The sequence below is a fragment of the Emys orbicularis genome, chromosome 4 (assembly GCF_028017835.1).
Source record: "Emys orbicularis isolate rEmyOrb1 chromosome 4, rEmyOrb1.hap1, whole genome shotgun sequence".
Lineage (NCBI taxonomy): Eukaryota > Metazoa > Chordata > Testudines > Emydidae > Emys > Emys orbicularis.
This window is the reverse complement of record NC_088686.1, coordinates 152,502,036-152,735,517: the sequence shown is the minus strand read 5'-3', so window position 1 is coordinate 152,735,517 and position 233,482 is coordinate 152,502,036. Positions and strand designations below refer to the sequence as shown.

The following is a 233,482-nucleotide window of genomic DNA, read 5'->3' as shown; positions in this document are numbered from 1 at the left end:
GCAGAGCAGGGACAGGAGGGGGAGTGTCACATGGCTGAGGGGCAGGAACTGGGTGTTCAGGATCAAAACCAACCCAGATCAACGGAGGCTCCACAAAGAAGAGGAGCTGGCGTTTGGTGGGACTCAGGAGCTCCCAGGTAGGACTGAAAGAGATGGAGACAGGATCCATGTTTGGCTCTTCAGCAGCTTGACTGGGTGGGGCCCTGGCCTGTGTCTTCACCTTCACTTCTCTCTGCTGCCCCAGGGACCTCCCAGGCCGGGTTCCCGGGGACCAATAAACCGTGTGCTGTGTGGAAAAGGCTTTGGGATGTCACTGCAAACACTGGCTGGGGACACTGGTCCCCAAAGAGCAGCCAGGTCTCTCCAGGGGACTGGCTCAGTGGGACGTGCCGGGCAGAGCTCGTGGGGTGAAGCAGGGGGGCTGGAGCCGTGTGCTCGGCCCTGGAGGGAGAGAGACCCCTTGGGGGGCTGGCACGTCACAGGGTTCCTCCAAGGAGTGGTTTAAAAGCTGGGGCCTAGCACTGATCCTGGGGAGCCACGACCGGGAGCAGCGCTGTGGGTCCCAGCCGGGGGCACCCGGCCAGTGTGGGGTGTCTCCTTCACAGCCAGAACCGACAGCAGAGAAGGGGGGGCACATCTGCAGGCAGACCCGGGGTAGAGCCAGCCCTGCCCCCAGCCAGGGTGCAGCCCCACCAGGGCACAGCGCCCCCCTGCCGGCCAGAGAACTGGCCCCCCAGAGCAGTGCCCCTACCCCCAGCCGGCCGGCCTGCGTTGCCCCATGACTTTGACTCTCAGACTTGCACACAGTCTCCATTTCCCAAGATTGAATCATTATTTTAAAAACTGTATAGAAATCACCACTCTCCCATCTTTCCGTGCATCTGGCCCAGCCTCTGGCCCAGCTCCGGCCTCAGCGGAACCGCTTCTCCTCCCACACGTACAGCTTCCCTGCAGGCATCTTCCGGAAAAACAGGCTGTTGCCTCGGTTCATGTTCCCCTGCATGGAGAGGAGAGGAGACGGCTGTCAGGGTGCCCTACCTTGCCCTGCCCTGGGCAGCTTCCCTCTGCCTGTCACCCAGGCCCCAGTCTGCCTAGCCCTTCCCCACCCCCAGCCTCCTACCCACACACAGGGCCAGCGCTTCCCAGCCCTTTTATAACCCCCACCCTGAGATGAGTGCCAGGCACGAGTGCCCCACACACGGCGTCGCTGCGCTATGGGGCTGGGGCGAGGCTGGCATGTTACTCATAAGAACATAAGAATGGCCGTACTGGGTCAGACCAAAGGTCCATCTAGCCCAGTATCCTGTCTACCGACAGTGGCCAATGCCAGGTGCCCCAGAGGGAGCGAACCTAACAGGTAATGATTAAGTGATCTCTCTCCTGCCATCCATCTCCACCCTCTGACAAACAGAGTCTAGGCACACCATTCCTTACCCATCCTGGCCAATAGCCATTAATGGACTTAACCTCCATGAACTTATCCAGTTCTCTTTTAAACCCTTTTCTAGTGCCTGTATATCTTTTTTGAGATGGGGAGACCACATCTGTACACAGTATTCAAGATGTGGACGTACCATCGATTTATATAAGGGCAATAATATATTCTCCGTCTTATTCTCTTTTTAATGATTCCTAACATCCTGTTTGCTTTTTTGACCACCTCCTTGAGCAGCTGGCTCCAGCAGTCTAACCAAGAGGAGTAGTTGGGTGTGTAGGGGGGGAGGCCACCAGCCAGCCTGCAAGAGAGGAGAGGGGGGAGGAAGTAGCAGTGAGCCGGCCACCGTAGCCTGTTCCCAGAACCTCCCTGGCCTCCCCAGCACCACTTCCTGTCTGAGCCCTTCTGGGCTACGTCGCTTTAACGGGGCCTGAGCCAGGCAGCTCAGTCAGGTCCCAGGATCCCCAGCTGCCCCCTGTCCTTTTCCCCATGGCCAGAGCTTCCTGCCCCTGCCCCCAACACTACAGCGGGGCAGTCGGGCACCAGGGGAGCAGCCTTTCTCCTGGGGACAGAGCTGATGCTCCCTAGTAAGATGGCCAAGGGCAATACTCCCGAGGGGGTGGGGGCTGATTAAGGAGGGCAGAACTCCCCCCCAACCCCACCAAGTCCCAGCTGTACTGCAGGGCGGGCAGGGACCGGCTGTCACACCCGAACAGGCCCGGGTCTATTCTGGGAGGCTGCAACCTGTGATTTTGCTCCTGCCAAGCGTGACATGGGACGGGAGGCACTGCAGGGCCAGGGAGCCCAAGAGGCTGCCAAGCGTCTGGGGAAGAGGGGAGCCACAGGAGCCTGCGCGAGGGGCAGGGGGCGAGCTGCGAGCACAGCCAGGACTAGCTCCATGTCAGGCTGGGAGGGGGGACAGATGGGGCCGGAGCCCAGGATCGCGGCTCTGCCAGCTGCAGCAGGGAGGGGATGATCTGTCCCCCCCATCCCACCCTGCCGCCCAGTCGCTAGCCCCAGAGGTGTTTCACCGGGGGTGACTGCGGGTGGGGGGTGATTTGTTCCCAGCGCCAGCCCCAGCAGGGCTGCAGCTACCCTGGGGGACGGTGCCTCTCCCTGGCTCGGCTCCTTTCCCTTCCCAGACCCGTGTATGCGGCGATATCCCAGTCTGACCGTGGCCACATGGGGGCTTTTGCCACTTTCACTCACCGCTCCAGCTTAGCTTCCCTGTGTAGACGAGCCCTGGGGGACGGGCTCTAGCCCAAAGCAGGTTCAGCACCCCTCAACTCTGGCTAACCGTGCTCTCCCTCAAACGGTCCAGTCCCTCTTTGAACCCCCCTCAGCTCCCTCCTGTGGCAGTGAGTTCCACAGGCCCCTCACACATTGGGGGAAAAGCCACCTCCTTTTATCTGAATGTGCCAGCCTTCAGCGTCCCCGGCCGCCCACCCGGTGCCATGTCTGGGCAGGGCAGAGTGCTCTCGCCTGCCGGTGCCAGCTGTTCACATTCCACATCAGTAGCCAATGACAGCAGCTCCGCTCCCCCTCTGAAGGGTTTCTACCTAGCCCCTTAGAGGCCGGAACATCGTCATCCCAGAGCAAACCCTATAGGATGTGGGGGGGAGATGCTGCATCTCCCTGCTTCCTGAACAGGAGCCGCTGCGTCCCCTGCTCCTCAGAGGTGGGGCAGACGCCCTTGCGTTGCAGGGGGAGGCTGCAGCTGGCTCGGGACGGCGTGCGGGGCACTCACCCACAGTTGGAGACGAACACAAAGGGGTACGTCAGCATACTGGCAAAGAACTGCAGGCACGAGAGATGGGCCACAGTTAGCAGGGCGGGGCGCTGGCTCCGCAGCCCCGCACGGAGCCCCCCAGCCGCAGGAGCACAAGGAATGGAGAGGGAGGGTGTCTCAGCGAGGCCCTGCCCACAGAGGGATCTCACTGGCACTCACTGACTTTCTCCTGGGCAAGGAGGTCTTTGTCCTTCCCTTCCCAGGTCACCAGAGAGACCAGGCTCAGGACAGATATGGGCTGGACGGGTAGGGCAGTGGGCACAACATGCCCAAGGGGAGGGGGCCAGCTGGGCAGAGCACCAGGGGCGGGGCGGGGCCAGGCCAAGGTGCACGAGAGGGTGGAGAGCTCACCCACCATGCAGCACCAGCTAGTGATTTAGACTCATGTAAGCGCAGCAACCTCACACCCCATGGTTCCCTCAAACTGGCCACTCCCATCCCAGAGCAGTTCTGTGGGGCTACCCCCCCCCCCAGACCTGAGAGGAGAGTAGGGGTTACACACGCACTCCAGTGACAGCCTGTGAGTAGCTCTTCATCTCGCTCATGGTGGAGACCTAGAGAGGGAGGGAAACGCATTGAACAAGGAGACCCCGCACCCTGCCACAGCCCGGCCCCTCCATCCCCAGACACAGGGGGCTGCCTCTGCCCCGATTCCCCGCACCGAGTCTGCACGCTGGGCTCTGCCAGGGCCTGAAACCCAAACTGTCCCCACGCGGGTTGCGGGTGCTGCTAGGACAGGCTCCCCGGCCGGGACAAGCAATCGGAATCCAACCTTCTCGGGCCCGCTATAATGGGAAGTCTGAAACACTAATTAAAACAGATGTGGTACGCCCGTAGGAGAGAAGGTGCAGGGCACTATACTACACAAAGAGGCAGTAAAACAAATAAAATATCAACACCTTCCACCTTAATGCCTGGCCCTAACAAAAAATGTGTTGCCATATGTCCTATGCTTTTCCAGGGATACCTGGGCAGAAGGATCCCAAAAGAAAAAGAAAAAGAAAAAAAAAGGGGTGGAGTATTAGGATATAGATATTCAGGCCTGTAAGCAAAGGCCTAGACTTTAAGAATGTAGGTGTATTCTTATCACTTAGCTAGTTATAGAGGAACAAAACAAGAATCAAAATCACAGTCTGCCTGTGTCTGGGCCTTCTCTCACCATGACAGTCTGAGGCCCTGTTCTTAGGCTAAGGCCTTTGGCTAAACAGCAAAGGCAGCCATAAGCTGGGAAGCAAACGGTCACGTCCTCACCAGTCACACTGAAATAAGGCAGTTTTGGGCTGTTAAAAAGGTGATCCAATTTTTCACCTCCAGAGAAAGGGAAGAGCCTAGAAGATTTAAAAAACACTTAGTTTGATAGCATCCTGTCTGACAAGAACTCATCAATAGCTGGGGTGTGAAATCCTCATTTCTGTGTTGTTCTATCACTTCCCTATTATTTGTCTGTGTAATCTCTGTTTGGTTCTGTGATTGTTTCTGTCTTCTGTATAATTAATTTTGTTGGGTGTAAACCAATTAAGGTGGTGGGATATAACTGGTGTGACAGACCCAGACCAGTGGGGTACAGGAGTCTGGTAGAGGGCAAATATACTGGTCACTGGATGAGTAGTTTTCTGTTCCCTGAGTGACCAGAGAAGGGGCTGCACTAGAGTAATCAGGAACCTGCTAGAACCAGTTAAGGCAGGCAGGCTAATTAGGACACCTGGAGCCAATTAAGAAGAATCTTCTAGAATCAATTAAGGCAGGCTAATCAGGGCACCTGGGTTTTAAAAGGAGCTCACTTCAGTTTGTGGTGTGAGTGTGAGGAGCTGGGAGCAAGAGGTGCAAGGAGCTGAGAGTGAGAGGGTGTGCTGCTGGAGGTCTGAGGAGCACAAGCGTTATCAGACACCAGGAGGAAGGTCCTGTGGTAAGACTAAGGAAGGTGTTTGGAGGAGGCCATGGGGAAGTAGCCCAGGGAGTTGTAGCTGTCATGCAGCTGTTACAGGAGGCACTTTAGACAGCTGCAGTCCACAGGGCCCTGGGCTGGAACCCGGAGTAGAGGGCGGGCCCGGGTTCCCCCCGAAACCTCCCAATTGACCTGGACTGTGGGTTCTTCCAGAGGGGAAGGTCTCTAGGCTGTTCCCCAACCCACATGGTGAATCTCTGAGGCAAGAAAATCTGCCAATAAGCGCAGGACCCACCAAGATAGAGGAGGAACTTTGTCACATTGGTTAAATAATCATGTTACAATATGTTAAAATTGGTCAGTTAAATTTCATTAAAATAATTGGTTACGGTATGGCTAAGCAGAACTCGAGTTTTTATATTCTGCAGTCAATCAGGAAGTAAGGGGGGGATAGAAACAGAGAATGGGGGGGAATTGGAATAATGTTTTGCTAAGGGAGGGAATGGGAATAGGGAATGGGAACAGGGCCACAGGCAAGGCTCTGTGGCGTCAGAGCTGGGAAGGGGGACACTGAGAAAAAAATTAAAATCATTTCTAGCTAAAAGTTCACCCCAATAAACACTGAATTGTTTGCACCTTCAAACTTCGGGTATTATTGCTCTCTGTTCATGCGAGAAGAACCAGGGAAGTAAGTGAGTAAAAAAAGAAGCCCTCTAACAACCTTGTTTGTACAGTTCAGAGAGGCAGCAGAATCCTGCATGGTGCCGGTCCCTGCCTGGTGACAGCTCCTCTATGGCCCAAGGTTGGGAGGGGTGGTACAAGCCCAGCCCCTAATAAGCAAAGCCACATCCTAGTTCCCTGAGCAGCCAAATGCTGCAGCACCCATGGCCCCGGGTCTCCCACTCCTTGGTCATGTATCGGGGGCTGACAAGTGGAAACTGTAATAATTTAATGAACTGTGTGCATGACTCGGTACTTACCACTTTGGTGCCGCTCCCCAGTGGCTGCAGAAGGGTTCAAATGCTGCTCCTGGGGCAGAGCAGGAGACATGAGCTGTGTGTGTCACGGACCGGTCTGGGGAGGTGTGCATGGGCGTTACCAGACTGGCGGAAACTGACCCACATCAATGGAGGAGCCGAGAGGACAATGGGAACCCCAAGGACTGACCAATCAAGACGAAGCGGAAGCACCAGCAGGCTGACCATGTGAACCCAGCATGTATTTGCTGGGGGAGGACAACGGACCGAGAGGAGACAAGAGGGGTGATAAGACCGTGGCTCACAGAGACACAGCAGCTCTGCTCTGGGACTGACAGATGGACACAGCAGCTCGGCTGGGTGGACCCCTCACACCGGGGGGACTGAATGCTGGCCGAGCCCCTGTCTCTCTGCACTGACGTAAGGATGCTCACCTCCTGCAGCCAGGTGAAGGGGCCCAGTACAAGTCTCCTGCAGGAGTCTGGCTTTGGCTGGATTTGCTGCAGGGAGACGGGGTCGCTGGTGCTGAAGGCCCAGTTTCAGAGTTGCGGAAGCCACAGGCCTGCCCCTGTGGAACTGTGTGGGTCCCTGTGGCTCAGCACATATGCCAAAGGGGTTGCTCCCAGGGGACTGGTTACAGGCTGGAGCATAGACCAGACCCTGTAGGTACGTAACAAAGAATACCCTTGCCAGAGGGTGGCTACAGATGTGGTGGGTTATCTCAATCAAGAGACCTTGAATCACAGTGCAGGAGGAGGTGGGGCTCTGACAGAGACCCGAACAGCCTGGATTTAGCAAAGAGATACGGGCACATCGCCTTAGGATAGTGATAAACAGAAAAAAATCTGCCTTCCTAACCAATTTGGGACTTTCTGAGCTTAAAGTGTTACCATTTGGGTTAATGAGTGCAGGATCCACCTTTCAAAGGCTTGCGAATCAAGTGGCTGGGTGACAGGACTTTGCTCGTGTCTACATTGAGGATATTGCAGTCTTCAGCAATTCCTTGCCAGAGCATAAGGATCACCTGGGAATGGTGCTGAAGAGACTCAAAGGTGCAGGTCTAAGTGTAAAGGTGTCAAAGTGCAGGATGAGACTACCTCTGAGCCCGTTTTCCCTGTGTGGGTCCCTGTGGCTCAGCACATATGCCAAAGGGGTTGCTCCCAGGGGACTGGTTACAGGCTGGAGCATAGACCAGACCCTGTAGGTACGTAACAAAGAATACCCTTGCCAGAGGGTGGCTACAGATGTGGTGGGTTATCTCAATCAAGAGACCTTGAATCACAGTGCAGGAGGAGGTGGGGCTCTGACAGAGACCCGAACAGCCTGGATTTAGCAAAGAGAAACGGGCACATCGCCTTAGGATAGTGATAAACAGAAAAAAATCTGCCTTCCTAACCAATTTGGGACTTTCTGAGCTTAAAGTGTTACCATTTGGGTTAATGAGTGCAGGATCCACCTTTCAAAGGCTTGCGAATCAAGTGGCTGGGTGACAGGACTTTGCTCGTGTCTACATTGAGGATATTGCAGTCTTCAGCAATTCCTTGCCAGAGCATAAGGATCACCTGGGAATGGTGCTGAAGAGACTCAAAGGTGCAGGTCTAAGTGTAAAGGTGTCAAAGTGCAGGATGAGACTACCTCTGAGCCCGTTTTCCCTGCCAGCTTGGGACTCCAGAATCCTGTCTTGTTGAACCAGACATGCCAGTCTGCTCCAACACAAACCCAGGGTCTGAACCACGTGCCCCAAAGCTGCAGACTTAACTGAAAAGAGCTTAAGAAGTGTTCCTGTCTCTAGCACCCAGACACCCAGTTCCCCATGGGATCCAAACTCCAAATGAATCCGTTTTACTCTGTATAAAGCTTATACAGGGTAAACTCATAAATTGTCCGCCCTCTATAACACTGATAGAAAGATATGCACAGCTGTTTGCTCCCCAGGAATTAATTACTTGCTCTGGATTACTTAATAAGTAAAAAGTGATTTTATTAAATACAGAAAGTAGGATTTAAGTGGTTCCAAGCAATAACAGACAGAACGAAGTAAGTTACCTAGCAAAATAAAACAAAGCACAGAGATCCAAGCCTAATGCAGTAGGAAACTAAATGCAGGTAAATCTCACCCTCAGAGATGTTCCAATAAGCTTCTTTGACAGACTAGACTCCTTCCTAGTCTGGGTCCAACAATCACTCCCAGCCCCATAGTTACTGTCATTTTTCCCCAGTTTCTTTCAGGCATCTCTTTGGGGTGGAGAGGCTACCTCTTGAGCCAGCTGAAGACAAAATGGAGGGGCTTCCAGGGCCTTATATAGTCTTTCTCTTGTGCCACATCACAGCCACAGAATGGGGTCTCTAACCACCTGGGCAAGTCACCTGACTATGAATGATTCAGCTTTTTGCAGGCCGACACCATTGTTTACATGTTAGTTTGAACATTCCCAGGAAAGGTCAGATGAGGATTGGTGTCTCTCAAAGTCCATTTTTGGTTAAGTACTCCCAATTACTTGAATAGCCCCTTCACACTATGTTTACCAAATCTGCCTCACGTGCTTCCTACAGCAACGATCACATCCCTCAATATGCTGGCCATGCTCCTACTTATACAGCCCAAAATGCCGTTAGCCTTCTTGGCAACAAGGGCACACTGTTGACTCATATCCAGCTTCCCATCCACTGTAGCCCCTAGGTCCTTTTCTGCAGAACTGCTGCCTAGCCACTCGGTCCCTAGTCTGTAGCAGTGTATGGGATTCTTCCATCCTAAGTGCAGGACTCTGTACTTGTCCTTGTTGATGCTCATTAGATTTCTTTTGGCCCAATCCTCTAATTTGTGTAGGTCCCTCTGTAACCTATCCCTACCTTCCAGCGTATCTACCATTCCTCCCAGTTTAGTGTCATCTGCAAACTTGCTGAGAGTACAATCCACGCCATCCTCCAGATCATTAATGAAGATATTGAACAAAACCATCCCCAGGACCAACCCTTGGGGCACTCCGCTTGATACTGTCTGCCAACTAGACATGGAGCCATTGATCACTACCTGTTGAGCCTGATGATCTAGACAGATTTCTATCCACCTTATAGTCCATTCATCCAGCCCATACTACTTTAACTTGAAGGCAAGAATACTGTGGGAGACTGTCCACTGCTTTCCCCTCATCTGCAGAGCTGGTTATCTCGTCATAGAAGGCAATTAGGTTAGTCAGGCATGACTTGCCTTTGGTGAATCCATGCTGACTGTTCCTGATCACTTTCTTCTCCTCAAAGTGCTTCAAAATTGATTCCTTAAGGACCTGCTCCATGATTTTTCCAGGGACTGAGGTAAGGCTGATGGCCTGTAATTCCCTGAATCCTCCTTCTTCCCTTTTTTAAAGATAGGCGCTACATTAGCCTTTTTCCAGTCATCCGGGACCTCCCCCAATTGCCATGAGTTTTCAAAGATAAATTAATGGAGATATCGTATCGCCTAGAGCTGGACGGGACCTTGGAAGGTCATTGAATCCAGCCCCCTGCCTTCACTAGCAGAACCACATAGTGATTTTTGCCCCAGATCCCTAAGTGGCCCCCTCAAGGATTGAACTCACAACGCTGGGTTTAGCACGCCAATGCTCAAACCTCTGAGCTATCCCTCCCCCCATAATGGCCAATGGCTCTGCAATCACATCTCCCAACTCCTTTAGCAATCTCAGCTGCAGTGCATGCAGCCCCATGGACTTGTGCACGTCCAGCTTTTCTGAACAGTTCTGAACCACTTCTTTCTCCACAGAGGGTGGAAACACTTGGAAAAGATTTGCAGCTGAGATTCAGGAGAGGGAATCTATAGGGAAGGATGCTACCTGCTGCTTTTTCCTCCCCTGTTGGAGTTTCTTTTGTTTCCCTTCCTGCTTGATGACTCTGCTTGTTGCTTAAATGCAAATTAAGTAGAGCACCCATTCCTTTGTTGAGACAGGCTTGTTTGCCAACCTCAGGTTAGAGCACGTGTTAACACCATAAAGGGGAATCTTATCACTTCACGTACAATGTTGCCACACACATATTTTATCAGGGCAATACTGATCAGCAAATTATACATTTACAAATAATACCTTGCAAGGTTGTACAAAGATTATTACAACAGTGGGTACGCTGTGGACACAAGGGTACATTCTGTCACACTCCCCTACCTTCCCCCTTCAGTCCTTTGTTCTCGTGATGGGGTCTTTGCTCAGCTTCCCTGAAGTCCATAAAACATGGGGACTTGCTTTGTCTCTCTGGCCCCTTTGTTGATGTGGGTCAATTTCAACTAGTTCCTTAATGACTCCCTCCTCCACCCAGGCAGGGAGGTGACACCCACCTATGCCTCGTAGCCTGCCCTGAGAGCAAACTTGCTCCCTTTTCTCCCCCCAGGGTAACACTGCAACACAGAGGGGAAACTGAGGCACATATGGGGGTCATAAAATACTACAACAAATTCCCACTTTGTCACAGGGACCAATCCCCTGGTATTGTTGGTTTTTTCGCCCCACCTGGCTGATCTGACCCAAAGTGGCTCTATTCACCATGGTACTGTTTCCAGGACGCTGGGGCTTTCAAATGTGCTGAGAAGGCCCAAGATGAATCCTGGTATGTTATAGGAAATGCATTTCCTGCTGTGGGGCGCTCACACTCAGGGTCATTGGCACCCCATTGTGCTGGGTACGGCACGGACACACAGTGACCAAGACCAGGCCGGCATAGCAGGGGGCTGCAGGTCGGGATTGAGGGGCATCGGTGGGGAAGGGGGGAAGGCAGCCCCTGCTCTCACTCTGCCCCTGGCCCTGGTCCATTCTGGGTGCACTTGCATTTCTCTGGAGGCCCCTCGACCTCTGCCCAGAACAAAATCCCAATCAACTGTGCCATGCGGCTGCAGGGATGTCACCGCCTCTGGGCTCCAGGACTGGCAGACTCTGTTAATGGTTCATTCGCTGGGGGATAAGAGGCTGGAGCAGCCCCTGAAGGAGAGACAGACAGGGACCTTGCAGCTCCACAGACACCCAGGAACTGCTCCTTCCCCTGGCATAGAGTGACCCCAGGTGAGTGGGAGCCCTAGCCCTGTTCGGACATCCCTGGCATCACTTGGCCTTACAGCAGCCTTCTTCTTGTGGGGTATCTGGTGAGCACAGGGGCTGTACACAGACGGGTGAGTTATTGTACGGTCTCTGATGAGCGTGGGAACCATGCACAGATTGGTGAGTTATTGTAGGGTCTCTGGGGAGCACAGGGGCTGCCGACAGACTGATGAGTTATGGTAGTGTCTCTGGTGAGCACGGGGGCCGTGCACAGACTGGTGAGATACTGTAGGGTGTCTGGGGAGCACAGGGGCTGCGCACAGACTGGTGAGATCTTGTAGGGTCTCTGGTGAGCAAGGGCACTGCATATAGACTGGTTAGTTAATGTAAGGTCTCTGGTGAACACACAGGGGGCTGTGCATAGACTGGTGAGCTCTTGTGGGCTCTACACATAGTGTTTGCTATTTTGGCAGGGCTGGGAGCTGGCAGCTTGTCTCTGGGCTTGGGAGACAGTCACAGGGAACTGATGGGTCTCCTGTCCCCGCAGGCGTCCCTCACATGGTCCCGCTGGAAGCTGTGAAGGCCCATCCCGGTCAGCGATGCTGATCCTGAGCTGTTCCTCCAAGCTGCGGCTGCTGGAGGGGATGCTACGGAGGGGCCTGCCTGACACGCTGCCGGTGACCAGGACTCGCCCGCCCCCGCAGGGCCAAACGCTCCCACCCTCGGGCTGGGCAGAGAGCAGGGGAAAGTCCCTCAGAGCCCCCTGGGTGATGGGGCACATATTGGGCTGGGGTGCAATCCCCTGGGTTGGGCTTACATGGAGGGCTGGCCCCTCCACCTGGTCAGGGGGTAGCAGTTTGGGGGGCAGACCCTTTCTCCAGGTCGGGGGGCAGCAGTTCAGGGGCCGGGCAGGCTCTTATAGATCCACAGGGGATGTGCTGTACCCCAGCCTGTCACCAGTCCCCTGGGAGTGACCCCTGTAGTGGGCCGGGGCCCGAGGCTGCACACAGCTCCACAGGGGCAGGCCTGTGACCTCCACCACTGGGCCTTTGACACCAGCCCTCCCATCTCTCTCCGTGGCTCCCTGCAGCGAATGCAGCCGAGTGAGATGCCTGCGGGAGGCTTGGACCGGGCCCCTGCGGTGTGTGTTGGCAGAGACCCCGGCAGCCTTTGCAAAACACAGGAGTGGTTCATTACTCTGACGGCTGCAGCTCTGCTTCCAGCAGCTTAGCTTGGGCCCCTGCTCTCTCCTTAGCTCTGCCCCACTCTGTCTGACTCAGGCCATTCCAGCTCACATACGGAGGACGGGACTCCCCTGGCCTCCTGACTCCCTGATAAGCCTGCCCGCCCTGTCAATCAGGCTGATCTGGAGCATTGGCCTCTCCCCATTGTTCCTGGGGACTGTCAGTCTCAGGCTCCTGATTTCCCATCGACCCTTCCCCTTTTAGTGCTGGGAGCTAGTGAATCAAAACACCCGCACTGAATGTTAGTAAGGGGGCAACAGTCCCCTTACATTAAGAAAAAATCCAGTCCCTGATCCTGCCCCAGGCAAGGGTTTGAACCCCAGGAGCCAGAGGTTCAGACTGGAGGTGTCAGTGAAAAGGCGAATAGCTCGGCCGTCAGGGAGCAGGGTTTTCCCCCCTTGCCTGTAACACTAAGGAAAGACTGTTGAGCTCAGGACACCTGTCTGTCTGGAAGTTGACCCCCTGTATTTGAGTGGGGCAGGGGAACCGCCCCCCCCCCCAATCTCCACACGGAACATGTGAGTCACACGGGCTCCGGCAGAAGTTCCCTGAGGCTGTGGCCAAGGGAGCCAGCTCACAGCCTGCTCTCCCTGGGGAAACAGAGTCAGAGCGGAACCTGGTGGGAGCTGAGCCCCCAGCTGAGTATGGGCAGACACGGGCAGGGCATGGCCAGGGTTAAGACCCGGAATCGCCAGCAGAGGGGTCCTGGCCTGGGGTGAGGGCAACAGGTTAACCCCAGGAGGGGAAATGGATTCCTGGCATACACACAGCCCTGGGGTTGGGACAACCAGCGTAGGGGAGCCCCCTGCATCACCAGAACCTGGGAAACCAGCACCCCAGAGACATGGCTGGGCTAAGACCAGCCTCGCAGGGGGACACACCTACACTGATCCCCGAAATGCTCAAGGGGTCACTTCCTACCCCAGCCGAGGGGTCAGGACACCCCAGGGTGCAGCCAAGATGGCCGACACATGGAGGAAGAGGGGGTCACGACCCTCCTCCCTCCCTGGCAGATGGGGGTGGGGAAATGCAGTGGCTGGATCCCATCCCAGTTTCAAACCCAAAGGTTTCGGGGGGGGAGCAAAAGGGTGCTGAGGCTGCATGAAAACTCCCCCCTGCCCCCTGCTAGTATCAGTGAACAGACCTGCCCTAACGGTGGATGTGAGACTGCTCTGAGCTGGGTATTGGAAAGGGTGAGTTTGATTCGAGCCAGCTGTGAGCATGCTGACCGTGCCTGGTAGGACAGGGATGGGGAAGATGCTGTGGCTTCTATGGATAGCATTTGTGGGTTCAAACTTCACCAGGACGGTCACTGGTTACAGTGACCCTGCCCAGTGAAGAGATGAAATAAAGTAGGATTTTTCTGTAATATTTTTACAACACTATGTGTGCCTCAGTTTCCCCCTATGTGTTGCATGGCTACCCAGTTGCGGGGGTGAGGGTGAGGATTAAGTTTACGCTCAGGGCAGGCTAAGAGACATGGGGTGGGTGTCACCTCCCTGTGAGGGTGGAATAAAGGGTCCTTAAGGAACTTGTTGAACTCAACCCAGATCCCCAAGGGGGCCAGAGAGACAAGGCAAGCGCTGCTGACTCCTGGATTTCCCCGCCTCTCAGCCGGGAGGCTGAGCAGAGACCCCAGCTCGAGAGCACAGGACTGGGAGGTGGGGGGTGCTGGACAAAGATGGAGGCTCTCACCTGGAGCTGGCCAAGGAGGTCAGACGGAGACAGAGACAGCCTGGATAGGGACTTTCACTCCAGCTTGGCTGGGCCCTGGCTGACCGCAATGGACACTGCTTTACCCCCAGTTCTCTCTGCTGACCTAAGACCGCTCCGTGATTCATAAACCAGCCTGGCTTGACAATGTTGCCGGGTGTCACTGCAAACACAGGCTGGGGTGTGGGAGCCCCGAAGAGCGGCCAGGTCTCTCCCGGGGTCTGGCTCAGTGGGAGGCACCGGGCAGAGCTCGCGGGGTGGAGCAGGAGGGCTGGAGCCCAGAGGCTCAACCTCAGAGGCGGTGGCCTGCCCTGCAGGAAGAGTGGGGCTCCCTGGGGGGTGGCACTTTGAGGGCTCCTCCAAGGGGCAGAGTAAAAGCTGGGGCCCAGCATCGATTCTGGGGATCCGGGACATCCCCGGACTCTGACCCCTGTGTCTTGGCAGGTCTACGGCGCTCTGATGCATGTGAACCGCGGGAACCCGGCTGGCCAGGAGGTGCTGGTGGATTCATGGCCAGAGTTCAAAATGGTCCTGACCCGGCCACGCAGAGAAGTGCGGCCTTTGCTGGGCCCCTCCCATCGGCTGCGCTCCCCTCCCCCGCCTGACCCCATCGCTGCCCTGCTCCCCTCCCCCGACTGACGCCATCACTCCCCCACTCCCCTCCCCCCGCCTGATGCCATCTCTGCCCCGCTCCCCTCCCCCGCCTGATGCCATCTCTGCCCTGTTCCCCTCCCTGCTCCGTTCACAGGATCCCTTCCCCCTCCTCAAACTCTTACTTGGGGCTCGCTGTGCCCTGCTTCCCCGATGCCGTCCCTGAGGGTCATGGGGGGAGGGCAGAGGCTGCGCTCACCCACAGACAGTGTCCCCCCTGCAGGTGGCGCGAGACCCAAGCGATTATTTCACCAACTTGTACACGACCTTCTACCGGGACGAGGGCGCCTGCCGGGCCCTGCTGGAGAACAGCTGCACCGTGGACTGGGGCCAGGCCTTCCAGATACAGGGTGACTCCCTCCAGCCCCGCTCTGTCCAGCACCTGCCACATGGGGGGCAGGACCGCTCCCCCTCCCACAGGCCAATAGTCCTGAGGAGCCTGCCTGGGCCCCTTACCCCCCCCCACAGGCCAATAGCCCCGAGGAGCCTGCCTGGGCCCCTCCCCCCCACGGGCCAATAGCCCCGAGGAGCTCACCTGAGCCCCTTCTCCATCCAGACCCGGAATCCTGAATGAGCCAAGCTTGGGAACCCCCAGTTGGGCATGCTGGCTCACAGTGGCCCTTGGCCCCTCCCTGCTGCTCTCCCGCACCGGGCTGGGCCCCCCACGTCCATGGGCACCTTTCAGGGGCCCCTGCTGACAGCGCACGGCTGTCCCTGCAGGGCTGCAGGACGGGGTATACGAGACCATCAGGGACATCGCCAGGGCCAGAGGGCTTGAGATGGAGACGTATCCTTACCGGCCGCTGCTGCACCCAGACCCACCTGCCATGCCCCAGTACCGGTAGGTGCCCCCCAAATATGGGGTGTGTGTGAGAGAATGGGGCAATGTACACAACCAGCCTGTGCTAGCTGGAGCGGGGAGCGGGGTTGGGGGAAGGGAAGGACCCCGGGGTGCCAGGCCAGAGGCCTCCATTGCGCCCTAGATCTGGTGGCAATGAGTTCCCCAGGCTAACGGTGCTGGCAGAGTGAGGGCATCACCACAGCCCCACACATAGCCCCAGGCCTTGGGCACATGCTGCCAAGGATTTCCCATCCTGCTCCGGGGCAGGGCTGAGTCAGCCCTAGAGCTTCGCCAGGGGGCAGGGGCAGCCCAGCCTGGCCAAGGAACCTCTTTGGTCCCAGGATGGGGAGAGCAGGGGGAGGGGCAGTCTGTAACCCTTCAAAATCCTGGGATGGACAGCCAGGGGTCCTTGACCCCAGAGCCGTCCCCTCTGAGGGGAGGGGGCTCCAAGCACAGAGTCCCCTGGTCCCTCCTTTCCTGTCAGCGGGTAGGTCTCCGGGAAGGGTGTTCGCTGCCCACTGAGCCCTGGTGCTTTCATCTCAGGGAGCTGAGCTTAGCCAAGGCCCATTGGCACCGATGACTCTGCTGGGGCTGGACTGGGCCTTGTCAGACAGCCCCTGTGCTGAGGCCGCGGGAGTGTGTCGATCCCCTCCCCGCACGTGCCAGGGCCTGACTTGATCCCGTCTCCCCAGGGCTCCCCCTTCTCCCCCACGCCAGGTCTATCCTCTCTCAGCCTCCCCCCATTCTCCCTGTGCCAGGTCACTCCCTCTCCAGCCTCCCTCCCCTCCATGGGGGACACTGGGAGGAGCGATATGGGGGCTATAGGCACCCCAGAATTTTCCATAGCCTCCCCTCCCAGTGCAAAGGCCCAACGTTACGCAGCAGTAAGGATGCCAATGCCATACCATGCCACCCGTCGGTCTCGGCTGCTGCTGGCGATGGCGCTGCCTTCCGAGCTGGGTGGCACACCCCTCCCCCACAGGATACATTCCATGCCCCCCAGTTTGAGATACGGCAACCCCCCATCCCCTCCATTTTTCTGTCCAGCCCATCTCAGCCCCACAACTGGGAAGAGGATGGCGCCGCCGGACACTGCTCCTCTCCTATGCCATGTCATACCAGCTCAATTTCTGCTCCCCGGGCTCATTCCCTTATACCAGTTCGACCCTCCCAGCCCCGGGCTCACTGCACCCCAAGCCCGAAGCTGGGTCAATATCCCCCTATGTTCACACCTCCCATGTTTGGTTACTCCCCGCTCCCCTCCCCTAGACTTACCCCTTCTCGTGCTGGTTCTAGTCCCCCTGCCCCCCACGCGCTGACATCCTCCCCTTGCCAGGTCAACCCCCTCTGTGCTCACCCCACCCCGTCCTGTGTCTCTCTCCCCCCTGCCCTGTCTTGCAGGCCTGACAAGGGGCTCAGGCTGGCCCCCGTGTCCCCCGCCCACGCCATGCTGCTCAGAGACACCTGGAACTTTGGGGGGAACAGCCGGAGCCTGCGCTACCTGTGCCTCCTGATCCGCCACTTCCCCAACGCCTGCCTGCTGGCCCATGAGGGGACCCCCATCTCCTGGTCCCTCACCGACCCGCTGGCTGCCCTGACGCACGGTTACACCCTCCCAGAGCATCGCGGCCAGCACCACACGAGGCCCGTGGTGGGGACGCTGGCGGCACAGTTGCATGCCCGCGGCTTCCCTGTATACACCAGGGTGCTGCCCCACAACGAGTCTTCGCTGCACACCCTGCAACGCCTCGGCTTCCGCATCCTGCCTGGGGTGTTCTACCAGCTGATGGTGAGGCCTGGGTTCACCCAGTCCCAGTCAGCCAGTGCCCTGGCCTCGGCCCAGGATCCTGCGCCCAGCTCTGGGGAACGGCCACACACACATAGCACATAGCACGGGGGGAGGGGAGAGGAGGAGAAGGGGACATGGCCTAGGGCCCTGCGCACAGCTCTTGGGGACAGCCACGGTCTGCCAGCACGTAGCCCTCGGGGAGGGGAGGAGACAGGGACACAGCCCAGCCATGCCCAGGGACCTTCAACCCCCGAGAAGGGGACACATTGACCAGCCACCAGGGAGCTCAGCTGTCAGCCCTTGGGAAGCCAGGTCCTGGTAGAGGAGACTAGCTCATGCTCCATTATCCCCTGGAGCAGGGCAGAGGCTCAGTAGGGGGCGCTCTCCCCGGCAGACAGTGCTGGCCCCAAAGAGAGCAGGGTGAGGGCTCAGCAGGGGCCGCTCTCCGCTCACAGTGCTGCCCCCGTGCCCTGTGCTGCGGGCTCAGCAGGGGGTGCTCTCCCACTCCCTTCCTCAGGCAGTTTGTTGCTCGGCTGGGGCTGTGGTGGGGGGGTCCCGTTTTCAGGAGCTGCGCCTGGTCTTGCCAGAGCTTTGGTGCAAGCTCCTTTGGGCTCCGACCACAGGTCCCAGCTGTGGCCCACCCCTTACCTCCCCTGTGGTGTTAGGGGGCAGGTGCTGGCCTTGCACGGTTGCTCCAGGGTCAGCAGCCAGCTGGAAAGCCAGGCCAGGGCTTGTGTTGATGATGGTGCACTACACGCGGGAGGGGAGCGGCCATAGGACCCCATCATAGAGCCCTGCTGGGCTCGAACACAGGGAGGAGCATCCGCTCGTCTCCCTGCCCCCCAGAATGGATGTCCTCGGCCCTGGGCAGGCGACTTGGGACTGACCTGCCCCCTGCCAGCCCCAGTGCACAGGCTGCTCCTCCCCATGTAGTTGGGCCCAGCTGCAGCCCCAGTGAGCTGTGGGGTTGGGGGGAGGGGACCCCCCCCACAGCAGACATGGAAGGTTCTCCTCCCCCTTGCTGGTAGGTCAGTAGCCGTGTGGAGAGGGGGTGGGGCACTCCGGCTCCTTGCAGGCCCCAGGGACACGCATCCCCTTCCTCTCAGGGAGTGGGACAAAGAGAGAATTTTCTGTATTAGTTTTGATGCCTGTGTGCCTCAGTTTCCTTCTCTGCTTTGCATGTCTGCCCAGTGGGTGCCAAAAGGTTAAAAAGCCTCTCCTGGGGCAGAGCAGGGACAGGAGGGGGAGTGTCACATGGCTGAGGGGCAGGAACTGGGTGTTCAGGATCAAAACCAACCCAGATCAACTGAGGCTCCACAAAGAAGAAGAGTTGTCGTTCGGTGGGACTCAGGAGTTCCCAGCTAGGACTGAAAGAGATGGAGACAGGATCCATGTTTGGCTCTTCAGCAGCTTGACTGGGTGGGGCCCTGGCCTGTGTCTTCACCTTCACTTCTCTCTGCTGCCCCAGGGACCTCCCAGGCCGGGTTCCCGGGGACCAATAAACCGTGTGCTGTGTGGAAAAGGCTTTGGGATGTCACTGCAAACACTGGCTGGGGACACTGGTCCCCAAAGAGCAGCCAGGTCTCTCCAGGGGTCTGGCTCAGTGGGACGTGGTGAAGCAGGGGGGCTGGAGCCGTGTGCTCGACCCTGGAGGAAGAGAGACCCCTTGGGGGGCTCGCACGTCACAGGGTTCCTCCAAGGAGTGGTTTAAAAGCTGGGGCCTAGCACTGATCCTGGGGAGCCACGACCGGGAGCAGCGCTGTGGGTCCCAGCCGGGGGCACCTGGCCAGTGTGGAGTGTCTCCTTCACAGCCAGAACCGACAGCAGAGAAGGGGGGGCACATCTGCAGGCAGACCCGGGGTAGAGCCAGCCCTGCCCCCAGCCAGGGCACAGTCCCACCAGGGCACAGCGCCCCCCTGCCGGCCAGAGAACTGGCCCCCCAGAGCAGTGCCCCCACCCCCAGCCGGCCGGCCTGCGTTGCCCCATAACTTTGACTCTCAGACTTGCACACAGTCTCCATTTCCCAAGATTGAATCATTATTTTAAAAACTGTATAGAAATCACCACTCTCCCATCATTCCGTGCATCTGGCCCAGCCTCTGGCCCAGCTCCGGCCTCAGCGGAACCGCTTCTCCTCCCACACGTACAGCTTCCCCGCAGGCACCTTCCGGAAAAACAGGCTCTTGCCTCGGCTCATGTTCCCCTGCACGGAGAGGAGAGGAGAGGAGATGGCTTTCAGGGTGCCCTGCCCTGCCCTACCCTGCCCTTGGCAGCTTCCCTCTGCCTGTCACCCAGGCCCCAGTCTGCCTAGCCCTTCCGCACCACCAGCCTCCTACCCACACACAGGGCCAGCACTTCCCAGCCCTTTTATAACCCCCACCCTGAGATGAGTGCCAGGCACGACTGCCCCACACACGGCGTCGCTGCGCTATGGGGCTGGGGCGAGGCTGGCATGTTACTCATAAGAACATAAGAATGGCCATACTGGGTCAGACCAAAGGTCCATCTAGCCCAGTATCCTGTCTACCGACAGTGGCCAATGCCAGGTGCCCCAGAGGGAGTGAACCTAACAGGTAATAATCAAGTGATCTCTCTCCTGCCATCCATCTCCACCCTCTGACAAACAGAGTCTAGGCACACCATTCCTTACCCATCCTGGCCAATAGCCATTAATGGACTTAACCTCCATGAACTTATCCAGTTCTCTTTTAAACCCTTTTCTAGTGCCTGTATATCTTTTTTGAGATGGGGAGACCACATCTGTACGCAGTATTCAAGATGTGGACGTACCATCGATTTATATAAGGGCAATAATATATTCTCCATCTTATTCTCTTTTTAATGATTCCTAACATCCTGTTTGCTTTTTTGACCACCTCCTTGAGCAGCTGGCTCCAGCAGTCTAACCAAGAGGAGTAGTTGGGTGCGTAGGGGGGGAGGCCACCAGCCAGCCTGCAAGAGAGGAGAGAGGGGAGGAAGTAGCAGTGAGCCGGCCACCGCAGCCTGTTCCCAGAACCTCCCTGGCCTCCCCAGCACCACTTCTTGTCTGAGCCCTTCTGGGCTACGTCGCTTTAACGGGGCCTGAGCCAGGCAGCTCAGTCAGGTCCCAGGATCCCCAGCTGCCCCCTGTCCGTTCCCCCATGGCCAGAGCTTCCTGCCCCTCCCCCAACACTACAGCGGGGCAGTCGGGCACCAGGGGAGCAGCCTTTCTCCTGGGGACAGAGCTGATGCTCCCTAGTGAGATGGCCAAGGGCAATACTCCCGAGGGGGTGGGGAGGGCTGATTCAGGAGGGCAGAACTCCCCCCCCACCCCACTAAGTCCCAGCTGTACTGCAGGGCGGGCAGGGACCGGCTGTCACACCCGAACAGGCCCGGGTCTATTCTGGGAGGCTGCAACCTGTGATTTTGCTCCTGCCAAGCGTGACATGGGACGGGAGGCACTGCAGGGCCAGGGAGCCCAAGAGGCTGCCAAGCGTCTGGGGAAGAGGGGAGCCACAGGAGCCTGCGCGAGGGGCAGGGGGCGAGCTGCGAGCACAGCCAGGACTAGCTCCATGTCAGGCTGGGAGGGGGGACAGATGGGGCCGGAGCCCAGGATCGCGGCTCTCCCAGCTGCAACAGGGAGGGGATGATCTGTCCCCCCCATCCCACCCTGCCGCCCAGTCGCTAGCCCCAGAGGTGTTTCACCGGGGGTGACTGCGGGTGGGGGTGATTTGTTCCCAGCGCCAGCCCCAGCAGGGCTGCAGCTACCCTGGGGGACGGTGCCTCTCCCTGGCTCGGCTCCTTTCCCTTCCCAGACCCGTGTATGCGCCGATATCCCAGTCTGACCGTGGCCACATGGGGGCTTTTGCCACTTTCACTCACCGCTCCAGCTTAGCTTCCCTGTGTAGACGAGCCCTGGGGGACGGGCTCTAGCCCAAAGCAGGTTCAGCACCCCTCAACTCTGGCTAACCGTGCTCTCCCTCAAACGGTCCAGTCCCTCTTTGAACCCCCCTCAGCTCCCTCCTGTGGCAGTGAGTTCCACAGGCCCCTCACACATTGGGGGAAAAGCCACCTCCTTTTATCTGAATGTGCCAGCCTTCAGCGTCCCCGGCCGCCCACCCGGTGCCATGTCTGGGCAGGGCAGAGCGCTCTCGCCTGCCGGTGCCAGCTGTTCACATTCCACATCAGCAGCCAATGACAGCAGCTCCGCTCCCCCTCTGAAGGGTTTCTACCTAGCCCCTTAGAGGCCGGAACATCGTCATCCCAGAGCAAACCCTATAGGATGTGGCGGGGAGATGCTGCATCTCCCTGCTTCCTGAACAGGAGCCGCTGCGTCCCCTGCTCCTCAGAGGTGGGGCAGACGCCCTTGCGTTGCAGGGGGAGGCTGCAGCTGGCTCGGGACGGCGTGCGGGGCACTCACCCACAGTTGGGGACGAACACAAAGGGGTACGTCAGCATACTGGCAAAGAACTGCAGGCACGAGAGATGGGCCACAGTTAGCAGGGCGGGGCGCTGGCTCCGCAGCCCCGCACGGAGCCCCCCAGCCGCAGGAGCACAAGGAATGGAGAGGGAGGGTGTCTCAGCGGGGCCCTGCCCAGAGAGGGATCTCACTGGCACTCACTGACTTTCTCCTGGGCAAGGAGGTCTTTGTCCTTCCCTTCCCAGGTCACCAGAGAGACCAGGCTCAGGACAGATATGGGCTGGACGGGTAGGGCAGTGGGCACAACATGCCCAAGGGGAGGGGGCCAGCTGGGCAGAGCACCAGGGGCGGGGCGGGGCCAGGCCAAGGTGCACGAGAGGGTGGAGAGCTCACCCACCATGCAGCACCAGCTAGTGATTTAGACTCACGTAAGCGCACCAACCTCACACCCCATGGTTCCCTCAAACTGGCCACTCCCATCCCAGAGCAGTTCTGTGGGGCTACCCCCCCCCAGACCTGAGAGGAGAGTAGGGGTTACACACGCACTCCAGTGACAGCCTGTGAGTAGCTCTTCATCTCGCTCATGGTGGAGACCTAGAGAGGGAGGGAAACGCATTGAACAAGGAGACCCCGCACCCTGCCACAGCCCGGCCCCTCCATCCCCAGACACAGGGGGCTGCCTCTGCCCCGATTCCCCGCACTGAGTCTGCACGCTGGGCTCCGCCAGGGCCTGAAACCCAAACTGTCCCCACGCGGGTTGCGGCCGCTGCTAGGACAGGCTCCCCGGCCGGGACAAGCAATCGGAATCCAACCTTCTCGGGCCCGCTATAATGGGAAGTCTGAAACACTAATTAAAACAGATGTGGTACACCCGTAGGAGAGAAGGTGCAGGGCACTATACTACACGAAGAGGCAGTAAAACAAATAAAATATCAACACCTTCCACCTTAATGCCTGGCCCTAACAAAAAATGTGTTGCCATATGTCCTATGCTTTTCCAGGGATACCTGGGCAGAAGGATCCCAAAAGAAAAAGAAAAAGAAAAAAAAAGGGGTGGAGTATTAGGATATAGATATTCAGGCCTGTAAGCAAAGGCCTAGACTTTAAGAATGTAGGTGTATTCTTATCACTTAGCTAGTTATAGAGGAACAAAACAAGAATCAAAATCACAGTCTGCCGGTGTCTGGGCCTTCTCTCACCATGACTGTCTGAGGCCCTGTTCTTAGGCTAAGGCCTTTGGCTAAACAGCAAAGGCAGCCATAAGCTGGGAAGCAAACGGTCACGTCCTCACCAGTCACACTGAAATAAGGCAGTTTTGGGCTGTTAAAAAGGTGATCCAATTTTTCACCTCCAGAGAAAGGGAAGAGCCTAGAAGATTTAAAAAACACTTAGTTTGATAGCATCCTGTCTGACAAGAACTCATCAATAGCTGGGGTGTGAAATCCTCATTTCTGTGTTGTTCTATCACTTCCCTATTATTTGTCTGTGTAATCTCTGTTTGGTTCTGTGATTGTTTCTGTCTTCTGTATAATTAATTTTGTTGGGTGTAAACCAATTAAGGTGGTGGGATATAACTGGTGTGACAGACCCAGACCAGTGGGGTACAGGAGTCTGGTAGAGGGCAAATATACTGGTCACTGGATGAGTAGTTTTCGGTTCCCTGAGTGACCAGAGAAGGGGCTGCACTAGAGTAATCAGGAACCTGCTAGAACCAGTTAAGGCAGGCAGGCTAATTAGGACACCTGGAGCCAATTAAGAAGAAGCTTCTAGAATCAATTAAGGCAGGCTAATCAGGGCACCTGGGTTTTAAAAGGAGCTCACTTCAGTTTGTGGTGCAAGTGTGAGGAGCTGGGAGCAAGAGGTGCAAATGTAAGCGGACTGTTGCCCCCTTACTAACATTCAGTGGGGGTGTTTTGTTTGGCTAGCTCCCAGCACTAAAAGGGGAAGGGTCGATGGCAAATCAGGAGCCTGAGACTGACAGTCCCCAGGAACAATGGGGAGAGGCCAATGCTCCAGATCAGCCTGATTGACAGGGCGGGCAGGCTAATCAGAGAATCAGGAGGCAAGGGGGGTCCCGTCCTCCGTGTGAGCTGGAATTGCCTGGGTCAGACAGAGTGGGGCCGAGCTAAGGAGAGAGCAGGGGCCCGAGCTAAGTTGCTGGGAGCAGAGCTGCAGCCCCAAAGCCAGAGCACAGCCCAGAGAGAGCAGACCTGCCCTGGGAGGAGAGCTGCAGCAACCAGAGCCAGAGGGGCCAGACAAGCAGCCAGGAAGCAGGTCAGAGCTGGGAGCAGGGTCACAGAAGCAGCCTGCAGAGCAGACCTGTCCTGGGGGCAGAGCTGTAGCAACCAGAGCCAGAGAGGCCAGAGAAGCAGCCCAGGGAGCTGAAGGCAGAGCAGCAGCAGCAGCCGTGCTGAGGCAGAGTGGAGCTGGAGCTGGGGCTGGATCTGGGGCTGGAGCAGTCCGGAGCCGGGTGCGGTGAGCAGCTGGGGAGAGTGAGGGGGACCCTGGCAGTGGGCCCAGCACAGGGAGATACCTCAGCCAAGAGGCCTTGCAGGCCAGACTTGGAGGGGGATCGTAACCCTGACAGGGCGGGGGCGACGCTGGGAAGAAGGGTCCTGCCACCTAGAGCCTGAGAGCGTGTGGCCACCGCCAGAGCAAGTGTCCAACCCGCAGCGTCTCTGCAGCACAGCCAGGGCCTGAGAAGGAGGCCCGGGACCTACAAGGAACAGACTGTGAACTGCCCTGACGTTCCAGAGACACTGCTTGTGATGATCCCTGCCACAGAGCAGGGTGATGGGTTTTCCTTTAACCTTTCCCATTTTTCCTTATTCTTTTTTAAAAGTAATTGTTAATTAAACAACTTGTATTTGCTTTAAATTGTATAAAATGATCAGTGGGTCAGGGAGGTGCCCAGTGCAGAAAGAGTACCCCGGAGTGGGGACACCCTAGCCCCTGTCCTAGGTGACCACAGCAGGGTTGGGGGTCAAGCCCCCCAGGAATCCTGGGCCCAGCCTTGTCGGGGTTTACGAGGACTCTGCCAGACAGGAGAGTGGAAGGGGAGTCCTCAAGGGCAGGGAGGCCTCTGGGTAAAGGAAGTGGGAGTGAGGACTCGGATCCTTTCGCTAGCCCACTTCACCGGGGTAGTGCAGAAGCCAGGAAAGTTCCCCACAATAGCGGGACCATTCCCCCGCTTACATAATTGGCGTCACGAACAGGATCCTATCCACAGGGTCCATCCCATTGGTTTTCTGGTTAAGTTCTAGTAGCACGGTCCGGGCCTGGTTGAGCACCCTACCATGGCTGGAATTGAAGAACTACGAACCCAGTTTGCTGAACTTCAGCGCAGATTATCAGACCAAGCGGAGGCATTACAGCAAGCTAGAACTGAACAGAGAGAAGCCTTATCGCTGGCCAAGGCAGTAATAGACCAACAGACAGCAGAAGCTAAGAAACCCCCTACTATTTATGTCCCACGGGAGCGGAAGGTCACGGAGTTTGGTGGCTTCCCAACTAGACCAGGAGACATTACAGTAGAGGAGTGGGTCAAGTCTGTGAAGGCGGCTCTGCGTGTGCTAAGAGTACCTGAAGAAGATTATGTGGACTTCATAGAGGAGCACCTCAAGGGCCAGGCCAAGGCCACAGTAAAGTTCATGGCAGTGGCAGACAAGAAAGATGTGGAAAAGGTATTTGAACTCCTCCTAAAAGTGTATGGAGACAAGGTACCTATTGGAACCCGACTAAAGGAGTTTTTTGAGAAAAAGCAGGAGCCTGGTGAAACTATCCAGGCATACGCATATGACCTCCAGGAGAGAATGAGCAAAGTGGAGCGGCGAGACCCTCAGCGAGTTCCAGACCCAGATATGGTTCTGAAAGAGCAGTTGGTGCTGGGGCTCCGTGATGACTCCCTCTGACGTTAAATGAAAAGGAGGTTTAAAGAAGAGCCCAGTAAGAAGTTCCATGAACTCATGCAGGCTGCCATTATGTGGTCAGAAGAAGAGGAAGTTCCTGTGGCAGAGGCGGCCAAGCCTAACCCCCATACACGAAGTGGGGGCCTAGTGAATGCAGCTGCTGGGGAAAAGGCCCTGCCCCAAACAGAGCTAACATTGGAAAGCTTAAGTGAAGCTGTCCAAAAACTGGCGGTCCAACAGGGGGAGATGCTGAAAGTGATGACCGAGTTGATGAAAGAAAAAAATCCCATTAGTATGCCAAAGTATCCAAGGGCACCGGGATCCCGAAGAGCCCCACTGAAGGACGAGCTGGGAAGATACATTTGTTACATTTGTGAAAGGCCAGGACATACTAGCCGAGAATGTCCACTGAGAAGGAGAACAGAGTCCCAGGCATTCGAAACCAATGGGGCACCAGGAGCAAATGGTCCATCTACAGTAGAAGGCCAAGCAGTGGCAGAAGGATTCCTAGGCCTGTCCTTCGTGGAAAATCCCTCTGCATACAGTGTTGAGAGGAACGTGGGCAGTGCCAGCATATCTAGCGACTTCTGTAAGCGAGCATTTGGAGACTGTCTAACTGCTGAAGTATGTATAGCAGGGGTGAAGACCAGATGTTTGTTAGATACTGGCTCAGGAGTCACCACCATTACTGAGTCACATTTTCAAAAATATCTGAAGGACAAGGACCTGACCATGCACAGCACACGGTTTGTACGTCTAACAGCTGTTAATGGACTGGCAATCCCAGTGGTGGGGTGCCTTGAAGCAGACATAGAGTATATGGGCCAGACACTGCCAGGAAAATGCATCTTCATCCTGAAAGACAAAGCCTCAAAAGGGAGCCATATAGGAGAAGGAGTCCCAGGGATTCTAGGGATGAACATCATTAGTGAGCTGAAGGAGCTACTCTTACCAGGAAAAGGGACCAGGAGGATGAACTGTCACGAGCACTCTACGAAGAATGCTGTGCTGAGTAAAGTACTGGCTCGAGAGGAGAGGCAGAGTCTTTCCCTGGGCCCCACAAGGCATATGGGAAATGTTAAAGTGGGCAGAGAACGGAAGACCGTTATTCCTCCTTGGAGAGGGAAGATCCTTGACGAACACAGCTGTGTACCAGGAAATGAGCTGCAGGTGACGAGGGAGAAGGGAGGACGAGTTACCTTTCTTCAAGAAAGATGTGATGGGAGACTGCCAGTTCCAGTTCAAGCGGCACGCCAAGGGCAGATTCCTGCACATGTGGCTAACATAAGGGCGTTGCCAGAGAAGCATCAAGAAATCTTTTCTAAGAATGAGGTGACCAATTATGATGACCAGGTCAAAGGTCACCATGACAGGCTGAAGACAGCCTGGAAAGTTGCTCTCAGTACAACTAAAGACACAGCCCAAAGTAGGAAAAGGATTTATGTTAGCAAGTCCAGTGGGGCTCTCATCAGATCTGGTGACTGTGTACCAGTTCGTAGCCGTAGACGCCGGAGATGTAATAAAATACAGGACAAATGGAAGCCAAATCCCCCCACTGTGGTCACCCACAACAATCCCGAACTGCCAGTGTACACTAACCAGCCTGAACGAGGAGGTCCTGGGATAGTAGTACATAGGGACCAGTTGAAACATTGCACTCTTAGTCCAGACAGGGACCATAGGAGGCGTAGATCAGTACACCCCGAGGAGGCTGAAACCAATTGGGAAATGGTTCTAGTCCCACAAACCGAATACAGAGTGGGGCAAACCCAAACCCTAACAAGAATGGCCAGATCCTTCAAACTGACCCAGTATTACCCGAGGATAGGAAAATAGAAAATATGGGTAACGAATCGCCAGTCTTAAGAAGGTCCCAGAGGGCTAATAAGGGCATACTTCCTGTTAGACTTAAAAATAATTATGTTATTGGTTCTATGTAGTGTTTTAATGAATAGTGTTATGTATGGTATTAAGAAGTAGATGTAAAATGTTAAATATGTTAAATGTTCTTTTAATAATTGCTAATGGGTTGTTAATATAAAATGATGTGGGTATATGTTGTTACTATGGGGCCCGGATGTACCGGTGTGAATATGGTGGATGTGGCAGTATTTTAGCAAGGGGGAATGTAAGGGGACTGTTGCCCCCTTACTAACATTCAGTGGGGGTGTTTTGGTTGGCTAGCTCCCAGCACTAAAAGGGGAAGGGTCGATGGCAAATCAGGAGCCTGAGACTGACAGTCCCCAGGAACAATGGGGAGAGGCCAATGCTCCAGATCAGCCTGATTGACAGGGCGGGCAGGCTAATCAGAGAATCAGGAGGCAAGGGGGGTCCCGTCCTCCGTGTGAGCTGGAATTGCCTGGGTCAGACAGAGTGGGGCCGAGCTAAGGAGAGAGCAGGGGCCCGAGCTAAGTTGCTGGGAGCAGAGCTGCAGCCCCAAAGCCAGAGCACAGCCCAGAGAGAGCAGACCTGCCCTGGGAGGAGAGCTGCAGCAACCAGAGCCAGAGGGGCCAGACAAGCAGCCAGGAAGCAGGTCAGAGCTGGGAGCAGAGTCACAGAAGCAGCCTGCAGAGCAGACCTGTCCTGGGGGCAGAGCTGTAGCAACCAGAGCCAGAGGCCAGAGAAGCAGCCCAGGGAGCTGAAGGCAGAGCAGCAGCAGCAGCCGTGCTGAGGCAGAGTGGAGCTGGGGCTGGAGCTGGGGCTGGAGCTGGGGCTGGAGCTGGGGCTGGAGCAGTCCGGAGCCGGGTGCGGTGAGCAGCTGGGGAGAGTGAGGGGGACCCTGGCAGTGGGCCCAGCACAGGGAGATACCTCAGCCAAGAGGCCTTGCAGGCCAGACTTGGAGGGGGATCGTAACCCTGACAGGGCGGGGGCGACGCTGGGAAGAAGGGTCCTGCCACCTAGAGCCTGAGAGCGTGTGGCCACCGCCAGAGCAAGTGTCCAACCCGCAGCGTCTCTGCAGCACAGCCAGGGCCTGAGAAGGAGGCCCGGGACCTACAAGGAACAGACTGTGAACTGCCATGACGTTCCAGAGACACTGCTTGTGATGATCCCTGCCACAGAGCAGGGTGATGGGTTTTCCTTTAACCTTTCCCATTTTTCCTTATTCTTTTTTAAAAGTAATTGTTAATTAAACAACTTGTATTTGCTTTAAATTGTATAAAATGATCAGTGGGCCAGGGAGGTGCCCAGTGCAGAAAGAGTACCCCGGAGTGGGGACACCCTAGCCCCTGTCCTAGGTGACCACAGCAGGGTTGGGGGTCAAGCCCCCCAGGAATCCTGGGCCCAGCCTTGTCGGGGTTTACGAGGACTCTGCCAGACAGGAGAGTGGAAGGGGAGTCCTCAAGGGCAGGGAGGCCTCTGGGTAAAGGAAGTGGGAGCGAGGACTCAGATCCTTTCGCTAGCCCACTTCACCGGGGTAGTGCAGAAGCCAGGAAAGTTCCCCACAATAGCGGGACCATTCCCCCCGCTTACACAAGGAGCTGAGAGGGAGAGGGTGAGGGTGTGCTGCTGGAGGACTGAGGAGCACAAGCGTTATCAGACACCAGGAGGAAGGTCCTGTGGTAAGACTAAGGAAGGTGTTTGGAGGAGGCCATGGGGAAGTAGCCCAGGGAGTTGTAGCTGTCATGCAGCTGTTACAGGAGGCACTTTAGACAGCTGCTGTCCACAGGGCCCTGGGCTGGAACCCAGAGTAGAGGGTGGGCCCGGGTTCCCCCCGAAACCTCCCAATTGACCTGGACTGTGGGTTCTTCCAGAGGGGAAGGTCTCTGGGCTGTTCCCCAACCCACATGGTGAATCTCTGAGGCAAGAAAATCTGCCAATAAGCGCAGGACCCACCAAGATAGAGGAGGAACTTTGTCACATTGGTTAAATAATCATGTTACAATATGTTAAAATTGGTCAGTTAAATTTCATTAAAATAATTGGTTACGGTATGGCTAAGCAGAACTCAAGTTTTTATATTCTGCAGTCAATCAGGAAGTAAGGGGGGGATAGAAACAGAGAATGGGGGGGAATTGGAATAATGTTTTGCTAAGGGAGGGAATGGGAATAGGGAATGGGAACAGGGCCACAGGCAAGGCTCTGTGGCGTCAGAGCTGGGAAGGGGGACACTGAGAAAAAAATTAAAATCATTTCTAGCTAAAAGTTCACCCCAATAAACATTGAATTGTTTGCACCTTCAAACTTCGGGTATTATCGCTCTCTGTTCATGCGAGAAGAACCAGGGAAGTAAGTGAGTAAAAAAAGAAGCCCTCTAACAACCTTGTTTGTACAGTTCAGAGAGGCAGCAGAATCCTGCATGGTGCCCGTCCCTGCCTGGTGACAGCTCCTGCATGGTGCCGGTCCCTGCCTGGTGACAGCTCCTCTATGGCCCAAGGTTGGGAGGGGTGGTACAAGCCCAGCCCCTAATAAGCAAAGCCACATCCTAGTTCCCTGAGCAGCCAAATGCTGCAGCACCCATGGCCCCGGGTCTCCCACTCCTTGGTCATGTATCGGGGGCTGACAAGTGGAAACTGTAATAGTTTAATGAACTGTGTGCATGACTCGGTACTTACCACTTTGGTGCCGCTCCCCAGTGGCTGCAGAAGGGTTCAAATGCTGCTCCTGGGGCAGAGCAGGAGACATGAGCTGTGTGTGTCACGGACCGGTCTGGGGAGGTGCGCATGGGCGTTACCAGACTGGCGGAAACTGACCCACATCAATGGAGGAGCCGAGAGGACAATGGGAACCCCAAGGACTGACCAATCAAGACGAAGCGGAAGCACCAGCAGGCTGACCGTGTGAACCCAGCATGTATTTGCTGGGGGAGGACAATGGACCGAGAGGAGACGAGGGGTGATAAGACCGTGGCTCACAGAGACACAGCAGCTCTGCTCTGGGACTGACAGATGGAGACAGCAGCTTGGCTGGGTGGACCCCTCACACCGGGGGGACTGAATGCTGGCCGAGCCCCTGTCTCTCTGCACTGACGTAAGGATGCTCACCTCCTGCAGCCCGGTGACTCAGCCTTGTTTTGCACAGGCTGCCCGCTGTCGCTGTGTTATACCAATAGAATAAAAACCAGCAGGATCTTATTAAGAGGGATAAGGCAAAGATGCCACATTTATTGTAAATATACTGATAAAGCAAAAGATAAAAGTAAACAACGTTGTTTGACTACTTATTTCTTATACACACACACACACAAATATATATATATATATATAGAGCGAGAGAGAGAGAGAGGTTCATTCACACAATCATTCACTCAAGTTCTGTATAGGTGTTATAGTTACCAGCCTAGAAGTTGCTCATGCCAAGTTACTGGCCAGGTATCTTGGTCATGAGGATGGAGCCGAGTCTGTGTCAGATGCACCTGATGCTCCTGGAGGTTGGCAGCAGAACCAGAGACTAAAAGTCATCAGACTTTAGAGGCCATTCTTATAGGAATTAATTCCTATGTTAGTCTATGGGAGCTGTTTCATCCTGCTGTTGCTGACTCAATCAGCAGATGGCACATTCCTGTCCAAAGTGGCACATTCCTGGTGGCTCCACACTGTCCAAAGTTTGTGTTTCTCATCCTTCCAGGCGATGGGGTGGATCCCAGTTTACCCTCAGGGGGTTGTCTGGTGGTCCTACTTGACACATTCTTTGGCCGATGGATACTCCCTTTCTAGGCTAGCACCTCCCTAACCATTTATGTACATCAAGCATTCATCAACATACATTCCATATCTTAACCATATTTTAATTTACTGTCTCCACCACTTTCGGGGTGTGTGCTAATTCATTTGAGACTCCCGGCCCTTTAATCACAGAGGGTGGGGGTCTGTCCTAGGAGCCGTTGAATGAAGTGAAAGTCACTTAACAGCTTATAGTGTTTGTTTACATTTATCAATTACTTCAAGAACAAAGTCAATTAACTTGTTTGTAAGTTTTACATAGTAATAAAGTATCTTTCACAGGATAGATATAATCAATGGTTTCTACAGACAGCAGCTTACAAGTTTTAACAGAAGACACAAGAGATTTTTGTACTCGGTGAAACTGTTGGATTTTAAAGTGTGGGGGACAAATTATGAGGGGGTCACTGTCACTTGGGGGAATCACGGTTAGTACCTTCTTTTATATCCCTACAGCTGCAGATCCTCACTGGGAGCATCACGGCCTGAAGGGGCCCAGTACAAGTCTCCTGCAGGAGTCTGGCTTTGGCTGGATTTGCTGCAGGGAGACAGGGGTCGCTGGTGCCGAAGGCCCAGTTTCAGAGTTGACGAGGCCACAGGTCTGCCCCTGTGGGACTGTGTGGGTCTCTGCGGCTCAGCACACACGCTAAAGAGGTTGCTCCCAGGGGACTGATTACAGGCTGGAGCATAGACCAGACCCTGTAGGTCCGTGACAAAGAGTGCCCTTGCCAGAGGGTGGCTAGAGACGTGGTGGGTTATGATTATCTCAATCAAGAGACCCTGAATCACAGTGCAGGAGGAGGTGGGGCTCTGACAGAGACTCGAACAGCCTGGATTTAGCAAAGAGATACTGGCACATCGTCTTAGAACAGTGATATGCAGAAAAAAATGTGCCTTCCTAACCAATTTGGGACTTTCTGAGCTTAAAGTGTTACCATTTGGGCTAATGAATGCTGGAGCCACCTTTCAAACGCTTGCGAATCAAGTGGCTGGGTGACAGGACTTAGCTCGTGCCTACATGGAGGATATTGCAGTCTTCAGCAATTCCTTGCCAGTGCATAAGGATCACATGGGAATGGTGTGGAAGAGCTAGAATGCAGGTCTAAGGGTATGTCTACACTACGAAATTAGGTCGAATTTATAGAAGCCGGTTTTACAGATATCAATTTTATACAGTCAATTGTGTGTGTCCCCACATAAAATGCTCTAAGTGCATGAAGCCGGTGGACCACGTCCACAGTACCGATGCTAGCGTCGACTTCCGGAGCGTTGCACTGTGGGTAGCTATCCCGCAGTTCCCGCAGTCTCCGCCGCCCATTGGAATTCTGGGTTGAGATCCCAATGCCTGATGATGCAAAACAGTGTCGCGGGGGGTTCTGGGTACATGCCGTCAGGCCCCTCCCCTTCCATCAGAGCAACGGCACACAATCGATTCGCGCCTTTTTACCTGGGTTACCTGTGCAGACAACATACCACGGCAAGCATGGAGCCCGCTCAGCTCAGCTCAGCTCACCGTCACCATATGTCATCTGGGTGCCGGCAGACATGGTACTGCATTGCTACACAGCAGCAGCTAATTGCCTTTTGGCGGTAGACAGTGCAGTATGACTGGTAGCCTTCATCGGCTATCTGGGTGCTGGCAGACATGGGGCTGCATTGCTACACAGCAGCAGCCCCTTGCCTTTTGGCAATAGATGGTGTATTACGACTGGAATCCATCGTCGTCGTACTCCAGTTCAATCATAGGCACGTGGGCAGACATACTTTGTCTCCTGGAGACTCAGTCCTGCCGGCAGTCCTATTGAACCATCTTGACGATGATAGCTAGCAGTCGTAGTACAGTATCTTCTGCCAAGCACCCAGAAGATGCCAAGGGCTATCAGTCATGCTGCACCATCTGCTGCCAGCTTAAGATGTAAAAAATAGGTGGACCAGATTTGTTCTGTATTCATTTGCTTCCCCCTCCCTCTGTGAAATCAACGGCCTGCTAAACCCAGGGTTTTGAGTTCAATCTTTGGGGGGGCCATTCTGTGTGACAGTTGTTTGTGTTTCTCCCTGATGCACAGCCACCTTTGTTGATTTTAATTCCCTGTACCTGTACGCCATGTCGTCAGTCGCCCCTCCCTCCCTCCGTCAGTTTCGCGCCTTTTTTCAGCCCAGACGCCATAGCACTGGGATCATGGAGCCCGCTCAGATCACCGTGGCAATTATGAGCACTATGAACACCACGCGCATTGTCCTGGAGTATATGCAGAGCCAGGACATGACAAAGCAAAACCAGGACCAGCCGATGAGGCGATTGCAGTGCGGCGACGAGAGTGATGAGGAAATTGACATGGACACAGCCCTCACACAAGGTACGGGCCCCAGCAATGTGCAAATCATGGTGTTACAGGGGCAGGTTCATGCCGTGGAACACCGATTCTGGGCCCGGGAAACAAGCACAGACTGGTGGGACCGCATCGTGCTGCAGGTGTGGGACGATTCCCAGTGGCTGCGAAACTTTCGCATGCGTAAGGGCACTTTCATGGAACTTTGTGACTTGCTTTCCCCTGCCCTGAAGCGCCAGAATACCAGGATGAGAGCAGCCCTCACAGTTGAGAAGCGAGTGGTGATAGCCCTGTGGAAGCTTGCAACGCCAGACAGCTACCGGTCTGTCGGGAATCAATTTGGAGTGGGCAAATCTACTGTGGGGGCTGCTGTGATCCAAGTTGCCAGGGCAATCAAAGACCTGCTGATATCAAGGGTAGTGACTCTGGGAAACGTGCAGGACATAGTGGATGGCTTTGCTGCAATGGGATTCCCAAACTGTGGTGGGGCGATAGACGGAACCCATATCCCTATCTTGGCATCGGAGCACCAAGCCACCAAGTACATAAACCGCAAGGGGTACTTTTCAATGCTGCTGCAAGCCCTGGTGGATCACAAGGGACATTTCACCAACATCAACGTGGGATGGCCGGGAAAGGTACATGATGCTCGCATCTTCAGGCACTCTGGTCTGTTTCGAAAGCTGGAGGAAGGGACTTTCTTCCCGGACCAGAAAATAACCGTTGGGGATGTTGAAATGCCTATCGTGATCCTTGGGGACCCAGCCTACCCCTTAATGCCATGGCTCATGAAGCCGTACACAGGCAGCCTGGACAGTAGTCAGGACCTGTTCAACTACAGGCTGAGCAAGTGCCGAATGGTGGTGGAATGTGCATTTGGACGTTTAAAAGCGCGCTGGCGCAGCTTACTGACTCGCTCAGACCTCAGCGAAAAGAATATCCCCATTGTTATTGCTGCTTGCTGTGCGCTCCACAATATCTGTGAGAGTAAGGGGGAGACATTTATGGCGGGGTGGGAGGTTGAGGCAAATCGCCTGGCCGCTGATTATGTGCAGCCAGACACCAGGGCGGTTAGAAGAGTACAGCAGGGCGCGGTGCGCATCAGAGAAGCTTTGAAAACAAGTTTTGTGACTGGCCAGGCTATGGTGTGAAACTTCTGTTTGTTTCTCCTTGATGAACCCTCCGCCCCCCCACCCGGTTCACTCTACTTCCCTGTAAACCAACCACTCCCCCCTCCCCTCCCCCCTTCGAGCACCGCTTGCAGAGGCAATAAAGTCATTGTTACTTCACATTCATGCATTCTTTATTAATTCATCACACAACTAGGCGGATAATTGCCAAGGTAGCCCGAGAGGGGTGGGGGAGGAGGGAAGGAAAAGGACACACTGCAGTTTAAAACTTTAAAACTTTAACACTTATTGAAGGCCAGCCTTCCGATGCTCGGGCAATCATCTGGGGTGGAGTGACTGGGTGGCCGGAGGCCCCCCCACTGTGTTCTTGGGCGTCTGGGTGAGGAGGCAATGAGACTTGGGGAGGAGGGCTGTTGGTTACACAGGGGCTGTAGCAGCGGTCTCTGCTCCTGCTGCCTTTCCTGCAGCTCAACCATACGCTGGAGCATATTAGTTTGATGCTCCAGCAGCCGGAGCATCGACTCTTGCCTTCTGTCAGCAAGCTGACGCCAACTATCATCTTCAGCCCGCCACTTGCTCTGTTCATCCCGCGATTCAGCCCGCCACCTCTCCTCTCGTTCATATTGTGCTTTTCTGTAGTCTGACATTGACTGCCTCCACGCATTCTGCTGTGCTCTGTCAGCGTGGGAGGACATCTGGAGCTCCGTGAACATATCATCCCGAGTCCGCCGTTTTCTCCTTCTAATCTTTGCTAGCCTCTGCGAAGGAGACACATTTGCACCTGGTGGAAGACAAGGGAGAGGTGGTTAAAAAAGACACATTTTAGAGAACAATGGGTACACTCTTTCACGTTAAATTTTGCTGTTCACATTACACAGCACATGTGCTTTCGTTACAAGGTCGTATTTTTCCTCTTATATTGAGGTCCTGCCGGTTTGGTGTGAGAGATCACTCATGCGGTGCCAGGCAACAGAATTCGGCTTGCAGGCAGCCATGGTAAGCCACAGTCTTTTGGCTTTTTTAACCCTCATAACATGTGGGAATGGTTTCAAACAGTAGCGCCCTCATTTCCCATACCAAGGACCCGTTGGGTTGGCCATTTAAAATGGGTTTGCAATGTAAAAGGAGGGGCTGGGGTTTCCGGGTTAACATGCAGCACAAACCCAACTACCCCTCCCCCCACACACACACACCCAATTCTCTGGGATGATCCCTTCACCCCTCCCCCTCCCACCGCGTGGCTAACAGCGGGGAACATTTCTGTTCAGCCGAGCAGGAACGGGCACCTCTGAATGCCCCCTTAATAAAATCACCCCATTTCAACCAGGTGACCGTGAATGATATCACTCTCCTGAGGATAACAAAGAGAGATAAGGAATGGATGTTGTCTGCATGCCAGCAAACACTGGGACCATACGCTGCCATGCTTTGTTATGCAATGATTCCAGACTACGTGCTACTGGCCTGGCATGGTAAAGTGTCCTACCATGGCGGACAGGATAAGGCAGCCCTCTCCAGAAACCTTTTGCAAAGGCTTTGGGAGTACATGAAGGAGAGCTTTCTGGAGATGTCCCTGGAGGATTTCCGCTCCATCCCCATACACGTTAACAGACTTTTCCAGTAGCTGTACTGGCCGCGATTGCCAGGGCAAATTAATCATTAATCATTAAACACGCTTGCTTTTAAACCATGTGTGATATTTACAAAGGTACATTCACCAGAGGTCCCTTGTGTGCCCTCAGGGTCTGGGAGCACGCCTTGGGTGAGTTCGGGGGTTACTGGTTCCAGGTCCAGGGTGATAAACATATCCTGGCTGTTGGGAAAACCGGTTTCTCCGCTTCCTTGCTGTGAGCTATCTTCATTGTCTTCATCATCATCATCTTCCACGTACCCCGAACCCGCTTCCCTATTGCGTGTTTCTCCATTGACGGAGTCAAAGCACACGGTTGGGGTAGTGGTGGCTGCACCCCCTAGAATGGCATGCAGCTCCGCGTAGAAGCGGCATGTTTGCGGCTCTGCCCCAGACCTTCCGTTTGCCTCTCTGGCTTTGTGGTAGGCTTGCCTTAGCTCCTTAATTTTCACGCAGCACTGCTGTGCGTCCCTGTTATGGCCTCTGTCCTTCATGGCCTTTGAGACCTTTTCTAATATTTTGCCATTTCGTTTACTGCTACGGAGTTCAGCTAGCACTGATTCGTCTCCCCATATGGCGAGCAGATCCCGTATCTCCCGTTCTGTCCATGCTGGAGCTCTTTTGCGATCCTGGGATTCCATCATGGTTACCTGTGCTGATGAGCTCTGCGTGGTCACCTGTGCTCTCCACGCTGGGCAAACAGGAAATGAAATTCAAAAGTTCACGGGGCTTTTCCTGTCTACCTGGTCAAGTGCATCTGAGTTGAGAGTGCTGTCCAGAGCGGTCACAATGAAGCACTGTGGGATAGCTCCCGGAGGCCAATAACATCGAATTCCGTCCACACTACCCCAAATCCGACCCGCAAAGGCCGATTTTAGCACTAATCCCCTTGTCGGAGGTGGAGTAAAGAAACCGGTTTAAAGGGCCCTTTAAGTCGAAAGAAAGGGCTTCGTCGTGTGGACGTGTCCAGGCTTAATTCGATTTAACCCTGCTAAAGTCGACCTAAACTCGTAGTGTAGACCAGGTCTATGTGTAAAGGTGTCAAAGTGCAGGATGGGGCATTGAAGATGTAAAACAAATTCTGTCAGGGAAGGCGAAGCCGGACTCTGGCCAGTGAATTGTGCACTTAGCTTGCACAGGCTTGGGAGCGCTGATGATGCCAGCAGGGGAGGGTACCGAGCAGCATCCCATGCCTTTCTGAGCAGAAAACGGACTCCAAGTGAATGGAATGATGCCGTTATAGAACATGAATGCTCAGCAACTGTGGGTTGTCCGAGAGCTAGGACCCTACCCATTCAACCGGAGGCGCTGGGTACTGACTGACTGCCCCCCTTTAGCGTGGCTACACAGAACCAAAGGCACCAACTCTTGGTTGGTACGCTGGAGTACAGCCCTCCAAAGGCATGAGATGGAGACTCAACATGTCATGGGGGCAGACGCGCTATCCAGGCAAGAGGGCCCAAAGCAGATGCATTCGGAATAGCCAGTGGCTAGGCCTAGGGCATCAATATCAGGAGGCGACGGGACACTGATGTGCCCAAACGCGCCCAGGCAGGTACGTTACATGTCCAACAACCATTTTCTCACTATTACACTGATGGGGTCGTGTGTGATTGGTACATTCCTCAGGGTACAATCTGGACCAATGGACAGCTGTGTCCCCTCAGCTCTCCAATTTGGGGAGCCTTTTACATTGCTTCATTGTGAGAGCAGCCACTCCTGGCCTGTTCACACACGGCTTCTCGCATGCAAAATCACTCCCAGCTGAATATATGAGTGCTTCTAGCCAGCCACTCCTGAATTATATTGCAGAGTGACACTAGCAAATTCCCAGTCCTAGATTTGTCTCCAGAAATATGCGTCTTGTACTGCCCAGCTCTCTCCTTCTGGACAATACAAGCTCATAGAAAGTCCATCATTTCATTACTAGAAAATTACATGCACAAATCTTGTTATCTCAAGTGGAGGGTCCCAAACACTTCAATCCAAACACACTGGCTTAGATAAAACAACAAAACAAGTTTATTAACTACAGAGAGAGAGAGAGAGAGAGAGAGATTTTAAGTGATTACAAGTAATGAGGCATAAAAGTCAGAATCGGTTACAAAGAAATAAAAAATAAAATGCAAACTAATACCTAACTTTACAAGCTAAGTGAACTTAAAGCAAATGGATTTCTCTCGCCGTGTATTCACGACTGTCTGGCTGGATTCTTTCAGCCAGGACGACTCCCCCAGTTCAGTGATGCTTCCTTTGTCTTTCAAACGTTGTTGATGCCGTGAGTAGAGATGAGGAGAGAGAGAGAGGTGATTTGGGGCGTCTGTTCCTCATTTTTACACCTTTAGCTCCTCTTTGAGAATCACCTCTAGCTGGGGTTCAGGCAACAGCGAGTCTGTTTGCCAAGATGTAAATTTCTCGCTCACATCCTTCTTCCTGTCAAAGAATGGCCGCTTAACTAAGTGATATAGTCCAGTTGATTTTGTTGACACCTGACTGACATGTCAATTTCCCTGTTTGTCTCTAAGGGTAGGTCTACACTTACCCGGTAGTTCGGCGGCTGGCGATCAAACTTCTGGGTTTGACTTATCGCGTCTTGTCTGGACGCGATAAGTCGAACCCGGAAGTGCTCGCCGTCGACTGCGGTACTCCTGCTTGGCGAGAGGAGTACCGCGGAGTCGACGGGGGAGCCTGCCTGCCGTGTGTGGACCGAGGTAAGTTCGAACTAAGGTACTTCGAACTTCAGCTACGTTATTCACGTAGCTGAAGTTGCGTACCTTAGTTCGAATTGGGGAGTTAGTGTAGACCTGGCCTGAGGAACTGATTTGGGCTGCTTCCCCAGATTTGAAATATGCCTTAGTAACATTGTAACCGAGCCTTCTGTGGGTCACAACTGAGACACCAAATTCAGGACTAACTGCTAAGAAATAGGGCAGATACGCCCCAAAGCTGTCAGCTATTCTCTCATGAGATATACCAAACCAGCAACAAAAGTAAATTTCCGTTTCACAACACTGGCTAACAAGCAGTCAGCACAGCAGTTTCCTTAAGCATTCCAGTCCTTGTATCGCCACCAAAAACACTAGACTTATAGATGAGTGATTCCTTAAAACCAATTTAATCAAATAACAGGTTCTTCTGATCCAAAGGACCATGCCCAGGTCAATATACAACTCAGATCTTACTCAAAAATCACAGTGTTGCCAGTCCTTTAGTATCTGAAATCTAAAGGTATATTCAAAGAAAGAAAGAAAGAAAGAAAGAAAGAAAGAAAGAAAGAAAGAAAGAAAGAAAGAAAAAGGTGAGAGTTAAAATTGGTTCAAGGAATCAAATAAGTACAATAACTGCAAAGTTCTTGGTTCAGGCTTGTAGCAGTGATGGAATAAACTGCTGGCTTGATAAGTCTCTGGTTACTTCCAAATCATTGGAAGGACCTCAGTCCCTTGGTTAGAATGTTCCATTAGTACAAGTCCTTAGTCCAGAGGTTTGAGCTGGAAAGAGGCAAAATGGAGGTGTTTCCAGGGCCTTTTATAGCTTCTGCCATGTGGAACATTGTTTCAAACAAAGCCCTCAGCACAGCTAGTAGAAAATTACAGGTAAAAGATGGGGTATGGAATGATATGGGCAAGTCACATGTCCAGACAGAATGTTGATTAGGCACAGCAGGAAATCATTACCTATACCCCAGACAGCACATCTGCAGGACAGTCCATTCAGTGTACATGGTCTCCCATGGTCAACTGTCGGTTAAGTGTTTCTTGATGAGCCACTTAATATGGGTCATTACACATATTGAATCTATTTCCCCATGCTAAGTATCCTCACACCGTCTTGTCAACTGTCTAAAAAGGACCGTCTTGTTTATCACTACAAAAGGTTTTTTTTCTCCTGCTGATAATAACTCATCTTAATTAATTAGCCTCTTACAGTTGGTATGGCTACTTCCACTTTTTCATGTTCTCTGTATGTATATATATCTTCTTACTATATGTTCCATTCTATGCATCTGATGAAGCGGGCTGTAGCCCACGAAAGCTTATGCTCAAATAAATTTGTTAGGTTCTAAGATGCCACAAGGACTCCTGTTCCTTTTGTGGATACAGACTAACACGGCTGCTACTCTGAAACCTTAATTTGAATAGTCCCTCCAAGATGTGCAGACTAAATACCTTGTGGGTGTTACCCCAGGAGCAAACAGTTGAAATCCAGGTATAGAGCCAATACTCATAACTTCAAATACAAAAATGATACGTGCATACAGATAGCATAATCATATTCAGCAAATCATAACCTTTTCATAGACATCTTACATGCCACATTTTGTACAAGATTTTTTGCAAATATATAACAGTGGTTGCAACAATGATCTATATGGTTATATTTTAATCAGATAACATCACAAACATCATACAGCAGAATCTTATAACGTTACCTATAATGTGCCCCTCAAGCGCTGGATGAGGTGGCACATCCTGGTTCCCTACTCGGAGGGGCTTTCTGATGCCCCCCCCCCCAGAGGGGCTGCCCACCGCGGAACCAGCATCAGAAACACAAGAGGCAGAGGTCGCCCCTGAGCCTGGTCAGTTTCTGGCAGCACATCTGTTATTAATCTAGGAATGGGAGGGATTTCCAATTTATTACCCAAAGCAAAATGTATTGCAAGCCGCAGGCAGCCGCATGTAGCCAGTAATGGCAGGTTGCTGGCACCACGTGAAATTTAAAATGGAGATTGGGAGCGCAAACAACACTGAAACAAGCATTTAACATTAAACTTGGACTAGAAACTCGCACATTCTTATCTAAATATTTGCACTCTATACCATTATCTAAATCATTGACGATACTGAACAGAACCGGACCCAGAACAGATCCCTGCGGCACCCCACTTGTTATGCCCTTCCAGCATGACTGTGAACCACTGATAATTACTCTCTGGGAACAGTTTTCCAACCACTTATGCACCCACCTCATAGTAGCCCCATCTAAGTTGTATTTGCCTAGTTTATTGATAAGAATATCATGCGAGACCATATCAAATGCCTTACTAAAGTCTAGGTATACCACATCCACCGCTTCTCCCTTATCCACAAGACTCGTTATCCTATCAAAGAAAGCGATCAGATTGGTTTGACATGATTTGTTCTTTACAAATCCATGCTGGTTATTCCCTATCACCTGACCACCTTCCAAGTGTTTGCAGATGATTTCCTTAATTACTTGCTCCATTATCTTCCCTGGCACAGAAGTTAAACTAACTGGTCTGTAGTTTCCTGGGTTGTTTTTATTTCCCTTTTTATAGATGGGCACTATATTTGCCCTTTTCCAGTCTTCTGGAATCTCTCCTGTCTCCCATGATTTTCCAAAAATAATAGCTAGAAGCTCAGATACCTCTTCTATTAGCTCCTTGAGTATTCTAGGATGCATTTCATCAGGCCCTGCTGACTTGCAGGCATCTAACTTTTCTAAGTGATTTTTAACTTGTTCTTTTTTTATTTTATCTTCTAAACCTACCCCCTTCCCATTAGCATTCACTATGTTAGGCATTCCTTCAGACTTCTCCATGAAGACCGAAACAAAGAAGTCATTAAACATCTCTGCCATTTCCAAGTTTCCTGTTACTGTTTCTCCCTCCTCAGTGAGCAGTGGGCCTACCCTGTCCTTGGTCTTCCTCTTGCTTCTAATGTATTGATAAAAAGTCTTCTTGTTTTCCTTTATTCCTGTAGCTAGTTTGAGCTCATTTTGTGCCTTTGCCTTTCTAATCTTGCCCCTGCATTCCTGTGTTGTTTGTCTATATTCATCCTTTGTAATCTGTCCTACTTTCCATTTTTTATATGACTCCTTTTTATTTTTTAGATCATGCAAAATCTCGTGGTTAAGCCAAGGTGGTCTTTTGCCACATTTTCTATCTTTCCTACCCAGCGGAATAGCTTGCTTTTGGGTCCTTAATAGTGTCCCTTTGAAAAACTGCCAACTCTCCTCAGTTGTTTTTCCCCTCAGTCTTGATTCCCATGGGACCTTACCTATCAGCTCTCTGAGCTGACCAAAATCCGCCTTCCTGAAATCCATTGTCTCTATTTTGCTGTACTCCCTTCTACCCTTCCTTAGAATTGCAAACTCTATGATTTCATGATCACTTTCACCCAAGCTACCTTCTACTTTCAAATTCTCAACGAGTTCCTCCCTATTGTTAAAATCAAGTCTAGAACAGCTTCCCCCCTAGTAACTTTTTCAACCTTCTGAAATAAAAAGTTGTCTGCAATGCAGTCCAAGAACTTATTGGATAGTCTGTGCCCCGCTGTATTATTTCCCCAACATATATCTGTGTAAGCAGAGTCAGGATGAGCTCTACCCTGACATCTGGTGGTGAATTATGGCGAGTGTGGAAAAGAACTCCAGGGGCTGATCTTGTTTGCATAGGCACACCAACTCGCCTGGCATGGAACAACAGCAACTGAAAGTGGTTACTTTGGCTGGTGTGGTTACTTTTGGGGGCTCGTCCGGGATTCCCTGGGTCAGTACCCCTCGCAAGCACCTGTTGAGTGTTCCACTGCATTGGGAAACAATTGTGGTTATATTTTGAGGAAATGACTGTTTGTATAATGGCTAATATGTCAGGTTTGTTGGGCCCCGGCCCTGCAGCCTCTAGCTCAGGGGCCGCAGCCTCAGCCAATGATTGGGCAAAAGCACTGGGGCAAATATTGGAAAAGGTTGTGCTGTCCCAGGTTATGTTAAACTCTTGTCGTGAGTTAAGATTATTTGCTGGGGCAGAGGAGTTTGAACCCTGGTTGGAGCATACCACTGAAATGCTGCAGGAGTGGGCCGTACCTGATGCAGAAAAGCGAAGATGTCTAATAGAGAGCCTTAGTGGCCCAGCATTAGATGTGATTCGCACCCTGAAGCTCATTGACCCAGGGGTCAGTGTGAAGGACTGCCTAGAGGCCCTTGATCATACCTTTGGGAGCGTAGAGGGCCCTGAAGACAGTTACTGTAAGTTCCTTAATTCCCGACAGCAAATTGGCGAGAAGATTTCAGCCTATATACAGAGGCTGGAGAGACTGCTTCAGAGAGCTGTCATGAGGGGAGCAGTGACTGCTGAACAGATGGATCAGACCAGACTGGCTCAAATTGTAAGAGGAGCTCAGTATCAGAACCCGATTCTACTCCATCTCCGGCTAAGAGAACGACGGGAACATCCCCCAAGTTATTCCCAGCTGATAAAGGAGGTCAGAGAAGAGGAAGAAAGGCAGGCTGCCAGCGAGTTTTGGGAAGCCCAAACATTGGAGCCAGCCGGCACAACACCACTGCAAACGGCCATTGTACTGATGGTGAGCACCACAGAGGAACTTACCCAACAAATGCAGGCCCTGACAGAACGGATAGCTGAACTGCAAAGCACCATTGACTGAGCTAAGACTTCCAGGAATAAGGCGCCTCTGACTGTGGCGATGGAGAAGTCAGCATTTAGAGCCACCATCCCACCTGGGCGAAGGGGGAAAGGACAATTCTTCTGCTACCGATGTGGTCAGGATGGACACAGTGCTGACAAGTGCCATAATGAAGAAAACCCCTCCTTAGTGTATGGAAAGCTGAGGATCAGTTGGGAGAGATCCGGTAGCTGCCAGAGAGTCCGGGGACGGGGACCACCCAGGCCTGCAGGATTTGAAGATTCCCCCAGAAGCGACCGTCCAGCTGGGATCCCCGCAGGACTGATAGGGCCTCAAGCAGAGGTCATGGTGAAGATTGAAGGGGCGGAGTGTAAAGCCGTGCTTGACACTGGATCTCAAGTGACTATTATATTTCAGTCATTCTACCAACAGATGCTTAGGCACCTGCCTATACAGCCACTGACTGGCGTTGGTCTGTGTGGCCTCAGCATGGATGAATACCCCTACCAAGGGTATGTCATAGTGCACCTGGAATTCCCAGAGGAGGTTGCTGGGGTAAGAGAAGAGGTGGACACAGCTGCATTAATATGCCCTGACCCTAAAGGGACCTCTGATGTGTCTGTGCTGATAGGGACCAACTCTAGTCTCTTCAAGGTGCTCGCGGATTACTGCAGACGACGGGCTGGGGACCAGTACCTGAATACCCTGATGATCCATACGCTTTGTGCTGAAGCCTATAGGAAGATTGAGGGTGCTAAAAAGGAGACATCTGAGCTACCGATTGGGGCGCTGAAGTACATGGGCACAACCCCCTTAGTAGTGCCTGCAAGGACAGAGCAGGAAGTGCTTGTCATGAGTACCCGGCTGAAAGGCAGTAAAGGGGCATTAGCAATGGTAGAGCAGCCAGTTGAAGGAGAGCTCCCAGAAGGAGTGCTGGTCCCCAGTGGAGTCATAACCCTACCTGCTGAAGCCCAGGAAAAGGTGACTATACTGATTGCTAATGAAACAAGTCGAGATGTTGTTGTGAAGCAAGGACAAAAGATAGCAGACCTCTTCGAGCCTGAATCAATTGTAAAACCCCAGTGTGAGACTCAAGTTCCGACAATAGACCCGGCAAAGTTTGACTTTGGAGATTCACCGTTGTCTGAGGAGTGGAAAGATCGCCTGAGGAGGAAACTTTGTGAAAGATCCAAGGTGTTCTCATTGCATGAGTGGGATGTGGGATGTGCAAAAGGAGTAGAGCACAACATCAGACTACATGACTCTCGACCTTTCAGGGAGAGATCTAGGAGGATTGCCCTCTCCGAGATGGAAGATGTGCGACAACATCTTCAGGAGCTGGCTGCGAATGGCATCATTACAGAGTCCCGCAGCCCATACGCCTCACCCATTGTGGTGGTCCGTAAAAAGAATGGGAAAATCCGGATGTGTATTGACTACCGCACCCTAAACCGCCGTACTGTGGTTGACCAGTACACAATGCCCCGAGTCCAAGATGCCTTAGACTGTTTGCTAGGAAGCCAGTGGTTCTCTGTGTTGGATCTTCGGAGTGGATACTACCAGATCCCTCTGGGTGAAGAAGATAAGGAGAAGACAGCCTTCATCTGCCCATTAGGGTTTTATCAGTTTGAACGTGTGGGGAAATAGAGGGGGGGGGGCTTTCTTTTTGATAGCCAGAGCTTTGAATCTGAAGGCCCCAAAATAAACCCTCCAACAGAGATCTGTTATGCTGATGGCCTTTGCACAGAGTAGGGCAGGCCTAAAGCTTAAACTAGACTAAACTGCACAGTTTTCTGCCAAACTCGGTCAAGGGTCATGTCCAGAGGAGGGAATGGGAGAATAAACCCCCCCCCCCCTGCAGCAGTACTAATGAAATATGTTCATAACTGATGAAATATGATAACCGCAAGCTACGGAAATAATGTAAGAAGCTACGGAAATAACGTAAGATGCTTGTGATTTGTAAATTGTTTTGCAGAGAGTTAATCATCCTTGCTGCTATAACTATTTGCAATATTTTCCAAGTCCAGCTATCTGCAATTTAACCAATGATAGCTCTCCTTTAAGCTCCCCTGGAAACCCCCCCCCCCTTAAGCCTTTGCTGAAATCCCCCGGAAAATGACATAGTCCAAGTCTTGAGAAATGTACCCAAGCTAGGGCCGAGCACCACCCCTGCGGAAACCACCAAGCGCCCTTCTACCCAAACAAACACCCACTCCTCGGTAATTAAGTCTGAGGGTAGGGAGGGGGGTGAGAAGATTGACCCCAACCCCTGCTTCCTAGCTCGTGATCAGCTCATGCTCAACCCTTGCCCAGCTTGTGATTTGTCCCCAAAGCTCGTGCTCAACCCTTGCTCAGCTTGTGATTTGCCCCCAATGATTTAATTCATGACGTATTGTTTGTACCCTGCTTGTGGTTTAATGGAATAAAAGCAGCCTGTGAGCTCTTGCTAGGGGTGCCAGTTTGAAAAACTGCACCCCAACGCGTTGGTATGTATTGCAATAAAGGCCTCAGGCTCTGAGTCTGTGAACTAAAATCACTGCGTGGGTGATTCTTTCCACGACAATTTGGGGGCTCGTCCGGGATCACTCGACATCCCACCGGACCGGAGGACCGTGGACCGCTCCCACACTGATCCCAGGCGCCAAGTAAGAGACCCTTGTCTCTATTTGGGATTCGGTAAGGAGCTGCCCATAGGCTCTAGGTTCAGGTGAGAACGCGCTGTGATCCGAACCTTTTAAGGTTAGACTCATTTGCCTGACGCCTGTTTGTTTTGTGTGTGTCCGTTCTGTAACTTGTCTGTTTAAATTCTTGCATCATGCTGCGCTCTCTCTATCATTGTTTCCTTAGGCTATAAGCTAGGGGGGGGCGTAGGGGACTGTCTGTTTTGTGGTGTGTACATGAGGTCTTAGACCCAACGGTTTCCTTGGAACAGCCTCGGTGAAATTACTGGGACATCCGTCTGGCAGTTAAACACTTTTAGAGTGCCAGCCCAGAATAAAAACAAGTTTTGGATGACAGGAGATTCTTCAGGCAGGAACAGAGGCTGAATAGGCTAGGTTATCTCTCTGGGATATAAAGGAAACCACCACTGACTCAAGAACTGAGTGGCCCGAGGACTAGAGGTAAACAACTGAGAGGGTTTCTAATCTTAATAAGAACAAGAAGTACGCCAAACTCCTATGCTTTGCCTTTTTAAGCTTTCTATATTGTTGCTTGCTTAGCTTTGTGGCCATATCCCTCTGGGCAGTGGTGATCTCAGAGGGAGGTGAGGGACCGGATGCAGGAGCACCCCGGGAAAGTGGACCCCATAGTGAGTAGGGGCGTAATCCACCGAACCTGTAGGACGCGGGTGGACCCCTTAAGCGAGGTGGGATATAATCCCCTGAGTGGAGTAGAAGGGGGGCGGAATCCACTGCCTGGACTCTAACAGGAGTTAGGGCGTAATCCAGGAAGTCCCGGTGCAGCCGAAGGGGCCGGAGTAGCTCCCACTAGCAATAGGCTGGTGGACCACACTAGCAATAGGCTGTGTGAACTGATGAGACCTGCGGCCCGGGGATTGACAGGACTCCCACAAGCAATAGGCTGGGGGCTGGAAAGGATTGTTATAGCAAAGATCCTGGTTTAGGTGTGGTGTGATTGTAGGTCGCAAGGTGACTCCGGGACCAGCTGCGGGCGGGGTAAGGGACCGTGAATCGGAGACCCCCGCTCTAGTAGGTCCCCACCCTTTTCTTACCGGTTAAGTGACAATTGTGTCCCTTCTCACTCGGAGAGAGAGAAGGCCCCGGGAAACCGTCCACGTACTTCTAGGCAGTGAAGCAACCCATCCCGTTCTCTTGAAGGCGAGCCGGTGCTCTCTGCTGGGGGAGGGGTGTACGGGGACCACCTCCTTGCTCGGAGAGCGGGGAGGCCCCAAGGAATCCGTCCGCGTACTCCTAGGTAGCAGAGTATCCCATCCCGTTCTCTTGAAGGCGGGCCGGTGCTCTCTACTGGGGGAGAGGTGTACGGTGACCAAAGCTTTCCTAAACTTTTGTGTGATTGGCCTACGACCAAAACCCTTCCCCAAATCTTCCTCTGGAGCAAGGACTCGCGTATGGAGTGAGCTCCCTCCCCTTGCTGTGTTTGAAGGGGAGCCCCTGGAAATCGTTTGCCAAAACCTGGGGCAATCGGGCATCCTACCCCGTTCCCCTAAAGGGCGAATTGGTAACTCATTGCCGGACAGGGTGCATGCGAGGACCTTCCTTATAAATCCTCCCCAGTGGTGTGAATGTTGAAAGGGGTGAGGCTACACCCAGGTTTAAAAAGGAGCAAGAGGGAAGGATTGCTCTCCCCCAGAAGAGAGAGCAGAGCTTATTGCAGTGTTCTAATTTGTGTAATATAGATTTTAGTGTTGTTTAACTATTCTTCCAGCATGATAGCAAGTGTTTTAGTGTTGTTGTGTTGTTTAACCACTCTTTAAGTATAATAGTAATTGCTTTGTTAAATATTTAATCCTCTTCTACAAGGAGGGTTGGTAAAAACAGCCCACCCTCCCTGCTGAATTGATAGTAAAACAATGCCTGTGCCCATAAGAAAAAAGGATTGGGCCCAAACCGGCAGGCAACCGCAGTTTGAGGAAGTTAAGAGTGGGGGTTGAGGGGTTAACTCTGTAGTTGCTGGTGGAAATTAAGTAATTGCAGGGTTGGCTTCTTGCTTTTTTCCTTTCATAATAGTAATTGCTTAAATAATGATGTGACGTTGTGCAGTCTATATGATTTTATAAAAACTTAATAATAAGTCAATATAATGTAACTGGAATAGTTTTAGGGAAAAAATATGGTAATAAGTGAATATAACGTGACTGGGATATGCTTTATGCAAAAGGTCTCTTGTAAGGTATCATTACAGAGCTTATAATCTACTGAGTATAGTCATCTGATTTGTACCACTCTTGTATCTAAAACTAGAAATATAAAATGTATCTCTCTATCAGTGTTATAGAGGGCAGACAATTTATGAGTTTGCCCTGCATGGGCTTGTGCAGGGTAAAACGGATTTATTTGGGTTTAGGCCCCATTGGGATTTGGGCATCTGAGTACTAGAGACAAGCACACTACTGTGAGCTGTTTTCAGGTAAACTTGCAGCTTTGGGACAAGTGATTCAGACCCTGGGTCTGTGTTAGAGCAGACTGGAGTGTCTGGCTCAGCAAGACGGGGTGCTGGAGTCCTGAGCTGGCAGGGAAAACAGGAGCAGAAGTAGTCTTGGTACATTGGGTGGCAGCTCCCAAGGGGGGTTTCTGTAATCCAACCCATCACAAATGGCATAAGCGGTAAAACTATGAATAAATGTTAAAAAAAGAAATTCTTGGTTTCTTTGCAGCCATTCCTTTGGGAGTGTCTGTAAGGTAATCCAGGCAAAAGGATATTAATCAAATGATTAAGGTAAAATCATTTGACTATATAAAAAAAGTTAGTTAAATTTGTTAAGAAACGCTCCTGGTGTGTATAATGTTTTGTTTATAAGTTTAAGATGTTTTCTAGTGTTGTTTGATTTTGGTATTTAGCATTTGATCCTTAAAGTAACTTAATGCTTTACAAAATTTAAAGTGTTTAAAATAAAGACCAAAGTTGTGGCTGCAGCAAAATAGTCAAAGCCAAAAGAATGGAAAATTTTAAATCTGTTTTGGTAACAAATAGCAAGTAAAGGCTAATATCAACTAAAAAGCCACAAATAGAAATCTGGAAGTGTTGCTGGGTACACCTTGTACCCGGTACACCTTTGGCACTCCCTGGACGGTTGCGCCTCAGGTGCTCTGGCCCTATTTGCTCGCGTGCATCACCGGATGACTGTGCACCGTTGATTGCTGCAGTTAAGTAAAACTTTTCCTCTGTGGCCCAGCACTACTGCCAGTGACGTGATGATTGGGCAGACAGCACTTTTCCCTCTTTAAAAACTTTTTCTAGATATTTGAATTAATTTTATTCAAATGTTTACATGTTATAATTGTAAGTATGTGTTAGTCCCTCTTTAAGAACTCTTTCTAAATATTTGGATTAATTTGTTCAGGTGTTTGAGTGTTGCAGGCATTTGCCTTTTTTACGGGAAGATACATTACTATGTGTTAGTTTTGGTGGTGTGTTTTCTTATGGAGGAAGGGCAAATGCAGGATCTTGGACGGAGGTTTTGCAACAGTTTTGCATTGGTAAAATATGTCATGCGGGGGCTGTTATGGGGTTTTTGCTTAAGGATTTTGTATCACAATCTGGCATATCTGAACTAATTATAAAAGAGCTATGTGCAGCTTCACAGATCCAGTATGTGTGCGGCTTCACAGATCCAGTATGTGTGCAGCTTCACAGATCCAGTATGTGTGCGGCTTCACAGATCCAGTATGTGTGCGGCTTCACAGATCCAGTATGTGTGCAGCTTCACAGATCCAGTATGTGTGCGGCTTCACAGATCCAGTATGTGTGCAGCTTCACAGATCCAGTATGGCCAAATGCCCTTTAAAGGCCACTCCCAATCAGAGGACCAGATTCAGCCCTCATAAAATTTTTTACCAGGGCACCCAATGCAGCTACCAACAGTGCCCTGCTGGCCTAGCTCAAATAAACAGTCATTTAATAAATTACACAATAGTCAGATACTAACGAAATGTGTTAGGTCTTTTTATATACAGCAGTCCTGCCACTCGCTGAAACCTGGCACTGGGTTTGCATAAGGGTCCATCAGCAAAGAACTGCCCTCGCCCCATGCTGAGGGACTCTTGTCCGCTGACAAATCCATTAAGCCTTCGGACCTTGCTAAGAAAACAACTTCTCCACCTGAGGCCACAATAAAGCCTCCAACCAAGCAAGGTGATTGTGCTGGTAACCCCTCCCTTGCAGCCTCATTGCCGGACAGCTAAGTGAACTAAGACTACGAAATCTTAAAGAATAGCTTGCGGAAGCTAGCCAAAACTACCTGAAGATGAAACTTTTAATATTTCTCAGCCTCTCCTCCTTAACGAACTTGGGGTGGGGAGGGAAAAAGTAATCTTGGCCAATCAGTAGCCTCCAGTTTGGCCTGTGTCGTATTGCAGTGTATTCCGGCTCTATATGGTTGCCCATTGTTGTAGTCCCCGCTCCCCAGCTACTCCCCCTCGTATCTTCTCCAATTCCCATACAAATCTGTCTGGCCGTAGCCTCAGGGAAATTCAAGTCTCGGAACAACAAATGTGGTATAGCACATCCTACCGATGGAATTGTTGTTTACAGTGGTGAATTGTGCTAAATGCTACTATAAGAACCACCACTTTCTCATTTCCCTCTCTGCTTTCCAAATAACTACCTAGTACCCTAATTGTTTTCAGAAAGCGGCCATTCAACTGGCCCAGCTTGTGCAGTGGGAAAGTTTTTATTGGGGAAAGGGAGGCGTAGTAGAAAGAATCTTACATGACCTAACTAGAGTAGCCGCTATTTGAACAATAGACAAAGCCCAAAACCATAAAAAACACCTGGAAAATTTGGAAAAAGCATCAGGCCTCCTTACTGAGGCAGGGTTAACTAAACACCCTTGCCTTAGCAGGAAAGAACACTGTCTGGGATTCAGCTTGTAGTCAAATGCAGGATTTCTTTAACGGTCCCTTAGAAAAAAAATGCAAACCAATGTTTTAAATCAGCGGTGGCCTAAAACCCTTACCACTACTGTGGGAGTGCCACCCAAGCTGTGGAAGTGGAGAAATACGTGAACATTGTCAAAATAAATCTGTGACTCTGTTGCATGTACCTTCCAAGCTTCGGAACCGGTAAATGGCACCTGGGCCCCAGTGCACTTACTTGTGCCAAAACCCTGGGCGAATTGTCTCTGGGACTGGGTTATCCACCGGCAGGTATGGGAAGTTAAACCACCCCATGAACCTAGCCATTTCATCACCACTCCCTCTGATTTCGCTGCTCAACATATCTGGGTGGGTATCGGAACCTTGTGGTCATTATGGCCCTTGGAACCCCCACAGCTATTTTGCCTCCGCAAATTGCATCCTGAAGAAGTAGTTAACGTTTTAATTTGGCATGTTGTGAAGGGGAAGCGATAGGTAAAAATCCAAAGGAAAAATTACTATTTAGTAAAAGCCAGGGATGTGCCCTGCCATCGGACCCCCACATCCCTATCCCCTTTCACCTTAACTTAACCGCTGCACAAGGAAGCCGCTTTATTGTATGGCCTGCTAATCCTCAGGTTTATGTAACCCTCCATCCAAGTGTTCCTTTTATATTTAATTGGACTTCCCCTATCCCTAACCGCTTCCTAAACCTCACTTCTCTACTCCCTCTGCTCTCCAACTTATCTCACCTGCAAAACCCAAATGCATGTAATAGAAATAGAATACAACAAAAAGGCCAAAGCCTTCCAAACTGCTTATCGAGTACATACCTTATGCTCCTCCTATGACATTGCATGCTTTGCCTCTAAGGAAATCGCCCAAGTTACACCCAGTTGGCTAACCTCTTCTACTCTTCACATTCTATTTTAGATTGTTCTAGCAATTTGTTGCGGATTAATGTTGGCTGTTGCTTGTTGTCTATGTAAATTTTGCCGTTTGCCCCGGCTCCCGGTTCAGCCCCGACCACCACCGGAAGCCCTTTATTTTCCACCCCACACTGTATTGTCCCTCAAATCCGGAAATCGACCACCTTAGTGTCATTTCTAAATCCAAATACTGTCCTATGGCCCCTTTGTTTAATAATAGTAGTGATGCCTATAGGGCATCAGAGGAGGGAAATTGTGGGGAAATAGAGGGGGGGGGCTTTCTTTTTGATAGCCAGAGCTTTGAATCTGAAGGCCCCAAAATAAACCCTCCAACAGAGATCTGTTATGCTGATGGCCTTTGCACAGAGTAGGGCAGGCCTAAAGCTTAAACTAGACTAAACTGCACAGTTTTCTGCCAAACTCGGTCAAGGGTCATGTCCAGAGGAGGGAATGGGAGAATAACCCCGCCCCCCCTGCAGCAGTACTAATGAAATATGTTCATAACTGATGAAATATGATAACCGCAAGCTACGGAAATAACGTAAGAAGCTACGGAAATAACGTAAGATGCTTGTGATTTGTAAATTGTTTTGCAGAGAGTTAATCATCCTTGCTGCTATAACTATTTGCAATATTTTCCAAGTCCAGCTATCTGCAATTTAACCAATGATAGCTCTCCTTTAAGCTCCTCTGGAAACCCCCCCCCCCCTTAAGCCTTTGCTGAAATCCCCCGGAAAATGACATAGTCCAAGTCTTGAGAAATGTACCCAAGCTAGGGCTGAGCACCACCCCTGCGGAAACCACCAAGCGCCCTTCTACCCAAACAAACACCCACTCCTCGGAAATTAAGTCAGAGGGTAGGGAGGGGGGTGAGAAGATTGACCCCAACCCCTGCTTCCTAGCTCGTGATCAGCTCATGCTCAACCCTTGCCCAGCTTGTGATTTGTCCCCAAAGCTCGTGCTCAACCCTTGCTCAGCTTGTGATTTGCCCCCAATGATTTAATTCATGACGTATTGTTTGTACCCTGCTTGTGGTTTAATGGAATAAAAGCAGCCTGTGAGCTGTTGCTAGGGGTGCCAGTTTGAAAAACTGCACCCCAACGCGTTGGTATGTATTGCAATAAAGGCCTCAGGCTCTGAGTCTGTGAACTAAAATCACTGCGTGGGTGATTCTTTCCATGACAAACCCATGCCCCAAGGGATTTCTGGAGCACCTGCCACATTTCAACGTCTTATGGAGAAAGTTGTGGGAGACATGAATTTACTGCAAGTGTTAGTTTATTTGGATGACCTGATTGTGTTTGGAAGAACCTTGGAGGAGCATGAAGAAAGACTTCTTAAAGTGCTTGATAGGTTAGAGGATTATGGTTTGAAGCTTTCAATTGACAAATGCCAGTTCTGCAGGACCTCAGTGAAGTATGTGGGTCACATCGTGTCCCAAGAGGGTGTGAGTACTGATCCCGATAAAATAGAAGCACTCACTACATGGCCATGTCCAAGTAACTACAGAGAACTCAAGACCTTTCTTGGGTTTAGTGGCTACTACCGCAGATTTGTGAAAAACTATGCTACGATTGTAAAACCTCTGAATGATCTTACCAGGGGATACCAGTCCAGCAGGAACAAATCTAAGACCAAGAATAAGGGGAGGTCCCCAAAGCCTCCTGTGCAGAGACACTATGGCCCCTTCGAACCATTTGGGCCACGGTGGGATGAGAGATGTGAAAGGGCTTTTCGAGAAATCATTACTTGCCTAACTCATGCTCCAGTCCTAGTCTTTGCTGACCCAAGCAAACCATTTATCCTGCATACTGATGCCAGTTTGGAGGGTCTGGGAGCAGTACTGTACCAGGAACTGGAAGGAAAACATAAACCTGTAGCCTTTGCCAGCCGAGGACTGTCTGATAGTGAAACTCGCTATCCCACCCACAAGCTGGAGTTCTTGGCCTTGAAATGGGCCATCACTGAGAAATTTCGAGACTACTTATATGGTGCTCAGTTCCAGGTGTGGACAGACAACAACCCACTGACCTATGTGTTAACCAGTGCTAAGCTGGATGCTACAGGGCAAAGATGGGTGGCCGCTTTGGCTAGCTATGACTTCAGCATTTAATACCGATCAGGGAGAAGCAATGTAGATGCAGATGCATTGTCCAGGCGTCCACAGGCACAAGGAGTTGCTGTGATACCCACAGATGGAGTGAGGGCTATTTGCAGTGTGCGTCGCCGGGAGCCAGAGTCCCATGAAAGTCTTCATGGATGTGCTGCAGAAGCTTTGGGCCTGCCCCCTGAATGTGTGCCTTCTGCTTCAGTGAACTATATTGCGTTGGACCAATCTCCTTTGCCCATGCTCAATGCGGCTGACTGGCAGGAAGCCCAGCTGCAAGATATTGACATTCGTGATACACTACTTGCCAAAAGGGAGGAGCGAAGCCCAGCTGTGGTTGTCCCACCTAACCCGGAGGGTAAACTACTATTGAGAGAATGGACCAAACTAAAACTGATTCAGGGAGTGCTACACCGAGTGACCACAGACCCTTTACAAAAGCAACGAGCACAGCTAGTGCTGCCAAAAGAGTACAGAGCCCTGGCCATGAGGGCCCTGCATGATGACTTTGGCCATTTAGGGATGGAGAGGACCCTGGAACTTATTCGTAGTAGGTTCTATTGGCCTCGGATGGCTGAAGATGTTCGCAGGAAATGTGAGACCTGCGCTCGATGTGTTCAAAGGAAAACTCTGCCCACGAGGGCTGCATATCTGAAGAACATCACCAGCAACAAACCTCTGGAGCTGGTATGCATTGATTTCTTGTCTTTAGAAGTAGACAAGAGAAATATTGGGAACATTCTAGTAGTGACTGACCATTATACGCGATATGCGCAGGCATATCCCACACGTGATCAGAGGGCCATCACTGTTGCTCGAGTACTGTGGGAGAAATATTTCTCAGTTTATGGATTTCCAGCCCGGATACACTCGGATCAGGGGCGGGACTTTGAGAGTCACCTTCTGAAGGAGGTGCTGAGGATAGCGGGAATTAAAAAGTCTAGGACAACGCCTTATCACCCTCAAGGTGATCCACAGCCAGAGAGGTTCAACCGAACCCTATTAGATATGTTGGGGACTTTGCGGCCAGAGCAGAAGGCAACCTGGAGCTAACATGTCGCATTTCTGGTGCACACCTACAATGCCACAAAGAATGATGCTACAGGAGTCACCCCATATCTCTTAATGTTTGGGCGAGAACCAAGATTACCCATAGACCTGTGCTTTGGTGTATCAGAGGATGGAGATAGCTATGAAACTCATCAGCAATATGTATCCCGACTAAGAGAAAAGCTGCGGGATGGTTATCACTTAGCTACATCTGCGGCTCGGAAGAACGCAGACCGGAACAAACATCGATATGATGCTAGGGTACGTCTGCAAGAACTCCAGCCGGGGGACAGAGTCCTGCTGCGAAATTTGGGTATTACTGGCAAACACAAGATAGCTGACAGATGGAAGGCAATACCTTACTTGGTGATGGAAAAGCTAGGAGATCTGCCGGTCTACAAGATCAAACCTGAAGATGGTCCAGGGCAGACAAAGACAGTGCATAGAAACCTTTTGCTCCCTGTGGGGGAATTGGTAGACACCCCGTATGAGATGGGCCACAACAGGGCAATCGGGCGGAACGAAGGTGCTGGACCAAAGCTGCCCTCCAACGTGGACAGCCAGCCCCCTGCAGCTAACCTACCCCTATGCAGCACATGCGAGAGTGAGTCTGAGGAGGAAGACACAACCATGGTGTATCCTGGGATGGAGACAAGATTTCAGTCTCAATCAGCATCAAAAGAGAGCTCCTCCTCTTCCTCCCTAAACCCCATGGCAGAAGTATTTAGGCCCATTCCTGACACCACTGGGCCACTGGTGGGACCCCCATGTGATGACACACACAGGTTATTGGACAGTGGAGACATACAGGTGGAGGATGTCCTGGGCACCTTGGACCCTCCACTGTTAGAACTAGAACTGCAGGGGCCTATGCCAGTAGCCGAGGGGCCCTCAAAGGAAACCTCCCCATCTGTCGTTCAAGACGCTGTCCACTCTACCACGGTAACAGAGAGTCTCAATAGACGAGACAGGGTAATAAGACCAGTAAAACGGTTGACTTTTGACGCACCTGGGGTGACTAGTGAGGAACCAATATGTTTAGCACACAGGCTTGTGGAAGCTAAAGTGGGCTATCTGAGGCCCTTTGGAGGGAACCAGTGAGTTGGTATAATAGGGAGTGTGATTTGTCGGGACGACAAATTCTCGGCTGGGGGGAGGATGTAAGCAGAGTCAGGATGAGCTCTACCCTGACATCTGGTGGTGAATTATGGCGAGTGTGGAAAAGAACTCCAGGGGCTGATCTTGTTTGCATAGGCACACCCACTCGCCTGGCATGGAACAACAGCAACTGAAAGTGGTTACTTTGGCTGGTGTGGGATCCCCAGTTTCTCTATTATTGGGGCAGGAAGAATAAAGTTTTGTTACCCTGATTCTGTGAATCAAGGCCAGTGGAACTGTTGTATGACAGAAGGACTGAGTGAGTCCTTCACCATTACCTAAGTAGCACTTGCTTGACAAGGGGCATGGGTTACAAAACCCAGTGAATTGAGAGAGGATGGGGATAGGTATTTGTACCTGATGGTATGGGCCCCCTCTGAGGGTTTGAAACACCAATTGCACCATCTTCTCTCTCCACTGTTGAATGTCAGAGCTAACTATGATTCCATTAGGAGTCTAGTTACAGGCTGCTGAGCTGAATTCACTTTGGGCCAATGGTGCACCAGCACTGGGGCTCCCCTACTATACTATGAGCTGAAATCACAAAAGAGCTGAAGTTATTAAGAGCTGAGATCACTGAGTGCTGTGTTAGCTAGTGGGGGAGCCTGAAGCTATATTGCTCAGCAGCTGGCGGAGCAGCGAGCGGCGCGGAGCCTTGCGGGGCCGGTTGGAGTGGCCCAAGGAACGGCGAGCGGAGCTGTTTGCGGGGATGGCTGGAACGGCTCACAGGTCGGTGAGCGGAGCGGAGCAGCTTGTAGAGCGGAGCAGTTTGTGGGATGGCAGGAAAGTGGACTGGCTCGTGGTGAAGGCTGCGGCGGAACCCCCACGGAGAAACAGACGGCTGGCCAGCCTCGGATCATGTAAGGTGCCCCTTAACACCCTGCGTGCCCCCCCCTTTTTGCTCTGGGGCTGCACTGACCAGGGACAGAGACTTTGGGGGTGTTGGACTTTGGGGACTCTGGGTGATTTTTGGGTTGTTGGATTCAAGAGCCAAAGGGAAAGGACACAGCCCAATTTGCTGGGGTGGGTTTTGCTCATGGTTTGTGTTATGAATCCTGTTTGTGGTGTTTTTCCAATTTTATGCTGATGTCGTTTACCTCATGTTATTAAACATTTTCTGCTACACTCAGACTCCGTGCTTGCGAGAGGGGAAGTATTGCCTCTTAGAGGTATCCAGGGGGGTGGTATGTAATTGTCCCAGGTCACTGGGTGGGGGCTCGAGCCGGTTTTGCATTGTGTTATTGAAACGGAACCCCTAGATACAGAACCCGGCCCTTGTTGCTGCCAACTTAGATGGGCAGAAGGGTTACATCTGGATAGTTGAAGTCCCCCATCACCACCAAATCTTATGCTTTGGATGATTTTGTTAGTTGTTTAAAAAAAGCCTCATCCACCTCTTCCACCTGGTTAGGTGGCCTGTAGTGTACTCCTAGCATGACATACCCTTGTTTTTTACCCCTTTTAGCCTAACCCAGAGACTCTCAACACTTCCGTCTCCTATGTCCATCTCCACCTCAGTCCAAGTGTGTACATTTTTAATATATAAGGCAACACCTCCTCCCTTTTCCCCCTGTCTATCCTTCCTGAGCAAGCTGTACCCATCCACACCAACATTCCAATCATGTGTATTATCCGACCAAGTTTCGGTGATGCCAACAATGTCATAGTTGTATTTATTTATTAGCACTTCCAGTTCTTCCTGCTTAGACCCTACAATAACTCACCAGTACCCATACTTCTCACGTTTGTATATAGGCATCTAAAATACTGATTTGATTTTGCCTCCCAGTTTTGCCCTGACCCTCCTTTCTCTCTGCCATTATAGCCCACGCTCCCTCCTATTTCCGACCCATCTCCCAGGTCTCCATGTTCCCCACCTAACAAACTGGCTTTCTGTGGTCTCTTCAACTTTCCCCAAAACACACCGGATTCAGGGCCATGAGACAGTTCTGTTTGTTCCTGGCTGACCTTCACCGTTTCACTCCTTTTCCTGGCCCCTGCATTTTGTTCAATGACTTTCCTCTAATTGTCTAAGTCCCTCAGTATCCTATCCCTACCCTCCAGCATATCTACCACTCCTCCCAGTTTAGTGTCATCTGCAAACTTGCTGAGAGTGCAGTCCACATCATCCTCCAGATCATTAATGAAGATATTGAACAAAACCGTCCTCAGGACCAACCCCTGGGACACTCTGCTTGATACCGGCTGCCAACTAGACATGGAGCTATTGATCACTCCCCGTTGAGCCTGATGATCTAGCCAGCTTTCTATCCACCTTATTGTCCATTCATCCAGCCTATACTTCTTTAACTTGCTGGCAAGAATACTGTGGGAGACCGTCCACTGCTTTCCCCTCATCCGCAGAGCCAGTTATCTCATTATAGAAGGCAATTAGGTTAGTCAGGCATGACTTGCCCTTGGTGAATCCATGCTGACTGTTCCTTATCACTTTCTTCTCCTCAAAGTGCTTCAAAACTGATTACTTGAGGACCTGCTCCATGATTTTTCCAGGGCACTACATTAGCCTTTTTCCATTCATCCGGGACCTCCCCCACTTGCCATGAGTTTTCAAAGATAAAGGCCAGTGGCTCTGCAATCACATCTCCCAACTCCTTTAGCAACCTCGGATGCAATGCATCCAGCCCCATGGACTTGTGCTCGTCCATCTTTTCTAAATAGTCCTGAACCACTTCTTTCTCCACAGAGGGCTGGAAACACTTGGAAAACATTTGCAGCTGAGATTCAGGAGAGAGAGTCTGTAGGGAAGGATGCTCCCTGCTGCTTTTTCCTCCCCTGTTGGAGTTTCTTTTGTTTCCCTTCCTGCTTGATGACTCTGTTTGTTGCTTAAATGCAAATTAAACAGAGCACCCATTCCTTTGTTGAGACAGGCCTGTTTGCCAACCTCAGGTTAGAGCACGTGTTAACACCATAAAGGAGAATCTTATCACTTCACGTACAATGTTGCCACACACATATTAGATCAGGGCAATACTGACCGGCAAATTATACATTTACAAATAATACATTGCAAGATTGTACAAAGATTATTACAACAGTGGGTACGGTGTGGGCACAAGGGTACATTCTGTCACACTCCCCTACCTTCCCCCTCTCAGTCCTTTGTTCTCGAGGTGGGGTCTTTGCTCAGCTTCCCTGCTGAGAGGCAGGGAAATCCATAAACCATTGGGGCTTGCATTGTCTCTCTGACCCCTTTCTTGATGTGGGTCAATTTCAACTAGTTCCTTAATGACTCCCTCCTCCACCCAGACAGGGAGGTGACGCCCACCTGTGGCTCGGAACCTGTCCTGAGAGCAAACTTGCTCCTATTTTTTCTCCCCACAGGGTAACACTGCAACACATAGGGGAAACTGAAGCACATACACGGGTCATAAAATACTACAAAAAATTCCCACTTTGTCACAGGGACCAATCCCCTGGTTTTGTTGGTTTTTTCCCCCCCACTGGCTGATCTGACCCAAAGTGGCTCTATTCACCATGGCACTGTCTTCCAGGACGCTGGGGCTTTCAAATGTGATGAGAAGGCCCAAGCTGAATCCTGGTATGTTATAGGAAATACATTTCCTGCTGTGCGGCGCTCATACTCAGGGTCATTGGCACCCCATTGTGCTGGGTGCGGCGTGGACACACAGTGACCAAGACCAGGCCGGCATAGCAGGGGCCTGCAGGTCGGGATTGAGGGGCACCGGTGGAGAAGGGGGTCAGGCAGCCCCTGCTCTCACTCTGCCCCTGGACCTGGTGCATTCTGGGTGCATTTGCATTTCCCCGGAGGCCCCTCCACCTCTGCCCAGAGCAAAATCCCAATCAACTGTGCCAAGCGGGTGCAGGGATGTCACCGCCTCTGGGCTCCAGGACTGGCAGACTCTGTTAATGGTTCATTCGCTGGGGAATAAGAGGCTGGAGCAGCCCCTGAAGGAGAGACAGACAGGGACCTCGCAGCTCCACAGACACCCAGGAACTGCTCCTTCCCCTGGCACGGAGTCACCCCAGGTGAGTGGGAGCCCCAGCCCTGTACGGACAGCCCTGGCATCACATGGCCTTACAGCAGCCTTCTTCTTTTGGGGTATCTGGTGAGCACAGGGGCTGCACACAGACTGGGGTGTTATTGTAGGGTCTCTGGTGCGCACAGGGGCTGAAACACAGACTGGTGAGTTATTGTAGGGTCTCTGGTGAGCACAGAGGCTGCACACAGACTGGTGAGTTATCGTAGGGTCTCTGGTGAGCACGGGGGCCATGCACAGACTGGTGTGTTATTGTAGGGTCTCTGGTGAGCACAGGGGCTGCACACAGACTGGTGAGTTATTGTAGGGTCTCTGGTGTGTACGGGGGCCATGCACAGACTGATGAGTTATTGTAGGGTCTCTGGTGAGCACGGGGGCCATGCACAGACTGGTGAGTTATTGTAGGGTCTCTGGTGAGCACGGGGGCCATGCACAGACTGGTGAGTTATTTTAGGGTCTCTGGGGAGCACAGGGGCAGGGCACAGACTGGTGAGTTATTGTAGGGTCTAGGGTGAACACAGGGGTCATGCACAGAAGACTGGTGAATTATTGTAGGGTCTCTGATGAGCGCGGGGGCGACACACAGACTGGTGAGTTATTGTAGGGTCTCTGGTGAACACGGGGGTCATGCACAGAAGACTGGTGAGTTATTGTAGGGTCTCTGGTGAACACACGGGGGGCTGCGCACAGACTGGTGAGCTATTGTGGGCTCTACACATAGTGTTTGCTATTTTGGCAGGGCTGGGAGCTGGCAGCTTGTCTCTGGGCTTGGGAGACAGTCACAGGGAACTGATGGGTCTCCTGTCCCCGCAGGTGTCCCTCGCACTGTCCCGCTGGAAGCTGTGAAGGCCCATCCCGGCCAGCGATGCTGATCCTGAGCTGTTCCTCCAAGCTGCGGCTGCTGGAGGGGATGCTACAGCGGGGCCTGCCTGACACGCTGCCGGTGACCAGGACTCGCCTGCCCCCGCAGGGCCGAACCCTCCCACCCTTGGGTTGGGCAGAGAGCAGGGCAAAGTCCCTCATAGACACCTGGGTGATGGGGCACATATTGGACTGGGGTGCAATCCCCTGGGTTGGGGTACATGCAGGGCTGGCCCTTCCACCTGGTCAGGGGGTAGCAGTTTGGGGGGCAGACCCTTTCTCCAGGTCAGGGGGCAGCAGTTCAGGGGCCGGGCAGGCTCTCATAGATCCACAGGGGATGTGCCGTACCCCAGCTTGTCACCAGTCCCCTAGGAGCGACCCCGGTAGTGAGCCAGGGCCCGAGGCTCCACACAGCTCCACAGGGGCAGGCCCGTGACCTCCACCACTGGGCCTTTGACACCAGCCCTCCCATCTCTCTCCGTGGCTCCCTGCAGCGAATGCAGCCGAACCAGATGCCTGCGGGAGGCTTGGACCGGGCCCCTGCGGTGTGTGTTGGCAGAGACCCCGGCAGCCTTTGCAAAACACAGTAGCGGTTCATTAGTCACCTGGCTCGACTCCTCAGGTTAGCACAGGGAATCAAAGGTTAAGCCACAGCCCAGCCTGGCCAAGCCTGGGCAATGAGCCAGCCAAGACGTCATGGGCCCCATGGCTCGCTCTGTCTCTGTCCCTTTGTTCTTAGGCCAAGGTGAAAGATGCTGAGACCCCCCAAAAGCCGGCTCTTAGCCCCGTATCCTGACCCCTCGCGGCCGCTGTTCTTCAGCTGGGGGCCTCTCTGCTGCAGAGCCGTGAGGGGGAATCTCACTCGCTCTGTGTGAACATCCACCCCAGCCATTGGGGTTTCCATGGTCTCTCCAGATCCTCCTTGCGTGTGTGTAGACTTTATTCCCTTGGTTAATGAGGCTGGTCTCCAGCCGGGCTGTTACATGAGTCACAACCCATCACTTCCCTTCACACGCTGCGCAGAGCAGTACAGGACACAGAGGGAAACTGAGACACACATTTGAATCAGAAAGATACTACAGAAAGCTTCTACTTCATCACACAGGCCCCCTGCCCTGGGTTAGGGGTAGCAGCAGGAGGGCAGGCATCTTCCCCAGGTTAGAGGTAGTGGTGGGAGGGGGGTGGCAGGCCCTTCCCCTAGGTTAGAGGTAGCGGTGGAGGAGCCCTCCCCTGGCCCTTCTCCTCACTCACCCCCCTGCCTCCCAAAGTCCAAATCCAGCACCAATGCCTACTGCTCACCCAGCGTAACCGCCAGGACCTGCCCATCCAATCAGAGCACAAGCGGGCTCTGTGCCAGCCAATCTCAGTATGGTCAGGGTTTGCGTAAGCCAATGAACATGTGGGCGGCTCCATGGCAGCCAATCACAGTGTGGGACAGCTGGGTGCTAGCCAATCATGGCTCTGACCACCCCCACCCCCCTGGCTCTGAATTTCCTCCTGGTCCTCACCATGGGTGGTTCTGACCACACCCAGCTAAACCATTGACAAAATGGGCCTTTTATATATTTGTATGAATCCTATGTGTGCCTCAGTTTCCCCTGGCTACCCAGTGCGGGAAGCAAACCGTGAGAGGGAACCAGCTGGCTGTGAGAAGCAGCAAAAATGTGAAGAAATGCAGCAAAGGGTAAGTGGGCAAAGGCCCCAGGGATGCTGGATTCCGCAGGGAGCTGGATACTAAATTGTCCGTTTAAGGAGGAGGAGGGGCTGTAGACACCAACCTCAATGCCTTTGAGAAGGGTTGTGATTTGATCCTGGTTTACCCTTCGCACCAGCTCTGCTGTCTCACCCCCATGCTCGGGCCCCCAAAGCCATAGAGACGTACAGCCAGATGGACGGCGTTAATACTGGGGACTGGGAACTGTTCAAAAAGGCTCCACTGCTTATGTTTGACCTGACACCTGAGGCTTATATGAAAAGGTTTTGGGGTGTGCAAAAGACCCAGGGTGGGACCTAAATGGAAGCCACCTGCCGACTGGGAGAAGCCCTCCCGACAGCTCGGATCCCAGTGCAGACAGAGGACTCAGGGTGGGGGGGGCTGGTAGTCATGGTTCTCCTGGACATCGGCTTTGACCTCCTGCTGAGATTTTCTGTATCACCTTAAGACAAAATCCAGTCCCTGATCCTGCCCCAGCCAAGGGTTTGAACCCCAGGAGCCAGAGGCTCAGACTGGAGGTATCAGTGAAAAGGCGAATAGCTCGGCCGGCATGTAGCAGGGTTTTCCCCCCTTGCCTGTAACACTAAGGAAAGGCTGTTGAGCTCAGGACACCTGTCTGTCTGGAAGTTGACCCCCTGTATTTGAGTGGGGCAGGGGAACCGCCCCCCCCAATCTCCACACGGGACATGTGAGTCACACGGGGTCCGGCAGAAGTTCCCTGAGGCTGTGGCCAAGGGAGCCAGCTCACAGCCTGCTCTCCCTGGGGAAACAGAGTCAGAGCTGAACCTGGTGGGAGCTGAGCCCCCAGCTGAGCATGGGCAGACACGGGCAGGGCATGGCCAAGGTTAAGACCCGGAATCGCCAGCAGGGGGGTCCTGGCCTGGGGTGAGGGCAACAGGTTAACCCCAGGAGGGGAAATGGATTCCTGGCATACACACAGCCCTGGGGTTGGGACACAACCAGCGTAGGGGAGCCCCCTGCATCACCAGACCCTGGGACACCAGAACCCCAGAGACATGGCTGGGCTAAGACCAGCCTCGCAGGGGGACACACCTACACTGATCCCCCAAATGCTCAAGGGGTCAGGACACCCCAGGGAGCAGCCAAGATGGCCGACACATGGAGGCGGGGGGGGCCATGACACTCTTCACTCCCTGGCAGATGGGGGGGTGCAGTGGCTGGATCCCATCCCAGTTTCAAACCCAAAGGTTTTGGGGTGGCAAAAGGGTGTTGAGGCTGCATGAAAACTCCCCCCTGCCCCCTGCTAGTATCAGTGAACAGACTTGCCCTAAGGGTGGATGTGAGACTGCTCTGAGCTGGGTATTGGAAAGGGTGAGTTTGAGTCGAGCCAGCTGTGAGCATGCTGACCGTGCCTGGAAGGACAGGGATGGGGAAGATGCTGTGGCTTCTATGGATAGCATTTGGGGGTTCGAACTTCACTGGGACAGTCACTAGTTTAAGTGACCCAGAGAGACAAGGCAAGCGCTGCTGACTCCTGGATTTCCCCGCCTCTCAGCCGGGAGGCTGAGCAGAGACCCCAGCTCGAGAGCACAGGACTGGGAGGTGGGGGGTACTGGACAAAGATGGAGGCTCTCACCTGGAGCTGGCCAAGGAGGTCAGACGGAGACAGAGACAGCCTGGAAAGGGACTTTCACTCCAGCTTGGCTGGGCCCTGGCTGACCGCAATGGACACTGCTTTACCCCCAGTTCTCTCTGCTGACCTAAGACCGCTCCGTGATTCATAAACCAGCCTGGCTTGACAATGCTGCCGGGTGTCACTGCAAACACAGGCTGGGGTGTGGGAGCCCCGAAGAGCGGCCAGGTCTCTCCCGGGGTCTGGCTCAGTGGGAGGCACCGGGCAGAGCTCGCGGGGTGGAGCAGGAGGGCTGGAGCCCAGAGGCTCCATCTCAGAGGCGGTGGCCTGCCCTGCAGGAAGAGTGGGGCTCCCTGGGGGGTGGCACTTTGAGGGCTCCTCCAAGGGGCAGAGTAAAAGCTGGGGCCCAGCATCGATCCTGGGGATCCGGGATATCCCCGGACTCTGACCCCTGTGTCTTGGCAGGTCTACGGCACTGTGATGCATGTGAACCGCGGGAACCCGGCTGGCCAGGAGGTGCTGGTGGATTCATGGCCAGCGTTCAAAACGGTCCTCACCCGGCCACGCAGAGAAGTGCGGCCTTTGCTGGGCCCCTCCCATCCGCCGCGTTCCCCTCCCCCACCTGACCCCATCTCTGCCCCGCTCCCCTCCCCCCCCGACGCCATCACTGCCCTGCTCCCCTCCCCCACCTCATGCCATCACTGCCCCTCCCCGACTTCCTTGCCCCTTTCCCTGCTTGGTGTCATCTCTACCCCTCCCCCTTCTGTCTGCCCCACCTCCCCACAGCCTGTTTCCCCTTTCTGCTGCCCAGAGCCCCTTTCCCATTGTCCCGTAGGCCCCCTGGCTCCGTTCACAGGGCCCCTTCCCCCCTCCTCAATCTCTTACTTGGGGCCCACTGTGCCCCGCTCCTCCGATGCCGTCCCTGAGGGTCATGGGGGGAGGGCAGAGGCTGCGCTCACCCCCAGGCAGTGTCCCCCCTGCAGGTGGCGCGGGACCCAAGCGATTATTTCACCAACTTGTACACGGCCTTCTACCGGGACGAGGGCGCCTGCCGGGCCCTGCTGGAGAACAGCCGCGCTGTGGACTGGGGCCAGGCCTTCCAGATACAGGGTGAGCCCCTCCAGCCCTGCTCCATCCAGCACCTGCCACATGGGGGGCAGGACCGCTCCCCCCTCCCATGGGCCAATAGCCCTGAGGAGCCTGCCTGGGCCCCTCCCCCCCACGGGCCAATAGCCCCGAGGAGCTCACCTGAGCCCCTTCTCCATCCAGACCCGGGATCCTGAATGAGCCAAGCTTGGGAACCCCCAGTTGGGCATGCTGGCTCACAGTGGCCCTTGGCCCCTCCCTGCTGCTCTCCCGCACCGGGCTGGGCCCCCCACGTCCATGGGCACCTTTCAGGGGCCCCTGCTGACAGCGCACGGCTGTCCCTGCAGGGCTGCAGGACGGGGTATACGAGACCATCAGGGACATCGCCAGGGCCAGAGGGCTTGAGATGGAGACTTATCCGTACCGGCCGCTGCTGCACCCAGACCCACCTGCCATGCCCCAGTACCGGTAGGTGCCCCCCAGATATGGGGTGTGTGTGAGAGAATGGGGCAATGTACACAACCAGCCTGTGCTAGCTGGAGGGGGGAGCAGGGTTGGGGGAAGGGAAGGACCCCGGCGTGCCAGGCCAGAGGCCTCCATTGCGCCCTAGATCTGGTGGCAATGAGTTCCCCAGGCTAACGGTGCTGGCAGAGTGAGGGCATCACCACGGCCACACACACAGCCCCAGGCATTGGGCACATGCTGCCAAGGATTTCCCATCCTGCTCCGGGGCAGGGCTGAGTCAGCCCTAGAGCTTCGCCAGGGGGCAGGGGCAACGCAGCCTGGCCAAGGAACCTCTTTGGTCCCAGGATGGGGAGAGCAGGGGGAGGGGCAGTCTGTAACCCTTCAGTATCCTGGGATGGACAGCCAGGGGTCCTTGACCCCAGAGCCGTCCCCTCTGAGGGGAGGGGGCTCCAAGTACAGAGTCCCCTGGTCCCTCCTTTCCTGTCAGCGGGTAGGTCTCCGGGAAGGGTGTTCGCTGCCCACTGAGCACTGGTGCTTTCATCTCAGGGAGCTGAGCTTAGCCAAGGCCCATTGGCACCGATGACTCTGCTGGGGCTGGATTGGGCCTTGTCAGACAGCCCCTGTGCTGAGGCCGCGGGAGTGTGTCGATCCCCTCCCCGCATGTGCCAGGGCCTGACTTGATCCCGTCCCCCCAGGGCTCCCCCTTCTCCCCCACACCAGGTCTATCCTCTCTCAGCCTCCCCCCATTCTCCCTGTGCCAGGTCACTCCCCCTCCAGCCTCCCTCCCCTCCATGGGGGACACTGGGAGGAGCAATATGGGGGCTATAGGCACCCCAGAATTTTCCATAGCCTCCCCTCCCAGTGCAAAGGCCCAACGTTACGCAGCAGTAAGGATGGCAATGCCATACCATGCCACCCGTCGGTCTCGGCTGCTTCTGGCGATGGCGCTGCCTTCCGAGCTGGGTGGCACACCCCTCCCCCACAGGATACATTCCATGCCCCCCAGTTTGAGATTCGGCAACCCCCCATCCCCTCCATTTTTCTGTCCAGCCCATCTCAGCCCCACAACTGGGAAGAGGATGGCGCCGCCGGACACTGCTCCTCTCTTATGCCATGTCATACCAGCTCAATTTCTGCTCCCCGGGCTAATTCCCTTATACCAGTGCGACCCTCCCAGCCCCGGGCTCACTGCACCCCAAGCCCGAAGCTGGGTCAATATCCCCCTATGTTCACACCTCCCATGTTTGGTTGCTCCCCGCTCCCCTCCCCTAGACTTACCCCTTCTCCTGCTGGTTCTAGTCCTCCTGCCCCCCACGCGCTGACATCCTCCCCTTGCCAGGTCAACCCCCTCTGTGCTCACCCCACCCCGTCCTGTGTCTCTCTCCCCCCTGCCCTGTCTTGCAGGCCTGACAAGGGGCTCAGGCTGGCCCCCGTGTCCCCCGCCCACGCCATGCTGCTCAGAGACACCTGGAACTTTGGGGGGAACAGCCGGAGCCTGCGGTACCTGTGCCTCCTGATCCGCCACTTCCCCAACGCCTGCCTGCTGGCCCCTGAGGGGACCCCCATCTCCTGGTGCCTCACCGACCCGCTGGCTGCCCTGACGCACGGTTACACCCTCCCGGAGCATCGCGGCCAGCACCACATGAGGCCCGTGGTGGGGACGCTGGCGGCACAGTTGCATGCCCGCAGCTTCCCTGTATACACCAGGGTGCTGCCCCACAACGAGTCTTCACTGCACATCCTGCAACGCCTCGGCTTCCGCATCCTGCCTGGGGTGTTCTACCAGCTGATGGTGAGGCCTGGGTTCACCCAGTCCCAGTCAGCCAGTGCCCTGGCCTCGGCCCAGGATCCTGCGCCCAGCTCTGGGGAACGGCCACACACACATAGCACATAGCACGGGGGGAGGGGAGAGGAGGAGAAGGGGACATGGCCTAGGGCCCTGCACACAGCTCTTGGGGACAGCCACGGTCTGCCAGCACGTAGCCCTCGGGGAGGGGAGGAGACAGGGACACAGCCCAGCCATGCCCAGGGACCTTCCACCCCCGAGAAGGGGACACATTGACCAGCCACCAGGGAGCTCAGCTGTCAGCCCTTGGGAAGCCAGGGCCTGGTAGAGGAGACTAGCTCATGCTCCATTATCCCCTGGAGGAGGGCAGAGGCTCAGTGGGGGCGCTCTCCCCGGCAGACAGTGCTGGCCCCAAAGAGAGCAGGGTGAGGGCTCAGCAGGGGGCGCTCTCCCACTCCCTTCCCCAGGCAGTTTGTTGCTCGGCTGGGGCTGTGGTGGGGGGGGTCCCATTTCCAGGAGCTGCGCCTGGTCTTGCCAGAGCTGTGGTGCAAGCTCCTTTGGGCTGCGACCACAGGTCCCAGCTGTGGCCCACCCCTTACCTCCCCTGTGGTGATAGGGGGCAGGTGCTGGCCTTGCACGGTTGCTCCAGGGCCAGCAGCCAGCTGGAAAGCCAGGCCAGGGCTTGTGTTGATGATGGTGCACTACACGCGGGAGGGGAGCGGCCATAGGACCCCATCATAGAGCCCTGCTGGGCCCGAACACAGGGAGGAGCATCCGCTCTTCTCCCTGCCCCCCAGAATGGACGTCCTCGGCCCTGGGCAGGCGACTTGGGACTGACCTGTCCCCTGCCAGCCCCAGTGCACAGGCTGCTCCTCCCCATGTAGCTGGGCCCAGCTGCAGCCCCAGTGAGCTGTGGGGTTGGGGGGAGGGGACCCCCCCCCACAGCAGACATGGAAGGTTCTCCTCCCCCTTGCTGGTAGGTCAGTAGCTGTGTGGAGAGGGGGTGGGGCACTCCGGCTCCTTGCAGGCCCCAGGGACACGCATCCCCTTCCTCTCAGGGGGTGGGACAAAGAGAGAATTTTCTGTATTAGTTTTGATGCCTGTGTGCCTTCGTTTCCTTCTGTACTTTGCATGTGTGCCCAGTGGGTGCCAAAAGGTTAAAAAGCCTCTCCTGGGGCAGAGCAGGGACAGGAGGGGGAGTGTCACATGGCTGGGGGTCAGGAATTGGGTGTTCAGGATCAAAACCAACCCAGATCAACGGAGGTTCCACAAAGAAGAAGAGTTGTCATTCGGTGGGACTCAGGAGCTCCCAGCTAGGACTGAAAGACATGGAGACAGGATCCATTTTTGGCTCTTCAGCAGCTTGACTGGGTGGGGCCCTGGCCTGTGTCTTCACCTTCACTTCTCTCTGCTGCCCCAGGGACCTCCCAGGCCGGGTTCCCGGGGACCAATAAACCGTGTGCTGTGTGGAAAAGGCTTTGGGATGTCACTGCAAACACTGACTGGGGACACTGGTCCCCAAAGAGCAGCCAGGTCTCTCCAGGGGTCTGGCTCAGTGGGACGTGCCGTGCAGAGCTCGTGGGGTGAAGCAGGAAGGCTGGAGCCGTGTGCTCGACCCTGGAGGAAGAGAGACACCTTGGGGGGCTGGCACGTCACAGGGTTCCTCCAAGGAGTGGTTTAAAAGCTGGGGCCTAGCACTGATCCTGGGGAGCCACGACCGGGAGCAGCGCTGTGGGTCCCAGCCAGGGGCACCCGGCCAGTGTGGGGTGTCTCCTTCACAGCCAGAACCGACAGCAGAGAAGGGGGGGCACATCTGCAGGCAGACCCGGGGTAGAGCCAGCCCTGCCCCCAGCCAGGGCACAGTCCCACCAGGGCACAGCGCCCCCCTGCCGGCCAGAGAACTGGCCCCCCAGAGCAGTGCCCCCACCCCCAGCCGGCCGGCCTGCGTTGCCCCATAACTTTGACTCTCAGACTTGCACACAGTCTCCATTTCCCAAGATTGAATCATTATTTTAAAAACTGTATAGAAATCACCACTCTCCCATCATTCCGTGCATCTCGCCCAGCCTCTGGCCCAGCTCCGGCCTCAGCGGAACCGCTTCTCCTCCCACACGTACAGCTTCCCCGCAGGCACCTTCCGGAAAAACAGGCTCTTGCCTCGGCTCATGTTCCCCTGCACGGAGAGGAGAGGAGACGGCTTTCAGGGTGCCCTGCCTTGCCCTGCCCTGGGCACCTTCCCTCTGCCTGTCACCCAGGCCCCAGTCTGCAGAGCCCTTCCGCACCACCAGCCTCCTACCCACACACAGGGCCAGCGCTTCCCAGCCCTTTTATAACCCCCACCCTGAGATGAGTGCCAGGCACGACTGCCCCACACACGGCGTCGCTGCGCTATGGGGCTGGGGCGAGGCTGGCATGTTACTCATAAGAACATAAGAATGGCCATACTGGGTCAGACCAAAGGTCCATCTAGCCCAGTATCCTGTCTACCGACAGTGGCCAATGCCAGGTGCCCCAGAGGGAGTGAACCTAACAGGTAATGATCAAGTGATCTCTCTCCTGCCATCCATCTCCACCCTCTGACAAACAGAGTCTAGGCACACCATTCCTTACCCATCCTGGCCAATAGCCATTAATGGACTTAACCTCCATGAACTTATCCAGTTCTCTTTTAAACCCTTTTCTAGTGCCTTTATATCTTTTTTGAGATGGGGAGACCACATCTGTACGCAGTATTCAAGATGTGGACGTACCATCGATTTATATAAGGGCAATAATATATTCTCCGTCTTATTCTCTTTTTAATGATTCCTAACATCCTGTTTGCTTTTTTGACCACCTCCTTGAGCAGCTGGCTCCAGCAGTCTAACCAAGAGGAGTAGTTGGGTGCGTAGGGGGGGAGGCCACCAGCCAGCCTGCAAGAGAGGAGAGGGGGGAGGAAGTAGCAGTGAGCCGGCCACCGTAGCCTATTCCCAGAACCTCCCTGGCCTCCCCAGCACCACTTCCTGTCTGAGCCCTTCTGGGCTACGTCGCTTTAACGGGGCCTGAGCCAGGCAGCTCAGTCAGGTCCCAGGATCCCCAGCTGCCCCCTGTCCTTTCCCCCATGGCCAGAGCTTCCTGCCCCTGCCCCCAACACTACAGCGGGGCAGTCGGGCACCAGGGGAGCAGCCTTTCTCCTGGGGACAGAGCTGATGCTCCCTAGTGAGATGGCCAAGGGCAATACTCCCGAGGGGGTGGGGAGGGCTGATTCAGGAGGGCAGAACTCCCCCCCCACCCCACCAAGTCCCAGCTGTACTGCAGGGCGGGCAGGGACCGGCTGTCACACCCGAACAGGCCCGGGTCTATTCTGGGAGGCTGCAACCTGTGATTTTGCTCCTGCCAAGCGTGCCATGGGACGGGAGGCACTGCAGGGCCAGGGAGCCCAAGAGGCTGCCAAGCGTCTGGGGAAGAGGGGAGCCACAGGAGCCTGCGCGACGGGCAGGGGACGAGCTGCGAGCACAGCCAGGACTAGCTCCATGTCAGGCTGGGAGGGGGGACAGATGGGGCCGGAGCCCAGGATCGCGGCTCTGCCAGCTGCAACAGGGAGGGGATGATCTGTCCCCCCCATCCCACCCTGCCGCCCAGTCGCTAGCCCCAGAGGTGTTTCACCGGGGGTGACTGCGGGTGGGGGGTGATTTGTTCCCAGCGCCAGCCCCAGCAGGGCTTCAGCTACCCTGGGGGACGGTGCCTCTCCCTGGCTCGGCTCCTTTCCCTTCCCAGACCCGTGTATGCGCCGATATCCCAGTCTGACCGTGGCCACATGGGGGCTTTTGCCACTTTCACTCACCGCTCCAGCTTAGCTTCCCTGTGTAGACGAGCCCTGGGGGACGGGCTCTAGCCCAAAGCAGGTTCAGCACCCCTCAACTCTGGCTAACCGTGCTCTCCCTCAAACGGTCCAGTCCCTCTTTGAACCCCCCTCAGCTCCCTCCTGTGGCAGTGAGTTCCACAGGCCCCTCACACATTGGGGGAAAAGCCACCTCCTTTTATCTGAATGTGCCAGCCTTCAGCGTCCCCGGCCGCCCACCCGGTGCCATGTCTGGGCAGGGCAGAGCGCTCTCGCCTGCCGGTGCCAGCTGTTCACATTCCACATCAGCAGCCAATGACAGCAGCTCCGCTCCCCCTCTGAAGGGTTTCTACCTAGCCCCTTAGAGGCCGGAACATCGTCATCCCAGAGCAAACCCTATAGGATGTGGGGGGGAGATGCTGCATCTCCCTGCTTCCTGAACAGGAGCCGCTGCGTCCCCTGCTCCTCAGAGGTGAGGCAGACGCCCTTGCGTTGCAGGGGGAGGCTGCAGCTGGCTCGGGACGGCGTGCGGGGCACTCACCCACAGTTGGAGACGAACACAAAGGGGTACGTCAGCATACTGGCAAAGAACTGCAGGCACGAGAGATGGGCCACAGTTAGCAGGGCGGGGCGCTGGCTCCGCAGCCCCGCACGGAGCCCCCCAGCCGCAGGAGCACAAGGAATGGAGAGGGAGGGTGTCTCAGCGGGGCCCTGCCCAGAGAGGGATCTCACTGGCACTCACTGACTTTCTCCTGGGCAAGGAGGTCTTTGTCCTTCCCTTCCCAGGTCACCAGAGAGACCAGGCTCAGGACAGATATGGGCTGGACGGGTAGGGCAGTGGGCACAACATGCCCAAGGGGAGGGGGCCAGCTGGGCAGAGCACCAGGGGCGGGGCGGGGCCAGGCCAAGGTGCACGAGAGGGTGGAGAGCTCACCCACCATGCAGCACCAGCTAGTGATTTAGACTCACGTAAGCGCACCAACCTCACACCCCATGGTTCCCTCAAACTGGCCACTCCCATCCCAGAGCAGTTCTGTGGGGCTACCCCCCCCCAGACCTGAGAGGAGAGTAGGGGTTACACACGCACTCCAGTGACAGCCTGTGAGTAGCTCTTCATCTCGCTCATGGTGGAGACCTAGAGAGGGAGGGAAACGCATTGAACAAGGAGACCCCGCACCCTGCCACAGCCCGGCCCCTCCATCCCCAGACACAGGGGGCTGCCTCTGCCCCGATTCCCCGCACCGAGTCTGCACGCTGGGCTCCGCCAGGGCCTGAAACCCAAACTGTCCCCACGTGGGTTGCTGCCGCTGCTAGGACAGGCTCCCCGGCCGGGACAAGCAATCGGAATCCAACCTTCTCGGGCCCGCTATAATGGGAAGTCTGAAACACTAATTAAAACAGATGTGGTACGCCCGTAGGAGAGAAGGTGCAGGGCACTATACTACACAAAGAGGCAGTAAAACAAATAAAATATCAACACCTTCCACCTTAATGCCTGGCCCTAACAAAAAATGTGTTGCCATATGTCCTATGCTTTTCCAGGGATACCTGGGCAGAAGGATCCCAAAAGAAAAAGAAAAAAAGAAAAAAAAAAAAGGGGTGGAGTATTAGGATATAGATATTCAGGCCTGTAAGCAAAGGCCTAGACTTTAAGAATGTAGGTGTATTCTTATCACTTAGCTAGTTATAGAGGAACAAAACAAGAATCAAAATCACAGTCTGCCTGTGTCTGGGCCTTCTCTCACCATGACAGTCTGAGGCCCTGTTCTTAGGCTAAGGCCTTTGGCTAAACAGCAAAGGCAGCCATAAGCTGGGAAGCAAACGGTCACGTCCTCACCAGTCACACTGAAATAAGGCAGTTTTGGGCTGTTAAAAAGGTGATCCAATTTTTCACCTCCAGAGAAAGGGAAGAGCCTAGAAGATTTAAAAAACACTTAGTTTGATAGCGTCCTGTCTGACAAGAACTCATCAATAGCTGGGGTGTGAAATCCTCATTTCTGTGTTGTTCTATCACTTCCCTATTATTTGTCTGTGTAATCTCTGTTTGGTTCTGTGATTGTTTCTGTCTTCTGTATAATTAATTTTGTTGGGTGTAAACCAATTAAGGTGGTGGGATATAACTGGTGTGACAGACCCAGACCAGTGGGGTACAGGAGTCTGGTAGAGGGCAAATATACTGGTCACTGGATGAGTAGTTTTCTGTTCCCTGAGTGACCAGAGAAGGGGCTGCACTAGAGTAATCAGGAACCTGCTAGAACCAGTTAAGGCAGGCAGGCTAATTAGGACACCTGGAGCCAATTAAGAAGAAGCTTCTAGAATCAATTAAGGCAGGCTAATCAGGACACCTGGGTTTTAAAAGGAGCTCACTTCAGTTTGTGGTGCGAGTGTGAGGAGCTGGGAGCAAGAGGTGCAAGGAGCTGAGAGTGAGAGGGTGTGCTGCTGGAGGACAGAGGAGCACAAGCGTTATCAGACACCAGGAGGAAGGTCCTGTGGTAAGACTAAGGAAGGTGTTTGGAGGAGGCCATGGGGAAGTAGCCCAGGGAGTTGTAGCTGTCATGCAGCTGTTACAGGAGGCACTTTAGACAGCTGCAGTCCACAGGGCCCTGGGCTGGAACCCGGAGTAGAGGGTGGGCCCGGGTTCCCCCCGAAACCTCCCAATTGACCTGGACTGTGGGTTCTTCCAGAGGGGAAGGTCTCTGGGCTGTTCCCCAACCCACATGGTGAATCTCTGAGGCAAGAAAATCTGCCAATAAGCGCAGGACCCACCAAGATAGAGGAGGAACTTTGTCACATTGGTTAAATAATCATGTTACAATATGTTAAAATTGGTCAGTTAAATTTCATTAAAATAATTGGTTACGGTATGGCTAAGCAGAACTCAAGTTTTTATATTCTGCAGTCAATCAGGAAGTAAGGGGGGGATAGAAACAGAGAATGGGGGGGGATTGGAATAATGTTTCGCTAAGGGAGGGAATGGGAATAGGGAATGGGAACAGGGCCACAGGCAAGGCTCTGTGGCATCAGAGCTGGGAAGGGGGACACTGAGAAAAAAATTAAAATCATTTCTAGCTAAAAGTTCACCCCAATAAACATTGAATTGTTTGCACCTTCAAACTTCGGGTATTATTGCTCTCTGTTCATGCGAGAAGAACCAGGGAAGTAAGTGAGTAAAAAAAGAAGCCCTCTAACAACCTTGTTTGTACAGTTCAGAGAGGCAGCAGAATCCTGCATGGTGCCCGTCCCTGCCTGGTGACAGCTCCTGCATGGTGCCGGTCCCTGCCTGGTGACAGCTCCTCTATGGCCCAAGGTTGGGAGGGGTGGTACAAGCCCAGCCCCTAATAAGCAAAGCCACATCCTAGTTCCCTGAGCAGCCAAATGCTGCAGCACCCATGGCCCCGGGTCTCCCACTCCTTGGTCATGTATCGGGGGCTGACAAGTGGAAACTGTAATAGTTTAATGAACTGTGTGCATGACTCGGTACTTACCACTTTGGTGCCGCTCCCCAGTGGCTGCAGAAGGGTTCAAATGCTGCTCCTGGGGCAGAGCAGGAGACATGAGCTGTGTGTGTCACGGACCGGTCTGGGGAGGTGTGCATGGGTGTTACCAGACTGGCGGAAACTGACCCACATCAATGGAGGAGCCGAGAGGACAATGGGAAACCCAAGGACTGACCAATCAAGACGAAGCGGAAGCACCAGCAGGCTGACCGTGTGAACCCAGCATGTATTTGCTGGGGGAGGACAACGGACCGAGAGGAGACAAGAGGGGTGATAAGACCGTGGCTCACAGAGACACAGCAGCTCTGCTCTGGGACTGACAGATGGACACAGCAGCTTGGCTGGGTGGACCCTTCACACCGGGGGGACTGAATGCTGGCCGAGCCCCTGTCTCTCTGCACTGACGTAAGGATGCTCACCTCCTGCAGCCAGGTGACTCATCCTTGTTTTGCACAGGCTGCCCGCTGTCGCTGCAGAACCTCACTGGGAGCATCATGTACTGAAGGGGCCCAGTACAAGTCTCCTGCAGGAGTCTGGCTTTGGCTGGATTTGCTGTAGGGAGACGGGGTCGCTGGTGCTGAAGGCCCAGTTTCAGAGTTGCGGAAGCCACAGGCCTGCCCCTGTGGAACTGTGTGGGTCCCTGTGGCTCAGCACATATGCCAAAGGGGTTTCTCCCCGGGGACTGGTTACAGGCTGGAGCATAGACCAGACCCTGTAGGTACGTAACAAAGAATACCCTTGCCAGAGGGTGGCTACAGATGTGGTGGGTTATCTCAATCAAGAGACCTTGAATCACAGTGCAGGAGGAGGTGGGGCTCCGACAGAGACCCGAACAGCCAGGATTTAGCAAAGAGATACGGGCACATCGCCTTAGGATAGTGATAAACAGAAAAAAATCTGCCTTCCTAACCAATTTGGGACTTTCTGAGCTTAAAGTGTTACCATTTGGGTTAATGAGTGCAGGATCCACCTTTCAAAGGCTTGCGAATCAAGTGGCTGGGTGACAGGACTTTGCTCGTGTCTACATTGAGGATATTGCAGTCTTCAGCAATTCCTTGCCAGAGCATAAGGATCACCTGGGAATGGTGCTGAAGAGACTCAAAGGTGCAGGTCTAAGTGTAAAGGTGTCAAAGTGCAGGATGGGGCATTGAAGATGTAAAACAAATTCTGTCAGGAAAGGCGAAGCCGGACTCTGGCCAGTGAATTGTGCACTGACGCATCCAACACAGGCTTGGGAGCGCTGATGATGCCAGCAGGGGAGGGCACCGAGCAGCATCCCATCCCTTTCTGAGCAGAAAATGGACTCCAAGTGAATGGAATGACGTCGTTATAGAACATGAATGCTCGGCAACTGTGGGTTGTCCGACAGCTAAGATCCTACCTGTTCAACCGGAGGCGCTGGGTACTGACTGACAGCCCCCCTTTAGCGTGGCTACACAGAACCAAAGGCACCAACTCTTGGTTGGTACGCTGGAGTACAGCCCTCCAAAGGCATGAGATGGAGACTCAACATGTCACAGGGGCAGACGCGCTATCCAGGCAAGAGGGCCCAGAGCAGATGCATTCGGAATAGCCAGTGGCTAGGCCTAGGGCGTCAATGTCAGGAGGCGACAGGACACAGATGTGCCCAAACACGCCCAGGCAGGTACGTTACATGTCCAACAACCATTTTCTCACTATTACACTGATGGGGTCGTGTGTGATTGGTACATTCCTCAGGGTACAATCTGGACCGATGGACAGCTGTGTCCCCTCAGTTCTCCAATTTGGGGAGCCTTTTACATTGCTTCATTGTGAGAGCAGCCACTCCTGGCCTGTTCACACACGGCTTCTCGCATGCAAAATCACTCCCAGCTGAATATATGAGTGCTTCTAGCCAGCCACTCCTGAATTATATTGCAGAGTGACACTAGCAAATTCCCAGTCCTAGACTTGTCTCCAGAAATATGCGTTTTGTATTGCCCAGCTCTCTTCTTCTGGACAATACAAGCTCATAGAAAGTCCATCATTTCATTACTAGAAAATGACATGCACAAATCTTGTTATCTCAAGTGGAGGGTCCCAAACACTTCAATCCAAACACACTGGCTTAGATAAAACAACAAAACAAGTTTATTAACTACACAGAGAGAGAGAGAGAGATTTTAAGTGATTACAAGTAATGAGGCATAAAAGTCAGAATCGGTTACAAAGAAATAAAAGATAAAATGCAAACTAATACCTAACTTTACAAGCTAAGTGAACTTAAAGCAAATGGATTTCTCTCGCCGTGTATTCACGACTGTCTGGCTGGATTCTTTCAGCCAGGACGACTCCCCCAGTTCAGTGATGCTTCCTTTGTCTTTCAAACCTTATTGATGCCGTGAGTAGAGATGAGGAGAGAGAGAGAGGTGATTTGGGGCATCTGTTCCTCATTTTTACACCTTTAGCTCCTCTTTGAGAATCACCTCTAGCTGGGGTTCAGGCAACAGCGAGTCTGTTTGCCAAGATGTAAATTTCTCGCTCACATCCTTCTTCCTGTCAAAGAATGGCTGCTTAACTAAGTGATATAGTCCAGTTGATTTTGTTGACACCTGACTGACATGTCAATTTCCCTGTTTGCTCTGAGGAACTGATTTGGGCTGCTTCCCCAGATTTGAAATGTGCCTTAGCAACATGGTAACTGAGCCTTCGTGGGTCACAACTGAGAATACCAAATTCAGGACCAACTGCTGAAAAATAGAGCTGATATGCCCCAAAGCTGGTGGCTATTCTCTCATGAGATATACCAAACCAGCAACAAAAGTAAATTGCTATTTCACCACACTGGCTAACAAGCAGTCAGAACAGCAGTTTCCTTAAGCATTCCAGTCCTTGTATCGCCACCAAAAACACTAGACTTATAGATGAGTGGTTCTTTAAAGCCAATTTAATCTAATAACAGGTTCTTCTGATCCAAAGGACCATGCCCAGGTCAATATACAACTCAGATCTTACTCAAAAATCACAGTGTTGCCAGTCCTTTAGTATCTGAAATCTAAAGGTATATTCAAAGAAAGAAAGAAAGAAAGAAAAAGGTGAGAGTTAAAATTGGTTCAAGGAATCAAATAAGTACAATAACTGCAAAGTTCTTGGTTCAGGCTTGTAGCAGTGATGGAATAAACTGCTGGCTTGATAAGTCTCTGGTTACTTCCAAATCATTGGAAGGACCTCAGTCCCTTGGTTACAATGTTCCATTAGTACAAGTCCTTAGACCAGAGGTTTGAGCTGGAAAGAGGCAAAATGGAGGTGTTTCCAGGGCCTTTTATAGCTTCTGCCATGTGGAGGGAAACCCATTGTTTCAAACAAAGCCCTCAGCACAGCTAGTAGAAAATTACAGGTAAAAGATGGGGTTTGGGATCACACGGGCAAGTCACGTGTCCAGGCATAATTTTGCTTAGTCACAGCAGGAAATCATTACCTGTACCCCAGACAGCACCTTTGCAGGACAGTCCATTCAGTGTACATGGTCTCCCATGGTCCATTGTCATTTAAGTGTTTCTTGATGAGCCACTTAATATGGGTCATTACACATACTGAATCTGTTTCCCCATGTTAAGTATCCTCACACCGTCTTGTCAACTGTCTAAAATGGGCCATCTTGATAATCATTACAAAAGTTTTTTCTTCTCCTGCTGATAATAGCTCATCTTAATTAATTAGCCTCTTACAGTTGGTATGGCTACTTCCACTTTTTCATGTTCTCTGTATGTATATATATTTTCTTACTATATGTTCCATTCTGTGCATCTGATGAAGCGGGCTGTAGCCCACGAAAGCTTATGCTCAAATAAATTTGTTAGGTTCTAAGATGCCACAAGGACTCCTGTTCTTTTTGCGGATACAGACTAACACAGCTGCTACTCTGAAACCTTAATTTGAATAGTCCCTCCAGGATGTGCAGGCTAAATACCTTGTGGGTGTTACCCCAGGAGGAAACAGTTGAAATCCAGGTATAGAGCCAATACTCATAACTTCAAATACAAAATGATACATGCATACAGATAGCATAATCATATTCAGCAAATCATAACCTTTTCATAGACATCTTACATGCCACATTTTGTACAAGATTTGTTGCAAATATGTAACAGTGGTTGCAACAATGATCTATATGGTCATATTTTAATCAGATAACATCACAAACATCATACAGCAGAATCTTATAACTTTACCTACAATGTTGCCACACATATTTTACCGTGACAATAATTATCAGCAAATTATGAGTTTTCCTATGATACCTCACAACGCATACTTTGTACAAAATTTATCATAGTCTTGTAAAAGTGGTGAACATTGGGGTACAGTGTGTCACAATGGTCTGCCAAGAGCTAAGAACTAGATTTCAAGCTCGCTGACCATTATGGTTATTGCAAGATGTTTGTACGGGAAACAGTTTACAAGCTATGTAGAATACTGGGTTGAACAACTGTTGAAGGGAGACATGTCACTTGAGGCGAGGTGGGTCTCAGAGCTAACTCAATCAATATTGAAAATCCTGAACATCCCTGGAGGCAGCACTTTGTTTACTGTCTGGGCCAAGTGGAGACCGGTGATCATCGCAGGGAGCAGATGCCAGAAAGCCAGGGATGGGAACCACCCCGCTCGGAGCTTGCCCCTTTTTACGAGGAGTTTGACCAGGTGCTGGGTGCTGTGCTCAGTGGAGTAGCCAGGGTCTAAGTGTAGGGGGAGCAAACATAAAAAAGGCAACCCCCCCCTTGGCTCCACCTCTGGCCATGCTCCCCCTTGGCTCCTCCCATTTCCCCCCCAGATTAACCCCGGGGCTCGGCTCAGGACTCCTGCGGGCTTCCCGGGGGTGTGGATACCCCCATCCCCCCGCGGTCCCGGGAGAGTCTCTCCTGCCCAGCCCACTCTGCAGGTGTCCCCCACCGAGCTGTGCCGCCCGGCCCCACCTGCGGGGTCCTGTCCCCCCCGCCCTGGGCTCCAGGCTCCTGCGCCGCGCCAGGGCCCCCCATCCAGACAGTGCGGCCTGCGCCCCTGCCCTGCGGGCCCGGCCCCGGCCCCGGGGAGCCCCTTGCCCGGAAGGGACCCCCTAGTGCAAGGCACCAGACCCCCGCCGCTCACCTTCTGTCCTGCGCCGCCGCCTGTCCCCGGCCGATCCCGGCCCCGCGCTGCGGGCAGATCCCGGCTCCGGCTCCGGCTCCGGCTCCGGCTTGGGGCGGGGAGCGCTTGGCTGCCGAGCCCTGAGCCGCCGCAAGAGGTGGCTGCACCTGCGGCGATGTTGGGGCCGTGTGGGGCGCGATGGCCGAGGAGCCGGCCCCCTCGCTCCTCCGGCCGCGCCTGCCCCCCACCCATGGCTCCTCCGGCCGTGCTGCCCCCAGCGTCGGCCCAGCAGGCGCCGCTTTTGGGAAATGTGCTGAGGGGAAGCGGCTGCTTCCCCTGCACCCCACTAGCTACACTACTGGCTGTGCTGCACCCCCAGCGCTTCACAACAGCCGCGCCAGCCTGGACAGCGACCTTCTCACCCCTGAACCAAGCACAGGGCCAGTGGGGAGACAGCAAGCGCTGGATGAGGCGGCCAAAGTGATTCTCGGGCTCACTGTGGTCTCCAAGGCAGCTTTGCTGCCGGAGCAGCTGCAGCACATCCTGGGTCTCTACTCGGAGGGGTTTTCTGATGCCCCCCCCCCCAGGGGCTGCCCACCGCGGAACCAGCATCAGAAACACAAGAGGCAGAGGTCGCCCCTGAGCCTGGTCAGTTTCTGGCGGCACATCTGTTATTAATCTAGGAATGGGAGGGATTTTCAATTTATTACCCAAAGCAGAATGTATTGCAAGCTGCAGGCAGCCGCATGTAGCCAGTAATGGCAGGTTGCTGGCACCACCTGGAATTCAAAATGGAGATTGGGAGCGCAAACAACACTGAAACAAGAATTTAATATTAAACTTGGACTAGAAACTCGAGCAATCTTTCAGAGCTGGGCCTAGATTTGCCAGTTGTGGTTGGACGTATTCCTGGAAGTTTCATCACATGACATAAAAGATTAATCTTTAATTCCTGGAGGGCTGGCAATCCTAGATGAACTGTGACGGGTTCAGTCTCAGAGACGCCCTTGGGACTGCCACCTGATGTGCTGAGACTACCTCTGAGCCCGTTTTCCCTGCCAGCTTGGGACTCCAGAATCCTGTCTTGTTGAGCCAGACATGCCAGTCTGCTCCAACACAAACCCAGGGTCTGAACCACGTGCCCCAAAGCTGCAGACTTAACTGAAAAGAGCTTAAGAAGTGTTCCTGTCTCTAGCACCCAGACACCCAGTTCCCCATGGGATCCAAACTCCAAATGAATCCGTTTTACTCTGTATAAAGCTTATACAGGGTAAACTCATAAATTGTCTGCCCTCTATAACACTGATAGAAAGATATGCACAGCTGTTTGCTCCCCAGGAATTAATTACTTGCTCTGGATTACTTAATAAGTAAAAAGTGATTTTATTAAATACAGAAAGTAGGATTTAAGTGGTTCCAAGCAATAACAGACAGAACGAAGTAAGTTACCTAGCAAAATAAAACAAAGCACAGAGATCCAATCCTAATGCAGTAGGAAACTAAATGCAGGTAAATCTCACCCTCAGAGATGTTCCAATAAGCTTCTTTGACAGACTAGACTCCTTCCTAGTCTGGGTCCAACAATCACTCCCAGCCCCATAGTTACTGTCATTTTTTCCCAGTTTCTTTCAGGCATCTCTTTGGGGTGGAGAGGCTACCTCTTGAGCCAGCTGAAGACAAAATGGAGGGGCTTCCAGGGCCTTATATAGTCTTTCTCTTGTGCCACATCACAGCCACAGAATGGGGTCTCTAGCCACCTGGGCAAGTCACCTGTCTATGAATGATTCAGCTTTTTGCAGGCCGACACCATTGTTTACATGTTAGTTTGAACATTCCCAGGAAAGGTCAGATGAGGATTGGCGTCTCTCAAAGTCCATTCTTAGTTAAGTACTCCCAATTACTTGAATAGCCCCTTCACACTATGTTTACCAAATCTGCCTCACGTGCTTCCTACAGCAACGATCACATCCCTCAATATGCTGGCCATGCTCCTACTTCTACAGCCCAAAATGCCGTTAGCCTTCTTGGCAACAAGGGCACACTGTTGACTCATATCCAGCAATCATATCTCCCAACTCCTTTAGCAATCTCAGCTGCAGTGCATGCGGCCCCATGGACTTGTGCTCGTCCAGCTTTTCTGAACAGTTCTGAACCACTTCTTTCTCCACAGAGGGTGGAAACACTTGGAAAAGATTTGCAGCTGAGATTCAGGAGAGGGAATCTGTAGGGAAGGATGCTTCCTGCTGCTTTTTCCTCCCCTGTTGGAGTTTCTTTTGTTTCCCTTCCTGCTTGATGACTCTGCTTGTTGCTTAAATGCAAATTAAGTAGAGCACCCATTCCTTTGTTGAGACAGGCTTGTTTGCCAACCTCAGGTTAGAGCACGTGTTAACACCATAAAGGGGAATCTTATCACTTCACGTACAATGTTGCCACACACATATTTTATCAGGGCAATACTGATCGGCAAATTATACATTTACAAATAATACCTTGCAAGGTTGTACAAAGATTATTACAACAGTGGGTACGCTGTGGACACAAGGGTACATTCTGTCACACTCCCCTACCTTCCCACTTCAGTCCTTTGTTCTCGTGATGGGGTCTTTGCTCAGCTTCCCTGAAGTCCATAAAACATGGGGACTTGCTTTGTCTCTCTGGCCCCTTTGTTGATGTGGGTCAATTTCAACTAGTTCCTTAATGACTCCCTCCTCCACCCAGGCAGGGAGGTGACACCCACCTATGCCTCGTAGCCTGCCCTGAGAGCAAACTTGGTCCCTTTTCTCCCCCCAGGGTAACACTGCAACACAGAGGGGAAACTGAGGCACATACGGGGGTCATAAAATACTACAACAAATTCCCACTTTGTCACAGGGACCAATCCCCTGGTATTGTTGGTTTTTTCGCCCCACCTGGCTGATCTGACCCAAAGTGGCTCTATTCACCATGGTACTGTTTCCAGGACGCTGGGGCTTTCAAATGTGCTGAGAAGGCCCAAGATGAATCCTGGTATGTTATAGGAAATGCATTTCCTGCTGTGGGGCGCTCACACTCAGGGTCATTGGCACCCCATTGTGCTGGGTACGGCACGGACACACAGTGACCAAGACCAGGCCGGCATAGCAGGGGGCTGCAGGTCGGGATTGAGGGGCATCGGTGGGGAAGGGGGGAAGGCAGCCCCTGCTCTCACTCTGCCCCTGGCCCTGGTCCATTCTGGGTGCACTTGCATTTCTCTGGAGGCCCCTCGACCTCTGCCCAGAGCAAAATCCCAATCAACTGTGCCATGCGGCTGCAGGGATGTCACCGCCTCTGGGCTCCAGGACTGACAGACTCTGTTAATGGTTCATTCGCTGGGGGATAAGAGGCTGGAGCAGCCCCTGAAGGAGAGACAGACAGGGACCTTGCAGCTCCACAGACACCCAGGAACTGCTCCTTCCCCTGGCATAGAGTGACCCCAGGTGAGTGGGAGCCCCAGCCCTGTACGGACAGCCCTGGCATCACTTGGCCTTACAGCAGCCTTCTTCTTGTGGGGTATCTGGTGAGCACAGGGGCTGTACACAGACGGGTGAGTTATTGTACGGTCTCTGATGAGCGTGGGAACCATGCACAGATTGGTGAGTTATTGTAGGGTCTCTGGGGAGCACAGGGGCTGCCGACAGACTGATGAGTTATGGTAGTGTCTCTGGTGAGCACGGGGGCCGTGCACAGACTGGTGAGATACTGTAGGGTGTCTGGGGAGCACAGGGGCTGCGCACAGACTGGTGAGATCTTGTAGGGTCTCTGGTGAGCAAGGGCACTGCATATAGACTGGTTAGTTAATGTAAGGTCTCTGGTGAACACACAGGGGGCTGTGCATAGACTGGTGAGCTCTTGTGGGGTCTACACAGTGTTTGCTATTTTGGCAGGGCTGGGAGCTGGCAGCTTGTCTCTGGGCTTGGGAGACAGTCACAGGGAACTGATGGGTCTCCTGTCCCCACAGGCGTCCCTCACATGGTCCCGCTGGAAGCTGTGAAGGCCCATCCCGGTCAGCGATGCTGATCCTGAGCTGTTCCTCCAAGCTGCGGCTGCTGGAGGGGATGTTACGGAGGGGCCTGCCTGACACGCTGCCGGTGACCAGGACTCCCCCGCCCCCACAGGGCCAAACGCTCCCACCCTCGGGCTGGGCAGAGAGCAGGGGAAAGTCCCTCAGAGCCCCCTGGGTGATGGGGCACATATTGGGCTGGGGTGCAATCCCCTGGGTTGGGCTTACATGGAGGGCTGGCCCCTCCACCTGGTCAGGGGGTAGCAGTTTGGGGGGCAGACCCTTTCTCCAGGTCGGGGGGCAGCAGTTCAGGGGCCGGGCAGGCTCTTATAGATCCACAGGGGATGTGCTGTACCCCAGCCTGTCACCAGTCCCCTGGGAGTGACCCCTGTAGTGGGCCGGGGCCCGAGGCTGCACACAGCTCCACAGGGGCAGGCCTGTGACCTCCACCACTGGGCCTTTGACACCAGCCCTCCCATCTCTCTCCGTGGCTCCCTGCAGCGAATGCAGCCGAGTGAGATGCCTGCGGGAGGCTTGGACCGGGCCCCTGCGGTGTGTGTTGGCAGAGACCCCGGCAGCCTTTGCAAAACACAGGAGTGGTTCATTACTCTGACGGCTGCAGCTCTGCTTCCAGCAGCTTAGCTTGGGCCCCTGCTCTCTCCTTAGCTCTGCCCCACTCTGTCTGACTCAGGCCATTCCAGCTCACATACGGAGGACGGGACTCCCCTGGCCTCCTGACTCCCTGATAAGCCTGCCCGCCCTGTCAATCAGGCTGATCTGGAGCATTGGCCTCTCCCCATTGTTCCTGGGGACTGTCAGTCTCAGGCTCCTGATTTCCCATCGACCCTTCCCCTTTTAGTGCTGGGAGCTAGTCAACCAAAACACCCCCACTGAATGTTAGTAAGGGGGCAACAGTCCGCTTACATTAAGAAAAAATCCAGTCCCTGATCCTGCCCCAGGCAAGGGTTTGAACCCCAGGAGCCAGAGGTTCAGACTGGAGGTGTCAGTGAAAAGGCGAATAGCTCGGCCGGCAGGGAGCAGGGTTTTCCCCCCCTTGCCTGTAACACTAAGGAAAGGCTGTTGAGCTCAGGACACCTGTCTGGCTGGAAGTTGACCCCTGTATTTGAGTGGGGCAGGGGAACCGCCCCCCCCAATCTCCACACGGAACATGTGAGTCACACGGGCTCCGGCAGAACTTCCCTGAGGCTGTGGCCAAGGGAGCCAGCTCACAGCCTGCTCTCCCTGGGGAAACAGAGTCAGAGCTGAACCTGGTGGGAGCTGAGCCCCCAGCTGAGCATGGGCAGACACGGGCAGGGCATGGCCAAGGTTAAGACCCGGAATCGCCAGCAGAGGGGTCCTGGCCTGGGGTGAGGGCAACAGGTTAACCCCAGGAGGGGAAATGGATTCCTGGCATACACACAGCCCTGGGGTTGGGACAACCAGCGTAGGGGAGCCCCCTGCATCACCAGATCCTGGGACACCAGCACCCCAGAGACATGGCTGGGCTAAGACCAGCCTCGCAGGGGGACACACTTACACTGATCCCCGAAATGCTCAAGGGGTCACTTCCTACCCCAGCCGAGGGGTCAGGACACCCCAGGGTACAGCCAAGATGGCCGACACATGGAGGAAGAGGGGGTCACGACCCTCCTCACTCCCTGGCAGATGGGGGTGGGGAAATGCAGTGGCTGGATCCCATCCCAGTTTCAAACCCAAAGGTTTGGGGCGGGGAGCAAAAGGGTGTTGAGGCTGCATGAAAACTCCCCCCTTCCCCCTGCTACTATCAGTGAACAGACTTGCCCTAAGGGTGGATGTGAGCCTGCTCTGAGCTGGGTATTGGAAAGGGTGAGTTTGAGTCGAGCCAGCTGTGAGCATGCTGACCGTGCCTGGTAGGACAGGGATGGGGAAGATGCTGTGGCTTCTATGGATAGCATATGGGGGTTCAAACTTCACCAGGACGGTCACTGGTTACAGTGACCCTGCCCAGTGAAGAGATGAAATAAAGTAGGATTTTTCTGTAATATTTTTACAACACTATGTGTGCCTCAGTTTCCCCCTATGTGTTGCATGGCTACCCAGTTGCGGGGGCGAGGGTGAGGATTAAGTTTACGCTCAGGGCAGGCTAAGAGACATGGGGTGGGTGTCACCTCCCTGTGAGGGTGGAATAAAGGGTCCTTAAGGAACTTGTTGAACTCAACCCAGATCCCCAAGGGGGCCAGAGAGACAAGGCAAGCGCTGCTGACTCCTGGATTTCCCCGCCTCTCAGCCGGGAGGCTGAGCAGAGACCCCAGCTCGAGAGCACAGGACTGGGAGGTGGGGGGTGCTGGACAAAGATGGAGGCTCTCACCTGGAGCTGGCCAAGGAGGTCAGACGGAGACGGAGACAGCCTGGATAGGGACTTTCACTCCAGCTTGGCTGGGCCCTGGCTGACCGCAATGGACACTGCTTTACCCCCAGTTCTCTCTGCTGACCTAAGACCGCTCCGTGATTCATAAACCAGCCTGGCTTGACAATGCTGCCGGGTGTCACTGCAAACACAGGCTGGGGTGTGGGAGCCTCCAAGAGCGGCCAGGTCTCTCCCGGGGTCTGGCTCAGTGGGAGGCACCGGGCAGAGCTCGCGGGGTGGAGCAGGAGGGCTGGAGCCCAGAGGCTCAACCTCAGAGGCGGTGGCCTGCCCTGCAGGAAGAGTGGGGCTCCCTGGGGGGTGGCACTTTGAGGGCTCCTCCAAGGGGCAGAGTAAAAGCTGGGGCCCAGCATCGATCCTGGGGATCCGGGACATCCCCGGACTCTGACCCCTGTGTCTTGGCAGGTCTACGGCGCTGTGATGCATGTGAACCGCGGGAACCCGGCAGGCCAGGAGGTGCTGGTGGATTCATGGCCAGCGTTCAAAACGGTCCTCACCCGGCCACGCAGAGAAGTGCGGCCTTTGCTGGGCCCCTCCCATCGGCCGCGTTCCCCTCCCCCACCTGACCCCATCTCTGCCCCGCTTCCCTCCCCCGCCTGACCCCATCGCTGCCCCGCTCCCCTCCCCCGCCTGATGCCATCTCTGCCCTGTTCCCCTCCCTGCTCCGTTCACAGGATCCCTTCCCCCTCCTCAAACTCTTACTTGGGGCTCGCTGTGCCCTGCTTCCCCGATGCCGTCCCTGAGGGTCATGGGGGGAGGGCAGAGGCTGCGCTCACCCACAGACAGTGTCCCCCCTGCAGGTGGCGCGAGACCCAAGCGATTATTTCACCAACTTGTACACGACCTTCTACCGGGACGAGGGCGCCTGCCGGGCCCTGCTGGAGAACAGCTGCACCGTGGACTGGGGCCAGGCCTTCCAGATACAGGGTGACTCCCTCCAGCCCCGCTCTGTCCAGCACCTGCCACATGGGGGGCAGGACCGCTCCCCCTCCCACAGGCCAATAGTCCTGAGGAGCCTGCCTGGGCCCCTTACCCCCCCCCCCACAGGCCAATAGCCCCGAGGAGCCTTCCTGGGCCCCTCCCCCCCACGGGCCAATAGCCCCGAGGAGCTCACCTGAGCCCCTTCTCCATCCAGACCCGGAATCCTGAATGAGCCAAGCTTGGGAACCCCCAGTTGGGCATGCTGGCTCACAGTGGCCCTTGGCCCCTCCCTGCTACTCTCCCGCACCGGGCTGGGCCCCCCACGTCCATGGGCACCTTTCAGGGGCCCCTGCTGACAGCGCACGGCTGTCCCTGCAGGGCTGCAGGACGGGGTATACGAGACCATCAGGGACATCGCCAGGGCCAGAGGGCTTGAGATGGAGACGTATCCGTACCGGCCGCTGCTGCACCCAGACCCACCTGCCATGCCCCAGTACCGGTAGGTGCCCCCCAGATATGGGGTGTGTGTGAGAGAATGGGGCAATGTACACAACCAGCCTGTGCTAGCTGGAGCGGGGAGCGGGGTTGGGGGAAGGGAAGGACCCCGGGGTGCCAGGCCAGAGGCCTCCATTGCGCCCTAGATCTGGTGGCAATGAGTTCCCCAGGCTAACGGTGCTGGCAGAGTGAGGGCATCACCACAGCCCCACACATAGCCCCAGGCCTTGGGCACATGCTGCCAAGGATTTCCCATCCTGCTCCGGGGCAGGGCTGAGTCAGCCCTAGAGCTTCGCCAGGGGGCAGGGGCAACGCAGCCTGGCCAAGGAACCTCTTTGGTCCCAGGATGGGGGAGCAGGGGGAGGGGCAGTCTGTAACCCTTCAATATCCTGGGATGGACAGCCAGGGGTCCTTGAACCCAGAGCCGTCCCCTCTGAGGGGAGGGGGCTCCAAGCACAGAGTCCCCTGGTCCCTCCTTTCCTGTCAGCGGGTAGGTCTCCGGGAAGGGTGTTCGCTGCCCACTGAGCCCTGGTGCTTTCATCTCAGGGAGCTGAGCTTAGCCAAGGCCCATTGGCACCGATGACTCTGCTGGGGCTGGACTGGGCCTTGTCAGACAGCCCCTGTGCTGAGGCCGCGGGAGTGTGTCGATCCCCTCCCCGCATGTGCCAGGGCCTGACTTGATCCCGTCCCCCCAGGGCTCCCCCTTCTCCCCCACGCCAGGTCTATCCTCTCTCAGCCTCCCCCCATTCTCCCTGTGCCAGGTCACTCCCCCTCCAGCCTCCCTCCCCTCCATGGGGGACACTGGGAGGAGCGATATGGGGGCTATAGGCACCCCAGAATTTTCCATAGCCTCCCCTCCCAGTGCAAAGGCCCAACGTTACGCAGCAGTAAGGATGGCAATGCCATACCATGCCACCCGTCGGTCTCGGCTGCTGCTGGCGATGGCGCTGCCTTCCGAGCTGGGTGGCACACCCCTCCCCCACAGGATACATTCCATGCCCCCCAGTTTGAGATTCGGCAACCCCCCATCCCCTCCATTTTTCTGTCCAGCCCATCTCAGCCCCACAACTGGGAAGAGGATGGCGCCGCCGGACACTGCTCCTCTCCTATGCCATGTCATACCAGCTCAATTTCTGCTCCCCGGGCTCATTCCCTTATACCAGTTCGACCCTCCCAGCCCCGGGCTCACTGCACCCCAAGCCCGAAGCTGGGTCAATATCCCCCTATGTTCACACCTCCCATGTTTGGTTGCTCCCCGCTCCCCTCCCCTAGACTTACCCCTTCTCGTGCTGGTTCTAGTCCCCCTGCCCCCCACGCGCTGACATCCTCCTCTTGCCAGGTCAACCCCCTCTGTGCTCACCCCACCCCGTCCTGTGTCTCTCTCCCCCCTGCCCTGTCTTGCAGGCCTGACAAGGGGCTCAGGCTGGCCCCCGTGTCCCCCGCCCACGCCATGCTGCTCAGAGACACCTGGAACTTTGGGGGGAACAGCCGGAGCCTGCGGTACCTGTGCCTCCTGATCCGCCACTTCCCCAACGCCTGCCTGCTGGCCCCTGAGGGGACCCCCATCTCCTGGTCCCTCACCGACCCGCTGGCTGCCCTGACGCACGGTTACACCCTCCCGGAGCATCGCGGCCAGCACCACACGAGGCCCGTGGTGGGGACGCTGGCAGCACAGTTGCATGCCCGCGGCTTCCCTGTATACACCAGGGTGCTGCCCCACAACGAGTCTTCGCTGCACACCCTGCAACGCCTCGGCTTCCGCATCCTGCCTGGGGTGTTCTACCAGCTGATGGTGAGGCCTGGGTTCACCCAGTCCCAGTCAGCCAGTGCCCTGGCCTCGGCCCAGGATCCTGCGCCCAGCTCTGGGGAACGGCCACACACACATAGCACATAGCACGGGGGGAGGGGAGAGGAGGAGAAGGGGACATGGCCTAGGGCCCTGCGCACAGCTCTTGGGGACAGCCACGGTCTGCCAGCACGTAGCCCTCGGGGAGGGGAGGAGACAGGGACACAGCCCAGCCATGCCCAGGGACCTTCCACCCCCGAGAAGGGGACACATTGACCAGCCACCAGGGAGCTCAGCTGTCAGCCCTTGGGAAGCCAGGGCCTGGTAGAGGAGACTAGCTCATGCTCCATTATCCCCTGGAGCAGGGCAGAGGCTCAGTAGGGGGCGCTCTCCCCTGGCAGTCAGTGCTGGCCCCAAAGAGACCAGGGTGAGGGCTCAGCAGGGGGCACTCTCCGCTCACAGTGCTGCCCCCGTGCCCTGTGCTGTGGGCTCAGCAGGGGGTGCTCTTCCACTCCCTTCCCCAGGCAGTTTGTTGCTCGGCTGGGGCTGTGGTGGGGGGGTCCCGTTTCCAGGAGCTGCGCCTGGTCTTGCCAGAGCTTTGGTGCAAGCTCCTTTGGGCTCCGACCACATGTCCCAGCTGTGGCCCACCCCTTACCTCCCCTGTGGTGATAGGGGGCAGGTGCTGGCCTTGCACGGTTGCTCCAGGGCCAGTAGCCAGCTGGAAAGCCAGGCCAGGGCTTGTGTTGATGATGGTGCACTACACGCGGGAGGGGAGCGGCCATAGGACCCCATCATAGAGCCCTGCTGGGCCCGAACACAGGGAGGAGCATCCGCTCTTCTCCCTGCCCCCCAGAATGGACGTCCTCGGCCCTGGGCAGGCGACTTGGGACTGACCTGCCCCCTGCCAGCCCCAGTGCACAGGCTGCTCCTCCCCATGTAGCTGGGCCCAGCTGCAGCCCCAGTGAGCTGTGGGGTTGGGGGGAGGGGACCCCCCCCCACAGCAGACATGCAAGGTTCTCCTCCCCCTTGCTGGTAGGTCAGTAGCTGTGTGGAGAGGGGGTGGGGCACTCTGGCTCCTTGCAGGCCCCAGGGACACGCATCCCCTTCCTCTCAGGGGGTGGGACAAAGAGAGAATTTTCTGTATTAGTTTTGATGCCTGTTTGCCTCAGTTTCCTTCTGTACTTTGCATGTCTGCCCAGTGGGTGCCAAAAGGTTAAAAAGCCTCTCCTGGGGCAGAGCAGGGACAGGAGGGGGAGTGTCACGTGGCTGGGGGTCAGGAACTGGGCGTTCAGGATCAAAACCAACGGAGGCTCCACAAAGAAGAGGAGCTGGCGTTTGGTGGGACTCAGGAGTTCCCAGCTAGGACTGAAAGAGATGGAGACAGGATCCATGTTTGGCTGTTCAGCAGCTTGGCTGGGTGGGGCCCTGGCCTGTGTCTTCACCTTCACTTCTCTCTGCTGCCCCAGGGACCTCCCAGGCCGGGTTCCCGGGGACCAATAAACCGTGTGCTGTGTGGAAAAGGCTTTGGGATGTCACTGCAAACACTGGCTGGGGACACTGGTCCCCAAAGAGCAGCCAGGTCTCTCCAGGGGTCTGGCTCAGTGGGACGTGGTGAAGCAGGAGGGCTGGAGCCGTGTGCTCGACCCTGGAGGAAGAGAGACCCCTTGGGGGGCTGGCACGTCACAGTGTTCCTCCAAGGAGTGGTTTAAAAGCTGGGGCCTAGCACTGATCCTGGGAAGCCACGACCGGGAGCAGCGCTGTCGGTCCCAGCTGGGGGCACCCGGCCAGTGTGGGGTGTCTCCTTCACAGCCAGAACCGACATCAGAGAAGGGGGGGCACATCTGCAGGCAGACCCGGGGTAGAGCCAGCCCTGCCCCCAGCCAGGGTGCAGCCCCACCAGGGCACAGCGCCCCTCCCCCGCTGGCCAGGGAGCTCTCCCCCCAGAGCAGTGCCCCCACCCCCAGCCGGCCGGCCTGCGTTTCCCCATGACTTTGACTCTCAGACTTGCACACAGTCTCCATTTCCCAAGATTGAATCATTATTTAAAAAACTGTATAGAAATCACCACTCTCCCATCATTCCGTGCATCTCGCCCAGCCTCTGGCCCAGCTCCGGCCTCAGCGGAACCGCTTCTCCTCCCACACGTACAGCTTCCCCGCAGGCACCTTCCGGAAAAACAGGCTCTTGCCTCGGTTCATGTTCCCCTGCACGGAGAGGAGAGGAGACGGCTGTCAGGGTGCCCTGCCCTGCCCTACCCTGCCCTGGGCAGCTTCCCTCTGCCTGTCACCCAGGTCCCTGTCTGCCTGGCCCTTCCCCACCCCCAGCCTCCTACCCACACAGCAGGGCCAGCGCTTCCCAGCCCTTCTGTAACCCCCACCCTGAGAGGAGTGCCAGGCACGGCTGCCCCACACACGGCGTCGCTGTGCTATGGGGCCGGGGCGAGGCCGGGACGTACCTCCTTGAGCAGCTGGCTCCAGCAGTCTAACCAGGAGGAGGAGTTGGGTGCGTGGGGGGGAGTCCACCAGCCAGCCTGAAAAGAGGAGAGGAGGGAGGAAGTAGCAGTGAGCCGTGTTCCATGTGCCCCGGGGCCCAGCCCTCGCATGGGGACTGGGCCACACGCCCACCGTACTCCGGTGTGGACACAGCCCTGCTCCGAGCCTGCAAATGCAGCTCAAGCTGTGCCCCACCACGGCCTCTGCAGCAGCCAGTCGCCCGGGGGGATACGGTTTGTTGTTTCCAGGTGTGCATCAAGGGTTGGAAGACATTGGGTGTAATTCATGAAAAATTAAACACAACATAGTTAGAGATATTAACCATACTTTGCATAACCACGGGCCAATGCACAAAAAATGTTGTGTTCGTTATCTTAGCAGTAAATTGAGAGGCACCCTGGGGTCGGTGGCTGTCCAAACACACGCTGAGATATTGGTAAACAGATGTGCTGCAGTGGGGGCATATCCCGATACCTCCCCTTCCCAACAGATGTGTTGACCTACCTCATAAAAGTAGCCTGGCATCGCCTTTTCTTTACACAATATTTGAGGGGGCTCCATAGCCCAAAGTTGCCAGGTGCTGCCCTCTGCAATCCATATGTGCTGATAGTCAGCGGCTGGTCAGCACATACCACTTAGCTGTGTTATTGCGGGGCGAAGCCACCTCCCACACGGCACGATGGACCACCCAATCCCAGGTAACACGTGATGCCACATTCCCAGGATGCTAAGCCACAGTTGCCCCCCTCCCCCCGCCAATGGATAATTGACCTTTTCTTTCACCATGGCCAATTCTAAACAGTGGTAAAATTAACAAAGGAGGACAAAAGCGTCAGACACCCGAGGATGCCCATAGATATGTGCCACCATACATACATGATCCTACCCTGACAAATTTTGCAGGCTTGAAGCAGCAAGAGCGGTCCCACCACTCCTGTTCTGGTATTTTGCTGTGGCCCTGCTGTGTCTATCTGGACTATGCACTGTTTCCAAGGCTCCTCCCCTCCAGCCTCCCACCACACTATGGTTCGGGCCCCATCAGCAGCTCGAGCCGGAGAGAGTCTTTGGAGGTATTCTCCCTTCTCAAAATCATAATTATCCAGATAATCCCATGGATAGCTAGAAACCCGGATGCTCCAGGCAGGTGGCTGTCCCACGACCGAGGCCCACAATGCCATGATCAGAAATCTAGGGGAAACATATGCTTTGAGTTGATTGGCATGCGCCCATTTCAATTTGCCGGGTAGCTGAAGCTGGTACCCTACCGGGGAGATGCGATTTACAATGGAGTAAAGACCCATCCACTTGGCGTCCAGAGTGTGGGCCGCCTTCCCCAGCTTTTCCAACATTACCTTGTCTTCAATTTGCCATCCCCAGATGTCTTTACTGATGATCCCTTACGTTTGTCCTTTTTCTTATTTAAAGCGGCCTCTACGGCTTCACGGGTTTTACATACTTCCTTCCTCAACTGGGCAAAGCTGAGACTTTTGGGTTGTGGCAAATAGTAAATGTGATTATTGGTAAACACAATTCTTACATTACATTTGCCTACTAGCGGGTTGCTAACACTTCCATCCTCCCAAAAGACTGCTTCCCAGCAATTAACACATACCCATTGCCCATTATACAGTACTTTAATCTCATTATCCAATTCATCCCACATACAGGATCCTAGTAAAATGTCTTTACTACAGGGCTCTGGAGCAACAGGCAAGGACAAGCACACCCACTTTTGAGGAGTCCACTCGGTACAACCTCTTGTGTCCAATCGCTTCCCTCCCTCCCCAGCCCACTGGCTCGAGGTCTGGGGTAGCCAGAAGGATCCCATGTGCAATATGGGGAGTGGGCTAGCTTTCCATATCTTTGCTTCCAGAGCCTGTTGGTGTGGGATTTTAACAACAATTCCCCCAATTAAAGGGTCTGGCCTTACTATGCTAGAAACATACTGCATTCATTTATATTGATAAGTATCCAACAGTGAGCTTTTGCTTTGCTTTAGCAAGTGTCTTAAAACCTTAGTATTTCCTGATATTACCCAAAACATTTTGTATTCCAAGGTGGACAAAGCAAGTATTTGCATTTCAGTACATCCCATGTGCAATAGCAGTATGATTTTTCATTTCCATTTGTTTTTGTATTAGGCTGTTCTGTAGGGACAGCGAGCATAATTGATTCTTAATTACCTCCAAGTCTACAGTATTTATAATCCCTGCTCCAAAACCAATTTCTCCCAATATGTTGTCTGCTACGTCCAGAGGTTTCCCTACAGCATTTGACACACAACAGTGCTAGCAACAATATAAACAACACAAGACAACATAGAACACAAAACACAATTTCTATTGTGAATGTAAATTCATGGTATCTTGGGTTGCTCTTCAGCTGGTATCAGCTTTTCCTGATTTTCTGAAAAACAAAAAGAACATGTTTCTACCTCTTGGGGGTGGGGGGGGGCAGATTATTGCTTAAAATATTCCTTTCTTTACAAATACCCTTGCTGATTGCAGGCAAAACAGAGGAATTAGCCCCATATTTTCCTGGGTTTGTTCTATAGGCAGGCCAGATTTTAATGGCTTTTACCTTTAACAGTCAGGTAATTTCATAGAATATCAGGGTTAGAAGGGATCTCAGGAGGTCATCTAGTCCAAACCCTGCTCAAAGCAGGACCAATCCCCAAAGAGATTTTTGCCCCAGCTCCCTAAATGGCTCCCTCAAGGATTAAACTCACAACCCTGCATTTAGCAGGCCAATGCTCAAACCACTGAGCTATTTGCAGTAACACAGAGGCTTTCTTGCTTCTGTTTGGATTCAAAGCTATCAGCAGCTCAGAGACTCTCTCTTAAAAGGGACACAATCAACTTTCCCCGGAGTTTTGATTACTTTTAACTTTTAACTCCTGCTTCCAAAACACACAGTGATTTGAAAAGGAAAACACAACCTATTGTGGCTCCCTTTGGCAAAGGGACAGTTTGATTACACAGAGCCACCTTAAGGCTCAGTGAGGGGCACAGTCTTTCACTCTTTTACTACAGCTCTTATCTGCTATTTTGTTACCAAAAAACAGATTTAAAATCTTTTCCCATTCTCCTGACTTTGCCTGCCCTGCTGCAGCCACGACTTTGGTCTTTATTTAAAACAGTTTACATTTTGTAAAGCATTGAGTTACCTTAAGGGTTAAATGCTATATACCAAAGATAAACAACACTAGTTACCTGTGTCTGGCAAAAGTGTTTCTTAGTTTTGCAAGTTGGAATAGAAGATTCAAATGGATTTTAGTGGTATTATTTAAAACAACACCAATTCATCATAAACCTCCAAAAACCAGGAGTGTTCTTTTAGCAAATTTGACTAACTTGTTCTTAGTCAAATGATTTCACTTAGATAACCTTTTTGCCTGGATTATTTACAGACATTCCTTTGGAAATGGGCCCATTTTCCTTCAGAATAACTGCAAAGAAACCAAGAATTCTCTTCTTCATTAACATATGTACGGCACCCCCAACTACGAGGAGAGCACCCCGTGGGGTAATTATGAAAAGGAAAGGGACCAGGAGGGGGTGGGGGCTAATTAAGGAGCCCACCCTCCTTGCTGAATTGGTAGTGAAACAAAGCCTGTGCCCATGATAAGAAACGGTTCAACGAAAAAAGCAGGACTGGGCCCAGACAAGCAGGCAGGCAACAGAAAAAAAAATGGAAAACAGGCTTGAGGGCATAGTGGCAGGAGTGAAAAAAGGAATGAGTGCAGACATGGGGAATTTAAATCCCTGAAACACACGGCCGGCTCTAGGATTTTTGCCGCCCAAAGCAAAAACAATTTTGGCCGCCCCCCCGCCCATTTTTTAATTACACCACCCCCGGCCCCGCCTCAACTCCGCCCCTTCCCCAAATCCCCAGCCCTGCCTCCTCGGAGGGGGAGACTCCGAGTGGCCACGGCGCGGGCGACGCTTCTCCCCCTCCCTCCCAGGCTCTCAAGTCTGGGAGGGAGGGGGAGCAGCGGCGCGCGAAACGGCCGCTCGGGATCTCCCCCTCCCTCCCAGGTTTGAGAGCCTGGGAGGGAGGGGGAGATCCCGAGCGGCCGCGGCGCGCGAAACAGCTGATTCGCGCGCCGCTGCTCCCCCTCCCTCCCAGGCTTGAGAGCCTGGGAGGGAGGGCAGTAGCTGCGCGCGAAATAGCTGTTTCCCGCGCCGTGGCGCGCGAGCGGCAGCGGAGGTGAGCTAGGGCGGCTGGGGCACATTTTTAGGGGCAGCATGGCCGGCGCCAGAATGCCGCCCCTAAAAATTTGCCGCCCCAAGCACCAGCTTGTTTTGCTGGTGCCTAGAGCCGGCCCTGCTGAAACACTACTTGGAATGGTATAATCTGAGTTGATTAAGGTGTTATTTTGGGAGATAAGCAAGTTTTTTAAGGAAAGAGAGTGAGAAGTTAACTCTGCAGAGGCTGGAGAGAATTAATCCGTTGAATGTTGTAAAAATGTTACTGGAATTATTTCAGTACAGGTAAAATTTTCGGTGGCTGAACAAACTCTTTGGGTATATGTTTGATTATTCACTAATTGGGTGACCAAATAACAGTAAGGGCCTCTTTCATCTAACATACTGCAAATTCCAGGAACGGCCATCATATCTACCCCGTCATAGAACCCATCAATCTCAATTTCTGATTCCTGGGACTCATTTGTAGTGATATCATATATTTCTATTTCCACCGACCCATTTGTTGTTCACTCAATTGTTCGCTCATATGAACTATTCTGCACTTTGACAAATAATTTTTCTGAACAAAATTTTAGTAAATTACTAGCACGTCACCTTGTCCTCTTCTTCTGCTGTCCAGAAGGAACAGCGGCACCAGAAGGAGCGATAGCCTGCATATCAATCAGAGAACCATCTCGTGGCAGAAGAGCCTTTTTGTAGTGCGAAGCATGGGTCCAGGCAGTCAGTCCTTGGCTCTTCACAGCGGTGTTGGTAGTTAACAGGACTTAGTACGGACCTTTCCAGCATGGGGCCAGGGCAGTCTTTCGCTGAAGGACCTTTATGTAGACCCAGTCTCCTGGTTCCAGCAAATGGCAGGGTTGCTCAGGATCCTTGCGTAGTGCTTCTTTCACCTGTGTATAAAGAGACCTGACACATTTCATTAGTGCCTGCTGTTGGGTGATGTTAAGGGCCTTGCAAACCTGTTGCATAATCCGGCCTGTGGAAGGGGTGCCTCGGTCACTGTTGATAGAGACAGGTGGAGCAAACCGGGTGATAAAGTCTTTTAACAATCTTTTAGCCACTGTGATGGAATCGGCCCTGACACAAGAGTAGGCCTCTATCCATCCGAAATACATACAAACACAAAGAAGGACATATTCATAAGAACAACATTTTTGCATATTGATAAAATCAATCTGGATATTCACAAAGGGTCCCCACGGGGTGGGGTGAGTAGCTGGTTTTGCTCATACTGGTCTGCCACTGTCGTGGGCTAGGCAGATAGGGCAAGAGTTACATTACTGCTGCGCCATTATGAAAAAATTTGGGGCATACCAATGTTGCAGTACTGATGCAATCATCCCCCCTTTGCTCACGAGCACCATTCCATGGGACATGCAAGTAAGACTGGTGAGCAAGACCTTGGGTGCCACCAAGTGGCCGTCTGGGGAGCACCACAAAGCATCAGGATGTAAAGAACAATCATCCCACCTCCATCAGTCTTTCTCATGCTCGGAGGTTGAATCTTGCATGAGAGCTAAATCTTGGAGGGTGTTAGACATGGAGGGGGACTGAAATAAAGAAACCAGGATTAAATGGAGCCGGAGACCCAGAAAGGGCCGCCGGTTTGGCAATAACAACCGCCAAAACATTTCCTCTTGTAACATCATCATAAGGTTTCTGGTGAGCAATACAATGCACAATGGCAATAGCAGAAGGAAGCTAAAAAGCAGAGAGAAGAGCATTAACAAAAGGCCCATTACTAATCCTTGCCTCACACCCGGACATAAGAAATTCTCAGTGTTTCCATAGCTGTCCGTAATCATGAACCACCCTGAAGGCATATCGGGAGTCTGTGTAGATGGTACCAGATTTGTCCTTGGCCAAGGTACAGGTGTGGGCAAGAGTGACAAGTTCTGTGACTTGGGCTGAGCGTGCTCCCGGGAGGGAGTGGGCTAAGGGGGTGCCCCCAAGAGGCCTCGAAGGATCGAGAGATATCTGCTGGCCAGCAGGGGCTTGGGAAAAAACCCAATTTCCCTTTTGTCTCCTTTAATTGTGTTTTGAGTTTCTCTTGGGAGTCCTTGAGACTCCTCATTTTAGATTCACGGCGCCGTTTTTTCTGTTTCTCCATACCAATCGAAATATGCATCAAACTGACCTTGCCCAACTTTATTGGCTAGAAGTGTGCCTCTGAGGTGCACAATCTTGTCAAGGTGGTGTTCATTTTAAACAAAATGTGATTTCCAAGGTACTTATGCATAAAGAAGCATGCTGTGGCTCACCACCCTAGGAACATTCTAGAGAAGGCCGGGTGAGGGGGGTGAGCTCAACATGTGGAGTGGAGAAGTATAAGCATGTGATGAACAAATCCATATATGGAAAGGTTAAATATGATTGGTTAGAGGTTTGTGTTATGTAACTTGTTATGTAACTGCCATGTGCTATAAAATAACAATGGGAGGGGCTCCTTGCTGGAGGCATTCTGTCTGATTTTTGTACCAGGGGCTCTCCCTTTGTGCACATTGAATAAAGCCTTGTTGAATTGAATCGAATCAAATCAAATTTAATTGAATTGAAGACCCTTGATTTTGCCTGGTATCTGACTCATTTGGGAACCACAAAATCCCAACAGTTTCTTGGTGCAGTGAGCAGGGTGAGAAATATCCTTCAGGATCATGACCTACAATCAAATTAGAGGGTAAGTTTGTTCATTTTTTATTTGGTTGTGTGTCTCTGACTTGACTGGTGACTCTCATACCTTTTGTAGTAAGCAAGTCTTGGTGTTGGGGAATTCAAGGGGTTTGTTGCAGTTTTGAAACATTTAGGTCGCAGTCTTAAGACATTGTACTTAGTGTGGGGGCTGCTTAAGTTAGATTCACGTAAGTAAGTTCCTCTGACTAAGTGTTGTTGAAGTGGGACATCAAAGAGGCCATAATGACCAACAGTTAGTGTAGGGGCATGGAATAGCCATAAGTACCTCTAGTTAATGTGTTGGCTGGCCCAGATCTCCTAACTGGAAATTGTAATTGTGCAGATCAAATAAATTGGAAAAAGGATTAATCTGCTGATTGGGCATTTCAGTCTGGGGTGTTTAATTTCAATAAATTGTTATTAGTCTGTAAACAAAATTGTATTTAAAAATTTGGAGATTGGAGGATATTTAGGTTAAGAAAAAAAAAGGGAAAGATGAAGGGATATAGTGATCCACAATATGAAGAGTATATAATTAGTGCTTTTATAACTATTGTAACAGTAAGTTTATTAGTTTTCCTGTGGATATATTTTAGCTGTATGACTGAAATAAAGAAGGACAAAATGGCTGGTATGTGTTTAATTGTTGATTATGAACAGCTGGTTAGAAAGTGTGATATGCTAAAAGGAAGGGTGGGAGAGTTAGAAGCAGAGGTAGAAAAACTGCAAGCAGAAGCAAAAAAGTATAAAGAAGCAGACTTGCAGGGAAACAGATCTTGTCCCTCAGCACCTTTGGACCAGTAATCTTGTACGGACCTGGCTTGGTTATCTGTCCAAAAAACAAAAAAATCATTTTTAAGCACGTAAATGTAATAATTTTTTCACAACTGGTAAAGCTTTCACTTGCTTTTACCGTAACAACATCGCTGTCTTTCCATGACTCGGGGTCTATCGGGTGGTTCTCGACGTCGCTATCCTCCGACGGTCCCTCGGTTGCCATGTCCTCGTATACAGGCTCTTCTTCCATTCCTACCTATAAAAAACAAAAATATTTAACCATCAATATTTCTAAAACATTTGTAATTTTTCATTAATTTGTTATAAAAAGGGTCTTACGTCTGCCTTTGAGTCAGCTTTCTCCAAATCCAACAACAAATTTTTTCGCACTTTATCCTTTTTCTCTTTTACAAATGGCTGTGGCTCCATAAAGTCTTCCACTTTCTTGGGTTCAATTTCAGGATGAAAGACGGAGTTCGGCAACAAGCCTTTCTCGTTAGCAAAATAAGCATAAAGAGGCCTTCTCTTCTGAACACGTACTGGTGCACCCAGGGGCAATTCTGGCTTCTTGGCTTCTGTAGGCGTCTTGTACATGGACATGTCTTTGTGTCTAGTCTCCCAGTTTTAAAGCCCCACTCACAAAAATACGTATTTTTATACACATGGCCAAATGCTCATTGGTTAGAGTTTTTCAAATAACACACCATGCAATAGTTTATTTCTAAAAGGCTCTTGTTTAAAATCTTGGGACTATAGGATTGGTTTAACAAGTGCATTCTGTGACCTAGCTGTAAAACAACCTCTGATTGGTCCACCGAAAGGAGGTGCTAGCTCCACAGGCTCGCCACCCAGAACAGCTATCATTTCACTACCGACAGTCGCTGGGGTAGGATGTTTCGCTCTGCATGTGTTCAGTAACACCGACTCTCTTACTGCTTTATTTTTCCTCTCTTTCTATTCTTGAATAACCTACCCTTTAAAAAGCCTCTCTCCCGACTCAACCACATCCAATAACCTTTCTTTCCTTTTTTTCTCTAAACCTTACTCAAACTTTCTTTTTTTCATCTTTACACTCTCTCACTCTCTTCTTTCAACCTTTTTCTCTCAATGTACCCAAGCACAAACACACACACTTCCCCTAGTCAAACACACACACACACACATTTTCAAAATGGCCAACGGCGCCAAACTTCGGCACCAATGGAAACGGGGTGGGAAGGCAGGATATAAGCCCTAAACGGGGCCTGGAAACCTGTCAAAAATGCATCGTGATGAATGCTATCGAGCCGTATACTACTCATAGTGTTTTCAGCCTTGGACATTAGCAATGGCTTTTGGTCTGTTCCTGTGCACACTGACAGTCAATTTTGGTTTGCATTTACTGTTAAAGGGAAGCAATATACCTTTATTCACCTAAGTCAGGGTTTTTATAACTCACCTACTTTGTTTCATAGTGTGTTAGCTGATGTGCTGGCAAAGCTGCCAGACATGGCTTCTTGTGTTGTACAGTATGTTGATGATCTTCTTATCTCCTCACCAGATCGCCAAACGCACATGAAAGACTTAGAAGTGATCCTGCGGCACTTGGCAGATAGTGGGGTAAAATGTAATGCTAGAAAGGCTCAGATCGCAAAGGAGGAAGTATCATATCTGGGGTATCTAATATCCAAGGGGTACAAGCGTTTAACTGTTGACCGCATTGAGGCTATTAATGCATGCCCACGACCAATTATGGTCAGGGGAGTTAGGAAAGTGTTGGGGCTATTCAATTTCTGCCAAACTCAAATCCCAAATTATTTAAGGATTGTACAGCCCCTTAATAAACTCCTGAAGGGTGCTGGTGGACCACATGATGCAACTGAATGGACACTTGAATGTGAACAGGCATTTACCACATTGAAACAGAGGCTAAGTACTGCCCCAGGGTTGGGACTTCCTAATCCATTAATGCCTTTTACATTGTACACACATGTCAGTGAGGGACATATGGCAGCAGTGTTAACGCAAAAACATGGAGACAAACAGCGCCCAGTAGTATACTACTCTTCTAAACTAGATCTTGTCGCTCTAGCAATGCCACCATGCCTCCAGGCAGTGGAAGGAGCTTCTATGGCCCTGAGTCAGGCCTCACCATTTATTGGTGCGCAGGATGTAAATATTGTCGTGCCTCACACTGTCCTTGCTATTTTTTCAGGAAAGAAATCTTCGGCAGTCCATGTGGCAAGATGGACTCGATGGGAAAGGAGCTTGCTAATGCCTTCAGTACATCTGCAACGAGCATCATCGCTAAACCCTGCCACCCTCATGCCTACCCCAGATGAGGGACACCCGCATCATTGTTGCCTTGAGGAAGAGCCCATGGACCTTCCATTGGTAAAAGAAACTGAAATACCTGGTGCCTCTTGTCTATACGTGGATGGATCTTTCTTCTATGTGGATGGCAAGCGACACACAGGATGGGCCATTTGTACTCAAGATGGGCAGCTGGTGGCGCATGGCAGTTTACCTGGGGCATTGGCACAAATAGCAGAACTACAGGCTTTAGTTGCAGCATGTGAAGCTGTGGAAGGTCATGCTGTAAACATATATACTGACTCTAGATACGCGTTTGGGGTTGTACATGATTATATTAACTTGTGGGTAAATCGGGGATTCCTAACAAGTACAGGATCCCCAATACAAAATGGGGGGATAGTGAAGAAACTTCATGCAGCCATGCAGAAACCTTCCGAAGTAGCAGTGATAAAAGTGAAGGCCCACACAAAAGGGACAGACCCTCATAGCAAGGGGCACTGAAGGGCAGGCAAACTAGCTAAACAAGCAGCAGCGGAAGGTAAAGAGACGCAGATGATTGCTGCAACACAGCCTCTTATAAAAACCCCAAACTTTTTTGAATTACAGGACATCCAACACGCTGCACCAAGGGCAGAAAAGTGGTTATGGATGGATAATGGGGACAAACTGTGTGATGATAACACTTGGAGAGGTCCAGGTAACACAGTGTTACCAAGTGTGCTGATGGGAACTATGATACAAGTAAAAAGCAACAGAGGGTCCTGTGGCACCTTTAAGACTAACAGAAGTATTGGGAGCATAAGCTTTTGTGGGTAAGAACCTCACTTCTTGCATCTGAAGAAGTGAGGTTCTTACCCATGAAAGCTTATGCTCCCAATACTTCTGTTAGTCTTAAAGGTGCCACAGGACCCTCTGTTGCTTTTTACAGATTCAGACTAACACGGCTACCCCTCTGATACTATGATACAAGTGTATCACATGTTGGGACATGATGGAGCACGGAGGGTGATCCACCAGATGTCGGACACCTGGTGGCATCCTAAGCTTAATGCAAACGTGCATGATTATATGAGGAGGTGTGTAATGTGTGCTTAATATAATTCTGCTCCCAGAGTGAAAATGAGAATGCGACATCAGCCAAGACCAACACAGCCCTTCACGCAGTTACAAATAGATTTCATTGGGCCCCTGCCAAGGTGCAGAGGGAAAGAATATGTTCTGGTGATCATGGATCACTTTACTAAGTGGGTAGAAGCTTTCCCAGTGGCCAAGGCCACTGCGACTGATGTAGCTAAAATATTGATGACCGAAATAATTCCCTGATGGGGACTTCCATGCTTCATTGATAGTGACCAAGGTACCCATTTCACAGGGAAAGACTGGGTCACCAACCTATAAGTGGTTCTCGTGTCTATGAGAGCCAGTCCTACTAATCCACATCCCTTATCTCCTTTTGAAATGCTGACAGGGCGGGTGATGAGGACACCAGGAAATCTGTGCATTAGAGGAGGGAAACTGTATGTCATGGATGACCAGCTTGTTGAATATTGCAAATTGTTATCTCAGTGTGTCTCACAGGACCCCCGAACTGAACCAGACCCAAAGGCCTTTGAAGAGGACACATGTGAGGTGCAGCCTGGTGATCAGGTGATGGTGAAAGCCTATAGAAAACGAACCTTTGAACCAGCCTGGACTGGGCCTCACACGGTTCTCTGGTAACTCCTTCAGCAGTCCAGGTCACTGGAATTCACAATAATCCCTGTTCGCTCTATGGACTCCTGGAGAGCCATTCTTAATTTGATATTCACGGTTTAAAATTAATGTAGGAATTTTTGTGGTTTATGAATTGTTTTGAGTGATTTCTGAGACTTAAGAGTTTTTTAAAGGTCTCATCTTAATAATGTTGCAGTGGCTTTCAGTGTTTTATTATGTAATCACCTGGGGAGGAGCCACTGGATCAGTTGTAAATGCCATTACTCAAGCTATCAAATCTAATAATAGGGACTGGGTTAAAAATTTGTTAGTAGCAGGGATGACAGTTTATTGTGGTGAGAGTAGGGCTCATGCCTAATCAAGTTAGATATTACCTTAACTCAGCAACACAATTGGTCAGGTCCTCACTGTTGTACTCAGCCATCTATTAAAAATGACTAAAATGTATGAGCAAGCATTGGTCTAGGCGTGTGGAAGAATTGTGTTATCATCTCGGCATGAAAGTTGCAGCCCTGATAGGAGACTTGCTCATGTCACAGGTGCCCTATTGGGTGAGAGCTGCAATTCTCAAAGTCTGAATGTTTTCACCTTGGATGGTGGCAGGGGAGTGGTCCCTATTGATAACAGGGGCATGTTGGGATGGTCATTCCATCCTTGGAGGGGTGTTAATTCCTGTGGGTTGGGCTCCTGAATTGGAGGCTCAGCCCATCCACCCATTCCCATTCTCATGTCACAGACACCCGTGTAGAATAAGGGCTGGAGATAACTATATAGCTTTCCCATGGGACCAATGTTCCATCCTGGAAGGATGGGTTTTGTGTATGGGAAACCTGAAGTCAGGACAAGCCTTATCTCAAATGTGGGGACCTGACTTAATAGTGCATGCAATGTTTGATTTAATGGATGATATAGCAATGAGGAAGGACTCCACTATCTTGTGTGGATTTGGGTGATTAACTTTGGCAGGCAAGTCTTGCTTAAAAATCTCGTTCTTTCTATTGTGTTAAGCCTTTTAGAAAATATTAAAAGAAGTGGTAAGGCAATTACAGTGATTCAGTGGACAGAAGGGTTTGCTATTGCGGGAACAAAGATTCCATGGGGATGGATTTGGGTTGTGTTCTCGCAATGGGTATGGGGACTTATTATTATTATTATTATTGTAAATATTATTATGTACTATGTAATTCTGTTATGAAAACTGTAGTTAATTAAGTGTTGATAAAGTTAATCATTGCTCCTAATAAATACAAGGAAGTGGTGTTAGTGGGGTCTAAGAATTGTTCTTAGCCCCAAAACCAAATGGGGGAGCTGAAGGGTATGCTTGCGTTCATTTTAAACAAAATGTGATTTCCAAGGTACTTATGCATAAAGAAGCATGCTGTGGCTCACCACCCTAGGAACATTCTAGAGAAGGCCGGGGGAGGGGGGTGAGCTCAACATGTGGAGTGGAGAAGTATAAGCATGTGATGAACAAATCCATATATGGAAAGGTTAAATATGACTGGTTAGAGGTTTGTGTCATGTAACCTGTTATATAACCTGTTATGTAACTGCCATGTGCTGTAAAATAACAATGGGAGGGGCTCCTTGCTGGAGGGACTCTGGCTGATTTTTGTACCAGGGGCTCTCCCTCTGTGCACATTGAATAAACTCTTGTTGAGTTGAGTTGAATTGAATTGAACTGAACTGAATCAAATCAAATTGAATTGAATTGAACAGAAGACCTTTGATTCTGCCTGGCATCTGACTCATTTGGGAACCACAAAATCCCAACACTCTCACCCAACAAAAGGCAGTAGCAGCAGCAGCAGCTGGTAAGTATATTTCAAAGGGGGTCTTCTTGGAGTGAGGGTGGCTTCAGGGGGACTGAAACCCCTTCCCAGGTGGCTGTGCTGAGAGCCGGCACCTGTCTGCTGGCAAGGTGGCTGTCTGCATGGTGGCGGTGGAGCATCGGCTGCTGCCCAGCTCTCTGCATCTGGCAGGGGGATCAGTCAGAGCATCTCCAAAAGCATCCCCCGGACCTCCGCAGAACAGAGAGACTGATAGTACCAGGCCCCGCCGAGCAGCTGGACCGGGACGGGCATGGTGGGGGGAACAGCTCTTGGGTTCCTGTGGGGTGCGGTGCCCCCCTGCTTGCCCTCCCTGCTCAGGCAGAGACGCCTGCCTCTCGGAGATAGTGCCCACCTGTCCATGCAGTGCACTTGGTCCCCCTCCCTGGCATCTGGGTGACTGCTTCTTACCGAGATGCAGGGGCTGGAAGGGAAGAGGCAGTGGGGAAGGGATATGACAGGGCGGGGGAGAAAGGGAAACTCAAGCTATCAGGGGAAACCTTCCAAGCAGAGCAATCTCTGCCTTGGGTTGTGTATGGAATAGTCTCCCAAAGGAAGGGCTAGTGTGACCCCTGGGGTACAACCTGGGCTGGAACAATCTCCTGTTTAGTCCATGTGCTCTGGCAAACACAAGTCCAAGCATCATGTTTGGAGGGGGGGAGCATTGCTGAGTCCCAGGGTTGAGTAATTCTCTGGTGATGGGTATTGAATTGCTAATTGTCATTCACTTGCTGCACAATGGCTGGTGATGGTTGTGTAACATCCACCCAGCCATTTGGTCAAGTGCCCTGTTGTTTCTGGGGAGTTGCCTTCTGGGCTACTCCCAAATTTGCAGCATATTTCATAACACCATACAGCCCAATCTCATCACTTTATACACTTTAATGATATACAGATTCTGACAGAACAGTGGGTTTCAGCAAAGCATCACCTTCCCATGATACCCTACATGGCATGCTTTATATGAAATATAAAGAATATACACAAATGATGACTATGGGGCTTACAGAGCACAGCACGCCACTCTGTATTTATCTCATTGTGCTGGTAGTGCTACTTCCTTGGTGTAATGATGACATTATGCGAAGATGAATTCTGAAAATAGTGCCGTGGTATGATGGTCACTCTGTGCTGTTCATGTGAATCCTGCATTTTTGTGTGCTGGTGCAAGGATATTTTGCGCCCTAGGTGAAACTTCCACCTTGCACTGCCCCCGCCCCCCCGGCTCCCCCGCGCACATCCGTTCATTGAGGGGAAAATCCCAACAAGCCTTTATAGAGCCCAGGGGCCAGCCGTGCCCAGGGGCTGCTCCCTAGACCAGGTTCCCACTCCCCGCTCCCTGAACTCCCCTGGAGTGTGCACAGCCCCCCCCCAGCCCACCCCACCCCAGCGGCCCCCGCCCCACGTCCACTCACTGGGTTTGCCAGGCTTAGGCCGCTGCAGCAGCTCGGCAGGAAGGAGCCGCCTTCTGGAGGCACCGGAGAACCAGAGCGTCCTGCTTGCGGCAGCAGAGGCGAGCCCCAGCCATGGAGGAGCCGGCACGGTGCAGGGGGGCAGCAGCCCTGCAAAGGCAGTGGCGCGGCTAGCGGGGAGCAGCCGTGCCCCCTACCCCTCCTCCTGGTGCTCCCTCCAGGGGGCTCCCGCAGGCTGCAGCGGATGCATGCGGGCGCCGGCCCCCCATGCACCCGCCGGCTGCCCCCTCACTGTGCTCAGGCTCTGCGGCTCCCAGGTGTGTGAACCACCACTGCCGCTGCCCCTCCCAGAGCAGGCTCAGGACCCTGCGCCCCGGTGACTCACATGCCTGGGAGCCGCAGAGTCCGAGCGTGGTGAGGGGGAAGCCGGGGGGCGCACGAGAGCTGGGGGGCGCATGCATCTGCTGCAGCCTGCAGGAGCCCCAGGGGGGTGCCAGGCCGCACCCTGGGCAGGAGGGGCAGGGGGCGCGGCTGCTCCCCGCTAGCCATGCCACCACCTTTGTAGGGCTGCTGCCCCCCTGTACCGCACCGGCTCCTCCATGGCTGGGGCTCGCCACCCCCACAAGCCGACGTTCTGGCTCTCCAGTGCCTCTGGAAGGCGGCTCCTCCTTGCAAAGCCAGGACACTGCTTTTTTAGGGTTACCATATTTCAAGAATCAAAAAAGAGGATGAGGGGGTAGAGCCCCACCTGAGTCCCACCCCCATCCACTCACTCCCACTTCCCGCCTCCCTCTGAACCCCCAACCCCCCACTCCTTGTCCCTGACTGCCCCCTCCTGGGACCCCACCCCCTACCTAAGCCTCCCTGCTCCTTGTCCCCTGACTGTCCCCTCCTGAGACCCCCCCACCCTAACTGCCCCCTCCTGAGACCCCCCCACCTTAACTGCTCCTCTAGGACCCTACCCCCTACCTGTCCTCTGGCTGTCCCAACCCTTATCTACAACCCTGCCCCCTGAGGGCCCCCGCAGAACTCCCAACTCATCCAACCCTCCCCCTGCTCCCTGACAGCCCCCCCGAACTCCCAACTCAACCAACCCTCCTCCGCCCCTGACAGCCCCCCCGAACTCCCAACTCATCCAACCCTCCCCCCGCCCCAGACAGCCCCCCCAGAATTCCCAACTCAACCAACCCTCCCCCCGCCCCCTGACAGCCCCCCCAGAACTCCCAACTCATCCAACCCTCCTCCCGCCCCCTGACAGCCCCCCCCCACAACTCCCAACTCATCCAACCCTCCTCCCGCTCCCTGACAGCCCCCCCAGAACTCCCAACTCATCCAACCCTCCTCCCGCCCCCTGACAGCCCCCCCCAGAACTCCCAACTCATCCAACCCTCCCCCCGCCCCCTGACAGCACCCCCCAGAACTCCCAACTCATCCAACCCTCCTCCCGCCCCCTGATAGCCCCCCTAGAACTCCCAACTCATCCAACCCTCCCCCCGCCCCCTGACAGCCCCCCCAGAACTCCCAACTCATCCAACCCTCCTCCCGCCCCCTGACAGCCCCCCCCAGAACTCCCAACTCATCCAACCCTCCTCCTGCCCCTGACAGCACCCCCCAGAATTCCCAACTCATCCAACCCTCCTCCCGCCCCCTGACAGCCCCCCCCCAGAACTCCCAACTCATCCAACCCTCCCCCCGCCCCCTGACAGCCCCCCCAGAACTCCCAACTCATCCAACCCTCCTCCCGCCCCCTGACAACCCCCCGAGAACTCCCAACTCATCCAACCCTCCTCCCAAGCTGCAGGGAAAACGGGCTTAGAGGTAGTCTCCGCACATCAGGTGGCAGTCCCAAGGGGGTTTCTGTGACCCAACCTGTCACACATGCTTTGCTGCCAATAAACCTGACCAAGTGCCTTCGCATCTTGATGGATCTTGTGGTCATTGGGTAGTTCACTCGAGGTCGCTGTGCCAGCTGTCTGCGCAGAGCTGGGACGGCATACTGGGAGAACACTCACAGGAAGCCAAACATCCATCAACATCTGACGACAGGGGATTGGGGTGTTTGTCCCTCCTTTTTATAGTGTCAGTCCCACACTTAGAATCATAGAATATCAGGGTTGGAAGGGACCTCAGGAGGTCATCTAGTCCAACCGCCTCCTCAAAGCAGGACCAACACCAACTAAATCATCCCAACCAGGGCTTTGTCAAGCCTGACCTTAAAAACCTCTAAGAAAGGAGATTCCACCACCTCCCTAGGTAACCCATTCCACTGCTTCACCACCCTCCTAGTGAAATAGTGTTTCCTAATATCCAACCTAAACCTCCCCCACTGCAACTTGAGACCATTACTCCCTGTTCTGTCATCTGCTACCACTGAGAACAGTCTAGAGCCATCCTCTTTGGAACCCCTTTTCAGGTAGTTGAAAGCAGCTATCAAATCCCCCCTCATTCTTATAAATAAATATGGAGATATACCTATCTCATAGAGCTGGAAGGGACCCTGAAAGGTCATCGAGTCCAGCCCCCTGCCTTCACTAGCAGGACCAAGTACTGATTTTGCCCTAGACCCCTAAGTGGCCTCCTCAAGGATTGAATTCACAACCCTGGGTTTAGTAGGCTAATGCTCAAACCACTGAGCTATCCCTCCCCTCCCTCCTTTCACTTCTCTTCTCTTCTGCAGACTAAATAATCCCCGATCCCTCAGCCTCTCCTCATAAGTCATGTGCTCCAGACCCCTAATCATTTTTGTTGCCCTCCGCTGGACTCTTTCCAATATTTCCACATCCTTCTTGTAGTGTGGGGCCCAAAACTGGACACAGTACTCCAGAAGAGGCCTCGCTAATGCCAAATAGAGGGGAAGGATCACGTCCCTCGATCTGCTGGCAATGCTCCTACTTATACAATCCAAAATGACATTAGACTTCTTGGTAACAAGGGCACACTGTTGACTCATATCCAGCTTCTCATCCGCTGTAACCCCTAGGTCTTTTTCTGCAGAACTGCTGCCTATCCACTCGGTCCTTAGTCTGTAGCAGTGCATGGGATTCTTCCTCTTTATGCCCCTGGCTGTCCCCTTCCTCTTGGGACTGACTCCACCACCACCACGTCATGCTTCATTGCCTCTGGCCCTGGCACAGACTGGTTAGTTATTGTAGGGTCTCTGATGAGCACGAGGGCCGCACACATACTGGTGAGTTATACAGTCTCTGATGAGCATGGGGGATGAGTTATTGTAGGGTCTCTGGTGAACACACGAGGGGCCACGCACAGACTGGTTAGTTATTGTAGGGTCTCTGGTGAGCACAGGCGCTGGGCAAAAACCAGTAGGTTACTGTAAGGTCTCTGGTGAACACACGGGTGGCTGCGCACAGACTGGTGAGCTCTTGTGGGGTCTACACATAATGTTTGCTATTTTGGCAGGGCTGGGAGCTGGCAGCCTGTCCCTGGGGTTGGGAGACAGTCACAGGGAACTGATGGGTCTCCTTCCCCGCAGGTGTCCCTCGCACTGTCCCGCTGGAAGCTGTGAAGGCCCATCCCGGCCAGCGATGCTGATCCTGAGCTGTTCCTCCAAGCTGCGGCTGCTGGAGGGGATGCTACGGCGGGGCCTGCCTGACACGCTGCCGGTGACCAGGACTCGCCCGCCCCCGCAGGGCCGAACCCTCCCACCCTCGGGCAGAGAGCAGGGGAAAGTCCCTCGGAGTCCCCTGGGTGATGGGGCACATATTGGGCTGGGGTGCAATCCCCTGGGTTGGGGTACATGGAGGGCTGACCCTCCACCTGGTCAGGGGGTAGCAGTTTGGGGGGCAGATCTTTTCTCCAGGTGGGGGGCAGCAGTTCAGGGGCCAGGCAGGCTCTTATAGATCCAGAGGGGATGTCCTGTACCCCAGCTTGTCACCAGTCCCCTAGGAGCGACCCCGGTAGTGAGCCAGGGCCTGAGGCTGCACACAGCTCCACAGGGGCAGACCCATGACCTCCACCACTGGGCCTTTGACACCAGCCCTCCCATCTCTCTCCATGGCTCCCTGCAGCGAATGCAGCCGAGCCAGATGCCCGCGGGAGGCTTGGACCGGGTCCCTGCGGTGTGTGTTGGCAGAGACCCCGGCAGCCTTTGCAAAACACAGTAGCGGTTCATTAGTCACCTGGCTACAGACTCCTCAGGTTAGCACAGGGAATCAAAGGTTAAGCCACAGCCCAGCCTGGGCAATGAGCCAGCCAAGACGTCATGGGCCCCATGGCTGGCTCTGGCTCTGTCCCTTTGTTCTTAGGCCAAGGTGATAGCTGCTGAGACCCCCCCAAAAGCCGGCTCTTAGCTCCATAGCCTGACCCCTCGCGGTCGCTGTTCTTCAGCTGGGGCCTCTCCGCTGCAGAGCCGTGAGGGGGGAATCTCACTTGCTCAGTGTGAATGTCCACCCCAGCCATTGGGGTTTCCATGGTCTCTCCAGAACCTCCTTGCGGGTGTGTAGCCTTTATTCCCTTGGTTAATGAGGCTGGTCTCCAGCCGGGCTGTTATGTGAGTCACAACCCGTCCCTTCCCTTCACACGCTGCGCAGAGCACTACAGGACACAGAGGGAAACTGAGGCACACATAGGACTCAGAAAGATACTACAGAAAGCTTCTACTTCACCACACAAGCCCCCGCCCTGGGTTAGTGGTAGCAGCAGGAGGGCAGGCCCCTCCCCGAGGTTACATGTAGCGGGGGACCTCCCCCTGAGCCTCCTCCTCACTTTCCCCCTTTCTCCTAAAGTCCAAATCCAGCACCAATGCCTGCTGCTTACCCACTTTAGCTGCCAGGACCTGCCCATCCAATCAGAGCACAAGCGGGCTCTGTGCCAGCCAATCTCAGCATGGGATGGCTTTGCGTAAGCCAATGAACATGTGGGCAGCTCCATGACAGCCAATCACAGTGTGGGACAGCTGGGAGCCTGCCAATCACGGCTCTGACCATCACCACCTCCCACCCACCCCCCGGCTCTGAATTTCCTCCTAGTCCTCGCCATGGCTCTGACTCCCTCCTTCCCCCCGCCCAGCTACACCCTTGACAAAATTGGCATTTTTGTAATATTTTTATGAACCCTGTGTGTGCCTCAGTTTCCCCTGGCTACCCAGTGGGGGAAGCAGATTAAGTTTGCTCGCAGTGCTAAGCGACACAGGCAGTTTGCTTTCAGTTAGTGCTCGCGGTGGGATACTGAATGCGCCAGTAGCAAAGCACACTCCATCAAAGGAAACAGCAAGCAAATGGTGTATAACCACCATCCTAAGAAGCACATTGCACACCTGTGCAAGGAGAAAGGGTGAAGCTTTGGGAAGTTCAACAAGGTGAAGCTGTTGGAGGCTGGAGAAGGGTGATGGGACTCAGCAGCAGGTTCCAGACCCAGGCAGGGTTTGATGAGGGTCCAAGAGTGACAGAAGCAGCAGCAGGGTGTCCTCACGACCTGGTTCCCCTCCAATAGATTTGAAGCGGCAGGAGTTAGCGTGGAAAGCAAAGGCGGTAGCAGACCGTGAGAGGGAACCAGCTGGCTGTGAGCAGCAGCAAAAACATGAACAAATGCAGCAAAAGCTTGATCTGGAGATGTGGAGGGGCGAGAGAACCCATCAAGGGGTAAGTGGGCAAAGGCCCCAGGGATGCTGGATTCCACAGGGAGCTGGATACCAAATTGTCCGTTTAAGGAGGAGGAGGGGCTGTAGACACCCACCTCACTGCCTTTGTGAAGGGTTGTGATTTGAACCTGGTTGACCATGCGGACCGGCTCTGCTGTCTCACCCCCATACTCGGTCCCCCAAAGCCATAGAGACGTACAGCCAGATGGACGGCGTTAATATTGGGGACTGGGAACTGTTCAAAAAGGCTCCACTGCTTATATTTGCCCTGACACCTGAGGCTTATATAAAAGGGTTTTGGGGTGTGCAAAAGACCCAGGGTGGGACCTAAATGGAAGCCACCTGCCGACTGGGAGAAGCCCTCCTGACGGCTCGGATCCCAGTGCAGACACAGGTCTCGGGGTGGGGGGCTGGTAGTCATGGTTCTCCTGGACATCGGCTTGACCTCCTGCTGAGACTTTCTGTATCACCTTAAGACAAAATCCAGTCCCCTGATCCTGCCCCAGGCAAGGGTTTGAACCCCAGGAGCCAGAGGTTCAGACTGGAGGTGTCAGTGAAAAGGCGAATAGCTCGGCCGGCAGGGAGCAGGGTTTCCCCCCCCCCCCTTGCCTGTAACACTAAGGAAAGGCTGTTGAGCTCAGGACACCTGTCTGTCTGGAAGTTGACCCCTGTATTTGAGTGGGGCAGGGGAACGCCCCCCCCCCCCCAAACTCCACACGGGACATGTGAGTCACACGGGCTCCAGCAGAACTTCCCTGAGGCTGTGTCCAAGGGAGCCAGCTCACAGCCTGCTCTCCCTGGGGAAACAGAGTCAGAGCTGAACCTGGTGGGAGCTGAGCCCCCAGCTGAGTATGGGCAGACAGGGGCAGGGCATGGCCAAGGTTAAGACCTGGAATCGCAGCCTGCCATCAGAGGGGCTCTGCCCTGGGGTGAGGGCAAGAGGTTAACCCCAGGAGGGGAAATGGATTCCTGGCATACACACAGCCCTGGGGTTAGAACACAACCAGAGTAGGGGAGCCCCCTGCATCACCAGACCCTGGGACACCAGCGCCCCAGAGACACGGCTGGGCTAAGACCAGCCTTGCAGGGGGACACACCCACACCGATCCCCCAAAGCTCAAGGGGTCACTCCCTACCCCAGCCTAGGGGTCAGGACACCTCAGGGTGCAGCCAAGATGGCCGACACATGAAGGAAGGGGGGGCCACGACCCTTCTCACTCCCTGGCAGATGTGGGGGGGTGCAGTGGCTGGATCCCATCCCAGTTTCAAACCCAAAGGTTTTGCGATGGCAAAAGGGTGCTGAGGCTGCATGAAAACTCCCCCCTGCCCCCTGCTAGTATCAGTGAACAGACTTGCCCTAAGGGTGGATGTGAGACTGCTCTGAGCTGGGTATTGGAAAGGGTGAGTTTGAGTAGAGCCAGCTGTGAGCATGCTGACCGTGCCTGGTAGGACAGGGATGGGGAAGATGCTGTGGCTTCTATGGATAGCATTTGTGGGTTCAAACTTCACCAGGACGGTCACTGGTTACAGTGACCCTGCCCAGTGAAGAGATGAAATAAAGTAGGATTTTTCTGTAATATTTTTACAACACTATGTGTGCCTCAGTTTCCCCCTATGTGTTGCATGGCTACCCAGTTGCGGGGGCGAGGGTGAGGATTAAGTTTACGCTCAGGGCAGGCTAAGAGACATGGGGTGGGTGTCACCTCCCTGTGAGGGTGGAATAAAGGGTCCTTAAGGAACTTGTTGAACTCAACCCAGATCCCCAAGGGGGCCAGAGAGACAAGGCAAGCGCTGCTGACTCCTGGATTTCCCCGCCTCTCAGCTGGGAGGCTGAGCAGAGACCCCAGCTCGAGAGCACAGGACTGGGAGGTGGGGGGTGCTGGACAAAGATGGAGGCTCTCACCTGGAGCTGGCCAAGGAGGTCAGACGGAGACAGAGACAGCCTGGAAAGGGACTTTCACTCCAGCTTGGCTGGGCCCTGGCTGACCGCAATGGACACTGCTTTACCCTCAGTTCTCTCTGCTGACCTAAGACCGCTCCGTGACTCATAAACCAGCCTGGCTTGACAATGCTGCCGGGTGTCACTGCAAACACAGGCTGGGGTGTCAGAGCCCCCAAGAGCGGCCAGGTCTCTCCCGGGGTCTGGCTCAGTGGGAGGCACCGGGCAGAGCTCACGGGGTGGAGCAGGAGGGCTGGAGCCCAGAGGCTCCATCTCAGAGGCGGTGGCCTGCCCTGCAGGAAGAGTGGGGCCCCTGGGGGGTGGCACTTTGAGGGCTCCTCCAAGGGGCAGAGTAAAAGCTGGGGCTCAGCACCAATCCTGGGAATCCGGGACATCCCCGGACTCTGACCCCTGTGTCTTGGCAGGTCTACGGCGCTGTGATGCATGTGAACCGCGGGAACCCGGCTGGCCAGGAGGTGCTGGTGGATTCATGGCCAGAGTTCAAAACGGTCCTCACCCGGCCACGCAGAGAAGTGCGGCCTTTGCTGGGCCCCTCCCATCGCCCGCGCTCCCCTCCCCCGCCTGACCCCATCGCTGCCCCGCTCTCCTCCCCTGACTGACGCCATCACTCCCCCACTCCCCTCCCCCACCTCATGCCATCACTGCCCCTCCCCGACTTCCTTGCCCCTTTCCCTGCTTGGTGTCATCTCTACCCCTCCCCCTTCTGTCTGCCCCACCTCCCCACAGCCTGTTTCCCCTTTCTGCTGCCCAGAGCCCCTTTCCCATTCTCCCCTAAGCCCCCTGGCTCCGTTCACAGGGCCCCATCCCCCCTCCTCAATCTCTTACTTGGGGCCCACTGTGCCCCGCTCCTCCGATGCCGTCCCTGAGGGTCATGGAGGGGGGAGCGGGGCTGGGGGAAGGGAAGGACCCCGGGGTGCCAGGCCAGAGGCCTCCATTGCACCCTAGATCTGGTGGCAATGAGTTCCCCAGGCTAACGGTGCTGGCAGAGTGAGGGCATCACCACAGCCCCACACATAGCCCCAGGCCTTGGGCACATGCTGCCAAGGATTTCCCATCCTGCTCAGGGCCCATCCTGCTCAGAGTCAGCCCTAGAGCTTTGCTGGGGGGCAGGGGCAACCCAACTGGGCCAAGGAACCTCTTTGGCCCCAGAATGGGGAGAGCAGGGGGAGGGGCAGCCTGTAACCCTTCAGTATCCTGGGACGGGCAGCCAGGGGTCCTTGACCCCAGAGCCGTCCCCTCTGAGGGGAGGGGGGCTCCAAGCACAGAGCCCCCTGGTCCCTCCTTTCCTGTCAGCGGGTAGGTCTCCCGGCAGAGCTTAGCCAAGGCCCATCAACAGCGATGACTCTGCTGGGGCTGGACTGGGCCTTGTCAGACAGCCCCTGTGCTGAGGCCACGGGAGTGTTTCGATCCCCTCCCCCCATGTGCCGGGGCCTTGCTCAATCCCCTACCCCCAAGGGGTCACCTTCCCCCATGTCCTGGGGCCTCTCTTGATCCCCTCCCCCCAGGACTCCCCCTTCTCCCTGTGACAGGTCAGTCCCACTCCGCCTCCCTCCCCTCCATGGGGAGCACTGGGGAGAGCATTATACACTACCTGTGCCTCCTGATCCGCCACTTCCCCAACGCCTGCCTGCTGGCCCCTGAGGGGACCCCCATCTCCTGGTGCCTCACCGACCCGCTGGCTGCCCTGATAAACGGTTACACCCTCCCGGAGCATCACGGCCAGCACCACATGAGGCCCGTGGTGGGGACGCTGGCGGCACAGTTGCATGCCCGCGGCTTCCCTGTATACACTGGGGTGCTGCCCCACAACGAGCCTTCGCTGCACACCCTGCAACGCCTCGGCTTCCGCATCCTGCCTGGGCTGTTCTACCAGCTGATGGTGAGGCCTGGGTTCACCCAGTCCCAGTCAGCCAGTGCCCTGGCCTCGGCCCAGGATCCTGCGCCCAGCTCTGGGGAACGGCCACACACACATAGCACATAGCACGGGGGGAGGGGAGAGGAGGAGAAGGGGACATGGCCTAGGGCCCTGTGCACAGCTCTGGGGAACAACCACGGTCTGCCAGCACGTAGCCCTCGGGGAGGGGATGAGACAGGGACACAGCCCAGCCATGCCCAGGGACCTTCCACCCCCGAGAAGGGGACACATTGACCAGCCACCAGGGAGCTCAGCTGTCAGCCCTTGGGAAGCCAGGGCCTGGTAGAGGAGACTAGCTCATGCTCCATTATCCCCTGGAGCAGGGCAGAGGCTCAGTAGGGGGCGCTCTCCCCGGCAGTCAGTGCTGGCCCCAAAGAGAGCAGGGTGAGGGCTCAGCAGGGGGTGCTTTCCCACTCCCTTCCCCAGGCAGTTTGTTGCTCGGCTGGGGCTGTGGTGGTGGGGGGTCCCGTTTCCAGGAGCTGCGCCTGGTCTTGCCAGAGCTTTGGTGCAAGCTCCTTTGGGCTCTGACCACAGGTCCCAGCTGTGGCCCACCCCTTACCTCCCCTGTGGTGTTAGGGGGCAGGTGCTGGCCTTGCACGGTTGCTCCAGGGCCAGCAGCCAGCTGGAAAGCCAGGCCAGGGCTTGTGTTGGTGATGGTGCACTACACGCGGGAGGGGAGCGGCCATAGGACCCCATCATAGAGCCCTGCTGGGCCCGAACACAGGGAGGAGCATCCGCTCTTCTCCCTGCCCCCCAGAATGGACGTCCTCGGCCCTGGGCAGGTGACTTGGGACTGACTTGCCCCCTGCCAGCCCCAGTGCACAGGCTGCTCCTCCCCATGTAGCTGGGCCCAGCTGCAGCCCCAGGGAGCTGTGGGGTTGGGGGGAGGGGACCCCCCCCACAGCAGACATGGAAGGTTCTCCTCCCACTTGCTGGTAGGTCAGTAGCCGTGTGGAGAGGGGGTGGGGCACTCCGGCTCCTTGCAGGCCCCAGGGACACGCATCCCCTTCCTCTCAGGGGGTGGGACAAAGAGAGAATTTTCTGTATTAGTTTTGATGCCTGTGTGCCTCCGTTTCCTTCTGTACTTTGCATGTCTGCCCAGTGAGTGCCAAAAGGTTAAAAAGCCTCTCCTGGGGCAGAGCAGGGACAGGAGGGGGAGTGTCACATGGCTGAGGGGCAGGAACTGGGTGTTCAGGATCAAAACCAACCCAGATCAACGGAGGCTCCACAAAGAAGAGGAGCTGGCGTTCGGTGGGACTCAGGAGCTCCCAGCTAGGACTGAAAGAGATGGAGACAGGATCCATGTTTGGCTCTTCAGCAGCTTGACTGGGCGGGGCCCTGGCCTGTGTCTTCACCTTCACTTCTCTCTGCTGCGCCAGGGACCTCCCAGGCCGGGTTCCCGGGGACCAATAAACCGAGTGCTGTGTGGAAAAGGCTTTGGGATGTCACTGCAAACACTGACTGGGGACACTGGTCCCCAAAGGGCAGCCAGGTCTCTCCAGGGGTCTGGCTCAGTGTGACATGTGGTGAAGCAGGGGGGCTGGAGCCGTGTGCTCGACCCTGGAGGAAGAGAGACCCCTTGGGGGGCTGGCACGTCACAGAGTTCCTCCAAGGAGTGGTTTAAAAGCTGGGGCCTAGCACTGATCCTGGGGAGCCACGACCGGGAGCAGCGCTGTGGGTCCCAGCCGGGGGCACCCGGCCAGTGTGGGGTGTCTCCTTCACAGCCAGAACCGACAGCAGAGAAGGGGGGGCACATCTGCAGGCAGACCCGGGGTAGAGCCAGCCCTGCCCCCAGCCAGGGCACAGTCCCACCAGGGCACAGCACCCTCCCCCGCCGGACAGGGAGCTCTCCCCCCAGAGCAGTGCCCCCACCCCCAGCCAGCCAGCCTGCGTTGCCCCATAACTTTGACTCTCAGACTTGCACACAGTCTCCATTTCCCAAGATTGAATCATTATTTTAAAAACTGTATAGAAATCACCACTCTCCCATCATTCCGTGCATCTGGCCCAGCCGCTGGCCCAGCTCCGGCCTCAGCGGAACCGCTTCTCCTCCCACACGTACAGCTTCCCCGCAGGCACCTTCCGGAAAAACAGGCTCTTGCCTCAGCTCATGTTCCCCTGCACGGAGAGGATAGGAGACGGCTTTCAGGGTGCCCTGCCCTGCCCTACCCTGCCCTGGGCAGCTTCCCTCTGCCTGTCACCCAGGCCCCAGTCTGCCTAGCCCTTCCGCAACACCAGCCTCCTACCCACACACAGGGCCAGCGCTTCCCAGCCCTTTTATAACCCCCACCCTGAGATGAGTGCCAGGCACGACTGCCCCACACACGGCGTCGCTGCGCTATGGGGCTGGGGCGAGGCTGGCATGTTACTCATAAGAACATAAGAATGGCCGTACTGGGTCAGACCAAAGGTCCATCTAGCCCAGTATCCTGTCTACCGACAGTGGCCAATGCCAGGTGCCCCAGAGGGAGTGAACCTAACAGGTAATGATCAAGTGATCTCTCTCCTGCCATCCATCTCCACCCTCTGACAAACAGAGTCTAGGCACACCATTCCTTACCCATCCTGGCCAATAGCCATTAATGGACTTAACCTCCATGAACTTATCCAGTTCTCTTTTAAACCCTTTTCTAGTGCCTGTATATCTTTTTTGAGATGGGGAGACCACATCTGTACGCAGTATTCAAGATGTGGATGTACCATCGACTTATATAAGGGCAATAATATATTCTCCGTCTTATTCTCTTTTTAATGATTCCTAACATCCTGTTTGCTTTTTTGACCACCTCCTTGAGCAGCTGGCTCCAGCAGTCTAACCAAGAGGAGTAGTTGGGTGCGTAGGGGGGGAGGCCACCAGCCAGCCTGCAAGAGAGGAGAGGGGGGAGGAAGTAGCAGTGAGCCGGCCACCGTAGCCTGTTCCCAGAACCTCCCTGGCCTCCCCAGCACCACTTCCTGTCTGAGCCCTTCTGGGCTACGTCGCTTTAACGGGGCCTGAGCCAGGCAGCTCAGTCAGGTCCCAGGATCCCCAGCTGCCCCCTGTCCTTTCCCCCATGGCCAGAACTTCCTGCCCCTGCCCCCAACACTACAGCGGGGCAGTCGGGCACCAGGGGAGCAGCCTTTCTCCTGGGGACAGAGCTGATGCTCCCTAGTGAGATGGCCAAGGGCAATACTCCCGAGGGGGTGGGGAGGGCTGATTCAGGAGGGCAGAACTCCCCCCCCACCCCACCAAGTCCCAGCTGTACTGCAGGGCGGGCAGGGACCGGCTGTCACACCCGAACAGGCCCGGGTCTATTCTGGGAGGCTGCAACCTGTGATTTTGCTCCTGCCAAGCGTGCCATGGGACGGGAGGCACTGCAGGGCCAGGGAGCCCAAGAGGCTGCCAAGCGTCTGAGGAAGAGGGGAGCCACAGGAGCCTGCGGGAGGGTGCAGGGGGCGAGCTGCGAGCACAGCCAGGACTAGCTCCATGTCAGGCTGGGAGGGGGGACAGATGGGGCCGGAGCCCAGGATCGCGGCTCTGCCAGCTGCAGCAGGGAGGGGATGATCTGTCCCCCCCATCCCACCCTGCCGCCCAGTTGCTAGCCCCAGAGGTGTTTCACCGGGGGTGACTGCGGGTGGGGGGTGATTTGTTCCCAGCGCCAGCCCCAGCAGGGCTGCAGCTACCCTGGGAGACGGTGCCTCTCCCTGGCTCGGCTCCTTTCCCTTCCCAGACCCGTGTATGCGCCGATATCCCAGTCTGACCGTGGCCACATGGAGGCTTTTGCCACTTTCACTCACCGCTCCAGCTTAGCTTCCCTGTGTAGACGAGCCCTGGGGGACGGGCTCTAGCCCAAAGCAGGTTCAGCACCCCTCAACTCTGGCTAACCGTGCTCTCCCTCAAACGGTCCAGTCCCTCTTTGAACCCCCCTCAGCTCCCTCCTGTGGCAGTGAGTTCCACAGGCCCCTCACACATTGGGGGAAAAGCCACCTCCTTTTATCTGAATGTGCCAGCCTTCAGCGTCCCCGGCCGCCCACCCGGTGCCATGTCTGGGCAGGGCAGAGCGCTCTCGCCTGCCGGTGCCAGCTGTTCACATTCCACATCAGCAGCCAATGACAGCAGCTCCGCTCCCCCTCTGAAGGGTTTCTACCTAGCCCCTTAGAGGCCGGAACATCGTCATCCCAGAGCAAACCCTATAGGATGTGGGGGGGAGATGCTGCATCTCCCTGCTTCCTGAACAGGAGCCGCTGCGTTCCCTGCTCCTCAGAGGTGGGGCAGACGCCCTTGTGTTGCAGGGGGAGGCTGCAGTTGGCTCGGGACGGCGTGCGGGGCACTCACCCACAGTTGGAGACGAACACAAAGGGGTACGTCAGCATACTGGCAAAGAACTGCAGGCACGAGAGATGGGCCACAGTTAGCAGGGCGGGGCGCTGGCTCCGCAGCCCCGCACGGAGCCCCCCAGCCACAGGAGCACAGGGAATGGAGAGGGAGGGTGTCTCAGCGGGGCCCTGCCCAGAGAGGGATCTCACTGGCACTCACTGACTTTCTCCTGGGCAAGGAGGTCTTTGTCCTTCTCTTCCCAGGTCACCAGAGAGATCAGGCTCAGGACAGATATGGGCTGGACGGGTAGGGCAGTGGGCACAACATGCCCAAGGGGAGGAGGCCAGCTGGGCAGAGCACCAGGGGCGGGGCGGGGCCAGGCCAAGGTGCACGAGAGGGTGGAGAGCTCACCCACCATGCAGCACCAGCTAGTGATTTAGACTCACGTAAGCGCACCAACCTCACACCCCATGGTTCCCTCAAACTGGCCACTCCCATCCCAGAGCACTTCTGTGGGGCTACCCCCCCCCCCAGACCTGAGAGGAGAGTAGGGGTTACACACGCACTCCAGTGACAGCCTGTGAGTAGCTCTTCATCTCGCTCATGGTGGAGACCTAGAGAGGGAGGGAAACGCATTGAACAAGGAGACCCCGCACCCTGCCACAGCCCGGCCCCTCCATCCCCAGACACAGGGGGCTGCCTCTGCCCCGATTCCCCGCACCGAGTCTGCACGCTGGGCTCCGCCAGGGCCTGAAACCCAAACTGTCCCCACGTGGGTTGCGGCCGCTGCTAGGACAGGCTCCCCGGCCGGGACAAGCAATCGGAATCCAACCTTCTTGGGCCCGCTATAATGGGAAGTCTGAAACACTAATTAAAACGGATGTGGTACGCCCGTAGGACAGAAGGTGCAGGGCACTATACTACACAAAGAGGCAGTAAAACAAATAAAATATCAACACCTTCCACCTTAATGCCTGGCCCTAACAAAAAATGTGTTGCCATATGTCCTATGCTTTTCCAGGGATACCTGGGCAGAAGGATCCCAAAAGAAAAAGAAAAAAAAGGGGTGGAGTATTAGGATATAGATATTCAGGCCTGTAAGCAAAGGCCTAGACTTTAAGAATGTAGGTGTATTCTTATCACTTAGCTAGTTATAGAGGAACAAAACAAGAATCAAAATCACAGTCTGCCTGTGTCTGGGCCTTCTCTCACCATGACAGTCTGAGGCCCTGTTCTTAGGCTAAGGCCTTTGGCTAAACAGCAAAGGCAGCCATAAGCTGGGAAGCAAACGGTCACGTCCTCACCAGTCACACTGAAATAAGGCAGTTTTGGGCTGTTAAAAAGGTGATCCAATTTTTCACCTCCAGAGAAAGGGAAGAGCCTAGAAGATTTAAAAAACACTTAGTTTGATAGCATCCTGTCTGACAAGAACTCATCAATAGCTGGGGTGTGAAATCCTCATTTCTGTGTTGTTCTATCACTTCCCTATTATTTGTCTGTGTAATCTCCGTTTGGTTCTGTGATTGTTTCTGTCTTCTGTATAATTAATTTTGTTGGGTGTAAACCAATTAAGGTGGTGGGATATAACTGGTGTGACAGACCCAGACCAGTGGGGTACAGGAGTCTGGTAGAGGGCAAATATACTGGTCACTGGATGAGTAGTTTTCTGTTCCCTGAGTGACCAGAGAAGGGGCTGCACTAGAGTAATCAGGAACCTGCTAGAACCAGTTAAGGCAGGCAGGCTAATTAGGACACCTGGAGCCAATTAAGAAGAAGCTTCTAGAATCAATTAAGGCAGGCTAATCAGGGCACCTGGGTTTTAAAAGGAGCTCACTTCAGTTTGTGGTGCGAGTGTGAGGAGCTGGGAGCAAGAGGTGCAAGGAGCTGAGAGTGAGAGGGTGTGCTGCTGGAGGACCGAGGAGCACAAGCGTTATCAGACACCAGGAGGAAGGTCCTGTGGTAAGACTCAGGCCTGGTCTACACTAGGAGTTTATGTCGAATTTAGCGCCGTTACATCGAATTAACCCTGCACCCGTCCACACCACGAAGCTATTTAGTTCGACATAGAGCTCTCTTAAATTCGACTTCTGTACTCCTCGAAAACGAGAGGAGTAGTGCTAAATTCGAAATGGCAATATCGAATTAGGCTAGGTGTGGATGGGAATCGACGGTAATAGCTCCGGGAGCTATCCCACAGTGCACCACTCTGTTGACGCTCTGGACAGCACTTCGAGCTCGGATGCTCTGACCAGCCACACAGGAAAAGCCCCGGGAAAATTTGAATTCCTTTTCCTGTCTGGGCAGTTTGACTCTCATTTTCTGTTTGGACAGCGTGGAGAGCTCAGCAGCACTGGCAACGATGCAGAGCTCTCCACCAGAGATGGCCGTGCAATCTAATAGAAAGAGGGCCCCAGCATGGACTGATCGGGAAGTCTTGGATCTCATCGCTGTGTGGGGCGATGAGTCCGTGCTTTCAGAGCTGCGCTCCAAAAGAAGGAATGCAAAGATCTACGAGAAGATCTCTAAAGCCATGGCAGAGAGAGGATACAGCCGGGATGCAACGCAGTGCCGCGTGAAAATCAAGGAGCTGAGACAAGGCTACCAAAAAACCAAAGAGGCAAACCGATGCTCCGGATCCCAGCCCCACACATCACGTTTCTACGAGGCACTGCATTCCATCCTAGGTGCGGCCGCCACCACTACCCCACCACTGACCGTGGACTCTGAGGATGGGATATTGTCCACGGCCGGTTCCTCGTCGGAAATGTTAGCGGACGGGGAAGATGAGGAAGGAGATGAGGAGGACGAGGCAGTCGACAGCGCTTGCACCGCTGATTTCCCCGACAGCCAGGAGCTCTTCATCACCCTTACCGAGATCCCCTACCAACCGTCCACAGCCGTTACCCCGGACACCGAATCAGGGGAAGGATCAAGCAGTGAGTGCTTTAAACATCTAAACATTTCATTTTAACATAACTGGAATATTTATATTGTTAAGAATGGGCTTTTCATTCACTCATTTAAACATAGAAACTTTTATTTATAACAAAACAGGAATATTAACTAGATCAGCAATTTGGTGTTCATGATTTCTTTGGCTTAGTCAACTATTTAGTCCTAACTATTTATAATAAATCAAATAATGTCCGGATATTCATGATTAGGCCACCACAGGACGCTCCACTCTGTAGTCCCTTCTACTGCACTTAAAGGAAAAGACGGTCAATGTGCCCGGGAATGGACAGAGAGTCCTCCTGGGATAGCTCGGCATAGCTCTCCTGGAGGTACCGCTCAAGCATGCGCATCAGGTTCCGGGGCAGGGCGATCTTGTTCGGTCCACCGTGGTAACACACGTTCCCACGCCATGAGTCCATTAAGTAGTCCGGGATCATGGCACGGCACAGCATGGCGGCATACGGCCCTGGCCTCTGCATGGTCTCCCGAAGCATCCTTCCCCTCTCGCTCTCCGAGATCCTCATCAGAGTTATATCGCACATGACGCCCTGCTTTAAATTAGGGAGGGGAATGTTAGTATTGGGACTGCTGTACAGCCACGCGGTGGAGGCGGCAGAGGGGCAGCATACAGGGATCTTTCCCGGGGACTGCCGCGAGGTGGTGGGACAGGGGCAGAGCTCATGCTTCACTGATTGCTGCCAGCAGAGAGTGGCCTTGCATTCAGTGCGAAAGGAGCCCAGTGCTACTATTACATTTTTAAGCTGCCACAAGTCTACGGCTTACCATGTTTTCCTGCAACAAAAGTAGAGGTGTCCTGCAATGCTTCTCTGATCGCAACTGCAAGACCCCAGGCACTGAAGGCGAGGGCCGAAAATTCGACCTTGTCCTGAGTGCGCATGTGAAAGGTGCAGTGCATGGTGTTGTTCACAGAGAAAGACTATGTTCTTTGTTAGCAACTTCATTTATCTGTCTCAGGAATTCACTCCCTTTTTCCAATTCCAACAGACACATCTGCGACTGTCTCCCAACCCAGCCTGGCATCACACTCCCAGAGGCTAGCGCAGATTAGGAGAAGGAAGAGGAAGACGCGTGAAGACATGTTTTATGAACTTATGGACTGCTCACGAGAGCAGGCAGCCCAGACGACACAGTGGAGGGAGAACTTGTCACAAATGCACAGAGCAGTCATGGAACGGGAGGAGAGGTGGCGCCAGGAGGACCAGCAGGCTACTCAAACCCTGCTTGGACTAATGAGGGAGCAAACGGAGACGCTCCGGCGCCTAGTGGATGTTCTGCAAGACCGGAGGCAGGAGGACAGAGCCCTGCTGCTGTCTATCTCTAACCGCCCTCCCCCGCCACCAAGTCCCACACCCCCCTCACCAAAAGTCCAAAGAAGGAGGGGCGGCAAGGGCCGTTAAAACTTTCAGTCAGCCCCTGCACACTGCTGCAGCAATGGAAGGCTCTCGTTCCACAAAGTTTGAAAAGTCCTTTCCTACCCATCTCACACTAGCCCACGTCCAAGTTTCCTCCCCCCCCTTTTCATGTGCGGTTCATAATAAAACATCTGTTTCTGTTAAGTACTGTTTCTGAGAGTGTCTTTTAGAGGGGATTCTGTCTGAAGGGGGGGAAGGGGTTTGTTACTTGGACTGGACAGTCACCTTTAGCAGACTACAGAGGCGGGGGCAGGTCCAGCATCAGGACACATACACAGTGCAGTCACCAGTTACCCTGGTCAGTCTGGGAGGCGGTTTTCATGTTCTGGGGTGCGAGGGGGTTGATCTGTGACTTTGTGGTGGGGGAGGGCAGTTAGAGATCTTATGCCGCGGTCCTTATCCTGGATCACAGAGCCACGCAGCAGGGGGTCTGTTACCCTCCGCCCCCTGCCAGAAAGTCACTTGGCCGACACATACACGCAGTCCCGCCCAGGACTGCTGGCAGGCTGCGTTGAAACAACCAATCCAGCACTGCGGAGCCTGACATTCCCGGAGTTTAGAATCATCATTTGCATCAGAACACTAAACCCGCCCCCCGCCACAGTCTGCGTCCCCGGTTTAAAACATTCCCGCGAAAACAGTAAGAAAGAGAACCTTGTTCATTAACAAAACGGAACAGATTTTATTTGTTGGGAAGGTGGTGAAGGGGGTATGTAACTTGGAAGGATAGTCAACAGTAACTGGGTAAAGAAACGGGGGCAGGTTCAGCATCTGTGTCCACAAACTAAACAGTCACTGGAGACCCTGCTCAGTCAGGAACCTGGCTTTCAAAGCCTCCCTGATGCACAGCGCATCCCGCTGGGATCTTCTAATCGCCTGGCTGTCTGGCTGGGCGTAATCAGAAGCCAGGCTATTTGCCTCAACCTCCCACCCCACCATAAAGGTCTCCCCCTTGCTCTCACACAGATTGTGGAGCACACAGCAAGCAGCTATCACAATGGGGATATTGGTCTCGCTGAGATCACAGCGAGTGAGTAAGCTTCTCCATCTCCCCTTGAGACGGCCAAAAGCACACTCCACCACCATTCTGCACTTGCTGAGCCGGTAGTTGAATAGTTCTTTCCCTGAGTCCAATGCGCCAGTGTAGGGCTTCATGAGCCAGGGCATTAGCGGGTATGCAGGGTCCCCGAGGATGACTGTAGGCATCTCCACATCCCCAACAGTTACTTTGTGGTCCGGGAAGTAAAGACCTTCCTGCAGCCGTCTAAACAGACCAGAGTTCCTGAAAACCCGAGCGTCATGAACCTTGCCAGGCCATCCAACGTTGATATTAGTAAAACGTCCCCGATGGTCCACCAGTGCTTGCAGCACCATGGAAAAGTATCCCTTTCGGTTGATGTACTGGCTGGCCTGGTGGTCCGGTCCCAGGATAGGGATGTGAGTCCCATCTATAGCCCCACCGCAGTTTGGGAATCCCATCTCGGCAAAGCCATCTATGATGAGCTCCACGTTTCCCAGGGTCACTACCTTTGATAGCAGTAGCTTGACGATTGCCTTGGCTACTTGCATGACAGCAACCCCCACGGTAGACTTGCCCACACCAAAGTGGTTAGCGACGGACCGGTAGCTGTCTGGCGTTGCAAGCTTCCAGAGGGCTATGGCCACTCGCTTCTGGACAGTCAGGGCTGCCCGCATCCGGGTGTCCTTTCGCTTCAGGGCAGGGGACAGCAACTCACACAGTTCGAGGCAAGTCCCCTTCCGCATGCGAAAGTTGCGCAGCCACTGGGATTCATCCCAGACCTGCAGCACTATGCGGTCCCACCAGTCCGTGCTTGTTTCACGGGCCCAGAATCGCCGTTCAACAGTATCCACAAGACCCAGTGACAGCGAGATGTCCTGGGCGCTGGGTCTCATGTTTTCTGAGAGGTCGGAGCTAGTGTCCGACTTCATGTCGTCACGGTGGTGCCATAGCCTCCTCTCATGATTTATCTGCAGCTGCCTCTGGTAAAGGTGGATGAGAAGCTGCGAGGCGTTGAGAACTGCCACAACTGCAGTGATGGTCGCAGCGGGATCCATGCTCGCACTGCTGTGGCGTCCGCGCTGTCAGTAATCAGAAAAGTGCGCGAACTGATTTCCCGCCGGCGCTTTCAGGGAGGGAGGGAGGGTGGGAGTGACGGACGGATGACGACAGGCGCCCAAAAGCACCCTCGACACATTTTTTTACCCAGAAGGCATTTGGGGCTCGACCCAGAAATCCAATGGGCAGCGGGGACTGCGGGAACTGTGGGATAGCTGCCCACAGTGCACCGCTTCCAATGTTGACGCTTGCCCCGTTAGTGTGGACTCACAAAGTCTCACAAAGTCGAATTACTGTCCTTAGTGTGGACACACACGTTCGACTTTGTAATATCGATTCCACATAGTCGAATTAACTAAAATCGAAGTACTCTCGTAGTGTAGACATACCCTAAGGAAGGTGTTTGGAGGAGGCCATGGGGAAGTAGCCCAGGGAGTTGTAGCTGTCATGCAGCTGTTACAGGAGGCACTTTAGACAGCTGCAGTCCACAGGGCCCTGGGCTGGAACCCAGAGTAGAGGGTGGGCCCGGGTTCCCCCCGAAACCTCCCAATTGACCTGGACTGTGGGTTCTTCCAGAGGGGAAGGTCTCTGGGCTGTTCCCCAACCCACATGGTGAATCTCTGAGGCAAGAAAATCTGCCAATAAGCGCAGGACCCACCAAGATAGAGGAGGAACTTTGTCACATTGGTTAAATAATCATGTTACAATATGTTAAAATTGGTCAGTTAAATTTCATTAAAATAATTGGTTAAGGTATGGCTAAGCAGAACTCAAGTTTTTATATTCTGCAGTCAATCAGGAAGTAAGGGGGGGATAGAAACAGAGAATGGGGGGGAATTGGAATAATGTTTTGCTAAGGGAGGGAATGGGAATAGGGAATGGGAACAGGGCCACAGGCAAGGCTCTGTGGTGTCAGAGCTGGGAAGGGGGACACTGAGAAAAAAATTAAAATCATTTCTAGCTAAAAGTTCACCCCAATAAACATTGAATTGTTTGCACCTTCAAACTTCGGGTATTATTGCTCTCTGTTCATGCGAGAAGAACCAGGGAAGTAAGTGAGTAAAAAAAGACGCCCTCTAACAACCTTGTTTGTACAGTTCAGAGAGGCAGCAGAATCCTGCATGGTGCCCGTCCCTGCCTGGTGACAGCTCCTGCATGGTGCCGGTCCCTGCCTGGTGACAGCTCCTCTATGGCCCAAGGTTGGGAGGGGTGGTACAAGCCCAGCCCCTAATAAGCAAAGCCACATCCTAGTTCCCTGAGCAGCCAAATGCTGCAGCACCCATGGCCCCGGGTCTCCCACTCCTTGGTCATGTATCGGGGGCTGACAAGTGGAAACTGTAATAGTTTAATGAACTGTGTGCATGACTCGGTACTTACCACTTTGGTGCCGCTCCCCAGTGGCTGCAGAAGGGTTCAAATGCTGCTCCTGGGGCTGAGCAGGAGACATGAGCTGTGTGTGTCACGGACCAGTCTGGGGAGGTGTGCATGGGCGTTACCAGACTGGCGGAAACTGACCCACATCAATGGAGGAGCCGAGAGGACAATGGGAACCCCAAGGACTGACCAATCAAGACGAAGCGGAAGCACCAGCAGGCTGACCGTGTGAACCCAGCATGTATTTGCTGGGGTAGGACAACGGACCGAGAGGAGACAAGAGGGGTGATAAGACCGTGGCTCACAGAGACACAGCAGCTCTGCTATGGGACTGACAGATGGAGACAGCACCTCGGCTGGGTGGACCCCTCACACCGGGGGGACTGAATGCTGGCCGAGCCCCTGTCTCTCTGCACTGACGTAAGGATGCTCACCTCCTGCAGCCAGGTGACTCAGCCTTGTTTTGCACAGGCTGCCCGCTGTCGCTGTGTTATACCAATAGAATAAAAACCAGCAGGATCTTATTAAGAGGGATAAGGCAAAGATGCCACATTTATTGTAAATATACTGATAAAGCAAAAGATAAAAGTAAACAACGTTGTTTGACTACTTATTTCTTATACACACACACACACAAATATATATATATATATATATATATATATATAGAGAGAGAGAGAGAGAGAGAGAGGTTCATTCACACAATCATTCACTCAAGTTCTGTATAGGTGTTATAGTTACCAGCCTAGAAGTTGCTCATGCCAAGTTACTGGCCAGGTATCTTGGTCATGAGGATGGAGCCGAGTCTGTGTCAGGTGCACCTGATGCTCCTGGAGGTTGGCAGCAGAACCAGAGACTCAAAGTCATCAGACTTTAGAGTCCATTCTTATAGGAATTAATTCCTATGTTAGTCTATGGGAGCTGTTTCATCCTGCTGTTGCTGACTCAATCAGCAGATGGCACATTCCTGTCCAAAGTGGCACATTCCTGGTGGCTCCACACTGTCCAAAGTTTGTGTTTCTCATCCTTCCAGGCGATGGGGTGGATCCCAGTTTACCCTCAGGGGGTTGTCTGGTGGTCCTACTTGACACATTCTTTGGCCGATGGATACTCCCTTTCTAGGCTAGCACCTCCCTAACCATTTATGTACATCAAGCATTCATCAACATACATTCCCTATCTTAACCATATTTTAATTTACTGTCTCCACCACTTTTGGGGTGTGTGCTAACTCATTTGAGACTCCCGGCCCTTTAATCACAGAGGGTGGGGGTCTGTCCTAGGAGCCGTTGAATGAAGTGAAAGTCACTTAACAGCTTATAGTGTTTGTTTACATTTATCAATTACTTCAAGAACAAAGTCAATTAACTTGTTTGTAAGTTTTACATAGTAATAAAGTATCTTTCACAGGATAGATATAATCAATGGTTTCTACAGACAGCAGCTTACAAGTTTTAACAGAAGACACAAGAGATTTTTGTACTCGGTGAAACTGTTGGATTTTAAAGTGTGGGGGACAAATTATGAGGGGGTCACTGTCACTTGGGGGACTCACTGTTAGTACCTTCTTTTATATCCCTACAGCTGCAGATCCTCACTGGGAGCATCACGGCCTGAAGGGGCCCAGTACAAGTCTCCTGCAGGAGTCTGGCTTTGGCTGGATTTGCTGCAGGGAGACAGGGGTCGCTGGTGCCGAAGGCCCAGTTTCAGAGTTGACGAGGCCACAGGTCTGCCCCTGTGGGACTGTGTGGGTCTCTGCGGCTCAGCACACACGCTAAAGAGGTTGCTCCCAGGGGACTGATTACAGGCTGGAGCATAGACCAGACCCTGTAGGTCCGTGACAAAGAGTGCCCTTGCCAGAGGGTGGCTACAGACGTGGTGGGTTATGATTATCTCAATCAAGAGACCCTGAATCACAGTGCAGGAGGAGGTGGGGCTCTGACAGAGACTCGAACAGCCTGGATTTAGCAAAGAGATACTGGCACATCGTCTTAGAACAGTGATATGCAGAAAAAAATGTGCCTTCCTAACCAATTTGGGACTTTCTGAGCTTAAAGTATTACCATTTGGGCTAATGAATGCTGGAGCCACCTTTCAAACGCTTGCGAATCAAGTGGCTGGGTGACAGGACTTAGCTCGTGCCTACATGGAGGATATTGCAGTCTTCAGCAATTCCTTGCCAGAGCATAAGGATCACATGGGAATGGTGTGGAAGAGGTAGAATGCAGGTCTAAGTGTAAAGGTGTCAAAGTGCAGGATGGGGCATTGAAGATGTAAAACAAATTCTGTCAGGGAAGGCGAAGCCGGACTCTGGCCAGGTGTTTGAATTGTGCACTGACGCATCCAACACAGGCTTGGGAGCGCTGATGATGCCAGCAGGGGAGGGCACCGAGCAGCATCCCATGCCTTTCTGAGCAGAAAACGGACTCCAAGTGAATGGAATGATGCCGTTATAGAACATGAATGCTCAGCAACTGTGGGTTGTCCGAGAGCTAGGACCCTACCCATTCAACCAGAGGCGCTGGGTACTGACTGACTGCCCCCCTTTAGCGTGGCTACACAGAACCAAAGGCACCAACTCTTGGTTGGTACGCTGGAGTACAGCCCTCCAAAGGCATGAGATGGAGACTCAACATGTCATGGGGGCAGACGCGCTATCCAGGCAAGAGGGCCCAAAGCAGATGCATTCGGAATAGCCAGTGGCTAGGCCTAGGGCATCAATATCAGGAGGCGACGGGACACTGATGTGCCCAAACGCGCCCAGGCAGGTACGTTACATGTCCAACAACCATTTTCTCACTATTACACTGATGGGGTCGTGTGTGATTGGTACATTCCTCAGGGTACAATCTGGACCGATGGACAGCTGTGTCCCCTCAGCTCTCCAATTTGGGGAGCCTTTTACATTGCTTCATTGTGAGAGCAGCCACTCCTGGCCTGTTCACACACGGCTTCTCGCATGCAAAATCACTCCCAGCTGAATATATGAGTGCTTCTAGCCAGCCACTCCTGAATTATATTGCAGAGTGACACTAGCAAATTCCCAGTCCTAGACTTGTCTCCAGAAATATGCATTTTGTATTGGCCAGCTCTCTCCTTCTGGACAATACAAGCTCATAGAAAGTCCATCATTTCATTACTAGAAAATGACATGCACAAATCTTGTTATCTCAAGTGGAGGGTCCCAAACACTTCAATCCAAACACACTGGCTTAGATAAAACAACAAAACAAGTTTATTAACTACACAGAGAGAGAGAGAGATTTTAAGTGATTACAAGTAATGAGGCATAAAAGTCAGAATCGGTTACAAAGAAATAAAAGATAAAATGCAAACTAATACCTAACTTTACAAGCTAAGTGAACTTAAAGCAAATGGATTTCTCTCGCCGTGTATTCACGACTGTCTGGCTGGATTCTTTCAGCCAGGACGACTCCCCCAGTTCAGTGATGCTTCCTTTGTCTTTCAAACGTTATTGATGCCGTGAGTAGAGATGAGGAGAGAGAGAGAGGTGATTTGGGGCATCTGTTCCTCATTTTTACACCTTTAGCTCCTCTTTGAGAATTACCTCTAGCTGGGGTTCAGGCAACAGCGAGTCTGTTTGCCAAGATGTAAATTTCTCGCTCACATCCTTCTTCCTGTCAAAGAATGGCCGCTTAACTAAGTGATATAGTCCAGTTGATTTTGTTGACACCTGACTGACATGTCAATTTCCCTGTTTGCTCTGAGGAACTGATTTGGGCTGCTTCCCCAGATTTGAAATATGCCTTAGCAACATGGTAACTGAGCCTTCGTGGGTCACAACTGAGAATACCAAATTCAGGACCAACTGCTGAAAAATAGAGCTGATATGCCCCAAAGCTGGTGGCTATTCTCTCATGAGATATACCAAACCAGCAACAAAAGTAAATTGCTATTTCACCACACTGGCTAACAAGCAGTCAGAACAGCAGTTTCCTTAAGCATTCCAGTCCTTGTATCGCCACCAAAAACACTAGACTTATAGATGAGTGGTTCTTTAAAGCCAATTTAATCTAATAACAGGTTCTTCTGATCCAAAGGACCATGCCCAGGTCAATATACAACTCAGATCTTACTCAAAAATCACAGTGTTGCCAGTCCTTTAGTATCTGAAATCTAAAGGTATATTCAAAGAAAGAAAGAAAGAAAGAAAGAAAGAAAGAAAGAAAGAAAGAAAGAAAGAAAGAAAGAAAGAAAAAGGTGAGAGTTAAAATTGGTTCAAGGAATCAAATAAGTACAATAAGTGCAAAGTTCTTGGTTCAGGCTTGTATCAGTGATGGAATAAACTGCTGGCTTGATAAGTCTCTGGTTACTTCCAAATCATTGGAAGGACCTCAGTCCCTTGGTTAGAATGTTCCATTAGTACAAGTCCTTAGTCCAGAGGTTTGAGCTGGAAAGAGGCAAAATGGAGGTGTTTCCAGGGCCTTTTATAGCTTCTGCCATGTGGAGGGAAACCCATTGTTTCAAACAAAGCCCTCAGCACAGCTAGTAGAAAATTACAGGTAAAAGATGGGGTTTGGGATCACATGGGCAAGTCACGTGTCCAGGCATAATTTTGCTTAGTCACAGCAGGAAATCATTACCTATACCCCAGACAGCACCTTTGCAGGACAGTCCATTCAGTGTACATGGTCTCCCATGGTCCATTGTCAGTTAAGTGTTTCTTGATGAGCCACTTAATATAGGTCATTACACATATTGAATCTATTTCCCCATGTTAAGTATCCTCACACCGTCTTGTCAACTGTCTAAAATGGGCCATCTTGATAATCATTACAAACGTTTTTTTTTCTCCTGCTGATAATAGCTCATCTTAATTAATTAGCCTCTTACAGTTGGTATGGCTACTTCCACTTTTTCATGTTCTCTGTATGTATATATATTTTCTTACTATATGTTCCATTATATGTATCTGATGACGTGGACTGTAGCCCATGAAAGCTTATGCTCAAATAAATTTGTTAGTCTCTAAGGTGCCACAAGGACTCCTGTTGTTTTTGCGGATACAGACTAACACGGCTGCTACTCTGAAACCTTAATTTGAATAGTCCCTCCAGGATGTGCAGGCTAAATACCTTGTGGGTGTTACCCCAGGAGGAAACAGTTGAAATCCAGGTATAGAGCCAATACTCATAACTTCAAATACAAAATGATACATGCATACAGATAGCATCATCATATTCAGCAAATCATAACCTTTTCATAGACATCTTACATGCCACATTTTGTACAAGATTTGTTGCAAATATGTAACAGTGGTTGCAACAATGATCTATATGGTCATATTTTAATCAGATAACATCACAAACATCATACAGCAGAATCTTATAACTTTACCTACAATGTTGCCACACATATTTTACCGTGACAATAATTATCAGCAAATTATGAGTTTTCCTATGATACCTCACAACGCATACTTTGTACAAAATTTATCATAGTCTTGTAAAAGTGGTGAACATTGGGGTACAGTTTGTCACACTGGTCTGCCAAGAGCTAAGAACTAGATTTCAAGCTCGCTGACCATTATGGTTATTGCAAGATGTTTGTACGGGAAACAGTTTACAAGCTATGTAGAATACTGGGTTGAACAACTGTTAAAGGGAGACATGTCACTTGAGGCGAGGTGGGTCTCAGAGCTAACTCAATCAATATTGAAAATCCTGAACATCCCTGGAGGCAGCACTTTGTTTACTGTCTGGGCCAAGTGGAGACCGGTGATCATTGCAGGGAGCAGATGCCAGAAAGCCAGGGATGGGAACCACCCCGCTCGGAGCTTGCCCCTTTTTACGAGGAGTTTGACCAGGTGCTGGGTGCTGTGCTCAGTGGAGTAGCCAGGGTCTAAGTGTAGGGGGAGCAAACATAAAAAAGGCAACCCCCCCCTTGGCTCCACCTCTGGCCATGCCCCCCCTTGGCTCCTCCCATTTCCCCCCCAGATTAACCCCGGGGCTCGGCTCAGGACTCCTGCGGGCTTCCCGGGGGTGTGGATACCCCCATCCCCCCGCGGTCCCGGGAGAGTCTCTCCTGCCCAGCCCGCTCTGCAGGTGTCCCCCGCCGAGCTGCGCCGCCCGGCCCCACCTGCGGGGTCCTGTCCCCCCCGCCCTGGGCTCCAGGCTCCTGCGCCGCGCCAGGGCCCCCCGTCCAGACAGTGCGGCCTGCGCCCCTGCCCTGCGGGCCCGGCCCCGGTCCCGGGGAGCCCCTTGCCCAGAAGGGTCTCCCTAGTGCAAGGCACCAGACCCCCGCCGCTCACCTTCTGTCCTGCGCCGCCACCTGTCCCCGGCCGATCCCGGCCCCGCGCTGCGGGCGGATCCCGGCTCTGGCTCCGGCTCCGGCTCCGGCTCCGGCTTGGGGCGGGGAGCGCTTGGCTGCCGAGCCCTGAGCCGCCGCAGGAGGTGGCTGCACCTGCGGCGATGTTGGGGCCGCGTGGGGCGCGATGGCCGAGCCGGCCCCCTCGCTCCTCCGGCCGCGCCTGCCGCCCCCCGCCCCATGGCTCCTCCAGCCGTGCTGCCCCCAGCGCCGGCCCGGCTGTCCTGCACCGCCGCCTGTCCCCGGCCGATCCCGGCCCCACGCCGCGGGGGGATCCCGGCTCCGGCTCGGGGCGGGGAGCGCTTGGCTGCCGAGCCCTGAGCCGCCGCAGGAGATGGCTGCACCTGCGGCGATGTTGGGGCCGTGTGGGGCGCGATGGCCGAGGAGCCATCCCCCTCGCTCCTCCGGCCGCGCCTGCCGCCCCCCCCATGGCTCCTCCGGCCGTGCTGCCCCCAGCGTCTGCCCAGCAGGCGCCGCTTTTGGGAAATGTGCTGAGGGGAAGCGGCTGCTTCCCCTGCACCCCACTAGCTACACTACTGGCTGTGCTGCACCCCCAGCGCTTCACAACAGCTGCGCCAGCCTGGACAGCGACCTTCTCACCCCTGAACCAAGCACAGGGCCAGTGGGGAGACAGCAAGCGCTGGATGAGGCGGCCAAAGTGATTCTCGGGCTCACTGTGGTCTCCAAGGCAGCTTTGCTGCCGGAGCAGCTGCAGCACATCCTGGGTCTCTACTCGGAGGGGTTTTCTGATGCCCCCCCCCAGGGGCTGCCCACCGCGGAACCAGCATCAGAAACACAAGAGGCAGAGGTCGCCCCTGAGCCTGGTCAGTTTCTGGTGGCACATCTGTTATTAATCTAGGAATGGGAGGGATTTCCAATTTATTACCCAAAGCAGAATGTATTGCAAGCTGCAGGCAGCCGCATGTAGCCAGTAATGGCAGGTTGCTGGCACCACCTGGAATTCAAAATGGAGATTGGGAGCGCAAACAACACTGAAACAAGAATTTAATATTAAACTTGGACTAGAAACTCGAGCAATCTTTCAGAACTGGGCCTAGATTTGCCAGTTGTGGTTGGACGTATTCCTGGAAGTTTCATCACATGACATAAAAGATTAATCTTTAATTCCTGGAGGGTTGGCAATCCTAGATGAACTGTGATGGGTTCAGTCACAGAGACGCCCTTGGGACTGCCACCTGATGTGCTGAGACTACCTCTGAGCCCGTTTTCCCTGCCAGCTTGGGACTCCAGAATCCTGTCTTGTTGAGCCAGACATGCCAGTCTGCTCCAACACAAACCCAGGGTCTGAACCACGTGCCCCAAAGCTGCAGACTTAACTGAAAAGAGCTTAAGAAGTGTTCCTGTCTCTAGCACCCAGACACCCAGTTCCCCATGGGATCCAAACTCCAAATGAATCCGTTTTACTCTGTATAAAGCTTATACAGGGTAAACTCATAAATTGTCTGCCCTCTATCACACTGATAGAAAGATATGCACAGCTGTTTGCTCCCCAGGAATTAATTACTTGCTCTGGATTACTTAATAAGTAAAAAGTGATTTAATTAAATACAGAAAGTAGGATTTAAGTGGTTCCAAGCAATAACAGACAGAACGAAGTAAGTTACCTAGCAAAATAAAACAAAGCACAGAGATCCAAGCCTAATGCAGTAGGAAACTAAATGCAGGTAAATCTCACCCTCAGAGATGTTCCAATAAGCTTCTTTGACAGACTAGACTCCTTCCTAATCTGGGTCCAACAATCACTCCCAGCCCCATAGTTACTGTCATTTTTTCCCAGTTTCTTTCAGGCATCTCTTTGGGGTGGAGAGGCTACCTCTTGAGCCAGCTGAAGACAAAATGGAGGGGCTTCCAGGGCCTTATATAGTCTTTCTCTTGTGCCACATCACAGCCACAGAATGGGGTCTCTAGCCACCTGGGCAAGTCACCTGTCTATGAATGATTCAGCTTTTTGCAGGCCGACACCATTGTTTACATGTTAGTTTGAACATTCCCAGGAAAGGTCAGATGAGGATTGGCATCTCTCAAAGTCCATTTTTAGTTAAGTACTCCCAATTACTTGAATAGCCCCTTCACACTATGTTTACCAAATCTGCCTCACGTGCTTCCTACAGCAACGATCACATCCCTCAATATGCTGGCCATGCTCATACTTATACAGCCCAAAATGCCGTTAGCCTTCTTGGCAACAAGGGCACACTGTTGACTCATATCCAGCTTCCCATCCACTGTAGCCCCTAGGTCCTTTTCTGCAGAACTGCTGCCTAGCCACTCGGTCCCTAGTCTGTAGCAGTGTATGGGATTCTTCCATCCTAAGTGCAGGACTCTGTACTTGTCCTTGTTGAACCTCATTAGATTTCTTTTGGCCCAATCCTCTAATTTGTGTAGGTCCCTCTGTAACCTATCCCTATCTTCCAGCGTATCTACCATTCCTCCCAGTTTAGTGTCATCTGCAAACTTGAAAGAGGCAAAATGGAGGTGTTTCCAGGGCCTTTTATAGCTTCTGCCATGTGGAACATTGTTTCAAACAAAGCCCTCAGCACAGCTAGTAGAAAATTACAGGTAAAAGATGGGGTATGGAATGATATGGGCAAGTCACATGTCCAGGCAGAATGTTGATTAGGCACAGCAGGAAATCATTACCTATACCCCAGACAGCACATCTGCAGGACAGTACATTCAGTGTACATGGTCTCCCATGGTCAACTGTCGGTTAAGTGTTTCTTGATGAGCCACTTAATATGGGTCATTACACATATTGAATCTATTTCCCCATGCTAAGTATCCTCACACCGTCTTGTCAACTGTCTAAAAAGGACCGTCTTGTTTATCACTACAAAAGGTTTTTTTTCTCCTGCTGATAATAGCTCATCTTAATTAATTAGCCTCTTACAGTTGGTATGGCTACTTCCACTTTGTCATGTTCTCTGTATGTATATATATCTTCTTACTATATGTTCCATTCTATGCATCTGATGAAGCGGGCTGTAGCCCACGAAAGCTTATGCTCAAATAAATTTGTTAGCTTCTAAGATGCCACAAGGACTCCTGTTCTTTTTGTGGATACAGACTAACACGGCTGCTACTCTGAAACCTTAATTTGAATAGTCCCTCCAAGATGTGCAGACTAAATACCTTGTGGGTGTTACCCCAGGAGCAAACAGTTGAAATCCAGGTATAGAGCCAATACTCATAACTTCAAATACAAAAATGATACGTGCATACAGATAGCATAATCATATTCAGCAAATCATAACCTTTTCATAGACATCTTACATGCCACATTTTGTACAAGATTTTTTGCAAATATATAACAGTGGTTGCAACAATGATCTATCTGGTTATATTTTAATCAGATAACATCACAAACATCACACAGCAGAATCTTATAACGTTACCTATAATGTGCCCCTCAAGCGCTGGATGAGGTGGCACATCCTGGTTCCCTACTCGGAGGGGCTTTCTGATGCCCCCCCCCCAGAGGGGCTGCCCACCGCGGAACCAGCATCAGAAACACAAGAGGCAGAGGTCGCCCCTGAGCCTGGTCAGTTTCTGGCGGCACATCTGTTATTAATCTAGGAATGGGAGGGATTTCCAATTTATTACCCAAAGCAAAATGTATTGCAAGCCGCAGGCAGCCGCATGTAGCCAGTAATGGCAGGTTGCTGGCACCACGTGAAATTCAAAATGGAGATTGGGAGCGCAAACAACACTGAAACAAGCATTTAACATTAAACTTGGACTAGAAACTCGCACATTCTTATCTAAATATTTGCACTCTATACCATTATCTAAATCATTGACGATACTGAACAGAACCGGACCCAGAACAGATCCCTGCGGCACCCCACTTGTTATGCCCTTCCAGCATGACTGTGAACCACTGATAATTACTCTCTGGGAACAGTTTTCCAACCACTTATGCACCCACATCATAGTAGCCCCATCTAAGTTGTATTTGCCTAGTTTATTGATAAGAATATCATGCGAGACCATATCAAATGCCTTACTAAAGTCTAGGTATACCACATCCACCGCTTCTCCCTTATCCACAAGACTCGTTATCCTATCAAAGAAAGCGATCAGATTGGTTTGACATGATTTGTTCTTTACAAATCCATGCTGGTTATTCCCTATCACCTTACCACCTTCCAAGTGTTTGCAGATGATTTCCTTAATTACTTGCTCCATTATCTTCCCTGGCACAGAAGTTAAACTAACTGGTCTGTAGTTTCCTGGGTTGTTTTTATTTCCCTTTTTATAGATGGGCACTATATTTGCCCTTTTCCAGTCTTCTGGAATCTCTCCTGTCTCCCATGATTTTCCAAAGATAGTAGCTAGAAGCTCAGATACCTCTTCTATTAGCTCCTTGAGTATTCTAGGATGCATTTCATCAGGCCCTGCTGACTTGCAGGCATCTAACTTTTCTAAGTGATTTTTAACTTGTTCTTTTTTTATTTTATCTTCTAAACCTACCCCCTTCCCATTAGCATTCACTATGTTAGGCATTCCTTCAGACTTCTCCATGAAGACCGAAACAAAGAAGTCATTAAACATCTCTGCCATTTCCAAGTTTCCTGTTACTGTTTCTCCCTCCTCACTGAGCAGTGGGCCTACCCTGTCCTTGGTCTTCCTCTTGCTTCTAATGTATTGATAAAAAGTCTTCTTGTTCCCCTTTATTCCTGTAGCTAGTTTGAGCTCATTTTGTGCCTTTGCCTTTCTAATCTTGCCCCTGCATTCCTGTGTTGTTTGTCTATATTCATCCTTTGTAATCTGTCCTAGTTTCCATTTTTTATATGACTCCTTTTTATTTTTTAGATCATGCAAAATCTCGTGGTTAAGCCAAGGTGGTCTTTCGCCACATTTTCTATATTTCCTACCCAGCGGAATAGCTTGCTTTTGGGTCCTTAATAGTGTCCCTTTGAAAAACTGCCAACTCTCCTCAGTTGTTTTTCCCCTCAGTCTTGATTCCCATGGGACCTTACCTATCAGCTCTCTGAGCTGACCAAAATCTGCCTTCCTGAAATCCATTGTCTCTATTTTGCTGTACTCCCTTCTACCCTTCCTTAGAATTGCAAACTCTATGATTTCATGATCACTTTCACCCAAGCTACCTTCTACTTTCAAATTCTCAACGAGTTCCTCCCTATTGTTAAAATCAAGTCTAGAACAGCTTCCCCCCTAGTAACTTTTTCAACCTTCTGAAATAAAAAGTTGTCTGCAATGCAGTCCAAGAACTTATTGGATAGTCTGCGCCCCGCTGTATTATTTCCCCAACATATATCTGTGTAAGCAGAGTCAGGATGAGCTCTACCCTGACATCTGGTGGTGAATTATGGCGAGTGTGGAAAAGAACTCCAGGGGCTGATCTTGTTTGCATAGGCACACCCACTCGCCGGGCATGGAACAACAGCAACTGAAAGTGGTTACTTTGGCTGCTGTGGTTACTTTTGGGGGCTCGTCCGGGATTCCCTGGGTCAGTACCCCTCGCAAGCACCTGTTGAGTGTTCCACTGCATTGGGAAACAATTGTGGTTATATTTTGAGGAAATTACTGTTTGTATAATGGCTAATATGTCAGGTTTGTTGGGCCCCGGCCCTGCAGCCTCTAGCTCAGGGGCCGCAGCCTCAGCCAATGATTGGGCAAAAGCACTGGGGCAAATATTGGAAAAGGTTGTGCTGTCCCAGGCTATGTTAAACTCTTGTCGTGAGTTAAGATTATTTGCTGGGGCAGAGGAGTTTGAACCCTGGTTGGAGCATACCACTGAAATGCTGCGGGAGTGGGCAGTACCCGATGCAGAAAAGCGAAGATGTCTAATAGAGAGCCTTAGTGGCCCAGCATTAGATGTGATTCACACCCTGCAGCTCATTGACCCTGGGGTCAGTGTGAAGGACTGCCTAGAGGCCCTTGATCATACCTTTGGGAGCGTAGAGGGCCCTGAAGACAGTTACTGTAAGTTCCTTAATTCCCGACAGCAAATTGGCGAGAAGATTTCAGCCTATATACAGAGGCTGGAGAGACTGCTTCAGAGAGCTGTCATGAGGGGAGCAGTGACTGCTGAACAGATGGATCAGACCAGACTGGCTCAAATTGTAAGAGGAGCTCAGTATCAGAACCCGATTCTACTCCATCTCCGGCTAAGAGAACAACGGGAACATCCCCCAAGTTATTCCCAGCTGATAAAGGAGGTCAGAGAAGAGGAAGAAAGGCAGGCTGCCAGCGAGTTTTGGGAAGCCCAAACATTGGAGCCAGCCGGCACAACACCACTGCAAACGGCCAGTGTACTGATGGTGAGCACCACAGAGGAACTTGCCCAACAAATGCAGGCCCTGACAGAATGGATAGCTGAACTGCAAAGCACCATTGACCGAGCTAAGACTTCCAGGAATAAGGTGCCTCTGACTGTGGCGATGGAGAAGTCAGCATTTAGAGCCACCATCCCACCTGGGCGAAGGGGGAAAGGACAATTCTTCTGCTACCGATGTGGTCAGGATGGACACAGTGCTGGCAAGTGCCATAATGAAGAAAACCCCTCCTTAGTGTATGGAAAGCTGAGGATCAGTTGGGAGAGATCCAGTAGCTGCCAGAGAGTCCGGGGACGGGGACCACCCAGGCCTGCAGGATATGTCATAGTGCACCTGGAATTCCCAGAGGAGGTTGCTGGGGTAAGAGAAGAGGTGGACACAGCTGCATTAATATGCCCTGACCCTAAAGGGACCTCTGATGTGTCTGTGCTGATAGGGACCAACTCCAGTCTCTTCAAGGTGCTCGCGGATTACTGCAGACGACGGGCTGGGGACCAGTACCTGAATACCTTGATGATCCATACGCTTTGTGCTGAAGCCTATAGGAAGATTGAGGGTGCTAAAAAGGAGACATCTGAGCTACCGATTGGGGCGCTGAAGTACATGGGCACAACCCCCTTAGTAGTGCCTGCAAGGACAGAGCAGGAAGTGCTTGTCATGAGTACCCGGCTGAAAGGCAGTAAAGGGGCATTAGCAATGGTAGAGCAGCCAGTTGAAGGAGAGCTCCCGGAAGGAGTGCTGGTCCCCAGTGGAGTCATAACCCTACCTGCTGAAGCCCAGGAAAAGGTGACTATACTGATTGCTAATGAAACAAGTCGAGATGTTGTTGTGAAGCAAGGACAAAAGATAGCAGACCTCTTCGAGCCTGAATCAATTGTAAAACCCCAGTGTGAGACTCAAGTTCCGACAATAGACCCGGCAAAGTTTGACTTTGGAGATTCACCGTTGTCCGAGGAGTGGAAAGATCGCCTGAGGAGGAAACTTTGTGAAAGATCCAAGGTGTTCTCATTGCATGAGTGGGATGTGCGATGTGCAAAAGGAGTAGAGCACAACATCAGACTACATGACTCTCGACCTTTCAGGGAGAGATCTAGGAGGATTGCCCTCTCCGAGATGGAAGATGTGCGACATCTTCAGGAGCTGGCTGCGAATGGCATTACAGAGTCCCGCAGCCCATACGTCTCACCCATTGTGGTGGTCCGTAAAAAGAATGGGAAAATCCGGATGTGTATTGACTACCGCACCCTAAACCGCCGTACTGTGGTTGACCAGTACACAATGCCCCGAGTCCAAGATGCCTTAGACTGTTTGCTAGGAAGCCAGTGGTTCTCTGTGTTGGATCTTCGGAGTGGATACTACCAGATCCCTCTGGGTGAAGAAGATAAGGAGAAGACAGCCTTCATCTGCCCATTAGGGTTTTATCAGTTTGAACGTGTGGGGAAATAGAGGGGGTGGGCTTTCTTTTTGATAGCCAGAGCTTTGAATCTGAAGGCCCCAAAATAAACCCTCCAACAGAGATCTGTTATGCTGATGGCCTTTGCACAGAGTAGGGCAGGCCTAAAGCTTAAACTAGACTAAACTGCACAGTTTTCTGCCAAACTCGGTCAAGGGTCATGTCCAGAGGAGGGAATGGGAGAATAAACCCCCCCCTGCAGCAGTACTAATGAAATATGTTCATAACTGATGAAATATGATAACCGCAAGCTACGGAAATAACGTAAGAAGCTACGGAAATAACGTAAGATGCTTGTGATTTGTAAATTGTTTTGCAGAGAGTTAATCATCCTTGCTGTTATAACTATTTGCAATATTTTCCAAGTCCAGCTATCTGCAATTTAACCAATGATAGCTCTCCTTTAAGCTCCCCTGGAAACCCCCCCCCCTTAAGCCTTTGCTGAAATCCCCCGGAAAATGACATAGTCCAAGTCTTGAGAAATGTACCCAAGCTAGGGCCGAGCACCACCCCTGCAGAAACCACCAAGCGCCCTTCTACCCAAACAAACACCCACTCCTCGGAAATTAAGTCAGAGGGTAGGGAGGGGGGTGAGAAGATTGACCCCAACCCCTGCTTCCTAGCTCGTGATCAGCTCATGCTCAACCCTTGCCCAGCTTGTGATTTGTCCCCAAAGCTCGTGCTCAACCCTTGCTCAGCTTGTGATTTGCCCCCAATGATTTAATTCATGACGTATTGTTTGTACCCTGCTTGTGGTTTAATGGAATAAAAGCAGCCTGTGAGCTGTTGCTAGGGGTGCCAGTTTGAAAAACTGCACCCCAATGCGTTGGTATGTATTGCAATAAAGGCCTCAGGCTCTGAGTCTGTGAACTAAAATCACTGCGTGGGTGATTCTTTCCACGACAATTTGGGGGCTCGTCCGGGATCACTCGACGTCCCACCGGACCGGAGGACCGTGGACCGCTCCCACTCTGATCCCAGGCGCCAAGTAAGAGACCCTTGTCTCTATTTGGGATTCGGTAAGGAGCTGCCCATAGGCTCTAGGTTCAGGTGAGAACGCGCTGTGATCCGAACCTTTTAAGGTTAGACTCATTTGCCTGACGCCTGTTTGTTTTGTGTGTGTCCGTTCTGTATCTTGTCTGTTTAAATTCTTGCATCATGCTGCGCTCTCTCTATCATTGTTTCCTTAGGCTATAAGCTAGGGGGGGCATAGGGGACTGTCTGTTTTGTGGTGTGTACACGAGGTCTTAGACCCAACGGTTTCCTTGGAACAGCCTCGGTGAAATTACTGGGACATCCGTCTGGCAGTTAAACACTTTTAGAGTGCCAGCCCAGAATAAAAACAAGTTTCGGATGACAGGAGATTCTTCAGGCAGGAACAGAGGCTGAATAGGCTAGGTGATCTCTCTGGGATATAAAGGAAACCACCACTGACTCAAGAACTGAGTGGCCCGAGGACTAGAGGTAAACAACTGAGAGGGTTTCTAATCTTAATAAGAACAAGAAGTACGCCAAACTCCTATGCTTTGCCTTTTTAAGCTTTCTATATTGTTGCTTGCTTAGCTTTGTGGCCATATCCCTCTGGGCAGTGGTGATCTCAGAGGGAGGTGAGGGACCGGCTGCAGGAGCACCCCGGGAAAGTGGACCCCATAGTGAGTAGGGGCGTAATCGACCGAACCTTTAGGACACGGGTGGACCCCTTAAGCGAGGTGGGGTATAATCCCCTGAGTGGAGTAGAAGGGGGGCGGAATCCACTGCCTGGACTCTAACAGGAGTTAGGGCGTAATCCAGGAAGTCCCGGTGCAGCCGAAGGGGCCGGAGTAGCTCCCACTAGCAATAGGCTGGTGGACCACACTAGCAATAGGCTGTGTGAACTGATGAGACCTGCGGCCCGGGGATTGACAGGACTCCCACTAGCAATAGGCTGGGGGCTGGAAAGGACTGTTATAGCAAAGCTCCCGGTTTAGGTGTGGTGTGATTGTAGGTCGCAAGGTGACTCCGGGACCAGCTGCGGGCGGGGTAAGGGACCGTGAATCGGAGACCCCCGCTCTAGTAGGTCCCCACCCTTTTCTTACCCGTTAAGTGACAATTGTGTCCCTTCTCACTCGGAGAGAGAGAAGGCCCCGGGAAACCGTCCACGTACTCCTAGGCAGTGAAGCAACCCATCCCGTTCTCTTGAAGGCGGGCCGGTGCTCTCTGCTGGGGGAGGGGTGTACGGGGACCACCTCCTTGCTCGGAGACCGGGGAGGCCCCAAGGAATCCGTCCGCGTACTCCTAGGTAGCAGAGTATCCCATCCCGTTCTCTTGAAGGCGGTCCGGTGCTCTCTACTGGGGGACAGGTGTACGGTGACCAAAGCTTTCCTAAACTTTTGTGTGATTGGCCTACGACCAAAACCCTTTCCCAAATCTTCCTCTGGAGCAAGGACTTGCGTATGGAGTGAGCTCCCTCCCCTTGCTGTGTTTGAAGGGGAGCCCCTGGAAATCGTTTGCCAAAACCTGGGGCAATCGGGCATCCTACCCCGTTCCCCTAAAGGGCGAATTGGTAACTCATTGCCGGACAGGGTGCATGCGAGGACCTTCCTTATAAATCCTCCCCAGTGGTGTGAATGTTGAAAGGGGTGAGGCTACACCCAGGTTTAAAAAGGAGCAAGAGGGAAGGATTGCTCTCCCCCGGAAGAGAGAGCAGAGCTTATTGCAGTGTTCGAATTTGTGTAATATAGATTTTAGTGTTGTTTAACTATTCTTCCAGCATGATAGCAAGTGTTTTAGTGTTGTTGTGTTGTTTAACCACTCTTTAAGTATAATAGTAATTGCTTTGTTAAATAATTAATCCTCTTCTACAAGGAGGGTTGGTAAAAACAGCCCACCCTCCCTGCTGAATTGATAGTAAAACAATGCCTGTGCCCATAAGAAAAAAGGATTGGGCCCAAACCGGCAGGCAACCGCAGTTTGAGGAAGTTAAGAGGGGGGGGTTGAGGGGTTAACTCTGTAGTTGCTGGTGGAAATTAAGTAATTGCAGGGTTGGCTTCTTGCTTTTTTCCTTTCATAATAGTAATTGCTTAAATAATGATGTGACGTTGTGCAGTCTATATGATTTTATAAAAACTTAATAATAAGTCAATATAATGTAACTGGAATAGTTTTAGGGAAAAAATATGGTAATAAGTGAATATAACGTGACTGGGATATGCTTTATGCAAAAGGTCTCTTGTAAGGTATCATTACAGAGTTTATAATCTACTGAGTATAGTCATCTGATTTGTACCACTCTTGTATCTAAAACTAGAAATATAAAATGTCTCTCTCTATCAGTGTTATAGAGGGCAGACAATTTATGAGTTTGCCCTGCATGGGCTTGTGCAGGGTAAAACGGATTTATTTGGGTTTAGGCCCCATTGGGATTTGGGCATCTGAGTGCTAGAGACAAGCACACTACTGTGAGCTGTTTTCAGGTAAACTTGCAGCTTTGGGACAAGTGATTCAGACCCTGGGTCTGTGTTAGAGCAGACTGGAGTGTCTGGCTCAGCAAGACGGGGTGCTGGAGTCCTGAGCTGGCAGGGAAAACAGGAGCAGAAGTAGTCTTGGTACATTGGGTGGCAGCTCCCAAGGGGGGTTTCTGTAATCCAACCCGTCACAAATGGCATAAGCGGTAAAACTATGAATAAATGTTAAAAAAAGAAATTCTTGGTTTCTTTGCAGCCATTCCTTTGGGAGTGTCTGTAAGGTAATCCAGGCAAAAGGATATTAATCAAATGATTAAGGTAAAATCATTTGACTATATAAAAAAAGTTAGTTACATTTGTTAAGAAACGCTCCTGGTGTGTATAATTTTTTGTTTATAAGTTTAAGATGTTTTCTAGTGTTGTTTGATTTTGGTATTTAGCATTTGATCCTTAAAGTAACTTAATGCTTTACAAAATTTAAAGTGTTTAAAATAAAGACCAATGTTGTGGCTGCAGCAAAATAGTCAAAGCCAAAAGAATGGAAAATTTTAAATCTGTTTTGGTAACAAATAGCAAGTAAAGGCTAATATCAACTAAAAAGCCACAAATAGAAATCTGGAAGTGTTGCTGGGTACACCTTGTACCCTGTACACCTTTGGCACTCCCTGGACGGTTGCGCCTCAGGTGCTCTGGCCCTATTTGCTCGCGTGCATCACCGGATGACTGTGCACCGTTGATTGCTGCAGTTAAGTAAAACTTTTCCTCTGTGGCCCAGCACTACTGCCAGTGGCGTGATGATTGGGCAGACAGCACTTTTCCCTCTTTAAAAACTTTTTCTAGATATTTGAATTAATTTTATTCAAATGTTTAAATGTTATAATTGTAAGTATGTGTTAGTCCCTCTTTAAGAACTCTTTCTAAATATTTGGATTAATTTGTTCAGGTGTTTGAGTGTTGCAGGCATTTGCCTTTTTTACGGGAAGATACATTACTATGTGTTAGTTTTGGTGGTGTGTTTTCTTATGGAGGAAGGGCAAATGCAGGATCTTGGACGGAGGTTTTGCAGCAGTTTTGCATTGGTAAAATATGTCATGCAGGGGCTGTTATGGGGTTTTTGCTTAAGGATTTTGTATCACAATCTGGCATATCTGAACTAATTATAAAAGAGCTATGTGCAGCTTCACAGATCCAGTATGTGTGCGGCTTCACAGATCCAGTATGTGTGCGGCTTCACAGATCCAGTATGTGTGCGGCTTCACAGATCCAGTATGTGTGCAGCTTCACAGATCCAGTATGTGTGCGGCTTCACAGATCCAGTATGTGTGCGGCTTCACAGATCCAGTATGGCCAAATGCCCTTTAAAGGCCACTCCCAATCAGAGGACCAGATTCAGCCCTCATAAAAATTTTTACCAGGGCACCCAATGCAGCTACCAACAGTGCCCTGCTGGCCTAGCTCAAATAAACAGTCATTTAATAAATTACACAATAGTCAGGCACTAACGAAATGTGTTAGGTCTTTTTATATACAGCAGTCCTGCCACTCGCTGAAACCTGGCACTGGGTTTGCATAAGGGTCCATCAGCAAAGAACTGCCCTCGCCCCATGCTGAGGGACTCTTGTCCGCTGACAAATCCATTAAGCCTTCGGACCTTGCTAAGAAAACAACTTCTCCACCTGAGGCCACAATAAAGCCTCCAACCAAGCAAGGTGATTGTGCTGGTAACCCCTCCCTTGCAGCCTCATTGCCGGACAGCTAAGTGAACTAAGACTTCGAAATCTTAAAGAATAGCTTGCGGAAGCTAGCCAAAACTACCTGAAGATGAAACTTTTAATATTTCTCAGCCTCTCCTCCTTAACGAACTTGGGGTGGGGAGGGAAAATGTAATCTTGGCCAATCAGTAGCCTCCGGTTTGGCCTGTGTCGTATTGCAGTGTATTCCGGCTCTATATGGTTGCCCATTGTTGTAGTCCCCGCTCCCCAGCTACTCCCCCTCGTATCTTCTCCAATTCCCATACAAATCTGTCTGGCCGTAGCCTCAGGGAAATTCAAGTCTCGGAACAACAAATGTGGTATAGCACATCCTACCGATGGAATTGTTGTTTACAGTGGTGAATTGTGCTAAATGCTACTATAAGAACCACCACTTTCTCATTTCCCTCTCTGCTTTCCAAATAACTACCTAGTACCCTAATTGTTTTCAGAAAGCGGCCATTCAACTGGCCCAGCTTGTGCAGTGGGAAAGTTTTTATTGGGGAAAGGGAGGCGTAGTAGAAGGAATCTTACATGACCTAACTAGAGTAGCCGCTATTTGAACAATAGACAAAGCCCAAAACCATAAAAAACACCTGGAAAATTTGGAAAAAGCATCAGGCCTCCTTACTGAGGCAGGGTTAACTAAACACCCTTGCCTTAGCAGGAAAGAACACTGTCTGGGATTCAGCTTGTAGTCAAATGCAGGATTTCTTTAACGGTCCCTTAGAAAAAAAATGCAAACCAATGTTTTAAATCAGCGGTGGCCTAAAACCCTTACCACTACTGTGGGAGTGCCACCCAAGCTGTGGAAGTGGAGAAATACATAAACATTGTCAAAATAAAGCTGTGACTCTGTTGCATGTACCTTCCAAGCTTCGGAACCGGTAAATGGCACCTGGGCTCCAGTGCACTTACTTGTGCCAAAACCCTGGGCGAATTGTCTATGGGACTGGGTTATCCACCGGCAGGTATGGGAAGTTAAACCACCCCATGAACCTAGCCATTTCATCACCACTCCCTCTGATTTCGCTGCTCAACATATCTGGGTGGGTATCGGAACCTTGTGGTCATTATGGCCCTTGGAACCCCCACAGCTATTTTGCCTCCGCAAATTGCATCCTGAAGAAGTAGTTAACGTTTTAATTTGGCATGTTGGGAAGGGGAAGCGATAGGTAAAAATCCAAAGGAAAAATTACTATTTAGTAAAAGCCAGGGATGTGCCCTGCCATCGGACCCCCACATCCCTATCCCCTTTCACCTTAACTTAACCGCTGCACAAGGAAGCCGCTTTATTGTATGGCCTGCTAATCCTCAGGTTTATGTAACCCTCCATCCAAGTGTTCCTTTTATATTTAATTGGACTTCCCCTATCCCTAACCGCTTCCTAAACCTCACTTCTCTACTCCCTCTGCTCTCCAACTTATCTCACCTGCAAAACCCAAATGCATGTAATAGAAATAGAATACAACAAAAAGGCCAAAGCCTTCCAAACTGCTTATCGAGTACATACCTTATGCTCCTCCTATGACATTGCATGCTTTGCCTCTAAGGAAATCGCCCAAGTTACACCCAGTTGGCTAACCTCTTCTACTCTTCACATTCTATTTTAGATTGTTCTAGCAATTTGTTGCGGATTAATGTTGGCTGTTGCTTGTTGTCTATGTAAATTTTGCCGTTTGCCCCGGCTCCCGGTTCAGCCCCGACCACCACCGGAAGCCCTTTATTTTCCACCCCACACTGTATTGTCCCTCAAATCCGGAAATCGACCACCTTAGTGTCATTTCTAAATCCAAATACTGTCCTATGGCCCCTTTGTTTAATAATAGTAGTGATGCCTATAGGGCATCAGAGGAGGGAAATTGTGGGGAAATACAGGGGGGGGGGCTTTCTTTTTGATAGCCAGAGCTTTGAATCTGAAGGCCCCAAAATAAACCCTCCAACAGAGATCTGTTATGCTGATGGCCTTTGCACAGAGTAGGGCAGGCCTAAAGCTTAAACAAGACTAAACTGCACAGTTTTCTGCCAAACTCGGTCAAGGGTCATGTCCAGAGGAGGGAATGGGAGAATAAACCCCGCCCCCCCCCCCCGCAGCAGTAGTAATGAAATATGTTCATAACTGATGAAATATGATAACCGCAAGCTACGGAAATAACGTAAGAAGCTACGGAAATAACGTAAGATGCTTGTGATTTGTAAATTGTTTTGCAGAGAGTTAATCATCCTTGCTGCTATAACTATTTGCAATATTTTCCAAGTCCAGCTATCTGCAATTTAACCAATGATAGCTCTCCTTTAAGCTCCCCTGGAAACCCCCCCCCCCTTAAGCCTTTGCTGAAATCCCCCGGAAAATGACATAGTCCAAGTCTTGAGAAATGTACCCAAGCTAGGGCCGAGCACCACCCCTGCGGAAACCACCAAGCGCCCTTCTACCCAAACAAACACCCACTCCTCGGAAATTAAGTCAGAGGGTAGGGAGGGGGGTGAGAAGATTGACCCCAACCCCTGCTTCCTAGCTCGTGATCAGCTCATGCTCAACCCTTGCCCAGCTTGTGATTTGTCCCCAAAGCTCGTGCTCAACCCTTGCTCAGCTTGTGATTTGCCCCCAATGATTTAATTCATGACGTATTGTTTGTACCCTGCTTGTGGTTTAATGGAATAAAAGCAGCCTGTGAGCTGTTGCTAGGGGTGCCAGTTTGAAAAACTGCACCCCAACGCGTTGGTATGTATTGCAATAAAGGCCTCAGGCTCTGAGTCTGTGAACTAAAATCACTGCGTGGGTGATTCTTTCCACGACAAACGCATGCCCCAAGGGATTTCTGGACCACCTGCCACATTTCAACGTCTTATGGAGAAAGTTGTGGGAGACATGAATTTACTGCAAGTGTTAGTTTATTTGGATGACCTGATTGTGTTTGGAAGAACCTTGGAGGAGCATGAAGAAAGACTTCTTAAAGTGCTTGATAGGTTAGAGGATTATGGTTTGAAGCTTTCAATTGACAAATGCCAGTTCTGCAGGACCTCAGTGAAGTATGTGGGTCACATCGTGTCCCAAGAGGGTGTGAGTACTGATCCCGATAAAATAGAAGCACTCACTACACGGCCATGTCCAAGTAACTACAGAGAACTCAAGACCTTTCTTGGGTTTAGTGGCTACTACCGCAGATTTGTGAAAAACTATGCTACGATTGTAAAACCTCTGAATGATCTTACCAGGGGATACCAGTCCAGCAGGAACAAATCTAAGACCAAGAATAAGGGGAGGTCCCCAAAGCCTCCTGTGCAGAGACACTATGGCCCCTTTGAACCATTTGGGCCACGGTGGGATGAGAGATGTGAAAGGGCTTTTCGAGAAATCATTACTTGCCTAACTCATGCTCCAGTCCTAGTCTTTGCTGACCCAAGCAAACCATTTATCCTGCATACTGATGCCAGTTTGGAGGGTCTGGGAGCAGTACTGTACCAGGAACTGGAAGGAAAACGTAAACCTGTAGCCTTTGCCAGCCGAGGACTGTCTGATATTGAAACTCACTATCCCACCCACAAGCTGGAGTTCTTGGCCTTGAAATGGGCCATCACTTAGAAATTTCGAGACTACTTATATGGTGCTCAGTTCCAGGTGTGGACAGACAACAATCCACTGACCTATGTGTTAACAAGTGCTAAGCTGGATGCTACAGGGCAAAGATGGGTGGCCGCTTTGGCTAGCTATGACTTCAGCATTCAATACCGATCAGGGAGAAGCAATGTAGATGCAGATGCATTGTCCAGGCGTCCACAGGCACCAGGAGTTGCTGTGATACCCACAGATGGAGTGAGGGCTATTTGCAGTGTGAGTCGCCGGGAGCCAGAGTCCCATGAAAGTCTTCATGGATGTGCTGCAGAAGCTTTGGGCCTGCCCCCTGAATGCGTGCCTTCTGCTTCAGTGAACTATATTGCGTTGGACCAATCTCCTTTGCCCATGCTCAATGCGGCTGACTGGCAGGAAGCCCAGCTGCAAGATATTGACATTCGTGATACACTACTTGCCAAAAGGGAGGGGCGAAGCCCAGCTGTGGTTGTCCCACCTAACCCGGAGGGTAAACTACTATTGAGAGAATGGACCAAACTAAAATTGATTCAGGGAGTGCTACACCGAGTGACCACAGACCCTTTACAAAAGCAACGAGCACAGCTAGTGCTGCCAAAAGAGTACAGAGCCCTGGCCATGAGGGCCCTGCATGATGACTTTGGCCATTTAGGGATGGAGAGGACCCTGGAACTTATTCGTAGTAGGTTCTATTGGCCTCGGATGGCTGAAGATGTTTGCAGGAAATGTGAGACCTGCGCTCGATGTGTTCAAAGGAAAACTCTGCCCACGAGGGCTGCATATCTGAAGAACATCACCAGCAACAAACCTCTGGAGCTGGTATGCATTGATTTCTTGTCTTTAGAAGTAGACAAGAGAAATATTGGGAACATTCTAGTAGTGACTGACCATTATACGCGATATGCGCAGGCATATCCCACACGTGATCAGAGGGCCATCACTGTTGCTCGAGTACTGTGGGAGAAATATTTCTCAGTTTATGGATTTCCAGCCCGGATACACTCGGATCAGGGGCGGGACTTTGAGAGTCACCTTCTGAAGGAGGTGCTGAGGATAGCGGGAATTAAAAAGTCTAGGACAACGCCTTATCACCCTCAAGGTGATCCACAGCCAGAGAGGTTCAACTGAACCCTATTAGATATGTTGGGGACTTTGCGGCCAGAGCAGAAGGCAACCTGGAGCCAACATGTCGCATTTCTGGTGCACGCCTACAATGCCACAAAGAATGATGCTACAGGAGTCACCCCATATCTCTTAATGTTTGGGCGAGAACCAAGATTACCCATAGACCTGTGCTTTGGTGTATCAGAGGATGGAGATAGCTATGAAACTCATCAGCAATATGTATCCCGACTAAGAGAAAAGCTGCGGGATGCTTATCACTTAGCTACATCTGCGGCTCGGAAGAACGCAGACCGGAACAAACATCGATATGATGCTAGGGTACGTCTGCAAGAACTCCAGCCGGGGGACAGAGTCCTGCTGCGAAATTTGGGTATTACTGGCAAACACAAGATAGCTGACAGATGGAAGGCAATACCTTACTTGGTGATGGAAAAGCTAGGAGATCTGCCAGTCTACAAGATCAAACCTGAAGATGGTCCAGGGCAGACAAAGACAGTGCATAGAAACCTTTTGCTCCCTGTGGGGGAATTGGTAGACACCCCGTATGAGATGGGCCACAACAGGGCAATCGGGCGGAACGAAGGTGCTGGACCAAAGCTGCCCTCCAACGTGGACAGCCAGCCCCCTGCAGCTAACCTACCCCTATGCAGCACATGCGAGAGTGAGTCTGAGGAGGAAGACACAACCATGGTGTATCCTGGGATGGAGACAAGATTTCAGTCTCGATCAGCATCAAAAGAGAGCTCCTCCTCTTCCTCCCTAAACCCCATGGCAGAAGTATTTAGGCCCATTCCTGACACCACTGGGCCACTGGTGGGACCCCCATGTGATGACACACACAGGTTATTGGACAGTGGAGACATACAGGTGGAGGATGTCCTGGGCACCTTGGACCCTCCACTGTTAGAACTAGAACTGCAGGGGCCTATGCCAGTAGCCGAGGGGCCCTCAAAGGAAACCTCCCCATCTGTCGTTCAAGACGCTGTCCACTCTACCACGGTAACAGAGAGTCTCAATAGACGAGACAGGGTAATAAGACCAGTAAAACGGTTGACTTATGATGCACCTGGGGTGACTAGTGAGGAACCAATATGTTTAGCACACAGGCTTGTGGAAGCTAAAGTGGGCTATCTGAGGCCCTTTGGAGGGAACCAGTGAGTTGGTATAATAGGGAGTGTGATTTGTCGGGACGACAAATTCTCGGCTGGGGGGAGGATGTAAGCAGAGTCAGGATGAGCTCTACCCTGACATCTGGTGGTGAATTATGGCGAGTGTGGAAAAGAACTCCAGGGGCTGATCTTGTTTGCATAGGCACACCCACTCGCCTGGCATGGAACAACAGCAACTGAAAGTGGTTACTTTGGCTGGTGTGGGATCCCCAGTTTCTCTATTATTGGGGCAGGAAGAATAAAGTTTTGTTACCCTGATTCTGTGAATCAAGGCCAGTGGAACTGTTGTATGACAGAAGGACTGAGTGAGTCCTTCACCATTACCTAAGTAGCACTTGCTTGACAAGGGGCATGGGTTACAAAACCCAGTGAATTGAGAGGATGGGGACAGGTATTTGTACCTGATGGGATGCCCCCCCCCCCCCCTGAGGGTTTGAAACACCAATTGCACCACCTCCTCTCTCCACTGTTGAATGTCAGAGCTAACTTTGATTCCAATAGGAGTCTAGTTACAGGCTGCTGAGCTGAATTCACTTTGGGCCAATGGTGCACCAGCACTGGGGCTCCCCTACTATACTATGAGCTGAAATCACAAAAGAGCTAAAGTTATTAAGAGCTGAGATCACTGAGTGCTGTGTTAACTAGTGGGGGAGCCTGAAGCTATATTGCTCAGCAGCTGGCAGAGCAATTTGTGGGGACGACTGGAGGAGCAGCGAGCGGCGTGGAGCCTTGCGGGGCCGGTTGGAGCGGCCCAAGCAACGGCGAGCAGAGCTGTTTGCGGGAACGGCTGGAACGGCTCACAGGTTGGTGAGCGGAGCAGCTTGTAGAGCGGAGCTGTTCGTGGGATGGCAGGAAAGTGGACTGGCTCGTGGTGAAGGCTGCGGCGGAACCCCCACGGAGAAACAGACGGCTAGCCAGCCTCGGATCATGTAAGGTGCCCCTTAACACCCTGCGTGCCCCCCCCTTTTTGCTCTGGGGCTGCACTGACCAGGGACAGAGACTTTGGGGGTTGTTGGACTTTTGGGACTTTGGGTGGTTGCTGGACCCAAGAGACTTTGGGGGTGTTGGACTTTGGGGACTCTGGGTGATTTTTGGGTTGTTGGATTCAAGAGCCAAAGGGAAAGGACACGGCCCAATTTGCTGGGGTGGGTTTTGCTCATGGTTTGTGTTATGAATCCTGTTTGTGGTGTTTTTCCAATTTTATGCTGATGTCGTTTACCTCATGTTATTAAACATTTTCTGCTACACTCAGACTCCGTGCTTGCGAGAGGGGAAGTATTGCCTCTTAGAGGTACCCAGGGGGGTGGTATGTAATTGTCCCAGGTCACTGGGTGGGGTCTCGAGCCAGTTTTGCATTGTGTTATTGAAACGGAACCCCTAGATACAGAACCCGGCCCTTGTTGCTGCCAACTTAGATGGGCAGAAGGGTTACATCTGGATAGTTGAAGTCCCCCATCACCACCAAATCTTAGGCTTTGGATGATTTTGTTAGTTGTTTAAAAAAAGCCTCATCCACCTCTTCCACCTGGTTAGGTGGCCTGTAGTGTACTCCTAGCATGACATACCCTTGTTTTTTACCCCTTTTAGCCTAACCCAGAGACTCTCAACACTTCCGTCTCCTATGTCCATCTCCACCTCAGTCCAAGTGTGTACATTTTTAATATATAAGGCAACACCTCCTCCCTTTTCCCCCTGTCTATCCTTCCTGAGCAAGCTGTACCCATCCACACCAACATTCCAATCATGTGTATTATCCGACCAAGTTTCGGTGATGCCAACAATGTCATAGTTGTATTTATTTATTAGCACTTCCAGTTCTTCCTGCTTAGACCCTACAATAACTCATCAGTACCCATACTTCTCGCGTTTGTATATAGGCATCTAAAATACTGATTTGATTTTGCCTCCCAGTTTTGCCCTGACCCTCCTTTCTCTCTGCCATTATAGCCCACGCTCCCTCCTATTTCCGACCCATCTCCCAGGTCTCCATGTTCCCCACTTAACAAACTGGCTTTCTGTGGTCTCTTCAACTTTCCCCAAAACACACCGGATTCAGGGCCATGAGACAGTTCTGTTTGTTCCTGGCTGATCTTCACCATTTCACTCCTTTTCCTGGCCCCTGCATTTTGTTCAATGACTTTCCTCTAATTGTCTAAGTCCCTCAGTATCCTATTCCTACCCTCCAGCATATCTACCACTCCTCCCAGTTTAGTGTCATCTGCAAACTTGCTGAGAGTGCAGTCCACATCATCCTCCAGATCATTAATGAAGATATTGAACAAAACCGTCCTCAGGACCAACCCCTGGGACACTCTGCTTGATACCGGCTGCCAACTAGACATGGAGCCATTGATCACTCCTCGTTGAGCCTGATGATCTAGCCAGCTTCCTATCCACCTTATTGTCCATTCATCCAGCCTATACTTCTTTAACTTGCTGGCAAGAATACTGTGGGAGACCGTCCACTGCTTTCCCCTCATCCGCAGAGCCAGTTATCTCATTATAGAAGGCAATTAGGTTAGTCAGGCATGACTTGCCCTTGGGGAATCCATGCTGACTGTTCCTTATCACTTTCTTCTCCTCAAAGTGCTTCAAAACTGATTACTTGAGGACCTGCTCCATGATTTTTCCAGGGCACTACATTAGCCTTTTTCCAGTCATCCGGGACCTCCCCCACTTGCCATGAGTTTTCAAAGATAAAGGCCAGTGGCTCTGCAATCACATCTCCCAACTCCTTTAGCAACCTCGGATGCAATGCATCCAGCCCCATGGACTTGTGCTCGTCCATCTTTTCTAAATAGTCCTGAACCACTTCTTTCTCCACAGAGGGCTGGAAACACTTGGAAAACATTTGCAGCTGAGATTCAGGAGAGAGAGTCTGTAGGGAAGGATGCTCCCTGCTGCTTTTTCCTCCCCTGTTGGAGTTTCTTTTGTTTCCCTTCCTGCTTGATGACTCTGTTTGTTGCTTAAATGCAAATTAAACAGAGCACCCATTCCTTTGTTGAGACAGGCCTGTTTGCCAACCTCAGGTTAGAGCTCGTGTTAACACCATAAAGGAGAATCTTATCACTTCACGTACAATGTTGCCACACACATATTAGATCAGGGCAATACTGACCGGCAAATTATACATTTACAAATAATACATTGCAAGATTGTACAAAGATTATTACAACAGTGGGTACGGTGTGGGCACAAGGGTACATTCTGTCACACTCCCCTACCTTCCCCCTCTCAGTCCTTTGTTCTCGAGGTGGGGTCTTTGCTCAGCTTCCCTGCTGAGAGGCGGGGAAATCCATAAACCATTGGGGCTTGCATTGTCTCTCTGACCCCTTTCTTGATGTGGGTCAATTTCAACTAGTTCCTTAATGACTCCCTCCTCCACCCAGACAGGGAGGTGACGCCCACCTATGGCTCAGAACCTGTCCTGAGAGCAAACTTGCTCCTATTTTTTCTCCCCACAGGGTAACACTGCAACACACAGGGGAAACTGAAGCACATACACGGGTCATAAAATGCTACAAAAAATTCCCACTTTGTCACAGGGACCAATCCCCTGGTTTTGTTGGTTTTTTCCCCCCCACTGGCTGATCTGAACCAAAGTGGCTCTATTCACCATGGCACTGTCTTCCAGGACGCTGGGGCTTTCAAATGTGATGAGAAGGCCCAAGCTGAATCCTGGTATGTTATAGGAAATACATTTCCTGCTGTGGGGCGCTCATACTCAGGGTCATTGGCACCCCATTGTGCTGGGTGCGGCGTGGACACACAGTGACCAAGACCAGGCCGGCATAGCAGGGGGCTGCAGGTCGGGATTGAGGGGCACCGGTGGAGAAGGGGGTCAGGCAGCCCCTGCTCTCACTCTGCCCCTGGACCTGGTGCATTCTGGGTGCATTTGCATTTCCCCGGAGGCCCCTCCACCTCTGCCCAGAGCAAAATCCCAATCAACTGTGCCAAGCGGGTGCAGGGATGTCACCGCCTCTGGGCTCCAGGACTGGCAGACTCTGTTAATGGTTCATTCGCTGGGGAATAAGAGGCTGGAGCAGCCCCTGAAGGAGAGACAGACAGGGACCTCGCAGCTCCACAGACACCCAGGAACTGCTCCTTCCCCTGGCACGGAGTCACCCCAGGTGAGTGGGAGTCCCAGCCCTGTACGGACAGCCCTGGCATCACATGGCCTTACAGCAGCCTTCTTCTTTTGGGGTATCTGGTGAGCACAGGGGCTGCACACAGACTGGGGTGTTATTGTAGGGTCTCTGGTGCGCACAGGGGCTGAACACAGACTGGTGAGTTATTGTAGGGTCTCTGGTGAGCACAGAGGCTGCACACAGACTGGTGAGTTATCGTAGGGTCTCTGGTGAGCACGGGGGCCATGCACAGACTGGTGTGTTATTGTAGGGTCTCTGGTGAGCACAGGGGCTGCACACAGACTGGTGAGTTATTGTAGGGTCTCTGGTGTGTACGGGGGCCATGCACAGACTGATGAGTTATTGTAGGGTCTCTGGTGAGCATGGGGGCCATGCACAGACTGATGAGTTATTGTAGGGTCTCTGGTGAGCACAGGGGCCATGCACAGACTGGTGAGTTATTGTAGGGTCTCTGGGGAGCACAGGGGCTGGGCACAGACTGGTGAGTTATTGTAGGGTCTAGGGTGAACACAGGGGTCATGCACACAAGACTGGTGAATTATTGTAGGGTCTAGGGTGAACACAGGGGTCATGCACAGAAGACTGGTGAATTATTGTAGGGTCTCTGATGAGCGCGGGGGCGGCACACAGACCGGTGAGTTATTGTAGGGTCTCTGGTGAACACGGGGGTCATGCACAGAAAACTGGTGAGTTATTGTATGGTCTCTGGTGAACACACGGGGGGCTGCGCACAGACTGGTGAGCTATTGTGGGCTCTACACATAGTTTTTGCTATTTTGGCAGGGCTGGGAGCTGGCAGCTTGTCTCTGGGCTTGGGAGACAGTCACAGGGAACTGATGGGTCTCCTGTCCCCGCAGGTGTCCCTCGCACTGTCCCGCTGGAAGCTGTGAAGGCCCATCCCGGCCAGCGATGCTGATCCTGAGCTGTTCCTCCAAGCTGCGGCTGCTGGAGGGGATGCTACAGCGGGGCCTGCCTGACACGCTGCCGGTGACCAGGACTCGCCTGCCCCTGCAGGGCCGAACCCTCCCACCCTTGGGCTGGGCAGAGAGCAGGGCAAAGTCCCTCATAGACACCTGGGTGATGGGGCACATATTGGACTGGGGTGCAATCCCCTGGGTTGGGGTACATGCAGGGCTGGCCCTTCCACCTGGTCAGGGGGTAGCAGTTTGGGGGGCAGACCCTTTCTCCAGGTCAGGGGGCAGCAGTTCAGGGGCCGGGCAGGCTCTCATAGATCCACAGGGGATGTGCCGTACCCCAGCTTGTCACCAGTCCCCTAGGAGCGACCCCGGTAGTGAGCCAGGGCCCGAGGCTCCACACAGCTCCACAGGGGCAGGCCCGTGACCTCCACCACTGGGCCTTTGACACCAGCCCTCCCATCTCTCTCCGTGGCTCCCTGCAGCGAATGCAGCCGAACCAGACGCCTGCGGGAGGTTTGGACCGGGCCCCTGCGGTGTGTGTTGGCAGAGACCCCGGCAGCCTTTGCAAAACACAGTAGCGGTTCATTAGTCACCTGGCTAGACTCCTCAGGTTAGCACAGGGAATCAAAGGTTAAGCCACAGCCCAGCCTGGCGAAGCCAGGGCAATGAGCCAGCCAAGACGTCATGGGCCCCATGGCTCGCTCTGTCTCTGTCCCTTTGTTCTTAGGCCAAGGTGAAAGATGCTGAGACCCCCCCAAAAGCCGGCTCTTAGCCCCGTATCCTGACCCCTCGCGGCCGCTGTTCTTCAGCTGGGGGCCTCTCTGCTGCAGAGCCGTGAGGGGGAATCTCACTCGCTCGGTGTGAACATCCACCCCAGCCATTGGGGTTTCCATGGTCTCTCCAGATCCTCCTTGCGTGTGTGTAGACTTTATTCCCTTGGTTAATGAGGCTGGTCTCCAGCCGGGCTGTTACATGAGTCACAACCCGTCCCTTCCCTTCACACGCTGCGCAGAGCAGTACAGGAAGCAGAGGGAAACTGAGACACACATTTGAATCAGAAAGATACTACAGAAAGCTTCTACTTCATCACACAGGCCCCCTGCCCTGGGTTAGGGGTAGCAGCAGGAGGGCAGGCCCCTTCCCCAGGTTAGAGGTAGTGGTGGGAGGGGGGTGGCAGGCCCTTCCCCTAGGTTAGAGGTAGCGGTGGAGGAGCCCTCCCCTGGGCCTTCTCCTCACTCACCCCCCTGCCTCCCAAAGTCCAAATCCAGCACCAATGCCTACTGCTCACCCCGCGTAACCGCCAGGACCTGCCCATCCAATCAGAGCACAAGCGGGCTCTGTGCCAGCCAATCTCAGTATGGTCAGGGTTTGCGTAAGCCAATGAACATGTGGGCGGCTCCATGGCAGCCAATCACAGTGTGGGACAGCTGGGTGCTAGCCAATCATGGCTCTGACCACCCCCACCCCCCTGGCTCTGAATTTCCTCCTGGTCCTCACCATGGATGGCTCTGACCACACCCAGCTAAACCATTGACAAAATGGGCCTTTTATATATTTGTATGAATCCTATGTGTGCCTCAGTTTCCCCTGGCTACCCAGTGCGGGAAGCAAACCGTGAGAGGGAACCAGCTGGCTGTGAGAAGCAGCAAAAATGTGAAGAAATGCAGCAAAGGGTAAGTGGGCAAAGGCCCCAGGGATGCTGAATTCCACAGGGAGCTGGATACTAAATTGTCCGTTTAAGGAGGAGGAGGGGCTGTAGACACCAACCTCAATGCCTTTGAGAAGGGTTGTGATTTGATCCTGGTTTACCCTTCGCACCGGCTCTGCTGTCTCACCCCCATGCTCGGGCCCCCAAAGCCATAGAGACGTACAGCCAGATGGACGGCGTTAATACTGGGGACTGGGAACTGTTCAAAAAGGCTCCACTGCTTATGTTTGACCTGACACCTGAGGCTTATATGAAAAGGTTTTGGGGTGTGCAAAAGACCCAGGGTGGGACCTAAATGGAAGCCACCTGCCGACTGGGAGAAGCCCTCCCGACAGCTCGGATCCCAGTGCAGACAGAGGACTCAGGGTGGGGGGGGCTGGTAGTCATGGTTCTCCTGGACATCGGCTTTGACCTCCTGCTGAGATTTTCTGTATCAGCTTAAGACAAAATCCAGTCCCTGATCCTGCCCCAGCCAAGGGTTTGAACCCCAGGAGCCAGAGGCTCAGACTGGAGGTATCAGTGAAAAGGCGAATAGCTCGGCTGGCATGTAGCAGGGTTTTCCCCCCTTGCCTGTAACACTAAGGAAAGGCTGTTGAGCTCAGGACACCTGTCTGTCTGGAAGTTGACCCCCTGTATTTGAGTGGGGCAGGGGAACCGCCCCCCCCCAATCTCCACACGGAACATGTGAGTCACACGGGCTCTGGCAGAACTTCCCTGAGGCTGTGGCCAAGGGAGCCAGCTCACAGCCTGCTCTCCCTGGGGAAACAGAGTCAGAACGGAACCTGGTGGGAGCTGAGCCCCCAGCTGAGCATGGGCAGACACGGGCAGGGCATGGCCAAGGTTAAGACCCGGAATCGCCAGCAGGGGGGTCCTGGCCTGGGGTGAGGGCAACAGGTTAACCCCAGGAGGGGAAATGGATTCCTGGCATACACACAGCCCTGGGGTTGGGACACAACCAGTGTAGGGGAGGCCCCTGCATCACCAGACCCTGGGACACCAGAACCCCAGAGACATGGCTGGGCTAAGACCAGCCTCGCAGGGGGACACACCTACACTGATCCCCCAAATGCTCAAGGGGTCAGGACACCCCAGCGAGCAGCCAAGATGGCCGACACATGGAGGAAGGGGGGGGTCATGATACTCTTCACTCCCTGGCAGATGCGGGGGTGCAGTGGCTGGATCCCATCCCAGTTTCAAACCCAAAGGTTTTGGGGTGGCAAAATGTGCTGAGGCTGCATGAAAACTCCCCACTGCCCCCTGCTAGTGTCAGTGAACAGACCTGCCCTAGCGGTGGATGTGAGCCTGCTCTGAGCTGGGTATTGGAAAGGGTGAGTTTGATTCGACCCAGCTGTGAGCATGCTGACCGTGCCTGGTAGGACAGGGATGGGGAAGATGCTGTGGCTTCTATGGATAGCATTTGGGGGTTCGAACTTCACTGGGACAGTCACTAGTTTAAGTGACCCAGAGAGACAAGGCAAGCGCTGCTGACTCCTGGATTTCCCCGCCTCTCAGCCGGGAGGCTGAGCAGAGACCCCAGCTCGAGAGCACAGGACTGGGAGGTGGGGGGTGCTGGACAAAGATGGAGGCTCTCACCTGTAGCTGGCCAAGGAGGTCAGACGGAGACAGAGACAGCCTGGAAAGGGACTTTCAGTCCAGCTTGGCTGGGCCCTGGCTGACCGCAATGGACACTGCTTTACCCCCAGTTCTCTCTGCTGACCTAAGGCTGCTCCGTGACTCATAAACTGGCCTGGCTTGACAATGCTGCCGGGTGTCACTGCAAACACAGGCTGGGGTGTGGGAGCCCCCAAGAGCGGCCAGGTCTCTCCCGGGGTCTGGCTCAGTGGGAGGCCCTGGCAGAGCTTGCGGGGTGGAGCAGGAGAGCTGGAGCCCAGAGGCTCCATCTCAGAGGCGGTGGCCTGCCCTGCAGGAAGAGTGGGGCTCCCTGGGGGGTGGCACTTTGAGGGCTCCTCCAAGGGGCAGAGTAAAAGCTGGGGCCCAGCACCAATCCTGGGGATCCGGGACATCCCCGGACTCTGACCCCTGTGTCTTGGCAGGTCTACGGCCCTGTGATGCATGTGAACCGCGGGAACCCGGCTGGCCAGGAGGTGCTGGTGGATTCATGGCCAGCGTTCAAAACGGTCCTCACCCGGCCACGCAGAGAAGTGCGGCCTTTGCTGGGCCCCTCCCAACGGCCGCGTTCCCCTCCCCAACCTGACCCCATCTCTGCCCCGCTCCCCTCCCCCCCCGACGCCATCACTGCCCTGCTCCCCTCCACCACCTCATGCCATCACTGCCCCTCCCCGACTTCCTTGCCCCTTTCCCTGCTTGGTGTCATCTCTACCCCTCCCCCTTCTGTCTGCCCCACCTCCCCACAGCCTGTTTCCCCTTTCTGCTGCCCAGAGCCCCTTTCCCATTCTCCCCTAAGCCCCCTGGCTCCGTTCACAGGGCCCCTTCCCCCCTCCTCAATCTCTTACTTGGGGCCCACTGTGCCCCGCTCCTCCGATGCCGTCCCTGAGGGTCATGGGGGGAGGGCAGAGGCTGCGCTCACCCCCAGGCAGTGTCCCCCCTGCAGGTGGCGCGGGACCCAAGCGATTATTTCACCAACTTGTACACGGCCTTCTACCGGGACGAGGGCGCCTGCCGGGCCCTTCTGGAGAACAGCCGCGCTGTGGACTGGGGCCAGGCCTTCCAGATACAGGGTGAGCCCCTCCAGCCCTGCTCCATCCAGCACCTGCCACATGGGGGGCAGGACCGCTCCCCCCTCCCATGGGCCAATAGCCCTGAGGAGCCTGCCTGGGCCCCTACCCCCGCCCCCAGGCCAATAGCCCTGAGGAGCCTGCCTGGGCCCCTCCCCCCCACGGGCCAATAGCCCCGAGGAGCTCACCTGAGCCCCTTCTCCATCCAGACCCGGGATCCTGAATGAGCCAAGCTTGGGAACCCCCAGTTGGGCATGCTGGCTCACAGTGGCCCTTGGCCCCTCCCTGCTGCTCTCCCGCACCGGGCTGGGCCCCCCACGTCCATGGGCACCTTTCAGGGGCCCCTGCTGACAGCGCACGGCTGTTCCTGCAGGGCTGCAGGACGGGGTATACGAGACCATCAGGGACATCGCCAGGGCCAGAGGGCTTGAGATGGAGACGTATCCGTACCGGCCGCTGCTGCACCCAGACCCACCTGCCATGCCCCAGTACCGGTAGGTGCCCCCCAGATATGGGGTGTGTGTGAGAGAATGGGGCAATGTACACAACCAGCCTGTGCTAGCTGGAGGGGGGAGCGGGGTTGGGGGAAGGGAAGGACCCCGGGGTGCCAGGCCAGAGGCCTCCATTGCGCCCTAGATCTGGTGGCAATGAGTTCCCCAGGCTAAAGGTGCTGGCAGAGTGAGGGCATCACCACGGCCACACACACAGCCCCAGGCCTTGGGCACATGCTGCCAAGGATTTCCCATCCTGCTCCGGGGCAGGGCTGAGTCAGCCCTAGAGCTTCGCCAGGGGGCAGGGGCAACGCAGCCTGGCCAAGGAACCTCTTTGGTCCCAGGATGGGGAGAGCAGGGGGAGGGGCAGTCTGTAACCCTTCAGTATCCTGGGATGGACAGCCAGGGGTCCTTGACCCCAGAGCCGTCCCCTCTGAGGGGAGGGGGCTCCAAGCACAGAGTCCCCTGGTCCCTCCTTTCCTGTCAGCGGGTAGGTCTCCGGGAAGGGTGTTCGCTGCCCACTGAGCCCTGGTGCTTTCATCTCAGGGAGCTGAGCTTAGCCAAGGCCCATTGGCACCGATGACTCTGCTGGGGCTGGACTGGGCCTTGTCAGACATCCCCTGTGCTGAGGCCGCGGGAGTGTGTCGATCCCCTCCCCGCATGTGCCAGGGCCTGACTTGATCCCGTCCCCCCAGGGCTCCCCCTTCTCCCCCACACCAGGTCTATCCTCTCTCAGCCTCCCCCCATTCTCCCTGTGCCAGGTCACTCCCCCTCCAGCCTCCCTCCCCTCCATGGGGGACACTGGGAGGAGCGATATGGGGGCTATAGGCACCCCAGAATTTTCCATAGCCTCCCCCCCCAGTGCAAAGGCCCAACGTTACGCAGCAGTAAGGATGGCAATGCCATACCATGCCACCCGTCGGTCTCGGATGCTGCTGGCGATGGCGCTGCCTTCCGAGCTGGGTGGCACACCCCTCCCCCACAGGATACATTCCATGCCTCCCAGTTTGAGATTCGGCAACCCCCCATCCCCTCCATTTTTCTGTCCAGCCCATCTGAGCCCCACAACTGGGAAGAGGATGGCGCCGCCGGACACTGCTCCTCTCTTATGCCATGTCATACCAGCTCAATTTCTGCTCCCCGGGCTCATTCCCTTATACCAGTTCGACCCTCCCAGCCCCGGGCTCACTGCACCCCAAGCCGGAAGCTGGGTCAATATCCCCCTATGTTCACACCTCCCATGTTTGGTTGCTCCCCGCTCCCCTACCCTAGACTTACCCCTTCTCGTGCTGGTTCTATTCCCCCTGCCCCCCACGCGCTGACATCCTCCCCTTGCCAGGTCAACCCCCTCTGTGCTCACCCCACCCCGTCCTGTGTCTCTCTCCCCCCTGCCCTGTCTTGCAGGCCTGACAAGGGGCTCAGGCTGGCCCCCGTGTCCCCCGCCCACGCCATGCTGCTCAGAGACACCTGGAACTTTGGGGGGAACAGCCGGAGCCTGCGGTACCTGTGCCTCCTGATCCGCCACTTCCCCAACGCCTGCCTGCTGGCCCCTGAGGGGACCCCATCTCCTGGTGCCTCACCGACCTGCTGGCTGCCCTGACGCACGGTTACACCCTCCCGGAGCATCGCGGCCAGCACCACGTGAGGCCCGTGGTGGGGACGCTAGCGGCACAGTTGCATGCCCGCGACTTCCCTGTATACACCAGGGTGCTGCCCCACAACGAGCCTTCGCTGCACACCCTGCAACGCCTCGGCTTCCGCATCCTGCCTGGGGTGTTCTACCAGCTGATGCTGAGGCCTGGGTTCACCCAGTCCCAGTCAGCCAGTGCCCTGGCCTCGGCCCAGGATCCTGCGCCCAGCTCTGGGGAACGGCCACACACACATAGCACATAGCACGGGGGGAGGGGAGAGGAGGAGAAGGGGACATGGCCTAGGGCCCTGCGCACAGCTCTTGGGGACAGCCATGGTCTGCCAGCACGTAGCCCTCGGGGAGGGGATGAGACAGGGACACAGCCCAGCCATGCCCAGGGACCTTCCACCCCCGAGAAGGGGACACATTGACCAGCCACCAGGGAGCTCAGCTGTCAGCCCTTGGGAAGCCAGGGCCTGGTAGAGGAGAAGCTCATGCTCCATTATCCCCTGGAGCAGGGCAGAGGCTCAGTAGGGGGCGCTCTCCCCGGCAGTCAGTGCTGGCCCCAAAGAGAGCAGGGTGAGGGCTCAGCAGGGGGCGCTCCCCACTCACAGTGCTGCCCCCGTGCCCTGTGCTGCGGGCTCAGCAGGGGGCGCTCTCCCACTCCCTTCCCCAGGCAGTTTGTTGCTCGGCTGGGGCTGTGGTGGGGGGGTCCCGTTTCCAGGAGCTGCGCCTGGTCTTGCCAGAGCTTTGGTGCAAGCTCCTTTGGGCTCCGACCACAGGTCCCAGCTGTGGCCCACCCCTTACCTCCCCTGTGGTGATAGGGGGCAGGTGCTGGCCTTGCACGGTTGCTCCAGGGCCAGCAGCCAGCTGGAAAGCCAGGCCAGGGCTTGTGTTGATGATGGTGCACTACACGCGGGAGGGGAGCGGCCATAGGACCCCATCATAGAGCCCTGCTGGGCCCGAACACAGGGAGGAGCATCCGCTCTTCTCCCTGCCCCCCAGAATGGACGTCCTCGGCCCTGGGCAGGCGACTTGGGACTGACCTGCCCCCTGCCAGCCCCAGTGCACAGGCTGCTCCTCCCCATGTAGCTGGGCCCAGCTGCAGCCCCAGTGAGCTGTGGGGTTGGGGGGAGGGGACCCCCCCCACAGCAGACATGGAAGGTTCTCCTCCCCCTTGCTGGTAGGTCAGTAGCCATGTGGAGAGGGGGTGGGGCACTCCGGCTCCTTGCAGGCCCCAGGGACATGCATCCCCTTCCTCTCAGGGGGTGGGACAAAGAGAGAATTTTCTGTATTAGTTTTGATGCCTGTGTGCCTCAGTTTCCTTCTGTACTTTGCATGTCTGCACAGTGGGTGCCAAAAGGTTAAAAAGCCTCTCCTGGGGCAGAGCAGGGACAGGAGGGGGAGTGTCACATGGCTGGGGGTCAGGAACTGGGCGTTCAGGATCAAAACCAACCCAGATCAATGGAGGCTCCACAAAGAAGAAGAGTTGTCATTCGGTGGGACTCAGGAGCTCCCAGCTAGGACTGAAAGAGATGGAGACAGGATCCATGTTTGGCTCTTCAGCAGCTTGGCTGGGTGGGGCCCTGGCCTGTGTCTTCACCTTCACTTAGCTCTGCTGCCCCAGGGACCTCCCAGGCCGGGTTCCCGGGGACCAATAAACCGTGTGCTGTGTGGAAAAGGCTTTGGGATGTCACTGCAAACACTGGCTGGGGACACTGGTCCCCGAAGAGCAGCCAGGTCTCTCCAGGGGTCTGGCTCAGTGGGACGTGGTGAAGCAGGAGGGCTGGAGCCGTGTGCTCGACCCTGGAGGAAGAGAGACCCCTTGGGGTCTGGCACGTCACAGGGTTCCTCCAAGGAGTGGTTTAAAAGCTGGGGCCTAGCACTGATCTTGGGGAGCCATGACCGGGAGCAGCGCTGTGGGTCCCAGCCGGGGGCACCCGGCCAATGTGGGGTATCTCCTTCACAGCCAGAACCGACAGCAGAGAAGGGGGGGCACATCTGCAGGCAGACCCGGGGTAGAGCCAGCCCTGCCCCCAGCCAGGGCACAGTCCCACCAAGGCACAGCGCCCCACTGCCGGCCAGAGATCTGGCCCCCCAGAGCAGTGCCCCCACCCCCAGCCGGCCGGCCAGCATTGCCCCATAACTTTGACTCTCAGACTTGCACACAGTCTCCATTTCCCAAGATTGAATCATTATTTTAAAAACTGTATAGAAATCACCACTCTCCCATCATTCCGTGCATCTGGCCCAGCCTCTGGCCCAGCTCCGGCCTCAGCGGAACCGCTTCTCCTCCCACACGTACAGCTTCCCCGCAGGCACCTTCCGGAAAAACAGGCTCTTGCCTCGGCTCATGTTCCCCTGGACGGAGAGGAGAGGAGACGGCTTTCAGGGTGCCCTGCCCTGCCCCGGGGCAGCTTCCCTCTGCCTGTCACCCAGGCCCCAGTCTGCCTAGCCCTTCCGCACCATCAGCCTCCTACCCACACACAGGGCCAGCGCTTCCCAGCCCTTTTATAACCCCCACCCTGAGATGAGTGCCAGGCACGACTGCCCCACACACAGCGTCGCTGCGCTATGGGGCTGGGGCGAGGCTGGCATGTTACTCATAAGAACATAAGAATGGCCGTACTGGGTCAGACCAAAGGTCCATCTAGCCCAGTATCCTGTCTACCGACAGTGGCCAATGCCAGGTGCCCCAGAGGGAGTGAACCTAACAGGTAATGATCAAGTGATCTCTCTCCTGCCATCCATCTCCACCCTCTGACAAACAGAGTCTAGGCACACCATTCCTTACCCATCCTGGCCAATAGCCATTAATGGACTTAACCTCCATGAACTTATCCAGTTCTCTTTTAAACCCTTTTCTAGTGCCTGTATATCTTTTTTGAGATGGGGAGACCACATCTGTACGCAGTATTCAAGATGTGGACGTACCATCGATTTATATAAGGGCAATAATATATTCTCCGTCTTATTCTCTTTTTAATGATTCCTAACATCCTGTTTGCTTTTTTGACCACCTCCTTGAGCAGCTGGCTCCAGCAGTCTAACCAAGAGGAGTAGTTGGGTGCGTAGGGGGGGAGGCCACCAGCCAGCCTGCAAGAGAGGAGAGGGGGGAGGAAGTAGCAGTGAGCCGGCCACCGCAGCCTGTTCCCAGAACCTCCCTGGCCTCCCCAGCACCACGTCCTGTCTGAGCCCTTCTGGGCTACGTCGCTTTAACGGGGCCTGAGCCAGGCAGCTCAGTCAGGTCCCAGGATCCCCAGCTGCCCCCTGTCCTTTCCTCCATGGCCAGAGCTTCCTGCCCCTGCTCCCAACACTACAGCGGGGCAGTCGGGCACCAGGGGAGCAGCCTTTCTCCTGGGGACAGAGCTGATGCTCCCTAGTGAGATGGCCAAGGGCAATACTCCCGAGGGGTTGGGGAGGGCTGATTCAGGAGGGCAGAACTCCTCCCCCCCACCCCACTAAGTCCCAGCTGTACTGCAGGGCGGGCAGGGACCGGCTCTCACACCCGAACAGGCCCGGGTCTATTCTGGGAGGCTGCAACCTGTGATTTTGCTCCTGCCAAGCGTGCCATGGGGGTGGAGGCACTGCAGGGCCAGGGAGCCCAAGAGGCTGCCAAGCGTCTGGGGAAGAGGGGAGCCACAGGAGTCTGCGCGAGGGGCAGGGGGCGAGCTGCGAGCACAGCCAGGACTAGCTCCATGTCAGGCTGGGAGGGGGGACAGATGGGGCTGGAACCCAGGATCGTGGCTCTGCCAGCTGCAGCAGGGAGGGGATGATCTGTCCCCCCCATCCCACCCTGCCGCCCAGTCGCTAGGCCCAGAGGTGTTTCACCGGGGGTGACTGCAGGTGGGGGGTGATTTGTTCCCAGCGCCAGCCCCAGCAGGGCTGCAGCTACCCTGGGAGACGGTGCCTCTCCCTGGCTCGGCTCCTTTCCCTTCCCAGACCCGTGTATGCGCCGATATCCCAGTCTGACCGTGGCCACATGGGGGCTTTTGCCACTTTCAGTCACCGCTCCAGCTTAGCTTCCCTGTGTAGACGAGCCCTGGGGGACGGGCTCTAGCCCAAAGCAGGTTCAGCACCCCTCAACTCTGGCTAACCGTGCTCTCCCTCAAACGGTCCAGTCCCTCTTTGAACCCCCCTCAGCTCCCTCCTGTGGCAGTGAGCTCCACAGGCCCCTCACACATTGGGGGAAAAGCCACCTCCTTTTATCTGAATGTGCCAGCCTTCAGCGTCCCCGGCCGCCCACCCGGTGCCATGTCTGGGCAGGGCAGAGCGCTCTCGCCTGCCGGTGCCAGCTGTTCACATTCCACATCAGCAGCCAATGACAGCAGCTCCGCTCCCCCTCTGAAGGGTTTCTACCTAGCCCCTTAGAGGCCGGAACATCGTCATCCCAGAGCAAACCCTATAGGATGTGGGGGGGAGATGCTGCATCTCCCTGCTTCCTGAACAGGAGCCGCTGCGTCCCCTGCTCCTCAGAGGTGGGGCAGACGCCCTTGCGTTGCAGGGGGAGGCTGCAGCTGGCTCGGGACGGCGTGCGGGGCACTCACCCACAGTTGGAGACGAACACAAAGGGGTACGTCAGCATACTGGCAAAGAACTGCAGGCACGAGAGATGGGCCACAGTTAGCAGGGCGGGGCGCTGGCTCCGCAGCCCCGCACGGAGCCCCCGAGCCGCAGGAGCACAAGGAATGGAGAGGGAGGGTGTCTCAGCGGGGCCCTGCCCAGAGAGGGATCTCACTGGCACTCACTGACTTTCTCCTGGGCAAGGAGGTCTTTGTCCTTCCCTTCCAAGGTCACCAGAGAGATCAGGCTCAGGACAGATATGGGCTGGACGGGTAGGGCAGTGGGCACAACATGCCCAAGGGGAGGGGGCCAGCTGGGCAGAGCACCAGGGGCGGGGCGGGGCCAGACCAAGGTGCACGAGAGGGTGGAGAGCTCACCCACCATGCAGCACCAGCTAGTGATTTAGACTCACGTAAGCACACCAACCTCACACCCCATGGTTCCCTCAAACTGGCCACTCCCATCCCAGAGCACTTCTGTGGGGCTACCCCCCCCCCAGACCTGAGAGGAGAGTAGGGGTTACACACGCACTCCAGTGACAGCCTGTGAGTAGCTCTTCATCTCGCTCATGGTGGAGACCTAGAGAGGGAGGGAAACACATTGAACAAGGAGACCCCGCACCCTGCCACAGCCCGGCCCCTCCATCCCCAGACACAGGGGGCTGCCTCTGCCCCGATTCCCCGCACCGAGTCTGCACGCTGGGCTCCGCCAGGGCCTGAAACCCAAACTGTCCCCACGCGGGTTGCGGCCGCTGCTAGGACAGGCTCCCCGGCCGGGACAAGCAATCGGAATCCAACCTTCTCGGGCCCGCTATAATGGGAAGTCTGAAACACTAATTAAAACAGATGTGGTACGCCCGTAGGACAGAAGGTGCAGGGCACTATACTACACAAAGAGGCAGTAAAACAAATAAAATATCAACACCTTCCACCTTAATGCCTGGCCCTAACAAAAAATGTGTTGCCATATGTCCTATGCTTTTCCAGGGATACCTGGGCAGAAGGATCCCAAAAGAAAAAGAAAAAGAAAAAAAAAAAAGGGGGTGGAGTATTAGGATATAGATATTCAGGCCTGTAAGCAAAGGCCTAGACTTTAAGAATGTAGGTGTATTCTTATCACTTAGCTAGTTATAGAGGAACAAAACAAGAATCAAAATCACAGTCTGCCTGTGTCTGGGCCTTCTCTCACCATGACAGTCTGAGGCCCTGTTCTTAGGCTAAGGCCTTTGGCTAAACAGCAAAGGCAGCCATAAGCTGGGAAGCAAACGGTCACGTCCTCACCAGTCACACTGAAATAAGGCAGTTTTGGGCTGTTAAAAAGGTGATCCAATTTTTCACCTCCAGAGAAAGGGAAGAGCCTAGAAGATTTAAAAAACACTTAGTTTGATAGCATCCTGTCTGACAAGAACTCATCAATAGCTGGGGTGTGAAATCCTCATTTCTGTGTTGTTCTATCACTTCCCTATTATTTGTCTGTGTAATCTCTGTTTGGTTCTGTGATTGTTTCTGTCTTCTGTATAATTAATTTTGTTGGGTGTAAACCAATTAAGGTGGTGGGATATAACTGGTGTGACAGACCCAGACCAGTGGGGTACAGGAGTCTGGTAGAGGGCAAATATACTGGTCACTGGATGAGTAGTTTTCTGTTCCCTGAGTGACCAGAGAAGGGGCTGCACTAGAGTAATCAGGAACCTGCTAGAACCAGTTAAGGCAGGCAGGCTAATTAGGACACCTGGAGCCAATTAAGAAGAAGCTTCTAGAATCAATTAAGGCAGGCTAATCAGGGCACCTGGGTTTTAAAAGGAGCTCACTTTAGTTTGTGGTGTGAGTGTGAGGAGCTGGGAGCAAGAGGCGCAAGGAGCTGAGAGTGAGAGGGTGTGCTGCTGGAGGACTGAGGAGCACAAGCGTTATCAGACACCAGGAGGAAGGTCCTGTGGTAAGACTAAGGAAGGTGTTTGGAGGAGGCCATGGGGAAGTAGCCCAGGGAGTTGTAGCTGTCATGCAGCTGTTACAGGAGGCACTTTAGACAGCTGCAGTCCACAGGGCCCTGGGCTGGAACCCGGAGTAGAGGGTGGGCCCGGGTTCCCCCCGAAACCTCCCAATTGACCTGGACTGTGGGTTCTTCCAGAGGGGAAGGTCTCTGGGCTGTTCCCCAACCCACATGGTGAATCTCTGAGGCAAGAAAATCTGCCAATAAGCGCAGGACCCACCAAGATAGAGGAGGAACTTTGTCACATTGGTTAAATAATCATGTTACAATATGTTAAAATTGGTCAGTTAAATTTCATTAAAATAATTGGTTACGGTATGGCTAAGCAGAACTCAAGTTTTTATATTCTGCAGTCAATCAGGAAGTAAGGGGGGGATAGAAACAGAGAATGGGGGGGAATTGGAATAATGTTTTGCTAAGGGAGGGAATGGGAATAGGGAATGGGAACAGGGCCACAGGCAAGGCTCTGTGGCGTCAGAGCTGGGAAGGGGGACACTGAGAAAAAAATTAAAATCATTTCTACCTAAAAGTTCACCCCAATAAACATTGAATTGTTTGCACCTTCAAACTTCGGGTATTATTGCTCTCTGTTCATGCGAGAAGAACCAGGGAAGTAAGTGAGTAAAAAAAGAAGCCCTCTAACAACCTTGTTTGTACAGTTCAGAGAGGCAGCAGAATCCTGCATGGTGCCCGTCCCTGCCTGGTGACAGCTCCTCTATGGCCCAAGGTTGGGAGGGGTGGTACAAGCCCAGCCCCTAATAAGCAAAGCCACATCCTAGTTCCCTGAGCAGCCAAATGCTGCAGCACCCATGGCCCCGGGTCTCCCACTCCTTGGTCATGTATCGGGGGCTGACAAGTGGAAACTGTAATAATTTAATGAACTGTGTGCATGACTCGGTACTTACCACTTTGGTTCCGCTCCCCAGTGGCTGCAGAAGGGTTCAAATGCTGCTCCTGGGGCAGAGCAGGAGACATGAGCTGTGTGTGTCACGGACCGGTCTGGGGAGGTGTGCATGGGCGTTACCAGACTGGCGGAAACTGACCCACATCAATGGAGGAGCCGAGAGGACAATGGGAACCCCAAGGACTGACCAATCAAGACGAAGCGGAAGCACCAGCAGGCTGACCGTGTGAACCCAGCATGTATTTGCTGGGGGAGGACAACGGACCGAGAGGAGACAAGAGGGGTGATAAGACCGTGGCTCACAGAGACACAGCAGCTCTGCTCTGGGACTGACAGATGGACACAGCAGCTCGGCTGGGTGGACCCCTCACACCGGGGGGACTGAATGCTGGCCGAGCCCCTGTCTCTCTGCACTGACGTAAGGATGCTCACCTCCTGCAGCCAGGTGAAGGGGCCCAGTACAAGTCTCCTGCAGGAGTCTGGCTTTGGCTGGATTTGCTGCAGGGAGACAGGGGTCGCTGGTGCCGAAGGCCCAGTTTCAGAGTTGCGGAAGCCACAGGTCTGCCCCTGTGGGACTGTGTGGGTCTCTGCGGCTCAGCACACACGCTAAAGAGGTTGCTCCCAGGGGACTGATTACAGGCTGGAGCATAGACCAGACCCTGTAGGTCCGTGACAAAGAGTGCCCTTGCCAGAGGGTGGCTACAGACGTGGTGGGTTATCTCAATCAAGAGACCCTGAATCACAGTGCAGGAGGAGGTGGGGCTCTGAGAGAGACTCGAACAGCCTGGATTTAGCAAAGAGATACTGGCACATCGTCTTAGAACAGTGATATGCAGAAAAAAATGTGCCTTCCTAACCAATTTGGGACTTTCTGAGCTTAAAGTATTACCATTTGGGCTAATGAATGCTGGAGCCACCTTTCAAACGCTTGCGAATCAAGTGGCTGGGTGACAGGACTTATCTCGTGCCTACATGGAGGATATTGCAGTCTTCAGCAATTCCTTGCCAGAGCATAAGGATCACATGGGAATGGTGTGGAAGAGGTAGAATGCAGGTCTAAGTGTAAAGGTGTCAAAGTGCAGGATGGGGCATTGAAGATGTAAAACAAATTCTGTCAGGAAAGGCGAAGCCGGACTCTGGCCAGGTGTTTGAATTGTGCACTGACGCATCTAACACAGGCTTGGGAGTGCTGATGATGCCAGCAGGGGAGGGTACCGAGCAGCATCCCATGCCTTTCTGAGCAGAAAACGGACTCCAAGTGAATGGAATGATGCCGTTATAGAACATGAATGCTCAGCAACTGTGGGTTGTCCGAGAGCTAGGACCCTACCCATTCATCCGGAGGCGCTGGGTACTGACTGACTGCCCCCCTTTAGCGTGGCTACACAGAACCAAAGGCACCAACTCTTGGTTGGTACGCTGGAGTACAGCCCTCCAAAGGCATGAGATGGAGACTCAACAAGTCATGGGGGCAGACGCGCTATCCAGGCAAGAGGGCCCAAAGCAGATGCATTCGGAATAGCCAGTGGCTAGGCCTAGGGCATCAATATCAGGAGGCGACGGGACACTGATGTGCCCAAACGCGCACAGGCATGTACGTTACATGTCCAACAACCATTTTCTCACTATTACACTGATGGGGTCGTGTGTGATTGGTACATTCCTCAGGGTACAATCTGGACCGATGGACAGCTGTGTCCCCTCAGCTCTCCAATTTGGGGAGCCTTTTACATTGCTTCATTGTGAGAGCAGCCACTCCTGGCCTGTTCACACACGGCTTCTCGCATGCAAAATCACTCCCAGCTGAATAAATGAGTGCTTCTAGCCAGCCACTCCTGAATTATATTGCAGAGTGACACTAGCAAATTCCCAGTCCTTGATTTGTCTCCAGAAATATGCGTCTTCTACTGCCCAGCTCTCTCCTTCTGGACAATACAAGCTCATAGAAAGTCCATCATTTCATTACTAGAAAATGACATGCACAAATCTTGTTATCTCAAGTGGAGGGTCCCAAACACTTCAATCCAAACACACTGGCTTAGATAAAACAACAAAACAAGTTTATTAACTACACAGAGAGAGAGAGAGATTTTAAGTGATTACAAGTAATGAGGCATAAAAGTCAGAATCGGTTACAAAGAAATAAAAGATAAAACGCAAACTAATACCTAACTTTACAAGCTAAGTGAACTTAAAGCAAATGGATTTCTCTCGCCGTGTATTCACGACTGTCTGGCTGGATTCTTTCAGCCAGGACGACTCCCCCAGTTCAGTGATGCTTCCTTTGTCTTTCAAACCTTATTGATGCCATGAGTAGAGATGAGGAGAGAGAGAGAGGTGATTTGGGACATCTGTTCCTCATTTTTACACCTTTAGCTCCTCTTTGAGAATCACCTCTAGCTGGGGTTCAGGCAACAGCGAGTCTGTTTGCCAAGATGTAAATTTCTCGCTCACATCCTTCTTCCTGTCAAAGAATGGCTGCTTAACTAAGTGATATAGTCCAGTTGATTTTGTTGACACCTGACTGTACCCCAGACAGCACATCTGCAGGACAGTCCATTCAGTGTACATGGTCTCCCATGGTCAACTGTCGGTTAAGTGTTTCTTGATGAGCCACTTAATATGGGTCATTACACATATTGAATCTTTTTCCCCATGCTAAGTATCCTCACACCGTCTTGTCAACTGTCTAAAAAGGACCGTCTTGTTTATCACTACAAAAGATTTTTTTCTCCTGCTGATAATAGCTCATCTTAATTAATTAGCCTCTTACAGTTGGTATGGCTACTTCCACTTTTTCATGTTCTCTGTATGTATATATATCTTCTTACTCTATGTTCCATTCTATGCATCTGATGAAGCGGGCTGTAGCCCACGAAAGCTTATGCTCAAATAAATTTGTTAGGTTCTAAGATGCCACAAGGACTCCTGTTCTTTTTGTGGATACAGACTAACACGGCTGCTACTCTGAAACCTTAATTTGAATAGTCCCTCCAAGATGTGCAGACTAAATACCTTGTGGGTGTTATCCCAGGAGCAAACAGTTGAAATCCAGGTATAGAGCCAATACTCATAACTTCAAATACAAAAATGATACGTGCATACAGATAGCATAATCATATTCAGCAAATCATAACCTTTTCATAGACATCTTACATGCCACATTTTGTACAAGATTTTTTGCAAATATATAACAGTGGTTGCAACAATGATCTATATGGTTATATTTTAATCAGATAACATCACAAACATCATACAGCAGAATCTTATAACGTTACCTATAATGTGCCCCTCAAGCGCTGGTTGAGGTGGCACATCCTGGTTCCCTACTCGGAGGGGCTTTCTGAGGACCCCCCCCAGAGGGGCTGCCCACCGCGGAACCAGCATCAGAAACACAAGAGGCAGAGGTCGCCCCTGAGCCTGGTCAGTTTCTGGCGGCACATCTGTTATTAATCTAGGAATGGGAGGGATTTCCAATTTATTACCCAAAGCAAAATGTATTGCAAGCCGCAGGCAGCCGCATGTAGCCAGTAATGGCAGGTTGCTGGCACTACGTGAAATTCAAAATGGAGATTGGGAGCGCAAACAACACTGAAACAAGCATTTAACATTAAACTTGGACTAGAAACTCGCCCATTCTTATCTAAATATTTGCACTCTATACCATTATCTAAATCATTGACGATACTGAACAGAACCGGACCCAGAACAGATCCCTGCGGCACCCCACTTGTTATGCCCTTCCAGCATGACTGTGAACCACTGATAATTACTCTCTGGGAACAGTTTTCCAACCACTTATGCACCCACCTCATAGTAGCCCCATCTAAGTTGTATTTGCCTAGTTTATTGATAAGAATATCATGCGAGACCATATCAAATGCCTTACTAAAGTCTAGGTATACCACATCCACCGCTTCTCCCTTATCCACAAGACTCGTTATCCTATCAAAGAAAGCAATCAGATTGGTTTGACATGATTTGTTCTTTACAAATCCATGCTGGTTATTCCCTATCACCTGACCACCTTCCAAGTGTTTGCAGATGATTTCCTTAATTACCTGCTCCATTATCTTCCCTGGCACAGAAGTTAAACTAACTGGTCTGTAGTTTCCTGGGTTGTTTTTATTTCCCTTTTTATAGATGGGCACTATATTTGCCCTTTTCCAGTCTTCTGGAATCTCTCCTGTCTCCCATGATTTTCCAAAGATAATAGCTAGAAGCTCAGATACCTCTTCTATTAGCTCCTTGAGTATTCTAGGATGCATTTCATCAGGCCCTGCTGACTTGCAGGCATCTAACTTTTCTAAGTGATTTTTAACTTGTTCTTTTTTTATTTTATCTTCTAAACCTACCCCCTTCCCATTAGCATTCACTATGTTAGGCATTCCTTCAGACTTCTCCATGAAGACCGAAACAAAGAAGTCATTAAACATCTCTGCCATTTCCAAGTTTCCTGTTACTGTTTCTCCCTCCTCAGTGAGCAGTGGGCCTACCCTGTCCTTGGTCTTCCTCTTGCTTCTAATGTATTGATAAAAAGTCTTCTTGTTTTCCTTTATTCCTGTAGCTAGTTTGAGCTCATTTTGTGCCTTTGCCTTTCTAATCTTGCCCCTGCATTCCTGTGTTGTTTGTCTATATTCATCCTTTGTAATCTGTCCTACTTTCCATTTTTTATATGACTCCTTTTTATTTTTTAGATCATGCAAAATCTCGTGGTTAAGCCAAGGTGGTCTTTTGCCACATTTTCTATCTTTCCTACCCAGCGGAATAGCTTGCTTTTGGGTCCTTAATAGTGTCCCTTTGAAAAACTGCCAACTCTCCTCAGTTGTTTTTCCCCTCAGTCTTGATTCCCATGGGACCTTACCTATCAGCTCTCTGAGCTGACCAAAATCCGCCTTCCTGAAATCCATTGTCTCTATTTTGCTGTACTCCCTTCTACCCTTCCTTAGAATTGCAAACTCTATGATTTCATGATCACTTTCACCCAAGCTACCTTCTACTTTCAAATTCTCAACGAGTTCCTCCCTATTGTTAAAATCAAGTCTAGAACAGCTTCCCCCCTAGTAACTTTTTCAACCTTCTGAAATAAAAAGTTGTCTGCAATGCAGTCCAAGAACTTATTGGATAGTCTGTGCCCCGCTGTATTATTTCCCCAACATATATCTGTGTAAGCAGAGTCAGGATGAGCTCTACCCTGACATCTGGTGGTGAATTATGGCGAGTGTGGAAAAGAACTCCAGGGGCTGATCTTGTTTGCATAGGCACACCAACTCGCCTGGCATGGAACAACAGCAACTGAAAGTGGTTACTTTGGCTGGTGTGGTTACTTTTGGGGGCTCGTCCGGGATTCCCTGGGTCAGTACCCCTCGCAAGCACCTGTTGAGTGTTCCACTGCATTGGGAAACAATTGTGGTTATATTTTGAGGAAATGACTCTTTGTATAATGGCTAATATGTCAGGTTTGTTGGGCCCCGGCCCTGCAGCCTCTAGCTCAGGGGCCGCAGCCTCAGCCAATGATTGGGCAAAAGCACTGGGGCAAATATTGGAAAAGGTTGTGCTGTCCCAGGCTATGTTAAACTCTTGTCGTGAGTTAAGATTATTTGCTGGGGCAGAGGAGTTTGAACCCTGGTTGGAGCATACCACTGAAATGCTGCAGGAGTGGGCCGTACCTGATGCAGAAAAGCGAAGATGTCTAATAGAGAGCCTTAGTGGCCCAGCATTAGATGTGATTCGCACCCTGAAGCTCATTGACCCTGGGGTCAGTGTGAAGGACTGCCTAGAGGCCCTTGATCATACCTTTGGGAGCGTAGAGGGCCCTGAAGACAGTTACTGTAAGTTCCTTAATTCCCGACAGCAAATTGGCGAGAAGATTTCAGCCTATATACAGAGGCTGGAGAGACTGCTTCAGAGAGCTGTCATGAGGGGAGCAGTGACTGCTGAACAGATGGATCAGACCAGACTGGCTCAAATTGTAAGAGGAGCTCAGTATCAGAACCCGATTCTACTCCATCTCTGGCTAAGAGAACGACGGGAACATCCCCCAAGTTATTCCCAGCTGATAAAGGAGGTCAGAGAAGAGGAAGAAAGGCAGGCTGCCAGCGAGTTTTGGGAAGCCCAAACATTGGAGCCAGCCGGCACAACACCACTGCAAACGGCCAGTGTACTGATGGTGAGCACCACAGAGGAACTTGCCCAACAAATGCAGGCCCTGACAGAACGGATAGCTGAACTGCAAAGCACCATTGACTGAGCTAAGACTTCCAGGAATAAGGCGCCTCTGACTGTGGCGATGGAGAAGTCAGCATTTAGAGCCACCATCCCACCTGGGCGAAGCGGGAAAGGACAATTCTTCTGCTACCGATGTGGTCAGGATGGACACAGTGCTGGCAAGTGCCATAATGAAGAAAACCCCTCCTTAGTGTATGGAAAGCTGAGGATCAGTTGGGAGAGATCCGGTAGCTGCCAGAGAGTCCGGGGACGGGGACCACCCAGGCCTGCAGGATTTGAAGATTCCCCCAGAAGCGACCGTCCAGCTGGGATCCCCGCAAGACTGATAGGGCCTTGAGCAGAGGTCATGGTGAAGATTGAAGGGGCGGAGTGTAAAGCCGTGCTTGACACTGGATCTCAAGTGACTATTATATTTCAGTCATTCTACCAACAGATGCTTAGGCACCTGCCTATATAGCCACTGACTGGCGTTGGTCTGTGTGGCCTCAGCATGGATGAATACCCCTACCAAGGGTATGTCATAGTGCACCTGGAATTCCCAGAGGAGGTTGCTGGGGTAAGAGAAGAGGTGGACACAGCTGCATTAATATGCCCTGACCCTAAAGGGACCTCTGATGTGTCTGTGCTGATAGGGACCAACTCCAGTCTCTTCAAGGTGCTCGCGGAACGTGTGGGGAAATAGAGGGGGGGGGCCTTTCTTTTTGATAGCCAGAGCTTTGAATCTGAAGGCCCCAAAATAAACCCTCCAACAGAGATCTGTTATGCTGATGGCCTTTGCACAGAGTAGGGCATGCCTAAAGCTTAAACTAGACTAAACTGCACAGTTTTCTGCCAAACTCGGTCAAGGGTCATGTCCAGAGGAGGGAATGGGAGAATAAACCCCCCCCCCCCGCAGCAGTACTAATGAAATATGTTCATAACTGATGAAATATGATAACCGCAAGCTACGGAAATAATGTAAGAAGCTACGGAAATAACGTAAGATGCTTGTGATTTGTAAATTGTTTTGCAGAGAGTTAATCATCCTTGCTGCTATAACTATTTGCAATATTTTCCAAGTCCAGCTATCTGCAATTTAACCAATGATAGCTCTCCTTTAAGCTCCCCTGGAAACCCCTCCCCCTTAAGCCTTTGCTGAAATCCCCCGGAAAATGACATAGTCCAAGTCTTGAGAAATGTACCCAAGCTAGGGCCGAGCACCACCCCTGCGGAAACCACCAAGCGCCCTTCTACCCAAACAAACACCCACTCCTCGGAAATTAAGTCAGAGGGTAGGGAGGGGGGTGAGAAGATTGACCCCAACCCCTGCTTCCTAGCTCGTGATCAGCTCATGCTCAACCCTTGCCCAGCTTGTGATTTGTCCCCAAAGCTCGTGCTCAACCCTTGCTCAGCTTGTGATTTGCCCCCAATGATTTAATTCATGACGTATTGTTTGTACCCTGCTTGTGGTTTAATGGAATAAAAGCAGCCTGTGAGCTCTTACTAGGGGTGCCAGTTTGAAAAACTGCACCCCAACGCGTTGGTATGTATTGCAATAAAGGCCTCAGGCTCTGAGTCTGTGAACTAAAATCACTGCGTGGGTGATTCTTTCCACGACAATTTGGGGGCTCGTCCGGGATCACTCGACGTCCCACCGGACCGGAGGACCGTGGACCGCTCCCACACTGATCCCAGGCGCCAAGTAAGAGACCCTTGTCTCTATTTGGGATTCGGTAAGGAGCTGCCCATAGGCTCTAGGTTCAGGTGAGAACGCGCTGTGATCCGAACCTTTTAAGGTTAGACTCATTTGCCTGACGCCTGTTTGTTTTGTGTGTGTCCGTTCTGTAACTTGTCTGTTTAAATTCTTGCATCATGCTGCGCTCTCTCTATCATTGTTTCCTTAGGCTATAAGCTAGGGGGGGCGTAGGGGACTGTCTGTTTTGTGGTGTGTACATGAGGTCTTAGACCCAACGGTTTCCTTGGAACAGCCTCGGTGAAATTACTGGGACATCCGTCTGGCAGTTAAACACTTTTAGAGTGCCAGCCCAGAATAAAAACAAGTTTCGGATGACAGGAGATTCTTCAGGCAGGAACAGAGGCTGAATAGGCTAGGTGATCTCTCTGGGATATAAAGGAAACCACCACTGACTCAAGAACTGAGTGGCCCGAGGACTAGAGGTAAACAACTGAGAGGGTTTCTAATCTTAATAAGAACAAGAAGTACGCCAAACTCCTATGCTTTGCCTTTTTAAGCTTTCTATATTGTTGCTTGCTTAGCTTTGTGGCCATATCCCTCTGGGCAGTGGTGATCTCAGAGGGAGGTGAGGGACCGGCTGCAGGAGCACCCCGGGAAAGTGGACCCCATAGTGAGTAGGGGCGTAATCCACCGAACCTGTAGGACACGGGTGGACCCCTTAAGCGAGGTGGGATATAATCCCCTGAGTCGAGTAGAAGGGGGACGGAATCCACTGCCTGGACTCTAACAGGAGTTAGGGCGTAATCCAGGAAGTCCCGGTGCAGCCGAAGGGGCCGGAGTAGCTCCCACTAGCAATAGGCTGGTGGACCACACTAGCAATAGGCTGTGTGAACTGATGAGACCTGCGGCCCGGGGATTGACAGGACTCCCACTAGCAATAGGCTGGGGGCTGGAAAGGACTGTTATAGCAAAGATCCCGGTTTAGGTGTGGTGTGATTGTAGGTCGCAAGGTGACTCCGGGACCAGCTGCGGGCGGGGTAAGGGACCGTGAATCGGAGACCCCCGCTCTAGTAGGTCCCCACCCTTTTCTTACCGGTTAAGTGACAATTGTGTCCCTTCTCACTCGGAGAGAGAGAAGGCCCCGGGGAAACCGTCCACGTACTTCTAGGCAGTGAAGCAACCCATCCCGTTCTCTTGAAGGCGGGCCGGTGCTCTCTGCTGGGGGAGGGGTGTACGGGGACCACCTCCTTGCTCGGAGAGCGGGGAGGCCCCAAGGAATCCGTCCGTGTACTCCTAGGTAGCAGAGTATCCCATCCCGTTCTCTTGAAGGCGGGCCGGTGCTCTCTACTGGGGGAGAGGTGTACGGTGACCAAAGCTTTCCTAAACTTTTGTGTGATTGGCCTACGACCAAAACCCTTCCCCAAATCTTCCTCTGGAGCAAGGACTCGCGTATGGAGTGAGCTCCCTCCCCTTGCTGTGTTTGAAGGGGAGCCCCTGGAAATCGTTTGCCAAAACCTGGGGCAATCGGGCATCCTACCCCGTTCCCCTAAAGGGCGAATTGGTAACTCATTGCCGGACAGGGTGCATGCGAGGACCTTCCTTATAAATCCTCCCCAGTGGTGTGAATGTTGAAAGGGGTGAGGCTACACCCAGGTTTAAAAAGGAGCAAGAGGGAAGGATTGCTCTCCCCCAGAAGAGAGAGCAGAGCTTATTGCAGTGTTCTAATTTGTGTAATATAGATTTTAGTGTTGTTTAACTATTCTTCCAGCATGATAGCATGTGTTTTAGTGTTGTTGTGTTGTTTAACCACTCTTTAAGTATAATAGTAATTGCTTTGTTAAATATTTAATCCTCTTCTACAAGGAGGGTTGGTAAAAACAGCCCAGCCTCCCTGCTGAATTGATAGTAAAACAATGCCTGTGCCCATAAGAAAAAAGGATTGGGCCCAAACCGGCAGGCAACCGCAGTTTGAGGAAGTTAAGAGGGGGGGTTGAGGGGTTAACTCTGTAGTTGCTGGTGGAAATTAAGTAATTGCAGGGTTGGCTTCTTGCTTTTTTCCTTTCATAATAGTAATTGCTTAAATAATGATGTGACGTTGTGCAGTCTATATGATTTTATAAAAACTTAATAATAAGTCAATATAATGTAACTGGAATAGTTTTAGGGAAAAAATATGGTAATAAGTGAATATAACGTGACTGGGATATGCTTTATGCAAAAGGTCTCTTGTAAGGTATCATTACAGAACTTATAATCTACTGAGTATAGTCATCTGATTTGTACCACTCTTGTATCTAAAACTAGAAATATAAAATGTCTCTCTCTATCAGTGTTATAGAGGGCAGACAATTTATGAGTTTGCCCTGCATGGGCTTGTGCAGGGTAAAACGGATTTATTTGGGTTTAGGCCCCATTGGGATTTGGGCATCTGAGTGCTAGAGACAAGCACACTACTGTGAGCTGTTTTCAGGTAAACTTGCAGCTTTGGGACAAGTGATTCAGACCCTGGGTCTGTGTTAGAGCAGACTGGAGTGTCTGGCTCAGCAAGACGGGGTGCTGGAGTCCTGAGCTGGCAGGGAAAACAGGAGCAGAAGTAGTCTTGGTACATTGGGTGGCAGCTCCCAAGGGGGGTTTCTGTAATCCAACCCATCACAAATGGCATAAGCGGTAAAACTATGAATAAATGTTAAAAAAAGAAATTCTTGGTTTCTTTGCAGCCATTCCTTTGGGAGTGTCTGTAAGGTAATCCAGGCAAAAGGATATTAATCAAATGATTAAGGTAAAATCATTTGACTATATAAAAAAAGTTAGTTAAATTTGTTAAGAAACGCTCCTGGTGTGTATAATTTTTTGTTTATAAGTTTAAGATGTTTTCTAGTGTTGTTTGATTTTGGTATTTAGCATTTGATCCTTAAAGTAACTTAATGCTTTACAAAATTTAAAGTGTTTAAAATAAAGACCAAAGTTGTGGCTGCAGCAAAATAGTCAAAGCCAAAAGAATGGAAAATTTTAAATCTGTTTTGGTAACAAATAGCAAGTAAAGGCTAATATCAACTAAAAAGCCACAAATAGAAATCTGGAAGTGTTGCTGGGTACACCTTGTACCCTGTACACCTTTGGCACTCCCTGGACGGTTGCACCTCAGGTGCTCTGGCCCTATTTGCTCGCGTGCATCACCGGATGACTGTGCACCGTTGATTGCTGCAGTTAAGTAAAACTTTTCCTCTGTGGCCCAGCACTACTGCCAGTGACGTGATGATTGGGCAGACAGCACTTTTCCCTCTTTAAAAACTTTTTCTAGATATTTGAATTAATTTTATTCAAATGTTTAAATGTTATAATTGTAAGTATGTGTTAGTCCCTCTTTAAGAACTCTTTCTAAATATTTGGATTAATTTGTTCAGGTGTTTGAGTGTTGCAGGCATTTGCCTTTTTTACGGGAAGATACATTACTATGTGTTAGTTTTGGTGGTGTGTTTTCTTATGGAGGAAGGGCAAATGCAGGATCTTGGACGGAGGTTTTGCAACAGTTTTGCATTGGTAAAATATGTCATGCGGGGGCTGTTATGGGGTTTTTGCTTAAGGATTTTGTATCACAATCTGGCATATCTGAACTAATTATAAAAGAGCTATGTGCAGCTTCACAGATCCAGTATGTGTGCGGCTTCACAGATCCAGTATGTGTGCGGCTTCACAGATCCAGTATGTGTGCAGCTTCACAGATCCAGTATGTGTGCGGCTTCACAGATCCAGTATGTGTGCGGCTTCACAGACCCAGTATGTGTGCGGCTTCACAGATCCAGTACGTGTGCAGCTTCACAGACCCAGTATGTGTGCGGCTTCACAGATCCAGTATGGCCAAATGCCCTTTAAAGGCCACTCCCAATCAGAGGACCAGATTCAGCCCTCATAAAAAATTTTTACCAGGGCACCCAATGCAGCTACCAACAGTGCCCTGCTGGCCTAGCTCAAATAAACAGTCATTTAATAAATTACACAATAGTCAGGCACTAACGAAATGTGTTAGGTCTTTTTATATACAGCAGTCCTGCCACTCGCTGAAACCTGGCACTGGGTTTGCATAAGGGTCCATCAGCAAAGAACTGCCCTCGCCCCATGCTGAGGGACTCTTGTCCGCTGACCAATCCATTAAGCCTTCGGACCTTGCTAAGAAAACAACTTCTCCACCTGAGGCCACAATAAAGCCTCCAACCAAGCAAGGTGGTTGTGCTGGTAACCCCTCCCTTGCAGCGTCATTGCCAGACAGCTAAGTGAACTAAGACTACGAAATCTTAAAGAATAGCTTGCGGAAGCTAGCCAAAACTACCTGAAGATGAAACTTTTAATATTTCTCAGCCTCTCCTCCTTAACGAACTTGGGGTGGGGAGGGAAAAAGTAATCTTGGCCAATCAGTAGCCTCCGGTTTGGCCTGTGTCGTATTGCAGTGTATTCCGGCTCTATATGGTTGCCCATTGTTGTAGTCCCCGCTCCCCAGCTACTCCCCCTCGTATCTTCTCCAATTCCCATACAAATCTGTCTGGCCGTAGCCTCAGGGAAATTCAAGTCTCGGAACAACAAATGTGGTATAGCACATCCTACCGATGGAATTGTTGTTTACAGTGGTGAATTGTGCTAAATGCTACTATAAGAACCACCACTTTCTCATTTCCCTCTCTGCTTTCCAAATAACTACCTAGTACCCTAATTGTTTTCAGAAAGCGGCCATTCAACTGGCCCAGCTTGTGCAGTGGGAAAGTTTTTATTGGGGAAAGGGAGGCGTAGTAGAAGGAATCTTACATGACCTAACTAGAGTAGCCGCTATTTGAACAATAGACAAAGCCCAAAACCATAAAAAACGCCTGGAAAATTTGGAAAAAGCATCAGGCCTCCTTACTGAGGCAGGGTTAACTAAACACCCTTGCCTTAGCAGGAAAGAACACTGTCTGGGATTCAGCTTGTAGTCAAATGCAGGATTTCTTTAACGGTCCCTTAGAAAAAAAATGCAAACCAATGTTTTAAATCAGCAGTGGCCTAAAACCCTTACCACTACTGTGGGAGTGGAGAAATACGTGAACATTGTCAAAATAAAGCTGTGACTCTGTTGCATGTACCTTCCAAGCTTCGGAACCGGTAAATGGCACCTGGGCTCCAGTGCACTTACTTGTGCCAAAACCCTGGGCGAATTGTCTCTGGGACTGGGTTATCCACCGGCAGGTATGGGAAGTTAAACCACCCCATGAACCTAGCCATTTCATCACCACTCCCTCTGATGGAACGGAGCCAGCTCTGCTAGAGGGAAAAGGCCTCATCTCCCATTCCCCAGCCCCCCAGACAGCCAGTCTCCAGTCCTGGGTCTGGATCAGAGACAGCAATGTGTCAATGGATATTTTACATTTTTACTGGCTGGGAGCTGAGTCCGAAATCACTTCTTTAAACCCCAGGCTTCCCTGTCCCCACAAGTAGCCATATTCCTGTGTCAGACCCACATGTGCGCATCCCATACCATATACATGTTCTAGCCCCTACAACCCACATGTGGCTCTCGGCTTTTGCAGCAAGATCATTGTCGTCCTGGGAGTCCATGATATTACCAAACAGGAACAGAGCCGACAAGTGATCCCTGTGAGATGCCAGTACCCCCACCAGGATTATGACAAGAAGTCCCATAATAACGACATCATGCTGCTGGATGCTCCCCTCCCCCCCCGACGCCATCACTGCCCTGCTCCCCTCCCCCACCTCATGCCATCACTGCCCCTCCCCGACTTCCTTGCCCCTTTCCCTGCTTGGTGTCATCTCTACCCCTCCCCCTTCTGTCTGCCCCACCTCCCCACAGCCTGTTTCCCCTTTCTGCTGCCCAGAGCCCCTTTCCCATTCTCCCCTAAGCCCCCTGGCTCCATTCACAGGGCCCCTTCCCCCCTCCTCAAACTCTTACTTGGGGCTCGCTGTGCCCTGCTTCCCCGATGCCGTCCCTGAGGGTCATGGTGGGAGGGCAGAGGCTGCGCTCACCCACAGACAGTGTCCCCCCTGCAGGTGGCGCGAGACCCAAGCGATTATTTCACCAACTTGTACACGACCTTCTACCGGGACGAGGGCGCCTGCCGGGCCCTGCTGGAGAACAGCTGCACCGTGGACTGGGGCCAGGCCTTCCAGATACAGGGTGACCCCCTCCAGCCCCGCTCTGTCCAGCACCTGCCACATGGGGGGCAGGACCGCTCCCCCTCCCACAGGCCAATAGTCCTGAGGAGCCTGCCTGGGCCCCTTACCCCCCACGCGCCAATAGCCCCGAGGAGCTCACCTGGGCCCCTTCTCCATCCAGACCTGGGATCCTGAATGCGCCAAGCTTGGGAACCCCCGGTTGGGTCATGCCAGCTCACAGTAGCCCTTGGCCCCTCCCTGCTGCTCTCCCCTACCGGGCTGGGCCCCCCACGTCCATGGGCACCTTTGAGGGGCCCCTGCTGACAGCGCATGGCTGTCCCTGCAGGGCTGCAGGACGGGGTATACGAGACCATCAGGGACATCACCAGGGCCAGGGGGCTTGAGATGGAGATGTATCCGCACCGGCTGCTGTTGCACCCAGACCCACCTGCCATGCCCCAGTACCGGTAGGTGCCCCCGAGATATGGGATGTGTGAGAGAGAATGGGGCAATGTACACAACCAGCCTGTGCTAGATGGAGGGGGGAGCAGGGCTGGGGGAAGGGAAGGACCCCGGGGTGCCAGGCCAGAGGCCTCCATTGTGCCCTAGATCTGGTGGCAATGAGTTCCCCAGGCTAACGGTGCTGGCAGAGTGAGGGCATCACCACGGCCCCACACACAGCCCCAGGCCTTGGGCACATGCTGCCAAGGATTTCCCATCCTGCTCCGGGGCAGGGCTGAGTCAGCCCTAGAGCTTCGCCAGGGGGCAGGGGCAGCCCAGCCTGGCCAAGGAACCTCCTTGGTCCCAGGATGGGGAGAGCAGGGGGAGGGGCAGCCTGTAACCCTTCAGTATCCTGGGACGGGCAGCCAGGGGTCCTTGACCCCAGAGCTGTCCCCTCTGAGGGGAGGGGGGCTCCAAGCACAGAGCCCCCTGGTCCCTCCTTTCCTGTCAGCAGGTAGGTCTCCAGGCAGGGGGTTTGCTGCCCACTGAGCCCTGGTGCTTTCATCTCAGGGAGCTGAGCTTAGCCAAGGCCCATTGGCACCGATGACTCTGCTGGGGCTGGACTGGGCCTTGTCAGACAGCCCCTGTGCTGAGGCCGCGGGAGTGTGTCGATCCCCTCCCCGCATGTGCCAGGGCCTGACTTGATCCCGTCCCCCCAGGGCTCCCCCTTCTCCCCCACGCCAGGTCTATCCTCTCTCAGCCTCCCCCCATTCTCCCTGTGCCAGGTCACTCCCCCTCCAGCCTCCCTTCCCTCCATGGGGGACACTGGGAGGAGCGATATGGGGGCTATAGCCACCCCAGAATTTGCCATAGCCTCCCTTCCCAGTGCAAAGGCCCAACGTTACGCAGCAGTAAGGATGCCAATGCCATACCATGCCACCCGTCGGTCTCGGCTGCTTCTGGCGATGGCGCTGCCTTCCGAGCTGGGTGGCACACCCCTCCCCCTCAGGATACATTCCATGCCCCCCAGTTTGAGATTCGGCAACCCCCCATCCCCTCCATTTTTCTGTCCAGCCCATCTCAGCCCCACAACTGGGAAGAGGATGGCATCACTGGACACTGCTCCTCTCTTATGCCATGTCATACCAGCTCAATTTCTGCTCCCCGGGCTCATTCCCTTGTACCCCCAGCTCACTGCACCCCACACCCCAAGCTGGGTCAATATCCCCCTATGTTCACACCTCCCATGTTTGGTTGCTCCCCGCTCCCCTCCCCTAGACTTACCCCTTCTCCTGCTGGTTCTATTCCCCCTGCCCCCCACGCGCTGACATCCTCCCCTTGCCAGGTCAACCCCCTCTGTGCTCACCCCACCCCGTCCTGTGTCTCTCTCCCCCCTGCCCTGTCTTGCAGGCCTGACAAGGGGCTCAGGCTGGCCCCCGTGTCCCCCGCCCACGCCATGCTGCTCAGAGACACCTGGAACTTTGGGGGGAACAGCCGGAGCCTGCAGTACCTGTGCCTCCTGATCCGCCACTTCCCCAACGCCTGCCTGCTGGCCCCTGAGGGGACTCCCATCTCCTGGTCCCTCACCGACCAGCTGGCTGCCCTGACGCACGGTTACACCCTCCCAGAGCATCGCGGCCAGCACCACATGAGGCCCGTGGTGGGGATGCTGGCGGCACAGTTGCATGCCCGCGGCTTCCCTGTATACACCCGAGTGCTGCCCCACAACGAGCCTTCACTGCACACCCTGCAACGCCTCGGCTTCCGCATCCTGCCTGGGTTGTTCTCCTGGCTGGTGGTGAGGCCTGGGTTCAGCCAGTCCCAGCCAGCCAGTGCCCGGGACTCGGCCCAGGACCCTGCGCCAAGCTCTGGGGAATGGTGACACGCCCAATAGCACATAGCACGGGGGGAGAGGAGAGGAGGAGAAGGGGACACGGCCTAGGGCCCTGCACCCAGCTCTGGGGGACAGCCACGCTCCAGCAGTACATAGCCCTGGGGGAGGGGAGGAGATGGGGACACAGCCCAGCCATGACCAGGGACCTGCCACCCCCGAAAAGGATACACATTGACCAGCCACCAAGGGAGCTCAGCTGTCAGCCCTTGGGAAGCCGGGGCCTAGTAGAGGAGACTATCTCATGCTCCATTATCCCCTGGAGCAGGGCAGAGTCTCAGTAGGGGGCGCTCTCCCCGGCAGTCAGTGCTGGCCCCAAAGAGAGCAGGGTGAGGGCTCAGCAGGGGGCGCTCTCCGCTCACAGTCCTGCCCCCGTGCCCTGTGCTGTGGGCTCAGCAGGGGGTGCTCTCCCGCTCCCTTCCCCAGGCAGTTTGTTGCTCGGCTGGGGCTGTGGTGGTGGGGGGGTCCCCTTTCCAGGAGCTGCGCCTTGTCTTGCCAGAGCTTTGGTGCAAGCTCCCTTGGGCTCCAACCACATGTCCCAGCTGTGGCCCTCCCCTTACCTCTCCTGTGGTGATAGGGGGCAGGTGCTGGCCTTGCACGGCTGCTCCAGGGTCAGCAGGCAGCTGGAAAGGCAGTCCAGGGCTTGTGTTGATGATGGTGCACTACACGTGGGAGGGGAGTGGCCATAGGACCCCATCGTAGAGCCCTGCTGGGCCGGAACACAGGGAGGAGCATCCGCTCTTCTCCCTGCCCCCAAGAATGGACGTCCTCGGCCCTGGGCAGGTGACTTGGGACTGACTTGCCCCCTGCCAGGCTCAGTGCACAGGCTGCTCCTCCCCGTGTAGCTGGGCCCAGGTGCAGCGCCAGTGAGCCATTGGGTTGGGGGAGAGGACCCCCCACACGCAGCAGACATGGCAGGTTCTCCTCCCCCTTGCTGGTAGGTCAGTAGCAGTGTGGAGAGGGGGTGGGGCACTCTGGCTCCTTTCAGGCCCCAGGGACATGCATCAGGGGGTGGGACAAAGAGTTAATTTTCTGTAATAGTTTTGATGCCTGTGTGCCTCAGTTTCCCACTGTACTATTCATGTCTGCCCAGTGGGTGCCAAAGATTTAAAAAGCCTCTCCTGGGGCAGAGCAGGGACAGGAGGGGGAGTGTCACATGGCTGGGGGTCAGGAATTGGGCGTTCAGGATCAAAACCAACCCAGATCAACGGAGGCTCCAAAAAGAAGAGGAGCTGGCGTTTGGTGGGACTCAGGAGCTCCCAGCTAGGACTGAAAGAGATGGAGACAGGATCCATGTTTGGCTGTTCAGCAGCTTGGCTGGGTGGGGCCCTGGCCTGTGTCTTCACCTTCACTTCTCTCTGCTGCCCCAGGGACCTCCCAGGCCGGGTTCCCGGGGACCAATAAACCGAGTGCTGTGTGGAAAAGGCTTTGGGATGTCACTGCAAACACTGGCTGGGGACACTGGTCCCCAAAGAGCAGCCAGGTCTCTCCAGGGGTCTGGCTCAGTGGGACGTGGTGAAGCAGGAGGGCTGGAGCCGTGTGCTCGGCCCTGGAGGAAGAGAGACCCCTTGGGGGGCTGGCACGTCACAGGGTTCCTCCAAGGAGTGGTTTAAAAGCTGGGTCTTAGCACTGATCCTGGGGAGCCACGACCGGGAGCAGCGCTGTGGGTCCCAGCCGGGGGCACCCGGCCAGTGTGGGGTGTCTCCTTCACAGCCAGAACCGACAGCAGAGAAGGGGGGGCACATCTGCAGGCAGACCCGGGGTAGAGCCAGCCCTGCCCCCAGCCAGGGCACAGTCCCACCAGGGCACAGCACCCTCCCCACAGGCCAGAGAACTGGCCCCCCAGAGCAGTGCCCCCACCCCCAGCCGGCCGGCCTGCGTTGCCCCATAACTTTGACTCTCAGACTTGCACACAGTCTCCGTTTCCCAAGATTGAATCATTATTTTAAAAACTGTATAGAAATCACCACTCTCCCATCATTCCGTGCATCTGGCCCAGCCTCTGGCCCAGCCCCGGGCCCCTCTCCCAGCTCCGGCCTCAGCGGAACCGCTTCTCCTCCCACACGTACAGCTTCCCCGCAGGCACCTTCCGGAAAAACAGGCTCTTGCCTCGGCTCATGTTCCCCTGCACGGAGAGGATAAGAGACGGCTTTCAGGGTGCCCTGCCCTGCCCTACCCTGCCCTGGGCAGCTTCCCTCTGCCTGTCACCCAGGCCCCAGTCTGCCTAGCCCTTCCGCACCACCAGCCTCCTACCCACACACAGGGCCAGCGCTTCCCAGCCCTTTTATAACCCCCACCCTGAGATGAGTGTCAGGCACGACTGCCCCACACACGGTGTCGCTGCGCTATGGGGCTGGGGCGAGGCTGGCATGTTACTCATAAGAACATAAGAATGGCCGTACTGGGTCAGACCAAAGGTCCATCTAGCCCAGTATCCTGTCTACCGACAGTGGCCAATGCCAGGTGCCCCAGAGGGAGTGAACCTAACAGGTAATGATCAAGTGATCTCTCTCCTGCCATCCATCTCCACCCTCTGACAAACAGAGTCTAGGCACACCATTCCTTACCCATCCTGGCCAATAGCCATTAATGGACTTAACCTCCATGAACTTATCCAGTTCTCTTTTAAACCCTTTTCTAATGCCTGTATATCTTTTTTGAGATGGGGAGACCACATCTGTACGCAGTATTCAAGATGTGGACGTACCATCGATTTATATAAGGGCAATAATATATTCTCCGTCTTATTCTCTTTTTAATGATTCCTAACATCCTGTTTGCTTTTTTGACCACCTCCTTGAGCAGCTGGCTCCAGCAGTCTAACCAAGAGGAGTAGTTGGGTGCGTAGGGGGGGAGGCCACCAGCCAGCCTGCAAGAGAGGAGAGGGGGGAGGAAGTAGCAGTGAGCCGGCCACCGTAGCCTGTTCCCAGAACCTCCCTGGCCTCCCCAGCACCACTTCCTGTCTGAGCCCTTCTGGGCTACGTCGCTTTAACGGGGCCTGAGTCAGGCAGCTCAGTCAGGTCCCAGGATCCCCAGCTGCCCCCTGTCCTTTCCCCCATGGCCAGAGCTTCCTGCCCCTGCCCCCAACACTACAGCGGGGCAGTCGGGCACCAGGGGAGCAGCCTTTCTCCTGGGGACAGAGCTGATGCTCCCTAGTGAGATGGCCAAGGGCAATACTCCCGAGGGGGTGGGGAGGGCTGATTCAGGAGGGCAGAACTCCCCCCCCACCCCACTATGTCCCAGCTGTACTGCAGGGCGGGCAGGGACCGGCTCTCACACCCGAACAGGCCCGGGTCTATTCTGGGAGGCTGCAACCTGTGATTTTGCTCCTGCCAAGCGTGCCATGGGACGGGAGGCACTGCAGGGCCAGGGAGCCCAAGAGGCTGCCAAGCGTCTAGGGGAAGAGGGGAGCCACAGGAGCCTGCGCGAGGGGCAGGGGGCGAGCTGCGAGCACAGCCAGGACTAGCTCCATGTCAGGCTGGGAGGGGGGACAGATGGGGCCGGAACCCAGGATCGTGGCTCTGCCAGCTGCAGCAGGGAGGGGATGATCTGTCCCCCCCATCCCACCCTGCCGCCCAGTCGCTAGCCCCAGAGGTGTTTCACCGGGGGTGACTGCGGGTGGGGGTGATTTGTTCCCAGCGCCAGCCCAAGCAGGGCTGCAGCTACCCTGGGGGACGGTGCCTCTCCCTGGCTCGGCTCCTTTCCCTTCCCAGACCCGTGTATGCGCCGATATCCCAGTCTGACCGTGGCCACATGGGGGCTTTTGCCACTTTCAGTCACCGCTCCAGCTTAGCTTCCCTGTGTAGACGAGCCCTGGGGGACGGGCTCTAGCCCAAAGCAGGTTCAGCACCCCTCAACTCTGGCTAACCGTGCTCTCCCTCAAACGGTCCAGTCCCTCTTTGAACCCCCCTCAGCTCCCTCCTGTGGCAGTGAGTTCCACAGGCCCCTCACACATTGGGGGAAAAGCCACCTCCTTTTATCTGAATGTGCCAGCCTTCAGCGTCCCCGGCCGCCCACCCGGTGCCATGTCTGGGCAGGGCAGAGCGCTCTCGCCTGCCGGTGCCAGCTGTTCACATTCCACATCAGCAGCCAATGACAGCAGCTCTGCTCCCCCTCTGAAGGGTTTCTACCTAGCCCCTTAGAGGCCGGAACATCGTCCTCCCAGAGCAAACCCTATAGGATGTGGGGGGGAGATGCTGCATCTCCCTGCTTCCTGAACAGGAGCCGCTGCGTCCCCTGCTCCTCAGAGGTGGGGCAGACGCCCTTGCGTTGCAGGGGGAGGCTGCAGCTGGCTCGGGACGGCGTGCGGGGCACTCACCCACAGTTGGAGACGAACCCAAAGGGGTACGTCAGCATACTGGCAAAGAACTGCAGGCACGAGAGATGGGCCACAGTTAGCAGGGCGGGGCGCTGGCTCCGCAGCCCCGCACGGAGCCCCCCAGCCACAGGAGCACAAGGAATGGAGAGGGAGGGTGTCTCAGCGGGGCCCTGCCCAGAGAGGGATCTCACTGGCACTCACTGACTTTCTCCTGGGCAAGGAGGTCTTTGTCCTTCCCTTCCCAGGTCACCAGAGAGACCAGGCTCAGGACAGATATGGGCTGGACGGGTAGGGCAGTGGGCACAACATGCCCAAGGGGAGGGGGCCAGCTGGGCAGAGCACCAGGGGCGGGGCGGGGCCAGGCCAAGGTGCACGAGAGGGTGGAGAGCTCACCCACCATGCAGCACCAGCTAGTGATTTAGACTCACGTAAGCGCACCAACCTCACACCCCATGGTTCCCTCAAACTGGCCACTCCCATCCCAGAGCACTTCTGTGGGGCTACCCCCCCCCCAGACCTGAGAGGAGAGTAGGGGTTACACACGCACTCCAGTGACAGCCTGTGAGTAGCTCTTCATCTCGCTCATGGTGGAGACCTAGAGAGGGAGGGAAACGCATTGAACAAGGAGACCCCGCACCCTGCCACAGCCCGGCCCCTCCATCCCCAGACACAGGGGGCTGCCTCTGCCCCGATTCCCCGCACCGAGTCTGCACGCTGGGCTCCGCCAGGGCCTGAAACCCAAACTGTCCCCACGTGGGTTGCGGCCGCTGCTAGGACAGGCTCCCCGGCCGGGACAAGCAATCGGAATCCAACCTTCTCGGGCCCGCTATAATGGGAAGTCTGAAACACTAATTAAAACAGATGTGGTACGCCCGTAGGACAGAAGGTGCAGGGCACTATACTACACAAAGAGGCAGTAAAACAAATAAAATATCAACACCTTCCACCTTAATGCCTGGCCCTAACAAAAAATGTGTTGCCATATGTCCTATGCTTTTCCAGGGATACCTGGGCAGAAGGATCCCAAAAGAAAAAGAAAAAGAAGAAAAAAAAAAAAGGGGCGGAGTATTAGGATATAGATATTCAGGCCTGTAAGCAAAGGCCTAGACTTTAAGAATGTAGGTGTATTCTTATCACTTAGCTAGTTATAGAGGAACAAAACAAGAATCAAAATCACAGTCTGCCTGTGTCTGGGCCTTCTCTCACCATGACAGTCTGAGGCCCTGTTCTTAGGCTAAGGCCTTTGGCTAAACAGCAAAGGCAGCCATAAGCTGGGAAGCAAACGGTCACGTCCTCACCAGTCACACTGAAATAAGGCAGTTTTGGGCTGTTAAAAAGGTGATCCAATTTTTCACCTCCAGAGAAAGGGAAGAGCCTAGAAGATTTAAAAAACACTTAGTTTGATAGCATCCTGTCTGACAAGAACTCATCAATAGCTGGGGTGTGAAATCCTCATTTCTGTGTTGTTCTATCACTTCCCTATTATTTGTCTGTGTAATCTCTGTTTGGTTCTGTGATTGTTTCTGTCTTCTGTATAATTAATTTTGTTGGGTGTAAACCAATTAAGGTGGTGGGATATAACTGGTGTGACAGACCCAGACCAGTGGGGTACAGGAGTCTGGTAGAGGGCAAATATACTGGTCACTGGATGAGTAGTTTTCTGTTCCCTGAGTGACCAGAGAAGGGGCTGCACTAGAGTAATCAGGAACCTGCTAGAACCAGTTAAGGCAGGCAGGCTAATTAGGACACCTGGAGCCAATTAAGAAGAAGCTTCTAGAATCAATTAAGGCAGGCTAATCAGGGCACCTGGGTTTTAAAAGGAGCTCACTTCAGTTTGTGGTGTGAGTGTGAGGAGCTGGGAGCAAGAGGTGCAAGGAGCTGAGAGTGAGAGGGTGTGCTGCTGGAGGACTGAGGAGCACAAGCGTTATCAGACACCAGGAGGAAGGTCCTGTGGTAAGACTAAGGAAGGTGTTTGGAGGAGGCCATGGGGAAGTAGCCCAGGGAGTTGTAGCTGTCATGCAGCTGTTACAGGAGGCACTTTAGACAGCTGCAGTCCACAGGGCCCTGGGCTGGAACCCGGAGTAGAGGGTGGGCCCGGGTTCCCCCCGAAACCTCCCAATTGACCTGGACTGTGGGTTCTTCCAGAGGAGAAGGTCTCTGGGCTGTTCCCCAACCCACATGGTGAATCTCTGAGGCAAGAAAATCTGCCAATAAGCACAGGACCCACCAAGATAGAGGAGGAACTTTGTCACATTGGTTAAATAATCATGTTACAATATGTTAAAATTGGTCAGTTAAATTTCATTAAAATAATTGGTTACGGTATGGCTAAGCAGAACTCAAGTTTTTATATTCTGCAGTCAATCAGGAAGTAAGGGGGCGATAGAAACAGAGAATGGGGGGGAATTGGAATAATGTTTTGCTAAGGGAGGGTGTGACAGCGTACCCCATAAGGGTTTAAGTGGGGGGGTGTTTATAAATGTATGTATGATATAACTGAAATATGTTTTGTGCTGCCTGTGCCATGTAACATATCTCCGTAAAGGTTATGGTCTACTATATCTATTCATCCTTTGTACTTATATACCATTTTCTGCTTGAGGTTAAGAATATGGGCTGTATGCTTGCTTGATTTCTAAGTAAGCTTGGTGAGGCATTTGGTCAGCTTCTTTAGGAAGGAATTTGCCAGGTTAAGTACCTGATCGGGAAACACTTGGGGAACAATGCATCTTGGAATGCTCCAATCCACATAAGAAGTCTTCCTGGAGACATGCAAGATACCATGTGGACAATGGCGTCGGCCTGTAAAGACTGAGTCATGCAGGGGCATGTGACTTGCCCAGGTGTCTCCAAAACTCCATCTTGGAGCTGGACTTTGCATAGGAGGGAGGAGGGGGGTCTCCTCCCACAAGAGAGAGCCTATTTAAACCTGGGGGAGACCCCTCCATGGGGTCTTCAGCTGGCTAAAGAAGGAGCCTCTCCACCCCCCCAGGATACTTGAAAGAAACTGAAACAAAAGACAGACTACAGGGGTTGTGAGAGATTGCTGGACCCAGGCTAATGGGAGAGTAGCCTGTAAAAGGGAGCATTCTGGAACTGGTGAGGAACTTATCTGTATTTAGTTTGATTAGGCATAGATTTGCGCATTTTATTTTATTTTGCTTGTGACTTACTTTGTTCTGTCTGTTACTACTTTGAACCACTTAAATCCTACTGTCTGTATTTAATAAAATCACTTTTTATTTAGTAATTTACTCAGAGTATGTATTAATACCTGGGGGAGCAAACAACTGTGCATATCTCTCTATCAGTGTTATAGAGGGCGAACAATTTATGAGTTTGCCCTGCATAAACTTTATGCAGGGTAAAACGAATTTATCTGGGTTTAGACCCCATTGGGAGTTGGGCATCTGAGTGCTAAAGACAAGCACACTCCTGTAAGCTGGTTTTCGGGTAAACTTGCAGCTTTGGGACAAGTGATTCAGACCCTGAGTCTTTGTCAGAGCAGACTGGAGTGTCTGGCTCAGCAAGACAGGGTGCTGGAATCCTGAGCTGGCAGGGAAAACAGAAGCAGGGGTAGTCTTTGCACATTGGGTGGCAGCTCCCAAGGGGGTTTCTGTGATCCAACCCGTCACAGAGGGAATGGGAATAGGGAATGGGAACAGGGCCACAGGCAAGGCTCTGTGGCGTCAGAGCTGGGAAGGGGGACACTGAGAAAAAAATTAAAATCATTTCTAGCTAAAAGTTCACCCCAATAAACATTGAATTGTTTGCACCTTCAAACTTCGGGTATTATTGCTCTCTGTTCATGCGAGAAGAACCCGGGAAGTAAGTGAGTAAAAAAAGAAGCCCTCTAACAACCTTGTTTGTACAGTTCAGAGAGGCAGCAGAATCCTGCATGGTGCCCGTCCCTGCCTGGTGACAGCTCCTGCATGGTGCCGGTCCCTGCCTGGTGACAGCTCCTCTATGGCCCAAGGTTGGGAGGGGTGGTACAAGCCCAGCCCCTAATAAGCAAAGCCACATCCCAGTTTCCTGAGCAGCCAAATGCTGCAGCACCCATGGCCCCGGGTCTCCCACTCCTTGGTCATGTATCGGGGGCTGACAAGTGGAAACTGTAATAGTTTAATGAACTGTGTGCATGACTCGGTACTTACCACTTTGGTGCCGCTCCCCAGTGGCTGCAGAAGGGTTCAAATGCTGCTCCTGGGGCAGAGCAGGAGACATGAGCTGTGTGTGTCATGGAACTGTCTGGGGTGGTGCGCATGGGCGTTACCAGACTGGCGGAAACTGACCCACATCAATGGAGGAGCCGAGAGGACAATGGGAAGCCCAAGGACTGACCAATCAAGACGAAGCGGAAGCACATGCAGGCTGACCGTGTGAACCCAGCATGTATTTGCTGGGGGAGGACAACGGACCGAGAGGAGACAAGAGGGGTGATAAGACCGTGGCTCACAGAGACACAGCAGCTCTGCTCTGGGACTGACAGATGGACACAGCAGCTTGGCTGGGTGGACCCCTCACACAGGGGGTAATGGAATGCTGGCCGAGCCCCTGTCTCTCTGCACTGACGTAAGGATGCTCACCTCCTGCAGCCAGGTGACTCATCCTTGTTTTGCACAGGCTGCCCGCTGTCGCTGCAGAACCTCACTGGGAGCATCATGTACTGAAGGGGCCCAGTACAAGTCTCCTGCAGGAGTCTGGCTTTGGCTGGATTTGCTGCAGGGAGACGGGGTCGCTGGTGCTGAAGGCCCAGTTTCAGAGTTGCGGAAGCCACAGGCCTGCCCCTGTGGAACTGTGTGGGTCCCTGTGGCTCAGCACATATGCCAAAGGGGTTGCTCCCAGGGGACTGGTTACAGGCTGGAGCATAGACCAGACCCTGTAGGCACGTAACAAAGAATACCCTTGCCAGAGGGTGGCTACAGATGTGGTGGGTTATCTCAATCAAGAGACCTTGAATCACAGTGCAGGACGAGGTGGGGCTCCGACAGAGACCCGAACAGCCAGGATTTAGCAAAGAGATACGGGCACATCGCCTTAGGATAGTGATAAACAGAAAAAAATCTGCCTTCCTAACCAATTTGGGACTTTCTGAGCTTAAAGTGTTACCATTTGGGCTAATGAGTGCAGGATCCACCTTTCAAAGGCTTGCGAATCAAGTGGCTGGGTGACAGGACTTTGCTCGTGTCTACATTGAGGATATTGCAGTCTTCAGCAATTCCTTGCCAGAGCATAAGGATCACCTGGGAATGGTGCCGAAGAGCCTCAAAGGTGCAGGTCTAAGTGTAAAGGTGTCAAAGTGCAGGATGGGGCATTGAAGATGTAAAACAAATTCTGTCAGGAAAGGCGAAGCCGGACTCTGGCCAGTGAATTGTGCACTGACACATCCAACACAGGTTTGGGAGCGCTGATGATGCCAGCAGGGGAGGGCACCGAGCAGCATCCCATCCCTTTCTGAGCAGAAAATGGACTCCAAGTGAATGGAATGACGTCGTTATAGAACATGAATGCTCGGCAACTGTGGGTTGTCCGACAGCTAAGATCCTACCTGTTCAACCGGAGGCGCTGGGTACTGACTGACTGCCCCCCTTTAGCGTGGCTACACAGAACCAAAGGCACCAACTCTTGGTTGGTACGCTGGAGTACAGCCCTCCAAAGGCATGAGATGGAGACTCAACATGTCACGGGGGCAGACGCGCTATCCAGGCAAGAGGGCCCAGAGCAGATGCATTCGGAATAGCCAGTGGCTAGGCCTAGGGCGTCAATGTCAGGAGGCGACAGGACACAGATGTGCCCAAACACGCCCAGGCAGGTACGTTACATGTCCAACAACCATTTTCTCACTATTACACTGATGGGGTCGTGTGTGATTGGTACATTCCTCAGGGTACAATCTGGACCGATGGACAGCTGTGTCCCCTCAGCTCTCCAATTTGGGGAGCCTTTTACATTGCTTCATTGTGAGAGCAGCCACTCCTGGCCTGTTCACACACGGCTTCTCGCATGCAAAATCACTCCCAGCTGAATATATGAGTGCTTCTAGCCAGCCACTCCTGAATTATATTGCAGAGTGACACTAGCAAATTCCCAGTCCTAGACTTGTCTCCAGAAATATGCGTTTTGTATTGCCCAGCTCTCTCCTTCTGGACAATACAAGCTCATAGAAAGTCCATCATTTCATTACTAGAAAATGACATGCACAAATCTTATCTCAAGTGGAGGGTCCCAAACACTTCAATCCAAACACACTGGCTTAGATAAAACAACAAAACAAGTTTATTAACTACACACAGAGAGAGAGAGAGAGAGAGAGAGATTTTAAGTGATTACAAGTAATGAGGCATAAAAGTCAGAATCGGTTACAAAGAAATAAAAGATACAATGCAAACTAATACCTAACTTTACAAGCTAAGTGAACTTAAAGCAAATGGATTTCTCTCGCCGTGTATTCACGACTGTCTGGCTGGATTCTTTCAGCCAGGACGACTCCCCCAGTTCATTGATGCTTCCTTTGTCTTTCAAACGTTATTGATGCCATGAGTAGAGATGAGGAGAGAGAGAGAGGTGATTTGGGACATCTGTTCCTCATTTTTACAACTTTAGCTCCTCTTTGAGAATCACCTCTAGCTGGGGTTCAGGCAACAGCGAGTCTGTTTGCCAAGATGTAAATTTCTCGCTCACATCCTTCTTCCTGTCAAAGAATGGCTGCTTAACTAAGTGATATAGTCCAGTTGATTTTGTTGACACCTGACTGACATGTCAATTTCCCTGTTTGCTCTGAGGAACTGATTTGGGCTGCTTCCCCAGATTTGAAATATGCCTTAGCAACATGGTAACTGAGCCTTCGTGGGTCACAACTGAGAATACCAAATTCAGGACCAACTGCTGAAAAATAGAGCTGATATGCCCCAAAGCTGGTGGCTATTCTCTCATGAGATATACCAAACCAGCAACAAAAGTAAATTGCTATTTCACCACACTGGCTAACAAGCAGTCAGAACAGCAGTTTCCTTAAGCATTCCAGTCCTTGTATCGCCACCAAAAACACTAGACTTATAGATGAGTGGTTCTTTAAAGCCAATTTAATCTAATAACAGGTTCTTCTGATCCAAAGGACCATGCCCAGGTCAATATACAACTCAGATCTTACTCAAAAATCACAGTGTTGCCAGTCCTTTAGTATCTGAAATCTAAAGGTATATTCAAAGAAAGAAAGAAAAAGGTGAGAGTTAAAATTGGTTCAAGGAATCAAATAAGTACAATAACTGCAAAGTTCTTGGTTCAGGCTTGTAGCAGTGATGGAATAAACTGCTGGCTTGATAAGTCTCTGGTTACTTCCAAATCATTGGAAGGACCTCAGTCCCTTGGTTAGAATGTTCCATTAGTACAAGTCCTTAGTCCAGAGGTTTGAGCTGGAAAGAGGCAAAATGGAGGTGTTTCCAGGGCCTTTTATAGCTTCTGCCATGTGGAGGGAAACCCATTGTTTCAAACAAAGCCCTCAGCACAGCTAGTAGAAAATTACAGGTAAAAGATGGGGTTTGGGATCACATGGGCAAGTCACGTGTCCAGGCATAATTTTGCTTAGTCACAGCAGGAAATCATTACCTATACCCCAGACAGCACCTTTGCAGGACAGTCCATTCAGTGTACATGGTCTCCCATGGTCCATTGTCAGTTAAGTGTTTCTTGATGAGCCACTTAATATGGGTCATTACACATACTGAATCTATTTCCCCATGTTAAGTATCCTCACACCGTCTTGTCAACTGTCTAAAATGGGCCATCTTGATAATCATTACAAAAGTTTTTTTTTCTCCTGCTGATAATAGCTCATCTTAATTAATTAGCCTCTTACAGTTGGTATGGCTACTTCCACTTTTTCATGTTCTCTGTATGTATATATATTTTCTTACTCTATGTTCCATTCTATGCATCTGATGACGTGGACTGTAGCCCACGAAAGCTTATGCTCAAATAAATTTGTTAGTCTCTAAGGTGCCACAAGGACTCCTGTTCTTTTTGCGGATACAGACTAACACGGCTGCTACTCTGAAACCTTAATTTGAATAGTCCCTCCAGGATGTGCAGGCTAAATACCTTGTGGGTGTTACCCCAGGAGGAAACAGTTGAAATCCAGGTATAGAGCCAATACTCATAACTTCAAATACAAAATGATACGTGCATACAGATAGCATAATCATATTCAGCAAATCATAACCTTTTCATAGACATCTTACATGCCACATTTTGTACAAGATTTGTTGCAAATATGTAACAGTGGTTGCAACAATGATCTATATGGTCATATTTTAATCAGATAACGTCACAAACATCATACAGCAGAATCTTATAACTTTACCTACAATGTTGCCACACATATTTTACCGTGACAATAATTATCAGCAAATTATGAGTTTTCCTATGATACCTCACAACGCATACTTTGTACAAAATTTATCATAGTCTTGTAAAAGTGGTGAACATTGGGGTACAGTGTGTCACAATGGTCTGCCAAGAGCTAAGAACTAGATTTCAAGCTCGCTGACCATTATGGTTATTGCAAGATGTTTGTACGGGAAACAGTTTACAAGCTATGTAGAATACTGGGTTGAACAACTGTTGAAGGGAGACATGTCACTTGAGGCGAGGTGGGTCTCAGAGCTAACTCAATCAATATTGAAAATCCTGAACATCCCTGGAGGCAGCACTTTGTTTACTGTCTGGGCCAAGTGGAGACCGGTGATCATCGCAGGGAGCAGATGCCAGAAAGCCAGGGATGGGAACCACCCCGCTCGGAGCTTGCCCCTTTTTACGAGGAGTTTGACCAGGTGCTGGGTGCTGTGCTCAGTGGAGTAGCCAGGGTCTAAGTGTAGGGGGAGCAAACATAAAAAAGGCAACCCCCCCCTTGGCTCCACCTCTGGCCATGCTCCCCCTTGGCTCCTCCCATTTCCCCCCCAGATTAACCCCGGGGCTCGGCTCAGGACTCCTGCGGGCTTCCCGGGGGTGTGGATACCCCCATCCCCCCGCGGTCCCGGGAGAGTCTCTCCTGCCCAGCCCGCTCTGCAGGTGTCCCCCGCCGAGCTGCGCCGCCCGGCCCCACCTGCGGGGTCCTGTCCCCCCCGCCCTGGGCTCCAGACTCCTGCGCCGCGCCAGGGCCCCCCATCCAGACAGTGCGGCCTGCGCCCCTGCCCTGCGGGCCCGGCCCCGGCCCCGGGGAGCCCCTTGCCCGGAAGGGACCCCCTAGTGCAAGGCACCAGACCCCCGCCGCTCACCTTCTGTCCTGCGCCGCCGCCTGTCCCCGGCCGATCCCAGCCCCGCGCTGCGGGCAGATCCCGGCTCCGGCTCCGGCTCCGGCTTGGGGCGGGGAGCGCTTGGCTGCCGAGCCCTGAGCCGCCGCAAGAGGTGGCTGCACCTGCGGCGATGTTGGGGCCGTGTGGGGCGCGATGGCCGAGGAGCCGGCCCCCTCGCTCCTCCGGCCGCGCCTGCCCCCCCACCCATGGCTCCTCCGGCCGTGCTGCCCCCAGCGTCGGCCCAGCAGGCACCGCTTTTGGGAAATGTGCTGAGGGGAAGCGGCTGCTTCCCCTGCACCCCACTAGCTACACTACTGGCTGTGCTGCACCCCCAGCGCTTCACAACAGCCGCGCCAGCCTGGACAGCGACCTTCTCACCCCTGAACCAAGCACAGGGCCAGTGGGGAGACAGCAAGCGCTGGATGAGGCGGCCAAAGTGATTCTCGGGCTCACTGTGGTCTCCAAGGCAGCTTTGCTGCCGGAGCAGCTGCAGCACATCCTGGGTCTCTACTCGGAGGGGTTTTCTGATGCCCCCCCCCCCCAGGGGCTGCCCACCGCGGAACCAGCATCAGAAACACAAGAGGCAGAGGTCGCCCCTGAGCCTGGTCAGTTTCTGGCGGCACATCTGTTATTAATCTAGGAATGGGAGGGATTTCCAATTTATTACCCAAAGCAGAATGTATTGCAAGCTGCAGGCAGCCGCATGTAGCCAGTAATGGCAGGTTGCTGGCACCACCTGGAATTCAAAATGGAGATTGGGAGCGCAAACAACACTGAAACGAGAATTTAATATTAAACTTGGACTAGAAACTCGAGCAATCTTTCAGAGCTGTGCCTAGATTTGCCAGTTGTGGTTGGACGTATTCCTGGAAGTTTCATCACATGACATAAAAGATTAATCGTTAATTCCTTGAGGGCTGGCAATCCTAGATGAACTGTGACGGGTTCAGTCTCAGAGACGCCCTTGGGACTGCCACCTGATGTGCTGAGACTACCTCTGAGCCCATTTTCCCTGCCAGCTTGGGACTCCAGAATCCTGTCTTGTTGAGCCAGACATGCCAGTCTGCTCCAACACAAACCCAGGGTCTGAACCACGTGCCCCAAAGCTGCAGACTTAACTGAAAAGAGCTTAAGAAGTGTTCCTGTCTCTAGCACCCAGACACCCAGTTCCCCATGGGATCCAAACTCCAAATGAATCCGTTTTACTCTGTATAAAGCTTATACAGGGTAAACTCATAAATTGTCTGCCCTCTATCACACTGATAGAAAGATATGCACAGCTGTTTGCTCCCCAGGAATTAATTACTTGCTCTGGATTACTTAATAAGTAAAAAGTGATTTTATTAAATACAGAAAGTAGGATTTAAGTGATTCCAAGCAATAACAGACAGAACGAAGTAAGTTACCTAGCAAAATAAAACAAAGCACAGAGATCCAAGCCTAATGCAGTAGGAAACTAAATGCAGGTAAATCTCACCCTCAGAGATGTTCCAATAAGCTTCTTTGACAGACTAGACTCCTTCCTAGTCTGGGTCCAACAGTCACTCCCAGCCCCATAGTTACTGTCATTTTTTCCCAGTTTCTTTCAGGCATCTCTTTGGGGTGGAGAGGCTACCTCTTGAGCCAGCTGAAGACAAAATGGAGGGGCTTCCAGGGCCTTATATAGTCTTTCTCTTGTGCCACATCACAGCCACAGAATGGGGTCTCTAGCCACCTGGGCAAGTCACCTGTCTATGAATGATTCAGCTTTTTGCAGGCCGACACCATTGTTTACATGTTAGTTTGAACATTCCCAGGAAAGGTCAGATGAGGATTGGCGTCTCTCAAAGTCCATTTTTAGTTAAGTACTCCCAATTACTTGAATAGCCCCTTCACACTATGTTTACCAAATCTGCCTCACGTGCTTCCTACAGCAACGATCACATCCCTCAATATGCTGGCCATGCTCATACTTATACAGCCCAAAATGCCGTTAGCCTTCTTGGCAACAAGGGCACACTGTTGACTCATATCCAGCTTCCCATCCACTGTAGCCCCTAGGTCCTTTTCTGCAGAACTGCTGCCTAGCCACTCGGTCCCTAGTCTGTAGCAGTGTATGGGATTCTTCCATCCTAAGTGCAGGACTCTGTACTTGTCCTTGTTGAACCTCATTAGATTTCTTTTGGCCCAATCCTCTAATTTGTGTAGGTCCCTCTGTAACCTATCCCTACCTTCCAGCGTATCTACCATTCCTCCCAGTTTAGTGTCATCTGCAAACTTGCTGAGAGTACAATCCACGCCATCCTCCAGATCATTAATGAAGATATTGAACAAAACCATCCCCAGGACCAACCCTTGGGGCACTCCGCTTGATACTGTCTGCCAACTAGACATGGAGCCATTGATCACTCCCCGTTGAGCCTAATGATCTAGACAGATTTCTATCCACCTTATAGTCCATTCATCCAGCCCATACTACTTTAACTTGAAGGCAAGAATACTGTGGGAGACTGTCCACTGCTTTCCCCTCATCTGCAGAGCTCGTTATCTCGTCATAGAAGGCAATTAGGTTAGTCAGGCATGACTTGCCCTTGGTGAATCCATGCTGACTGTTCCTGATCACTTTCTTCTCCTCAAAGTGCTTCAAAATTGATTCCTTAAGGACCTGCTCCATGATTTTTCCAGGGACTGAAGTAAGGCTGATGGCCTGTAATTCCCTGAATCCTCCTTCTTCCCTTTTTTAAAGATGGGCACTACATTAGCCTTTTTCCAGTCATCTGGGACCTCCCCCAATCTCCATGAGTTTTCAAAGATAAATTAATGGAGATATTGTATCTCCTAGAGCTGGAAGGGACCTTGAAAGGTCATTGAATCCAGCCCCCTGCCTTCACTAGCAGAACCAAGTAGTGATTTTTGCCCCAGATCCCTAAGTGGCCCCCTCAAGGATTGAACTCACAACCCTGGGTTTAGCACACCAATGCTCAAACCTCTGAGCTATCCCTCCCCCCATAATGGCCGATGGCTCTGCAATCACATCTCCCAACTCCTTTAGCAATCTCAGCTGCAGTGCATGCGGCCCCATGGACTTGTGCTCGTCCAGCTTTTCTGAACAGTTCTGAACCACTTCTTTCTCCACAGAGGGTGGAAACACTTGGAAAACATTTGCAGCTGAGATTCAGGAGAGGGAATCTGTAGGGAAGGATGCTTCCTGCTGCTTTTTCCTCCCCTGTTGGAGTTTCTTTTGTTTCCCTTCCTGCTTGATGACTCTGCTTGTTGCTTAAATGCAAATTAAGTAGAGCACCCATTCCTTTGTTGAGACAGGCTTGTTTGCCAACCTCAGGTTAGAGCACGTGTTAACACCATAAAGGGGAATCTTATCACTTCACGTACAATGTTGCCACACACATATTTTATCAGGGCAATACTGATCGGCAAATTATACATTTACAAATAATACCTTGCAAGGTTGTACAAAGATTATTACAACAGTGGGTACGCTGTGGACACAAGGGTACATTCTGTCACACTCCCCTACCTTCCCACTTCAGTCCTTTGTTCTCGTGATGGGGTCTTTGCTCAGCTTCCCTGAAGTCCATAAAACATGGGGACTTGCTTTGTCTCTCTGGCCCCTTTGTTGATGTGGGTCAATTTCAACTAGTTCCTTAATGACTCCCTCCTCCACCCAGGCAGGGAGGTGACACCCACCTATGCCTCGTAGCCTGCCCTGAGAGCAAACTTGCTCCCTTTTCTCCCCCCAGGGTAACACTGCAACACAGAGGGGAAACTGAGGCACATACGGGGGTCATAAAATACTACAACAAATTCCCACTTTGTCACAGGGACCAATCCCCTGGTATTGTTGGTTTTTTCGCCCCACCTGGCTGATCTGACCCAAAGTGGCTCTATTCACCATGGTACTGTTTCCAGGACGCTGGGGCTTTCAAATGTGCTGAGAAGGCCCAAGATGAATCCTGGTATGTTATAGGAAATGCATTTCCTGCTGTGGGGCGCTCACACTCAGGGTCATTGGCACCCCATTGTGCTGGGTACGGCACGGACACACAGTGACCAAGACCAGGCCGGCATAGCAGGGGGCTGCAGGTCGGGATTGAGGGGCATCGGTGGGGAAGGGGGGAAGGCAGCCCCTGCTCTCACTCTGCCCCTGGCCCTGGTCCATTCTGGGTGCACTTGCATTTCTCTGGAGGCCCCTCAACCTCTGCCCAGAGCAAAATCCCAATCAACTGTGCCATGCAGCTGCAGGGATGTCACCGCCTCTGGGCTCCAGGACTGACAGACTCTGTTAATGGTTCATTCGCTGGGGGATAAGAGGCTGGAGCAGCCCCTGAAGGAGAGACAGACAGGGACCTTGCAGCTCCACAGACACCCAGGAACTGCTCCTTCCCCTGGCATAGAGTGACCCCAGGTGAGTGGGAGCCCCAGCCCTGTACGGACAGCCCTGGCATCACTTGGCCTTACAGCAGCCTTCTTCTTGTGGGGTATCTGGTGAGCACAGGGGCTGTACACAGACGGGTGAGTTATTGTACGGTCTCTGATGAGCGTGGGAACCATGCACAGATTGGTGAGTTATTGTAGGGTCTCTGGGGAGCACAGGGGCTGCCGACAGACTGATGAGTTATGGTAGTGTCTCTGGTGAGCACGGGGGCCGTGCACAGACTGGTGAGATACTGTAGGGTGTCTGGGGAGCACAGGGGCTGCGCACAGACTGGTGAGATCTTGTAGGGTCTCTGGTGAGCAAGGGCACTGCATATAGACTGGTTAGTTAATGTAAGGTCTCTGGTGAACACACAGGGGGCTGTGCATAGACTGGTGAGCTCTTGTGGGGTCTACACAGTGTTTGCTATTTTGGCAGGGCTGGGAGCTGGCAGCTTGTCTCTGGGCTTGGGAGACAGTCACAGGGAACTGATGGGTCTCCTGTCCCCGCAGGCATCCCTCACATGGTCCCTCTGGAAGCTGTGAAGGCCCATCCCGGTCAGCGATGCTGATCCTGAGCTGTTCCTCCAAGCTGCGGCTGCTGGAGGGGATGCTACGGAGGGGTCTGCCTGACACGCTGCCGGTGACCAGGACTCGCCCGCCCCCACAGGGCCAAACGCTCCCACCCTCGGGCTGGGCAGAGAGCAGGGGAAAGTCCCTCAGAGTCCCCTGGTTGATGGGGCACATATTGGGGTGGGGTGCAATCCCCTGGGTTGGGCTTACATGGAGGGCTGGCCCCTCCACCTGGTCAGGGGGTAGCAGTTTGGGGGGCAGACCCTTTCTCCAGGTCGGGGGGCAGCAGTTCAGGGGCCGGGCAGGCTCTTATAGATCCACAGGGGATGTGCTGTACCCCAGCCTGTCACCAGTCCCCTGGGAGTGACCCCTGTAGTGGGCCAGGGCCCGAGGCTGCACACAGCTCCACAGGGGCAGGCCCGTGACCTCCACCACTGGGCCTTTGACACCAGCCCTCCCATCTCTCTCCGTGGCTCCCTGCAGCGAATGCAGCCGAGTGAGATGCCTGCGGGAGGCTTGGACCGGGCCCCTGCGGTGTGTGTTGGCAGAGACCCCGGCAGCCTTTGCAAAACACAGGAGTGGTTCATTACTCTGACGGCTGCAGCTCTGCTTCCAGCAGCTTAGCTCAGGCCCGTAATCTCTCCTTAGCTCTGCCCCACTCTGTCTGACTCAGGCAATTCCAGCTCACATACGGAGGACGGGACTCCCCTGGCCTCCTGACTCCCTGATAAGCCTGCCCGCCCTGTCAATCAGGCTGATCTGGAGCATTGGCCTCTCCCCATTGTTCCTGGGGACTGTCAGTCTCAGGCTCCTGATTTCCCATCGACCCTTCCCCTTTTAGTGCTGGGAGCTAGTCAACCAAAACACCCCCACTGAATGTTAGTAAGGGGGCAACAGTCCCCTTACATTAAGAAAAAATCCAGTCCCTGATCCTGCCCCAGGCAAGGGTTTGAACCCCAGGAGCCAGAGGTTCAGACTGGAGGTGTCAGTGAAAAGGCGAATAGCTCGGCCGGCAGGGAGCAGGGTTTCCCCCCCTTGCCTATAACACTAAGGAAAGGCTGTTGAGCTCAGGACACCTGTCTGGCTGGAAGTTGACCCCTGTATTTGAGTGGGGCAGGGGAACCGCCCCCCCCAATCTCCACACGGAACATGTGAGTCACACGGGCTCTGGCAGAACTTCCCTGGGGCTGTGGCCAAGGGAGCCAGCTCACAGCCTGCTCTCCCTGGGGAAACAGAGTCAGAGCGGAACCTGGTGGGAGCTGAGCCCCCAGCTGAGTATGGGCAGACACGGGCAAGGCATGGCCAAGGTTAAGACCCGGAATCGCCAGCAGAGGGGTCCTGGCCTGGGGTGAGGGCAACAGGTTAACCCCAGGAGGGGAAATGGATTCCTGGCATACACACAGCCCTGGGGTTGGGACAACCAGCGTAGGGGAGCCCCCTGCATCACCAGACCCTGGGACACCAGCACCCCAGAGACATGCCTGGGCTAAGACCAGCCTCGCAGGGGGACACACCTACACTGATCCCCGAAATGCTCAAGGGGTCACTTCCTACCCCAGCCGAGGGGTCAGGACACCCCATGGTACAGCCAAGATGGCCGACACATGGAGGAAGAGGGGGTCACGACCCTCCTCACTCCCTGGCAGATGGGGGTGGGGAAATGCAGTGGCTGGATCCCATCCCAGTTTCAAACCCAAAGGTTTGGGGCGGGGAGCAAAAGGGTGTTGAGGCTGCATGAAAACTCCCCCCTTCCCCCTGCTACTATCAGTGAACAGACTTGCCCTAAGGGTGGATGTGAGCCTGCTCTGAGCTGGGTATTGGAAAGGGTGAATTTGATTCGAGCCAGCTGTGAGCATGCTGACCATGCCTGGTAGGACAGGGATGGGGAAGATGCTGTGGCTTCTATGGATAGCATATGGGGGTTCGAACTTCACCGGGACAGTCACTAGTTTAAGTGACCCTGCCCAGTGAAGAGATGAAATAAAGTAGGATTTTTCTGTAATATTTTTACAACACTATGTGTGCCTCAGTTTCCCCCTATGTGTTGCATGGCTACCCAGTTGCGGGGGCGAGGGTGAGGATTAAGTTTACGCTCAGGGCAGGCTAAGAGACATGGGGTGGGTGTCACCTCCCTGTGAGGGTGGAATAAAGGGTCCTTAAGGAACTTGTTGAACTCAACCCAGATCCCCAAGGGGGCCAGAGAGACAAGGCAAGCGCTGCTGACTCCTGGATTTCCCCGCCTCTCAGCCGGGAGGCTGAGCAGAGACCCCAGCTCGAGAGCACAGGACTGGGAGGTGGGGGGTGCTGGACAAAGATGGAGGCTCTCACCTGGAGCTGGCCAAGGAGGTCAGACGGAGACGGAGACAGCTTGGAAAGGGACTTTCAGTCCAGCTTGGCTGGGCCCTGGCTGACCGCAATGGACTCTGCTTTACCCCCAGTTCTCTCTGCTGACCTAAGACCACTCCGTGATTCATAAACCAGCCTGGCTTGACAATGCTGCCGGGTGTCACTGCAAACACAGGCTGGGGTGTGGGAGCCTCCAAGAGCGGCCAGGTCTCTCCCGGGGTCTGGCTCAGTGGGAGGCACCGGGCAGAGCTCGCGGGGTGGAGCAGGAGGGCTGGAGCCCAGAGGCTCAACCTCAGAGGCGGTGGCCTGCCCTGCAGGAAGAGTGGGGCTCCCTGGGGGGTGGCACTTTGAGGGCTCCTCCAAGGGGCAGAGTAAAAGCTGGGGCCCAGCATCGATCCTGGGGATCCGGGACATCCCCGGACTCTGACCCCTGTGTCTTGGCAGGTCTACGGCGCTGTGATGCATGTGAACCGCGGGAACCCGGCAGGCCAGGAGGTGCTGGTGGATTCATGGCCAGCGTTCAAAACGGTCCTCACCCGGCCACGCAGAGAAGTGCGGCCTTTGCTGGGCCCCTCCCATCGGCCGCGTTCCCCTCCCCCACCTGACCCCATCTCTGCCCCGCTTCCCTCCCCCGCCTGACCCCATCGCTGCCCCGCTCCCCTCCCCCGACTGACGTCATCACTCCCCCACTCCCCTCCCCCGCCTGATGCCATCTCTGCCCCGCTCCCCTCCCCCGCCTGATGCCATCTCTGCCCTGTTCCCCTCCCTGCTCCGTTCACAGGATCCCTTCCCCCTCCTCAAACTCTTACTTGGGGCTCGCTGTGCCCTGCTTCCCCGATGCCGTCCCTGAGGGTCATGGGGGGAGGGCAGAGGCTGCGCTCACCCACAGACAGTGTCCCCCCTGCAGGTGGCGCGAGACCCAAGCGATTATTTCACCAACTTGTACACGACCTTCTACCGGGACGAGGGCGCCTGCCGGGCCCTGCTGGAGAACAGCTGCACCGTGGACTGGGGCCAGGCCTTCCAGATACAGGGTGACTCCCTCCAGCCCCGCTCTGTCCAGCACCTGCCACATGGGGGGCAGGACCGCTCCCCCTCCCACAGGCCAATAGTCCTGAGGAGCCTGCCTGGGCCCCTAACCCCCCCCCCCACAGGCCAATAGCCCCGAGGAGCCTGCCTGGGCCCCTCCCCCCCACGGGCCAAAAGCCCCGAGGAGCTCACCTGAGCCCCTTCTCCATCCAGACCCGGAATCCTGAATGAGCCAAGCTTGGGAACCCCCAGTTGGGCATGCTGGCTCACAGTGTCCCATGGCCCCTCCCTGCTGCTCTCCCGCACCGGGCTGGGCCCCCCACATCCATGGGCACCTTTCAGGGGCCCCTGCTGACAGCGCACGGCTGTCCCTGCAGGGCTGCAGGACGGGGTATACGAGACCATCAGGGACATCGCCAGGGCCAGAGGGCTTGAAATGGAGACGTATCCGTACCGGCCGCTGCTGCACCCAGACCCACCTGCCATGCCCCAGTACCGGTAGGTGCCCCCCAGATATGGGGTGTGTGTGAGAGAATGGGGCAACGTACACAACCAGCCTGTGCTAGCTGGAGCGGGGAGCGGGGTTGGGGGAAGGGAAGGACCCCGGGGTCCCAGGCCAGAGGCCTCCATTGCGCCCTAGATCTGGTGGCAATGAGTTCCCCAGGCTAACGGTGCTGGCAGAGTGAGGGCATCACCGCAGCCCCACACATAGCCCCAGGCCTTGGGCACATGCTGCCAAGGATTTCCCATCCTGCTCCGGGGCAGGGCTGAGTCAGCCCTAGAGCTTCGCCAGGGGGCAGGGGCAGCCCAGCCTGGCCAAGGAACCTCTTTGGTCCCAGGATGGGGAGAGCAGGGGGAGGGGCAGTCTGTAACCCTTCAATATCCTGGGATGGACAGCCAGGGGTCCTTGACCCCAGAGCCGGCCCCTCTGAGGGGAGGGGGCTCCAAGCACAGAGTCCCCTGGTCCCTCCTTTCCTGTCAGCGGGTAGGTCTCCGGGAAGGGTGTTCGCTGCCCATCGAGCCCTGGTGCTTTCATCTCAGGGAGCTGAGCTTAGCCAAGGCCCATTGGCACCGATGACTCTGCTGGGGCTGGACTGGGCCTTGTCAGACAACCCCTGTGCTGAGGCCGCGGGAGTGTGTCGATCCCCTCCCCGCATGTGCCAGGGCCTGACTTGATCCCGTCCCCCCAGGGCTCCCCCTTCTCCCCCACGCCAGGTCTATCCTCTCTCAGCCTCCCCCCATTCTCCCTGTGCCAGGTCACTCCCCCTCCAGCCTCCCTTCTCTCCATGGGGGACACTGGGAGGAGCGATATGGGGGCTATAGCCACCCCAGAATTTTCCATAGCCTCCCCTCCCAGTGCAAAGGCCCAACGTTACGCAGCAGTAAGGATGGCAATGCCATACCATGCCACCCGTCGGTCTCGGCTGCTGCTGGCGATGGCGCTGCCTTCCGAGCTGGGTGGCACACCCCTCCCCCACAGGATACATTCCATGCCCCCCAGTTTGAGATTCGGCAACCCCCCATCCCCTCCATTTTTCTGTCCAGCCCATCTCAGCCCCACAACTGGGAAGAGGATGGCGCCGCCGGACACTGCTCCTCTCCTATGCCATGTCATACCAGCTCAATTTCTGCTCCCCGGGCTCATTCCCTTATACCAGTTCGACCCTCCCAGCCCCGGGCTCACTGCACCCCAAGCCCGAAGCTGGGTCAATATCCCCCTATGTTCACACCTCCCATGTTTGGTTGCTCCCCGCTCCCCTCCCCTAGACTTACCCCTTCTCGTGCTGGTTCTAGTCCCCCTGCCCCCCACGCGCTGACATCCTCCCCTTGCCAGGTCAACCCCCTCTGTGCTCACCCCACCCCGTCCTGTGTCTCTCTCCCCCCTGCCCTGTCTTGCAGGCCTGAGAAGGGGCTCAGGCTGGCCCCCGTGTCCCCCGCCCACGCCATGCTGCTCAGAGACACCTGGAACTTTGGGGGGAACAGCCAGAGCCTGCAGTACCTGTGCCTCCTGATCCGCCACTTCCCCAACGCCTGCCTGCTGGCCCCTGAGGGGACCCCTATCTCCTGGTCCCTCACCGACCCGCTGGCTGCCCTGACGCACGGTTACACCCTCCCGGAGCATCGCGGCCAGCACCACACAAGGCCCGTGGTGGGGACGCTGGCGGCACAGTTGCATGCCCGCGGCTTCCCTGTATACACCCGAGTGCTGCCCCACAACGAGTCTTCGCTGCACACCCTGCAACGCCTCGGCTTCCGCATCCTGCCTGGGGTGTTCTACCAGCTGATGGTGAGGCCTGGGTTCACCCAGTCCCAGTCAGTCAGTGCCCTGGCCTCGGCCCAGGATCCTGCGCCCAGCTCTGGGGAACGGCCACACACACATAGCACATAGCATGGGGGGAGGGGAGAGGAGGAGAAGGGGACATGGCCTAGGGCCCTGCGCACAGCTCTTGGGGACAGCCACGGTCTGCCAGCACGTAGCCCTCGGGGAGGGGATGAGACAGGGACACAGCCCAGCCATGCCCAGGGACCTTCCACCCCCGAGAAGGGGACACATTGACCAGCCACCAGGGAGCTCAGCTGTCAGCCCTTGGGAAGCCAGGGCCTAGTAGAGGAGACTAGCTCATGCTCCATTATCCCCTGGAGCAGGGCAGAGGCTCAGTAGGGGGCGCTCTCCCCGGCAGTCAGTGCTGGCCCCAAAGAGACCAGGGTGAGGGCTCAGCAGGGGCCGCTCTCCGCTCACAGTGCTGCCCCCGTGCCCTGTGCTGCGGGCTCAGCAGGGGGCGCTCTCCCACTCCCTTCCCCAGGCAGTTTGTTGCTCGGCTGGGGCTGTGGTGGGGGGGTCCCATTTCCAGGAGCTGCGCCTGGTCTTGCCAGAGCTTTGGTGCAAGCTCCTTTGGGCTCCGACCACATGTCCCAGCTGTGGCCCACCCCTTACCTCCCCTGTGGTGATAGGGGGCAGGTGCTGGCCTTGCACGGTTGCTCCAGGGCCAGTAGCCAGCTGGAAAGCCAGGCCAGGGCTTGTGTTGATGATGGTGCACTACACGCGGGAGGGGAGCGGCCATAGGACCCCATCATAGAGCCCTGCTGGGCCCGAACACAGGGAGGAGCATCCGCTCTTCTCCCTGTCCCCCAGAATGGACGTCCTCGGCCCTGGGCAGGCGACTTGGGACTGACCTGCCCCCTGCCAGCCCCAGTGCACAGGCTGCTCCTCCCCATGTAGCTGGGCCCAGCTGCAGCCCCAGTGAGCTGTGGGGTTGGGGGGAGGGGACCGGCCCCCCACAGCAGACATGGAAGGTTCTCCTCCCCCTTGCTGGTAGGTCAGTAGCCGCGTGGAGAGGGGGTGGGGCACTCCGGCTCCTTGCAGGCCCCAGGGACACGCATCCCCTTCCTCTCAGGGGGTGGGACAAAGAGAGAATTTTCTGTATTAGTTTTGATGCCTGTTTGCCTCAGTTTCCTTCTGTACTTTGCATGTCTGCCCACTGGGTGCCAAAAGGTTAAAAAGCCTCTCCTGGGGCAGAGCAGGGACAGGAGGGGGAGTGTCACATGGCTGGGGGTCAGGAACTGGGTGTTCAGGATCAAAACCAACCCAGATCAACGGAGGCTCCACAAAGAAGAGGAGCTGGCGTTCGGTGGGACTCAGGAGCTCCCAGCTAGGACTGAAAGAGATGGAGACAGGATCCATGTTTGGCTCTTCAGCAGCTTGACTGGGTGGGGCCCTGGCCTGTGTCTTCACCTTCACTTCTCTCTGCTGCCCCAGGGACCTCCCAGGCCGGGTTCCCGGGGACCAATAAACCGAGTGCTGTGTGGAAAAGGCTTTGGGATGTCACTGCAAACACTGGCTGGGGACACTGGTCCCCAAAGAGCAGCCAGGTCTCTCCAGGGGTCTGGCTCAGTGGGACGTGGTGAAGCAGGAGGGCTGGAGCCGTGTGCTCGGCCCTGGAGGAAGAGAGACCCCTTGGGGGGCTGGCACGTCACAGGGTTCCTCCAAGGAGTGGTTTAAAAGCTGGGGCCTAGCACTGATCCTGGGAAGCCACGACCGGGAGCAGCGCTGTGGGTCCCAGCCGGGGGCACCCGGCCAGTGTGGGGTGTCTCCTTCACAGCCAGAACCGACAGCAGAGAAGGGGGGGCACATCTGCAGGCAGACCCGGGGTAGAGCCAGCCCTGCCCCCAGCCAGGGTGCAGCCCCACCAGGGCACAGCGCCCCTCCCCCGCCGGCCAGGGAGCTCTCCCCCCAGAGCAGTGCCCCCACCCCCAGCCGGCCGGCCTGCGTTTCCCCATGACTTTGACTCTCAGACTTGCACACAGTCTGCATTTCCCAAGATTGAATCATTATTTAAAAAACTGTATAGAAATCACCACTCTCCCATCATTGCGTGCATCTCGCCCAGCCTCTGGCCCAGCTCCGGCCTCAGCGGAACCGCTTCTCCTCCCACACGTACAGCTTCCCCGCAGGCACCTTCCGGAAAAACAGGCTCTTGCCTCGGTTCATGTTCCCCTGCACGGAGAGGAGAGGAGACGGCTGTCAGGGTGCCCTGCCCTACCCTGCCCTGGGCAGCTTCCCTCTGCCTGTCACCCAGGCCCCAGTCTGTCTAGCCCTTCCCCACCCCCAGCCTCCTACCCACACAGCAGGGCCAGCGCTTCCCAGCCCTTCTGTAACCCCCACGCTGAGAGGAGTGCCAGGCACGGCTGCCCCACACACGGCGTCGCTGCGCTATGGGGCCGGGGCGAGGCCGGGACGTACCTCCTTGAGCAGCTGGCTCCAGCAGTCTAACCAGGAGGAGGAGTTGGGTGCGTGGGGGGGAGGCCACCAGCCAGCCTGAAAAGAGGAGAGGAGGGAGGAAGTAGCAGTGAGCCGTGTTCCATGTGCCCCGGGGCCCACCCCTCGCATGGGGACTGGGCCACACGCCCACCGTACTCCGGCGTGGACACAGCCCTGCTCCGAGTCTGCAAATGCAGCTCAAGCTGCGCCCCACCACGGCCTCTGCAGCAGCCAGTCGCCCGGGGGGATACGGTTTGTTGTTTCCAGGTGTGCATCAAGGGGAGGAAGACATTGGGTGTAATTCATGAAAAATTAAACACAACATAGTTAGAGATATTAACCATACTTTGCATAACCACGGGCCAATGCACAAAAAATGTTGTGTTTGTTATCTTAGCAGTAAATTGAGAGGCACCCTGGGGTCGGTGGCTGTCCAAACACACGCTGAGATATTGGTAAACAGATGTGCTGCAGTGGGGGCATATCCCGATACCTCCCCTTCCCAACAGATGTGTTGACCTACCTCATAAAAGTAGCCTGGCATCGCCTTTTCTTTACACAATATTTGAGGGGGCTCCATAGCCCAAAGTTGCCAGGTGCTGCCCTCTGCAATCCATATGTGCTGATAGTCAGCGGCTGCAGTCAGCACATACCACTTAGCTGTGTTATTGCGGGGCGAAGCCACCTCCCACACGGCACGATGGACCACCCAATCCCAGGTAACACGTGATGCCACATTCCCAGGATGCTAAGCCACAATTGCGCCCCTCCCCCCACCAATGGATAATTGACCTTTTCTTTCACCATGGTCAATTCTGAACAGTGGTAAAATTAACAAAGGAGGACAAAAGCGTCGGACACCCGAGGATGCCCATAGATATGTGCCACCATACATACATGATCCTACCCTGACAAATTTTGCAGGCTTGAAGCAGCAAGAGCGGTCCCACCACTCCTGTTCTGGTATTTTGCTGTGGCCCTGCTGTGTCTATCTGGACTATGCACTGTTTCCAAGGCTCCTCCCCTCCAGCCTCCCACCACACTATGGTTCGGTCCCCATCAGCAGCTCGAGCCGGAGAGAGTCTTTGGAGGTATTCTCCCTTCTCAAAATCATAATTATCCAGATAATCCCATGGATAGCTAGAAACCCGGATGCTCCAGGAAGGTGGCTGTCCCACGACCGAGGCCCACAATGCCATGATCAGAAATCTAGGGGAAACATATGCTTTGAGTTGATTGGCATGCGCCCATTTCAATTTGCCGGGTAGCTGAAGCTGGTACCCTACCGGGGAGATGCGATTTACAGTGGAGTAAAGACCCATCCACTTGGCGTCCAGAGTGTGGGCCGCCTTCCCCAGCTTTTCCAACATTACCTTGTCTTCAATTTGCCATCCCCAGACGTCTTTACTGATGATCCCTTAGGCTTGTCCTTTTTCTTATTTAAAGCGGCCTCTACGGCTTCACGGGTTTTACATACTTCCTTCCTCAACTGGGCAAAGCTGAGACTTTTGGGTTGTGGCAAATAGTAAATGTGATTATTGGTAAACACAATACTTACATTACATTTGCCTACTAGCGGGTTGCTAACACTTCCATCCTCCCAAAAGACTGCTTAACAGCAATTAACACATACCCATTGCCCATTATACAGTACTTTAATCTCATTATCCAATTCATCCCACATACAGGATCCTAGTAAAATGTCTTTACTACAGGGCTCTGGAGCAACAGGCAAGGACAAGCACACCCACTTTTGAGGAGTCCACTCGATACAACCTCTTGTGTCCAATCGCTTCCCTCCCTCCCCAGCCCACTGGCTCGAGGTCTGGGGTAGCCAGAAGGATCCCATGTGCAATATGGGGAGTGGGCTAGCTTTCCATATCTTTGCTTCCAGAGCCTGTTGGTGTGGGATTTTAACAACAATTCCCCCAATTAAAGGGTCTGGCCTTACTATGCTAGAAACATACTGCATTCATTTATATTGATAAGTATCCAACAGTGATCTTTTGCTTTGCTTTAGCAAGTGTCTTAAAACCTTAGTATTTCCTGATGTTACCCAAAACATTTTGTATTCCAAGGTGGACAAAGCAAGTATTTGCATTTCAGTACATCCCATGTGCAATAGCAGTATGATTTTTCATTTCCATTTGTTTTTGTATTAGGCTGTTCTGTAGGGACAGCGAGCATAATTGATTCTTAATTACCTCCAAGTCTACAGTATTTATAATCCCTGCTCCAAAACCAATTTCTCCCAATATGTTGTCTGCTACGTCCAGAGGTTTCCCTACAGCATTTGACACACAACAGTGCTAGCAACAATATAAACAACACAAGACAACATAGAACACAAAACACAATTTCTATTGTGAATGTAAATTCATGGTATCTTGGGTTGCTCTTCAGCTGGTATCAGCTTTTCCTGATTTTCTGAAAAACAAAAAGAACATGTTTCTACCCCTTGGGGGCGGGGGGGGGGGGGGGCGGCAGATTATTGCTTAAAATATTCCTTTCTTTACAAATACCCTTGCTGATTGCAGGCAAAACAGAGGAATTAGCCCCATATTTTCCTGGGTTTGTTCTATAGGCAGGCCAGATTTTAATGGCTTTTACCTTTAACAGTTAGGTAATTTCATAGAATATCAGGGTTAGAAGGGATCTCAGGAGGTCATCTAGTCCAAACCCTGCTCAAAGCAGGACCAATCCCCAAAGATATTTTTGCCCCAGCTCCCTAAATGGCTCCCTCAAGGATTAAACTCACAACCCTGCATTTAGCAGGCCAATGCTCAAACCACTGAGCTATTTGCAGTAACACAGATGCTTTTTTGCTTCTGTTTGGATTCAAAGCTATCAGCAGCTCAGAGACTCTCTCTTAAAAGGGACACAATCAACTTTCCCCAGAGTTTTGATTACTTTTAACTTTTAACTCCTGCTTCCAAAACACACAGTGATTTGAAAAGGAAAACACTGTGGCTCCCTTTGGCAAAGGGACAGTTTGATTACACAGAGCCACCTTAAGGCTCAGTGAGGGGCACAGTCTTTCACTCTTTTACTACAGCTCTTATCTGTTATTTTGTTACCAAAAAACAGATTTTCCCATTCTCCTGACTTTGCCTGCCCTGCTGCAGCCACGACTTTGGTCTTTATTTAAAACAGTTTACATTTTGTAAAGCATTGAGTTACCTTAAGGGTTAAATGCTAAATACCAAAGATAAACAACACTAGTTACCTGTGTCTGGCAAAAGTGTTTCTTGGTTTTGCAACTTGGAATAGAAGATTCAAATGGATTTTAGTGGTATTATTTAAAACAACACCAATTCATCATAAACCTCCAAAAACCAGGAATGTTCTTTTAGCAAATTTGACTAACTTGTTCTTAGTCAAATGATTTCACTTAGATAACCTTTTTGCCTGGATTATTTACAGACATTCCTTTGGAAATGGGCCCATTTTCCTTCAGAATAACTGCAAAGAAACCAAGAATTCTCTTCTTCATTAACATATGTATGGCACCCCCAACTACAAGGAGAGCACCCCATGGGGTAATTATGAAAAGGAAAGGGACCAGGAGGGGGTGGGGGCTAATTAAGGAGCCCACCCTCCTTGCTGAATTGGTAGTGAAACAAAGCCTGTGCCCGTGATAAGAAACGGTTCAACGAAAAAAGCAGGACTGGGCCCAGACAAGCAGGCAGGCAACAGAAAAACAAATGGAAAACAGCCTTGAGGGCATAGTGGCAGGAGTGAAAAAAGGAATGAGTGCAGACATGGGGAATTTAAATCCCTGAAACACAGGGCCGGCTCTAGGATTTTTGCCGCCCAAAGCAAAAACAATTTTGGCCGCCCCCCCCCCCATTTTTTAATTACCCCACCCCTGGCCCCGCCTCAACTCCGCCCCTTCCCCAAATCCCCAGCCCTGCCTCCTCCCCCCAGGCTCTCAAGCCTGGGAGGGAGGGGGAGCAGCGGCGCGCGAAACAGCCGCTCGGGATCTCCCCCTCCCTCCCAGGTTTGAGAGCCTGGGAGGGAGGGGGAGACCCCGAGCGGCCGCGGCGCGCGATACAGCTGATTCGCGCGCCGCTGCTCCCCCTCCCTCCCAGGCTTGAGAGCCTGGGAGGGAGGGCAGTAGCCGCGCGCGAATCAGCTGTTTCCCGCGCCGTGGCGCGCGAGCGGCAGCGGAGGTGAGCTAGGGCGGCCGGGGCACATTTTTAGGGGCAGCATGGCCGGCGCCAGAATGCCGCCCCTAAAAATTTGCCGCCCCAAGCACCAGCTTGTTTTGCTGATGCATAGAGCCGGCCCTGCTGAAACACTACTTGGAATGGTATAATCTGAGTTGATTAAGGTGGGAGATAAGCAAGCTTTTTAAGGAAAGAGAGTGAGAAGTTAACTCTGCAGAGGCTGGAGAGAATTAATCCGTTGAATGTTGTAAAAATTATTTCAGTACAGGTAAAATTTCCGGTGGCTGAACAAACTCTTTGGGTATATGTTTGATTATTCACTAATTGGGTGACCAAATAACAGTAAGGGCCTCTTTCATCTAACATACTGCAAATTCCAGGAACGGCCATCATATCTACCCCGTCATAGAACCCATCAATCTCAATTTCTGATTCCTGGGACTCATTTGTAGTGATATCATATATTTCTATTTCCACCGACCCATTTGTTGTTCACTCAATTGTTCGCTCATATGAACTATTCTGCACTTTGACAAATAATTTTTCTGAACAAAATTTTAGTAAATTACTAGCACGTCACCTTGTCTTTTTCTTCTGCTGTCCAGAAGGAACAGCGGCACCAGAAGGAGCGATAGCCTGCATATCAATCAGAGAACCATCTCGTGGCAGAAGAGCCTTTTTGTAGTGCGAAGCATGGGTCCAGGCAGTCAGTCCTGGCTCTTCACAGCGGTGTTGGTAGTTAACAGGACTTAGTACGGACCTTTCCAGCATGGGGCCAGGGCAGTCTTTCGCTGAAGGACCTTTATGTAGACCCAGTCTCCTGGTTCCAGCGAATGGCAGGGTTGCTCAGGATCCTTGCGTAGTGCTTCTTTCACCTGTGTATAAAGAGACCTGACACGTTTCATTAGTGCCTGCTGTTGGGTGATGTTAAGGGCCTTGCAAACCTGTTGCATAATCCGGCCTGTGGAAGGGGTGCCTCGGTCACTGTTGATAGAGACAGGTGGAGCAAACCGGGGGATAAAGTCTTTTAACAATCTTTTAGCCACTGTGATGGAATCGGCCCTGACACAAGAGTAGGCCTCTATCCATCCGAAATACATACAAACACAAAGAAGGACATATTCATAAGAACAACATTTTTGCATATTGATAAAATCAATCTGGATATTCACAAAGGGTCCCCACGGGGTGGGGTGAGTAGCTGGTTTTGCTCATACTGGTCTGCCACTGTCGTGGGCTAGGCAGATAGGGCAAGAGTTACATTACTGCTGCGCCATTATGAAAAAATTTGGGGCATACCAATGTTGCAGTACTGATGCAATCATCCCCCCTTTGCTCACGAGCACCATTCCATGGGACACGCGAGTAAGACTGGTGAGCAAGACCTTGGGTGCCACCAAGTGGCCGTCTGGGGAGCGCCACAAGGCATCAGGATGTAAAGAACAATCATCCCACCTCCATCAGTCTTTCTCATGCTCGGAGGTTGAATCTTGCATGAGAGCTAAATCTTGGAGGGTGTTAGACATGGAGGGGGACTGAAATAAAGAAACCAGGATTAAATGGAGCCGGAGACCCAGAAAGGGCCGCCGGTTTGGCAATAACAAACGCCAAAACATTTCCTCTTGTAACATCATCATAAGGTTTCTGGTGAGCAATACAATGCACAATGGCAATAGCAGAAGGAAGCTAAAAAGCAGAGAGAAGAGCATTAACAAAAGGCCCATTACTAATCCTTGCCTCACACCCGGACATAAGAAATTCTCAGTGTTTCCATAGTTGTCCATAATCATGAACCACCCTGAAGGCATATCGGGAGTCTGTGTAGATGGTAACAGATTTGTCCTTGGCCAAGGTACAGGTGTGGGCAAGAGCGACAAGTTCTGTGACTTGGGCTGAGCGTGCTCCCGGGAGGGAGTGGGCTAAGGGGGTGCCCCCAAGAGGCCTCGAAGGATCGAGAGATATCTGCTGGCCAGCAGGGGCTTGGGAAAAAAACCAATTTCCCTTTTGTCTCCTTTAATTGTGTTTTGAGTTTCTCTTGGGAGTCCTTGAGACTCCTCATTTTAGATTCACGGCGCCGTTTTTTCTGTTTCTCCATACCAATCGAAATATGCATCAAACTGACCTTGCCCAACTTTATTGGCTAGAACTGTGCCTCTGAGGTGCACAATCTTGTCAAGGTGGTGTTCATTTTAAACAAAATTTGATTTCCAAGGTACTTATGCATAAAGAAGCATGCTGTGGCTCACCACCCTAGGAACATTCTAGAGAAGGCCGGGTGAGGGGGGTGAGCTCAGCATGTGGAGTGGAGAAGTATAAGCATGTGATGAACAAATCCATATATGGAAAGGTTAAATATGATTGGTTAGAGGTTTGTATTATGTAACTTGTTATGTAACTGCCATGTGCTATAAAATAACAATGGGAGGGGCTCCTTGCTGGAGGCATTCTGTCTGATTTTTGTACCAGGGGCTCTCCCTTTGTGCACATTGAATAAAGCCTTGTTGAATTGAATCGAATCGAATCAAATTTAATTGAATTGAAGACCCTTGATTTTGCCTGGTATCTGACTCATTTGGGAACCACAAAATCCCAACAGTTTCTTGGTGCAGTGAGCAGGGTGAGAAATATCCTTCAGGATCATGACCTACAATCAAATTAGAGGGTAAGTTTGTTCATTTTTTATTTGGTTGTGTGTCTCTGACTTGACTGGTGACTCTCATACCTTTTGTAGTAAGCAAGTCTTGGTGTTGGGGAATTCAAGGGGTTTGTTGCAGTTTTGAAACATTTAGGTCGCAGTCTTAAGACATTGTACTTAGTGTGGGGGCTGCTTAAGCTGTAAGTTCCTCTGACTAAGTGTTGTTGAAGTGGGACATCAAAGAGGCCATAATGACCAACAGTTAGTGTAGGGGCATGGAATAGCCATAAGTACCTCTAGTTAATGTGTTGGCTGGCCCAGATCTCCTAACTGGAAATTGTAATTGTGCAGATCAAATAAATTGGAAAAAGGATTAATCTGCTGATTGGGCATTTCAGTCCCCTCCCCGAGGTTACATGTAGCGGGGATGGGGGCTGGCATGTTACTCATAAGAACATAAGAATGGCCGTACTGGGTCAGACCAAAGGTCCATCTAGCCCAGTATCCTGTCTACCGACAGTGGCCAATGCCAGGTGCCCCAGAGGGAGTGAACCTAACAGGTAATGATCAAGTGATCTCTCTCCTGCCATCCATCTCCACCCTCTGACAAACAGAGTCTAGGCACACCATTCCTTACCCATCCTGGCCAATAGCCATTAATGGACTTAACCTCCATGAACTTATCCAGTGCTCTTTTAAACCCTTTTCTAGTGCCTGTATATCTTTTTTGAGATGGGGAGACCACATCTGTACACAGTATTCAAGATGTGGACGTACCATCGATTTATATAAGGGCAATAATATATTCTCCGTCTTATTCTCTTTTTAATGATTCCTAACATCCTGTTTGCTTTTTTGACCACCTCCTTGAGCAGCTGGCTCCAGCAGTCTAACCAAGAGGAGTAGTTGGGTGCGTAGGGGGGGAGGCCACCAGCCAGCCTGCAAGAGAGGAGAGGGGGGAGGAAGTAGCAGTGAGCCGGCCACCGTAGCCTGTTCCCAGAACCTCCCTGGCCTCCCCAGCACCACTTCCTGTCTGAGCCCTTCTGGGCTACGTCGCTTTAACGGGGCCTGAGCCAGGCAGCTCAGTCAGGTCCCAGGATCCCCAGCTGCCCCCTGTCCTTTCCCCCATGGCCAGAGCTTCCTGCCCCTGCCCCCAACACTACAGCGGGGCAGTCGGGCACCAGGGGAGCAGCCTTTCTCCTGGGGACAGAGCTGATGCTCCCTAGTGAGATGGCCAAGGGCAATACTCCCGAGGGGGTGGGGAGGGCTGATTCAGGAGGGCAGAACTCCCCCCCCACACCCCACTAAGTCCCAGCTGTACTGCAGGGCGGGCAGGGACCGGCTCTCACACCCGAACAGGCCCGGGTCTATTCTGGGAGGCTGCAACCTGTGATTTTGCTCCTGCCAAGCGTGACATGGGACGGGAGGCACTGCAGGGCCAGGGAGCCCAAGAGGCTGCCAAGCGTCTGGGGAAGAGGGGAGCCACAGGAGCCTGCGCGAGGGGCAGGGGGCGAGCTGCGAGCACAGCCAGGACTAGCTCCATGTCAGGCTGGGAGGGGGGACAGATGGGGCCGGAGCCCAGGATCGCGGCTCTGCCAGTTGCAGCAGGGAGGGGATGATCTGTCCCCCCCATCCCACCCTGCCGCCCAGTCGCTAGCCCCAGAGGTGTTTCACCGGGGGTGACTGCGGGTGGGGGGTGATTTGTTCCCAGCGCCAGCCCCAGCAGGGCTGCAGCTACCCTGGGGGACGGTGCCTCTCCCTGGCTCGGCTCCTTTCCCTTCCCAGACCCGTGTATGCGCCGATATCCCAGTCTGACCGTGGCCACATGGGGGCTTTTGCCACTTTCACTCACCGCTCCAGCTTAGCTTCCCTGTGTAGACGAGCCCTGGGGGACGGGCTCTAGCCCAAAGCAGGTTCAGCACCCCTCAACTCTGGCTAACCGTGCTCTCCCTCAAACGGTCCAGTCCCTCTTTGAACCCCCCTCAGCTCCCTCCTGTGGCAGTGAGTTCCACAGGCCCCTCACACATTGGGGGAAAAGCCACATCCTTTTATCTGAATGTGCCAGCCTTCAGCGTCCCCGGCCGCCCACCCGGTGCCATGTCTGGGCAGGGCAGAGCGCTCTCGCCTGCCGGTGCCAGCTGTTCACATTCCACATCAGCAGCCAATGACAGCAGCTCCGCTCCCCCTCTGAAGGGTTTCTACCTAGCCCCTTAGAGGCCGGAACATCGTCATCCCAGAGCAAACCCTATAGGATGTGGGGGGGGAGATGCTGCATCTCCCTGCTTCCTGAACAGGAGCCGCTGCGTCCCCTGCTCCTCAGAGGTGGGGCAGACGCCCTTGCGTTGCAGCGGGAGGCTGCAGCTGGCTCGGGACGGCGTGCGGGGCACTCACCCACAGTTGGAGACGAACACAAAGGGGTACGTCAGCATACTGGCAAAGAACTGCAGGCACGAGAGATGGGCCACAGTTAGCAGGGCGGGGCGCTGGCTCCGCAGCCCCGCACGGAGCCCCCCAGCCGCAGGAGCACAAGGAATGGAGAGGGAGGGTGTCTCAGCGGGGCCCTGCCCAGAGAGGGATCTCACTGGCACTCACTGACTTTCTCCTGGGCAAGGAGGTCTTTGTCCTTCTCTTCCCAGGTCACCAGAGAGATCAGGCTCAGGACAGATATGGGCTGGACGGGTAGGGCAGTGGGCACAACATGCCCAAGGGGAGGGGGCCAGCTGGGCAGAGCACCAGGGGCGGGGCGGGGCCAGGCCAAGGTGCACGAGAGGGTGGAGAGCTCACCCACCATGCAGCACCAGCTAGTGATTTAGACTCACGTAAGCGCACCAACCTCACACCCCATGGTTCCCTCAAACTGGCCACTCCCATCCCAGAGCAGTTCTGTGGGGCTACCCCCCCCTCCCCAGACCTGAGAGGAGAGTAGGGGTTACACACGCACTCCAGTGACAGCCTGTGAGAAGCTCTTCATCTCGCTCATGGTGGAGACCTAGAGAGGGAGGGAAACGCATTGAACAAGGAGACCCCGCACCCTGCCACAGCCCGGCCCCTCCATCCCCAGACACAGGGGGCTGCCTCTGCCCCGATTCCCCGCACCGAGTCTGCACGCTGGGCTCCGCCAGGGCCTGAAACCCAAACTGTCCCCACGTGGGTTGCAGCCGCTGCTAGGACAGGCTCCCCGGCCGGGACAAGCAATCGGAATCCAACCTTCTCGGGCCCGCTATAATGGGAAGTCTGAAACACTAATTAAAACAGATGTGGTACGCCCGTAGGAGAGAAGGTGCAGGGCACTATACTACACAAAGAGGCAGTAAAACAAATAAAATATCAACACCTTCCACCTTAATGCCTGGCCCTAACAAAAAATGTGTTGCCATATGTCCTATGCTTTTCCAGGGATACCTGGGCAGAAGGATCCCAAAAGAAAAAGAAAAAGAAAAAAAAAGGGGTGGAGTATTAGGATATAGATATTCAGGCCTGTAAGCAAAGGCCTAGACTTTAAGAATGTAGGTGTATTCTTATCACTTAGCTAGTTATAGAGGAACAAAACAAGAATCAAAATCACAGTCTGCCTGTGTCTGGGCCTTCTCTCACCATGACAGTCTGAGGCCCTGTTCTTAGGCTAAGGCCTTTGGCTAAACAGCAAAGGCAGCCATAAGCTGGGAAGCAAACGGTCACGTCCTCACCAGTCACACTGAAATAAGGCAGTTTTGGGCTGTTAAAAAGGTGATCCAATTTTTCACCTCCAGAGAAAGGGAAGAGCCTAGAAGATTTAAAAAACACTTAGTTTGATAGCATCCTGTCTGACAAGAACTCATCAATAGCTGGGGTGTGAAATCCTCATTTCTGTGTTGTTCTATCACTTCCCTATTATTTGTCTGTGTAATCTCTGTTTGGTTCTGTGATTGTTTCTGTCTTCTGTATAATTAATTTTGTTGGGTGTAAACCAATTAAGGTGGTGGGATATAACTGGTGTGACAGACCCATACCAGTGGGGTACAGGAGTCTGGTAGAGGGCAAATATACTGGTCACTGGATGAGTAGTTTTCTGTTCCCAGAGTGACCAGAGAAGGGGCTGCACTAGAGTAATCAGGAACCTGCTAGAACCAGTTAAGACAGGCAGGCTAATTAGGACACCTGGAGCCAATTAAGAAGAAGCTTCTAGAATCAATTAAGGCAGGCTAATCAGGGCACCTGGGTTTTAAAAGGAGCTCACTTCAGTTTGTGGTGCGAGTGTGAGGAGCTGGGAGCAAGAGGTGCAAGGAGCTGAGAGGGAGAGGGTGTGCTGTTGGAGGACTGAGGAGCACAAGCGTTATCAGACACCAGGAGGAAGGTCCTGTGGTAAGACTCAGGCCTGGTCTACACTAGGAGTTTATGTCGAATTTAGCGCCGTTACATCGAATTAACCCTGCACCCGTCCACACCACGAAGCTATTTAGTTCGACATAGAGCTCTCTTAAATTCGACTTCTGTACTCCTCGAAAACGAGAGGAGTAGCGCTAAATTCAAAATGGCAATATCGAATTAGGCTAGGTGTGGATGGGAATCGACGGTAATAGCTCCGGGAGCTATCCCACAGTGCACCACTCTGTTGACGCTCTGGACAGCACTTCGAGCTCGGATGCTCTGACCAGCCACACAGGAAAAGCCCCGGGAAAATTTGAATTCCTTTTCCTGTCTGGGCAGTTTGAATCTCATTTTCTGTTTGGACAGCGTGGAGAGCTCAGCAGCACTGGCAACGATGCAGAGCTCTCCACCAGAGATGGCCGTGTAATCTAATAGAAAGAGGGCCCCAGCATGGACTGATCGGGAAGTCTTGGATCTCATCGCTGTGTGGGGCGATGAGTCCGTGCTTTCAGAGCTGCGCTCCAAAAGAAGGAATGCAAAGATCTACGAGAAGATCTCTAAAGCCATGGCAGAGAGAGGATACAGCCGGGATGCAACGCAGTGCCGCGTGAAAATCAAGGAGCTGAGACAAGGCTACCAAAAAACCAAAGAGGCAAACCGACGCTCCGGATCCCAGCCCCACACATCACGTTTCTACGAGGCACTGCATTCCATCCTAGGTGCGGCCGCCACCACTACCCCACCACTGACCGTGGACTCTGAGGATGGGATATTGTCCACGGCCGGTTCCTCGTCGGAAATGTTAGCGGACGGGGAAGATGAGGAAGGAGATGAGGAGGACGAGGCAGTCGACAGCGCTTGCACCGCTGATTTCCCCGACAGCCAGGAGCTCTTCATCACCCTTACCGAGATCCCCTACCAACCGTCCACAGCCGTTACCCCGGACACCGAATCAGGGGAAGGATCAAGCAGTGAGTGCTTTAAACATCTAAACATTTCATTTTAACATAACTGGAATATTTATATTGTTAAGAATGGGCTTTTCATTCACTCATTTAAACATAGAAACTTTTATTTATAACAAAACAGGAATATTAACTAGATCAGCAATTTGGTGTTCATGATTTCTTTGGCTTAGTCAACTATTTAGTCCTAACTATGTATAATAAATCAAATAATGTCCGGATATTCATGATTAGGCCACCACAGGACGCTCCACTCTGTAGTCCCTTCTACTGCACTTAAAGGAAAAGACGGTCAATGTGCCCGGGAATGGACAGAGAGTCCTCCTGGGATAGCTCGGCATAGCTCTCCTGGAGGTACCGCTCAAGCATGCGCATCAGGTTCCGGGGCAGGGCGATCTTGTTCGGTCCACCGTGGTAACACACGTTCCCACGCCATGAGTCCATTAAGTAGTCCGGGATCATGGCACGGCACAGCATGGCGGCATACGGCCCTGGCCTCTGCATGGTCTCCCGAAGCATCCTTCCCCTCTCGCTCTCCGAGATCCTCATCAGAGTTATATCGCACATGACGCCCTGCTTTAAATTAGGGAGGGGAATGTTAGTATTGGGACTGCTGTACAGCCACGCGGTGGAGGCGGCAGAGGGGCAGCATACAGGGATCTTTCCCGGGGACTGCCACGAGGTGGTGAGACAGGGGCAGAGCTCATGCTTCACTGATTGCTGCCAGCAGAGAGTGGCCTTGCATTCAGTGCGAAAGGAGCCCAGTGCTACTATTACATTTTTAAGCTGCCACAAGTCTACGGCTTACCATGTTTTCCTGCAACAAAAGTAGAGGTGTCCTGCAATGCTTCTCTGATCGCAACTGCAAGACCCCAGGCACTGAAGGCGAGGGCCGAAAATTCGACCTTGTCCTGAGTGCGCATGTGAAAGGTGCAGTGCATGGTGTTGTTCACAGAGAAAGACTATGTTCTTTGTTAGCAACTTCATTTATCTGTCTCAGGAATTCACTCCCTTTTTCCAATTCCAACAGACACATCTGCGACTGTCTCCCAACCCAGCCTGGCATCACACTCCCAGAGGCTAGCGCAGATTAGGAGAAGGAAGAGGAAGACGCGTGAAGACATGTTTTATGAACTTATGGACTGCTCACGAGAGCAGGCAGCCCAGACGACACAGTGGAGGGAGAACTTGTCACAAATGCACAGAGCAGTCATGGAACGGGAGGAGAGGTGGCGCCAGGAGGACCAGCAGGCTACTCAAACCCTGCTTGGACTAATGAGGGAGCAAACGGAGACGCTCCGGCGCCTAGTGGATGTTCTGCAAGACCGGAGGCAGGAGGACAGAGCCCTGCTGCTGTCTATCTCTAACCGCCCTCCCCCGCCACCAAGTCCCACACCCCCCTCACCAAAAGTCCAAAGAAGGAGGGGCGGCAAGGGCCGTTAAAACTTTCAGTCAGCCCCTGCACACTGCTGCAGCAATGGAAGGCTCTCGTTCCACAAAGTTTGAAAAGTCCTTTCCTACCCATCTCACACTAGCCCACGTCCAAGTTTCCTCCCCCCCCTTTTCATGTGCGGTTCATAATAAAACATCTGTTTCTGTTAAGTACTGTTTCCGAGAGTGTCTTTTAGAGGGGATTCTGTCTGAAGAGGGGGAAGGGGTTTGTTACTTGGACAGGACAGTCACCTTTAGCAGGCTACAGAGGCGGGGGCAGGTCCAGCATCAGGACACATACACAGTGCAGTCACCAGTTACCCTGGTCAGTCTGGGAGGCGGTTTTCATGTTCTGGGGTGCGAGGGGGTTGATCTGTGACTTTGTGGCGGGGGAGGGCAGTTAGAGATCTTATGCCGCGGTCCTTATCCTGGATCACAGAGCCACGCAGCAGGGGGTCTGTTACCCTCCGCCCCCTGCCAGAAAGTCACTTGGCCAACACATACACGCAGTCCCGCCCAGGACTGCTGGCAGGCTGCGTTGAAACAACCAATCCAGCACTGCGGAGCCTGACATTCCCGGAGTTTAGAAGCATCATTTGCATCAGAACACTAAACCCGCCCCCCGCCACAGTCTGCGTCCCCGGTTTAAAACATTCCCGCGAAAACAGTAAGAAAGAGAACCTTGTTCATTAACAAAACGGAACAGATTTTATTTGTTGGGAAGGTGGTGAAGGGGGTATGTAACTTGGAAGGATAGTCAACAGTAACTGGGTAAAGAAACGGGGGCAGGTTCAGCATCTGTGTCCACAAACTAAACAGTCACTGGAGACCCTGCTCAGTCAGGAACCTGGCTTTCAAAGCCTCCCTGATGCACAGCGCGTCCCGCTGGGATCTTCTAATCGCCCGGCTGTCTGGCTGGGCGTAATCAGAAGCCAGGCTATTTGCCTCAACCTCCCACCCCGCCATAAAGGTCTCCCCCTTGCTCTCACACAGATTGTGGAGCACACAGCAAGCAGCTATCACAATGGGGATATTGGTCTCGCTGAGATCACAGCGAGTGAGTAAGCTTCTCCATCTCCCCTTGAGACGGCCAAAAGCACACTCCACCACCATTCGGCACTTGCTGAGCCGGTAGTTTAATAGTTCTTTCCCTGAGTCCAATGCGCCAGTGTAGGGCTTCATGAGCCAGGGCATTAGCGGGTATGCAGGGTCCCCGAGGATGACTGTAGGCATCTCCACATCCCCAACAGTTACTTTGTGGTCCAGGAAGTAAAGACCTTCCTGCAGCCGTCTAAACAGACCAGAGTTCCTGAAAACCCGAGCGTCATGAACCTTGCCAGGCCAGCCAACGTTGATATTAGTAAAACGTCCCCGATGGTCCACCAGTGCTTGCAGCACCATGGAAAAGTATCCCTTTCGGTTGATGTACTGGCTGGCCTGGTGGTCCGGTCCCAGGATAGGGATGTGAGTCCCATCTATAGCCCCACCGCAGTTTGGGAATCCCATCTCGGCAAAGCCATCTATGATGAGCTCCACGTTTCCCAGGGTCACTACCTTTGATAGCAGTAGCTTGACGATTGCCTTGGCTACTTGCATGACAGCAACCCCCACGGTAGACTTGCCCACACCAAAGTGGTTAGCGACGGACCGGTAGCTGTCTGGCGTTGCAAGCTTCCAGAGGGCTATGGCCACTCGCTTCTGGACAGTCAGGGCTGCCCGCATCCGGGTGTCCTTTCGCTTCAGGGCAGGGGACAGCAACTCACACAGTTCGAGGAAAGTCCCCTTCCGCATGCAAAAGTTGCGCAGCCACTGGGATTCATCCCAGACCTGCAGCATTATGCGGTCCCACAAGTCCGTGCTTGTTTCACGGGCCCAGAATCGCCGTTCAACAGTATCCACAAGACCCAGTGACAGCGAGATGTCCTGGGCGCTGGGTCTCATGTTTTCTGAGAGGTTGGAGCTAGTGTCCGACTTCATGTCGTCACGGTGGTGCCATAGCCTCCTCTCATGATTTATCTGCAGCTGCCTCTGGTAAAGGTGGATGAGAAGCTGCGAGGCGTTGAGAACTGCCACAACTGCAGTGATGGTCGCAGCGGGATCCATGCTCGCACTGCTGTGGCGTCCGCGCTGTCAGTAATCAGAAAAGTGCGCTAACTGATTTCCTGCCGGCGCTTTCAGGGAGGGAGGGAGGGCGGGAGTGACGGACGGATGATGACAGGCGCCCAAAAGCACCCTCAACACATTTTTTTACCCAGAAGGCATTTGCGGCTCGACCCAGAATTCCAATGGGCAGCGGGGACTGCGGGAACTGTGGGATAGCTGCCCACAGTGCACCGCTTCCAATGTCGACGCTTGCCCCGTTAGTGTGGACTCACAAAGTCTCACAAAGTCGAATTACTGTCCTTAGTGTGGACACACACGTTCGACTTTGTAATATCGATTCCACATAGTCGAATTAACTAAAATCGAAGTACTCTCGTAGTGTAGACATATCCTAAGGAAGGTGTTTGGAGGAGGCCATGGGGAAGTAGCCCAGGGAGATGTAGCTGTCATGCAGCTGTTACAGGAGGCACTTTAGACAGCTGCAGTCCACAGGGCCCTGGGCTGGAACCCAGAGTAGAGGGTGGGCCCGGGTTCCCCCCAAAACCTCCCAATTGACCTGGATTGTGGGTTCTTCCAGAGGGGAAGGTCTCTGGGCTGTTCCCCAACCCACATGGTGAATCTCTGAGGCAAGAAAATCTGCCAATAAGCGCAGGACCCACCAAGATAGAGGAGGAACTTTGTCACATTGGTTAAATAATCATGTTACAATATGTTAAAATTGGTCAGTTAAATTTCATTAAAATAATTGGTTAAGGTATGGCTAAGCAGAACTCAAGTTTTTATATTCTGCAGTCAACCAGGAAGTAAGGGGGGGATAGAAACAGAGAATGGGGGGGAATTGGAATAATGTTTTGCTAAGGGAGGGAATGGGAATAGGGAATGGGAACAGGGCCACAGGCAAGGCTCTGTGGCTGCAGAAGGGTTCAAATGCTGCTCCTGGGGCAGAGCAGGAGACATGAGCTGTGTGTGTCACGGACCGGTCTGGGGAGGTGCGCATGGGCGTTACCAGACTGGCGGAAACTGACCCACATCAATGGAGGAGCCGAAAGGACAATGGGAACCCCAAGGACTGACCAATCAAGACGAAGCGGAAGCACCAGCAGGCTGACCGTGTGAACCCAGCATGTATTTGCTGGGGGAGGACAACGGACCAAGAGGAGACAAGAGGGGTGATAAGACCGTGGCTCACAGAGACACAGCAGCTCTGCTCTGGGACTGACAGATGGAGACAGCAGCTCGGCTGGGTGGACCCCTCACACCGGGGGGACTGAATGCTGGCCGAGCCCCTGTCTCTCTGCACTGACGTAAGGATGCTCATCTCCTGCAGCCAGGTGACTCAGCCTTGTTTTGCACAGGCTGCCCGCTGTCGC

The 233,482-nt window shown here is 53.1% G+C and overlaps 5 protein-coding genes and 2 pseudogenes across 5 annotated transcripts; all 7 read left to right on the top strand.

Annotated features, from left to right (window-relative positions):
• The first annotated feature begins 11,646 nt into the window (after nt 1-11,646).
• LOC135878786 (glycine N-acyltransferase-like protein 3) lies at nt 11,647-17,444 on the top strand. Its single transcript, XM_065404533.1, has 5 exons — nt 11,647-11,781; nt 14,506-14,613; nt 14,936-15,062; nt 15,433-15,553; nt 16,955-17,444. The coding sequence occupies exons 1-5, from the start codon at nt 11,704-11,706 to the stop codon at nt 17,442-17,444; spliced, it is 924 nt and encodes a 307-aa protein (XP_065260605.1). The 5' UTR covers nt 11,647-11,703.
• A 20,358-nt stretch (nt 17,445-37,802) lies between these two features.
• On the top strand, nt 37,803-68,217 carry LOC135876991 (glycine N-acyltransferase-like protein 3; annotated as a pseudogene).
• Nucleotides 68,218-76,919: 8,702 nt separating this feature from the next.
• LOC135878781 (glycine N-acyltransferase-like protein 3) lies at nt 76,920-90,243 on the top strand. Its single transcript, XM_065404529.1, has 6 exons — nt 76,920-77,071; nt 84,488-84,617; nt 87,339-87,446; nt 87,734-87,860; nt 88,233-88,353; nt 89,754-90,243. Exons 1-6 carry the CDS (start codon nt 76,920-76,922, stop codon nt 90,241-90,243), a joined length of 1,128 nt encoding a protein of 375 aa, XP_065260601.1.
• An 11,530-nt stretch (nt 90,244-101,773) lies between these two features.
• Nucleotides 101,774-117,071, top strand: LOC135877925 (glycine N-acyltransferase-like protein 3). The gene is made up of 5 exons (XM_065403448.1): nt 101,774-101,884; nt 102,603-102,658; nt 111,025-111,154; nt 115,495-115,618; nt 116,620-117,071. The coding sequence occupies exons 1-5, from the start codon at nt 101,774-101,776 to the stop codon at nt 117,069-117,071; spliced, it is 873 nt and encodes a 290-aa protein (XP_065259520.1).
• Nucleotides 117,072-131,754: 14,683 nt separating this feature from the next.
• LOC135878748 (glycine N-acyltransferase-like protein 3) lies at nt 131,755-166,171 on the top strand (annotated as a pseudogene).
• Nucleotides 166,172-174,336: 8,165 nt separating this feature from the next.
• Nucleotides 174,337-189,728, top strand: LOC135877924 (glycine N-acyltransferase-like protein 3). The gene is made up of 5 exons (XM_065403447.1): nt 174,337-174,407; nt 186,823-186,889; nt 187,301-187,427; nt 187,752-187,872; nt 189,257-189,728. Exons 1-5 carry the CDS (start codon nt 174,337-174,339, stop codon nt 189,726-189,728), a joined length of 858 nt encoding a protein of 285 aa, XP_065259519.1.
• A 9,987-nt stretch (nt 189,729-199,715) lies between these two features.
• On the top strand, nt 199,716-214,092 carry LOC135878780 (glycine N-acyltransferase-like protein 3). Its single transcript, XM_065404528.1, has 6 exons — nt 199,716-199,867; nt 208,269-208,398; nt 211,119-211,226; nt 211,582-211,708; nt 212,081-212,201; nt 213,603-214,092. The coding sequence occupies exons 1-6, from the start codon at nt 199,716-199,718 to the stop codon at nt 214,090-214,092; spliced, it is 1,128 nt and encodes a 375-aa protein (XP_065260600.1).
• Nucleotides 214,093-233,482: the final 19,390 nt, after the last annotated feature.

Excerpts from the sequence above, each read along its gene's own strand:
- LOC135878786 (XM_065404533.1), top strand. The coding sequence starts at position 11,704 with ATGCTGATCCTGAGCTGTTCCTCCAAGCTGCGGCTGCTGGAGGGGATG. Across the intron at positions 15,063-15,432 it reads CCAGGCCTTCCAGATACAGG|GGCTGCAGGACGGGGTATAC; the intron begins GTGACTCCCTCC and ends CTGTCCCTGCAG. Across the intron at positions 15,554-16,954 it reads CCTGCCATGCCCCAGTACCG|GCCTGACAAGGGGCTCAGGC; the intron begins GTAGGTGCCCCC and ends CCTGTCTTGCAG.
- LOC135878781 (XM_065404529.1), top strand. The coding sequence starts at position 76,920 with ATGAGATGGAGACTCAACATGTCACAGGGGCAGACGCGCTATCCAGGC. Across the intron at positions 84,618-87,338 it reads GCCTGCCTGACACGCTGCCG|GTCTACGGCGCTGTGATGCA; the intron begins GTGACCAGGACT and ends GTGTCTTGGCAG. Across the intron at positions 88,354-89,753 it reads CCTGCCATGCCCCAGTACCG|GCCTGACAAGGGGCTCAGGC; the intron begins GTAGGTGCCCCC and ends CCTGTCTTGCAG.
- LOC135877925 (XM_065403448.1), top strand. The coding sequence starts at position 101,774 with ATGGCTTCTTGTGTTGTACAGTATGTTGATGATCTTCTTATCTCCTCA. Across the intron at positions 111,155-115,494 it reads GCCTGCCTGACACGCTGCCG|GTCTACGGCGCTGTGATGCA; the intron begins GTGACCAGGACT and ends GTGTCTTGGCAG. Across the intron at positions 115,619-116,619 it reads AGAAGTGCGGCCTTTGCTGG|GTCAGTCCCACTCCGCCTCC; the intron begins GCCCCTCCCATC and ends TCCCTGTGACAG.
- LOC135877924 (XM_065403447.1), top strand. The coding sequence starts at position 174,337 with ATGGAGGATATTGCAGTCTTCAGCAATTCCTTGCCAGAGCATAAGGAT. Across the intron at positions 174,408-186,822 it reads ATGGGAATGGTGTGGAAGAG|CAAGATCATTGTCGTCCTGG; the intron begins GTAGAATGCAGG and ends CGGCTTTTGCAG. Across the intron at positions 187,428-187,751 it reads CCAGGCCTTCCAGATACAGG|GGCTGCAGGACGGGGTATAC; the intron begins GTGACCCCCTCC and ends CTGTCCCTGCAG.
- LOC135878780 (XM_065404528.1), top strand. The coding sequence starts at position 199,716 with ATGAGATGGAGACTCAACATGTCACGGGGGCAGACGCGCTATCCAGGC. Across the intron at positions 199,868-208,268 it reads GCCCAAACACGCCCAGGCAG|GCATCCCTCACATGGTCCCT; the intron begins GTACGTTACATG and ends CTGTCCCCGCAG. Across the intron at positions 208,399-211,118 it reads GTCTGCCTGACACGCTGCCG|GTCTACGGCGCTGTGATGCA; the intron begins GTGACCAGGACT and ends GTGTCTTGGCAG.